Source organism: Martes martes, assembly GCF_963455335.1.
Source record: "Martes martes genome assembly, chromosome: 2".
Lineage (NCBI taxonomy): Eukaryota > Metazoa > Chordata > Mammalia > Carnivora > Mustelidae > Martes > Martes martes.
The window spans coordinates 63,643,755-63,932,112 of NC_137889.1; the positions used below are offsets into that span (position 1 = coordinate 63,643,755).

The window sequence follows — 288,358 nt, forward strand, 5'->3', positions numbered from 1 at the left end:
TATTGATACCCTATCCTGCAACTTTATTGAATTTATTATTAGTCCTGAGAGTTATTTAGTGAAGTCTTTAGGGCTTTCTATATTTAGAATCATGTCAATATTTTGCAATAGAAAATAGAAACTACAAATAGAAACTGTTACTCTTTCCTCTCTAGTGCCTTTTCTTTCTTTTACTTGACTAATTGCTGTGGGCTGGGACTACGTTGAATAAAAGCGGTACGAGTGGGCATCCTGTCTTATTCCTCATCTTAGAGGAGAAGGTTTCAGTTTTTCACCATTGAGTATGATGTTTGCTATGGGCTTGTCATATACAGCCTTTGTTATGTCGTGGTATGTTCCATCTACACTCACTTTGTTGAGTATTTTTATTATATATGGATGTTAAATTTTCTCAAGTGCTTCTTCTGCATCTATTAAGATGATCATAAGATTTTTACCCTTCATTTTGTTAACATGATGTAACACAGTAATAGATTTTCAGTTTTTGAATCATCTTTGCATTCCTGGAATAAATCCTGCTTGATCATGGTATATGATCTTTCTAATATGTTGTGTTCAGTTTGCTAATACATTGTTGAGGATTTTTACATCTATGTTCATCAGGGATATTGGTCTGTAATTTTCTTCTCTTCTAGTGTTTTCAACATCAGTGTAGTGGTGGCCTCGAAAAAGGAGTTTTGCGATGTTCTCCCATTGTATTTTTTGGAAGAGTTTGAGAAGGATTGATCCTAATTCTTTTAAAAATATTTGGTAGAAGTGTTCATCAACTGATGAATGGATAAATGTGATATATGTGTATAATGGAATATTACTCAGCCATAAAAAATGAAGTCTTGCCATTTGCAATGACATGGATAGAGCTAGAGTATATTACGCTAAGCAAAATAAATTAGAGAAAGACAAATACCATATGATTTCACTTATATGTAGAATTTAGGAAACAAAACAGATGAATATATGGGAAGGGGAAAAAAGGAGAGAGGGAAGCAAACCATAAGAGACTCTTTTTTAAAAAGTTTTTTTTTATTTATTTAAGAGAGAGAGAGAATGAGCAGTGGAGAGGGGCAGAGAGAGAGAGAGAGAGAGAGAGAAGCAGACTCCCTGCTGAGAAAGAAGCCTGAGGCAGAGCTCAATTCCAGGACCTAGAGATCATGACCTGAGCTAAAGGCAGATGGTTACCCAACTGAGCCACCCAGGGGCCTATAAAGATCTTAATGATAAAGAGCAAATTGAGGATTGATGGAGGGAGGTGGGTGGGGTATGGTTAGATGGGTGATGGGTATTAGGAGGGCACTTGTTATGATGAACAACTAGGTGTTGTATGTAAGTGATGAATCACTAAATTCTACTCCTGAAATCAGTATTACACTGTATGTCAACTAACTAGAACTTAAATAAAAATTTGGTGAGAAAATAAATAAATAAAAAATAAATTAATTAATATGAAAAAAAATATTTGGTGGAAATTAACAGTGAAGACATCAGTCCTGGGCTTTTGTTTGTTAAGAGGTTTTTGATTACTGATTCAATCTCCTTACTAGTAATTGGTCTATTCAGGTTTTTTATTTCATGATTCTGTATTGGAAGGTTTTATGTTTCTAGGAATTTCTCCTTTTTTTCTAGATTGTCCAATTTGTTAGTGTATAACTGCTTATAGCAGTTTCATAACCCTTTGTATTTCTGTGTTTTCAGTTGTATCATCTACTCTTTCAATTCTGGTTTTGTTTACTTGAATCCTCTTCCTTTTTTTCTTGGTGAGTCCAGCTAAAGTTTTGTCTATTTTATTTTTTCAAAAAACCCCAGCTCTTATTTCCATTGATCTTTTCTATTGTCTTTTTAGTCTCTATTTCATTTATTTCTGTTCGGATCTTTGTTCTTTCCTTCCTTCTACTAACATTGGGCTGCATTTGTTGTTTTTTTAGTTCCTTGAGGTATAAAGTTAGGTTGTTTGAGATCTTTTTTTTCCCCCTCTTAATGCAGGCATTTATCACTTTGTGCTTCCCTCTTAGAACTGCTTTTGCTGCATCCCTTAAGTTTTGGTGTGCTGTGTTTCTATTTTTATTTCTCTCAAGGAATTTTAAAAATTTCTTTGATTTCTTTGTTGACCAATTGGTTGTTCAGTAGCAGGTTGTTTACTCTCCTCATATTTGTGATTTTTCCAGCTTTCTTCTTGTAATTGATTTCAGGTTTTATACGATTATGGGTGGAAAAGATGCTTAATATGTTTTCCACCTTAAGTTTTTAAACATGTGTTTTGTGGCCTAACATATGATATATCCCAGAGAATGTTCCATGTGTAACTCTGTTTCCTTTGGATGAAATGTTCTGGATATGTCTGTTCTTCTGGTCTAATGTATCATTTAAGGCCAATGTTTCCTTATTGATTTTCTGTCTTGATGATCTATCTATTGATGAAAGTGGGGGTATTAAAGTTCCCTAGTATTATTGTATTGCTGTCTATTTCTCCCTTTAGGTCTGTTAATATTTTCTTTCTATATTTAGGTGTTCCTATGTTGGGTGCATAAATATTTACAAATGTTATGCCCTCTTGTTGGATTGTTCCCTTTACTATCACATAATGTGTTTCTTTGTCTCCTGTTACAGTCTTTGACTTAAAGTCTATTTTATCTTATATAAATATAGCTATCCTAGCTTTCTTTTGGTTTCCATTTTCATGTAACATTCTTTCCCATCTCTTTACTGGCAGTCCTGTGTATCCTTAAAGCTGAAGAGAGTCTCTTATAGGTGATATATAGTTGGGTTTTGTTTTGTTTTTCATCCAATTAAGCCATTCAATGTCTTTTGATTGGAGTATTTAGTCCATTTACATTTAAAATAAGTATTGATAGATTGGACTTTTTGCCATTTTCAAACTTGTTTTCTGGCTGCTTTGTAATTCTTTCATTTCCTTCTTCTTCTCTTGCTCTCTTCCTTTGTGATTTGATGATTTTCTGTAGTGTTACGCTCATATTCCCTTATGTCCTGTGTAACTACTATAGGCTTTTGCTTTGTGGTTACCATAAGGCTTACACAAAATGTAACAGTTTCTTTTAAGCTGATAACAAATGTGAGCTCCAGTACTATGCTCTGTCCTTTAACTTATTAGATTGTCTTTTTCTTTCCCTCTTCCTCCTCCTCTTCTTCTTTATTAATCTTTTTTCCTAAGTTATTTTTTATGAGCATTAGTTTTTTTTTTATTGTTGTTGCAAATTCTTCTGTTCTGTCATTGATCTTTTAACTTTGTTTAGTGACCTTTTCACTGCATGAATATTTTAATGTAATCACATAGGTTGTAGTTATTGTTAATTCTGTTAATTTCTTAGTTAGGAAGGCATTCTCCAACCCAAAGTTAGAAACACGAGCCCTTCTGTTTGAATCTATCTGATAGTTCTATCTGATCAGATAATGTGAGATGGGGAACCAGAGATTTTGCTCTTGTATAGAAAACCATTGGTTTCAGCTCATTTATTATGGTAAGACACATTAGGGGAGGGACCCAAGACTGAAGAATTTATTAATCTTTTAAAATTGACATGGACACATTTTATTATACAGTTGATCCTTGAACAAAGTGGGGGTTAGGAGCACCAATCGCCTCCCCAATCAAAATCCACATATAATTTTGACTCCCTCAAAGCTTAATTACTAATAGCCTAATGTTTACTGGAGGCCTTACTGATAACATAAACAGTTGATTAAAACATATTTTGTATGTTATATGTATTATATAAAGTAAGTTAGAGAAATTAAGTTAGAGACAAATAAACTGGAGAAAAGAAAATATTGAGAAAATCATAAGGAAGACAAAATACACAGTATTGTACTGTATTTATATATATAAAATGCACATATAAGTGGACCTACACAGTTCAGACCTGTGTTGTTCAAGGGTCAACTATATATGATCAGCTAAAAGTATCATAAAATATAGTTCTACACAGTATAATGTTGTAATAGTGTAAGAAATATATATTTAGTCTTTGTACCTGATTCCTAGCATGGAGCTCCTAATATAATACAATAAATTAACATTTGGGTTTTGTCCCTGGTTCCATAAACAGCTCTAGAGAGCTAAAGGTCAAAGGAACATCTTTTGTTATAATATTTGTTTTTATTTTTGTTTTTGTCCCCAGTTCCTGAAATAGGTCTGGAATGATAAAGGTGAAGGGATCATCTTTTGTCATTCATAACAAGACCCTTTCAATTACACTGGAGTTTATGTTAATGAGGTGACTTTTGGAAAGCCCTTAAGGGTGGGGTCTGGTTGCCAGGGGAGCCAACCACTTGGTTAGAGGATTGAAACTTTCAGCCCCATCCCCTGACCTTTGGAGAGTTAATCAGTAATGGCCAATGATTAATCAATCATATCTATGTTGTGAAGTCTCCATACAAACCCCAGGATTTGAAAGGATTTGGAGAGCTTCTGGGTTGGTGAATGCACAGAGGTACTGGGAGGGTGATGCACCCAGGGAGGGCAGGGAAGCTCGGGCCCCCTCTCCCATATCTTGCCAATGTATCTCTTCTATTTGGCTGCTTATCTCTTCTTTCATTGCGTTTTTCATAATAAACTGGCAATGTAAATATCTTACCCTGAGTTCCAGGAGCTGATATAGCAAATTTTTGATGTTAAGGAAGGGGGGTTGTGGGAATCCCCAGTATGTAACCAAGTCAGTCAGAGTGTAGGTGACAGTCTGGGATTTGTGATCGGCATTTGTGGTGGGAACCAGTCTTGTGAAATGATCCCTTAATCTGGGATCTGTGCTAATTCCTGGCAGTTAGAGTCAGCGTTGAGTTAAATTGTAAGACACCCAGTCTATCTATTGAGACTTGGAGAGTTGCTTGGTGTGTAAAATATCATGTGTTTGGTGTCAGAAGTGGTGTGAGTAGAGGAAACAGAAGTCTCCTTTCCAGAGGTAAAGTTTGCTTTACCTCTGTAAAGGAAACTATTTTGAATGGTACAATATGAGAGTCTTTACTGCTTATAGTCCTTTCATCTATAGCTTGAAAAAGCTTCCGGAAATTTTAATAAATATTTTTCCCGTATTTATTTATTAAGCATAGATTTCCTTAAGTTTAAAATGATTTTCTCATTAGATATAACTGAATTTTGATTCTATAATAACGCTCTTCCTTGTGGAATAGTGGATAAAAGGAAAATTTTACAATTTGTTCTTAGAATAATCGTTGATATTTCTAAGCATTTGAGATGTATTATTATTTTCATGGATTTAGATGACTTAGATTAAATTTGTGGTAGTACACTGCAATACAAAATCCAATCTAAACATAGGCATAGATTTATTATAATTCTATCTGTATTACTTGTAACATACTCCTATTACAGTTATTGAAGATGAAGGTGACATGATAAATTTCTTCTTGCTTTGTTGATGAGTCCAAAGCTGGTTTAAGTCTCATTTTTTTGATTATCTGGAAATCTGAAACAAATAAATTACAAAATTTAATTTTACATTGAGGCAGAAAATAAAAAACATTCATTTGAAAGACATTTACTTTTTTTGTAATTTTCAGACATAGCTTAAAAGATAAAAAACACTTAATATTATGTGATATTTAAAAGTAAATCTGTGATTTTTTTTAGATAGTGTTTCAGTATTATCAAGTACTAGATGAAATTATTCCTTTTGTGCTTGGAGAAACAGTTTATATATAGCCTCTTGCCTAATTTGTATGCAACAGAAACTTTTTACTTGATTTACCATACCTACTATGTTCTTCTTCCAAATTCTCTGGGTCTTGACTTAAACTTTCCACTGTGGATTTTCTAGGTTCTCCTACAGGAAAAAAGATGTATAAATTTAATTGTTTGTCACCAATACAATTTACAGTTTACAATTTACTGGGAATCTGTTTTCAGAGGTATCTACCCTTACCATCTGTATGATAGAACTGTATGTATCACTTGTGTCACCAAGGCAAAGTATATTGGTCAAAGATGGCCACGATATCTCCTGCTTTACATGTTCCTCAACAGTATGAGCTTGTCACTCCCCCCACCCCCCGAGAGGTGGAATCTAATCCATCTTCTATTGAACCTGTGCTAGGCTTAAGACTCTTATGTAGTCATTAGAATGTGGTGAGAGTGATTACGTGATTTCTGAGGCGCAGTCAGAAAAAGCTGTGCAGCTTCCTTCTACACTTGATCTTAGCCAAAAGGCTGAGAAGTGATTGTGCAGCTTCCTTCTGGTTCTCTTGGGGTGCTTGCTTTGGAGGGAGCAAGTCACCATATAATAAGCCCTACCACCCTGCCATTCTGGAGAGGTCCCATAGAAGATGCTCCAGTTGACAGTTCCAGCTGAGTCCAGAGTTCCAGCCATTCCTCCAAGGCTCCCGTCTGTGAGGGAAGCTGTTTTGGAACCTTCAAACTAGCCCACCTGTCAGCTGACCACCACCATTGGGTGACCTCAACTGGTGTCAAGCATTCAAACCATGCTTGAATTCCTAACCCACAGAATTCTTGTGATACATATAAAATGGTAACAACAATAGCTACCTTTTGAGGGATAAAATGATTTGTTAAAACAATACTTGGAAGGAAAATGAATTTAGAGAGTAATATAAAGTATCTAAATAATTAAATCAGATATGGGAAATTATACATATAAATAGGCATGTTAATTTTGTACTTAAGTTTCGTATCTGTCCTTTTAACTTTCGAGTTGAATCCACTGGGATTAATCTAATAATATTCTCTTTATTCTTGCTTATCACAGGCCTCAGTCTCCAGATTTCCCTTCATTTTCTATATTTTATGTTCTGCAAAGCTCTGTATTTTGTCCCCATCTCTTATCATAACTCCTGAAACATTTCCTCTGTATCCTTATTCCATTTTCCAAAATTCCCATTACTGTCTTGCTCTAACAGAAATGTGGCTGTCCTCAGAGGACACCGCCAACCCAGCAGCCTATTTTGCTTTTCTTCTTGTCAGTCTTGCTACCATTGGGCCTGGAGTTGGATAGGTGTTCTGCTTACACCCTACTGTTTCCCTCCAGGACATTCACTTTCTTTCCTTTCCTTCCTAAAATTCAGTCATCAGTTTATACAGTCAACTATCGTGATTTACCTACAACAAGGCTCATTCTCAGTTGATTTTTATCATTGGCTCATTGTACCTTACTACCACTTTCTTCATTTTGCAATTTAAATGTCCACGCAGAAGATTCTTCACCCTGGATCTCAATTCCTTGAGTGCTGTTCTTCTGTATCTGGTCCTACACCCTACTGTAGCCATTGATTCCTGTGGATAAACTTAGACCCCGTCATTAGCAATAACTTCAAGTCCCCCTCAAATTCAGTTGCCAACATTCAAAGACTTGACTTCTAGCTTTATCTTTCTAGATCACTCCTTCTAGTTCCCTAACACCAGCAATTCTTCTCCTTCCCTGGGACTCCCAGTCCTGCCACATTTTCATTGTTCCTCCCCATTTTGATCCCCCTCTCCCTTACTTAACTTAAATTCTATGGCCCTTCTCTCCCTTGCATATAGCCTGACCTCATGACCCTTTTCCCACTTCATCATACTCACTTGACAAAACTATAATTCTAGATAAATCCAACTGTCTCCTTACTCCTATCCTGTACTATATACCTCAGTGTGACAGGAAAAACGAATAACCAAGCCTCACTTTAAATTCACAGCCATTAGCTAGCCATCCTATTAAACATTCCTGGTCTATTCATTCTTCTCCTCCCATAGATGGTTATTTAGCTCTTTCTTCTATATTCCCAAAACTCTGACCCTTCCTATGGATCATTGTTTTCAGCTGATGATGTATTTCCTGGTTTCATGGAGGAAATAAAAGACAACAGGAAAAAACTTCCACAAGCTCTGTATTAACAGTTACTTTCCTACTTGTTTTCGTTCTATATGCTCTATCTTACCTATGCTTCCATCTAAGGCTAACCCCAGACTTTACCATTTCTTGCCCACACAAGACATGGCTCCAATAATTCTTTCTGCCTCCCACTTACCAGAGTCCCCTCCCCACCATTAGATCTCCCTTATTAACAAATAAATATTTAGTTGAACCCACATGACTAAATTCTCACCAGTAAATGTAAACAAAGTAACACACACTGCTTCTGGGTCTGAGTGTTAGACATCGGGCATTTATTCCTTCTTAAATTTTCCCTTTTCCTCAACATTGGACAATAGAGCCATTACCCCCATGATTCAGTTTCTAATGTGAAGATAATGACAACACCCTAGGGAGTGATTTTGTCCCACGGGTGGCTTTTGGAAATATCTGAAGAACTTACTCGTTGTTACGACTCATAGGTGGAAATGCTACTGGCATCCATGGGGTAGAGGCCAAGGGTGCTGCTAAATATTCTGCAGTGACCATGACAGCTGTACCTCAGCCCTCTCACCAACAAAAAAATCATCTAGTTCAAAATTTCAATAGTGCAATTTTGAGAAACCCTGCTCCAGGGGATGGTGGAGCAACAGAACACAAGATCATGGTCCCCTAAACGCCTGTGGAGCTACCTTGTGTATGCAGACTGCTCACTTAAGGAAGAAACAAATTTGTGTATTCTTAAGCTACTGTACCTTGGGGACTCTTTGAAATAGAAGCTTAGCCTTTACCTTAAGTAACATCATTCTTTTAGGTAAGGAACTACCTTGGGTTTTCTCAGTTTAATATTTGTCATTGTATGACAATATATAGAACATCCTAACATCCTAATACCAATTTTGTACTATGTAATGTCTTTAACACAGCATTCCCTTTGGTTTGGCAAGATGTAACAATATATCTTAAGCTGGGAAAATCTCTTCTGGATTTTCCAAGTTTAAAATTATGCCTGGTTTGTCTCAAATAATTGTTTTGCATTCATTCCCCAGATGCTGAGGGAAGGTGATTTTTATTGGGACAATTTCCCAAGTAAATTCTCTGGGAAGAATAGCTATATCTATAGCTATTCTTTTACTAAACTTAGGCCACAATTGCTTGTTTAAATAAAAGACAGTCACACTCTCTCTGTGCTGGGAAGCCTTAGCAATGATTCATTTATACACAGGAACACCTGAACTCATCATTCAGGTGTTCTGATACTTCTATTCACTTGCAACAAGAAGAGCATCACGGGACTGTTTGTTCTTGGTTACACTATTGCAAAAGCACTCATTTTGATTCCTAACCTAGGTTTTGTACTGTGGGTTTGACTTAGAATGTGATTTGTGATGTTTGATCTGTAGGACTTCAAGGAAGCTGGAAAATTAGAACCATTACCACTCCGACAAGGAGACCAGAACCAATACAAATTTGAGAGTATGATATTTGCTTATACTGTCTACCATTTCAGTAGAAAGAGGCACTTTTCTGTTGCTAATAGTAGACTATCCAATGCTAGATTCCCTCAGGTGGGGAAAAAAAGGATCTTATTTATACCCCCACTTAGCCTACACTGTACCAAAGAACCACAGAGTAAGTCAGCAAATGCTGAATTGCAATCAATCTACCATCCCATCACTTCCCTTGAAAACAATGGCGTGTAATTTTCATATAATACATTACTATATACAAATGTGATTTTAAAAATGTATTGGTAGAGGAATGTGAATTAAAATGGAGGAGACACTGACTAGCACTTTTGAGAATGAGAAGGTAAATGAGTTTTTATAATTTTGGTATGCAAAACATTTTTAGTGGCCTTATTCTAGAAAAGGGTAAATAATAACTCATACATAAAGGTTGTATCAGAGTTTATAGACTAGACCCCTGGTAATGGATTCAACCTTTCCACAACAAATCAAAAGTATTGTTGTATGCTCACATGAATATACAGTAGTCATTACCTTAAATTTAAAACTCACTATAAGCAGCAAGCACATAGAGCAGGATATGAAGGCTGTATTGTATCAGTGCGGTCTGCAGAGAATTTCTTCCTATGGTTTTTGCCTTGTTGAAATATATGTTGCAGTTCAAAGCTAAAAGGATTACTTCTGAATAGTCATCACAGAGGTTGATTACATTCGTATATCATATTTAGCTGGACCCTGCAGGCTATTATTCCATTAGCTATGCTGGTCCTGCGATTGTCAAAAAGTTGATCACCTAATGTTAAAAGATTGTGCTTTCTGTTGACCTTATCAAAATGACTCAAAAGGTTTTGTTAAAAAATAAAACTCAGATTGTGTTTTATGAAAGTGATTAAGAATAAATACTATGCATAAAAATGATCATATCTTATGGGTGATCTTAGCATTATACCATTATTAATGATAAAATTATATTTTGCTTTAGCATTTCAGCACATTTTACCTAAAGCCATAGGTTTAACTTTAGTGGAAATAGTTCTTTCTTGCTGATAGTAGAGAGTTTCAGAAACGGATTTCTGAAAAAATCAGTGTCTCCCTTCCTTCCTCCCTCCATGTATTCAAATCATATAAAATTAACACCATAGAAGTAAGCTCAGTATAGCAATATTAATATAATAGTACATTTACAATGGCCTAATTACAACATGGTTTTATAAGGCAACTCGACTGGGGGGAGAAGTGTTTTGTTTGGAGGAAATATGTCGAAAAATGGAAAGTTCATCATTTACACTTGATAGTCAGAAAATCACTTCAAGGAATACTTGGGGGACTCAGTTAAGCATCTGACTCTTGATTTTGGCTCAGGTCATGATCTTAGGTCTTGAGATGGAGCCCCACATTGGGCTCCATGCTGGGCATGGAACTTGCTTAAGATTCTCTCCCCCTCTCCCATTCCCTCCTGGCTTGCATAAGCACATTCTCTCTCTCTCTCCCTCTCAAAAAAAAAAAAAATAAATAAATAAATAAAATAAAATTACTTCAAATAATATATATATATGTATACATATATATATGTATGTGTATATATATATATATGTTAGATTTTATTAGATTTTATTTATTTATTTGAGAGAGAGAGAGAGCACAGCAGGGGGAGAACAGCAGGCAGAGGGAGAGGGAGAAGCAGGCTCCCTGCTGAGAAAGGAGCCTGACATGGGGCTCCATCCCAGGACCTTGGGATCATGACCTGAGCTCAAGGCAGATGTTTAACCTACTGAAGTGCCCCTCAAATAATATTTTAACTGTTCTTTCTTTAAACAACAGTTATGTAGTTTCACTTATTTAATAACAGTTGAAAAATTTTAAAGAAATGAGATACATATATATTCTTATAAACCCTGAATCCCATTACCAATATAAGACATATTTCAATAAGCTTGACTTTTAACCTATGCTATTATGAATTATTTACAGATTAAGTAAGCAAATGAAAGTGTTTCCTTGACAAAGATATTGACAGGTATGGCTTTATGATTTAAAATGCTCCATATAAAATTTTCATTAGAATCACATTACAAAAGCTGTCTTTGGGGAACAAAGAGGATTTTGAAGCTATCTCAATGAACAGCTAGTTTTTGAAATATGTTCCCAGAAATGGTGAGGGACTGGCACAGAGTCATGTCTCCTTTTTGGCATGGTCTTCCTTGTAACTGATGGTGTGTAAAATGGCTGGTCAGGGATACAGCCTGTGGTCCTGGAGCACAGCCAGACACTAATTTCAGCCTCATTAGCATTGTTCTCTAATCAACTGAACTTTTCAGCGAGTGGAAGTTTCCTAATATTTCTTGTACTTGCTTGCCTTTAGCCACCCCATTTGATACAATAGAGAAGGAGAGGGTATCAGTCAGGAGGAAACAGATGGTATGTTCAACTTGGATTTTGAAGAGACTTTAATGAAGGGACTACTTGAGCTGAGGGCAAGGCTAAGGAACTGACAAGGGATGCTGAGGCACCCACCGCCTCACAACAGAGGGATGCCATGCTGTTATCTTCCTGGGATCTGAAAGGTAAAGGGGAAGAGGATGTTGTTATTGCACCCTGAGTGAGAAATGGAGATTTAGAAACAGGGTCTTCCTATAGAAGTGACAAGCAGCAGCTGTAGAGTGTCACAGCTATAAGGACTGAGCTGAAGTCAGGGACAGAGGAATCCTTCCCTGACCTCTCCAACTTCCTAACCTCTGATCTCCTGCTGGTGATGCCCTTTGGGTAAATCCAAACCAGGAAGCCAGAAGGCAAATGAACCTGTGACATGCAGTCTGAGGTCAGTTTTCTGGGACATAGAACAGACAAAGTGGGAGGATGGACCTTGGGTGTGTGTGTGAAAGAACACATCTCAGTTTTTGACCCTTAAGAGAATATTCCCAGGGGTGACTGGGTATTTCAGTTAGTTAAGCATTTGACTTCAGCTCAGGTCATGATCTCAGGGTCCTGGGATCAAGCCCCGTGTTGGGCTTCCTGCTCAGCTGGAGGTAGGTCTGCTTGTCACTCTGTCCCTCCTCCTGCTTGTGCTCTCTCTCTCTCTCTCAAAGAAATAAATAAAATCTAAAAAAAAAAAAATCAATTAGTGAAACTGAAGACAGAGTAGTAGAAACTACCCAAAATAAAACAAAGAAAGGCAAAGAATTAAAAAGATAAGTAGAATGTCATTGAGTTGTAGGACTGCTTCAGGCAGTCTGTTATTACAAAGGTTACTGGAGTCTGGAAGGAGATGGATAGAAAAATATTTTAAGAAATTACAACTGAAAATTTTTCTAAACTTGATGAACACCACAAACCCATAGATCTAAGAAGTTCAACAAATTCTTACCTCAAAAAACATAAGAGTACCGAAAGAAAAATAACCCATCTAGTTTCAGCAATGAAGACAAAATGAAGACTTCAAAGACAGACAAGCTGAAGCAACTCTTCAACAGCAGATTGCATTACGAAAAATGACAAAGTCTTCAGGCAGAAGGGAAATGACAACAGATGGAAATTTGGATCTATACTAAGGTGTGAAGAGTTAGAAAAGGCAAGGAAATGGGTAAATATAAAAGTTTTTAAAAAATTATTAGGTTCTTTCAAATGATATGTGACTGAAAAAAATAATAACTATATTTTATGTGATTTATAATATATATAAAAATATAATATATGTAAAAGTATAATGTATGTAAAAGTATAATATATGACAACAATAGTGCAAAGGCTGGGTGGGGGGAGAAACAGAAGTATGTTACTATACGGTTCTTATACTATGTGTTAAATGGTGTACTGTCACCTGAAGGTCTGATAAATTAAAGATGTGAGCTGGTCATTACTATTTTTTTTCTAGTTGTGGATTTTTTAAATTGTTCTAATATATCCAAAATAAAATTTTTTTCATTTTAACCATTTTTTAAGTGTGTAATTCAGTGGCATTAAATACATTCACAGTGTTGTGAAAACATTACTATTATCCATTTCAAGAATATTTCAACATCCTCAATAGAAACTCAGTATCTATTAAACAATTCCCCATCCTTCCCACCCTGCAGCTCTTGGTAACCTCTGTTCTACTTTCTGTCTGTAAATTTGCCTTGTCTCAGTACCTCATATAAGTGGAATCAAACAGTATTTGTCCTTTTTTTTTTTGCCTGGCTTATTTTACTTAGCATAATGTTTTCAAGATTCATTTATATTGTAACTTCTATCAAAATCTTATTCTTTTTTTAAGGCTTAATAATATTTCATTATATGTGTATACTATATTTTGTTTGTCTGTTCCTTTGATGAACATTGGGTTGCTTACAGCTTTTACTATTGTCAATAATGCTATGAACACTGGCATACAAGAATGTGTTTAAGTCCTTGCTTTTAATTTATTTGGCTACATACCCAGAAGTGGAATTGCTGGATCATATGGTAATTCTATGTTTAACTTTTTGAGGAACTACCAAACTGCATCTGCACCATTTTATTTTTACATTTCCACAAACAATGCACAAGAGTTCTAATTTCTCCAGGTCCTGGCCAACATTTTTAATTTTCTATTATTTTCATAATAGTCATCCTAATGAGTGTGAAGTGATGACTCATTTTGGTTTTGATTTGCATTTCTCTAATAACTAGTGATGTGGAACATCTTTTCATGAGCTGATTGGCCATTTACGTATCTTATTTGGTGTAATGTCTATTGAAATCCTTTGCCCAATTTTTAATTGGTTTGTTTTTGTTGATTTGTTCTTTATATATCCTAGATATTCAACCCTTATCAGATGTAAGATTTGCAGATAGTTTCTCTGTATTTTTCACTTCTTTGATAGTGTCCTTGATGCACAAAAGTTTAAAATTTTGATGGATTTCAATTTATCATTTCTTTTTTTGTCTATACTCTCGGGTGTCAAATCCAAGAGATTACTGCCAAATCCAATGTTGTAAAGACTGTCCATTATGTTTTCTTCCAAGTGATTTATAGTTTTAGCTCCTATATTTAGATCTTTGATCTAGTTTGTATTAATTTTTGTATATAGAAAAGGTATATACAAAGGTAGGGGTCCAATTTCATTCTTTTCTTTTGCAAGTGGATATCTTTTTCTTTTGCATGTGGATATTTAATTTTCCCAGCCCCATATGTTAAAAAGACTATTATTCCCCACTGAATAGTCTTTGGACTCTTGTCCCAAGTCAATTTACCATATACATATAAGGTTTATTTCTGATTTGTCAGTTCTATCCCATTAGTTTATGTGTCTGACCTTTATACCTGTACCATTCTGAAATGATTACTGTAGCTTCAAAGTCAATTTTGAAATAAGGAAGTGTAAATCCTCCAACTTTGTTCTTCTTTTTAAAGATTATTTGGCTATTCAGGGTAACTTTCAATTTAATACGAACTTGAAGATTGCTTTTTCCATTCCTGCAAAAATCCTGTTGGAATTTTGATAGGGATTGCACAGAATTTATAGATCACTCTGGGTAGTAACGCCATGTTAATATCAAGTCTTCCAATCTATGAACGTAGCCTGTGTTTCCATTTATTTATGTCTTTTTAAATTTCTTTCATCAATGTTTTATAGTTTTCAGTGTATAAGTGTTTCACTTCCTTGTTAAATTTGTTCCCAGATATTTTATTCTTTTGGATGCTATTGTAAATGGAATTTTTTCTTAATTTCCTTTCAGATTTTTCATTGCTGGTTTCTAGAAACAAAGCTGTATTTATGTGTCGATCATGAAAGCCTGCAACTTTGCCATGCTGTCTATTAGTTCTAGTAATTTTTTGGTTTGTTAAAAAGTTCTTTGGATTTTCTATATTTAGAATCATGTCATCTGCAAGTAGGGATAGTTTTGTTTTTTCATTTCCAATTTAGATATCTTTTTTTGCCACTTACTACTCTGACTAGAACTTCCAGTCTCATCCCACCCTTACATCATTTTAATCAGGTTTCAAAGTTCTGTGAGAAAAGATCCAATTTGCCTTATTGAGATTATGTGCCCATCCCCTAACCCCTTAGCTTAGGGGATTTTGATAACTAAAATGTATACATGGAGAAGGAGTTATTCTACTGGATAAAACTGTGGCACTGTTACCAAAGAATGGGGAGATGGATGCTCAGTAGCCAATAAAAAAACAAGCAACTGTTGGCTCCAAGGCCCCATATAGTCACAATTAGTTGTGGCAAATCCAAGACTAGAATCCAGGCCCTGTGATTTATAGGCCTATATTCTTGTCCAATAAGCTAGCAGTTCTTTGGTACATTTAAATCACAAATTAATTTTCTCAGAATGCTCAGTTCAATAGATTTGAATTTTCAGTGTTACCACTGACACAGTTTAACTTCTTCTTCTCATTACTATTGAGGTAAAATTATTATATAACATTATATTAGCTTTAGGTGTATACCATAACAATTTGATATTTGCATACATTACAAAAGATCACCACAATAAGTCTAGTACCATTTGTCACCATATAACTGACCCCCTTGCCCCTTTTTGCGCACTCCAGCCCCTCTCTCCCTCTGAAAACCACCAATCTGTCCTTCGTATCTATGAATTTTGTTTTGTTTTTAGATTCCACATATAAGTGAAATCATACAATATTTATCTTTCTCTAACTTATTTCACCTAGCATAATACCCTCAAAGTATATCCATGATGTTCCATATGGCAAGATTTCCTCTTTGTAATGACTGAGTAGTATCCTACTGTGTATATATACCACATCTTATCCATTCACCCATTGACGGACACTTTCACATGTTGGCTATTATAAGCACTGTTGCAATGAACATAGGGGTTCAGGTATCTCTTCGATTCAGTGCTTTCATTTTCTTCAGATAAAAATCCAGAACTGGATCATAAAGAAATTCTATTTTTAATTTTTGGAGGAAACTCCATACTGTTTTCCATAGTGTCTGTATCTATTTACATTCTCACCAACAGTGCATAACGGTTCCCTTTTCTCTACAACTTCTCCAACACAAGTTATTTCTTGTTTTTTTGATAATAGCCATTCTGATAAGTGTGAGATGATACCTTATTGTGGTTTTGATTTGAAATTCCTTAATGATTATTGACATTGAGCATCTTTTTATGTGCCATGGGCCACCTGTATGTCTTCCTTGGAAAAATGTCAATTCAGATTCTCTGCCCATTTTTTAATCTGATTTTTGTTGTTATTGAGTTGTGTGAGTTGTGATATATATTGAATATTAGTCTCTTATTGGATATATGATTTGCAAATATCTTCTCCAATTAAGAAGGTTGCCTTTGTATTTTGTCTCTGGTTTCCTTAGCTATGGTTTGATGTAGTCCCAATCATTTATTTTGCTTTGGTGCCATTGCTTTTGGACTCAGATCCCAAAAAATACTGCCAAGACCAATGTCAAGGAACTTACCATCTATGTTTTCTTCTGGGGTTTTTATCGTTTCTGGTCTTACATTCAAGTCTTTGATCCATTTTGAGTTAATTTTTTTTATGGTGTAAGAAAGTGGTCCAGTTTCATTCTTTTGCACGTGGCTGTCCAGTTTTCCCAACAGTGTTTATTGAGGAGACAGTTCTTTCCCTATTGTATATCCTTGTCTCCTTTGTCATGAATTAATTGACTATGTATACATAGGTTTATTTTGGGGTTCTCCATCTATTTCATTAATTTATGTGTCTGTTTTTAATACCAATACCACACTGTTTTGATTGTTACAGTTTTGTGGTATAGTTTGAAATCAAGAAGCCTAATGCCTCCAGCTTTGTTGTTTTGTTTTTTTTTTTAAAGATTTTATTTATTTATTTGAGAGGGAGACCAAGCAAGAGAGCACAAGCAGGGGTAGGGGAGGGACAGGGAGAAGCAGATTCCTTGCTGAGTAGGAAGCCCAATGTGGGGCTTGATCCCAGGACTCTGGGATCATGACCTGAGCTGAAGGCAGAAGCTTACCCAACTGAGCCATCCAGGTACCTGGCTTTGTTCTTTCTTTGCCTATTTGGGGTCTTCTGTGTGTGCTTCCATACAAATTTTGTAATTATTTTTTATAGTTCTGCAAAAAAAAAGCCATAGAGATTATATTGAATTTGTAGAATTTTTGGGGTAGTATGGACATTTTAGGAACGTTTATTCTTTCAATCCATGAGCACAGAATATCTTTCCATTTATCTATGTTTTCTTCAATTTCTTTTCTCAGAGTTTTATAGTGTTAAGTATACAGTTTTCTTCTTCTTGGTTAAATTTATTCCTAGGTATTTTATTCTTTTTGATGTCATTGTAAGTGGGATTGTTTCTTAAAATTTATTTTTCTGATAGTTCATTAGGGTATAGAAATATAACTGAATTCTATACGTTGATTTTGTATCCTGAAACTTTACTGAATTCATTTATAATTCTAATAATTTTTTGGCAGAGTCTTCAGAGTTTTCTAATATACAGAATCATGTCATCTGAAAATAGTGACAATTTTACTTCTTTACTATTTGGATGCCCTTTATTTCTTTTTCTTTCCTACTTGGTGTGTTTGAGGCTTCTAGTACTATGTTGAATAAGAGTGGAGAGAGTGGTTATCTTTGCCTTGTTCCTGATAGAGAGGAAAAGCTTTCAGCTTTACACCATTTCAGCTTACTGTGGGTTTGTCATATATAGGCTTTATTATGTTGAGGTATGTTCCCTTTGTCCCCATTTTGTTGAGTTTTTATCATAAATGGATGTTGAATTTGGCACAAATCTTTTTTCTGCATCTTTTGAGATGATCATATAACTTAATGTATTATATTACAGTGATTGATAAGCAGACGTTGAACCATCCCTGTACTCCAAGAATAAATCCCAAATGTTCATGGTGTAAAATCATTTTAATATATTGTTGAATTTGGTTTGCTAGTATTTTGTTGAGGATTTTTGCATCCATGTTCATCAGAGATATTGGCCTATAACTTTCCTTGTGGTGTCGTTGTCTGGTTTTGGTATCAGGGTAATGCTGGCTTCATAAAATGAGTTTGGAAGTGTTCCTTCCTCTTTTAAGTTTTTGGAAGAGCTTGAGAAGGATAGGCATTTTATCTTCAAATGTTTGGTAGAATTCACTGGTGAAGCTGTGTTTTCTTGGACTTTTTTTTGTTAGGTTTTGATTACTGATTCAATCTCTTTACTAGTAATTGATCAATTCAGATTTTCTTTTTCTTCTTGATTCAATATTGGCAGGTTGTATGTTTTAGCAATTTATCCATTTCTCCTGTGTTGTCCAGTGTGTTGTCATAAAATTATTTATAGTTGTCCTTTATGATCTTTTGTATTTCTGTGGTATCAGTTATAACTTTTCCTCTTTCATTTCTGAATTTATTTATTGGAGCCTTTTTTTCCCCTTGGTGAATCAAGCTAAAGTTTTGTCAATTTTGTTTATCTTTTCAAAGAAGCACCTTTTAGTTTCTTGACCTTTTATGTATTTTTAAAGTTTCTATTTTATTTATTTCTGTTCTGAACTTTATTATTTCCTACCTTCTACTAACTTTGGGTTTTGTACTTCTTTTTTTTTTTTTTAGTTCCTTTAAGTGCAAGGTGTAATATTTTCCCAGATATTTTTGTGTGTGTGTGTGTGTGCTTTTTTTTTTTTTTTTAGGTAGGCTTGTATTGATATGAATTTCCCTGTTGGAACTGCTTTTGCCAAATCTCAGATTTTGGATTGCTATATTTCCATTTTCCTTTGTCTCAAGGTATCTTTTTTATTTCCCTTTTGTTTTCTTTGTTGACCCACTGGTTGTTCAGTAGTAACATTATTTAATGTCCACATATTTGTGATTTTTCCAGTTTTCTTTTGTAAATGATTTCTAGTTTCATACCACTGTACTCAGAAAGATACTTGATATGATTTCAATTTTCTTGAATTTATTGAGACTTGTTGTTTTGTGGCCTAACATCTGTTCTGTCCTGAAGAATGTTCCATGTATGCCTGTGAAGAATATATACCTTGCTGCTTTTGGATAGATGTTCTGCATATATCTATTAAGTCCGTTTGGGCTAATGTGTCACTTAAGGCTTATGTTTTATTATTGATTTTCTGTCTTGTTGATCTATCCACTGATGTAAGTGGAGTATTAAAGTTCCGTACTATTATTGTATTGTATTCAGTTTCTTCCCTTAGGTCTCTTAATATTTGCTTTATATATATAGGTGATTTTATGTTGGTGTAAATATTCTTAAATGTTATACCCTCTTGTTGGATTAATCCCTTTATTATTATGTAATCCCCTTCTTTGTCTTTTATTAGTTTTTTGTTTTAAAGTTTATTCTGTCTGATATAAGTATAGTTACCCCAGCTTGCTTCATTTCCATTTGCATAGAAACTCTTTTTCCATCCTTCACTTTCTCTATGTCTTTACATCTGAAGTGAGTGTTTTATAGGCAACAAATAGTTTTGTTTTTTTATCCATTTAGCTATTCTGTATCTTTTGATTAGATAGTGTAATCCATTTATATTTTAAGGAATTACTGATAGGTATGAACGGATTGCCATTTTGTTTTCTGGATGTTTTTGTAGTTCCTCTCTGTTCCTTTCTTCTCTTGTTCTTTCCTTGTGATTTGATGAACTTCTTTTGTTCAGATTGTTCAGATTCCTTTCTCATTAATCTTTTGTGTTTCTATTGTTTTTGCTTTGTGGTTACTATGAGGTTCATATATAACAGTCTCTCTTTGTAGAGAAGTCTATTTTAAGTTAGTGCAACTTAAATTTGAATGTATTCTAACAACTGTACATTTTTATCCTCCCCTATTTTATGTTTTTGACTTCCTATTTTACATCTTTTATTTCATATATCCTTTAACTATTATAATTATAGTTAATATTAGTAATTTGTTCTTAAGCTTCATACTAGCTTTATAAGTGTTTAATCCAGTATTCTTACTATACATTTATCTTTTCCAGTGAAAAGATAATATGCTTTCTTATTATGCATTAGTGTATTTTCTTTTCTTTTTTCTTTTCAACTTAAAAAACCCCTTTGACATTTCTTGTAAGGCCTGTTTAGTGGTAATAACTCCTTTAGTTTTTGTCTACCTGGAAAACATTTTGGTTCTCCTTCAATTCTGAATGACAGATTAGCTGGGTAGAGTATTGTTGGTTGAAAGTTCTTTCCTTTTAACATTTTGAATACATCTTGTCATTCCATCTTGGAATTTCTGCAGAGTTATTGCTGAAAAATCAGCTTGACTGAGTCTTATGGAGATTCCCTTGCATGTACTAAGTTTTATTTCTCTTGCTGCTTTTATGATTCTCTCATCTTTAACTTTTGACATTTTAATTATAATTGTCTTGGTATGGTTCTCTCTGGGCTTTCTGGACCTAAGTGTCTGGTTCTTTCCCCAGGTTGGGGAAGACTTTAGCAATTATTTCTTCAAGTAAGTTTTCTGCCTCTTTCTCTTTGTCTTCTTTTTCTGGTCCCCCTATAATCCAAATGCTGTTGAATTTGATGTTGTCCCATAGGTTTCTTAAGCTATCTTTACTTTTTTAAGATTTTTTTTTCTTTTTGTTGCTCTATTGGGTAAGTTCCACAGCCCTGTATTCTAGGTTACTAGGTCTTCTACTTCACTAGTCCACTGTTGAACCCTTCTAGTGTATTTTTCAGTTCAGTTATTGTATTTTTCAGTGTTGTGACTTCTGACTGGCACTTTTGAAGTTTAATTAATTAATTAATTTATTTATTTTTTTTTTTTACCAAATCAGATGAAGTATAATATATGCAGTAGGACTCTAAATGCTAATAGATGGATTTGGATTTTTTTTCTGGTACTTTTGTAAAGATAAGAGAGTTTGGAAAATATACAAACTCCATGTTCTTCTAATGGACAGACTACTTCAGAACAGAGGATTATATAGGAGATGACATCTTTAATGACTAATCTAAAGATGAAAAAATTAATATTTTTGCACAAATTGAATTTTAAAATGTATGCTGAGATTGTCAAACATAATGCAGGTATCTAATATCCAGTCCAAATATAGTTATATGAGTAAATATGTACCTTATCAGCAGCAAGGTAGTTCTTAGAAATAAATCTTTCTTAAAAAACAAAAGCAATTCCTCCACCAAAACCATAAATCAAATCTTTATGATCTCAGATGAGGTAGACTTCCTTTCTAATTTTTATAAAAGTGAATGGATTTAAAATAATGACAAAGAAAAAAATTAAAATTAATATCATTTTCCAGGTTGTTTATATGTTTGTGGTCTCTCAGCGTGTTCCCCAAACCAGCAGCATCAGCATTACTGGGAGTGTATTAGAAATGCAGAATCCCAGGCTCAGTATAAGTAGTGGTAGCTGCTTGTCTTTGGTTCAGTAGCGACATCCAGATCCTAAGTAATCTGGATTCAGAATGTATTTTGTACTAGGTAATGGGATAAGGTCTTTTTAAAACCTCCAGACCACCCTATGTTCCAGGTCTTATCATCTCTGGTACACAGATTAGGAAACCAAAGATTGAAGGTTGCTCAATATCATACAATATATAACTAAGTGAGTGGAGATTCCCACTCAGGTCAGTTTAGATCCAAAGTGCATGCTTAAAACTTCTGCACTCACTCTCACTCCAGTGAATTCAGAAGTAGCTTATAACAAAAAAACTCTGATACACCTGTTTTGTGTCAGGCCTGCAGAAGTTGATTTTACTCCACTTTGTGGAGAACTGCTATGGAAAACCTACTTATTTCTTAATTGTTGTTTGTCTCTTCAATTTCTTGACGTCTAGAGACTGTTTCTAATGCTGCAGTTAAAAAAACTGCCACATGCTTCAGGGATCTCCCTGCAGACCACTAATCCAACACTTAGGCCAGGACAGCTGAGCTTGGACTAGGGAGAAACCTAATCCAGGATTTCCATCACATGAGTTGTTGCCTTTTTTTCATTATACTTTGACTTGACCCTTAATGGATTCAGCTTCATAAAGTCAGAAAAAGAGGGAAAGAAAGCAATTTATTCATGTTTTCACTGGAGCTCACTGCAGACATGAAATTTCTCTAAAAATGCAAATCATTTGGTACAAGAGAAGTGAAACTCAGTAGCTAAAGCTCTTAGAGGAAAGCGCTTTCCCAGGGCTAATGTTTTTATGCCCAGTGATTGAATAAATCGATCCATTTATTACAACATCTTTGCTTAAGTTTTTTATTCCTGGGTGAATGTGTCTAAGGGTACTGGAGGACTCTTCTTTAACACTAAGAAAATTGATTACACTTGTTAATTTGGCTTTTAATCTTAGATGTATCAAAATAAATACCATAAACAAGTGTAGAAGAAATCAATATGGATCTGTTTGATATCAGATTGATCAAAGGAGGATTTAGTAAGCCTCTAAGATGTAAAGACTAATGTACAAACTAAGCCCTTACTTATGTAATATGACTTTAGACAAGCTCAGTATCTGAAAGAAACTATTTCTGAAAACAGAAATGGTGCACTTTTGTTGCATTAAAGAAAAATCCCCAGAAGGCCTACCTATCCAAGGTATTTAATGTGAACATTTGTTTTTAAAAGATTTCTTGTCTTTTGTCCAGCCATTCTTGTTAATTCATGGGGCACCATATCACAGATTTTTTTTATGTTACAAAAAGCAAAAATTACACTTAACAAGTGTAAGGTTGGTCATAAAAAATAGATAAAACAACACTCCTAAAAGCTTAGATATCACAAGGAAAGGCGGTAAGTCATTCCTCACAGAAGGCGAGGACAACGAGAAGTAAAAATCATACACAAAGACTCCGACAATGTTACATAGACCAGCTCTGGGTCACTATGTATTTTGTAGAACTCCAAGTAGCAAACCAATTGATCCAGGAATACTCTTTTGATTAAACATATTTTTAAATTTTACTTGTACAATAATGAATGAGAGAGAGATTCATGTTACACCATTCTCAGAATGATACAATTTTAAACTGCTTTACCAGTAGTGAGTATAATTTATGTTGAATGTGCACTGTGTCTTTCAACTAGTAAACTCGATTAATTTGCCATTCATTCAACAGAAATTCTTTGAGCACCCACCAAATGAGAAACACATTTGTGGGATAGTTGCTGGTGTACAGTTTGCCGCAGTGTTCAAATTAGATGAATTCAGAATACACAGCCAAAGGGACAGCTTGGAGCTCAAGTGCAATCATGGCATTAACTCTCTGGAATAGTTCCTGATCTTCAGAGAAGGAATGACAATTTTATGTACAATTTCTCAAAGCAATTAATTTAGGATAGCCCAGTAGGGAGCACAGAATTTCGAAACAAATACTAAGACAATAACAGAATACATATAAATGCATTTAAATGCTCATCTCCACAATAATAAGCCTGTTGGGTTTTCCATTGTGGGACTCAGATTCGTGTGTGTGTGTGTGTGTGTGTGTGTTTATTTATTATTTATTTCTTTTCAGTGTAACAGAATTCATTGTTTATGCACCACACCCAGTGCTCCATGCAATACGTGCCCTCCATAATACGCACCACCTGGCTCCCCCAACCTCCCACCCCTTGCCCCTTCAAAACCCTCAGATTGTTTTTCAGAGTCCATAGTCTCTCATGGTTCACCTTCCCTTCCAATTTCCCTCAACTCCCTTCTCCTCTCCATCTCCCCATGTCCTCCATGTTATTTGTTATGCTCAACAAATAAGTGAAACCATATGATAATTGACTCTCTCTGCTTGACTGATTTCACTCAGCATAATCCCTTCCAGTCCCGTCCATGTTGCTACAAAAGTTGGGTATTCATCCTTTCTGATGGAGGCATAATACTCCATGGTGTATATGGACCACATCTTCCTTATCCATTCATCCATTGAAGGGCATCTCGGTTCTTTCCACAGTTTGGCGACCATGGCCATTGCTGCTATAAACATTCGGGTACAGATGGCCCTTCTTTTCACTACATCTGTATCTTTGGGGTAAATACCCAGTAGTGCAATTGCAGGGTCATGAGGAAGCTCTATTTTTAATTTCTTAAGGAATCTCCACACTGTGCTCCAAAGTGGCTGCACCAACTTGCATTCCCACCAACAGTGTAAGAGGGTTCCCCTTTCTCCACATCCTCTTCAACATACATTGTTTCCTGTCTTGCTAATTTTGGCCATTCTAACTGGTGTAAGGTGGTTTTAATTTGAATCTCCCTGATGGCTAGTGACGACGAACATTTTTTCATGTGTCTGATAGCCATTTGTATGTCTTCATTGGAGAAATGTCTGTTCATGTGTTCTGCCCATTTTTTGACATGATTATCTGTGTTGTGTGTGTTGAGTTTGAGAAGTTCTTTATAGATCCCGGATATCAACCTTTTGTCTGTACTGTCATTTGCAAATATCTTCTCCCATTTCGTGGGTTGCCTCTTTGTTTTGTTGACTGTTTCCTTTGCTGTGCAGAAGCTTTTGATCTTGATGAGGTCCCAAAAGTTCATTTTCGCTTTTGTTTCCGTTTCCTTTGCCTTTGGAGACATATCTTGAAAGAAGTTGCTGTGACTCATATCGAAGAGGTTACTGCCTGTGTTCTCCTCTAGGATTCTGATGGATTCCTGTCTCACGTTGAGGTCTTCTAACCATTTCGAGTTTATCTTTGTGTATGGTGTAAGAGAGTGGTCGAGTTCATTCTTCTACAAATAGCTGGGACTCAGATTCTTTGATAGCTTGATTGGTTGGTCAAAAATTTGAAAACCAGACAATCTCTGTGTTAGAGCATGTCCCCTCAGTGTGTGCACATTATAAAACTGTGCATATATTTTGACTTACAGATAACCAGAAGTCATTTTTGTAAAACTTTTTGTTGTTTGAATTTAAGTATAGGATCACCATTTCTTTGCAGCCTTCAGGTTATAGACTTTTCTCTTTTGAAAAGTAATACATGGGGTGCCTGGGTGGCTCAGTGGGTTAAAGGCTCTGCCTTCAGCTCAGGTCATGATCCTCGAGTCCTGGGATTGAGCCCCATAACGGGCTCTCTGCTCAGCAGGGAGCAGGCCCTGTCCCTGCAGTATCTTGCATGATGTCTTAGAGATAGTGCATGTTTAATGTTTCTGAATTTCTGAATGTTTGTAACTTATGATTTATTTTTAAACATATGGCGTATAAAATATTGGTTGGCATACATTGCATGACCGGTAAATGTCTGTTGAAAGAGACAGAATGCGTGATTATGTCTGTTCTTAAAAGTTTAGTTGAGAACACAAAAGATACATAATTAAGACAAAGCTATTGGTTTGAAGTGCCAGATAATTAAAACAAATTGTTTAGCAAGATCCATGGACAACTCTTTAATTAATACATAATAAGTACTCCATTTTTAAGAACTGGTTTTCCTCTTTTTTAAAAGATTTTATTTATTTATTTGACAGACAGAGATCACAAATGGGCAGAGAGGCAGGCAGAGACAGAGAGAGGGAGAAGCAGGCTCCCCGCTGAGCAGAGAGCCCGATGCGGGGCTCAATCCCAGGACCCTGGGATCACACCTGAGCCAAAGGCAGAGGCTTTAATCCACTGAGCCACCCAGGTGCCCCAAGAACTGGTTTTCCTCTTGAATGTATTATATGCTTATCTTGCAAGTAAAGTATGAAATGCTTAAACTTTTAGTCACAATTTCTGAAGTGCTTCAGAGAAGAAATGAGATTTTTACGTACAATTGCTTAAAATAATTTAAAAGTTTAAAGAAATACTTAATTTAATTGTTCCTTACTGTCTTAATGAAATAAGGTTTCGGCTACACAAATTGTATTAATTTACATGGATTCAGTATTTTCAAGAGCAAAGAGACTATTGAGTCTACTTTCCCCATTTCAGTTATGGAACTATAGTGTGTGTGGTTACAGAGGGAAGAAGAGAGAAAAATTAGCAGAATTGGAAGATTGTTTATCCCTACAACACAAATAATTTCTGCTGTTCCAGTTTATCTTCTTTAGCTCTTCTGCACTGTAGTTAAGGAATAAAAAAGGTACTATATCTTAAAACCAGACATATTTTATGTGGAAAGATGCTACTTAACTTATGCTTTAGTGAATGGGAAGATCTGAAAAATAATAATACCTATTGAGATAATAAAAGTTACTGGAAAAAGACTACGTTTATGGCTACTTCCTTTTGGATAATTAAGCTGAAGAAAAATATAAAATAAGCTTTATAGTGATAAGGCAATATCAAATTTATATATTTGCATACACATATATTTTTATGTACATATTTATAATTACATACATAACATATACATATATAAATATAATATAAACATCTCAATATACATATAATATAAATATAAAATACGTTAAAATATATGTTCATTATTCTTGTCTTTTTTTAAAAAAAATTCTGGCCATTTTTATGTTACCTAGGAAACTGAGAATAAAAAATAAAACCCTAGGGGTGCCTCGGTTGCTCAGTTGGTTGAGCGACCTACCCTTGGTTTCAGCTGGGGTCATCATTTCTGGGTGTGGGATCTAGCCCCTTGTGGGCTCCACATGCATCAGGGAGTTGGCTTGAGGATCCTCTCTCTCTGCCTCTACCCCTCCCCCTGCTTGTGCTCCCCCCTCAAAATAAATAAATAAATCTTTAAAAAATAAAACTATGTAGTTTAAACTTTGTTGACTTACTCTAGCATCATACAGCATCTCATCATACATACTGAGACAGTAAAGTAAATTACATATTAACTTGAATAGAGTCCCTTATATTGATATACCTAAACTACCGATTTAAAAAATTTCCCTGACACAGCTTCTGCCCTCCTATCTCAGTTATCCCCCACTCTGGCTCACCTGTTTTCTTATTTAAATACTATTACATAATTACACGTTTCTCTTTGGTACCTGTTTATCCTACCCAGGGTGGAGTAATACTTTTCATTAAGATGGTATACCAACAACATATTTAGAATGACATTAAAGAGCACTGATGATCTACGGAAGCCACTTTTTCTAAACTATAAAAATATAAACTAAGTGTAGTAAAGAGGTTTAAACTTTGGAAAGTAAAGTGATTAGAATAGTCTTATTGTGCGGACATTATTACAGAGGAAGATTTTATTAAATCCTTTATGAGTGAAAAAATAATAGGCCCCCATATAAACTATTTGTGTCTCCCCCCCAAATTCACATGTTAAATCCTAATGCCAAATGTGAGGGTGTTTAGAGGTGAGGCCTCATGAATGGGATTAGTGTTCTTATAAAAGAGGCCCCAGGGAGCTCTATCACCTTTCCCACCATATGAGGTCAGAGGGAAAAGGATGACGCACTATGTACCAGAAAGTGGGCTCTCACCAGATACTGAATCTGCCAGTACCTTGATCTTTTGTCTCCAGAACTGAGAAATAAAATCCTGTTTTTTATAAGCTACCCAACCTATAGTATTTTTGTTATAGCAGCCCAACAAACTAAAACAAGCTCTAAGAATCCTCTAATTATTCCCTGTTCATGTTTAGTTCTGAAGTTTTTTTGAATAGGTGATATATGCACATGGTACCTCTTTTTTTAAGGTTAGACAGTGAAAAATCTGCCTGCTTTGACCCCCATGTACTTAGTTCCCCTCCCTAGAGGCAATTACTGTTACTGTTTCCTGGGTATCATTTTGGAAGAAATCTATGCATATGTAAAAGGATAAAAAATATATATGTTCACATAGAAATATATAATACATATTTATGTCTTGTTTATACATAAATGTCACCACACTTCACACATACTTCTGTACTTTTAAAGGAACAGTATTTATTAGATATCATTCTCTGTTTTTGTTTTTGTTTTTTTAACATGGACTTTAGCTTTTAGAGCAGTTTTAGGTTCACAGCAAAACTGAGTGGAAAGTACAGAGTTCCCATATACCCCATATCCTTAGACACATTGCTTCTCCCATTATGAATATATCCCATTAGAGTGGTACATTTGTTATAATCAATGAGCCTGCACTGACATACCATTTTTACCTGGGTCCACAGGTTACATTAGGATTCACTTTTGGTGTTGTATGTTCTATGGGCTTGGACAAATATATAATGACATGTATCCACCACTACAATATCATACATAATAGTTTCTCCTCCCTAAAAATCCTCTGTTCTCTTCCTTCCTTCAACACCAATCCTTGGCAAACACTGATTTTTTTTTTCTTTTTACTGTCTTCATAGTTTTGGCCTTTCCCAGAATGCCACAGAGTTGAAATCATACAGTATGTAACTTTTTCAGATTCAGGTTTCTTTTTTCTTCTTTCTTTTTCTTTCTTTATTTCTTCTTAAGATTTTCTTTATTTATTTGAGAGAGAGAGAGTGAGAGAGAGCACGAAAGGGGAGAAGGTCAGAGGGAGAAGCAGATTACCCATGGAGCTGGGAACTCAACACGGGGCTCGATTCTGGGACTCTGGGATCATGACCTGAGCCGAAGGCAGTTGCTCAGCCAAAGGAGCCACCCAGGCGCCCCAGATTCAGGTTTCTTTCATGTAATAATATACATTTAAGGTTTCTCTGTGTCTTTTCTTGCCTTGATGGCTCAAGTAAGAAGTGCGATGGCTGGATGGTATGATAAAACTATGTTTAATTTGTACCATTTTGCAGTCCCACCAGCAATAAATGAGAGTTATCATTGCTCCAAATTCTTGTTAGCATTTGGTGTCATCATGTCCCAGGTTTTGGCAATTCTAATAGGTAGGTAGTAGTATCTCATTTTAATTTGCAATTCCTTAATGACATATGATATGGAGCATCTTTTTATATGCTTATTTGCCACTTGTGTATCTTCTTTGGTGAAGTGTCTGTCCAGATCTTTGTCCCATTTTAAAAATCAGGTTGGTTGTGGGTTTGTGGGTTTTTCAGGTTGTTTGTGTTCTTGGTGTTGGGTTTTCTTTCTTTAAAGATTTTATTTATTTATTTATCTGACAGAAAGAGAGAGAGGGTACAAGCAGGGGGAACAGCAAAGGGAGAGGGAAAAGCAGGCTCCCTGCTGAGCAGGGAGACTGACACGAGGCTCCATTCCAGGACGCAGGGATCATCACCTAAACCTAAGGCAGGTGTTTAACTGACTGTCCCTTTAAGAGTTTTTTTGTATTTTTTAAATAGTGGTCTTTATCACAAGTGTCTTTTGCAAATATTTTCTCCTAGTCTGTGACTAGTCTTCTCATTTCTCTTGATTATTCTCTCTTAATACAAATGGAGTTGACGCATTCATTGCTAACACTGGAATAGTATTACACATATGGATATACTACAATTTAAACAGTCACGAAACGTCTTGTTTGATAATTAAGTTGCTTGCAGTCTTTTATTATTACAATGCTATAAATCAACCCTTGAACATTTGTGAGTCTTCTGCATTAGCTTTTCCTTCAGCTTGGATTGTTGTCTCCCTGAGAGATGATTATGGTTCACTCCCTTACTTCATCTAGGTCTCTCCTAAAATGTTACCTCCTTTGAAAAGTCTTCTTTTCCATTCTCCCTAAAATAGAACTGTCCCATTCCATCTCTCTTTCTCTATATCTATTTTGTATCTATATAGCTCCATGTAAAATTTATATACACATTTTACTACTCTCTATATTACATTATACTATATATATCATGTTATGTTATATGTTTATTTTTTTAGCTGTCTAGATTCCCCTCTAGTGAGTAAGCTCCATGAAGGCAGAGATTTTGTTTTGTTTGCTGCTGTGTATCTAGTGCCTGTGGCAATGCTTACCACATAGAAATCGTAGAGATATTTACCACATAGAAATCGTAGCGATATTTAGTAAATAGTTGAGTGAATGAATGAATGACAGTGTTGGTCTATTTGTTGGATAAATACAGAATTACTGGTTCAAAGCTTTGTGCACTTAAAATTTCTATACTGACAAACTACTCTTCCTAAATGTTGCATCTATTCTTTTGTCAGTAATATGTGGGAGATCCTATATCACCACATACTCACCAACATATTGCATTATCAAACTGCCAATTTGATAGCTGAAAAATTGCTTCTTACAGTTTTAACTCACATTTTTCTTATCGTGAATAAATTTTAGTACATCTTACATTAAAATCTACTTTTTAGTAAATTCTTTTTTCAAGGAAAACAAGTTTGAAAATAGGTCTATGGCTGCCATTATTTCACATAAACTCAGGATTTTTTACAGTTATGAGACTGACTGACTTCATAGCAACATTCTTTATAATAATCATCTATTTTAGCTCTTTCTAATCACTCCCTTCCCAAGCTCTCCTGAACCCACTTGCATCAGGTTTCTAGTCCGATCTTCTACCAAAACTGTTATTCTCAAACTCACTGATGACTTTCACGTTCCAAATCCAATAGTCATTTTCCCATCCTCCTCTTCTTATATGACATAGCAACACTGAACAAAGTTGGTCACTAGCTGCTCCTTCTCAGTCTTCTTTGCTAGTTCCACTTAATCCTCCTGATATTTAAATGTTATAGTGACCCATGGCCCAAGCTTCAGTTTTTTCTCTCTTCTGTTTGCACTCATTCTTTTATTAATCTCAACCAATTTCATGGCCTTAAATATCACTGATGGTTCTATTGAGAATCATTAATAATTCTCAATCATTAACTGAGAATTATAGTGCTCTCCCCTGATTTCCAGACTTGTGTACACAAATTCCTATGTGACATCTTCACTTGGCTATCTAATAGACATCTCAGACTTAAGTGTCCAGAATCATATTCTCATCAGTCACCTCAAATGGGCGCAAACAGAGCTCTCCCAGGCTTTCATGTCTCAATTAATAGGTTCTTCCCCTTCCATTTGCACAAATTTAAAAGCTGAGTGTCATCCCTAATCTCTTCACACACCACATCAAATCTGCCAACAAATCTTGTCAGCTAGTCCTTGAAAATATATCCAGTATCATGAAACGTCTTATTGTCTCCACTACCATCAGCATGGTCCAAGCCACTGCATATCTTACTTAGAGTGTTGAAATAGCTTCCCATACAGTCTATTCTCAAAAAGTAGTCAGAGTAATTATTTTAAAATACAAGTTAGATTATGTTACTTCTCTGCTTGAAATTTCCTTCCAAATGATTTTCCATCTCACATGGAGTAAAAGCTAACACAGTGAAAATGGCGTCGAGACCCTGCGTGACTGGCCCTCTATCACCTCTCCGATAGTCATTCCTACTATCCTTCGCCTGACCCTTGGGAAGGGAGTGATTAGAAAGAGCTAAAATAGATGATTATTATAAAGAATGTTGCTATGAAGTCAGTCAGTCTCATAACTGTAAAAAATCCTGAGTTTATGTGAAATAATGGCAGCCATAGACCTATTTTCAAACTTGTTTTCCTTGAAAAAAGTAATAGATTCACACTTAATAAATTTTAGAGGTATATTTAAAAATATTGTGAGACTTATTATTTAAATAGAATTTATAACCTTATCCTACTTTATGAATAGTGTTATCTAGCTACAGAAATGAGTGACTTATTGTTTAAAATCAACTGGCTTTCATCTTAAGAGTGGCAAGTGCCTACTGGAAATCTCTTCCTGAGTGGCTTTCTCAACACTTCAAATAAGAGCTTGAGGATATTAATGATTTTCAGATAAATACTGGAATAAGCCAGGCTGTTATTAGCATGGGAACATAATATAACATCTTTTCAGTGGACCTAGACATTTACTTCTGCCTGGGAGATCCCTGGAGTCTCTTTTTACCATATCAGTGAGATAGTTCTTAAAAAAAGATATGAATATTCACAAGACTGTCTAGCTTAAACCGTAGCCTGACCACCATCCAGTCACTGCAGTGTTTCCTCATCATCCTAAGGAGAAAACAATAGAGCAAGTCTTCCTTTCTAATAAATGGAAATACTAGATAACTGAGAAGAAATGTTAAACTATTGGCCAAAGGAAAGCTATAAACTTTAAAATCCCCGCATCTCTTTAAGTAAAATGATTGGCCAATTAATGATATTTTTCTTTGATTTCTCTACTATTGATTATTGGATTTCTTCAAAATTAACAACTTTGAATACAATTTTAGCTACAAATTTTGTTTTGAAATGCTTTAGAAAACACAAAAAGTAACTTCCAGTTTTCTAGATTTAAGAAAAATAAATGTGAATTTCCTATATCAAAAGCCTATTACATTAGCTAGAGAACTAGAGTATATATATATAAGTGCTTCACTCATATTAGAGGATGAAGATTATGAGAAAAATTGAAAAAGGTGGACATGTCTTAGAATTCAACAAGAAGAGTAGGATCTATTGAATGTTATAGAAAATGATTTTCTGCCTTTACTGAGGACAAAACCAACAAATAAATTTTAAGGTTTGAATTCAGTAAGAATCCCAGATACTGGGAGAAATCACTAAGGGAAATTTTGGACTTTAACTCAGTAATGTAGTTTTATTAGTAAAGAATAATCTCAGTGTTATTTGCTAAAATCCAGACAATGGCCTTTCAACTTTTTACCTTGCACGTGGTAGGCACACCCAATGAGCATTTGTTTTGCTGTTTGGCTGAGTGAGTTTGGTGTGTTTTGATATAGGAGTGTATCACCCCTGGGAATCCTATGCTTTCAAGATTTAATATTATTAAATAAAGTACTTGGAACTTTGCAGTTCTTCTGATGCTATTGGTATTTGTTTTATCAATAATATTTAGGCCACCATCTATTTCTGCAGAATAGAAATAGAAAGTTTAATGCAATGTTCATTTTGATAATTTTTAACTCCCTAATCCTCACACACAACTCTCGTTTTCTTGTTTTGATGCCTTTGCTTATGGTATTGCTTCTGTTGGTCTACGTATGGCCAAGCTAACCTTCAAGGCCTTGTTCACATGCCCTCTCCACCATGAGTCATTCCTTATGCTTCCAATTTAAAGTTACCTTTCTGTCTTTTGGAACTCCTGTAGCACTTTCTCTCTTCTATAGCACATATTATGTTCTATCTTATATTCTGGTTATTTGTGTGCATTATTTTCTTCTAAATTATGACTGTAAAACAAGCTTAAGATTAAAATTTGTATTCTTGGGATGCTTTGTATGGGGCACACTTCACTTCTACTCATATCCTTCAGATGTAATCTAGTCCCAGCCATACCTATTCTCTTCTCTGGGCTATTGCAATAGCCTCTGAACTGGGCTCCTTGCTTCTGGTCTTAGTCTCCAGTCCATCTTCTATCCTGCCGCCAGCATTCCACATGTACGTTCCCAATAAGTTGCAGCTATTCCTAAGATGTTCTAGCAACCTGTTCAAACTGCAATCCCTTAAACACACCTTGACCCTTCCTGGGTCAGCCTTTCCTTCCAGCTACCGGGTGAATTCCTAGCCAACTTTCAACATGACTCAAAAGCTTCTCCTCTGTGAAGCCTTCTCTAAATGCGGTGAGTCTCCTTTGTTCATGGCACTGAATATCTTGATTTTAGATTTTACTGGATCATGCTAGGAGGCCCAGGAACCTCTGTAACAACGGTAGTCAGCATTCCGGGAACCTAGTGGGTTCATGTGCACTGCCACATTTAATATACTGGAATAACAGTATTATCCTCAGGTTACAGATGGATATGCAGAGGGCCAAAGAGTCTAAACGACACAACTGGTAAATGATGGGACCCTGATTTGAACCTGGGTGATCTGGTCCCAGAAGGGGCACTTTTCATTACCACTTCGTTTGCTGAACAACCCCTACTCTACAGAGGCTCCTTCCCCGCTCCCCCTGCCCGTCTTGTCCAGACTCCACTTGGGCTATCAGCTTCCAGCCTGTACTGAATAGTTACTCCTATTTTCCCAGTGAAAAAACATTGTGTCTCACGTTTGTTTTGGAAAATACCAAGAAATTAGGGCTTTTTTGTCCATCTACCTGGCCTTTCTGGGTTTGGGAAGCCCCAAGGGGATTCCGGGGTTGCCCTTTTGCTCAAGGGTATAACTGGACATGTTGCTCTTGGATGGCCAAAGTCTGACTTCTAGGTTATGACCAAGTATATGCTTTGACACAGCAGACTCTGCTACAGCCCAAGTACAAGAATTGTTTGTGGCACTTTTACAATAGGGCCACTGAAGAACTTTAAGGGGGCATATGAGGATCCTATTTGTAAAGAGATAGACCTCCTTTATAGTCAGGATGGTATATAAATCAGTTTGCTGAGCAAATATACCTAATAATTATAAATTAAAAAACACCTCAAAACACTGAAAAACACATCTGTTTACACACAACAGTCTGAACTAACCTTCCTTCCTCCTTCCCGCCCTCTTTTTCCTTTCTTTTCCTTTCCTCCCTCCTCTTCCTCTTTTAAAACAAAATAGTTTATGGTGTAAGAAAATGGTCTAGTTTCATCTTCCTACAAGTGGCTGTCCAGTTTTCCCAGGGTGATGGGCATTAGGGAGAGCATGTGATGGGAGAAGCACTGGGTGTTGTTATATGCAGCTGATGAATTATTGAACCCTACATCTGAAACTATCCTTGTACTCTATGTTGGCTAATTGGATTTAAACAAACAAACAAACAAACAAAAAACCAAAACAGTTGATCTGTGTGCCAGAATAAAATAAAAGGTTAGATTAGATTAGGCTACATATATGCAACATGGTCTAGTAATACCATTTTCTGAAAGAAGAGATCTTAAGGAAAATGTAAAACACAAAATGCAATGCAAAATAAATTCCTCTGCTAGGACTTGTCCCCGCAAAAGCATTAACTAACTTCTCAGGCTGACATCACAGGAGAAATAAGTCCTTAGCCCTGAGCCTTTTACTCTCCACATACATTAGTCAAAGACCTTTTGTCCCAGCAGGAAAGGCCAGAGAAACTTTCTAAATCTCTTGTGGGAAATGTTCTCAGGATCATGGGTTTTTAAGAAGGAAAACATACAAAAACCCTAAGCCTCTTCTAATAGGCCTTAGGAGGGTGGGAGAATACAGTTCACGATGAACTTTAAGGAAACAATCAAATTTCATCTGAATACGTGTTTTCAATGCTCTACACTGGAAAATTTCTATTACTTCACTCACAGATCACTGAAAGTAAGGGCCCTGCCATGCTCTACCCAAGGTACAGCCGCTCTGTGTTCAAGCTCAAAACAGATATTGATTTTCATTTCAGGCTATAATGCCAAAATTAGCAGTGTCAGGTTGAATTAGAGGTGGATGCTTTCTAGAGTTCAAAAGTGAACAAGCAGCAGAGCCAGGATGCACTTTCTTTTATACCCTTTTATAGTTTTCTTTTCTTTTTATATCTGAAAGACGATGGAGCATGGGATACAAGACATCTTTCAGTTTCGTGCTGCCCAAAGAGATATTTAGTCCAATCCCACTTCTATGTCTTTAGCACATCGGTTTCTAAGTATCCATTCAGGCGGGGGGAACACCTAGTTTCAGGATTACTACAGATTGCTTTGATTTCCTTCTTCTGGGCATTTTGCCTCTTAGCTTTTGAAAACCCGAAATTTGTATAGCGGTGTATACTGACAGAGCATTTCACCTACACTGTCCTATAAAGGGGACAGACCCCAGTTATTGAATTGGTCCATCAGTAGAGTGTGGACCCTTTACCTCTGGGATAGACTGAAGAGAAATGATTACAAATTGGGCTTGTGAGAGCTTCCCTCAGATGGAGCAGTTAATCAAGGGAATGGATAGAACCCAGAATGGGTACATTTGGGGCATTCATTCACTATGAGGAGCAAATGCCCACAAACCGAAGTTACCCAGGCTTGATTTATCAATAAGGAAGAGTGGCTTACTGATAAGTGTGGCTTATTCATCAGTAAGGAAGAGTATTGCCCGAATGGCTTGGGGGGGGGGAGGGGGAAGAAATGAGTATTGATATCCTCTGAGATACCTCTCTGTCTGTACTGATAATATCTTAATGTATCTGGTTGTTACGTATTCTTACTCTGAATGAAGAAGGTATTCATTAGATGTCTTCCAAGCAGAGATGTGTGTTTGGGGGGGGGGTGTGTGTGAGAGAGAGAGAGAGATTGAGAGAGAGAGAGAGAGACAGACAGAGACAGAGAGACAGAAAAGAAAGAGAAGGGAAGGCAGAGAGAGATGAAATGTGAATGGCTGAACACCACAGATAGAACCTGGAGATTCCCCAAATATAGTTTTCCAGGTTGCAAAGAGATCTACGTAGTAAATGCCTACAAGTTTCTCCAGCTGTCTTCTCATACACGATATGTCCCACAAAGGGCATAGCACAGTTACTGAATTTCTCCATGAGCCCAGTGGGGAGTATAGCAAGTTCCTCTGGTGGGCAGGCTGGGTGGCAGCCTCTCCGTCCCCTGACAGGTGCTGTGTGAGCCTCTCTCACTAACTATCAATGTACTTGTCACTTGCTTACTTGTCTTTCACAGCAGGGATTGTATTTGATTCATCTTATAATCCCAGGGCCTAGCAAACGTTTGGCTTATAGACTGTACTCGAGTTTGATGACTGAATCACCAGTGGGCTAGACGGCTGCCTGTAGGGATGTGTGAAGTATGAATCAGGGGTGGAGAGAGGGAGCGGTCCCCCACCCTACAGTATTTTAGGAGTGAAAATCTGAGAAGTTTAGAGGAAAGTGTAGAGGGAATCCCCGTTATTCATCATCAATAGCCCACTTGACCAAGACTCAGAGAGCAAACCATGCTGAGCACTGACATCCAGACGCCTGGCGTGGGTGCTGGACTGTCACCAACTTGATTAAGCATATGCCATATTCACATTGAGGATATTGGGCAGAGGGTCTGAGGAAGACAGTGGAAGAAGTTGCTGGACTGTTGTGTAAGCAGAAGTGGAGCAAGAGTCTAGAGAAAAAAAGGCCTAGGGCATTCTGAGCCATGTGAGGGAAAGTGGGAGAAACTCCTTGGCAAGAACTAAAGCCTCGTGGATAGAGAAAGGGAAAATGACAGGCTGATGGGTAGGTAGAGTACCCCTGTCACAGAGTTGGGATCGACAAGTAATATGGGGTCTTGAGGGAGCCATGGCAGTCTTCTCTGTGGGGTGCAGCAGGTAAAGCCTGGCTGGGCATTAGTGAGACAGGGGATGAAGAACGACTTTTCTTTCCCGTTTTAGCTATTAAATAAAGTTTAGTGAAAGTCCGAACTATAGAGTCTAGCTGTTAACTCCAGTCGTGCTTAATATTTCGTGGATGGAAGGCTACTTAGACGACAACGGACAGGAACAATCTTTGTGTCTTTTGAGGACCCGGGTGTTCTGATACAAAATGTGATGTTCTTCTGCACCAGCCTCCCCCAGCCCCCCACAACCCCGCCTTGACTCATGCTGTCCTACTATTGACAATAGCATCATGGAACAGCAGAGTCACTTATCACTAGCGCAGTGACATAAACACTAGTCACTTTTTTGAAATATATTGTGTAAGGTTTCTTATTCAGATGTTAATACAAAGCCGGTGAAAGGCTTTTAAAAACATTTTTTTTCTTTTGCCTTTAGTACTGAACTCTCGTACTCCCACTGCAAGAAAAGTCACAGTCACCCCCACAACATACTTCTCTTTTTGTCTAAATAATGCCGCAATAGGAAAACCTATCTGCAAAGAGATGCTTTTGCTTTCTATATTGCAATTGGGAAGCACGGCTAGTTTTCTCTGTCTAAACTCCCAGCTCAGCGATTGATGTTAGAGAAAGCTCAGTCTCCTAGAGTGAGTGGAGTTTATAGACTAGCCTTCAGCTTGTAGATCCTCTGTACCAGCCCTAGGGGAGGATAGATTTTATAAATAAAATATTTGGGAACAGCAGTAGTCACAGCATTATTACAATCTTAAAAAAAAGATATCAAAGGGCATGGTTACATGAAGCGAGCAACAAGTCAGCATTTCCTTCTCTGAACCATCCAGGGCCACACCACCACGCAGGACTGATTAGTATGCTCAGAAAGGGATAGACATATTAAAAATTAGAGATGCTAAAACTGTCGCAAATTCCAAATATACTTGGTGCCCATTTGCAGTTGGCCTAATGTTGTGATGTTAGGTACTTGTATTTGTGAAGCAATTGCGTGATTTGATGGTGAACCTGACCCTGAGAAGTTAAAGTAGTTGTGGTTTTTCCCTTTTGTTTGCTTCTGCTGCAAATATGTGAGCGTACTGAAATAACAGTTTACAAATAATTTCTGTTTAAAAAACCACGACTTTCAGGTAATTTGGGAGTGTTGCTGGGGATGGGAGCAGTAGTTTTTGTCTCCCTCATTTCCCTATGGAGGTGAAAGAGTGTGTTTAGAGAAATGTTGGAAGGAATGGTTCCTCACTTCTCCAATTCTGTTGGTTGGTCGGGCTTCTGCCCCCTTCCAGACATGGTGGAGATATAAATGTAAGATTCTGCATCACAGGTCCAAAGGTAGCTCAAAGAATGACCCAGAACCATGTCTAGCCTACGCTAGAAGTTTATCTCTGGAAGCTCCAATTCAAAAACTCTTTTGGTCTTCTTAAAATAAATGTTTACCTCTTTTTTTTTTTTTTAAAGGATTTTTAAAAAAAATTTTATTTATTTGACAGACAGAGATCACAAGTAGGCAGAGAGGCAGGCAGAGAGAGGGGGAAGCAGGCTCCCCGCTGAGCAGAGAGCCTGATGCGGGGCTTGATGCGGGGCTCGATCCCAGGACCCTGGGACCATGATCTGAGCCAAAGGCAGAGGCTTTAACCCACTGAGCCACCCAGGTGCCCCTTGAATGTGTATCTCTTGATTCAACATATTATAGTATACTGAAATTCAAGGCTCATGTTAAACAGAATTGGACCCTGAGCTTTTCTTTAGCAAAGCCTTTAATCAGGTTTGGATGTCTACTTATTTTATTATGCTCATGTTTTAGAAATCCTATTAAGTGACATTCCAGCTATAAAGATTAAAATGATGCATAATATGGATAGCATTAGCAAAACAATAAAATTAGTTGTCTGATCTAACATAATTTTTCCACAAAGTATTCTGTGGTTCGACTATCAAAAGTTTTCTTTGCTTGTTGAGGGAGAGATTATTAAAAGTAAAGGGATACAGATGTAGTGAAAAGAAGGGCCATCTGTACCCGAATGTTTATAGCAGCAATGGCCACGGTCACCAAACTGTGGAAAGAACCAAGATGCCCTTCAATGGACGAATGGATAAGGAAGATGTGGTCCATATACACTATGGAGTATTATGTCTCCATCAGAAAGGATGAATACCCAACTTTTGTAGCAACATGGACGGGACTGGAAGGGATTATGCTGAGTGAAATCAGTCAAGCAGAGAGAGTCAACTATCATATGGTTTCACTTATTTGCGGAGCATAACAGATAACATGGAGGACATGGGGAGATGGAGAGGAGAAGGGAGTTGAGGGAAATTGGAAGGGGAGGTGAACCATGAGAGACTATGGACTCTGAAAAACAACCTGAGGGTTTTGAAGGGGTGGGGGGGTGGGAGGTTGGGGGAACCATGTGGTGGGTATTGGGGAGGGCACGGATTGCATGGAGCACTGGGTGTGGTGCAAAAACAATGAATACTGTTATGCTGAAAAGAAATAAAAATAAAATAAAATAAAAAAATAAAGGGATAGCCCTTTAGCAGGATTAAGAAAAGTTGCCTCCATATGGACAAGTAGATTTTCAATACAAAACTAACCATCTTCTACACCATTTAATCGCAAATACAATCTTAGATGGTTGGCGGCTATGCTGTGCCTTTATCTCTTTTCATAGTCTAGGAAATAACCCTCAATTACACAAATTAGAGTAGGTCAATTAAAGAACACAAGGGCATAAAGATTATGGAGAAGATTCTCTTGTGTCACAAATTATGCATGAAAAACAATTCTTCCTCTCTTATTCTTCAGTAATTGGTAATCTTTCTAGAACAAATATATTCAAGTAAGCTTCCAATGCACACTTTGTACATTGCATGCATAATCAATGTTGAAATAAGAGCCGGATGTTGGTGAATGATACTTTTTGAGTCAGGGGGTCAAAGCTGCCTTGTATTCCTCTGGGTAAGATGTGGAAGTTGCAGGAGATTTTAGCTGAGTGTTATCCCTAAACAGATTTTTTTTTTTTTTTATAGACTTGTCTCTGTGCTCCTTTTTACTTACTCTTTCTTTAGTGTGGTGTTATATACATAATTTAAATAACCAGGGAACGTCTCTGGGCTCAAAACCACCTGCTGGCTTATATTAGCTAATTAATGGTGATTTATCTGAGTTACTAATTTGAATGGAGCTGATTGCCTTTAGGAATTTGGGAAACGTTGTAAGAATTCTGATTAAAATTATGCCTTTGTGATGGACAGTCTCCTTAAAAGGCTTAAAAAATGTTGCCTGTTAGCAGATTAAAAAAAAAAACAAAAACAAAAACAACTGCCAAATCGATGACCTTGTGTTGTTTTCTGGCTCAAATCATGTCTTATGGCAGTTTTCCTTCCTTTGCGATTCAATTTTATCTCTGCCAGACTTCTCCTCATTTTGTCTCTTACATTAGGGTTTATTTGCCTTTGACTGCTTGAAAAATAGAACTGATTTCGAATCCATAGAGCTTAATCATTTTCACAAAAACTAATACAGTAGATTCATTTTAACCAAACTTAGGTGTCAGGCTGGCTTGATTCCCAGGGCCTGAATGTATGAGGTGAGAATATAATATGTATGAGGTGAGAATATAATAGAATATAATAGAGAATATAATAGAAAGCTCTCAGCAGTATATCTATTGGATCAGTGTAATTTCTTTTTTTTCTCTGCTGGTCTCGATGTCTCTTAAGGCGATGTAGTCTGTAGACAACAAAAGCTGGCCGTCTTTCTACTGTGATCCCACTGCTATTAAAATCAGCCAAGAATCTCCTTCTTAGATTAAGTGTACAGTAGGCAACAAATACACAATTAAGGTTCACTGAAACATTAATTCTATTAACTGCATTCAATTTTGATTTGAGAAAATGTGCAGTAATGAATACATAATTACTGCTTGGAGACTTCTGGATTTGGGAATAGTTTATCTAACCTAGGCAACCCTCTCATTCCTCCTCTTACCCCCACACCCTCTCCCCTACCTAAAGTAATTCAACTAATGATAAAATGCATACAGTGCTTAATGTATCCATATTTTCAGTTCCTACTTTTAAACTTCCACATATCTTTTAAGGAAAGGTATTTTTCCACACATGCTTGTTATTATAGTTAAAAAGGTTGAAGTTTTTTAATTGAAGTTCAACTGACATACGATATTATATTAGTTTCAGATGTACAACATAATGATCCAACATTTATATACATTATGAAATGTTCACCACGATAAGTCTAGTCACTCTGTCACCACACAAAGTTACTATAATACTACCATGACATTCCCTATGCTGGACTTTTCATCCCTGTGACTTTACTTTATAACTGGAAGTTTATACCTCTAAGTCCCCCTCAACTATATTTTTCCCATCTTCCCAATCCTCCCCTCTGGCAACCACCCCAAAATTTAATCACTGAAAAATAGTCATCAGAGAATTCAGGGCTAAAAAGGAGATGAAAATGGATTTCTTAATGACCCAGATATAGTTTGGCTGGCTTGCCTAATACTAAAGAGTATAACTGAAATATGACTTGCTACTTTTTCTGACTTCTAAGACACTTTCAACATAGAAAATATATATATATATATATATATACACACAGCACGCTGTACTGTACACGTACAAAATTGCTAAGAGAGTAGCGTGTTCTTACCATAATACAATAAATTAAAAAAACTTTTTTTAAAGATAAACAGATGGGAGCTACACTTGCGGTGAGTACAGCAGAATGTAGAGAGTTGTCAGAGTTGTCACTATGTTGTACACCTGAAACTACTGTAACGTCGTGTGTCAACCGCACTTCAATTAAAAAAAATATACAAACAATATACACCTGGATTCTACATCAGTTATCAATTATTGACAACCCCACAAAGCTTAGCTATTTCAATTTTAAGGTGCAAATGTTTAACTGAAGTTATTTCTGGCTTTGGGGCTCTCAGTGAGTTCCCTAGGGATGAAGTCTCCTGAGCGGTGAATGTGTTTGCATTTGCAATGGTTCTCTCCATCTCTCCGGCAGTTGGGGCTTTTGGTGCCCAGAACTCCTCTCATCTCTTCAGTTGTGTAACTCAGTTTCTTAGGACCTGCAAGCCTCTTTCGTTGTGCTGAACTCATTTAGCTCTCTTCTCCGTTGCCTGCGCTCTGCTGGGTGTTCTCTTCCCCTCCGAATTATGACTGCTTTAAGTAAAGAAGCTCTTAATTTCTTCGTTAACTTTATGCTGAAGGGCCATATATTCATGGAGATATAGATGAAAAATCTTTCTGATCGCCACTAGATACTTGGTTCTCTATTTCTGACTTGACTTAGTACAAGGCATTTTGCTCTTCACACTCCAGTTCCAAGTCCTGCTCGGTGCTTGGTGGTTACAGAATTCAGGTGTCCCTGCTTTAACTGGAGTGCCAGTGTAGGGCATGGGTAAACACAACATTCATGCATATTCAAATTACTGTTGGTGTAAGTATTGTAGGATCAAAGCGGGTTTGTTGCAGGTGATGAGCACCTGAACTGAAGTCGGTGCTCAGAAGGTAACACAGGGAACAGCAGTGCTTATCTCATAACTTTCAGTTAGATTTTGCAATGACATGTTTTTTGAAAAAGGTAAAATCTTTCAGTGGTTAACTGATTGATGGCAGAGAACATAGCGAGGTGCTATCAGTTTCTTCCCCTTAGTCACCAGCTATAGTGAGTTCCAAAAGTCAAAGTCATAGACTGTGATCTTCAAACTTGCTGCACTTACAGACTTCACCAAAAATCCTCTTTTTTCCCAATCTGCACCGATTTCCTTTTTCAGAGATTGTGCATTAATATTCATAGGCTGACTCCATGCAAGTTCTAAACTTGTTTCACAGAAAAGATCACACTATGTATCAGGGTTGGTTATTGCTCAGCCAGAGGGGAGGAGGGTGACGACACCTACCTGAACTTAATTTGCGTAGTCCCAGTCTTCTCCCATGGCAAGAGTTGTTTCCAGAGCACAGAGTGGAGGATATACCCAAAAAGCATGTTATTCAAACCACTTTTTGAAAGTTTAACATATAGATTTAAAGTGATTTCTAACGTGCAGAACTAGCTTGGCATTGACTATTCAATCAACATGTGATCCATTCCATTTCAAGAGTAGTAGGGGGGAGAAAATAGACTCCAAATCATAGCTACTGTCTTGTGCAAGGTTCTTATTAAAAACAGCATATTTCTGTAGCCCAGAGGGCTGACAGCTTCTTCCAAAGCAGAAGCACTGCTCTAAGCTAACCTCAAGGGGCTACTCGAGAGACAGATGCAGCCTTCCTCCCTCTTGCTGGGGGGCTGGGGGGCCTAATAGTATCATAGCCTATCACAACTCCAAGCCTCCGTCACCCCAGCGAGCAATATTCCTTAAGGCATTACTAGCAGGTGGTTCCCTGGTTAATTGGTTTATAAGTATTTTCATAATACTTAATTTTAAAAAGAAAGAAAACACTTTAAAATTGAATCAGCTTAGGGGAGTACGTATACCTAGGCTAATTTAGGTAAGGAATTTTTCTTTTTTTCTTTTTTTTATCATGTTCAAACATAGATATCATTTGCTTCTATTATATCACTTGTGCTTGACATTTTATCTACAGATGATCAAAATATAATAAAAGGATCACCTCCAGACGGAGGCTCTTAACAATGTTGAGTAAAGCGATGCTTGGAGACATAGTGCTGAGGAACAGAAATGTACTGAATAAATTCAGTTCAAAAGGATGATCATGTCCTGAGGTGCCGTTAATGTGAGTGTTTTTTCTTACTGTCTGCTAAAAGTGACAGCAACTATAAAGAGGTTTTTTTTTCTTTTCTTTTTTTCCCATTTTTCTCTCCATATAGATCATCAGTTTCCAGTGTACAGATTAGACTATTTCATTTCTCATGCATAGGCTTATTGATTTGAAGTTTGGCCATAAGCATTATGTCTGTATTTTTATATGAGTTACCCACCCCCCCCAAAATACTTCATTAATGTTACAAGTCAGACTTTCATGTACTAGTTCATCATTCTATAGATTAAAAAATGCAGTTAAAGGTTTGGAAGAATTTTAAGGCTTATTTAAAAATAATTAAAGTATAATTGTCTGCTATTTTTAAGATTTAGAACATTACATCATCAAAATAAAGAGAAATGTATTCAGTCAAATTTGCATGAGAGAGAGAAGATTTTCACAGGAAGTAGTTCTTAATAAAGTTAAATTATAATTTAAATGCTCCATTGTTTCTTTAAAAGAAACTAAAAATCCCACGTTAATATTTAGGTAAAATGCATTCAGCTTTCCAGGTTTTAATTTCTAAATCAAAGAAAGGGCTAAATTTGGAACTAAAACTCTTTTAAATTTCATCTTACCTACAGAAATGAGCATTATATATAATTTCTAATTCCATCCTGAAGCAGCATTTCTGCATGTAAGTATGTGATCCTTCGGTGATAAAAAGGTATCACTGTTCCTACTTCGGCACACTAACACAACTGATTTGGTTTGTAATGTGACCCCAAACCAAGTGAACTGATTAGACAGGCAGCCTTCAAAAGACAGGCAGACCTTGGCATCTACGCAGATTTACCATTTTAAATGCTACTGATAGTCTATGGCTGGGGTTAAAAACAAGAATCTTGGTCAGGAGTGCAAATTCAAAGGATATAAATCAACTGTCAATAACATGGACTGAAATGTTTTTAAAGCTTTAACTCTCTAGAGGGGACTGCTGCTCTGAATATATAGCCTCTGCCATAAACACATATGCGGGTCAGATAGCTGAATTCTCAAGGAAAGCAGAACATTAGGGGCAAATTGGAGGTTTCAGAAACAGAATAAATCTGGAGAGCACTGAGATTTTGAGTCAAAAAATTATTTACTCAGACTCGCAGTGTCTTAGTTCAGCTAGGCTCAGCTAAATTAGGAAGCAAGCAACCAGAGTAAACCAATCAATTCTAATATATGAATGGCCATAACCTTCTTACACATGTTTGCATTTAAAAGCAAATGTCTGTTAACTTCTGCCTACTTACTGAAGCTCAAAAAAGAGAAGCAAAATATATATAGGCAAATCATTCTGACATGTGAGGAAAGACGCTTTTTTTTTAAGAGAGCGGGCACATGTGAGTGGGGGGTGGGGTGGCAGCAGAGGGAGAGGAAGAATCTTAAGCAGTTTCCCTGTCCAGAGCTGAGCCTGACCCAGGGCTCCGTTTCACAACTCTTGAGATCATGACCTGAGCCAAAACCAGGAGTCAGACGTTTAACTGACTGAGCCACCCAGGTGTCCAAGGAAAGGTGCTTTTGATCAAGAGTTCATTATGTGGGAGTCTGGTCTTTGATTTGGCATCTACCACAGAACAAATTCCTCTTTTTGCTAGTACTTTCATGGTTACTTCTCTTTCTCTACCTCTACACCAATAAGGATTCTCAAATATAAAGGTAATAATTCTTTATTTTGGCATTGATGGTGGCTGAGAAGGCTTTGTTGTTTGGGTGGGATAGGTAAGGCTACATATTTCTAAATAAATAGAATGTTTTAGTAACAATATTTATTGCATGTGGACTACCTGTCTGGTAAAAAGAAAATTAACAAGAAAATGAAATTAGAATTTTTTTAAAAGTGGGTTTGTGATAAAACCACTAGTCTCATTATTGCTAAATTCCATTGCAATGATTTTCAACACTGGGTAAAATGACATTATGTATACATATACTGCAGCATTAGGTTTTATGGGATCTTTGGTAGAGGATGAAATCACAAAGTTTAATGAATAGTCAAATAATTTTTCTTCACAGTCAATTTATAATCCAAGAAGGAAACAGAGCCTCTAGTTAGATCAGAAGAGACTGTTGGAAGGATTGAGAATTGCTAAGAAGCCTTGGTGGCGATGTTGGTGTTATTGGAACAGACAATTAGAACTTGTTCAGTTCTTAAGTGAATTGTCAAAGGTTAAAAAGATCATTGACAAATTCCAATCAGTGTTCCTTCAGAATCATGCCCGGAATCGTGCTGTAAATAAAACATTTTTTCCATCACTGCTTTAGCAAGTTGGCATCACAGATCTCTAGTGCATCCTCAGACTTCCTTCATAGTATGTTTCACCTCCAGCTTCTGACATGAGAAAAGAATGTTCTATGATGATCTTCGTGCAAAATTTCATCCTATTTATGATACTGTAACTCATTCTCCTGGTAGTTAATCATATCTGGTCTCTGGAATCAGAGAGCCCTGGGTTTAGTCCTGCTTATATCACCCTCTGGCTGCATCACTGGAGTCAAATTACTTAACCTCTCCAAACCTCCATTTTCTCAATTGTGAAATGGAGCTCCCCATCTCCTCCATTTCCTTTCTGCTATTTTTAACAACTGCCCTTGGTGCCTCACTGTTCAGGTCTAATTGTCAATGCCTTAGATCTTTCCCTACCTTTCTTCTCCCCCAAATGAAAACGTATTATTTTGTCCCATTGCCTCAAGGCCTTGTTAATGTGTTAGCTAACTAATAATTCCCCTCCCAGATAACAAAATGCCTTAATTTAGTGGAAGCAGACATTCCTTCTTAATGATAATGACTTATTATTTGTATAAAGATTTATAGTTTCCAGCGCTTACACATATATAATCTAGTTAATTCACAGGGTACTTCTGAAGTAGGGTATTAGTATCTACACTTCGTGGATGAGGAAACCGACGCTAATGAGAGGTCAAGTGGTTTTCTCAAAGATATGTGCATAATTTGGGATTCAAGTTCTAGGTCAGCTGGCCTTAAATCCAGAATTTGTTGTACTTTACAGCTATAATCAATGAAGTACTCAAGTAGTATTGAGAAATACAGGAATTTCAGACTCAGGGTGGCTGTTATTGCAAAAATAACAATACAGAGGCTCTAACAGTCCCTCAGCCACACGTGTTAAGCTTATCTGGGCCTTAGTTTCCTCAACTTCAAAATTCAAGGGTTGGAAAAAATGAGCTTCAATAATCTTCAGTAATCTTTGAGTCTATGAACATATGTGTAATAGTTGCAATTTCTACACCAATTTTCATTTAATTTTCAGTTTATTTTAATAGTTTGCACAGAGAATTTAGCTATCAGCAAGTATGGCAGTTCTTTCCAAATATGTTATCATATATAATATTTTTAAGAGAAATGAAGAAAAAGCACAGAAAATCGAGTGTTCAATTTGAAGATTCAAAGGGCAGAGTGTAGCTATCAATTTCTCTTGACAAAACAGTTCTGATGGGACTGTCCTCTGCGTCCAAAAGTGTTTAGTTTTAGGAGGGATGTCCATGGAGTAGTGAAAAAGGAAGGGGACGCTACTTAACGATCTCCATCAGCCGAGTCAACTTCAGCCATCAGGAGGCTAACTGATGTGGAAAGAAGATCCTCAACATGCTCGTGGATTAAATTTTAAAAAGTCAGATGCAAAACAGTATTAAGCCATGTAGTCAATACTGATGCTGCCTAAGTTAAATACAATTTCTCTATTTATTATTATAAACTGTCCGAGAAAATCTGGCCCAATTTTATAGGACAGGCTAAAAGCAAAATTAAAGAAAAAGATGACATTTTGAAGGGTCCCCCCCCATTAACACATCTAGGCTGGCTGAGCTGTGAAACTGTGATGGAAATATTAGAGCTGTTGTGCCTGAAAAAAATGCAGTGATCATTTCATTCTTCCTGTCTTTTAATGCTCCAGGGTTTTGGAGACGAATAGGAGCAATAAGTTCACTTTGCAGAATTAATGCAGTAATTCTTTATCATAAGAGCAGAGCATTACCTCAATCTGATTTTGCTACAAAATGGTTCAAAGTCTATTTTTAATGATGGCCCTAATTTGTTAACACCTTTTAAATTATTAATCCCCTTTATATTCAAGTAGTTATTGCATGTCATAACAATGTATCTATGCAGGGAAATTTAATAGTATTTTCTAGATGTCAAGAAAAGGCTTGTTCTGCAAAATGCTATTAAAACTGATAATGAGCTAAATATTTGCCATAGCAAACACTGAAATTACTATATCAATCAGCATTGGGCTCTCTTATTCAATAAACAGAAATTAACCTATTAACTATGCCTAACTTTCAGCAACAAGGCGGTTGCTTTTAAGCATTTCTCTCCTCTTCAAATCTTCCTTTTTTAAAAACTACATATTGGCCTATAACATCAGAGTTTTGAATCAAATTCTTAGTATCAGTATTTATGGCTGAAATTCTAAGTTACACAAGATATAATATTATGCATGTTTTGCTCTAGTGATTACAAGTGTTTTTGACTTTCTCTTAAGATGACATCATCTTACATGCAGTAAAAATTACTGCATCTCATAGAGTCAAATACTCAAGCTTTTAAAGCACATTTAGAATATTTTTCTGATTTTGAAGATTAATAAATATATCTTGCTTTTTGAATTATGGGATTTTACTAAGGCATAACTACAAAAAATATAATAATGAAAGGTAGTGAAAGTGTCTATCATGGGTTATTTCTAGCTTTTAGATACTTAAAAAAAAGATATATAATAATAATATTTAAAGGATATATTTTTCATGCATGCCCCAAATAAAGATGTTGGTTCAAAAGCACTTTATACATCATTAAAGAGAAAGTCCCAGTTTCTGCTGTGATTTAAGCAGGACAGGACAAAGGTATCTTCATATAGTGGGTATGTCTTAGTTCCAATTACCACCTTAGTTATACTTTGGGCTGATAATTGGTATCACACAGAAATGATGCAGAATTGGCTTTCATTTAGACACTCTTCTCTTAATGCTCATATAGTTTAAAGAGCTTTTATATCTTCAGTTGCTTTCATAATTTCCAAGTTACTGAACAAATTCCACTGCACACTCCAAGTTATTTGAAATAAGACTAATGTTGATGTTCAAATGATGAACTTTAGAGTTTACACTTGCAGCTAAACACAACAAAAATAATAAAGATAACATATACATTGTGCTTTAAACTTCCTAAAGCTTTTTGTGTCTGTTTGTTACAACTCCTCTGAAGGAGAAGGGTGTATACTATTTTCGCCGAATATATTCCAAGGCAAACTTACAGAAGTTGTATGATTTGTTCAGCGAGTGGAGCCACTGGGGAAAAAAACAAAAAAACAAAAACCTACACTTGGTCATTTCGGGCTTATAATTCTAGTTCTCAACCTCAGCACCTCCCTACACTTGGCTTTGGGGGGCTTTGAATTCCCCCCAGTTAATGTCTATTTAAGTCCAGATCCCTGGGTTTGGGGTATAGTCTGCATCCTTAGTTCTCAGAAGCTGACAGAGGCAATGATACTGAACTAGCATTGTTTGAGGACAGGTGGGAGCTACACTTGTGAACGTGGCATAACCTACAGAGCTACGGAATCACTATGTTGTGCTCTGAAACTAACATAACATTGTGTGTCAACTATACTAAAAAAAAAAAATTATATGTATCTAAAGAAACTGACGATTGTAGACTGTAGCCAGGGCTGAGAACCCTAGAGATCTTGTTTAACATGTAGATTCCGATCCAGTGGACCTGGGTGGGTCTGAGCTTCTGCATTTCTAAGATTCCCAGGTGATGTTCACACTGCCAAGCACAGATCACATTTTAAGCAGCAAGATCACACTTCCTCCTTCATATCAGTTTTCTATTACCACTTTGATGGGGAAATATTTTCACTTTTTAAAAAAAAGAGGATCTTTTATACTTAAGGAGTTAGGGACAAGTATTTCCTTGAGGAGGTCTGTAATTTCTTTGACTTATGAATATTATGACTGCTTGACAGAAATATACTCAACTGAATTCTGATCTTCAAGGAGTTCAAAATTAAGCATAATCAAATATGAGGTAACATCCCTCAAATTCAGAAAACTTGGCATCAATGACCAAATCAAGCAAAGGCAGTGACTCAAAGCATGGATTCTGCAATCAAACCTGGATTCAGATACCAGCTGTGTCACTCACTAGCACATCTTCTAATCTCCCTAAGCCTTAGTTTTAAATGTCTAAAATGGTCATGATATTTGCTCATTCGTTTGATAAATACTTTCAAAGTCTACTCAATGCCAGGCACTGCTGTTCAGTGGTGAACAGGATAGTCAAGGTCCCAGACACCAAGAACCTTACCTGTAGCTAACCTGTAATATCTGTGTAGGAATAAAAGGGACACTGCACAGAAATTGCTTCGCATAGAGCCTAGCATGTAAGGGCTCAATAAATGTTAGTCATTATTTTATATTAGCTCTAAAGTCTTAGCAGTTATTACGTCCAATTAGCACATACCATTTTGATATGTTGATAGCCCCAATAAGAACAGAAACCATTGATTAAATATACTAATCATAATTTTGAATACAGAACAGAGCTTACAGGCACATTATGTGAATATGCCCAGAAGCAGAGAGCTAAGCCTTCATTATTAAAAGAAATGCGTGGACTTTAGTTCTTAGTTTTATGGTCAATTTCTGGTCAAAGGCTATATATTGTTCAGATGTTTCTAATAAAACTGAGAAGTATACCCATACCTGTAAACATGAGCAATAAATTCAAGTGAGGGTAATATGGCAAAAATATTTAAAATGTTCTTGAATGTCAATTTATTGATAAAAGCTTTGTATATCTCATTAGCTTAGATTTTTGGAAATGGCTGATTTAATTAAGAAATATTTTCCTTTTGAAGCAGACTGTCCATTTTTTCTATTTTTAGAGATATTGTTTTTAAGATACATAGTTTAAGATTTGAAATTTCTCTCAACTGCAACTTTACATGTGGAGAGCACGAAAGGAGGTAATTTTGCTGAAACAGCTCCTAAAGTTGGTTGGGTATAGGAAGGGCACAGGATTAAAACACAAAATGTCGAAGATATGGACAGACACTTCTCCAATGAAGACATACAAATGGCTATCAGACACATGAAAAAATGTTCATCATCACTAGCCATCAGGGAGATTCAAATTCAAACCACATTGAGATACCACCTTACACCAGTTAGAATGGCCAAAATTAGCAAGACAGGAAACAACACGTGTTGGAGAGGATGTGGAGAAAGGGGAACCCTCTTACACTGTTGGTGGGAATGCAAGTTGGTGCAGCCACTTTGGAGAACAGTGTGGAGATTCCTCAGGAAATTAAAAATAGAGCTTCCCTATGACCCTGCAATTGCACTACTGGGTATTTACCCCAAAGATACAGATGTAGTGAAAAGAAGGGCCATCTGTACCCCAATGTTTATAGCAGCAATGACCACGGTCGCCAAACTGTGGAAAGAACCAAGATGCCCTTCAACGGATGAATGGATAAGGAAGATGTGGTCCATATACACCATGGAGTATTATGCCTCCATCAGAAAGGACGAATACCCAACTTTTGTAGCAACATGGACAGGACTGGAAGAGATTATGCTGAGTGAAATCAGTCAAGCAGAGAGAGTCAACTATCATATGGTTTCACTTATTTGTGGAGCCTAACAAATAATGTGGAGGACAAGGGTAGATGGAGAGGAGAAGGGAGTTGAGGGAAATTGGAAGGGGAGGTGACCCATGAGAGACTATGGACTCGAAAAACAGTCTGAGGGTTTTGAAGGGGCGGGAGGTGGGAGGTTGGGGGAACCAGGTGGTGGGTATTAGGGAGGTTACGGATTGCATGGAGCACTGGGTGTGGTGAAAAAACAATGAATACTGTTACGCTGAAAAGAAATAAAAAATTTAAAAAAAATAAAAAATAAAATACAGTTGGAGCTCCCCCACAAAAAAAAAAACAAAAACAAAAACACAACACAAAATGTCAGTATCGTCCTTTTGTATCAGACTTCAAGCAAGCTGGGCCATTTTCGTAAATCAGACGTCACAGAGGTAAAACACAGAAATACCCCATTCTAACAAACATAATGACAAAATAGTTTATACCAAGCTCCTGGTTTACAACTCAAAGCACCTACAAGTTTTCCTAGATGAATTATAGGTGTAGGGTACTAGTGCCTTCCCTGCTCTGTGCTCCTGGAATCATGGCCCCTCTGAGGCAGAAGATACTTCTGTGATCACACTAAGTCTACCACCCTCGTTATCAAAAATAAAACTGAAGCACAGTTGTAATGCCTCTGCCAACTCACCCCTGAGGTGGCAGAGTCAGGACTGGACCCCAGTTGGTTCTTCATATACCACCTTTTTTTTTAAATTAGTAAAGAGGATTTTATATCATTGTTGTTTGTGTGCCCTGGTTATTTTTGATTTGAGCAGAGAAGTTCTAAGAGAAAAGAAAAGATGTATTTGTTCCAATAACTAAGATGGTATTTGGAAGCACAGAGTAAATACCCACATAATCTTCCCATTACTTTACAGTAGGCAGTTTACCCTTCATTTACTTGTTCTTTGCCAATCCCCTCTTCTCTAGCCCCAATTTCCCAAACTTCTTGTTATTCGCTTGTCTTGCTAGAGTTTGAGCTCTGGAACTCCGTCTTTGAGATAGAATAGGATAGAATGCACGTGAGGTTTTTGCACTTTAGAGAAGCCCCTGAGTTACCAAAATGGTGAAAGAGCCAATAGGTTTTGTTCACTAACTGGAGGTGGGCCACGAGGAAAGAGAAGTCAAGATGACTTCAAGAGTTTTGACTTGAGAAGCCAGAATAATGGATTTATCATTTAACTTACAGACTGGTCCAGGAGCAAGTCTGCGGGTGGGGGATGAGTGTGTGGGGATGAAAAATACCACACTGAGATTCAAATGGCAATTAGATATCACAGAAAAGATGTCTAATGGGCAGCTGGCCATACTGACCTAGCGTTCTGGAAATACCTCTGTGGACACACAAACTCAGTTATCAATTACACTTCCCTTTCTGTCTTTGTAATCTATTTTATTAATTTCTATTCTTTTCTTTACTATTTCCTCTCTTTTACTTTCTTTAGATTTATTCTGTTTTTCTAACTTCTTAATTCGTGTGTTTAGCTACAAACATATATTTGTATGTTTAGCTCATTAATGTATACACTGCCTCTTTCTTTTTTTTTTTTTGCATTTTTTAAAATTAACATATAATGTATTATTAGCCCCAGGGGTACAGGTCTGTGAATCGCCAGGTTTACACACTTCACAGCACTCACCATAGCACATACCCTCCCCAATGTCCATAACCCCACCACCCTCCCCCTACCCCTGCCCCCCCATCTTATGGTTTTGTCTCCCTCCGGATCCCATCTTCTTTCATTTATTCTTTTCCTACCCCCCAAACGTCCCACGTTGCATCTCCACTTTCTCATATCAGGGAGATCATATGATAGTTGTCTTTCTCTGATTGACTTATTTCACTACGCATAATACCCTCTAGTTCCATCCAGGTCATCGCAAATGGCAAGATCTCATTTCTTTTGATTACACTGCCTCTTTCTTAATACAATGTCCAAGGTTACAAATTTCCCTTTACGAGTTGCTTTAGCTCCATTTCACTAATTTTGATATTTTCGGTTATTCCATACTAAGAAATTCTTGATTTCCTTTCTTTCTTTTTTTTTTAAACGCTATTTAAGAAATTTTTTGTAATTGTCAAACTTTTTTTTTTTTTTTTTACAGATTTACTTATTTGACACAGAGGGAGAGATCACAAGTAGGCAGAGTGGCAGGCAGAGAGAGAGGGGGAAGCAGGCTTCCTGCTGAGCAGAGAGCCCTGTGGGGCTCCATCGCAGGACCCTGAGATCATGACCTGAGCTGAAGGCAGAGGCTTAACTCACTGAGCCACCCAGGCACCCCTCAAACAAGTTTTTGTTTAAATTATCCTAACTTAATTGTGCCGTGGACAGCAAACATGGTCTGTGTATCAGTCCTATGGATTCTGTCAAGGTTCGTTTCATGGACATTAATTTTTTTTAATGTTTTATATATGCTTGAAAATATTGCATATTTCCCACTATTATAGTTTCATATGTGTTCATTATAGCATTTAAAAAGTTTGTCCATTGGAATCTACTTTTGCAGATATTTTGGTTTGCTTACTTCATCAATTACCAAGAAAAGAATGTGAAGTTTTTGGTTTTTTTTTTTTAAGATTTTATTTATCTATTTGACAGAGTTCACATGTAGGCAGAGAGGCAGGCAGAGAGAGAAAGGGAAGCAGGCTCCCCGGCGAGCAGAGAGCCCGCTGATCTGGGGCTCGATCCCAGAACCCTGGGATCACGACCTGAGCTGAAGGCAGAGGCTTAACCCACTGAGCCACCCAGGTGCCCCAAGGTATTTTATTATGATGGTAAATTGAAATTTCTCCATGTTTATTCTATTTTCATTTTATACATTGACATGCTTTGATATCAGGCAACTTTACATTTAGAATATTATATCTTCCTGGTGAACTGAACCTTTTGTCATTATGCAGTAACTTTCTGTTTTCAATGCTTTTGCTTTAAAGGCCTATTTTATCTAATAAATAGAAGCTACATTGCTTTCTTTAGTATTTGCATGTATATCTTTTCCTATTTTTATTTTTTGACCTTTTTTGTAGGTATGCTTCTTGTAAATACCATGTAGCTATATTTGTTTAATTCAGTCTTTTTTTTTTTTAAAGATTTACTTATTTATTTGAAAGCGAGAGAGAGAGCAGGGCGGGGGGGAGGGAGGAAGTGGGGGAGGTGAGCAGAGAGAGAGGGAGAGAGAAACCTAAGCTGACTCTACCGAGCATGGAGCTCAGTAGGGGGTTCCATCCATGTATGGGAGATGGAGACCTGAGCTGAAACCAAGCGATGGCTTAACTGACTGCTTCACCCAGGTGCCCCAACCTTTGTCTTTAATAGTGCACAAGATAGTTTAATAATTTAATAAGTTTGTATTCATTGCTATTACGGGTTTATTTTTAGTATATTATTTAATGCCTTTTATTTGTTCTAATATTTCCTGTGTTTTATTTTTTCCTCTCTTCCCTCTTTTTGGTTTGTTTGGGCTTTTTCACCTCATTCCCTTCTTCCCTTCTACTGCTCTATTTCTTTCAGTTGTTATTTTAGGTATGATATACAATGTAGTTTAAAAAGCTGGAAGTAGGTGCGCTGTCGGGGGCTCAGTTGGCTAAGCATCTGGCTCTTGATCTCAGCTCAGGTCTTGATCTCAGGATCTTCAAGCCCCATGTTGGGATCCACAATGGGCATGGAGCCTACTTAAAAAATTTAAAAAGATTTAAAAAAGTTGAAAGTAAATTAATATGGTTAACCTACCATTCCATCTGGAATTGTATATAATTATTTCTTAGAAATTTTCGATCTTTTTTTAATCCCTCAAATTGATTTTATAATTTTTCTTTTTTTAAAATGTTTAGATGTACTTAATGATTTAGATTTACTTATATGTGTATCTTTTCCTCACTTGTCTTTCTGAATTTCAGACCTTCTGAAATTGCATTCCTTTGTCCTTTAGTATGTACTTTAGGATTTGTTTCAGTATGGTTTTGTGAGCAGTAGATTGATTTTTTTAATCTGAAAATCTTCTACTTTTGTTATTGATAGGTAATTTCACTGGATTTATAATTGTAGATTGATTGTGATTTCTCTCATTATATTGAAGATATTATCCCACTTTCTTAATTTCCATTGCTGTTATTTGTAGCTGACTGTGCCTCTGTCATTTTCTAAAGATAATCCTTTATTCTTGTCTTTTTGGCCACTTTTAAAATCGTTGCCTTATGAAAATGATAATTTACATTTCACTTTAATAGACTTAACATTCTCCTTTCTAGATGAATCCACAAAATTTAGGGCAGAGTGTCAACCAGCATATGTTGCAGATATTATAAGCCTATATGCATGTCTTCAGCAAGTTTGAAGACTTGGTTGAGCGATATGAATAACTTTATTTGCCTAGTTAACTTTGTAAGCATAAATCTGGGAGTTCTGTTTGACTATATTGTAGATAAATCTGTACCCATTACATGCAATAAAATAAATCAACAGAAAAAAAAAAGATCTTTGCTTTAATCTTTGGTATTCTGAAGTTTTATTCCTTTGTTTCCAAATCATATGTTTCTTTTTATTTAGTTTGCTTGGAACATGTTGTGCTTCTTATATGTGAGTTCTCATTTCTTAGCAATTCTCAGCCATGATAGCTTTAAGGTGTTGCTTTTTTTCCATTTCCCACTATGTAATTTCTAATTATTATATGTTGGACATTTTTACTCTATTTTTTTGTGATTCTTAAATACTAGTCTATATTTTCATTCTCCTTTATCTTTAACATGTTCTATTCTGGTATTTTGTTTAGAGCTATTTTTCATTTTACCAACTCTCTATTTTGCTGGATATCATCTTATACTTAGCACATCTATTACAGTTTTTTTTTCTAAGATTTTATATTTGAGAGAGAGAGAGGGAGGGAGAAAGAACAAGTGAGGGGAGGGGCAGAGGGCAAGAAACCCCAAGCAGATTCCCCACTGAGCACAGAACCCAATGTGGGGCTCAATCCTACAACCCATGAGATCATGACTTGAGCTGAAACCAAGAGCTGGAGATTTAACCAACTGAGCCACCCAGGTGCTCCTCTATTGTAGGTTTTAAAATATTTTTATTATTTATTATATTAATTTGTCCTTGGCATAATCTTTTTTCCCCTAGATTAAAAAAAAATTGTGTATTAACTTGGTAAGCTCAACCCTAGCTAAGTCCAACTATCTTCATAGCTGGCACCCTGTACCAAAGAACAGCTTAACTTCGTTTGAGAAAACTACAAAAATGCTGATTGGTCTTTATATCCATGAACATTACATCCACTAGATTTGCCTTGGAATAATTTGCCTAGATTTGCCTTGGAATAATCATGGAATAATCATGTATTGACCTAGTTCTCATACTCTTTCATTCTTCAAGAAAATAATTTCATATCTTCTCTTTTCTCCTTAAATCTCCCAATATGATCTATAGATAGTAATGCTATTCCTTATTTCGTTAAGAAAACTTGGGGAGGGTGTGTGCTCTGGGGAGTGTTGTGAACTGTGTAAGACTGATCATTCACAGACCTGTACCCCTGAAGCAAATAATACATTATATGTTAATTAAAAAAAACATAAAAAAAAGAAAAACTGGGGCAATTAAAAGATAACTCTGATAAACTTCCAACCCAACTCATGTAACTTGCTGGGCACCCACACTCTTGTTTCAAAGGAGATGTGTCCATGTGGCCATCAAAGTACATCCTTGCTATTTGTGTAGTAGATCTTATTCCCTCTTGCCTGAATAAGAATATCGCTCCAACATGTCTCCCTGTTTGCACCATAATTTCTTCCATTTCTCTTGGATCATCTCATCTTACCCCAGCCATGAATTCTGGGACCTCATATCTTATCTCTTATCTTTGAGCTCACTTCTCATAGGCCAAAATGACTTCTTTGCTGTTTCTCAAACATAGAAAAGCATGTTATTTTAGGCCCCTAGGTATTTTCCTTACTTTTTTTTTGTCAGTTTAGTCATTCACTTCTAAGGTCTTTAAAAATATTTGTTCCCACATTTCAATGGGAGTAAAATGTTTCATGGATATGTAGTCATCTGTGCTTTTTTTCTCTTCTCCACTGTTAGTTGCTCCTCTAGAACTCAACTTTCACTTGTTGAATGATGCTGGATTCAGGCTTCGGTCATCTCTCCCTTTTCTCTTTATGTTCTCTCAAGGCTATTTTGTTAAGTACCATTGCTTCAAATGCTATCCATAAGCTATGACTATGACTCTCAAATCCATGTCTGTAGCCCAGTCCTCCCTGCTGAGCTCCACACTTACATATTCGACTGCTGTTTGAAGGCTGTAGTTGAAGATCTACTGAATAACATCTTAAATATCTAAAGTGTAACACATCCCAAAGAGAACACTTGATTTTCCCCAGTCAAAATCATCTCCACCTGGTTGCTCAAGCCAACAATTTAGGAATCAACTTTTTTTAAAAAAATTATATTATGTTAGTCACCATACAGTACATGATCAGTTCCTGAAGCAGTGTTCCATGATTCATTGTATATAACACCCAGTGCTCCATGCAATCCGTGCCCTCCTCAATACCCATCACCAGGCTCACACATCTCCCCACTCCCCTCCCTTCTAAAATCCTCAGTTTGTTTCCCAGAGTCCATAGTCTATCATGGTTCATCTCCCACTCCGATTTCTCCCCCTTCATTTTCTCCTTTCTTTTTCCTAATGTCCTCCATGTTATTCCTTATGCTCCACAGGTAAGTGAAACCATATGATAACTGACTCTCTCTGCTAGACTTATTTCACTCAGCATAATCTCCTCCAGTCCTTTCCATGTTGATGCAAAAGTTGGGTATTCATCCTTTCTGATGGCTGAGTAATATCTCTATTCATCCTCAAATGTAATCTATCACGTGCTGGTTCTGTACAAAAATATATCTCAAGTTTCTGTCTGCTTCTCTTTATCACCACATCTGTGCCAGTACCTTGATGCTAGCCAAATTTTCAGAGAGGGAGAGAACTACAGTATGCCATTTTCTCTTTCTTTATATTCAATTTTCTTTTCGTGGAAATTAAGCTGAAGAATCTCTTTTCCACTTGGATTTCTATATTCTGCATGTTGAGGTTCTTACAGAAAAGCAGTGCACATATACACACACCCAACAGCAATACCTTATCCACATCCAGGCACAGTCATTACCCCATATTTCCATCTGTACATGTGTGAGTACACATTTCTACATCAGAAAATAAATAGACTACACATGGGGTTTGTTACTAGAAATTATGGACAACAAAGAATGACTTTGTAAAAAACAGTTTTGAAATGCTGTTCTAAAATTTATAGGCTGGCAGCAACAACTTTGAAGAATGAGAGGAGGAACTTAAGTCTGAAGTATATTTGGTCTCTATATAACCTGGTTAGAATCCCTGTAAAGTATAAATATAAGAATAAAATAAACATCTCATCCCAGAATTATGGTGTGAGAGCTTTTTTTTTTTTTTAAAGATTTTATTTATTTATTTGACAGACAGAGATCACAAGTAGGCAGAGAGGCAGGCAGAGAGAGAGGAGGAAGCAGGCTCCCTGCCAGGCAGAGAGCCCAATGTGGGGCTCGATCCCAGGACCCTGGGATCATGACCTGAGCCAAAGGCAGAGGCTTTAACCCACTGAGCCACCCAGGCACCCTTGTGTGAGAGCTTTTGAAAGAGATTTTATAATAATCATTAATTGTGAAATTCAATGAAATATTCCTGGTTATAAATGATAGCATTTACTTTATAATTTGCTTCCTTCCAATAAATTTCTGAATTTTTCCAAATAATTTTTAGCAATCTCGGTGTTTAGGTATAGTTTGATATCATAAATAAGAGCAATACATTTTTAAAGGAACTTACTGTAGCTTAAAAAAACTCTGAAATAATATTATAATTTGAATACAAGCAAAATATGAGGTGCATTCTTTTTTTTTTAATGAGGTGCATTCTTAAGTTACTTTCATTGGCAAACACTGTATAATGCTTGAGATCTATTAGCAATTAAAGTAGGCTTAATTAGCTAAATGTGTAAAATAAAAGAAATAAATAATATGATTCCCTGTTTTAATTTTTGCCATGATAGCCATTATAGTCTGGGGTTTTAGAACAGCTTAGATTTAGATTAGATTTGGCTTTATCTGTTGGGTCTGGCCATCACTACATTTACCCCCTGGTCATTGGCTCTCAACTATTGGCGAAACTGCCAAGCACTCGTTTTACTTCCTTTACATTGGTTCTGAATCGCCTCTTAATGGAAGACTATCCTGGAAGCTAGTCAAAATAAGATTGAATTTATAGGTTTTCAGGTAGAATGGAACCACCCGCTATTTCCACTGCTTTTAGAGCCTGTTATAACTAGATAGCTGAAGCTAGAAAGTGAATCTTAAATTCAACACTACATTCAAATAATCTTTTTTGGTGGATAAGATGTTGTATTTCACCCCCACCCCATCTTAGTAATGACATTTATAGCTACTTGGGATTCTAGACCTGTAGAGGTTCTCAAAAATTGGAATATTTTACAATTTGAAAGTAATATATATATTTTTACTTTTCTTTGAAATGTCGAGGATAGTAAACACAATTTTAACTCAAAATTTTAGCTTTAAGAGAAAGCAAAGAACATTTAAATGTGTATCAATTTTCAGTATAGGAGATAAAAAGAAATGTTTAAAACATAAAGTTACCTACTTCCTTCTAAAATCCTCCCATTTGAAATAAATATGACAGTATGCTTTGCAGTAGAACTTCCACAATATTTTAATTGAATTTAAACAGTTGTGAAGGGACAATTCTAGAGAGATAAAATTTCCAGATCTGCTAAAATTGACCTGCTTCCCCCAAATTAAACATTGTGGAATATTCTTTTCAAAAGTACTTTTCAGGAATGCATTATGAAGCCACAAAAGGAAACCTTGCCTCATGGTATGGGACAAACCATTCCACCCTTACTTCAGCACCCATACAAACAGAGCAGACAAAAAGACGGTCTTGTAGGGCTCCTGTGGTGGCCCCTGAAGAACTGGGCTAAGTCATGCCTGCTTCTCCTTGGGCCACATGAGCTGGGCCATCCTCAAAAACCTGTCTGTGTTCTGCTTGCAGCCCCTCACTCCTATGCCAGGTCCCTATGTCAGCCCTCATGCTTTGGTCCTGTAGGCCACCTCTTCTAAGTCTGCCGTCCCAAGCAGAGGCACCAGCTCTAAGTGGGATCTCCTTAGACACACTCCCTGTGCTGTAGCCGTATGACTCTCCTCTTGCCAAATTCTCAGCTAGGAGAGCACCTGAGTTGTACCAAGACTTGTACCCCAGACCTAGATACCCCAGAGCTTCCAGGGCCTCCCCACTTCTCGCCACTTGGGGCTCCACTCCAGAGGCAGCGTCTTGGAGGTCTTCTCTGCTCTGTGGCCAAAGTAACTGTATCCAAAGTAACTCTCTGCTCTCCACAGCTTCTTCCCATCTCACACCCTGCTTTAATTTCTGCAGAACAATCGCTCCTCTCTGAAGGGATCTTCTCTATTTCTGAATTTGCTAGTGTGTGTTCAAAAGCATTAAATTTTTCAACACTGTATGCCCCGTACCTAGAAAAGGCTCCCTAGCACATGGCTGGTGCTCAATAAATCTTTGTGGAATGAATGAAAAAAAGTACTTTTCAGTCACAATGCATGGGTGGAGACCACAATGCCTCAGTCATCTCAGTGTAATACACAGGGTTAGGACTCTTAATGGGTATAGCATGGCCAAATGAATAATTTTCTGAGTGAACCTTTCTAAACTTGGTGTGTATGTGTAAATTTTATGGGTACCTTAATTTTCTGTACTATAAAGATGTATTCTTATCATTTAAATTGCTTAAATGTTTAGTAAGAACAAAAATAAGAAGCATGTCCTATTGTGCACTGTTGAGGCCAGCGGTTTGCAGCTCTCTTCCAGAGATTGTGGGTCCCATTTGGGCAAATAAGATGAGACATTCAGGCACATACGTAGTGGACAATATCTGTAGGAATTTTTCTCTAGGACTAAGTGCTCTTTCTTGGGATAGTTTCTGCTTCTACTGTGTGAGGTTTCTCATAGCTCTAGATCTGCCTTTTCTGGAGTCCACTTCTTAAACTGCTGAACTAAATATTTACTTAATATCTAATATATTAAATATATGTGTATATCCCACTATACCAGATTTTTCACACTCAATTCTTTCAATAGTTCTGTAAAGTTGAAATTATTTGCTCATGTTACAAATTACAAAATGGGAAATCAGATAGTAAATGGGTGGGCCTGTATTAGAATCCACTGTCTCATTACAAATAGCTTTTTTTGATGGCATCCTGGGGAACAAGACTTTATAGATTTGCTTGAGTCTAAAACAAAATACCCTGACAATCTTGGATTTGAGGATTATAATAGTCAGATACACTTTGTGTAATTTACTAGTTAGATGCGCATGTGCAATATAAAGTATGCAAAAAAGGTAATGGCTTATTAAAAAAAAGGAAAATGGCAGCAGACATACTTTGTTATAAAAACACATTCTCCCCTTCTTGAAATAATAGCATATATTCAGAAGTACACTCAACATACAGTGTCTGGAACAACACATGGAATACAATGAAATATATAACCGGATGTGAGTAGAGAGATTGCTAGGTCAGATAATCCAGTATTAGAGGGCTTGATATCTTTCCAAATTAAAAAATATATATCCAAAACCCCACCCAGAGATTTACATCATGTTGAAATGAGTTGACTTTCATTTTAACCTCAAGAAAAGGGATTGAAAGAATCAAGTTCTGAACAGAAGATTCCTTTAACACTCCTGAAGCTGAGATTTTGAAGGCACAGTAAAAACTCTGGCTGAACTCCAATATCTCTAAACAAATGATGGTTGAAAACACATGCAATTTTATAGTTTAAGACTCAAATCTTGAAATGTATATGACACATTGGTAGACTGTAAAGTTTGCTTGGCACAGTGTTAACTTAATGTAAGGACTATATTATGAAAGAATTACTCAATAAAAGCAAACATTATATAAAACCCACTCACTATATTTGGGGTTTAGTAGGACTTCATTACAAGCAAGGTTCACTAACGTGATACTCCAATATTACATTATCCCAAATTATTCACCTCTGGTATAGGACTACCAGAAAATGAAATTTTATCACAGTAGTATTTTGAAATGTTTTCACTTTGGTATCTTTAGAAAATGAAATCCACCTAGCTGTGTACATGCTGTGTCTCTCTACAGGTCTTTTTATACATGTATGGATCATTAGATAAATTTGACAGTACAAGAAATTCAGTGGTAAACAAAATGAGAATTCTGATAGCTACAAGAAAATCTTAACTTTAAATTTTTAGTAAACAAAAACCTAAAATGATAACCATAAGCAAATTTCCAGACCAGTTGCTTCTAGGAAGCAAATAAGCTGAAAGACAAAACAAAAGGCCCTATTAAACATGCTATTTAGCGATAAAACATGGTACCTACAAGGACATCTTATTCTATGTAAAATCCTTATTCAAAGGAGAATCTGTGGTGCAACTGTCAATCGCAAATTCCGTATCTTTATTTTTACTTCTACAAGTTAATTTCTGAAGTTCTGATTTAATACACACGAAGACACTGAAACTTCTACTACTTTGTAGCAAATTTCTTCACTTCTTTTACAGAGTAGTCTTATTTTGTCTCCTAATAGTCCTTTCCCTGCCACCTTTGTGCAGAAAGTGACCACTTTAGAATATACAGTTCATTATTTTATAGATATTAAACTTTTTGTTTTGGCCATTCATATGAAAAATGTTATTTAAAACTAATGGGTTATTGAAAGTGCATTAATTATCAAGAGAAGGGAAAAAGTAAAATAAAGACCAAGACAAAATGATTGCTATAACATTGATATAAAGTTACTTAAGAAGTAAAATATTTATTATGTAACTAGTTTTCTGAGGTTACTGTATTGGAGAAAGGTACAGAGAGAAAAATCAAGGAATACCACATTGGATGCAGCAATCAGCTCATTGTTTTGTTTAGTAAGAAATGATAGTGACTGATGATGAAAGCCTTTTTCTTACATTAATGTAATCTAGTCTGTGAGGCAAAATGCTGCCCATTATAGTGTTTTGTTGTTTTTAACACAACCAGATAATATCAGGGAAATGTCTAGGAGAACAGAAAATGACAATTCCAAATCAATTTATTCCATAATTATTACTTTGCTATGAATGACTATTTAGTATAGAATATAGAAGCCTGAAAGCAAGGGCCTTTGTCTTTTTAAAATCGACCCAAGTTTTAATCACCATGGGTACTCAAGTTAATATCAGAAAAAAAAAAAGAGAGAGAAAGAGAAAAGGAAAAAGGTTTGAATTGAAACAGATAACTTAAAAACCTGGAAACCTGTGTTCCCTGGTTTTGTCCGGGAGGGGAAAAGCAGTCCCAACAACAAAAGCAGTTGAAGTATAATTCAAATTCTTGCATTTTTCTGGTTTGACTCATAATCCAGCACACCACATCATTGTCACCCATTTCCTTTTCTGCACTTTTCCTTTACTCTCTCCACACCGCCCCGATTCCATCGCACCCTTTGTCTCCTCTCTCTGGCTCAGCATCTTGGTCTCTAGCCCCACTCACTTTCTTCCTTCTCTGATGAGTGACTTAGCCTCTATGTAAAATGACTTAGCCTTTCCCCCAGCCAATGAATATCCTTTTCCTTTGGATTGTAGGAAGAAGCGGAGGGAAGCTGAGCAGGTAAGAGGATGAAGGAAGATGGTAGACACTCACCCATGAACACTTTTTTTTGAGGCACTATTGGAAGAGGTTTTATTGCAAAATGTAAATTTAAAATAATCTGCTATGCCTTAACATCACTTCACTATCTGTTCTGGGAAAAGACAGTCTTTTAAAAGGTGCATTAGTTTCTTGAGGAATCTCCACACTGTTCTCCAAAGTGGCTGCACCAACTTGCATTCCCACCGACAGTGTAAGAGGGTTCCCCTTTCTCCACATCCTCTCCAACACACGTTGTTTCCTGTCTTGCTAATTTTGGCCATTCTAACTGGTGTAAGGTCGTATCTCAATGTGGTTTGAATTTGAATCTCCCTAATGGCTAGTGATGATGAACATTTTTTCATGTTTCTGATAGTCATTTGTATGTCTTCATTGGAGAAGTGTCTGTTCATAGAGCTTCCCTATGACTCTGCAATTGCACAACTGGGTATTTACCCCAAAGATACAGATGTCGTGAAAAGAAGGGCCATCTGTACCCGAATGTTTATAGCAGCAATGGCCACAGTCACCAAACTGTGGAAAGAACCAAGATGCCCTTCAACGGACGAATGGATAAGAAAGATGTGGTCCATATACACTATGGAGTATTATGCCTCCATCAGAAAGGACGAATACCCAACTTTTGTAGCAACATGGACGGGGCTGGAAGAGATTATGCTGAGTGAAATCAGTCAAGCAGAGAGAGTCAACTATCATATGGTTTCACTTATTTGTGGAGCCTAACAAATAATATGGAGGACATGGGTAGATGGAGAGGAGAAGGGAGTTGAGGGAAATTGGAAGGGGAGGTGACCCATGAGAGACTATGGACTCTGAAAAACAATCTGAGGGTTTTGAAGGGGCAGGGGGTGGGAGGATGGGGGAGCCAGGTGGTGGGTATTATGGAGGGCACGGATTGCATGGAGCACTGGGTGTGGTACAAAAACAATGAATTCTGTTACGCTGAAAAGAAACTAAAGAAAAAAAAAGAAATAAACACTTAACAACAAAAAAAAGAGAACACTCGTGGGGGAATTAAATCACACACACACAAAAAAAGGTGCATTAGTAGAGTTAATGGTTTCAACTGTTCATGATATTTTTGGTGTTTCTCAACTGAGAAAGCAGCTGAATCCCAAATGAAGGTAGAGCACTGGCTGCTTCCTCTCTAAAGTGGTAAGGGACAGCTTCTTATTTTTAGCATTATAGTAAAGTCTCCGATATTTGTCTTTTCTGTTTGTGCTAAATAATACCATTTGCTTTAGGATACAGCAGGACACATTTTATGAGACTGACACACTGCCTACTGTGCTAAGGAGGCACCTTGGACACATTTTATAAATATCTTAATTATCCTTTCAAGATATAAAGGGAAAGATTGGATCCACAGTTGATGAAAATATAAGATCAATTAACCTAGGACCCTACTCTCAAATGGTATTCTTAAAGCCAGCTAGACTCATTTCTATTCCTAAGCTACCTAAAGACTTGTGAAGTCGACTGAAAGACTAACTCAGTAGCTTGAATTCATGACCAAATATAGTATCCCCTCATTTTTCCAACATCTTTTTGGATGGTAGAGGGTAAATTTTTTAAGTAACTTAAGTTTACTCCACTAAAGTACCAAAACTAAAAACAAAATAAAAAATAGTGGAATGGTTCCAGGCAGTACAGTAAAATGGGAGAAGGGTAAGACGCGATCATTGTAGACACGTATTTACTTTCTCATCCTGCCATTTACTGTCTGGCCTGGGGTAAGATAATTCACATCCTGTGAATCGAAGTTTCTTCTCTGTAAAATGGGAGACTGAACTAGAAATCTTGGCAGTATTTTATATCACTAGAGTTCTGCTGAAGAAAACTTCCTCAAAATTCCTCTACATTTCTTTTTTTTTTTTTTAAAGGATTTTATTTATTTATTTGACAGACAGAGATCACAAGTAGGCAGAGAGGCAGGCAGGGGTGGGGGGAAGAGCAGACTCCCTGCTGAGCAGAGAGCCCTTTGCTGGGCTCAATCCCAGGACCCTGAGATCATGTCTTGAGCTGAAGGCAGAGGCTTAACCCACTGAGCCACCCAGGCGCCCCTCCTCTACATTTCTAAACAGACTAAAAATAATGTAATTTAATCTTTTCTTGGTGGCTGAGGGTCACGAATATAAAAAGTAAATGATATAGTTAAAGGCCATTGAGTTTGTAAGATCTCTTGTTCCCACATAAAATGGCCCCAGACTGCTGAGTGCTTATATGAATGGGTGTATGTTTGTGTGTGTGTGTGTGTGTGAATCTTCTTTTTATTTTCAGCTATTGTTTATTGATATTTTCGCTGTGTCTGTTTATAACATGCTGCTTTGTTTTTAATACACTTATTGAGGGGTAAAATACTCTTCTCTAAAGTAGGTTGCAATTGCCTCAAGCAATAGCAGCAAAGTAAATGTTTGGTTTCTTGATGTCACCAAAGTTTAACTAACAGTTAAGTGAGGTATTTCTTCTTTTCTCAAACAGTAAATCCATTTTCTTCTTTTCCATCCTCTGAGAAGATGGAGGCCAGTCACTAAAGCATCCTTTCCTTAATGCCACCTGCTTGAAGATAGTTATTAAGTCATTAGAGAACCTTTCCCCACTGTCCAAACTAGTCTCAACCTTCACTCAGCTGTCACATTTTCCAACTAATTCTTCTTCATTATAATTTGAGAAATCACCCACCCTCAATGTTTTCATATGTTTCTTAAACTGTCTGATTTCAAAATCAAAACTGTGGGGCTCCTGGGTGGCTCAGTGGGTTAAAGCCTTTGCCTTCAGCTCAGGTCATTATCTCAGGGTCCTGGGATTGAGCCCTGAATCCAGCTCTCTGCTCGGCGGGGAGCCTGCTTCCCCCCCTCCCTCTCTGCCTGCCTCTCTGCCTACTTGTGATCTCTGTCTGTCAAATAAATAAATAAAATTTTAAAAAAATCAAAACTAAAGCTTAATAATAAAAGACTTGCTAATTTCTATTAAGATTTCTGTTAATATGTCTTAAAGATCTTAAAATGATGTTAACACTTGATATTATTTCCATTTTACTAATGATAGATATGACAATACACATATACTCCTAATTGAAATAATAAATTTGGTTGGCTGGAGAGACTGAAAGGATTGTCTTAATAGTTACTTATAAAGCTTGATATCAGTAGCTCCAATTCTTATAAGAAATAAAACTGATGAGTGGGACTGTGTTTTGGAATCAGGTCAGAATTTTAAAGCAAGAAGGCTCTCCCTCTCCTTCTTCCTCTTCCTCCCATGTGCTGTCTTTAGAAGTCTCCTCTCACCTTATGGGTACGTGTAAGGTATAATGCAGGGGTGGTCAGTGTCTGCTCTGCTATAACAGTCTGACAGTACCAGGTAATACTTTGGTAATAATCAAAGTTGTGTTTGAAATATGTGCTTTAAAGCAACACATTTGATCAACTTGTAAAGCTTAAATCCATTCTACTTAATAGGAAGATAATCTGGATCTCACCTCATTTGTTTTATGCACACAGAAAACCACAGCACCATGCTCTGTTTTCGCTGGACCAACAAAATTTCTACTAAATTCTCTCCACTGAAGGTCCTACTCAGAAATCCCAAAGCAGTCTCAGATGACCACCTTCCATACCAAGAATTTAAACCTCAGTTTCTGAAATCCTATTTGTTTCTCTATTTTGACATAGCAAAGGGGAATAATCTGTTTTCCTTTCTTCAGCCTATAACAACAACATCTATAACTATTTGGGTAACTCTGTGATCAATGTCCCAGAAACAGTGTATAGGAATTGAAAGAAGTGACTGGGGGCACCTGGGTGGCTCAGTGGGTTAAAGCCTCTGCCTTCAGCTCAGGTCATGATCCCAGGGTCCTGGGATCGAGCCCCGCATAGGGCTCTCTGCTCAGCGGGGAGCCTGCTTCCCTCCCTCTCTCTCTCTGTGGGCCTCTCTGCCTACTTGTGATCTCTGTCTATCAAATAAACAAATAAAATCTTTAAAAAGAAAGAAAGAAAGAAAGAAAGAAAGAAAGAAAGAAAGAAAGAAAGAAAGAAAGAAACTGAATACCAGTGAGAAAATCTGTATAAAATTTAGGAGCTGATATTTAGGTTGAGGGAAAAAAAAAAAAAAACACCTATAAAAGTCACATAACTAAAATAAGGAAAAATAACATATTATATATGTGGTTTTTATTAAAGTATTATTTAAGATAGAATCTGTTTCTGAGAGCCATCGAACTCCCCTATAAAGACAAAATTTTTCAAAAATAATATGAAGGTAATGGTATATGAGAATTATCTTACCACATTAAGATAAATTTCCAGTAGTTTGAGTTGTTGGGATAAATTCCCATAAGCTTAAATGTGGGACCAATGAAAGAATTCTATTAAAATCATGCTCAAACATAATGCAACATTATTTTATGTACGCTTATTATACTTCTCAAATGTCATCTTATAAATTGTGTGAGTGTGAGTGCGTGTGTGTGTGTGTGTGTGTGTGTAGAGGGCTGAAATGGTGGTAGGGATAGTGAATTTATTAAGCCAAATATTTGAGCTGTTCTCCCAAAAGGGGGAGAAATTGATTTACATGATTATTTGCTATTAAGATTCAAATACATCTACCATGCTTAGGTTTTCTCTTATGTTTTTCAATTTTTGACAGCTGTCAGTTTACAGTTATAATTATTTTACCTAAGCATCACAAACACTGCTTTAGTATCTTCAGAAAATATACTGCGAAAGCTGCAGTTTCACTGTCCCAAATCAATTACTGCATTCTTAAACTTGCAGTATATTCATCTGTGGGCACTGAGGCAGCCAGTGGGAGGGTATTGATTGGAGTATAATGTCATGTGTAGCAAGAGAGAAAGATGAAAAGTGTTTTCTGCTTAATGGGTTGGTATTAAGTAGGTGGGAATGGCTTCTAATTAGCCAACAATTGCTGTGTTTCCCAGTTTCCCTCCTTTCCCTCCTCCTGTCGGTCACCAGCTGCCAATCTGCCCCATTTTTTTTTTTTTTTTTTAAATTTGGAGTTCATTGCTCACTGCAGTGAAAGCCTTTGTTTAAGAAAGAGGGCTCCCAGGGTCTCAGCTGCCTGGGTACAGCTTGCTGCCTACGATGAGTAGCAACTGTCAGTTTATTTTATCTCAAGCTTTTCATCATTCTGTTGAAACTGATCGACTGAAACCACCTGAGAGACCTGAGGATTCCGTACCTACAAGTCATTAGCTAGGACTGCAGTCTCTCACCACATAGCAAGTCAACGGAACACTTCCTGAAATACAGTCCACTTTAACCCCATGTTTCCCCATGAACTCGTAAGAATTCTGTCTCTTTTTTGTTTTTGAAGCTGAGTCAATGGGAGACAATGCCTTTGACGTATAGACATAGAAGTCAGGGTATTTCACTTTGGCTGAGGGAGGAGGAGAATGTCGGGGTGACAGGCTTTGCTACAGTATATCACTGATATGGGGAGCATTGTTTCGTCCACAGCAAAAGTGAATGTAGAAATGGAAAACATTTTACAAAGTGACTTTAGAAGAACAGGTCTTAAGCCCGATTCTTTACAAACAGCAAATGTGCCAGACTCAAGTCTGATTTTGTATGCGTGTGATCCATAATACAGCTGCTTAGCCGGTTTCCTACTCCACTTTAGAACTGGTAGAGGAAAATTTCCTATGCACCTTAACGATACTTTGAAAACCTTTTATAAGAGGTGTCATCTAACCTGTTGTATCCAGAATGCATCAAAACAGAAGGACATGGTGAGAAAGTCCACCCATGCCACAGCGGTGGATGACGTTTAGTGAAAATCAATGATGTACAAACCTAGTGAAAAATGCTGTTACATGCCACTTAGAATGGTAGGGCTGTGAATATGTGCTATTTAACCACATTTCAACATGGGTACTGAGGCTTCTCGGGGCAGTGAAATTTTCGAAACATTTAGAAGGAGAAAGGAATGGTAACTGAGCAGAGAAAAAGATGATTATTTCTGATAAATGATGCGAAGTAACAAGTAACAATTGGGATTACAGAGGAAGAGTTCCAGGACTTTTCACCTGATTTCAGAATAAATACCTAAAGACTGCAAAAAGAACAGAGATACTGATTTAAAGTGCTTTCCAGAGTTCACATGTGAATTTATAGTATTGCTGAGAAATGTTATATGAAGACGCACCTACTCAGTGGGCTTACATATATGTGTGAAATAGCACATACTCATGCGGAAAAGATAACCTGGCATTATTATAACCTTAAAAACTGAAAAAAACTTTAGAGCAGTGCTCACACGTAAGGATACCTGGTGAGCTTGTCCAAGGCAGATCCTCAAGGCCCTGGGCTGGTGATCCGTTAGTCTGTGGTAAGAAGATCTGGGAGGTGCATTTATAACAACTCCTCCCACCACCATTCAGGGCAAGTGGTCCTTGAGCTGCACCCTTGAGAAACTGCCTAAGGCTTCTTTTTTTTTTTATTTATTTGACAGAGAGAAATCAGAGCTTGGCAGAGAGGCAGACAGAGAGAGGGGGAAGCAGGCTCCTGCTGAGCAGAGAGCCCGATGCGGGGCTCGATCCCAGGACCCTGAGATCATGACCTGAGCTGAAGGCAGAGGCTTAAACGATTGAGTCACCCAGGCGCCCCTGCCTAAGGCTTCTTATGAAGTTTAATTTTCCATAGGGTATTTTAAAATACTTGCATCATAATAGAAAACGCAACAAACAGAACAATTTTTTATTTCAATGTCATTTTTCCTCATAAGAATCTTCTACTTACAATTGCTTTAAATTGCTTTAAAAATCATTAAAATATGAAATTTAAAAATCACTAAAACTACAAAAGAGAAATACCCAGGAGCTTCACATGTCGTGGTATTGTTTTGTGAAACTCTAGATTCAAATACATATTCTGTTCTCACAAGGCAAAATGTATTTCTTACATTTTACATCTTACATGTAGGTTTTCATCAAAAAGGCCACTGCTTTACGACGTAGTCTTCGCCGGACAGCCAAAGTGATCTTTTTGAAAACTCAGAGTCCTAGTTTCAGAACTCAGTGAGAATGTTCTATCACAGCTGGAATAAAATCCAAAGTTGTCCGTGGCCTGAAAGGCCTAAATTAACTGGCTGCTGCTCGAGACTCAATTCTTCCTACTCTCCTCCTCACTCAATTTGCTCCCACCATGCTGGTGTTCTGGTCACCTGGCTGTCTTCTCCAGGCCCTCCCAGATATTCACAGGACTTGCTTTGTCATTTCCATCAGGTTTCTCTGCAAACCATGCCTCTTTTGAGGGGCTTTTCTGAACCTTCTGTTTAAAACAGCCCCCCCCCCCGGCCCCACGCCCCAGGCCCAATCACTGTCCTCTTACCTGCTTTATTTTTTCTTCATAGCTCTTAGCACTACTTGTAGTGATTGACGCCCAGCATCTAAATCTCCCTTTCCATGCTTAAGCAATTCTCCACTTTATAAATTTCAGTGGAAACCTGCTCTCAGTCTGGGCACTGAGAAGTCAGCTTGTACTCACTTTCCTACATTCCCTCGAAGCTGGGCAGGGTCATGTGAGCCAAGCCCTGCCAGTCAGCTGCATGCACACCAAACTCGGCTTCAGGAGCTGTGGCTTGTTAAGCTGGGCTGCACAGAGTCCAGCCTGGCAAGGCGTGGCATCAGGCAAGACTCTATTTTGTAAAGTTTTTTTAATGGTCTCATGACAAGAAATTAACTTGCCAACGTGCATGTGTTAGTTAATTTTTTTTTTTCCTGGACATTGGCTTTAGAACACGCAAACCTGAAAGACTTGCCATATACATTTGTATTCATAGACCAGTATCCCTTTTGATTCCCTGTTATCCAGTCTGTATAAATATTTACGTTAGTTATTGAATTACACTTCAGTTAGATCTATTTGTGAATATAGATTATCGCATGTATAGGTATTTAAAATTTGTTTTAATTTTAATATTACTCTTGATCTTTCTGTTTCACTTCAAATCAATGTGCTAAAGACAGTCAAAAAGAGATTCCAAAGAAAGAGCAATAGGTAAGTTTTGGTTCACCTATCTTTTAAAATTATATTTTTCATGGCATCTACAGAGAAAGCTACCCAGTACAAAGCTGACCTATTTTTTTTTTTAAAAGGAAAATTCCTATGTTAGATATAGAAAGTGACAGTATTATGCATAATTATCTATGCAATTACACTTGCACATGCTTGAAAATTTTTAGCCAGGAATGCTTAATAACATTTGCATGGTTAAATGAGACAGCAGAAACAACTGGAAAGGCCTCAGGGCATGGTCATCTATTTAAGCATCCACTTGGATTTTCAACATAATTAGTCATATAATTGTGTGCCTAAACTTAGTAGATTCATGTAAGTAATTATAAATTATTAAAAAGCTGTGCATGTGTTTTGTTCTCTATTTCCTGCCAATCAAATTACTAAGGAATATACTATGTTCACATTTCATCATATAAATCTTCAAATAAGATTACAATGTAATGCCCTGGATGAAAGTGAATAAACCAGTGAATCCATTCAGATGAGATTTAGTTAATATAGTTATATGGACATTGATATTTTTAGAAAGAATTCCTATAATCAAATCATAAGTCTGTTCACCTGTCCCTACTAAGAGTTCTAAGAAAAAAATGTTTCTTTTGCTTATGTTGTATTTGACACAATGAATTTTTTTGTTTATTAATTTTTTAACTTGAATTAATAGCTAAAGGTTGGATATAATAGTTTCCTTTCATAGCGCTGATTTCCTTCTTGTCATAGATCTGTTAGTGGGTGAAGGTAAAAACTTAGCCAAATAAATCTGAACAGTAAAAATTATTAACCCTCCCAATTTTACGATGGTCTTCTTCCTGACTAGTGAGTTTAAAGCTTCATTTTATTTCATACTTCTCCATTGTTTTTCCCCCTCATTGTTATTTTAATATCTGGGTTGAAAATGTGGAGATTCGTGGAAAACTGTGTATCCCTTCTCAGGAGCTCATCTAATAAACAATACCAGAAGACCCCTGAAAGTGTTGAACTAAATTTCTTTTGATAAAAGTGCAAATTACACTTAATTAACTGCTGATACAAGGAAACACAGTCTTAATACGAGAAATTAGACTTATTTCACTAAAGGCAAATATTAACCAGTCTTTTCCTCATTTTGGGTACCTGATTCCATGTTAGAAGTCAAAAAATGCAAGCCCTTAGAGGCATCACACTTAAATGAGCTAACTTAAGTTTTCCCTATTGGTTTGACAAAGTCCAACTTTGATTACCTTAAGGGCACAATGAGAGAACATCTATTTGCTTTTGATTGCAGGTTAGAGTAAAATGAAAGGAAGAAAATATCCGAGTATACTGTAGTGATAAAGGATTTGGAGATGGTGAATATCGGTCAGTGCTTTTAATATTTATTTCATTGTGACAGTAGGTCGGAGGATTTAGAAAGTAAATGTGTTCAGGTAAGTTTGCAGTATTTCAAGGATTCAGTTAAGGAAGGTCAAGACACTGGTCAGGATGGACTGACATTAAAATTTAAAAGTATGCCAGCATTTCTTCTGATTAGATTTTTGCTCAAGATTTTCCACACGGAGCACATTGTTCCCATCCCCAGGAGGCAGACATCACCCATAGAAGTGAAATATACATCCCTGCACTGTTAGTCAAGTCATTGCCATAAAAAGGCATTGTAAATAATTTCTAGTTTCTAAAGGAAAATTTGTCATGAAAAGTATTTATTTTATATTAATTACACTAAAGAACCTAGACTATAAAAAAAAATTTTTTTTACCTTTGTCCGGGATTTAAAAATATAGGGATGGTGGAGGAAAAGAATTTAAAGAGTCAGTCCTGGGACCATGGATATAATTTTTGATTGAGGGGTTAAAAAAATCAAAATTCATAATAATGAGAAAACAAAGGTGAGAAGTAATTAGAAAAACTCCCACACAGTACTCCAAATCAGGGAAACTTAGGAAAAAATTAGAAGCTAACAAAATTTGTTCTTTCAATATGTTCATGTTTGAAATATTAATGTCACTTTTTTCAGAAGAAATCATATGGATTAAGAATAACCTGAATTATCCTAATAGAGCTTTACTGAAGAAGGTTTAAATACATGTCTGAGAAGATTTTTTTTGCCCCCCAATTCTAGCAATGGTAGGGGAATGTTTACCTAAATTGGCGTAGTATTTGGAATCCAAGACTACAAGTAAAAAGACATAACTGGAAGCAGGGGTGAGAGCCCTCACTGAGAATGAGAGGAATATAAACGGGTGACAATGGGATTCTCTCAGAACTTTGAACCCTAGCCTTGTACTGGTACAGATCAGGGATTTATTCTGGTTTTGCTATGGTTTAACCAACCAAAAAAACTTTTCATAAGCTTTTCAAACTAGCAATTAGAGATGGAATCGAAACAAAACCAGATTAGAAAAACCCAGTTACATTGTTCTTGGAAGTGGCGAGTTCAGTGTACCTTGGGAAGTTAAAACTGGTAACACCATCAGCAACCAAGAACTGTGAGCAGAATCTAAAAGAAGTATAGTTTTTGTTTGAGCAATCAAGAATTCTCTTTTATTGAACCAAGGCAGCAGATAGAGAAGGAGGCTCTCAGAGGGGAAAAAAAGGAAAGAGGAAAAAAAAAGATCTTTCAACCCAAGGGATCTAGAGCTACATTATTATTTCCCAATGAAGTAGGCATTAGTTTTCTGAAAAAAATTTTTTTGATTCCTAAGGAAGCAAATATGTCACCTGTGTTGTAGAAAATATATGAAGATGGGGGAACGGTAAGTGAAGGAAGAAATTTGAAAATCGGGCTCAAACCCTGCAGTCTTTTTTTACATAAGGATTTTGGCTTAAGTATTGATTTTGTCTTCTTCAGCATGTTTCATCTTTGGAATTATTTTATTACCAGTTGCAGAAGCCACTGAATTCTCTAAACTCTTTCTTAAAATTTATTAGAAGTATACTTGATATACATGATAGCACGATTTAAATGAGATTGGCAGAAAAAAATGCATCTCTTTCTTAAGGTTTTTGACAACAGCATGGAATCTATAAAGAATAAATTTTAATATATTTTAATGTGTCACTCCCATTTGTCTTATCAAACTTGTTTTCTTTGACTAGAAATAGACATAAAACACAAAGGATTTTAAGGATCTCTGCCTTAGAAAAAAGTCACAAGCAGACTCACAACCTATAAACACACAATTTATAAACTGTCCTACAGAGAAATAGCTATCCCAGTTCTCTCCCCGGAGCTCCCACTGAGGCTATCCAAGGGCTGTCACGGAGAATCCTGAAGCTTGCAGAGTTAGGGCAGGCTGAATGAAACTGTACTAACAAACAACTCTGCAAATCTCCGTGGTTCACCACGATAAAAGATTATTATTCTGCGCTTGCACAAAGTCTGCTGCAGGTCTGAAAGGCATTCCAGGACCAATGTTCCACATGTAGAGACTGACTGCATCAGTCTTGTTGCCCTGTAATTTTTAACAATGCTTCTGCTATGATCACTGCAGCGGGGAGAGAATCTGCTGGAGGATCTCAGGCAGGCTTTCCTATGCTTACGCCCAGAAGTAACTTTTGACCATTGGCCAGGACTAGTCACAGAGCCCTGCCTAGCTGCCAGGAGATGAAAAATGCAGTCTTCTGTGTGCCCAGAAGAGTAAAGAACCAGATACTGGCAAGCCCTTGTAATTTCCACCCCCTTGAGCAACAGTTGCTGAACCCTCTGAAAATTATACGCAGTAATTGTAGGTCTTTCTGAAGAGAGGAGGGAGACCTTAGCTTTCACTGGATTCTTTAAGGGGATAGTGATCTGTCATCTAAAAATTCTAATAAGCTTTTTTAAAAATGTAGAGATTTATATTGAAGAAAGGAAAGTTCTGAAGTTCAGGAATAGCTTAGAGAAGTCGAATTTAGGGCAAGTTCCCAGACTTCCGAAGACTGGTCCATGTGTTGGCCTCATTGTCCACAATTATTTTGTCCCACACTGCCTGAATGATTTCAGTTATATACTGTATTACAGATGCCCTAAATTCTGGCAATATGGAATCTTCCAACGTTTAAAAAATCCTAGTTGCTCTGAATAGGTTCAAGCACTTTCAGTCATTAATAATAATGGTGTGAATCAGTTTAATCAGATTGATTTCTTCCTAACAGTGTTCACAATCTTTCTCAAGGATCACTGATCTGCGCTGTTTGTTGTCCGATCTCTGCAAACATTTGTTTTATATGTTTTGTTTGTTTGTTTGTTTGTTTTAGTTGTTTAACACAAGAGGGTAAATCTTTTCCTTGTTACTTCATCTTGGCCAGAAATAGAGTCCCAGTTGTTTCTTTGCACCATGAATATTTTAATCCAGATTTTAATTAAATTCTAATCCTTTTAAATGTTTAACATGACTTCTGCTAAATATAAAATATTATTGTAAAAAATTGCAACTCAAGGAAATGATTCTTGAACTAGAATTCTAGAAAACTAGACTACAGGTCCATTTTGTCTTTCAGATTTTTCTATAACTGCATGTCTCTGGACCTGAGGACATTTGAAAAAAAAAATGTGGACCAAGTTATTTCTTTAGTACCACACAGCTCAATAATTTCGTGATTCCATAAAACTCAAAAAAGTTCAAGAAGATTTTAACTCATGTTCAGAAGACAGAAAGGGGCTACAGGAGTGGTTCCAGATTGAGGAAGGCAGAGACAGACATAAACAGAAATGTATGAAGAAGGGGTAGTAATGAGCCCCAGGAACAGTGGGGAAAAGGTAGGCATTGAGGAGAGGTATGACACAGGGTTGAACACAGGAGGATGGATTGAAAGTCTGCAGATGGAACAGTGCACTACGTTTAGCAACTTCAACAATGCCAACCAGGGACAGGTCAAACTGCATAGGACAGCAGATAGCTAGAAACTCCTTTGTTATAAGTTCTAGCAGAAAGATCAAATATTTGTACCTGGCATTTTTATAGCTGTTTGATATATTAAAGTAGTAGTAATAATAATAACCATAATAAAATTCCCTTTTGTGGAAACCCACAGAAACAAGTATTTATGGGGGGAAAACAACAAATAAAATGCTCACGAAAATCTAGATTGAACTACAAAATACCATATTTATTTAGAAGATGCTTCTACTGAGGAACTGTTATCAGTCCCAGAGAATCTTATTAATGATCTGTTTTGAACTTTAGATAGAGAGACTTGAATTGAAATCTTTGCCCAAAGTCACAAAGCTAATTAAGGCTCAATATGGTATTAGAACCTAGGTCATCGGACTCTTACATAACACTCTCCCCTCAATTATCCAAAATACCAGTCAGTTGAGCTTTGATTCAGTCAGATTTTTCACCAGAATCTTCTTTTATTGCGTCATGTTTTTGAACACATTAAAAAGAGACAGAGGTTTGCTCTGTGACAATAAGACTCTATGAAACCCGCTTGCAGACTTTTTGGCTAATTCCAGACCTTACTCCTCATTGTTAGGGTTATTTAACTGAAGTAGCTGAACAAAGTATAATAGAACATGAGGCTCACTCATGAATGCGGCTTTTCTGCATTCATTAAAAGGGCTGAGTTCATGAATAAAAAATACAAGCAAAGAACAGGGTGGGAAAACGTGGCTCAACATTGAACCAAGGACTCAACATTAAACCCACATAAACCAAGGGCTGAGAGACAAATTTGGTCTTGATTGTTTTCTTTTAAGAATATTAAATGATTCATAAAATGAGAGTGGTATTTTTGGTACTCAAGGAAACCTTTGCATGTCATTTTGTAGAAAACAGTATCTTTACTGACTAGCCAGTGTGTTCATCTATTTCCATACTCAGAATTGGCATCCTATTTCTCTGATATAATTTACATTTGGCTAAAATAAGAATGTGCATTAAAACCATGTTACTGATATTATCAATGAAGTGGTTAACCACGTTGGCAATGAAATGGCTGTAATTACATTTCTAAGTTAACGGTTCTCTTATGTTGCACAAGAAAAGCTTTTCTTTCTCTGTCACTGTTCCACATCTGGGTCCATAATCCCCACAAGGTAAGATGAATTAGCTATCCATTAAAAAAAAAATTCATGATTGGAGGCATAATAGTTCTAGTAGGAAAAATAAACTGTGTTCTGGAGAAATCAGCAGAAATTCAAAGGCCCTTAATCCTTCCAGAGCCAACCAATTTCTGTTGCTTCAGGCTTGAATAATTTTATTGAACTGCAATAAATTTGAATTCCCTCTAAATTCCTAAATTTGGGAGGAGAATCTACTCTTATTTTACTATTGGAAAGAAAAGGAGGAATGTGAAATCATTCCAACCATATCTGAGAGTATTAGAATGGTATGAAGGTTCCTATATCTGCTGTGTTCCCTCTGAAAGGTACAAAGAGGGGAGATGATTGCTGGTGAATCACTGTTCTATTTTATCTAGAGACCTGAGTGCTCTCACTGCTCTATTCCCTTAGGGGGTCATGTTCCTCTGCTTAAAAGAATATTGCCTGCTCTGTGAGCTAATGATTTGTTTGGAGGATGTAAGTCTCAGAGGTGGAGATAACTGCACAGCTTTTATAATGTATCTTTCAAATCTTTGATCTGCTTTTTTCTGAATACATGGGACCCCTCAATGGCAAGATTAAAGATGTCTCTTCAGAGAAGAAAGGCAAAATTTGAAAACCTAAAAGCTGCTCAGATTTCCAAATCATATTTCCATATTTCTTCATTTTGTCAACATCACACTTGTCCTGAATTCATGTGATAACCACATGGTAATCAAAAAAGGTATTGGATCATAGTAGTTTTGTAGTTGTTGTTTTTCCAAGGAGATATGGAACTGTGAATCCTGTTTTAAAAAGTGGTTAGCGCAAACTTGTTCATGGCTGGGACATACATACTCATTTTGAATTCTATTTAATTTGGGAAATATTTACTTGGTACCTAGCAGATGTTAGGCATTGTGCCTTCCTTTGGAGGAAACACCAAAGATCGGAATCTGTTTTCAAGACACTCATACTCTCACTGGGCAGATAAGGCAATTACAGAAATGGTCATGACAGAATGTAGAATAGGACAAGTGAAAAGTGCTGGGAGAGAAATGAATGACATTCAATGTGGGAACAGAGAGAAGAGACAACAGTCAAGTAAGATGGGGATCAGGGAGGATTTCAACATCTCAGAAGGACCATGGAAAACATTTCCCTGGATGGGGCCGGAGTTGGAAGTAAGGTGGTATTAGTGTACGTTATGTGTGTCTGGGGCATGAGGGGGTAGCCAGGGAAAGGGAGGTGGTCAAAAAACATTATGAAACTTGTACATAATTTGTAGGCAGTAGGGATCCAATGAAGGTTTTGAAGCAGAGGAAAAATAGAATAGTAAGTGTTGTAGTTTAAGAAACACTTTTGAAGCATTTAAAAAGCACATTTTAGTGTATTTTGAACTAAAATATGTCCATGTAAACATACAAGCGAGTATGTTTGATAATGTCCTGCAGGTTTTATTTCCAAATAGAACAACTACCACTAAAAAAATGCCAGTAGTAGAAGAGTTAACTTCTCATTTACATTTGAATCTGGAGGAGTAGTCTTCATTTTTATAACAACATAGCTCACCCACGCATAGATTTCTAATCTTGGTCAAATGAATCAGGAAGGGGGTGTACTTTTATAGCATTTCAGAGAATTTAATCTTCTCCACCATAGAAATAGCTGAGTTTTTACTCTCTGAATAATATTTTTTATTAATATATAATGTATTATTTGTTTCAGGGGTACAGGTCTGCGATTCATCAGTCTAACACAATGCACAGCACTCACCATAGCACATACCCTCCCCAAGGCCCACCACCCAGCCACCCTATCCTTGCCCCTCTACCTCTCCAGCAACCCTCAGTTTGTTTCTGAATAATGTTTTGAAATGCATTGTTTTGTTTTACTCCTAAGCCCTTTGAAACACAAAACACCCTCACCAAAAATGAGAATAAAATGTAAAAAAAAAAAAAAAAAGAAAAAGAAATAGCTTTATAGAGTGAAGAAAAAAAACAAAGGAGATTTTTGAAAAAGCCCCAAACAGGATTGCAGCAAATAGAAGAACTAGACTCTCTAGTTTTGAGTTTTTTTTTTTTTTTAAAGATTTTACTTATTTATTTGACAGAGATTACAAGTAGGCAGAGAGGCACACAGAGAGAGAGAGAGAGAGAGGAGGAAGCAGGCTCCCCGCTGAGCAGAGAGCCCTATGCAGGGCTCCATCCCAGGACCCTGAGATCATGACCTGAGCCGAAGGCAGAGGCTTTAACCCACTGAGCCACCCAGGTGCCCCTTGAGGTTTTTTTTTTTTCATGATTATTAGGGTGATGGTTAGAGCTTATCGAAGTAAATCAGAAAAAGAGGAGTAGCCCAACTTATTCTCTACCAAATCTTTTATCAGAAGAAGTAATCTAAGAGGTAGATAGATCATATTTCCTCTGCTTTCTCTCCTGGGCAGACAAGATGAGGGAATAAAGGGAAGATAACGCAAAAGTACAGAGCAAGCTCTCAAGTATATAACACAACATCCTGAGGTGAACAAAATATTATCTAAAAGTGGTTAGTTAATAGTTACCTGTAAATATTTGTTGGGTACTCAAGCACATTGAAATTCCACAAGCCATCTGTTTTTGAAGACTTTATCCTGTACATAATTTGGAATGAGACCTTTACTTATTTCATAACTAGAGGACAGACAGTGGTAAGTGGTATTCTACTAATACCATACTACTAATTCTACTAATATAAAAGAAGCAATAAGATTCCTTTGTGCACAATTTCCTGTTATTTTCTATTTATTCTATGGAGAAAATAAAAACCAAACAGCTTATTGTTTCCTCTAAATGACCAACGCGGGGTGGGGGGGTGGGGGGGTGGGAAGAGTTCTCACCCCCCGTTAGATGGTTCTTTACATACCAGAGTTGTGCCTATGATTCCATTTGTGCTATCCCAAACATCCCTAAAATATTTTGCTTGAAAAAGTTTGATTTGCCAACAATTATGCAACCCAAGGGTCTGTGATAGGCAGTACTGTTAAAAATTTTAAAAATCCGATTCTGAAGTTCTTAACTGAGGACTGGAGCCCAGTCAAGTTGACACATGAAAGTGACATTCACATCACTTCTAGTTATTCGTTTTTAATTGACTGCTCTGACTAATTATCACAAGAAAAAGTATATATGAAAAGAAGTGGAGTTAAGAGAAATTAGTATTACATTTTTCTAACTTAATATTCTAACTTGAATTGATCAAATATAGGAAAATTTACTACCATCAGCAAAGTAAGAGTATAATATTAATTGCATTTAATACCGATAAGTATCTGTGAACTAACATCTGTGACTTGTTTTTGTCAACAAGGTACAACACTGAACTTTAAAAAAAACCCAACACATTCTCACATTCCAATCAGTGCATGTTGTTGAATATTTAACTGAAAAAAAGAACATGAAGTTGGTGATTTGTCAAGTTTAACGAATCATTACCACATTTTATGCTTTCCTTATCATCAAAGTTACAATGTAGCATGAAGGTACATCTAATATTTATGTAGTAAGGCATAAATAAAGTTACAATTACCAATAAAATCAAAATCACCAATGGAGCCATTAAGAAAGACACAAAAACTAAACTGTTTTCAAAACCTGAAGTCTTACCATTAGTCGGATCACATACAATGCTGCCTCTGTTCTCCTTCCATGACAGCAGGTAGCCAAGGCTGGTGAGATCTTCAGACTCGATGTAACTGTTAACCCTCTGCATGATCTGATGAGCTTTTGCTATTCCATAATGCACTTTCGTTTCATCCATTTGACTCAAGTTTGTTAGCTCTGCTGTTGTGTTGAAAGCTTGCTGAAAGTATTGTGAAGCTTTCTTGTAGTATCCCTAAAAATGTAAGAGAAATCATTTCTTTCTTAATTTTTTATTCTATCTTTCCACATATCTGCTCACCTTGGTACGTACCATACTTATCTTTCTACAGTTACAGCATTCATCTTTTAGAAGAAAGAGGTGGCAGGCAGGGACTCTATGAGAATAAGGTTCTTTTAAAATGTTGTGATGACTAACCATACAATATCTTGAAGCTAGGATACTAAAAGAGCTTTATCTATCAAGTTGAACTATATGAAACTTAAGCTTTTTTGGATTAAAAATGATCAAATGTTAGCATTTTCAGATGGTTCAACCTGGTACACGGTAGCAAAAAGTTTGGGAAAGAGTCGTCCATTTCACATTAATTTGGATGTAATTTTCCTTCTTGTAGTACTGGATTTACCTAATAAAGCATTTTTAACCAGTTGTTGTTTTTAGTCACAGCAAGAGATCATTTTCAGCCAATCTGTTTCGGATTTACCGGGCCACTGAAAATCGATGTATTTATCTGCTGATTTGGTTATTGCTCTTGTTTCCCCCATGTGCTTGTGTCATTCTTGACTAAGAACATCGGAGGTAATCAAGATTCCCAAAAAATAATTGTAAGGACGTATTTTATGTTTATATTTGGTCAAGAGGCTTTCATTGAGGTTAAACAAAACCTTGTTGTTTAGCCCTTGAACTGTCCTCGCTCCCCTTCCCCCAGGCGATTCACTTAAAGGCGGGTCCCGGAAACCAGCTCCGGGTAACAATGCCCAGATACAAAGGTGGGTCAGGCCAGGTGGAGACATCCGATCAGTAGGGGGTTGCATACTGTCTCCCTAGCTACCAAGGAGTATGGGCCCCCGCCCTTTGGGTACCCTTTTGGCGCCAATCCTAATCAAGGTGTAATAGGCTGATTCAAATGTCTACTAGGGTAAATTATAATTCAATTGGTCACCTAACATCACTGTGGAGTTTCCTGTGTGTGTTACAATCTCATTGGCCACCTGTGCGTGGCCAGGCCCGACCGCATGGTCTTTGCCCTTAAAAGCTAGACTGTGAAACAGACAAGGGTCACCCTCTCTTGTAAGAGGTGCGGCCCCGAACGTTCGGTTAGATTCTTGATGCTGTTGCGAAATAAAGCTTTGCTTGACCTTCGCTTTGTATCAGTCTCGCTCCTTTAATCACGGACCCGTTATTGGGGCATAACAATAATGATTCTGATGGCACTAGCACAACTCATTTAAATGTTCATCTCTTCTTTAAGTTTTTTGCAACATCTCATTGAAAAAATTCAAGGCGGTTTTCTGTTTTTTGGGTTTTGTGGGCTTTTTTGATCATACTCTCCTATGCTCTTAAAAGCTATTATCCACGATAGCTTTCAAAGTGTCAGGGCCAGTGCTAAGTACTTCATATATTATGTCACTAACTTTCATAAGTCATCCTGTGAGAAAACATTATTCTTATTCTACAAATAATGAAATTGAGCCTTGGGAAAGAGACTCCCTTCTGCCAACCTCCAAATTTTCTAAAAATCCTCATGAAAACGTTTTCCTCAATGGATATCATTTTTAGGATTGAGCCTATACTTTTAAGACGCTAGGGAATGAAGTTTCCTTTCTTCACTGACTTGTAAATCTCTTTCCTCTCCCCTTCCCCTCCCTCCTCTCCACTCCTCTCCTCTCCTTCCTCTCTCTCTTGCTCATACACACAAACACACACATGCACACACTTTTGAGAAGAGAGAGAATATTACGAGAGAATATTTTATTATAAGTTTTCAAATTATTTTCTCACAACATTTTATGAAGGAGGTGGTAATACAAACACCACCGAAACACCCTATACCATACCCCAGTACAGGCAAAATGCATACTCAACTCCATACATCTCTGTATAGTCATGGTGTTCAGACAGCAAACTGATTGGATACAAGAGTTGCTGGAAGATGAGGAGGGGAGAAATAGGGCTTGTGTGACAGTTATGTTACATACATAAGCAGTGTAATACTATGTTATAGACCCACAGGATGGTTTAGTGAACTCTTTACTCAAATGGTTCATTCCAATTAAACTTACTAATTTAAACACAATTGCTGTATATTTTATCAATAATAATTTTTGTTTGTTGAGATGACAATTCTTTCTTTTATTTCAAAATGTAAAGCGTAGAACTTATATGAGGATATGGTTACTTAATTAGAAAAAATAAAATGTATCAAAGACATTTATATGGTAAGTAAATTATATGATTGAGGAACAATGCAAATATTGAAGATGGAAATAAAACTAGTTAATATTTTGGATTGTTCTGCTAAACATCAAAGATATAGGACAAAATAAATGAACATATGTGATTAGACCTCACATATCTATTTTTAAAAACAGAGAAGTATAAATAATTATTGTTCTAATTATATTTCTGAGCATTAAGCTATTTATTGTCTTAGATTAAAGTCTTAATTAGGAAATTAGAGACCATAAATAAATGGACATACATTTAAATTTCAAGAATTATTTTATATATTATTATGTTAGAATGAACTTAATCATGTATCAGTCAACTACTATGTACGAAGCTCCATGCCAAGCAGTGGGGATTCAGCAGTTAACAGAATTTACTATGCCTAAAATTTATATTAGATCCTCTCTAACAAGTGTTTTTTCCCCCTAAAATAGGAGCATTATAATTATTCATAACTATTTAATTATAATTATAATTACATATAATTATTCTTCCCGCAAATTGAGCTTAGTATTCAATTGTTAGACACAGACACAACTGCCATAAAACTGGTATCAACCTAAATTTCTCTAGTTTAAAACACTATTAAGGAAATACATTAATTCTTCTAAGATGCAAGCATTTTTATACATACCATTTTGGAATGAGATTTCATTACTGTGTATTGTATTTCTAGATTTTCAATTCTTAAAGAGCTTAATATCTAAATTTAATCTCTTCTCCAAAGGTTCTCTCCAATGCTCTACAGTTCGATTCTGTTATCAGTTAATCCCTATCCTATTATAAAATTCAGAAGATTCTAATAATTAATCTTGGCAATCTTAAATATGAATTTGAGAATATATAAGTGAATTAATCACTTCACGATTGCATCTTACTGGAAAAGAGAACTTTGCTTAGTGTTATAAATATCACTGGTAAGCATTTAAGGGACAATTGCGGAACAGGATCTTGATGACATCGTAGACCTTAAGACAAAGCTTGCATTATTACACTATAATATAGAATTTTCATGCATTTTTCTGATTCTTACCAGATACTTCTCAGTGTGTCTGTCACTCTATACAATGAGCAAGCTCAAAAATAAAAGAACATTTCCCTAGTACTAAGGAAAAGCCATTTTTTACACATTTTCTTCACTATTTTAGTCTGGAACTATCACTTTTTTATTTGTTTTGGTTTTTTTTTTTAAGATTTTATTTATTTCTTTGAGAGAGAGAACTGAGAATGAGCAGGGGAAAGGGACAGAGAGATGGAGAAAGATACTCATTGCTGAGTGGGAGCCTGACAAAGAGTCTGTATCTACTTTTTTTCCCTAAAGCATTCTCATTTCACTACTTTATATTAATTCTATATTTTCATCAAGAGATCACATCAGGAGGGTGGGATGGGTGGTCCATCTTCTCTGATTACATAGTAAAAGGTAAACTAATTAGAATAAATGATCTCAAAGATGTGCTAATGTTAATTATAACAACACTATAATAACTAGAGAAAACAGTTAATTCTAATACTTTTTCCAAATACAGTCTTATAGTTGTGGTCTTATAATAACATTATTTCTTAGAAGTGATTATAAGGAATACAATTAGAATACATTGCATGGTGAATAATATGGAGCAAGAAAAGAGATGATGAGGAAGACTGACCAGTACCAGGAATATTAGATTTGCTTTTAAAGATTAAGTACAAGTTTTCAGAATCATTGTACAAAAATGAAATAGAAGTTTGGAATTCCTAAAGTGAGAGATTCTTACTCTCCTGAGGTAGAAAACTGGTTACAAATTTAATGATTGATTCAATAAATTCACATATTTTTGCTCATCACCTCTGTGCCAACTTCTCATTTAGGATCTGGAACAAAATAATAAACAAGGTAGATATGGTCCCTATTCTCATTAAGCTATTCTAGCCAAATTAAACAACACTAAGAAGATATCATAAACAAGAAAACTAGGAGATGAGTGCTATGTGAAATATTAATGTAATGTTAAAGAGTACCCGGTGGCTACTTTTTTTCTTCATGTAATTTTTATTTTGGCATGCAGCTTTCAGGACTTCAGTGAACAGAAACGGGGAATATGGAGATTTCAGATATTTTGGTTAAGTGGAAGAAAAGGTTTTATTTTTTCAACAAAACAGATACTTTTATTGATTGAATTTTTTGGCTTCTCTCTCAAATGCCTAGAAAGCCCCATAGAATATAGTGGATTTTAGATTGGAAAATGTGTTTGAGCACTCAAATTACAGAAATGGTAGCTGTGATTAAACAGTTTTCCTTATGAATAACAATAATGCCATCTTATATTACAAAATACAAGTACGTTTTCAAAGCACCTTCATATGCTTTTTAAAACTGAGGTCTAACTGACATTATGTGACAATTATATTGTCATATATAATATATAATGTATTGACAATATATGATATTATATTAGTTTTGGGTATATAACATTATGATTAATATTTGTATATATTACTAAGTGATCACCACAATAAGTTTAGTTAACACCCCCCACATAGTTACAAATTTTTTTGTGATTAGAACTTTTAAGAGCTACTCTTGGCAAATTTCAAATATACAATACAGTATTATTAACTGTAATTACCATGCTGTACATTACATTCCCAAGACTTGCTGACTTTAGAACTGGAAGTTTGTACCTTTGAACTACCTTCACCCATGTGGCTACTTTTAGTCAGTTGCCAAGGGAAGGCCTCTTTGAAGACTTGGCATCTAACTGAGATGTGATGACAGTTCAGGGATATGAAGCTCAGATTGGGGAGCATTCCATATAGGGTATTCCAGCTAGGGCAAATGTCCTAAGGCAGCAACAAGCTCTGCATATTTGAAGAACCTCAAAAGTCCATTTGGCTGTGGTGGAGTCGATAAGAAGAGTGGGAAGAAATAAAGTCAGAGATGGGGTGAGTTGGTGTACATCTCACTTAGACTATTTCAGGTTCCCAGAAGAATGGGAAGTAAAGGACGTGTGTTAAGTAGAGAAATAACACAATTTGATTTACATTTAAAAGGACTACTTGGGCATCTGTGTGGAGACTGGATTATATGGGTAAGAATTGGGGAATGGGCTTGAACTTCCTGCAGTAGGGCAGGTGAGAGAATAGTGTCACAAACTGATGGGATGATAGTAGCAGACACAGAGAAGTAGGTGCATCTCAGATATGTTTTGGTGGCGTAAAGGTCAGGGTTTGCTTCTGGGTTAGATATGGAGCAGGAAGGAGAAAAGAATCAAAGAATACCCAGATATTTGGCTGGAGCAGCTGGGCTAATGGATAATGACGCCATTTATTCAGATGGGGAAGATTGGGAGGAAGGAATCCTGTTAAATTTGAGATGTCTAAAGCTAGATTTACAAGTGTGGAGTCCCACAGAGAGATGAGAGCTGGAGATACAAATCTGGAAGCCTTCAGCATATCTAAGGCCATGGGCCCAGATGAGGTCAGACAGGGGAAGCTCAGAGATTGAGGGGTTTGCCTAGAAATACCTGGGTCATATTCTATCATCGTTGAACATGAAATTAATAGGGGAATAGAATTTAAGGGAAAATGATGAGTTCATTTCTAAAAGGTTATATTTGAAGTCTAAGTGAAGATGTTGGGCAGGCGGTGGGATATGAGTCTGAAGTTGCAGGGAGTGAGCTTGAGTGTGCTAAGAGGCTAAGTGCTTTTGTATACCCAACATATGCTAGGCATTCAACTAGGCACCACGTACATATTTATAAATTTCTAATCCTTATATGGTTTTTCAAGGTATCTTGTTACTGACACTCAAAACATGAAGAAACTGAGGATCAAAGAATTCACGTGCCCAAGGTCACAGTTAATAAGTAGCTGAGTGCAGTTTCAAGGGGAAGGGGGCAAAAATCAGTGAGGCTCCTCTTTGTCCTGCAAGTTTCCTTCATGAAACAGCATAATAGATAGGATGTGATGCAAACAGCTTATAAGATTGTTCAGGTGTATAACTTGAATAAAGGGATCTAATATCATTAGGAAATATCCATAAGCAGCTGAAATAAGAGACATGAAATAATTCCTTGTCAGTATTTTCCTAGGAAATGACTTTGTAGAACTAGAAGGAAATTCAGGATGTCATCAATGCTATCTCCCTGTTTCAAAAGAATAAGAAGGAAAAATAACTATATTAGATTCTAATAAGCTCACTTTGTCGTATGTTTTCAAATCATACTCTTGGTAATGATTTAACAACTCAGTCAGCCTGAGAAGTAATCGGCGGATTTTTGACTTGAGGAAGTAACCACAAAGAATCACAGTAATGCACAAAAACTGAATGCAACATTAACAATTTTAATAACAAATCAAGTTTTGTTTTGAAGTCTGTGATGTCATAAAATTGTTATATTATTGTATACTTAAGGGGCATCTGGGTGGTTCAGTCAATTAAGCATCTGACTCTTGATTTTGGCTCAGGTCGTGCAGGATCGTTAGACTAAGCCCTGCATCAAGCTTTTTACTGGGCGTGGAGCCTGCTTGAGATTCTCTCTCTCCTTTTCCTTCTGCCCCTTCCCCTGTCATGCTCTCAAAAAAAAAAAAACAAAAAACAAAAACAAAAACAAAAAAATAATTAAAAATCACTACCCTATTTATCAGTGACCATTTATTACATTAAAATATAAAGAGTCACTAAGATGTATGAATGAACTTGTATACTTGAAGGCAAGTATATTTGAAGATAGCATGAATACCTGAAATCCTCCAAATTTTATATTAGAATTGGGACATACTAGTAAAAAGTTAACTTTTGGTAATTGTTATAGCCTTTGGATAGTATTCATGTCTCCAGCCTTTAAAATATTAGATTCTTCTTCAAGACTTAAGAGCCAGGGACGCCTGGGTGGCTCAGTTGGTTAAGCAGCTGCCTTCGGCTCAGGTCATTATCCCAGCGTCCTGGGATCGAGTCCCACATCGGGCTCCTTGCTTGGCAGGGAGCCTGCTTCTCCCTCTGCCTATGCTCGCTCACTCTCTCTCCCTCTCTCTCTCTGACAAATAAATAAATAAAATCTTAAAAAAAAAAAAAAAAAAAAAAAGACTTAAGAGCCAGAGAATAAAATACAGACTGATGAGATACAAACTCTTGGCAAAAAGCTTAAAAAGTGCAAATATAAAAATGACCCCTCAGAAGGGTTTATCCTTTTATTTTCCTTATGCTCTCTGTAACTAGGAGAATATACGCTGATACTTAATGTTTGTGTTACACTAACACACTGAGTTCTGGGCATTGTTTGGTGAAGGGTAAGGCAATTTGTGTTTTTGGCGCTTCTGTTTTGAAGAACAATCCTTTTAAAAAGTAAGAATATGTATAACCTAGGAATGCCAACTCTGCGACTACAGGATAAGCTCCCCTTAGAATGCCAGTCTCACAAGGCCATGAGCCTTGTCTTCTGTGTTTTAGCATGGCATCCCCAAAAGGAAACGAGAGCATAAACAAGATCCAGGAGTCACCGGAGTAGAGCTGTACCATAGAGATGGGGCAGCAGAAAGGGCACACGGTGGAGAGAGAGACCTGGGGTGACAAGTGCGGGAGGCACAAAGAAAGAGGGGAAACAAAGTGGGCAGGATCACAGGGAGAGGAACACTGAGATCAGAAAGACAGGGGAGGAGAGAAGAGCAAGGTGTGCAGGGCACTAGAAAAGGAGGAGCATGACAGTCAAGAGCAAAAGGGGGTTTAATGATCGTGGGTAAGAGGAGAGAGGAAGCACATGAGCCAGCGTAAGAGAGAGAGGGGGTGTAATAAGGAATCAGATACCCTGTTTAAAAGCATGTTTCCCATAGCAGGAACTATGGTAGTTTCATTCACTCGGATTAATTTAAAACTCTTTCCTTTAAAAGAAAAAAAAAGCCTATGCTGAGTGAAATAAGTCAAGCAGAGAGAGTCAATTATCATATGGTTTCACTTACTTGTGGAGCATAAAGAATAACATGGAGGACATTGGGAGATGGGGAGAAGAAGTGAGTTGGGGGAAATCGGAGGGGGAGACGAACCATGAGAGAATGTGGACTCTGAGAAGCAAACTGAGGGTTTTGGAGGGGAGGGGGATGGGGGGTTGGGTGAGCCTGGTGGTGGGTATTATGGAGGGCATGTATTGCATGGAGCACTGGGTGTGGTACATAAACAATGAATTCTGGAACACTGAAAAAAATAAAATAAAAATTTTAAAAAGACTAAATAATTCTGAAATTATCAAAAAGTCAATTATCCGCCAAATAAAAGACTGTAGTGATTAAGAGCATGGGTTTGAATACCACTGCCACCTAGAAACATGGAGGCCTGGGGCAGGTTACTTAAACCCTCTGAGCCTCAGGGAAAAAGGGGATTGTATGATACCCCATAAAGGTGTGCCAAATAATAATGGCTTATCTAGCTGGCACTTGCTTCCCCTGCCAGGTGCTATTCTCTAACTGCTTTACATTCATTAACTCAATACTCACTACAACCTTATAAGGGGAGAAAATTGAGGCACCTAGAAGGTAAGTTGTCCTAGACTACAGATCTTATAAGTGAAAGAAGTAGGCTTTTCACCTACTAAACCTGAGTTTAGTCTCAGAATTGGTACCTTTAATCAATACGTATACAACGTCTCATTAAAGACTAAGATAAGGTATAGAAACAGTTTAAGAATGAAACTGCCCTCAAAAATGATAGATCCTATCATTATCAAAACAGCAATTATAACTAGAGAAAAAGAGCCTCTTTTACACTGTTTCTTAAAGAACGATCTGGGTAATAAGAGCTAAACTCAGGAAAAATCAATCAAAAGATCAATGTGTTACGACCAATTCATTTCACTAGTAATGGTCTCTTGAATAAGATACTTTTATTTTAGACCTTCCTTCTTTCTCTTTTCTTTCACATAACCAGTCCGAAGCTAGAATTCCATATTTCCTTCAGAATTACTCTTGGGATTGTCCTTTCTTCTCCTGAAGAACCTAGCAGGCCCATCACTGCTAAATTAATAAAATGAGAATTTGAAGCAACGGAGATGAATGTTAGTGTCAGCAGATAAGAGCTAACCATTACAATGATATTCTTTGAATTGAAGTGTTTTAATTGCTCTTCAAATCCAAAACCACTTAGAATCTTCACTGGATATGAAGACATGAATCAGTTTTAGCAGCTTGCAGTGGCTGTGCCCAAGATGGCACTCAGGTCCTGGAAAAAGAGGAAGTAACTACCCTGTGCATTAACCAAACCCTGCGTCCTGGGGTCATTCTGCATAACATATTATGGGAAGGTGAGAGTCAAATGGGAATAGAATTTCAAAACTCTGAGAATTTCTCCCTACAAGAATGAAACCCATATACTCACTTTTTCATTGTAGATATCCCCAAGCATTGTACTTGCTTTCACAACATCTAGTCTTTGAAAATTGTTTCCTGCAATTTTCACAACTTTTTTCAAGTATTTAATTGCTTCTATCATCTCTCCTTGGCTGGAAAAAATAAAACGGGAAATGATTGGAGTATCATCTCATTTAATGTCACAATAAAGAGGAGAGATTTTGTGTCTTTGCTTTAGAAAGAGCAAAATGGTTCAGGATAATGAAATGTGAAAGGCAAATTTAAAAAAACAGGTGGCTTTTCTTTGTTGGAGCATACAGTGAGTTAAAAGTTAGATCTTTAGACCCTCTTGTGCGGCTGGTGGGATTGTAAAATGGTGCACCTGCTTTGGAAAACAACTTTGGAAAACAACTTGTCAGATCCTCAAAAATTCTGATATACAGTTACCATATGACCCAGCAATTCCACTCTTATATACATATTTTTTTATTTATATATATAATATATTATTATTTATATATATATTTTTATTCCTCTTGGAGATAGATAAATATATCTATCTCCAAGAGGAATAAAAATATTATGTCCATACAAAAACTTTTACACAAATGTTCACAGCAACAGTATTTATAGCAGCCAAGAAGTGGAAACAAATCCAATGTTGATCAAATGAAAGAATGAGCACAATGTGGTCTATCCATACAATGGAATATTATCCTGCTGTAAAACAGAATGAAGTTCAGTGATACACGCCACAATATGGATAAACCTTCAAAACATGTTAAATGAAAGAAGCCTGTCACAAAAAAACACACATTTTATGATTCCATTTACATAAAGTGTCCAGAACATGCAAATCCATAGAAACAGAAAGTATAGTGGTTACCAATGGCTGGAAAGAACAGTGAATGGAGAACAGCTGCTAAGGAGTATGGGGTTTCTTTTTGGAGTGACAAATATGATTCGACTTAAATTGTGGTGGTGGTGGTACAACTCTGTGAATATAACTAAAAATTACTAAATTGTAGACTTCAAAATGGTGAATATATGGTATATGAATTCTATCTCAATGAAGCTGTCATTTTTAAAACCTCTGAAAAGGCTGAAATTTTCCACACTTTGCAAATGAAGACAGTCCTTCGTGGGGAGGCAATACGTGCTGGAGTTATTAGAACAAAAAGATGATGAAAATGGAGTATTTAGAATTCCCCCAACCAGGACTCCCAAGAATGAGAGAGAGATACAGCCCCCAGATGGAAGGGCCTGGCTTCTGGAAGGCATGGCACAACCATCTGGCAAACCTCAAGAATTTATATAAGGAAGAAATAAGATTTCATTATATACTACTGAGATTTGGGGGATTGTTATAGAAACTCAAATTACCAAAACTAGCTAAAACATGTTTGGCTATTTTTTTTCTCTCATAAAGAATTGAGGGGCACATCATTTTATTTTATCTTTTTATTAGAAATATTTCTGCATTTATTTTTTAAATTTTATTTTATTTTTTCAGTGTTTCAAGATTCATTGTTTATGCATCACACCCAGTGCTCCATGCAATACGTGCCCTCAACAATACCCACCACCAGGCTCACCCAACCCCCCACACCCCACCCTTCCAAAACCCTCAGTTTGCTTCTCAGAGTCCACAGTCTCTCATGGTTCATCTCCCCCTCCGATTTCCCCCAGCACCTTTCTCCTCTCCTTCTCCCAATGTCCTCCATGTTATTCCTTATGCTCCACAAGTAAGTGAAACCATAGGATAATTGAGTCTCCCTGCTTGACTTATTTCACTCAGCATAATCTCCTCCAGTCACGTCCATGTTGATACAAAAGTTGGGTATTCATCCTTTCTGATGGAGGCATAATATTCCATTGTATATGTGGACCATATCTTCTTTATCCATTTTTCTGTTGAAAGGCATCTTGGCTCTTCCCATTAACAAGACAGTAAACAACAAGTGTTGGAGAGGTTGTGGAGAAAGGGGAACCTTCTTACACTGTTGGTGGGAATGCAAGTTGGTGCAGCCACTTTGGAAAACAGTGTGGAGATTTCTTAAGAAATTAAAAATAGAGCTACCATATGACCCTGCAATTGCACTACTGGGTATTTACCCCAAAGATACAGATGTAGTGAAAAGAAGGGCCATCAGTATCCCAATGTTCATAGCAGCAAAGGGAGCATCATTTTAAAGATTTCAATGAATTATATTCAGAAACTTCTATCATTTGAATTCTGTTGTCATTTTATAAATCTGAGTCCCAAATACTCACCAGTTTTTCATGATCTGAATGTCACTTCAAGTATATACAAGTCTTAGTTTTATAAGAGCAAGAGCTAAACAGAAAGGGGAGGGGGGAGTGGAAAGACTCTAAAGATCTCTCCAAAGGAGATAATTATTTGAAATTTGAAAGCAAGTCTAAGGAGACATCAGTTGTAGTGATGTCCTACGTGAAGAATGCTTAGGGACCCACAGAGAGAGGCACATTCTCAGAAGGGCAAATGAGATTAAGAACAAGATAAAAAATATTTGTGCAACCAAAGAGACAGTAATTTTTGAAAGCAGCTATATTTAAGGTATAATATACTGTGACTGATTTTGTACAGGAGGCTGAAGCCAAAGTCCAGCTCAAGGGACATTTGGCTGCTGATTCAGGGACATGCCATAAACAAAATTCAGTAGACCTGCTGACTCTCTGGATTTTAATTTTTTTTTCCAATTCCAAACAGAATGGTGAATGTAAGATTATATGAAATTCTATTGTTAAATCATATCAGAACCACTGAAAATTTGTATTAATGTGACAAAATCCAGAATTTAGAGATTTTAAAATAATCAAAAACTTAGAATTATAATCTTCAATTAATTATGATAAAGGAGAAACTCTTATTTCTCCATGTTTCTGAACCCCTAGAATTTCCCTTTGTTTTCAGAGGCCAGCAGTTCCCAGTGAATACCTATGCCATGACTCAGTAACTCACAGGGTGAAATTCTGACATGCAGAGGTCATTTTGCAATTGAGCTGCTCCTCACATGGGCATTTCTCACTTTAAACTGCAAGGACTTACTCAGAGGAGCTCCGGATATGTGGTAATAAATGTGGCATATACAGAAGCTTTGCTACAAACCTTTAAATTATTGCAATTACAGAAAAACACACATTTCCCCATGTTTTAATATTTCTGAAATCAGGATGACTTACAACAGGTAGGCATCTTATGATCATTGTCAGGTGGGGAACAGTCAGGTCATAGTTGTTGCTGTAGAAATGGATTAGGTTTATGGTCCTGGACATGAAGCAACAATTGCAATGCCTTGATATTTCTCTTAACAACTATTTAAAGATAATTTCAGAAAGGGATAGGAGGACTGGTTGTTTTCTAAAAACCTTTCTGAAATCTTCTGAAAGTTAAGAAAGTGCCAGCTTCAAAATGGGTAAACTGAATGTCCATGACTTGGAAAAAAATACTGGAGATGATACTGGAGCACTATTTTAAGAAAGACTATAGTACCAATGTTCTTGGTAACACACAAAAAAATGTTTGGGGAAAAAATACTGACAATTCTGATTTAAATGTGATTCAGGAGAATTGGACTTGGAATGCAAATATGTTTGAGGTGTATAATCAGTTTGTATTTTTTTATATGAATGCTTATGAGTAATGAAAATATGTGTATAAATGAGCCCAAAATAGCTCTTTTATTAAGTAGAAAATCAAAATTCTAAGCAATAAAAGTTATTATGTTATAGTTTAGTTAGAATTTGGGGGAGGTAGTATGTAAGGTACATTGTCCAGTAGAAATACTCTTAGATTCAATGAAATCAAAAAATAAAGTTACTTTTTCAGTATAATGGACTTCTTTAGTATAACAGGTAGTTCATAAGCTAGTAAATTTTTGATTAAAATTTTCTAGGAAGTTTAAAATTCACATTGAATTTATATATACATGGTATGTAACTAGAACATTATGAGCATAAACAACTCTAAAACTGGTCTAATTACTTAATAGTTATAATAAATCTCTACATGTATTTATCCATTTTATTTAATTTTATGCAAAAACAAAAACATCTAAATTTTTGTCCTTGCATTTATGTCATATGTATATAATCATAAAGCAATCATATATTCAACAGCATTGTTTATATAGTGGGTATAAAAATATCAACATTTCTAACCTTAAAAATTTACTTGCAAAATGGCATTCCTTTACTTGGCTGCAGTGAAAATGGCAAAATTTAATATTCACCTAAAATCTCTGAGCAAAGAGAACTCAACATAGAATAATGTCTATAATAGATGACTGATGAACTATATTATTACCACAGGAAATAAACAGTTGAGAAAGCACTTCTTGAAAAAGTAATATAAATAGTAATAATTTGATTTTCAGTAGCAAGAATTTATTTTTATTTAAATTCAGTTAGCCAACATATAGTACATCATTAGTTTCAGATGTAGAGTTCAATAATTCATCAGTTGCATATAATACCCGGTGATCATCACTTCATTGTCCTCCTTAGTGCCCATTGCCAATTACCCATTCTTCTACCCACCCCCACTCCAGTAACTCTCAATTTGTTTCCTATAGTTAAGAATCTCTAGTGGTTTTTCTCCAACTCTGATGACTCCCCTATGATCTTCTGGGCTATTTCTTATATTTCACATATGAATGAAACCATACAACAGTTGTCTTTCTCGGACTAACTTATTTCACCCAGCATAACACCCTCCACTACCATCCACATCAATGTAAATGGGAAGTAGTCATCCTTTCTGGTGGCTGAGTAATATTCCATTGTATATATATACTATACCTTCCTCATCCATTCATCTGAGGATGGACATCTTGGCTTTTCCCAGTATTTGGCTATTGTGGACATTGCTGCTATAAACATTGGGGTGCAGGTGTCCCTTCAGATCAATACATTTGTACCTTTGGGATAAATACCTAGTAGGGCAATTACTGGGTCCTAGGGTAACTCTACTGAGTCCTAGGGTAACTTCTTGAGGAACCTCCATATTGTTTTCCAGAGTGGCTATACCAGCTTGCATTCCCACCGACAGTGGTAAGAGGGTTCCCCTTTCTCAGTGGCAAGAGTTTAAGACTTTTTTTACATCAGAAATGGTCAGTATATGGAACAAATTTATGCAAAAGTATTTTAATAAGTTTAGAATATTCATAAAATAATCCCACGAATGCGCTGAGTGTGTCAGAATCACTAGTGGGTAAATTAAAAATTATTTGGCTGTTTTACAAAATTAACTAGCGTTACTAGGAAATTATGTGTACAACCAAGGTGAAGAGTTATCTAAGATTAGAACTTATATTCAAATTGGAAAAAATGTCCACCTGCCTTGTTATTTCTATTCTTAATTATTCTTGGGTATCATTGTCATGCAATATTATATTAGTTTTGGGCTTACAACGTGATGATTCAACACTTGTCTCCACTGTGAAATAATCACCACCATAAGTCTAGTCACCATCTGTCTCCATAAAAAAGATACAATTTTTTTTTCTTTTGATGAACACTTTCAAGATCTATTCTCCCTCAGCAGCCTTCCAGTATGCTCAACACCACTGATTGGAGTTGCTCTGCTGCACATCATATCCCCATGATCTATTCACTTCACAACTGGAAGTCTGTACCACCCGACCTTGTTCATCCCTTACACTCAACCCCTAATACCTCTTCTCCCTGGCAACTGCCAATCTGTTCATATACATGAGTTCCATTTTGCTTTGTTTTGCTTGTACAGTTTTTTTCAGATTCTGCGTATAAGTGGCCGCTTAAGTATTTACCTTTCTCTGCCAGACTTATTTCACTTAGCTTAATACTGTTAAAGTTCACCATGTTGTCCCAAATGGCAAGGTTTTATTCTTTTTTTTTAATGGCTGAGTAGAATTCCATTGTGTGTGTGTATATATATGTATACACACACACACTATATCTTGCTCATTCTTCCTATTGATGGAAACAGGTTATTTCCATATCTTGGCTACTATAAATAATGCTGCAGTGAACACAGGGGTGCATATACCTTTCCATGTTAGTGTTTTCATTTTCTTCAGATAAATGTCTAGAAGTGGAATTGCTGGATCATATAGTTCTACTTTCCATTTTTTGAGGAAACTCCATACTGTTTTCCACAGTGGCTGCACCAATTTATATTCCCACTATCAGTGCACCAGGGTTCCCGCCTCCATGCCCTTGCCAACATTTGTTTCTTGTCTTTACGATAACAGCCATTTGAGTAGGTGAGAGGTGATACCTCATTAAGGTTTTGATTTGCATTTCTCTGATGATTAGTGATATTGAGCATGGCCTATTGGCCATGTATATGTCTTCTTTGGAAAAATGACTGTTCAGATCCTCTGCCCATTTTTTAATTAGATTGTTTGGTTTATTTATTTATTTATTTATTTATTTATTTATTGTTATTGCATTATGTGAGTTGTTTGTTTATTTTGGATATTAACTCCTTATCAGATATATGACATACAAATATTCTATTTCAGTAGGTTGCCTGTATGTTTTATTGATAATTTATTTTGCTGTACAGAAGAAACTTTTTATTTGATGTAGTCCCCCTTAATTATTTCTGCTTTTATGCCTTTGTTTTTGGAATTAGGTCCAGAAAAAAAATCACCGAGACATACATCAAAGAGCTTAGGGCCTACCTTCTCAGAGTTTTATGATTTCAGGTTTTACATTTGTCTTTAATCCATTTTGAGTTAATTTTTTCTGCATGGTGTAAAATAGTAGTATATCTTCATTCTTTTGCATGTAGCTGTCCCGTTCACCTAACCATTTATTAAAGAAGCTATCCCTTTCCCATTGTATATTCTTGGCTCTTTTTTTGTAAATAAATTACCATATATATATGTGGGTGTATTTCTGGACACTCTATTCTGTTCCATTGATCTATGTGTCTATTTCTATGCCAATACTGTACTGTTTTTGTTTGTTTTTGTTTTGTTTTGTTTTAAAGATTTTATTTATTTATTTGACACAGAAAGAGAGCACAAGTAGGCAGAGCGTAGACAGAGGGAGAGGGAGAAGCAGGCTCCCTGCTGAGCTGAGAGCCCGGTGCAGGGCTTGATCCCAGGACCCTGGGATCATGACCTGAGCCAAAGGCAGACGCCCAACCAACTGAGCCACTGAGACTCCCTGTTTTTGTTTATTTTTTTAAAAGATTTTATTTATTTGAGACAAGTAGAGAGTGAGAGAGTGAGCACAAGCAGCGGGGAGGGAATGAGCAGGGAGTCTGATGTGGGGCTTGCTCCCAGGACCCTGAGATCATGACCTGAGCCAAGGCAGATACCCAACCAACTGGGCCACCCAAGCACCCCCATACTATTTTGATTATTATATATTGATTGATTGAAAGATTTTATTTATTTATTTGAGAGAAACAGAGATAGCGGCAGAGATAATTGAGAGAAAGTGAGCACAGTGGAAAGAGAGGGAGAAGCAGGCTCCCCAATGATCAGGAAGCTTGATGCAGGGCTCTATGATAGGCTCAATCCCAGGACCATGGGGTCATGACCTGAGCTGAAGGCAGAAATTTAACCAACTGAGCCACCCAGGTCCACCGATTATTATAGATTTATAATACAACTTGAAATTAGGGAGCATGATGACTCCAGCTTTGTTTTTCTTTCTCAAGATTGCTTTGACCAGTCAAGGTCTTTTGTGGTTCCATATACATTTTATGATTGCTCTAGTTCTGTGGAAAATCCCATTTGGATTTTGATAGGGATTGCACTAAATACGTAGACTGCATTAGGAAGTATGGACATTTTAACAATATTAATTCTTCCAATCCATGAACACAGAATATCTTTCCATTTATTTGTGTTTATTTCAATTTATTTCATTAATGTCTTATATTTTTCAGTGTACAGGCCTTTCTACCTCCTTGGTTAAATTTAATCCTAGATATTTTATTCTTTCTGATGCCATTATAGATGGGATTTTTTCCTTTTTTCTTTAAAAAAGTTTTTTTTTTTTTTTTTTGAGAGAGAGCAAGTGAGGGGGGGAGGTGCAGAAGGAGAGAATCTTTTTTTTTAAATTTTTTAAATTTTATTTTAATAAACATATAATGTATTTTTATCCCCAGGGGTACAGGTCTGTGAATCGCCAGGTTTACACATTTCACAGCACTCATCATAGCACATACCCTCCCCAATGTCCATTTCCCCACCACCCTCACCTGTCTCCCCTCCCCCCAGCAACCTTCAGTCTGTTTTCTGAGATTGAGTCTTTTATGGTTTGTCTCCCTCCTGATCCCATCTTTTCATTTTTTCTTTTCCTACCTCTCCCCAACCCCCCCGCATTGCACCTCCACTTCCTCATATCAAAGAGATCATATGATAGTTGTCTTTCTCCGATTGACTTATTTCGCTAAGCATGATACCCTCTAGTTCCATCCACGTCGTCGCAAATGGCAAGATTTCATGTCTTTTGATGGCAGCATAGTATTCCATTGTGTATATATACCACCTCTTCTTTATCCATTCATCTGTTGATGGACATCTAGATTCTTTCCACAGTTTGGCTATTGTGGACATTGCTGCTATAAACATTCGGGTGCACGTGCCCCTTCGGAACACCACGTTTGTATCTTTAGGATATATACCCAGTAGTGCAATTGCTGGGTCATAGGGTAGCTCTATTTTCAGTTTTTTGAGGAACCTCTACACTGTTTTCCAGAGTGGTTGCACCAGCTTGCATTCCCACCAGCAGTGTAGGAGGGTTCCCCTCTCTCCACATCCTCGCCAGCATCTGTCATTTCTTGACTTGTTAATTTTAGCCATTCTGACTGGTGTGAGGTGGTATCTCATGGTGGTTTTGATTTGTATTTCCCTGATGCCGAGTGATGTGGAGCACTTTTTCATGTGTCTGTTGGCCATCTGGATGTCTTCTTTGCAGAAATGTCTGTTCATGTCCTCTGCCCATTTCTTGACTGGATTATTTGTTCTTTGGGTATTGAGTTGCTTAATCAACTGAGCCACCCAGATGCCCTGGGACTGTTTTCTTAATTATTCTTTCTAATAGATTGTTGTTAGTGTATAGGAATGCAACAAATTTTCTTATGTTAATTTGTATGCTAAAACTTTACTGAATTCATTTATTATTTCTAAGAGTTTTTTGGTGGAGTCTTTAGGATTTTCTGTACATAAAGTCATGTTGTCCACAAATAGTGAGTGTTTTACCTCTTTTTTCCAGTTTGGATAGCTTCATTTCTTTTTCTTGCCCAGTTGCTGTGGCTAGGACTGCCAATACTATGTTAAATAAAAGTGGTGAGAATGGGAATCCTTGTCTTATTCCTGATTTTAGAGGAAAAATTTTCAGCTTTTCACTATTGAATATAATATTAGCTGTGGCCTTGTCATATATGGCCTTTACTATGTTTGACATTCATTCCCTCTCTATCCTTACTTCCTTGAGAGTTTTTGTCATAAAAGGATGTTGAATTTTGTCAAATGCTGTTTTCTGCATCTATTGAGATGATTATATGATTTTTATTCTACATTTTGTTAAAATGGTGTATCATGTTGATTTTTTTGATTTCCTCTTTAATTTCTCCTGTCCTTGACTCACTGGCTGTTCAGTAGCATGTTGTTTAATCTCTCTATATTTGTGATCTTTCTGGGTTTTTTTTCCTTTGTAATTCATTTCTGGTTCATACCATTGTAGTCAGAAAAGAGGTTTTATTTGATTTCAATGTTCTTAAATTTATTGAGACTTGTTTTGTGCTGTAACATATGATCTATTGTGAAGAATATTCCCTGTGCATTTGAGAGGAATGTCTATTCTGCTGCTTTTTATAGAATGTTCTGTGTATATCTATTATGTGCAACTGGTCTAATGTGTCATTTAAGGATGATGTTTCCTTATTGATTTTCTATCTGAGTGATCTATTTTTTGATGTAAGTGGGGTAATAAAATCCTCTACTTTTGTTGCAGTGCTCTCAATTTCTTCCCTTAGATCTTTTAATATTTTCTTTAGATATTTAGGTGCTCCTATATTAGGTGCATAAATATTTACAAATGTCATATCCTCCTGTTGGACTGATCCCTTCATCATTATGTAATTCCCTTCTTTGTTTTTATTACAGTGTTTGTTTTAAAGCTTATTTTGTCAAATGTAAGTTTAGCTACCCCAGCTTTCTTTTGGTTTCCAATTGTATGAAACACTTTTTTTATCCCTTCACTTTCAATCTAAGTGTATCCTTACATCTAAAATGAGTCTCTTATAAGTAGCATACAGATGGGTCTTTATTTTTTTATTATTCATTTAGCAACATTGTGTCTTTTGATTGGAGAATTTAGTTCATTTACAACTAAAGTAATTATTGACAGGTATGTGCTTATTGCCATTTTTTAAATTGTTTTCTGGCTGCTTTGTAGTTCCTCAGTATTCCTGTCTTCTTCTTTTGCTCTCTTCCCTGGTAGTCTGATGACTTTCTTTAGTGTTATGCTTAGATTCCTTTCTTATTATCTTTTGTGTATCTACTATAAGTTTTTGCTTTGTGGTTACCATGAGGGCCACATATAACAGCTTATATATATAACACTTTATTTTAAGTTAATAGCAACTTAAGTTTGAACACATTCTAAAACACTACATTTTTATTGCCTCCCACTCCACCTCTTAGTTTTTGATGTCATATTTTACATGTTTTTATTTTTTGTATTCTTTAACTAATAATTATTTTTACTAGTTTTGTCTTTTAACCTTCATAAGAGTTTTATCAGTGACTAACCCGTTACCTTTACTATATATTTACCTTTACCAATGAGATTTATACTTTAATATGTTTGCTAATTCATGCTTTTTTTTTCCTTTTAGCTTAAAGTAGTTCCTTTAACATTTCTTTTAAAGTCGGTTTGTGTTGATGAACTTCTCTAGCTTTTACTTGTCGAGAAATCTTTGTATCTCTCTTTCAATTCAAAATGATAACCTTGCTGGGTGGAATATTTTTGGCTGCAATTTTTTTCCTTTCAGCTTTGAATATATTATTAGCCTTCTTCTCACCTGCAAAGATTCTGTTGAAAAATCTACTGATAGTCTTTGGGGTTTTCCTTGTATGTAACAACTTGCTTTTCTCATCCTCCTTTTAAAATTCTCTCTTTATCTTTAACTTTTGATATTTTAATTGTAATGTATTTTGGTGTGGATCTTTTTGGGTTCATCTTATTTGAACCTTTCTGGGATTCCTGGATATTGGATGTCTGCTTTTCCCCATGCTACTATGTAAGTTTTATGTAAGTTTTCAGAAATTTATTTCTTCAAATGAGTTTTCTCCCCCCCCCCCCCCCCCCGTTCTCTTCTGGGACCCTTACTGTTTGTTGTTGTCTCTAAGGTCTTCTGAGCTATCTTCCCTTTTTAAAAATTCTTCTTTCTTTTTGCCACTCCATTTGGGTGAGTTCCACTGCCCTGTCTTCTAGATCACTGATCCTTTCTTCTGCTTCACCTAGTTTGCTGTTGAACCACTCTAGTGTATTTTTCACTTCAGTTATTGTATTCAGCTTTGTGACTTCTGGGCTTTCTTATATTTTCTATCTCTTTGGTGAAGTTCTCACTGTGTTCATCCATTCTTCTCCCAAGTTGTTGAGCACCTTAATTACATTACTTTTGATTCTTTATCAGGTAAGTTACTTATCTCCATTTCATTAAATTTTTTTCTGAGGTTTTATCCTGCTTTTTCATTTGGATCATAATCCTCTGTTTCCCCACTTTTCTTGATTCTCTACATTTGTTTCTATGTATTAGGTAAAACCCTCCTTCTTCCAGTCCTGAAGGAGTAGACTTGTATAGGAGGTGAAACTTGTTCAACATTGCTTTAGCTCTTGGTTGTCTCTTGAACCTTTGTTATTATCTAAGCAACCTGGTTTATTTTTGATAGGTCCCAGGTGTTGAAGTGTGCCAAGACCTGTCAGTTTTCCAAAGGGAGGGATCTCAGTCATCACCTACTTTCAGGCTGATTAGAAGACAGATGCTCAGGCAGCAGCTTTAAAGTATTCAAATATACATAGTTCTGTGGGTCTATCATTGTAAATCCTGCTGACCTTCAGATCAGGTGACCTGGAGGTGTCCCTTGGGTGACAGTTGCAAAACTTGGGGCTTCAGATGAGTGTGTAATGTCCTTTCTGTGAGGCATCACTGCACTGTAGAAAGGCCTAAAGAATCCAGAAAGATGGACCTGCATGCCTACATTCCCTGAGAGCTCCTCTGCAGCCTCTAGGTATGTGGGAAATTTGAAGTTTGCCCTTCAGACTTGTGTCCGAGTAAATAAGCATCTTTCAGAGAAAGATTGGGAGTGTTTCAGTCTTCTATCTCTGTAGTACCCTTGGGATGTTAACCCGATGTTAACTGTCTGTTAACATCCTTTAAAAAGTTTATAAAAGTGAATAGTACTTTTTTCTTGCAAGTATCCCTTAGCTGTGAAATCTTAGGTGTCACTAAAGTCATCTATATAAGTTATTATAAATAGACTGGCAAAATGCTTAGAATGACATACAGTTACTACCAGAGTGCTTAGCATATACTAAGCTTCCTATATTTTTAAATAAAGGAATGGCTGAAAATTTGAGAAAGGAAATGCTTATGCAATACTCATAAGAATTAAGCTCCCAGATAAATTGTGAGTATATCAGTCTTTGGATGTTTGGAGTCCATGACTGTCAACTCTTGTCTCCTGATATTTTGGTAACATCAAGAACCTCTTTCTATTTCAGTAACTTCCTTGAGAGACTATCAAATGTCCTACAATGTGCTAGTTGCTGGGGAGTATGGTTCCTGCCCTTAAAGTGTTTCACTGTCAATCTGGAGATAAATGTAATCATTCGTACATAGAATTAACTGAGATAGGTACTATAAACTGTCTAAAGTGCTTTAAAACCTAGAGCACATTTATATGAATATCTTCACAAAAGCAAGTCTAGTGTTTGGGGGTAAATTTAGTCTTAAAAGGGAGCAAAACAGATTGGGAGTCAAATCCAGTGAATATAATTGTCATCTCAAAGCATCCATATAAATTTGAAAAATTATGATATGTATCATGGGGAACATCTTTGAATATTAAACAGCATAAAATGTTTAGTGTGCTTAGAAATTCACAGGTCCTTTGCTCTACTCCTGTGTTTCTTTCTCCTCCACCCTTACACAGATCTTCAGTGTAAGTTGGAAGTTGCTGCTAACTATTTCATCTTTTCCCAAATGTTTCTCCCTCCCTAGCATCTAGGACTCTTAGCCAATCTCCATTCTTTTTCTCCTGTATCTCTCATTTTCCTAGATACTACACTGACACTGAGGTCTCTGCCTGCCCAAAGTTGGCTGTTTCTAGAGTTCTATCCCAGGCATTCCTTTGCCCTTCATTAAAAGCCTACTATGAGCAATTTTATTTCCTACTATGCCATGCCTTAACTCCTACATGCATATGTCTGGCAAATCCATATTTCTAGCCCTGATTTTTCCCCCTGTGCTTCATATCCATATTTCCAGTTGTCCAGACATCCGAAGCATGGAAAGGAAGATAATTTCCTCTAGGTGATGTCATCTCATGATGAGGCTAATGGCAATTTTGGAATTCCTCTTTAGGAAACTCCTGCATAGTATAGTAGTGTGAAGTATTCATTAGTAATTTACTGAATTTTGTTTCAAAAATGAGGTTACCCATAGGGATTATTTACTGCATTTTCTAAGTGTGCCTCTAAATTCTTTTGGCTCTTTCCAGAGACAATGCTGTGCTGCTACTTTGAATGTGTGTGTGTGTGTGTGTGTGTGTGTGTGTGTGTGTGTGTATACACACGTATACATTTTGATAAACATATCAAAAGTATATGCCACAAGCTCAGAAATCATTTCAAAAGAGTATAATTTTAAATAGGTTGTGTCAGGATTAGAGGTATCAACTTGTATAACCTCCCAAGGTTGACGAGAATAATGTTCATTTTCATAGATAAGCTAAGGTATGTTTGCAAAAATAAGTTAGATTGCATTAGAGATTTATTTAGTTTATTTGTGAGAGAGAGTGAGCAAGTAAGGACATGCGGCAGGTGGGGCAGAGGGAGAAGGAGACAAGCAGACTCCCTACTGAGTGCAGAGCCTGAGCTGGGGCTCAGTCCCGGGATCCTGAGATCGTGACCTGAGCTGAAATCAAGAGTTGGAGGCTTAACCAACTGAGCCGCCCAGGCAACCCGCTAAGTGTTACTTTTTGAAAATCTTCCATTGTGCAATGCGTGAAATGCCATAATGTGAACATAAACTCTGCAAGGCAGATGGCATGTAAAGACCCTGGCTTTTCGGCACGCAGGGTCAAAGAACTAACACTTTCTGTTTACCTGAGTGCCCGGTACTATTGGATGCATTCTTTTTTTCTTTTCTTATTGGTAAAAGAATACTCTGTGTTTCAGAAGTACAATGGAGTTTCACATTCCTGAAGTTGTGAATATTGCTGTTTATGATTCTCTTCTCATTTTTTTCATAACAAAATCATGAATAATTTTCTTCCACATTTAGGTATAGCTCAATTCTCCAGAAGAATTATGAATTGTTTGAGGAATATTTCAAATGCAGACATGGAGTAAAGTACCATGAGAGGTGCACTTACAATTTAAATACTTGTTTTGTGGGACAACTAAAATGGTGTTGAGAGAGCTGGAGATTATAAAAATTATTAATAAATAAAATAGCACACTCTTTAGAATTTTGAGCAAAGTTGTGTTTCTAGGACTAAAAATGTTTTATCAAATTGATGTGAACTCTCCAGGCTCTTTCTTGGACTGTAATATTCAAGAAAAAAAAAAGTTGATAAAAGAAAAAATAAAGGAGAGACTTCTTTGCATATCACTTTTAAACCTCAGGGAAAAATTATTATTTTTGTTTAGCTAAAATGGACTCACTGAAGGTTATTTATGTTCATGTTCCTAAAAGCTAATGTATTTTTGATGGAAGTACATTTTGGATTAGATTTGGCCTGCTGTGGATTGTTAAATTACAACATACATAAACAAAAAACTGAGTTCGGTGAAAAAGAAATACAAAACAGTATAAACAAAACTATTGGTGGGTGAATCCCATTGTTTTTCTCCCAAAGTAGTGATAGATTTCCAAAAAAAAAAAAAAATCTTAAATTATCTGGAACTTGCTCTAACAAATAATGCTAGAGAAAAAGTCTTTCTAGTATAAAGTATATACTCCACTCAATGAAGGTTTAGCTCTACAGCCAACAAAAATTGTTACTAAGCGTATGAGATGTATATATCACGTGTTGCTTAAAGGATTTCCAAATTTCAAAGTTGGCACAGAATTAGAAGCCAATCTCTCTTTGGAAGGGAAAGAATCAAATATTTCCTTGTAGAAGAGCTACAGATTATTTGTCTAAGTTAAAGGACAAGGTTAAAATAGACAAATATTAAATTTATTAATATAAAATTAATATTAATATTTAATTAAAATTAATATTTATTAAATATTAAATTTATTAAATTAAATTAGACAAATATTAATTCCAGTTTTCTATATGCAGTGCACAGGTGCAACTTGAACAGCATATTATATGGTATAATCATTAAATTCATTCAACCAGACCTTAGAGAGTTAAAAACATATATTCTGAGGAACAGGACTCCTCGGTCCAAAGGATGAGAATGAAACAGTGCAGAATATTTGTGTTATCAAGGTGATTCCAGTTTCCAACTGGGAAAACAGGACTGTTAACACCCACATCCCCTGACAACTGTCCAATTATGTATATCACACTTGGCCTACTGTTTGCAGTAGAAGTAATCAATAAAGGATGTGGTTGAGTGAACATAGATTTTGGTTGAACCAATGCATGAAAACTTAATCATTTACTCAGAGAGAAGAAATCAAATAGAGCAGAGATGAAACAGCCACTAAGGGGATTGTTGATTGTGCCACCAAGTTTGTGGGCCACAGATGAAAGTAATAAGGCAAATGGAATCAGTGACAGGAGAAAATGTAAAAAGCTATTCTTAATTTCATGAATTAATAGAAATGTTTTGATGTATTTTTGGGGTGTCATTTTTAGGAAATTTCGCATCAAAGCCCGGATATTCCATTTTAAAGAATATATGAAAATTACTAGGGCATGTCATTTCTCTCAAGCAAAAAGAAATTAATTTTCAGCTATAACAGAAAGGTAATTTTCACACTTGAAACTTTGTACTGATTGATTGAAAGATCTCCACTGTGGAAAGTTTTCTGGGGAATAATTCAACCTGAGTTTGCAAGAAAATTTACAATGAGTATGGAATAAACCCAGAGATAGGTTAGTTGTGACCAGTGTGTCTTGACCAATTCTCATTTTTGTGATTTTTCACCCTAGATTCTTTTCAAAAGTCATCTTAATTATTCACAGAGTCTCGGCATTTCAGTAAAATGAGTTATTTTAGTAAATGAGGCAAAAAAATGCTATAAAGAAAACTGAGGAATTTTGCTCTCTGTATTTACTCAAATTGTCTGTCTGTGTTAATAATAATATTTACTTGGTAATTTCTCAACTCACTCTCTTTTTGTTTTATGGACCATAATTCTGGCTTTTATAGCTGTGTCATAGGCAATTTTTATCATTTTAGACTATCGACCCCCCTTTTCTTCACTAGTATTCCAAGTGGGGCGGGGAAAGATATTGTAATGCTTATTTTCTGTTACAGTCCTTAACCCCTTGTGCAATTAATATTATTCAGAACAACGGCAAAAATAACAAACACTGTTCACTATTAAAAGCTTCATCAATAACTCTAATGGCATGGCTGGGTCCAGCATTACCAAATGGACAACTCTGTATTACCAAGTCCTTAGTCTTGAGGGAATATGGTGTGTTTTTCAATTGAAGGCTTAGTATAAATTCTTATAACCATTTTAGAAGCTTCTAGCCTTAGAGATTATTCACCTTTCATGCATGCTCAGCTGATAGCCTTAGACACACACTTATGCTAGACATGGCTATCCTCTTCCATTTCCTTTAAAGAGATAAAATATATTTATAGAGATAGGACTACCATTAGCGAAACTTGTCCAATTGCACAGGTTAGGAAAAAGAGATTTAGAGAAGATGTAAAGCTTCATGTGCAGCTTGATTTATTTCTCTGCCACCTCTCCCATAATTTCCTCTATTTTGGTTGTGCTTCATTTCTTGAATGTTGCTGCTAATCTGAGGGCAGTTTAGGACTTTGAAAGGGGTGTTGTGTGTGTGTGTGTGTCTGTGTGTGTGTCTGTATGTGTGCATGTATCAAAGAACACCAAGCCCTTAAAGTTAAATTTTTTTAAATGACCACAAAATTTGTATCAAGGCATTTTTAGTAGTCAGTGGACTTGATTGATTGTCTTCTTAGATAATTAGGGTATGTTGTCTACCTGAAGAGAGCATTTGTTTTTGAAACATCTGTCTCTTGAGTTATTTTGCACAAATGGTGAAAGAGTATGCTGTGGCTTACAGTCCCCTGGATGCTACCCCATAACCAGCAACCATGCTGCAAAATGGTAGATTCGTACTGGAAAGCTTGCAGTGTCTCTGAGGTACTTCTTCCCTATGGCCCCAGAAGAAGCATCTCCTGTACTGTCTTGTGTATTACATAACATTATAAAACTAATAACCCAGGTCTACCATACAAATCATTGATGGCTTCATTGGTACTTAGTAGATGGGAATTCTTATAAGTGCAATTTGTTTCATTGGGTATAAAAGTGAGATGGGGGGGTCAATCTTCCTGCCTGTTTATTACATGTTTGCCCCAAGGCAGGTTACTAGACTGCTGGAATAGAATCATTCCCATTTCTGCCAAAAACTCATCCTACTTTATGATATATCAAATATAGCTGTATCCTTTTGCACACCTAAGCCCCAAATAACACTTCAGCAGCCAAATGAAAACATTAAATTGCCTGTCTGTTATCATTGCCAAGATTTAGCAGGTAATTGTTCCACTCTCTCAGCTTTTATCACATAAGCCAGGAATCCCGATCCTTGAGTGGAGATTAAAATATTCCAAGAGAGACACTTGTCTTTAACAGGTGAGAATTATTTTAAGGTAATCTCATGCATCCAGACATTTAAGAAATAAAAACTACCAGTAACCAAAGCGGCATTCCAACACTTGTGACACAGTAAGTGTCATAAGCTCATGTTTATAAAAGAAAATATTTTCCCTTGGAGTTTTCTCTTTAGTCATCCTGGAACACATGTCATTTTGTAAAAATTACTTTGTAAACATGTTAAGGGATGCATTTATTTAACTGTACAGGCTTAGGCCAGGTCTGCTACTACAAAGCAAGGCAAATACTCCAACCATTTTCTACTAATTCTGAGCCATGTTAACAACAGAGTCAAGTAACTTAAAAATCAAAATGAACTGCACCAAAGGGCACAGAGTTGGGTGTTCCAAGTAGACATTAAATTGAAAACTTATAAATCTCTTCTTTGTGTTCAAACATCTGCTTCTTTCCAGTTGTTACATGGAAAGTAAAAGTTTAAGGGGTAGCTGGGTTGATTTTCCAGAGGCTTGTTACCAATCTCTACTTGGAAGAACCACAACACTCATAGGTCGCTTGCTTTACCCATGGTTGACTCTGCCTTCCTGGAGTAAATACCCTTACTTTCCTTATAGATGTATCTGTGTCCCTAACCACTTCCAGCGATGACAGCATTGTCTTTTATTTGGTATTTTGTAGGGACCTTTCATTTCGTTGGCATGGGTATTTTAATATTTAATTATTTATTTATTAATGATTATTATATTGGCAGTGGTAATTATATAATGATGTTGTACTTTCAGTTCACTAGGCATTTAATCTTTTAAATGCCTTTTAAATAACAAATTTTTTTTTTTTACTATTTTATCTTTTAAAACACTCCTTTGTATGTGTTTACAAGTTGAAATACAGGAATTAGAACTTGACACACTCTTTATCTGTTCTTTTTCTTCTTCTTCTTATCACTACTAAGTACTACTACTACCAGTTCACAACCATTATTAAAAAGCCATATCTTCAGTATAAGATAACATACAAAAACCAAGGCCTTAATTTTGATAACTTTTCTTATTCTACCTTGAATTAAATAATGTTGCAACATAATGCAATAATTAGATGGAATACACAATGATCACAATACGACGAGTAAAGGGTAAATACGTTTTCCATGGAAAAATCTGTTGTTTAGCCCTATTTTTATTAAATTTTCTGTTTTAAATGAAATAGAGGGAATACCGTTCTCGCATTCAGTTGTTTATCCAGATACGTCCACTCGAAGGAAGGATGTCTTCATGGAAGAAGCAAGACTGAAGCATAAATGAAAACTTTCCTCCAAGAAGAGATCCGGAAAGGTTACGGTGAGCTACAGTTACTGAAGTGCACTATATATCTCTGTGCTCTCTGCTTTTTTAACCTATGAGATGTGACCTGATTTTTCCCTTTCATTCAAGGTTCTCACTAAACTTACAGAAAATCAAAAATAAAACAGTACAAAGGAGTCACAGACAAAGGAGAGTTAAGGTGCATATTTTAAAATGCCACATTGGTTTAAAATAACTTACGATGAAAGGGTCACTTAAGAAGGGCACTGCTTAAAATTTAAGCAGGCAGTAATGGAAAGCGACAGACCTCAAACAATTTAAGTCTTTCACAGCTGAGTGAATTCACAGTGACAGCAAGACAAGGATGTGCTAACTTACCTCTGCAGGACCTTGGCTATTGCTTCATAGGCTCTCCCCAGGCTGAGATCATCATCCAGGTCTGTGGAGATTTTACTGTAAGTGTTAAGGACCTATCAGGAAAAGAAATACATATTAAATATACAGCACGGCCAGATACACTGATGTTTCATTTCATAACAGAAAAGCTGAAAATTAATAGTAGTTTTTAATGTCTCCATAAAATATTTTTTATTAAAAATTCATGTTGGTTTGGTTTATTTTTATCTATAGCATAACTTGTTTCACAGAAATGTCTTTAAGCCGTGACAGTGAGGTCTTACTTTTGTAAAAATAATTCTCTTCTTGCACAATCCCAAATCTTCCAATTTATAGAACTTAGGTGTGAATAAATAATTGAATGGTTTACAACATTATTTTAAAATATGGTACTATTATCTAAGGTAATAGAAGGCAGATTATAATATTCTACTTGGGTAGCTTACATACCACTTTTCTTTCTATAAATAGCTGTTTTGAAAAGCGTGAATTTAGGTGCTAGGCAATTTCTAAATCTATCATTTTATTAGATGCATATCTCACAGTTTGTGCGTGTATTCGGTATACACTAAAAATATTTCTTAAAAATGTACTTCATTACCAACAATCTCTTCAATAATCAAAAGATTATGGCTGCCACCGCCAAACATATGATCTTAATTTAATTTAGCACGGACACCATCTTTATGGTATAATTTCCCTTTTTATTCTTTTTCTCTTTCAGTGGCCAGAAGGAGGAAAATATGTAAAAGAAAATTCCTATTCTTTCTTCTTCCTTCATTGTTACTTGACCCAACCTATTACACACATGAGGACACAGGAAATCTCCAAAGACCTCTATGGAAATCCTTTTTGCACATTTTCTAAGACAGAATTAGTGAAAAGTCATTTGACAGCATTTGGAGAGAGAGAGTCAGGGTGAGGGAGGATGTGAATATGCGCTGTGTGCTACTGCCTGAATTAGGCAGCTTTGAAGATTTAAGTATTAGAGGCAGTGTTGATATTTGACTTTATTTCTTAAGGTTAATGTTTGGAAATAATTTCAATGAGGCCATCATGATACCTTAAATTTTTTTTTCTTTAAAGATTTTATTTATTTATTTGACACAGAGAGAGATTACAAGTAGGCAAAGAGGCAGGCAGAGAGAGAGGGAAGCAGGCTCCCTGCTGAGCAGAGAGCCCGATGTGGGGCTCGATCCCAGGACCCTGAGATCATGACCTGAGCTGAAGGCAGAGGCTTAACCCACTGAGCCACCCAGGTGCCCGAGTACCCCATAAATTTTGCGTGTGTGTGTGTGTGTGTGTGTGCGTGGTTTATAAGTGCTTGTTGGAACGCTGGTATCAAAAGTTACTGATACATATTGACCCAGGGTTTTAATTCCTGTTAAACCCGCAAAGTTCAAAATTTTGATTCTTATTTTTAAGCCTCTTAATATGCCTTGTATAAAACTGAGGATACTCTCTTCACTTTGTCTTGCATAACTGACAACACCTACATTAAATCTGATAGAACTTGACATAGACCTTTCTGAGTGAAGGAGCAGAATTCATGAATTTTGTGAATTTATAGGAGACCTTATTGAATCCAAATATCAAAATATTTAGAAAGAGACCTTCTAGTGTCTTTTTTGGTTCACACATCTTTATATGACATTCTAGAAGTTTAAGATTGAATATTATTATGTTTCCTGCCAAAAACAATTTGTTTACTCAGCAAATATTGTTACTGTGTACCAGGTGCTATGTTAGACCCTAAGAAATCTTAAATAGAAGGGAACATGCTTGCAGCCCTGAAGGCATTTACAGTCTTGTGGTACAGAGGTTTGGGTTGATGCATTGTGTGAATTAGCGATGACAGAAGGCAGGATTCCCCAGGGCTTATACCATACTTATCCTGCATACTCTCCCATGCTCCTGGCCACTTGAAGCAGTACAGGAAGTATCTGCAGGCACTCATTATCTTAGGGGTATGACTCTTCACCCTATGGATAGGAGGGTAGGTACCCAAGAAATTACAGGTAAATACTTCAGGGCTGATAACTCCTATCCCACACAAGTGTGCAAAGGAGCAGGGGCAAAAACGAACTCAGTCTGGGCTTTTGGTTTTGGCCTCAGACTTGACTCCACAAAAGCCTCCTCCTGGAGCCAGACATGGTCTAACCTCAGAGTAAGAGGATTTGGATTCAAGTCCTAGTTATTTCACACATTTGGTCCAGGAAAGCTCTTGGAGAAGACTTCCTCAGAAATGAAAAAGAAAACCTGCTTCTGAGAGTTGTTGTGTGGTCACCAGAAGATGATATAGAGCGCTACATAAGCTACGTAAGCCACAGGACAAGATTGTTTGGGAGTCTGTGAACCAGTCGTTAGTGAACAGCTTCTCGTAGGGGCTTCCCTCCTCAAAGGAAAGGCAACATGTCTTAATTTGCGGCTTGAGAGAGTTCATATGTCAGCTCACACATTTTACCTAAAAACAGGAACTATATAGGCAGTAGGAAGAATTTAGTTCATTACTGGCCCAGTAGAGAAAAAATGAATGACATGAAATCCAAACTGAAGACCTACAAAGTGCCACAGAGGAGCCCATCTCAATCAGACAGGACCTCTGCTCCTCAGGAGCGTGAGCTTGAGTGGGAGAGAGTAAACACACACAGGAGAATCACAGGAGAACGCGAGGCAAAATTCCGCAGATTGGGGAATCCTGTAGTCTGATGGAAGGGGAGTAGAAAGGACATTGTTAAAATACAAGGGGAAAACTCATAAAAGTGGAAAAACAACTTGATATTACTAATTGGGTAGAAAATAAAGATGTCTTATATTGCTCTTATGGTAAGCTACCTTACCTGCTTTTTAATTAAAGTAGGCAGGGTATAATTTACAAATGAATGAATAGTAATCAATTTGAATGATCAGACAAATAGTGGAGTCTTTTTTACAAAGAATACTTCAATTTAGAAAACACAATGTAGTGTGCAGATCTGAGGGATCCACTATACTTGACTGAATAGCCCCAGACAAGCACATGTTAGAAACAAATCCAGGGTCTGGAATGTTAAATGCTATCATCACAAATCAAAGATAAGAGGAGAGAATAAAGACTTTCAGGTGCAAACTATTTGATGAATTAGAAATTCATATGTATCTTTAAACTGTATTGACAACGAATTTCATCAACCTTTGTCAAAAGACAAAAGACAACACCAATTAAGCACAGTACTAGGTAAATTTCAATGAACACCAACCTGTGCATGATGACAAGGTTATCACAGTTGGAAAAATCAGTTCATATTCCTAATAAAAATCGAGTGCTACATGGCTACTCAAATTTTTCCAATAATTTCAGTGAATAATGGAGATGAAGCTTTGAAAACTGAAGTTTTAAAGGCAATGGTCTTTATCTTCCCATAAAACTGATTACCTGAAAAGGCATTTTCAAATAAAATCCAAGTTCTTAAAATGATATCATTTCTTCTGGTCACCTAAAAACAAAACTAGTAGAATACTTAGCATAAAAAATGAGAATGTGCAAAAGAATAATGCTGGCAATATCTGACAAATTCTTTGAAGAACTGTTTGCTGTAAAATAAAATTTTAAGGATCATTAATTTCTTTTGCTGCAGTACCCTTCAAGGGAGCATTGGATTTAAGTCAAGATTGTCACCTGTCAACAAAGTGATGGGGTGGGGTTGGAGAAAAAGAGAGGGAGGGGGAGACAGAGAGAGAGAGAGAGAGAGAGAGGAAGATAGAAGAGTAGTCTTGTCCTTCCAGAAGATTATAAGAATAAATTCTGTGCATGAGCTTTGCACCTTTAAGGGCAGATACATAAGAAGTCATTATTAGGTCTTTAATTTCAAACATCCAATTGTTTTCCATCCACGCATATTGAGGACTTCCAGTGATGAGGGTACATCCGCTCTTACAAATCCCCTTACTGTAGACGACATTAGCACAGAAAAAAAATTCCAACAATAATGGCCCTTATACTTGTTTTCACAGCTGAAATCTGCTTTAAACCACGATGACGACAATCATTCCTGGTCTCACTTTTCCAGATCAGGAGGAATCATCTCCTCACCCCTCTGCCAGCCAGCTGTTATAAGAAAACACTGTCCTGGTCAATTTGTTCTTAAAACCTTTATGTACTTTAACATTATGGTAGATTCACATGCAATTGTAAGAAATAATACAGAGCACTCCCATTTATCCCTCACCCATGTAACATCCTGCCAAGCACAACCAGGAGACTGATGTTGATACCATCCACCCAGTTTATTCGGATTTTATGAGTTTTACACATGCTTGTGTGTGAGCACGTGCGTGTTAATTTTATGCGGTTGTATCACATGTATCTATTCCTGTAACCACCACCTCCACAGTCAAGACACAGAAGAGTTCTCTCACTGTAACAATCCCTCAGGTTACCTTTCATTTGTAGTTATGTTTGTTGCTTGGAAGAGAAAGAAGAGAGATGGGGAAAAATATGCTTTTTCTTTCTTCGTTGGATGAAAGGTCTGCCTTAGAAAACATTCTGAAATACCTTGGCGTCTGCCCTGTTCCCTTCTGGTCCACCTCCCTCACCCTGTGTGTTTGCATTTTACCAGGGGAATTTCTTCAGCTGAGTGACACATAGAAGGACAGTAGCTGATTAAAGTAGTTCATATTTAAGTATCAATAACCCAAAGATCACTAACTCCGCCAGAAGTTGTAGTTTTTTTTTTTTTTTTAAGATTTATTTATTTTGAGAGAGATACAGACAGAGAGAGAGCAAGCAGGGAGAGGGGCAGAGGGAGAGAATCTCAAGTAGACTCCCCGCTGAGCGCAGAGCCTGCAGTGGGGCTTGATCTCGCAGTCCTGAGATCACGACCTGAGCTGAAACCGAGTTGGATGCTTAACGGCCTGAGCCACCCTGGTAACCCCAGAAGTTACATTTTAAAAAGGATGCTTGCTAGCCCCAAACTCCTTCTTCTGAGTGGAGTTTTATGCAGCCTAGCAAAGTGAAATGAAACAATTCAGAGAGTGTGTGCAGGATAATTTGAGGCAAGATTAGAAAACAACAACAAAAGCGGCCAGCCTTCTTGTAAAACTCGGCCTTATGACATGATCCTTGAAGCAGGTACTTGTTTTTATAACCTCTTTGGATCTACTTTGTATACCTCAGGTTTTCTAGAAGCGTCACACACTTTTCCACAATCTCCTTATCAAAGTGGTGTGGAAGAGAATGATAAAAGGGAGGAGGGGAGACGTGCAGCAGCAGATGTGAACATCAGGGACTTGTCAGTCACTGATACCTAAAAGGTAGCGCCTTCTCACTATTGCTTTCTTCATAATGCTCAACCTATATTTATAAAAAATAAACATATAATGCAAAGTACTCTTCTAGGTCATTCTATCAGATCATTAGATGTGACTGCAAGATAAAACTACATATATATATTTTATGTACACGGTGTATATTACATATCTGCATATGTAATATAGATATATCCCTGCTCTTAAAGGCCTTACTAATGCAATAAGACTTACAGACACTTATATTATATAGTGCTGTAAGTCTGTATAAAGGGCTAAAAATCTAGTCCAAAGGCATTAAGTCATTAAACAAAGACTGAGTGTCTTCTACTGGCCAAGCCATGCTCTGGGTGCTAGACATACAACAGCAAACAATACAAAATCCCTGCCCCCATGCAGTCTACACTGCATCTAGGGGATGGGGAGAAAACTTGTAATTAAATGTATACATGAGTGAAGTTCAGATAGTGTGGGAACAATGAAGATCTGGGAAAGGCTTCCTATAGGAAGAGAAACTCAATCTAAAGGAATGACAGGATTGGGTCAATGGTGAGGTGGGCAGCTTTAACGAAGGTTTGGGGAAGCGAGGAGGGCCACAGTGAGAAAGAAGTTTTACTAGAGTACACAGAAACAATAATATCCAACAGAAAGTCTGCTTTAAGATTCACCCACAGAATGTTTTGTCTAGTAACATGTACTAAGTAATCACAGTTTTATTTGTTAAATTTTTAAAAAGATTTTATTTACTTTTTATTATGTTATGTTAGTCACCGTACAGTACATCATTAGTTTTTAACTACAGTTTTAATTGATGGTATGGAGTGACAAACTTTCAAGTTGCAATTTATCTATTTGGTTACAAGGAAGGAATGTGACTATTGTTTTGAAAGTGAGGTGGGTTATTCACTTTCATTCTTTATTCATGCTCGTAATTTTTTATTTCTTTATTCACTTTCATTTTTTTATTTCATGCCTGTAAATGTAGTCTTGCAGGATTATTTTATTCATAGTTTTTGTCTAATTTCTAGGCAGCTCAGTGTGTTTGGTTAAAATATGCCATGTCCAAGATGGTGCATTGCCTGCCTTGTTTCCCATTATCCAAGTTAAAAAACGAAAACAAAAACAAAAACCTTTTTAAGTAGGCTCCACTCCCAGAGACCCTGACATCAAGATCTGAGCTGAGATCAAGAGTCAGACGCTTAGCCAACCAGGTGCCCCTCAAAAGATTTAATGCAGAGTTGTTCCTGTGTCTAGGGAAATGAAAGGAAATACTCTTCTTTTTCCCTCTGGCACAGCACCAAGCATGCACAACTCAAACTAAGATCAGTGAAAAGAAGTTTAAACGGGCCTTCATGCTCTGGCTGGTGACCCTATCTGTCATTGTTTCTGCAGAAAAACAATCAGGGAAACCACCACATAAAATAAGTTCTAACATCTAGCCCATTTGGGATGGAAATTTTGTAATTTTGCAAAAATTTCAAAGAACTATAATCCTACTTTTATTTCATACTTTTGGTATTTTTTTCTATAGACATTCCTTTCTTCACTTACCACCCTCCCCCACTGCTCTCTTCCTTAGTTAATTCAATATTTGAAATCAGTAGGGACTTCTCCTCCGAGGGCACAGACCAGGCTTTGGAGGAGTCTTATGGGATAATTAATCAAATTTCCCTCTGGGTGTTCACATTTTCTTCAAATAGCATAGGCTTTCAAGTCACACAGGTCTACTACTGAGCTGAGTGACATGTGTCAAGTGACTTACTCTCTCTGAGCCTATTTCCTCAGGTATAAAATGGAAATGAATAAAGTCTACCTTGAAGGTATGTTATAAAGTTCCAATAAGATGAGGTATTAATAATACCTACTAAAGATTTGAATAAAGCAACTGCTTAATTTCCCTGTGTACTTATCTTATCTAAGTGGTTCTCAAATGGGCGTGATTTTGCCCCCTAGGGGATATTTGGTAATGTCTGGAGATATTTGAGGTCGTCAAAATTGGGAGGGTTGCTACTATCATTTAGCGAGTAGGAATCAAGGATGCTGCTAGATACCTTACAATGCACATGGTAGTGCCTCATAACAAAGAATTATCCAGCCCAAAACATGAATAGTGTTGATGTGAAGCAATCCTGGTTTAGCCTTTACCTCAAACATTTTCATGATTGGAAACAACACCTTGTGGAGCCAACCGCTCTACCACTGAAGAATTACGTGAGAAAACTATTGGTTAAGTTAAGCAAAACTGGTAACTTCTACTGCTCGCCATGGCTGTGTTTTGTGGGACAACACAAGATGATTCCATCCCTCATCCATGTAACAGTCCTTCTAATACTGAAAGATAGCTGTCTTTCCTCCTCAAAGCCTCCTAACATACAAAGTCATCCAGCAGATTCTGAAACAAGTGAGAATGTACCCCAACGGTATAGCCATTTGAATGTTTCATTTTTAGTTTTGTCTGAGTTCTAGAAGAGTTTAAATAAACCCATCTGGACCAAAAAATGTCTCTGAAACTATAAAGAGGCATCCATCAGGTTTGTTTATAAGTTATGGTCTATTACCTAGGGTGTGCGTTTTACCTTTTCTTCCTTGCCCACCATAAAAAGATAGTACAGCTAGCTGTTATACATCTCCTACACAAACCCCAAATTGTGCCATTTCATAACAAAAGTTTGGCACAGTGCTCAATCTCATGCATTACTTTGAGGAGAAAAAGGCAATGATACAGATTTACTCTTGTGCAATAAGAAATACAGAAATAAAAAAATCAAGTCTGCCATCTTGAGCTTGAAATCAATGTCAAGTCTTATCGGAAATACATTTATTCTGATTTCTGGCAATCTAACCCCCTTTAGCCATTTCACAGTTGGTGAGCAGAAAGGATGTTTCTGCCTCATTTACAGTGTCTGAACATGATTCAGACAATCAACTGCAACATTAGTCAAAGAAATCAGAGGCTAATGATTTCTGACAAGCACTGCAGTAACAGGCTGAGGACCAGACTGGACCACAACAACGTTCAGAGTACTTTACAGGAGTCAGCAAGCAGAGACGGCAGAAGATGGTAAAAATGGGAGTAAACAGAACTGTCAGCCCATCACTTAAAGGCTCTTACACATTTTTTTGCAAAGTCATAGTATTCAACGTGCAGCAAATACAGTAATCCTTTTCTACAAATATGTTATATCGAATGAACACTGAGGACCAGCACATTATGCAGCTCTGTAAACTGTAACACACAAAAGTAGTTAAATATTTTACATTCTGCTGAAACTATACACTTAAGTTAGGAGCAGTGTAGCCTATTTATGTTGATCACCTGAAGTATGAACTCTCTCTTCCTGAAATGCATTACTCATCATTTGGAGTGACTACTCCACACTGTTTATTGTGTTGCCCAACACATAGCATGAAGGTTACGTGGTCTAGTACAGAAAGGATTGAATGTGAAAAGGTATGAGTTCTAGATTCTCTTCTGCCATTAGCTCAGGGTGTGATTTTGACAGGTCACCTGGTTACCTTGAGCTTCAGTATCCAAGTCTGGAAGATAATGGGGTAGGACCAAAGGATCTAAAACTCTCCCTTCCAAAAATATTAGTTGGAGTTCAGAACTCTACATTGATACATTTAGTAATTTAAGATAGGCTCTGATTGTTTCAGTAATTTATCATTGGCTTTAAAGTCCCTGATAAACCTATTTTTAAAAATTTTTAAAAGAAACAAAATGATGAGTCCTTTCATGCAATTGAAATGTTATTAAAAAAAAAAAAAGAAATGTTATCTTCATGCTTCCCCCTTATTTGAAGAATCACACATACTCTTAATGAACTGCTTTTTAAAGAATGTCCCTACACTGAAGTAGCTGATAGCAAGGAGAGCTGAATCTATAATACCTTTGGTTCATATTTAATAGCAACTACTATAAGTGCAATGATCAGTTCTCTTCAAAAATAGCAAATTTTTCTTGTACCACCTAAAATTTTTAAGAATTTGATGAAAATTTAAGATTATCCCTAAATGATGTAAACTGAATTAGAATTGTTAGTTAATTTCTCACACGTTAGGAGTTTATATTGTATTTTCTAAAAGCTTTTACAAAGATAGAAATAAATCTTTAAAAAATTCCAAGAGTCTTCTTTTACCTTAAAACTCTCTCTCTAGATGTCCAATATACAGGGGACTCTAAAGACCCAAAATAATGAGATAGAATTTCACTTGCAGCTAAAAATAAAAGTTTTCTGAATAGTAAATTGGAACATATTGCTCAAAACTGCCATTTCTAAATCGGCCATTATAGTTTTGTAGTATGTTAATGAGACATATTTATGAAGAATTTCGGTTCTAATTCTTAATTATTTTCTATACTATAAATCAGAAAGCATAAAAATACTTATCCTGTACAAGCCAATCATGGTGTGAGTTATATTTCACAGCTCCTTAAAAAGAAGTTTTCCCTGCCCTTAAGTTCTTGCTAGGAAAATCCACTGAAGACTTTGTTTTACATTTTGCTAAAAGGTCCTTGACCAAAGGCAGTCCAGTAATCTATGAAACTATATACTTGTATATATACTTATAGTATATATAGATTATATATATTTTATACATATATGATATAATTTTTATATACTGTGTGTGTATATATACATAAATAATAGATTTTATGTCATGGCCTGACATACAAAGTTCTATTTGGTGGAAGGCTATAGTGATTAGTCAGTTCTTTTTTTCTTTATGTTCAGTTAGCCACTGTGTAGTACATCATTAGCTTTTGATGTAGTGTTCAATGATTCATTAGTTATGTAAGTTCTATCATACTCTCTTAGGAAATTCAGACCCATTGAGCAGTTGGTAATGGCAGAAATGAGGAGGATAAAAGAACATGAAGAGAGTGATCTACTTATGTCAATAGAGTGCATCCAACTGACTGCTGCTGCCGGGGGGATAATAAGAAAACTCAGCCCCTTGTATTCTAGGGATCCTCCAGTTCCCAGGAATCTTTCAGTTCATGAGACCCAACCATCTCCTGATCCTGGGGTACTCATGGGATATGATTCCTCTCATTACCACAGGAATCTCTACAAGTACTTCCCTTACTTGAGGTAATCTGATGAATCCCTTTCTTGTACCTAAAGAAAAAAAACAGAAGTATTGAGAGACAGAGGGCTCTCTAGAGCTAAAGAGGCAAATAAATAACTTCAAGGCTTTCCCCTCCCCAAGTTTGCCCGTGAAAGATAGTACAGGATGATACTTTCCATGGCAGCAGGCCACGAAAGACAGATCATACAAAATGATTAGAGATTTCAGTTCCAGAAAAGATTCTGAATGAAAAAAAGTTTGTGTATTTTTTTAAACTAGGAAATTCTCAAGCTCCACTTGGTTATGTTTATATGAGGATGAAAAGTGATTGTGACAAATGATTCCATTATACCTATGATAACATTACCAGTAATTTCAGTTGTCTGTTATTTATGGAGACTAAAGATGGTGGTGGCAAACCGAATCAAATGAAGTGCCAGTCAAATCTAATTTGACCAAACATATATTGTCACTCATTTTGCCAGTGCAGAGACGTCAACATGTATGTCTTGCTGGAATGTAGGGGACACTGGGAACCTCTCTCCGGCCATAGAGACCTTTCACTCTCAGGAATGACCCCGTGCTGTCCACCCTCACATTCTTCTGCCTGCGTTGCTATTTCTTTTTTCATGCCTGACTCTTCGAATCCCTGTACACGCACATACCACTTCCTTGTGGTATTCCAGTCTCACCACAGCATCATATTTATCTACTTATCAGTATTGGTCTCTCTCAAAATAGATCATAAGTGCCATGAGGACAGGAGATGTATCTGTTTTTGCTCTCTCTTATACCCCTAGCTCCTGGTTTTATGTTAATGCTGAATATTGTTGAATGAATATGGTAGCGCCCTTGGAAGGGACTGGTAGTGAAGTACCTGCAGAAATATGAGGGTGGATATTCCAAGCTGTTGTATTATAGAATACGGTTATAATAAGAATTATTATTATTATATTGATAATACAATATATACGATTGGCCTAAAGAAAAATAAGCTTTTACATAAGTATAACACTAATATATATTGAATGTAACATACATCATAGTTTATTGTCAATTATATTTTATTACATTATATTATATATGTTTTGCATTATATCTCATTCAATAAAGGAAAAAAATATGACACTTTATAACTATGGTAAATGGAAAGTATGGGAAATTTTTCAGTTAACAGCCAGTCCAAGAATTCAAGTATCAGCAAACAGGCCAAATTCCTAAAGGAGAGCTTAAATGACTTTTCCAAGTGACATAAGAAGCCCCTACTGAACGTGTGCTTGTTTCATGCCATCATGTTCCCAGATGACTAAGTTTCCCCATTACAAGCCCATTGCGCTCCATGAGGACAAGCAGATCCAAGGCTGAAGTTGTTATGTTAGTCATGGTAACTTGAGGAAATAATTCTTCCTATCTGTGGAGGGAGGATAAAACATTTCTTTCTCTCTCTTTTCATCTAGACTGACTACGGACAAATATGGTTTCTATCTTCACAGGTAACAGGCTGAGACAGCTAGGTAAGCAGGGAAAAGTCCTAGCTCACTGACAAACCAAGTTTTCCAGCTTCCCCTGAACCTTCTTCCATCTGACCACTTCGAGCATGACGGTTTCCGGCTCCACAGAAAGGATCAGAGTGTGTTCTCTATTAGTGTTCTGTATTACCTAGGAGGTTTTAATAAACACTAATACTGTGAAAATTTCTGTAATTCTGCATGAACCAATTCCCGCTAGGAGATTTGCTTTTCCCCCTGGAGGTACAGCCATCATCTATTCGTAATCCCTCTTACTAGATTTCTCCCTCATTGAAGGCAGGATTCAATAAAATTTCCTTCTGGTTCCCCCTTCTCAGAAATCCATGAAAGCCTTTAAAAACATTTTCAGCATATTCTCTCTGTACAATCTGATATCCTTTCCACCACAGGCCATTATTCTGGTAAACTCGGTAAACCCTAATTTAGATCCACGATGTAATACTTTCAGATCAAACTGGGTGAACACGTTTCTTTGAAATAAAACATGGTAGGAAAGTCTTCCTCTGAATGTTCACACACAGAGGAAGCTTCATCTATTACCCTTTCGCTGTGATGGAAGAGGCAAGAAAACAATTTATGAGTCATTTCCATTCTGACAGATGCGACCATGACTGGAAATGCGATGCCTGCCAAGAGCTTTTATCAAGTAGGTTATAACAACTAGTAATAAGTGTAAATAATAAATGGCTGGAATCTTAGGGGAAACAGTGGCAATACGAAACGATTTTTGGTACTTCTGATGGGGCTCTGCCACTCTTGGAAATCCCTGCCTTCCCAGTAGAGTTTTGGCCTGACAATAAACAACAGTTTAGTACTTTATCTAATCCCAGCCAGGAGGTGAGTTCAACAGCAAGCTTTTGCAGATGTTCACATCCAATAATCTATCCATAATTGATGAAACAGGGAGGTCAGATGTAATGGCTGCTACTATTCCAGCAACAAATAAATGGTTATTGACAAAACAAGCCAGTGTGGCACAGAGCGCTGAGCAGTGACAGGCACGCGGCGGTGCTGTGCAGAGGCGGGGAGGGCTCCCGGATTCCTCAGCCAGCCGTGTGGCAGGAGGGCCACACTGACACATAAGCAGATGGAGGCGACTTGGAAAGGAAAAGGGAGGTTGCTGAGGTACCAAAAAAAGAGATGAAGACAGGCAGAGACAGAGAAGAAAATGATGAGCGAGCCCCTGGGCAAGGCTGGGGACCCGGGTGAGTACAAATGTGCGAACAGTTCTGAAATGCCTTTGAATGTGTGCACTATGATCCAGATGTCTGGTTGCTTTTATCACCACTGTGTCTTCACTCATAGAGCTGGCTGTCAGCCACACAGCCTAGGTGACTCTAACACCAAAGCGCGTGCCCGGGATGCTTTGGTGCCTGGACCCTCCTTCCTACGGGGGGACATTCACTGATATTCCATTTAACACTGCAGATACCATCTTTTCCCTACATATTAAAAAAATCTATGAAAATCATGTATGCAGTTTTAACAATATTTTCAGATAAGCTAGAGAGGCAAAATTCCGAAGCTAGAAAATTTCTCAAACCTGGGACTAATCTTGAAACACGTGCTGCTTAAAATCAAATTTACTGTAAAGGAATGGGAGTGGAAGGCAAAGTTTCTTTAATAATAAAAAACAAACACTGCACTCTATTCACCTCAACCTAGGCAAAGAGTACAGTAAATGCATTAATCGAGTATACTTTTATTGACTGAATAAAATTCAAGATATTTAAACATAAATAAATAGCCGAAATCCTACACTTCTATTCCAGTGCTTAAAAATAATGTTTTTTACACAGTTTACTATGTAATATTGTAAGATGAAGAATGGTAGAATGAAATGGTAGTTATTATTGCTATAGGTAGTCATAAAAAGGCTTGGGACAGAGATTTTTAAATATTAATATTCCTAAAATCACTTAAATCAATTTAACACTCTTTAGTGGTTTATTTAGAAGCGTGATTTATTTTACTCTTTGCAACCAATGCCTTTGATCAGCTCTGAAATAACATATGAGCTGAAAATAAAATAGCAAAACAAATTGCTGCTAGCATTCTGAGAGTAAACTTTAGGTTTCATATGATAAACTAGAAAATTACCATTATATTTGGCGTTTTCAAATTATTTATCAATACTTAGAAATGGAGAATTATAGAGTCCAGAAGCAACTGTGGCGATCATTTCTGTAATAACTTGCTAGTTGCTCTGCTTCCTGAGCCCTGTCATCCTCAACACTGGGTCCTCCCATTTAGCAACTTTTGACCTGCCACAGTCCCCGGGGCCATCCCTGTCCCTAACCTGCCAGGGCAGAAACCTGGCATCACATCAGTCTGCTGCAGATCATATTCTGTTTTAAACTCTATTACGGGGACTGGGCTCTTTCCATATGCCTTGACACCAAATTCCCAACATGCATCCCCCCCCTTGTTGCCTCAGTATGCTCTCATTAGGAGTGCCAGTCCTAACTCTCAATCCCTGTGGTTTGGTGCTTGTCACTTGCCAAAGCAGTCACTACCATTTACAGAGCAAAAGCTACATGTGTGAAGTATTTTATATTCATGGTACATTTAATGTGCACAGAACCCTTTGAGGTAAACATTAATATTCCCATTATACAAATGAGATAAACTTAAGTGCAGAGAGGTTGGGTAACTTGCTCTAGTACACACAGTCTTAGGGTTGGAGAAGAAGAAAAGATCTGAACTGGGTTTACTGGACTTTAGATCCTTCTTATTTTGTTCTTAAGCACTGTGATCTACCTGCTGCTGGATAACCCTGAGCATGACTGTGGCTGACCTAGACCTTCACTTGCAGCTTACAACCTTCTGGCACCATTCCCAGAAGCTGTTCTCTACTGACCTATGGGGGTACCCACTGCAGCCCAATGTCTGACATTCTAGATGTTAACCTCATGCTTGCCTGGTTACACCTTTTGTCTATTACCAGCTGCTATTTTTTTCACCACACGGACTAATTATCATAGCTAATAATCATTAATACTGAGTATTCATTAGGTCATTCCTCTGCCTGCAGTGACCCCCTTTTGACACAGAAAAAAAAAAAAAACCACCTTGTTTTATAAGTCCTTTCACAATCCCACCCCTAATCTCTCTGACTTTGGTTCCTATTCCTTTGCTCCTCTTTCACTTCTCCTCAGCCTCACCAGCCCCAAGCCTCTAGGTTTAGGCTCGGTGCCTTAGAGCTTTGGCCTTGACCCCTTACCTCTACCTGGAATGTACTTCCATCATCTCTCTCACCTGCCTGCAGGCTTTCCTCACATGTCAACTTCTCACCGAGGCCTTCTCTGATCACCTGTTGAAAATGTCTTCTACCCACCACTTGTGGCACTTCCGAATTATTCCCTTCTATATTTTCTTTCTCTGTAGTACTTATTAGTGTCTGACACACTATCTAACTCACTTGTTTGTTACATTTCATCTTCATTGTCTTTCTCCAATGGAAGGGACATTCCATGAGGACAAAGGTCTTTGTTCTGCTATTGGTATATTCCAAGCATCTAGAGCAGGGCCTGGCAATGGTGCTCCAAAACTTTTGCTGGATGAATGTATCACAGATTGTTCTTAGGACTAGACATATTAACTAACTTAATTTTCCCAACACTCAGGCATTATTATTATTCTTATCTCTCTTTAAAGGTGAGAAACCTGAGGCACATAGAAATAAAGCCAAGATGCCAAGGTTATCAAGTGGTAAGTGATCAAGAAAGGACTTGAACCCAAGCCAACTGATTTCAAAGACAGCACTCTTATCTGGCCCTTTCTCCCACCTCAGTGCCAAGATGCTGCCTGACAATGTCACCATGCAGGCCGGGCCCCACATTCTGGCTCCTTTTGGTATCACCTGTCTTATTGTCAATCAGGATTATAACAACGGCATCTTGTAACAATGCTGTGAAGTAAAACGAACGAGATTTAACAACTTGTCCAAGACCAAAGAGCTTGTGACAAAACCGCAGCCAGAACCCAGAATATCTAACTCCTAATTTGGTGGTCTTTCTTGCATTTTCAAAACCTATTCTGAAGATTCTAATGATTGCCTGGATAGCACTTCTCTATTTCCATGTAATCTATTAAAATAAACAATTAAAAAGTAATTTTGGTTTTGCAACTTGTAACAAATATTAATGATTATTTACACAATATTTTAAAAGGAAAATGTTTATTTTGGTAATATCTGTGATATTATAAACATATAAAATGAACATAATAAACAGTCACTGTGCTGTAAGCTAATATAAGCTCATAGGGAAAATGAATATGTTTAATTAAATTTAGGAAAAATGTATAGTTAAATCATTTGCAGTACAATAATAAGGACCAATAAGCCATTATCTCTTTACTATTCCATTGGAATTTTCATCAGCAAGCTAGATTAATAAATACCATCTACAGTTTACAAGGCAGGATGCTAAGAGATTTGTCTCTGATCTGATAAGTCAGCGAGGGCAGCAGGAGATAGCATAATCCTTGTGCGGACACAGCAAATCATACTTCTACTATTCTATAATATTCGCCAGCATTTATTGAGGGAGAACAGGAAGGCAGACATAGTTCTAAATGATTTTTTAATGTTAACCCGTTTAACTCTTCTAAGCACTCTATGAGTTAGGCACAGGTGTAATCCTCATGTTGCAGGTGAGGAAACTGAGGCACAAGAGAAGTTAAGAAATTCACCAATGTCACATGATTAGTAGTGGCAGGACCAGGCTTTGGAGTTAGTTGATATGATCCGGGGGCCACGCTCTTAATCACTACATCATATTGCGATAATGGTTAAGACGGTAACAGACAGCATGGAAATCTACCAGGAGGACCCTATGTCTTTCCCCCTATTTCATTTTATCCAAGATTTACAACATTCTGCCCTACAGATGATTCAGCTGGAAACCTAACAAACAGGTTTGTTTATGCTCTTTCCCTTGCATTTACTGAGTTGCTAGTAGATAGCAAATTTGCATCAGTAGCAAAAAGAGATACAGGGTTGTAGGAAAAACATATCGAACACACATTTTTATTTGAAAAATAATTGTATTGCTTTTTCTTCTTACAGATATATTAACTCTAGTCCTGCTAGATATTTCATTGTCAGCAAAACATCTAGGGGAAACAGGCAAATTCAACTATGTGGTTAAGTCATGACCAGTGAAGAATCCATGGTACTCCATTATCTATGCCAATGGAGGGTCAGAGAGAGATGGAAGATGGAAATTCTAGGTGAGGATTCCTGATGTCTCTTTCTCTGGAGAAGCTACAAAGCAGTGGGTCATTCCTAGCCTGATGCCACTTGCTACTTCTACTTTCTCTGTCCCCAAACTCTGTGCCTATTTTGACCTAGCTTGACAGCAGACAGTGAGTGATTCTCTTTTTAAACTTCAAGTGCTATTCGATAATAATTTCTACTGGGCAAGAATAACAAAACGTTATTTATACCAACCAGTAGTTCATGAGGTGGAACAGATGAGAATATTATTAAAAATGTATACATGTGATGTGTGATGAGACTTAACAAATGAGTTCAAAACCATCTCACTGGGGCACCTGCGTGGCTCAGTTGGTTAATCATTCCATTCTTGATTTCAGCTCAGGTCATGATCTCAGGATGGTGAGATGGAGCTCGTGTCAGGCTCTATGCTGAGCATGGAGGCTGCTTGAGATTCTCTCTGTCTCCCTCTGCCCATTCCCCGGCTCATGTTCTCTCTCTCAAATAAATGAATAAATAAATAAATAAATAAAATCTTTATAAAACTAAATAAAAATATCTTACTGACAACTGCACCAATTGCAATAGCATCAGTACTTAGGAGCGTGGTTTCAGTTTTGGCCCTGCATTACTTAGTTTTGTGACCCTGAACAAGTCGTTTAATCTGTCTCAGCCTTCTTTGTGAAATGGAATAAAGGTAAATAGAAAATATAATAATATAATAATATCTGCCTCTTAGGATTTGTGTGAGCATCAAATGAGGTAAAATATGTAAATAATAAGGTTGGGCAGAGTTGTAGACCTATATATAGCACACAAAAGCCCACTGGGTGTTACTGGTATTCATGATGATGCTATTCCGTCAATTAAGGCTCATTTTATTTCATGGGACAGAAACCACCCCATCTAATTTAGGCAAAATGGGAAACTAGGGACTCAAATGCCACCAGGAATTGCACTCTCCATTTCTCATCTTGTTTTCTCCCTGTGTGTGAACATTATTCTCTCAGCCATCCTCACCACCCTCCATGGTTCTGGAAGCATCCAGGCTAACTCCTCACCAAAGAAGACTGGCTCACATTAAAAAAAAATATATATATATATATATATATTAGTAAGCAACCTGATTGGCTGAGCTTGTTTAGAGACCCTCTCCTAGAGATTTGCTTCATAGGGGCAAGAAGTAGTAGTGGTGGTGAGATCTGTAACCCCAACATTAGAGACAAGACCAGAGCCAGCAGGAAGTTGAAAGTGGGAATGGTCCGATGTTCTGAGAAGATGAACACAATAGATGCCCTCCAAATTGCGATTAAAAATTCTTCCGTTTAGCTGGTTCTCTCTCTGGGATTTTATCTTATTTAACACTACCATCCTACTTTGGATTACTCAAACAAAAATTTCAAATTCATCTTTGTCTCTATCCTCTCTCTGTACTTCCTGCTCCCCAGCCAGAAAACATTGTAAAATTGTAAAATCTCTCAAATGTGTCCATTATGAGCTATGCCAGCACCACCTGAGTTCAGGGTTCAGTATTTCTTACCTGGTAAGAAATTGGTCTTCTTTCCTCTACTTTCTCTTTTCAATTTGTCCTGCACATAATTGCCAGGCTCTCTTCTAAAACAAGTTCCTGCCCTACTTAGGCCTTCAGGGATTTCATCCCATCACCCTTTCCAGCCTCCCCCAACCAAGAGCTGCAGTCCCTCAACATCAATGCATTTTCTGCCCTCCCAGGCCTTTACTCATGCTGCTTTCTCTCCACTGAGAGGACAGCTACCATTTATCTCAAAAGGTCATCTCAACCTTCAAATGAGATGAAGCTTCCCTGTTTCTTCTCCAGCTCTTGGTTCCCATTACAAGTATGGCACAAGTATGTGTTGGTGTCTATTTCCCCTATGGATGATGCAGTCTTGCAGCATGGTAAGAATCTACTTGAGCATAAAAGATTACCCAGACCTATTTTTCAACCATGTGCACCAAACTGAAGTTTAAAAACTTCATAGACAGGGTGCCTGGGTGGCTCAGTTGGTTGGGTGACTGCCTTCAGTTCAGGTCAAGATCCTGGAGTTCCGGGATCGAGTGCCGCATTAGGCTCCCAGCTCCACGGAGAATCTGCTTCTCCCTCTGACCTTCTCCCTTCACATGCTCTCTCTCACTGTCTTTCTCTCAAATAAAAATAAAATAAAATCTTAAAAAAAAAAACTTCATAGACATAGTTATTACCATTTCTTGCTCATGTGGACTTTGGCCAGATCTACTGAGGATACCAAAACACTCTAGGGCTGTATTTTTCTCCCTATTTTATTATTTTTGCTTTATAATTCATATGACTATTTTTCACCTTATCAGGTCATCTTTAAATGCCCTTTACTACTTATTAAGCTTTTAATAACCTTCTTCAGTGTTTTAGGCTGAGATGAGCTGCTGAAATGACTAACTGCTATGATCAACCCTATGCTGAAGGTTTTTCCTATGAACAGTCTTTATACAACCTACTGAAAACATTAATTAAAGTCTCTAAATTTTTAAAGGAATGGAAAGAAATAGGAATCATTTTTTTCTTATTATAAAATCAGTATATGTTAATTGTAGAAAATTTGGGGAATACAGATATATCATTCTCCCAAAAATAGAAAATTAAAGTCATCCATTATTGAGCTCAGATAACCACTGAAAACAATCTGGTGTTTCTAGTATCTTCATATATACATTTGTCTTATATGTATGTATGTATGTAAACATAGGTATGTATGTACGATCGTAATTGTTTTGTACCTTGATTTTCTGTTTAATATATTGATAATACTTTTGTTATTATAAAAATGCTTCTTGTGTCAATTTTGTAGGCTGCATTATTTTGCATCACAGGATACTCAATAATGTTTAGTCAATTTGCTATTGTACATTTACCTTGTTTCTAGATTGTTCACTATTACAAACAGTGCTTATAACATTGTATACACAGGTTGAAGCCAAATCTTTGTATCTATTAATAACTATATAAACAATCTTAGAGCTAAATATTTGTATATATTAATAATAATTTCCTGCAGATAAATTCTGAAAAGAGTAATCTTTGAGTCATGCAAAAAGTGTAAGCCTTGTTCAAAGCTACCATTTATTGAATGCTTACTAAGCACCAAGCACATTACTATTTTATCTCATTTAATTCCAACAGCAACTTTGTCCTGCTTATTTTACAGGTGTGGAAAAGGAAGCTTATAAGTCAAGAGATTTGCACAGGTGTAGTCAGCAATGTAGCACACCTCCCATAATCTCTGCAGCCAAAGTTTGCTAATATCAGCCCCTGGAACTTTCTGTTCAGTGGCTGGGCTATGGTCAACTGGAATTGACAGTTAGTGTACCTGGAAGCTGCTCTTTCGACCACTGATGGGTGGGAAATGAAGAATAAATGCACCACCCCTTTGTCCCTCCACTGGGATAACTGATCTCTTTCTACACTGTTTCCCAGAGGGTTCTAGCAAAACTGAGCTCCCTTTCCCCACAGTGGCAACACACCTTCCACGGGTCCTTCCTTCGCCTGACTCTCCTGCTGGCAGAACTCTCCCAATATAGCACCTGTACTCAAATCCATGTCTCAGAGTCTGCTACTGGGGAAACCCAAATGAAAAAAATCAGGATTGTTAGTTTCATGACACAAAAATCTTTACCTATCCTGGCCCCTGCTTTTGCAGAAACTCAAAGAATGCTTCGTGAGCTTGCAAAAAAATTCTGAAAATGTGTGAGGAAGAACCATAAGGCACATTCAGGCTGTAATCAAAGGTATTCTGTGACTACATCACTTTATGTTATTTATTTATTTTGAAACTCTAGCACATAGAATTCAGTTAGCTGCACTTTTCACAGCAGGACACACTTTTATTCATCAGTGCATGGCCCCTCAATTGTGTTGTGTTTTTTTTTTTTTTGTATTGTTTTGTTTTGTTTTTTACTCTCACTTGTTTTTAATAAAGTCTTCTCCTTCATCCTCCCTCCCCACTCTTATTCCCTTTCCTCTCATAGGCCCTCCATGTGTTGCTGGAGATTCTCTGAGGAGAGGGGCTGGCCTGAATTCAGCTCTCAAATCCTCACCCATCCTGTCATTCCCCGGACCAGCTTCCACTTCTAATCGCAGTTCTCGGTTCTCACATCCTTGCCAACCTTCGATACTATTTGACTTCTTAACTTTTTGCCTCTAAGTCATGATGTTATGTAAGAGAATATTAAACCTCTCCCTTGAAATGCTCATAAACAAAAGCTGTTGTACACATCTAAAATATCAACTCTTGATTATTCATGAATTGAATGTCATTTTGTGGATTGGCTAGTTTCTCTGTTATCTTCCTTCTCTTTCTCTATCTCTGGCCATCATCATTATCATTTAAGAAAAAACAGGGGGTTAATAGAAGACATTCACCAGAAAAGTGAGACTTGATCCTAAACAAGATTATTTTACTAGTTAACTAAGCTTTTAAATATTTTATTGAGGAGAAAGTTGAAATTGCTAGGTAAAATCTTTCCTTAAGTGTATGGACTGAACGTTAGGAGTATAGAGTTAATGCTATTTTTAAAGTCTAGTATATGTTATTTTTAGTTGAGCACTATTTATACTGAAGAATTTCTAACATCAAGCTAGGTGTTAACTGAAGATCAAGTAATCGTCTATCCTACAGATATGTTTGAGACTGTTATGGGTAAATTTTAAGATGCTGAATTACATTTTTCCTTCTGAAGTTACCCCTTCCCATGTCGCAGAGGGAGAGAATTCGGCTCTCTGTATAATGACTTCGTATGGTCCCCACACTATTGTTTAACACATCTAATCCTGTAATCATCTCTGGGTTCTTGTAGGTGTGATGCGTCTTCCTTTGCAGTCTCTAGATCAACGTGCGCTAACAGCTGTGCCGTTGCCTCTAGGTCTGTCACACAATTAGTCTTGTGATGAACTATGCAGGTTGCTTTATTGCTCCAGAGAACATTTTCAGATGCTAGGCCTTGAACTTTAAGGAGTATACATACATTATGTTCCATATGTCACACTATTCAGGATAGTTGGTGAGGATACTCAATTTTTGGAGTCTGGAAGTTCATCCCCTTTAGAATGAACCAAGTCAAAATAATTATGCTTCTTTTCGTTTTCTCATAAAATGAGTATCAGAAACTTTTGAGCTATTTCTTAAGATGTGAATGATTAGAAACAAAAATTCCAGCAGTTTTGTAAAGAGCTACCCTAGCAGCACTTTCTTTTTAGAATGAATAATCAACATCATCATGAAGTTTTGGTCAAAGTGGCATTCTACATCTCAAGGGGATCCAAAACCAGTTTTCACATTCCAAAACAAACAAACAAACAAACAAACAATAAATTCTATGGCTAGAAAATCAGTTTTTATACTAATTAAAGGCATGAATTTTCTTTCTTGACATTAAACATCTCTTCCTTTCCATGACAGTCTATGACTTTAAATTTTTGCCTACAGATTCCTGTTTAAAAAAAAATTAGAGATTCATTTTTTTCTTGAGTATTCTGATTTTCCTATAATGCATTTGTCATTTAAATGACAAATACTATAATCTATATGACAAATACCATAATGTCTTCATCAGTTAAAAGGAAGAAAAAAACACACACGCTATTTTCTTAAGCTGTAACATTGTAAAGGAAAAGAACCATTAGGAGAATTAAATAGGAAAAATGCTTCAAGAGAGTCCAACTCCCCATTAGTGAGAAAATTAAAAAAAAACAAACATTCAGTTTACTAAGATTCTAGTCTGCACACAATCTTTCCTACAAAAATTTATATTAAACTATTACTGTAAGGTTATCTGCTTTACTGTTTTAGAAAGGTCATGACTTTAAATACAAAGATAACAGTAGCAAAATTATTAGAAAAAATTTTACATTAGCATAATCTCCAAATTATTAAAACATATTTTTCATGAACTACTTAACATGCTATTTTCCAAGTAAGGCTAACTGTTCAAAAGGTATAAAATAAATTCAGATACGGAATACATACTAACACCATGCTTGAAATTATTGCTTATAATAATTCTGGTAATATAATTCAGTGTGTTTAGAAATACATTTTTTTTTAAATTAGGAAATGTGACTATTTTCTTCTATCAGTGTTTCTAATCCGACCCCTTTTTTGTCAGATAACGGATATTTTAAGCCTTTCTCTACGAGCAGAACCTATGGAATGAAAAGAAAGTGCTATTTGTGTGCTGGTAGGGGTGCGTGTGGAGGGGGGATGATGCTAAACAGGAGATCTGTGTGGCAACAATTGGGGGAAATGGGATCTGTAACAGCTGCTCCTTTTAGATTCCCAAGAAGGAGAATGCCCGAGGTGGGTCATGGGACAAAAGGATAAAGCGGATGAGAACTCTGATGTAAAGCAGGAAAATGACTGCTGAGACCCTTGAGCTTACACCTGAATCGTCTCAAGCTGAGTGGCGAGCCCTCTTTAGCATGCTTCAGAAGCTGGTGATGAACTACACAGTACCAGGAGGCAAACTGGCTGCAAGCAGAATTGTCTGCATGTTTTGTATAATAACCCGCGGTCCTCTGGGGAAAGGAGGCCATGATTTCCTCTGTGCCAGCATCTGAGCTCTCCTCAGATACCGAGGCTATTAAGCAAGAACAGAAGGGTCAATTTTAGGTAATGATTTCTAACTGGCAAGTGAAGCAACTTCTATTTAATGGGTAGTGAATAGCTCTGATCTTTAAATAAAGAAAGTACTCAAATTCCTTTTTTGGGGGATAAATCCCATTTTTTTTCCACTCAAGGAAAAGTTATTAATTAATTAGTAGGAAAAAGTTTTCTTTCTGATGTCGGTTTATTACATTTCTCTTACAAAAATACGTGCCGATACAAAGATAAATTTAAGCACTTTGTAATTTACATATGATAAATTTAGTAGATTACAACTGAAAACTAGGTATAAAGCAGCACTTGGAATAGATACTCAATAAATGCTACCTACCGGAGAATCATTGCTATCATTACTCAGTGCTAATTATATCATAGCCTGTGGTAATAATAGTATCTTACATTTGAAGACTGTTTCTAGTCTAAAGTGTAAACATACATTTTTTCCGTTTGATCTTCACAAAGAAAAAGTGAAGCTGCCATTGCCATCCCTATTTGACACATGAAACTGAGCCTCCAAGAAGTTCAGTGACTAAACTAAGGTAAATAGCTAGCATGTGGCACACAGGACTAGATCCATGCCTTCAAGCCCACATGCTAGAGCCGATACGCTCTTTCTTTTCGTTTTTCTTTTTTTCTTTTGGAAGTTTTTATTTATTTATCAGAGAGAAAGAGACAGAGAGTACCTGTGAGCACAAAAGCAAGGGGGAGGGGCAGAGGGAGAAGCAGAAGAGCCTGCTGTGGGACTCGATTCCAGGACCCTGGGATCATGACCTGAGCCCAAGGCAGATGTTTAACCCACTGAGCCACCCAGGTGCCCCATTAGGAGCACTCTTAAGTGAAATTTGCTTTTTTTAAAACAAAAAAAACCCTGAAAGTACACAGTGAAAAAAAACAAAAGCTACTAGTATAGTTTGGTGTCACCACCTTGGTTCATGCTAAGGTGTCAGTGGTTTTGCTCACCTTTGTTTTTACTTTATTTTATTATTTTTTTTTAAGATTTTATTTATTTGTCAGAGAGAGAGAGAGAGCGCAAGAGGGCGAGCACAGGAAGGCAGAGTGGGAGGCAGAGGTAGAAGCAGGCTCCCTGCCGAGCAAGGAGCCCGATGTGGGACTCGATCCCAGGACGCTGGGATCATGACCTGAGCCCAAGGCAGATGTTTAAGCAACTGAGCCACCCAGGCATCCCCCATAGGTTCTTTCTATATAATAGTTACCTCCCATATAAAGATCGTACATGAAAACCTACTGTCAGCTCAAATATTGGACCACTTAATGCTTAGAGAGCTACTGCTATATACACTTAAACTGTATTACAAAAAGGTGCTTTTTATCATGTAATAGAACTCCCAAATAAACTCCTACTTCCACATCTTTGATATAGACTTTCACCTATACATTTAACATTTTGGTCTATGTTAACTACTGGTTTGGGAATACTGAGGCCTAGAGCAAAACCCAGAAATCTTAATTTTATAGATGTTTGACCATCTCTGCCCTTTGGAAAATAAGTCTGTTAATGCATATTAATGGTGATACAATAGTTGTGGTTCTCTGTATGTTAGAGCCTACACTACAAACCCTACACACATTTTCTTACTTAATTCTCACAAAGCTGTTTTGAGGCCGCGGGTCATAGTGTCCCTATTTTATAGATGAAGAAACTATTGCTTCGAAAGCTGAAGTCACTTGTGCAATGTCAGACGATGAGGCAGGAGCAAAGCTGGGATTCGGTCCTCCATCAGCCTGATTTTAAAGGCCACCATCTCAGCCATTTTGTTGCCCTCATACTCCAAAGAGTTATTAAATACACTTTTAAAAGGCTGTGGAGAGCTCCATATTCAAGAAATGCTACAATTTACTGCCTTTACTTCATGCAAACTTGTATGAATCAAAGATCTGGCAGCAGATGTGAGCATCGGTAGACTCTAACCAGGTATCATGGTACCATATTAAACTGGCTTCGAAGAGTCCTTTACATGGAGCCGGAAGCAGCCAGGAAGAGGGCACACATGCAGATGCACAGAAGCAAATGCTTCTACAGACAAAGCTATTCAGCCCACATACATTAGCAGGTATGGTCCATCAGAAAAATGTACCATATCATCGTATTCTGCACATGTACAGAGCTTGGCTGAGTTGAAGTATTTGAAATAACACACAAAGGACCTGACTGCAGACAGAGCCTTAGATAGCCTCTTTCTTGATCTCTCCTTTGCCTTGGCTCCTTTACTTCCTTTCCCTCTCTCTCCTTTTACTATTTTTTCTTTACATTTTTTTTTCTTATGACGTGTTGTTCAAGAATCTGTCACATGTAGTGCAAGAGAATAAAAAATAATTAAGGCAAGAGTATTTGCTTTCTCCCCTTTCCCAGTCTACTCATTCTGGCACAGCCTGCTTGGTATGTCTTCCTTTCTCCCCCAAACCAGCCCCACTACTCCTGGGTTTTATCATGCAGATCGGAGTTATCATTGGGGTGGGAGGGGAGTAGGGATGTAAGAAGTAGAAATGAGCTTGCTGGAAAGAACCCCCCATTCCTTGATCAGGGAGAGAAGAGAGGCAGAAGGACAGAAGAAATGAGAGTGGTAAACCATGAGTGAGTGGAATACAGGAGGAAACTTTGGGTTTAGGGAGTGACGTGAGGATACAGGCTTCAGAATATCTACAGACAGACAAATTAAAGATCTTTTTAAATGGAAGGAGAGAGGATTTTAAAAAATGTTACTAGGAGTTAAGAATTTTATCTCTTTTACTGTTCTTTGAGGACAAGTAAGTAGAAATTGAAATTACTTTTCTTTTAGCTTGCTGGATTTTTTTCTTTTAATACGATATTATACTGAAAGTGAGCTGTGAGGAATGTGGATTTATTTGGGTCATGTAATGGTTTCAGGAGTAGATAACAGTCTTCACTTATAAAAGTGACCAAAAGAAAACCTGTTCGATGTACATTACTGTGGAATCTGCCAAGGTATCTGTATGTCAGGTAGACTGTAATTTGGATGAAGAGCCCACTGCTATCAAGGGTGGGGTGACTTTTAACCCACTGAGCCACCCAGGTGCCCCAAGGATGGGGTGACTTTTAAGGCAGAAGGTTATAAACTAAATAGAGAAAGGAACAACTGCAAGAATTATCTCCCCCCAAACTTTGGTTAGCTAAACATGATAAGTCAAAAAAGTCATTCTTTGTTAGAAATGCCTTCTGATATATAATGACTTTCCCTTTGTTTGTGTATACTGAGTTGACAGAAAAAATACAATTTAATTTCAATTACCTAGCAAAACCTTAAGAAGGCATCATTTCACAAATATAATCTATATTCTTTATTATTAATATTTATCAACAATCTGTGAGTTGCTAGAATATTAGTGTAACTATTTTTTCTGATACATTATTTATTTGCGTTTTTTCATGGGATGCTGCTGATAAGGCTAGAGATTTAGGTTAACCATTTATATAAGCTAACACCAATGTTAGAAGCATTCTAAGCTATTATAAAGATGCTGACAAGTATGCAAATATAAAGATGGCTACTGTTTTATATATGGAATAATTAAATAATAGTACATGTGATGAATCTTGTACCACAAAAGCAAACAAAGTATCAATATGATGAATTTTGCTTTCATAGTATAATTTTTGATAGGCTACATTATTGCTAAATAATGAGAAGCAAATAATTCACTGAATGTACTGAGGATTGTTAAAGTTGGTGTTCCTGAAATTATTAAGTGGAATGGAATATTTAGAGAGAAAGAAAATTCATGCATAAAACAGTGCTAAGGGAGGCCCTTCTGTTTCTTAAATTAACTTTATGGTTGCAATATTTGATTGTAGAAGTGGGTCCAACTTTGCAAAAGCCTTGAATGTGACTTTTAGTAAAATATTTTTCTCTCTGAAATTTTAAGACTTCATAAGATACATTTATCTTCTAAAATTCAGAATTTACTCTACTTGTAACATGTGCAGGTCTAAATTGATGATGGCCAAAGGGAATTACTATTTCTTTTCTCAGCACCTGATAAATGCAGGTAGCATTTTCACCTTTAAATGTCAGGGTCTCGATGACCTCCTGCATAAGTTTATTAGAGTAACTATCACTTCTCTTCCCCAAATACCCTTTCTTCATTAGCAGGGATATCAACCCTAAATAAATCCATTATCTTGTCTTAGTTTAACTCTATTCTCTCATCCAATAAATAACACTTTACTGGCAAAGAATGGATGACCAAACTATTCATATGCTTGTCAGTATATTCTTCTATTAATGCAGTCATCGCTTATTAATAAATTAAAGCCCTTAAATTAAGATCCATTAGAAAATTTCAAAATCCCTTCTGTTTCAGATCATAAAAACTATTAATCAGTAATATTTACTTGTGACAGTTTTCTCTAAGCCAAGTTTCTTTGAACAAATCACGTAAATGTCCTTAAACAGATGAACATTATTGAAAGGGAGAAATTCATGAGGGAAAGAGGGTAAATGTAGGGTATGGTACTAAAAATTTGGAAATATTCCAAATTACAAGCTTAAAATACAAATAAGGGAATAAAAAGAATATGTGGACTTAAAGCCAAGAGTGAAAGACTGACTATAAAATGGGAAGGGGAATGCTGAGTGTAACTGTCTGCTGTCTCAGGCTGGCCCCAAGATGACCAAGCTAATTTCAGGGCATTCTTGCCCCTCTCCACAGCCACACTGCGACAGCAACACCATCCGTGCCCTCAAACAGATGAAAATAGTGTTGGTCATACTGCACAGGGTGGGGAGGTAGGGAAAGGGAGAATTTCAAAAGAGAAGATTTTTTGTATGTTGAATGTTTACTTTGTGATTAGATAACTGGGCAGATATCTCATCAACTGATCAAGGAATCAATCCTATTTATTAATTGATCATGTATTTTTTTATAACATATTCACTAAATAAGGAGTGTTCTCTCCTGCTCTGGGGTTTTAGTTCTTTTACCTTGGAAAAGAAGCAAGGAAAGTGGCTAAAGTTAGGTATTAGAGAGAAGGAAAAGACATGACCTTCAATTGGAAGTCAAGGCAAGATGTCAGGTTTTGTGGAAGTGTTTCATTACAATAGCAAAAACAGGCTGCCCTCTAAAATCAACCTGAGCAAGAACTCCATGGCCTGAATCGGGGACAAACGCTCATGTCCGTTCTCCATCCCAGCCACACCCCAACTCCAGCTTCCCGTTCCTCGGTGATTTCTTGGTACCTGTTTCGTTTCCTGTTGTACAGCTGTGAATCTGATGCCTTCTCTATTTTGCTCTTAGCATCTTGTATCCAAATCTGACAACAGATCCTTCATTGGTCCTGCAGCTCTGCCCGTGGACTTGGTCCAAACTTTAAGCTTAGTTCCTATAAGCCCTCAGTTCTGGGCAAGCTATATTTCCAAAAGACAACAATAGTCTACCACAAGCAAGACCTGGGCTCTGATGACAGCCCCTCATTCTTCCTGAATGCAAAGGCTACTCTTTACTGTAGCAGTAAGCCTGGGGCCTTGAACATGGCCTGCAGTGTTTCCCAAAGCCTTCACCCCAGCTGGAGCAGTAAATGACAAGAATTAACTAATGCTGACTCTCACCAAGGTACATGCCTGGGAAGAGGGGTTGAGTTCTCACAGGAAATATCTGTAAGGAGTTCTCATTCCAGCCCAAAACCTGGGATAGGAGGCAGAAGGGGTTTGCATACTTCTGTCTTTTAGACACACCGGGGTTCCTTGGCTTGTATGTGATCTTCCATTCCTGGTTTTCTTCCTACCTCCCTGGATACCCCTGCTTTGTACTTACCACCTTCAGCAAGCTTGGTCCTAGACCTTTTTTATTCATCATTATCAACTCTCTAGGAAATCTCCACTCCCGTGCTTCAATATGCTGAATACTTACAGATTTATACAGTATCAAATGGTATAGTGGCTCCAATCTAGACTTTCTCTTGAGCTATAGTCCTACATATACCACTATCTGATCTCTCCTTGGATAACTCCAAACTCCTCAAATTGAACATATTCGAAAGCGAACTCCCCATTTCTCCGCCAGCCTGGGTATCCAATAGCACTCCCCAGCTTAGTAAATGACACCAGCATCCATCCGGTTTCATAGCCGGGAAACTAGGGCCATCCGAGGAACTCTGTCTTCTCCACTTTCCATACTTAGTCTATTTCCAAGTCCTGCATAACTTCTGAAACTCCTTCCTTCCACCTTCACTACTACTGTTGAAGTTGAGAGACTTAAGTTAGAGTAAAAATAACAAAAGCTCACAATTACCAAATGTTTATTATATACAAGGCAGGCACTTTTTAAAAACTCTATATAAATGATCTCTCCTAATCACCATATGTATTAGCTTCCTAGGACTAATGCAACAAATTACCACAAACTACGTAGCTTAAATTAAAAGAAATTGATTATTTCACAGTTTTGAAGGCTAGAAGTCTGAAATCAAGGTATCAGCAGAGCCATGTTCCCTCCAGAAGCTCTGGGGGAAGATCCTTCCTGACTCTACCAGCGTCCGGTGGTTCCTGGCATTTCTTGACTTATGGCAGCATGACTCCAATCTCTGAACCATCTTCATGTGGTTGTCTTCTCCCTGTATGTGTCCTTTTGTCCTTTGTTTCAAATCTCCTTCTGCCTTCTTCTTAAAAGGCCTCTTGTCATTGGATTTAAAGCCCACCCAGATAATCCAAGATGATCGCCTCATCTCAAGGCCCTTAGGTACATCTGCGAAGACTCTTTTCCTAAATAAGGTAACAATCACAGGCCCCAGGGATTAGGAAGTGGACATATGGGGCCACCATTCAATCCATTACACACTAAAAAAGTAAGTGTAGTTATTAGTCCCCTTGGATAGATGAAGCAGTTGAGACTTAGTTTAAGGGACTTGTCCAAGTTCACACAGCTAATATGAACATGAGATTTATGTTTGATTTACGGTTTCCATACTTTCAGGAAAACAATTTAAATACTTTTCTGAAAGGAGTACCAATTTCAAGAAATTTGCCCTTTAGATGCCAAATATTGCTCCTTCAATCTGTTCATTACTAGACTATACCAGTAGTGTTATCTTTTGCAATTATAGACCAGATCTGTGCCTGGCATGATGTCTGTCATACAGAGGGTGCTTAATAAACAGCTGGGAATAAATTAATGTGATCATATCACCAGCCTCATAAAAAATCATTAAAAATCCTACATTGCTTAAAATGAGTTTCACACTCTTCAGCAAAGCATTCAAAACCCTTCAACCCTCCATAAATTTTTAAAAAAATAATAATTTTGGAATGAGGACAGTCTTCCTAAGAATGTCCAGAAGTCATGGAAAAAGAGGTCAATAAATTTGGCCATGGAATTTTAGCATGGAAAAATTTCATAAGTAAAGTAAGAAAAACAGTGGTCTGGAAAAACATTCACAGCACGTATTACACATATGTACCTAATGTCCAAAGGAAGCAGGTACCTTCATTTATTTTTTAGGAATGTAAACTGATGAAGCTTCTTTGAAGGGAAGTTTAGAAAAAAAAAAAAAGTAATTTATCTCTTCCCTGACCCAGCATTTCCACCACTAGGAATTGATTCTGTAGATCATCTCTCACTTTGGCACAAAGCTGTTCACTGCTACACCCTTTGCAATACAACCTGGTTGGAAATAACCTAAATGCCCACCAACAGGAGCTGGTTAAATCCATTATGGCACAACGATAACATGGGACACCATGTGGCCCTTTAAAAACGAGGCACGTCTTTATGCATTAGTGAGGAAGAAGTTAACTCAAGATGCAGAACACTACATATAAAGTGCTACAATTTTGTAAACAACGAAAAAAACATATATGTTTATTCACTTATGTGGTATACATACATACGAATATTTTTTGAGAAATAAACCTGAAACTTGAAACTGCATTTGCCTTTGAGAAAAGAACAGTAAAACTGAATACCAGGGTGGAGGGAAGGTTTATTTTTCATTGTAAACTCTATTGTATTGCCTGAATTTATTTTTCCATGTGGTTGCATTGTCCATGAGAGAGAGAGAGAGAGAAAGGGAGAGAGAGAATTTATAAGCTAGTTTTCACCTAATTTTCCATCTTAATCTCATACCTGCACCTGACAATTCATTGCTTCCCAAACAAAGTCTGTTCATGTTGAGTGTGTGTGTGTGTGTGTGTGTGTGTGTGTGTGTATCTAATATCCTATCATCCTTGACTCCCACACTTTCTGTCTATAGAAATCCTGCTCTTGAAAAGCTCTCTGTTCCACCTCCCTAATCTTCAGTATTGGAATCAACCACTCTTATCTCCTGACTCAGAAAACCCCTATTCCTCCTGCTTGGAATTATAGTTATGTTCTCAAGTTGGCCATTCTCATTAAAGTAGCTGCTAAAAGGAAGTGCTGGCTTCTGTGTTCCCTGGAAGACAGCATTGCTGAATGTATGTCATTAACCAAAAACTAGTAAGCAGAAGAGTCATCTAGAACAATCTATTTCCCATGATGAAACAATTTTAAGTGTGACAGGGAAAATCATCTAGTCGAAATATAAGAATCCTCCTTGGCATGACTATCTAAAACAGCAAATCCAAAATCCTCGAAGCTGAAGATAAAGCCAATACTGTATATCAGATAAAATGATTATGAGAGATATATGTGAAATGAAATAGGAAACTACACTTGAACTATATTAGAGCTAAGAGAAAAATGAAAGAAAAAAATTTCTGTTATAATACAGAAAAGATAGCTCTGACATTTTTTTGTTTGTTTTTTAGCCAAACACCGGAACTTTGGTCATAAAATAGGCACACACTGATTTTTATCATGCAGCAGGCTACTTCTCAGATCGGAACCAACAGTGCTCTCCATCTTTGCTTCCTCCCCCCATAAAGGTCCATAGCAATGCAATTCACTCGACTGCCTAAACAGTGTCTTTTCCAAGCAAAATTTCCCAAATCACAAGTTTATGATTTTTATTGATTTATAATAATTTATTTATGATTATTTAAGTTTATGATTTTTCATTTCATTTCATTTCTTTTTTTTTTTTTTACTTTTTGCCATCATTTAAACCCAAATCTATCCTCAGTGATATGGGAATGAGTGTAGATGGTCACATGACCCCACATATTTAACTTTTATGTATCCTAAAGCACTTCTTGGTAATTGATTATGTACTGCCTACCATAAGCAATAAAACCAATTTTTTTTTCTGCTTCTAGAACTGCTATTCTGCTTTGGTCTCTATAGAAAGGTAGAGGACTACCCATTTCTGTTGGTTTTATAACAACATACAAAGTAAAATAAATACAATATAGTAAAAATTAAAAATGGCAATGATTAAAAGTTTACTTCAACTCACTGTTAATGCTGTTTCATACTCTTCGGCAGCTAGGTATGCTAAGCCCAAGTAATAGGAAGCTTCTCCTTCCATCCTTTTGTCACTTCCTAAAGTTGAAAATGCAGAAAAATTGTCATGGCATTAAAGAAACTGATTTACTACAAGGAACAGAATTTTTGCTTTTTAAGACAGCAGAAAGTTGTAACAAAGTGTACAGACTTACGAACAATCCCTGAAACTTCACTGTGTGCGGATTTTAAAAGGATGATGTTAATATAAATTATGTGACTCATAAATGTTAGACTATAGTGCATTAGCAATGTAAGTAAAAGGAGTTTCCCTCTACGTATTCAGCTTGGTATCATCATTTTGAGATGCATATGTGATTTCTACACTAGTCCACTATGTAAAGGCTCATAGTCATGCAGCATAGCTGCTACTACAGACATGGAATAACTGGTAAAGGGTACCAGCTTTACAGGGTGCACAAACACATATACATGGAGAAAGGGACATTCGGGCAAGTCTCTAACAGGGCAGATAATTAGCAAATTAAGGAATTATTGTTTTGATTAGGTTTAATTTAAAAGCTATCAGTTAAAACCTAGGGTGAAAATGACTGACACCTTGCCTTCTTGGTACAACATCCCATGTGTATTTTGAAATCCAAACACATTTTTTCTTTGTTAATGACTAGTAATGCTTTTCATCATCTTTTCAAAGGAACTGTAGACTTTCTAATTTCTTTGAATGTGTTTTGTTCCAGGAATTATCAAAATCTTCTTTCCAAAGCAATATGTGTAGATGTGTAAGGTGCTTCAATAAGACATATATCATACCATCTAATAAAAATACACGCGTTTTCACATTTATAGACTAAATATATGTCAACAGACTTACAAGAGCATTGAAGATTCTTAGTTTTATTTTATTTTATTTTTTATTTTTTAAATTTTCACCTATACATGGACTGTTGAGCATCTCTACCTTGACACAGTCTGTTTCTGAATCCACACGCATGTGTGTGTTTGAATGCTACAATTTACCCTTTTTTTTTTTTTTATAAAGATTCCATCTATTCATTTGACAGGCAGAGACCACAAGCAGGCAGAGAGGCGGGCAGAGAGAGAGAGGAAGGGAAGCAGGCTCCCCGCTGAGCAGAGAGCCCGATGCGGGGCTCGATCCCAGGACCCCGGGACCATGACCCGAGCTGAAGGCAGAGGCCCCAACCCACCGAGCCACCCAGGTGCCCCGGTTCTTAGTTTTAAAAAGAATACTATCCTCTTTCTACTTTTTGGCTTTCAATGTTACCTAACTCCTGGGTAATACAAATGCCAGAGGATCTACACCTCCCCACCCCCTACCCCTGCCTCCTTTAGATGTCTGAACTCTGTGTTCCAGCCATGATGGATTTCAGCAGGAGCTAACAATTCTCCACACTGCATTACTCTCATGACTCACTGAATTACCACTTGTGAAGCAGTGGCTCAACTGAAACACTACAAGAAAACAGGATGGCAAATGCCAGTGACAGTATTGTGATTATTCTCAACCAATTTCATGATTGCAGAGAATTATACTCTGAAAATCTCACTTCAGCAGAGCTGATGGTGCCAATGGTTCAGCCTGGGGATTTTTAACTCTTACAATTTATCTGGGCCTTAACTTCTTCTCTGCTATAGGTTTATAAGTGCTGAGGATAAGGATGGACCTAGGGAAGGGAAGGATGGGGTAGGAAGGAGAGGTTATGATGAGAAGTTGCCTCTTGCATATTTAAAAGTTGATTATTTATAAGTTGTAGTTGTTCTATTAAATGTTGTAACTGTGTTAAAGTACTAACAGTGGCATGTGCTGATTTAGTATCACCATTCACATCCAATTTTATGTAAAGGGCAGCCTAGCAAAGAAAGAAAAATCGACCCTTGTTGATAGATTTTGAGGCAGCTAATTGAAACAGTTGAGTCACACTAAATATTAGTTTTAAAATAGGATTTAAGTTCAAGAACTTCTCCTGCTTCCTAAATGAAACAAAATTAAGATAAAGTGAAAGCATAAAATAATGGAGGGAAATGTCAGCATTATTAAAGTTGAATGACACAATACCAAAGAAAAAAAGGCAAAATACTATTTATATTATTGTGTAGTTTATTTGGGTGGGTTAAATTAGTATTGGCTTTAATGATTTAATAATCATTCATGTTAAAGGAAATACGATGTTTCATTTTCAAGACCTAAATTGTCCATTCTTTTTTTTTTTTTTTAAAGATTTTATTTATTTTATTTGACAGAGAGAGAGATCACAAGTAGGCAGAGAAGCAGGCAGAGAGAAGGGGGAAGCAGGCTCCCTGCTGAGCAGAGAGCCCGATGCGGGGCTCAATCCCAGGACTCTGAGATCACGACCTGAGCCGAAGGCAGAGGCTTAACCCACTGAGCCACCCAGGCGCCCCCTAAATTGTCCATTCTTATACTGGTATGTCTGTAGAGAATCTAAAGAAGGGGGCATCATAGGGGTCAAATAGGTAGAGACAATGTGTTTGGGAATAACTCAAATGTTTCATTAAAATATATCTTAAAACTTCCATTCATTATTTGGCTAACATATATTCACTAATTCATTTATTCACTGAATATTATTGAGGACCTATTCTGTTTGAGGCACAGCTCTAAGCACTTGGAAAACTCCACTAACCAGAAACATTTTCTATCCTTGGAGAGCTTACATTTTAGAGGAAAGGGACAGAAAGACATACAGAATAAATAATAAACGTAATAAATTTTGTGGTAAATTGGTGATAACTATTCTGGTAGAAAAAAAATATACAGCAGGGCAAGGGGAATTGAGAGTGCTAAGTGGGGGGTAAAGAGAAAAAAGCAGGTTTCAATATTAAGTACTGCTGTCAAGATAGTAGATCCAACTGAGAAAATGGTATTCACAAGAAAATGAAATTGGGAATTGATAACAAAACTTATGGGAGACTCACAAGTATGTGGAAATTAAACATATCCCTAAATAACTAGTGGGTCAAAGAAGAACTCAGAAGGTAAACCGGAAAATACTTAGAAATGAATGAAAACAAACAAATAAAACAACAATGAAAACTAATGGGATCCAGGCAGTGCATAAAGGGACTGTATAGCTATAAATACCTATTTTTAAAAATAAGGAACATCTTTTCACCTTCTAAAACTAGAAAAAGAAGAACTAACTAAACCTGAAGCAAACAGAAGGAAGAAAATAATAAAGACTAGACTGGAAATAAGTAAAATAGAACAACAATAGAGAAAGTCAACAAAACTAAAAATTGTTTCATTGAAAAGGTCAACAAAACTGACAAACCTTTAAGGTAGACTGAACAAGGAAAAAAGAGAGATGTCTCAAGTTACTTAAATCAGGAACGAAAGAGGAAAGATCACTATAGACCTTAGAAAAGTAAAAAGGATTATAAGGGAATATTATCCAACTATACTAACAAATTAGATAAACTAGATGAAATAGACAAATTACTAGAAAGGTATAAACTACTGAAACTGACTCAAGAAGAAACAGAAAATCAGAATAAATCCACAAGTAAAGAAACTGAATTTGTATTCAAACGAATTAGTAATCAAACCGTTTTCCACATAGAAAATCCCAGGCCCAGAAGGCTTCACTGGGGAATTCTACCAAATATTTAAAGAATAATCAATGCCAATTTCTCACAAACTCTTCCAAAAATTAAGAGAAAACACTTCCCAAATCATTCTATGAAGCCAGTATTATTTTGACATCAAACCAGATAAAGACATCGTAAGAAAACTACAAACCAATATCCATTATGAATATAGATACTAAAAGCCTCAACAAAATATTAGCAAAGTGAATCCAGCAACATATAAAAAGGATTATGTACCATGATCAAATGGGATTTATCCCAGGAATGCAAGATTGATTCAACATATGCAAATCAGTCAAAGTAATATGCCATATTAATAGAAAGGCTAAAAACCAAATGATCATCTTAATAGATGCAGAAAAAGCATTTGACAAAATCTAATCTTTTGCATGATAAAAATCTTCAACAAACTTAGAAGAGAACTTAATAACGTTAAGGAATATCTACAAAAATCCCACAGCTGCATCATTCTTAATGGCAAAAGACTGAGAGCTTTCACCCCAAGATCAGGAAGAAGACAAAGATGTATACTGGAATCAATTCTATTTAACACTGTGCTAGAAGTTCTAGCCAGTGCAGTTAGTCCAGAAAAATAACAGGCATTGTAAAGACATTGTAATGGAGGTAGACTTTAGCTTCTAAGGGCTTTTTGACTGGGCCTGAGAATTAAATTGACATAAGACAGATTAATAGGAGGAAAAAAACCCACCAATTTATGTAAGTATTAGGTGACATGGGAACGTTCATAAGGAATGAAGAGCCAAAGAAACTGTAAAATCTACATGCTTCAATATTGGGCTGAGCAAAGGGAGGCAAAGGTGGGAAAGTAACTAAGCAATGCAGGGAGGCTAAAGGAAAATAAAGATTAGAAAAGTCTGTACAGAATTCTCTTGGTGTTGACTTTTCAAGGGGGAATGTTTCTTTTCTTGTGGTACAGGGAGGGCATCTTTCTCATGGCAGTTTTTATCTCCTGTTTTCAGGAGGAAAAGGGGATATTACATCCCCTTCTTGAATCTCTGTTGTTTTTCAAGTGATTTTAGCTCAAAATTTTCCTTATGCCAAAGTGGTTTTTGGGGTTGTCTATTCTGTCACCCCTCAGCACCAAGATCAGAAAGGAAGAAGTTAAGCTATATTTGCAGATAACATAATGTTATATATGGAAAAATCCTAAAGAATCCACAAAAAAACCATTAAGGCAAATAAACATGTTTAGGGGGATACAAGATCAGCATACAAAAGTTAATTTTATTTCTACCTTCAAGCAGTGAAAAATCTGAATATGAAAGAAAAAATTCATTTCTAACAGCATCAGAAAAAAACCATTAGAAATAAATTTAACAGGGCGCCTGGGTGGCTCAGTGGTTTAAGCCGCTGCCTTCGGCTCGGGTCATGATCTCAGGGTCCTGGGATCGAGTCCCACATCAGGCTCTCTGCTTGGCAGGGAGCCTGCTTCCCTCTCTCACTCTCTCTGCCTGCCTCTCTGCCTACTTGTGATCTCTCTCTCTGTCAAATAAATAAATAAAATCTTTAAAAAAAAAAAAAAAGAAATAAATTTAACAAAAGGGCAAGCTGTATATGCTAAAAACTATAGAACATCATTGAAATAAATGAAATATGTCATAAATGGACAGATAACCCATATTCATGGATTGGAAAACTTAGTGTTAAGACAGCAGTATTCTCCCAACTGCTTGACAGTTTCAATTCAATCCTTATGAAAATTCCAGCTGTCCTTTCTGCAGAAATGCACAAGCTAATCCTAAAATTCATGTGGAAATGCAAGTGATGCAGAATAGCCAAAACAATCTTGAAAAAGGATAGTGGAAAACTCACATTTCCTAATTTCAAAACTTATTACACAACTACAATAATCAAGAATATGTAGTAGTGGAATAAAGACAGATACATAGATCACTACAACAGACTTGAGAGTTCAGAAAACAACTCTCACATTATGGGCAATTAATTTTTGATGAGGGTCCCAAGACAAATTACTGGAAAAGAATGGTGTGTATAACAAATAGTACAGGGACAGCTGGATATTCACATGGAAAACATGAAGTTGGACCTTCCTCATATTCCCCTTCACACACACTTAAAAATAGACTATAAGGGCACCTCTGTCAAATAAATAAATAAAATCTTAAAAAAATAGATTATAGACTTAAATATATGAGTTAAAATTGTATAAAACACTTAGAATAAAATGTGGGAGTAAATCTTCAAGACCTTGGATTTATGAAAGACTTCTTAGTTATAATATCAAAAACACAACAACAAAACAAAAAAATGAATTATTTTGGACTTCACCAAAATCAAAAACTTGTGCTTCAATGGAAAGTGAAAAGAAAACCAATTATTTTCAAGTCATATCTCTGATGAAGAACTTGCACCTAGAATATATAAAGGATACTTAAAACAATTCAATAATAAATTGACAACCCACTTGAAAATGGGCAAAGAATCTGAATAGACATTTCTACAGAGAAGCTATGCAAATGAGCTATAAGCCCATAAAAAGATGTTCAACATCATCAGCTAACAGGGAAATGCAAATTAAATCCACAGTGTAGTACCATTTTATACCTACTAAGATGACTATAAACAATAAGAAGGACAGCAACAAGTGCTGGTGAGAAAGTTTATGGAAGAATTGAAACCCTTACATATTGCTGGGAAGAATGTAAAATGGGACAGCTACTTGAGAAAACTCTATGTCATCTCTTCCTTAAGTTAAACATAGAGTTACCCTATAACCCAGCAATTCCACTTCTAGGTCTGGAGACAAAAGACTTGAAAACTTGTACACAAATGTTCATGGTAGCATTATTCATAATTGACAAAAGGTGGGAGAAACATAAATGTTCATCAACTGATGCATGGATAAAGAAAATATGACATAACCATACAATGGAATACTATTCAGCCATAAAAAAGGAATCTAGTAGTAATATATGCTACAAGATGGATGAACCTTGAAAACATTTTGCTAAGTGAAAGCAGCTGGACACAAAGAACTCACATTACATGATTCCATTTATATGAACTTTCCAGAATACTTAAATCCATAGAGACAGAAGGTAACGTAATAGTTATTAGGGGAGAGGGAAAGTCGAATATGGAGAGTGACTTCTACTGAGTTTGGCATGAGCGTTTTGGTTGTACAACTTTGAGACTATACTAAAGACCAATGAATGACTGAAAAATGAAACTAAATAGAATAATCAAAAGATGAGACCACTGCATGGCCAGTGTTATCCTTGTGCATTATACCAAGTGCCCTAGTAAAGGAGTTGGCCCACAGTGAATGTCAGGACTCCTTAAATGTCATGCAAACCAAGGTGGGAGGCATGCTTCATAAGGCAGGCAATCATCAGTCTGCTGCTTCAGGCTCCTTAACTAAAGTAAGACATAATAGCAAGAAGAAATACTTTGTCCCAGGGCATTCAGCTGTTGTCAGAGCTCTTGTAAGATACTGTACGATCCCTTAACCTATCTACTTTGTTATACAGGAAATGCAGGGGCAAATATTTATCAGCTTTAAAAGATATTTAAAATATTTTTATAGCATAAAATTTTTCCTGTTCTCCTTATCTGTCCTTTGAAAAGTAAGAGATATTTTTAAAAGGAGACTGCCTGACAGGCTCTGACTGTGTGAAGACACCCTCGGAAACCTCCTTTCTTTGTAAACTACCTTATAATTTAGCAAATGTGAACCTAAAGCAAAATACCTTTTCCTAATTAATACGTTACTTTCCATGGAAATTCCACATAACCTTCCATCTGACTAAAGTTAGTTGCTGTAATTGATCTCAGAGCTAACTATTCATGTGAGTGTTTACCCCTTTGGGGAAGGTACTAGATCATCAGTCATTCAAAAGCAGTTCATTCAGTGGGATACATCTTTCAATGAGGGTGATTTCCTATAAGTATTATAATATCATTAAAAAGAAGTAATGGAGAGAATAAGCTAAGATGTTCACTTTTACTCTTTAGAAAATTAAAATCACAACCAGAAATTCAGTCCTGCTTATTCCAAATAAATCGTATGTTACTTGATAAACCAATCAATTAAATATATCCTGAACTAATACACTTTAAGGAGCATAGTTTTTCTCCTTCATAAAAAGTCAACTCTTTTGACAAATTATGGTAATAAAATACCTTTACATTTTACAAAGTAAAAGCTTATAAGTATATGCTCCAATTTTTTTTTTTAAGAGAGAGAGAAAGCGTGCGCACAAGTAGGCAGAGAGGCAGGCAGAGAGAGAGGGGGAAGCAGGCTCCCCGCTGAGCAGAGAGCCCGATACAAGGCTCGATCCCAGGACCCTGAGATCATGACCTGAGCCAAAGGCAGACGCTTAACCAACTGAGCCACCCAGGTGCCCCCCAATTTTTTCTTTATATTTTATACATATATAAATGATATAGAATATTGAGGATATGATCCGCTCTCATGAAAGCATTTTTACTGCTGTAAATGTGCATATGAATCACCAGGGGAGCTTCCTAACCTGCCGATTCTGAGGCAGGAGGTCTGGGGTGGAGCCTGAGATGCTGCTTTTCTTACGAGCTTCTGGTGACGCTGATGCTACCAGTGCAAAGGCCACACTTTGACAGGCAAGGGTCCAAAATATACCAGAGTTCTATTTGCTGTTACTCCTACCTAAATATTTATCATTATCTTCTCTTACCCGACAATAAGGAATTTACAAACGTTTAAAGGTCTCTTAGATTGAGAGAAGTATATACCCTCAATCACACACACACACACACACACACACACCCTTAACTTTTGCAAATGACCTTACCTTGTCATTATAGGTTCATTGTTTTATAATGCTACTCCCAGAGGGTTGTAATTTTGGAGATAAAGCTTTCAGGAAATTAATGGGTTTCTTGTTGTCAGCACTAAGGCACCTCTGTTTTACAGTGAAATCTGAAAGTATATTGATGGCATTTGTCTTTGCATTTCATAGGAAATAATCACCCAAACACTTGACGATGTTTACTTCACTCTTGGGAGAAGCAGTGTCTGCCCATTAAAGGAAGCGATGCCAGAGTGTTCTTTTCCACCCACCTTCTTTGGCTATTTCAGAAGCTTTTATTAGAATTCTGATGGCCTGTTTGTATTCTTTATTTTCCAGCATTTTGTCTGAGAGTAATCTGTAGGTCCTCAGGAGACTCTCACAGGCCAACACGTTGAGAAGGCGGCCTGTCTCATCCTTCCATATCCGCCCTTGCGTCAGTTGATGGAATGCTTCATAATGCTCAGCAGCTTCCAGAAGCTGACCTGAAGAATAAAAGCCATTCATAAATAGAAACCACAGGCCAGAGCACATTTTCAAAAATTTTGTATACATCTTGTGTTTTACTATTAAAGGGGGGTGGAGACCATGGAATACAGTCAAGAGTTTCTAAGGATGAAGAGGACGTCGTAAACTGGGAAAGGAGCAATCTCAATCCGGACCCCAGATTCAGCAATGATTTCGGATGAACACCTGCTGGCGAGGATTACGCATGTTTAGAAACGGTGTGAGAACCCAGTAATAATTACTAATAGCAGTCTGTTAGCTAATCTTTATTTGACATTATGTACGTAAGGTCAGGTGCTACATGCTTTACATGAATTTCTCATTGAATCTTCAAATCACTCCTGTGAAACAGGGATTGCTATGACTCCACTTTTACAGACGAGAAAGTGAGGTTAGGACTTTTGCCCATGATTGCACGGCTAGCGGCTTTGTACATCCGGGCCGTCTGAGTTCAGAACGCATGCTCTCCACTACCTTCCTATGCCGCTTTCCAACAGACAGCACCTGTTTCATTCCCAAGAAGAATTCAGGTACCTTAAGAAAGGAGGCATCTGTTACAAATTTCAAATTCAATTGTTATGCAGGCATTTGTATATTTCATTTCATCTTTAGTAATTAAAATACAACTAAACTGCTTTTCGGAATTATATTTTATAATACAGTTCAAAATATATCTTCTCAAAGCCAGAACTCCAAATTAGCTTTCAGTCATTTCACTCCTTGAAATACGAGCAAGCCCATTTCTGGAAGAGTAGTGTGCAGTTCCACGCTGTGGACTGCATTCTATGTGTGAACTGCCTTGTGAAAATCCTCACAATACTCTGCAGGGTAAATATGCTTTCACGGTACTGGGAGTTACCTACACTGAAATCAACTGGGAAGGCACTTGTATGTGGGCATTCCAATAGTAGTGGTTAATACTGGCGCCGGCTCCAAGCACGCAGCTTGGGTGCTTATCCCAGCTTTACCCTTTCCGCTGTTCAGCCTCAGGCTAATTACTACCCTTTCTGTGTGTGTTTAATTCTTTTACAAAATTCTTTTACAAAATAGGATGATAGTGTACACTATTCAAGGTGTTATTGTGAGAAATGGATCAATATATGTTCAATACCTGAACACAGTATTCTCTAAGCATAACTTATTCTTCCTGCAAAAAATGTAGTTGAGTCTTTATGACACTATTACCATGGCTGATTAAATTAACCTATGCAAGTCTTATCAGGCTCAACATATTTTCTCAAATAGGTTTCATTAGGTATCACAGGTTAGATAATACAGGGTATGGCAGCCGCTGCCATGACTCTTCCATATAATTGCCCCCTATTTTTGCCCTGAATTTGATGTCAAAATTAGTACTGAAGTAGTAAAGTACATACACATAAGTAAGAACAGCATTCATAGAGAAATACAATAAACAGAGGTAGATAATCAGCAAATAACCTGTAAAAACACTGAGTAGAGACACGGCCAGTCTGAGCCCCTGTTGCACCATGCAGGAGATACCCACATATCTCTGTGGGATACACACAAAGAGGGGAATGTGTACAGCAGAGACATTTAGAAACTTATCTTATGAAATTTTCACATGATACAAGACTACAGAGCCATAAATATGATACTATATAAGAATATTTCATTACATGGACAGGTGTTTGTGGTAAGAGAAAATATCGGAAAACATCAGAAAACATTTACAAAGCATGATCAGCGTTACTTGGTTGACTGATGGTTTCTATCTCCTTTCTGATTATTGGCATTTTCTAATGTTTCTATCATCAAAATATGTTTATTTTGTAATAAAAATATATGATAGAAGCTATTTTAAAATAATGCCCAATCCTTTTTCATTTTGATGCAAATACTTAAGGTTGAAGTTCACTGTTCTAATCTATCTTCACGTTTAACTCACAATTTTTCTCTTACTTCCCACAATAGCAGGCATACTTTCTCATCTCTTTCCTGTAGCACCTCTCACCAGAAACACCTTTCCTCAAATACCCATGACCCTCGTTTTTTTAAAAACTCAAATGGAGCAATGACATATATGTGTGTTATGTTTCCTCTGTTAACTATATTTCTGCCTGTAAAGTATAGCTCTGTATTCCTAGAAAGATGTATACCAGAGTCCTTTTTTTTCTTTCCCATTCAGCATCTGTCTACTCATAAAGTACAGGTACATATTTCTCTTTGGCCATGTGAATAGAGAAAGATAGATACAGAGAACTGTGAGTAAACCAGTTAGCTCCAGAAAGAAAAAAAAATTGGGAATGTAAGGAGACTAGGAAGGACCTAATGGCATCTGTGGTTACACACAATAGCCAGATGGAAAGAGGGTCCAAAGGTGTGCTATAAAATAACAGATTCACTCACAATTCCAGGAGGAGAGCCAGGAGGTGAAGCTCTGGATAACCCAACTAATTACAATGAGATGCAAATGAGGCAGAAAGATGTAAATAGTATTATGAGAACGGATGGCCATATCCAAGATCTGGTCTACCTGAGAGCAGAAAGAAGAGGTAGGGAGAGGAAAGGAAAGGAAGAAAGTAGGGAAAGGAGAGGTAGAGAAAACTGGAGAAAGGGATGGAGGTGAGGAAGAGTGGAGAGAAGGTGGGGTTTGTATTCCCTAACAGCCAGACTCCTCTTCGTGTTACAGACGCTATCCAGCATCCTGGACAGGCTGTCTAAGCAGAAATGAAATACAGGGGGTTTCAGGGACATTGGTTTCCGTTGGTTACTATGGCCAGCAACCTTGGAATAAGGTTAAGTTTGATTTTTTTACTAAAGCTTTGAGGGCTCATATCGGTGTCTTACTTAGCTCATGATTATTGGCCAAGGTTCAGCTCTCAGAAGAGTACACTTAAGGTTTCTCAGGAGAAAGGAGCCTGGTCCAAGACGCTGGGGAGAAAGAGAACAAGGTACTACTCTTTCCTGAAGGCCTACTGGATGCTCATGAAGATGGAAGGTTTTTCCCCCATACATTATCTTACTTAACCTTCCCAAAACTGATGAAGTATATATTATCATAACTTTTACATTAAAGAGAAATTGAGGCTCACAAAGCTTAAATGACTTAAATAGCTAAAAAGTGATGTTTAGCAAGATCATAAAAATCCCATGCCTCTTGATTCCACCACCCCAGGTGCTGGTCAACAAACCAAGCCTCAGGAACAAGGGTGAAATAAGTTCCATTCTCCGGACATAAATCTCTCAAGTTAAAAACAATGTTAGAGCTATATGATTTCTAGTCTCTTCCAGTTCTATAACTCTTTGACTCTATTCAGGCAATTTCAGGTAATTTCTAACATAAAAGCACAGATATTAGCCCCTAATGTGCTTCTGATTGGTCTTTCTGAAGGAGCCTGATGTATGACCAGCTATGCAAACTGCATCTAAATTCCCTACTTTCCCATAAAGCATGTGGTGACATCCATGGGGCTCCTGGAATTCCGAGGGTGTCCCAGACTTAGTCAGCTGTGGCCACATCTAGGATTCACTTTCCCTTCCTTAACCACATTGCCACAGATGAGGCCACCGGGGATTCTATTTTAAACCAAAGTGCCTAAACAGAGACAGTAGTGTTTCTAGTCTTTCTCAGATGTAAAAAATGTATTTCTAAACTTATTTGGTGGCAAACAGACGAGTACAGAAGCCAGCAAGGTTTTGATCCAAATAATCATAAGCACACAAATGACTTGGCTATACTTTCTGAAGGCTGGTCAGAATTGAAAGCACATATTATAATATGGTATATTTGATTTTAAAATATTAAAATATAGTCTATACTATGAAGGGAGCATAGTAATTTAAATATGCAAGTATTTCCCTTTAAGCATGATTAACAATGGAATGATTTCCATTTACTTTATATTTTCAACTATGAGTAGGATTTCAAAGATTTTCTTACTTTCTGGGTAAAGACTGATATTAGTATTAAGACTAAATATTTATTAAGACATAATGTATCCTGTTTTATCTGAAAAAATTTAAATTTAATAGACGAGAGAAATATTACAAAAGGTCATCATTATAATGGTCATTTTGACAAAGCTAAATGTAAAAATAAATGAAAATCACCAGTATTTTGGCTTACAGCATCCTGTTGTAACTTCTTTAAAGTGTTCATATGTAGTCTATTCTTTGTTACCAAAGAAACTTAAAAATATCAGAACCAGGTGAGATTTCCAGATCCTACAATGAATTTTGTGGAAGGACAAGTGTCTAGACACTGTCTGGAATTGTCACATGATAACATTGTTTTCCATTGAAGAAGAGGGCAGAGAGGATTACAACAAGGTACCACAAAAATAAAAGTTAACTGAAAACGAGAGAGAAAAGAGAAGCTCTCAGGAATATTCATCCATGGGAATGGTCTCTGGGGGCATGTGAGCTTTCTCAAGTGGCAGGAGGAATTACAAGCAAATCTTCATCATCCCTCTGATAACAAAGGTCGAGGGAGTAACCTCGGTAAAGACAACTAGGGCCCAACTAAGTGCCTGGAATGCATGGTTCTATGCAAAGCAAAAATCTAGAGACGAAACTAATATTTCAAGTGAATCAAGGAAGAAAATGGAGCCAAAATATTTCGTGGGAGGGAGTCAAGTCCTCTACCAAGCCCATCAGAAATCATTTCACTCAATAATACAAGGTGCTACCAGAAAGCACTTAGGAGATACACCGACAAGTGTGTAAAACAAGAGTCTCCTGGTATGGATGGAAGTATACTAAGCCTGGGTTCTGGGGTTTTTGTTTGTTTGTTTGTCTTAGAAATAATTACAGGATGTCTACATAAACAATAGGGAGGTTGGTATGCATTTACAGCTTTTCACCTGAAGGAAAGTGCAATCTTAAAAGAAAACTCTAACAAAGTAGATTCACTTTACCTAAAGCCCACACATCCAAGAAATCCATCCATTTATTTAAAAAATACAAACAAAACCCAAACAATGTGGTAAACTGCAAAATGCTTGGTAGGATGTTAAGACAAACGCTATGTAGAGAAAATAAGATTTTATATATTTGGGTATTATCCAAATTGTTGCTTACCCCTCTTCCCTGCACAACATCTCTGAAAGTTTATAGATATTTGTTGTATCACAACAGATGTCTAGAACAAATATTAAGCAAAAGAGAATGTATATGATCTCTCCCATTTTAGTTTTTTTTTAAAGTAGGAAGATTGACTAGATATTAACACAAATGGGTTTAAATGTGAAGCTGCCATAAAAGCAGGAACATAAATGTAATTCTCCCAGCCGCTATTTTGATGCACATTTTTGATTCCATGAATATTTTATGAAATGGCCCAAACTAAAGCCATATAACATTCCTGCATTACTGATGCTTGCGCCCGTAAGCTACGAACATTAGAGGCATGATTGAGTGCATTAAAATGAACTCATTCAGCAGTGCATTGATTACTTGAAGGGGGAGGGAAAAGAAAAAAGAAAAAAAAAAAAAAGAAGTTGCTCCACTTAAGAAAACAGCACACAAATCTAAACTTTGCAATATAATAAGGGTGAAAGCAAGTGTGAATAAAATAATATTTCATAAATAAAGTGTGACTCTGTCTAGACCTGACAGTAATTAGGCAAGGTGTTAATTATGTCCAAAGATGGCTCCCAGTATTATTCAGGTAATTTAAAATGTCACAATCTCTAAGATGCACAGACTGGCCTCCTTTAGTTCCATGCATCAGCAATTCTGAAAGTAGCTAATTATTTCCTTTTCTATCAACTTGTACATTTGCCAGTAAAAATAATGCTCCAGAAACAATTGCATGAAAATAATTTGACAGGTCCATAAGGCCTATTTCTTCAGCAGCACTGGTATAAGTCTTAAGCATATTTAGTGGTAAATTGTGCATATTTGTTGAGGAATTTAGGGAAATATTCCACTTTAGCTTAAAACAACAACCTAAAGGAACAATAAAGCTTTATGTATGTTATATTACATTTTAATCTGGAGCTACTGGACATCTTTGGCATTAAGTTACTATTCCATACAATGTAGACATAAAATCTGCTAGGAGCAATATTGAACAGCAGCAAAAAGAGAAAAATGTTATCGCTCTTTCGTAAAAACAAAAGACATTGCTTTCCATTTCAGTTTAACTGCATGAACAATTTATATTATCTTTAGGTTTTTACATTCAATTATGATAATTATAATGGCTATACATGCTGAAATAGTTAAGGGCTTGTCACACTTCCCAATGGAAACTATCATTTGCAAGGGTTTATCTCTTGTCAGAGGAGATTTGTTCTGACTATAACCCAATGCACACCACTGCAAAGTGGAATGCTAGAAAACAAAGATTTTGTTCTGTAACTCAACAGCATCCCTAATAAACCAGGAGGAAAATGTGCCCATAACTTTTGAGTAGCTACTTTGGGATACTTAGAAGAAACTTAAGATGCTATTTCTAAAAATGGAATCGTTTCTTTATCATTTTAAACAAAGATTTCAGAGGGACATTGCAGGAATGCTACAATACCTCCATTAAAAAATATGAGTTACTAAACCAGGCAATGAAGAGGATGCCAGGAAGACAGTTTCGGGAGAAATTTACCAAGGGTCTATCAATGATGTTGACAATACTAATAAATTAATGGTTTTTTTTTGTTTTTTGTTTTTTGTTTTTGTTTTTGCTTTTTTAGTGTGGGAGAGAGAGAGAAGGATGGGACACAGGGAGGAGGAGAGAGAGAATCTTAAGCAGGCTCCACGCTTGGTACGAAGCCCGACACTGTGCTCAATGCAGGACTCGATCTCAGGACTCTGAGATCAAGACTTGAGCCGAAATCAAGGGTTGGACACTTAACTCAGACTAAGTCATCCAAGCACCCCACTAGTAAGTTAATTTTTAAAATCCAGAAGATTTGCTTGCACTTCTAAAATATTCTGAAGGGATTGATATTAATTATTATTATTATATTTTAGATAGGTGAACTGTGGTCTATGATGGAAATGGTATACAAGCTTGACTGCCTTATGCTGTAATAAACCTCAGATAGTTGGTTTCTATCTAAGCTTTGCAATTTCTAAGGATTATGCATTAAGCAACTTTGTTCTCAAATGTGTGTAAGTGTCAAAATTCCTTAAATACTTTTTAAAAATGGAAAGCACTTGTATAATGTAAAACAATAGGACTAAATGCTACCCATTGTAGAGTGTACAAAGTTTACTTTTTCCCTCGTAGAGTAAATTGTTTTACCTTAATGGTTGCCACCTCATTTTAAAATACTAAGTAAAAAGTGTTGACAAGCATAAAAGTCTGAGGAGCAGTAACATCAGTATTGACATCAGATCAACTAATGAATGATATTGCATTGGACTTAATCAATAATGTAATTCTTACTTGAATTATATATTGTTCATCATTTTAAACATCATCTTAAACCACATTCTGATTGTGTGTATATGTTGATATGGGCAAAGAGAAAAGTATGGAAGCATATATACCAAAGTACCAGTACTGATTAACTTACAGAGGATGTAGGTGAGTGAGGGGAGTATTAACGTCTCCTCAATACGTCGTTGTTTTGATTGACAATAAGCCTGTGCTCTTTGGGGTATTACGAAAACCTAACAAACTGAAAATAACCTATTCAGGTGAGTATGGAGGGAGAAAAACAATGTCAGCTGAGCGCTCACTGTGAGCCTCGCACGACAGTAGCTGCTATATATATGTGTATTAGTATCTATATTCTAGAGATGAGGAAAATGAGCCTTAGTGGTCCTCTTCCTCTGCCCACACCAAGTAGGTGGCAGAGCTAATGCCCGCCCAAGGCCCACTCAAGTGAACTCACTCTCTCAAGAGACCCCTTTTTAGAAACTGTGTCCAACGTTTGACCTTAAAGGCAGAGAATAAGGTTTGAACCTGAACACCATGACATAACGGGACTATCCACACCATTTCTCTAAGTGCTCTAAAACAAGAGGAACAATGCCAGCCTCGGGGTGTGGCTGCAAAGGGCATTAAAACAGCTGAGGCACTGTGCAGGGTGCCTGGTGTTTCCTAGGCATTCAGAAACTTCTCATGCCCTTTTCTCTTTTTGGGGTTTTTTTGGGTTTTTTTGTTTTTTGTTTTTTGTTTTTTTTTTAAGATTTACCATTTGGAGGGAATGTGACTGTGCCTGCTACATGGAATGCTTTAAAACTAAAAACTAAAGGGAACAGTGTCACTTCTTCAGTATGAAGAGCCACTTAAGGCATGAGTGAAACCGCTCACATCCAACTTTCATCCATCACCTGTTTCGCCCTTGGTCAGTGGTACCTCTGAAGCGATGTTTCTAGGGCAGTGCCTCGTCTCAGCCACTCAGAGGAAACACTGCCTCCAGGACAGTTTATTCAGTGTGGCAAAGTCCTGTCGGCTCGGTGCAGCTGTACGAGACCTCCTTGCAAAGCTTTGAAAAAGAAAAACCCGCTGCAGCTGCAGAGCACCTCTGAATGAGGCTTCCTCTCTGTGCTACTCGTTAAGCAGTAAATAATTAAAACACCCTGAAAAAGATAGGTAAAATACAGCAGCAATGTCAGTAACACAGACATGAAAGAGAAGGGGAAGAAAATGAATTTAAAAAAAAGGCAATGAAATAATTCATTTGAAGCTCTAATAAAGTTTCATTTGCAGTCTTGTTTAAAGATATATCAGACTTCAGGGATGTAACCTAATTACATTTTTATTCTAAGTTCCATTCAAAGATCTTGGACTTTGATTCTTTAACACAGATCAAACATGGTATAATTTTCTTGTGGCTATCAATACTTAAAAAGGATCTCTTCATTAAATACTATAAGGTCTTATGAACATGTACACATAGTAGATGGAGAATAAACTGACATGCCCTGAAAAGTGACAATTAATTTATATAGAAATAGCAATGCTAATTCACTTAACTTCTGAAAAAAACACTTTAATTATTAAATTTGCTTTTACTCAAATATAAAGTGACTCAGTTTCTAATACTGATCAAGTCAGATGCACCTTTGAAAATCTATCGTAGTGCCCATTTTTAAAATCCATTCTTGGAATATATTACAAAAATGCAGTGGTAGAAGTAGTAAGAGTTTGCAACCACACAGAGATTAAGGGAAAACAGTGTCGACAGACCTGCAGTGGGGAGAGAGGTGTTGGAGTAATCAGTGTTCCTACTTACACACTCTTTGGGTTGGCTTTACTTCATATTGGTACTAGGAAACCTGAATAGAATAATGTGTTGCTCTTCCAAAGGCTCTTTTTGGAAAAGTTTTCTCCCAAGGGACATTTAAGATGCAAATTTAGAAGCAGTTTAAAAGAAGAGGGAAACAAACAAATAGGATTTATTTTTTAACTATTAAGAGGAAAAAATGCCCCAGTGAACTTGTGAAGTTGTACCAAAGATGTGAGTAGAGGGAGAAGGGTACTAAGCCTTAAAGATCCCCGTGGGAGAACCAACACAGAACTTAGGTTGTAAATCAGCAGCAGCCCCTGGGAAATTTTGCCGGAGTTGTTTTTGTTTGTTTGTTTTTCCCTTCAAAATATCCACAGTGCCCACCGGTGAATCTATTTTCAGAGATAAACATTGAAAGAGATGCCCTTTGTCACTTCTAGTGCTGTTTTCTCTTACGGTATTCTGTATGCAATAGAGGTGTTGTCATTACAAATTTTCAAATATGATAGCAATTTAAACAGAAAATACAAGTTGTTTAAAAATCCGAGATAACCATATTATGCCGGTCAAAATCTATTAATAGCAAATAACAAAGACATTATAATCTCAACTATTGCTTAGTCCACGAATAAAATGCTAGGTCTAGAAAGACAAAAGAAAATTTTGATGTTCACTATTATCTAGGGTGACCAATTCATTCAGGTCTGTCTGGGATTTTACAACTCAAGCCGTGAAAGTCTCAAGTCCAGGGAACTCCCTTAGTCCCAAGGCGAACTGAGATACTTAGTGCTCCTAACACTGACCAAAAGAATGTTGAAAATGTAATTAAAAAACAAAGGTGATATTCAGTGAAAGATACAATGCAATGCAATGCAATATATGTTTTACTTATTTTAAGGGCAAAAATATTATATTAGTGTAAATAAAACATTACAATGAAAAATCTGAAAGTTTACGAATAATAACAGCATTAATCAATCAAAATGTTTTATTTTGGTCAACTTTAATTCTACTCTTTTTTTATATCCATGTATAATTTTGACCAGTGGTAAAGAGATGAATGAAATTTTTCTACTTATCTAAATTATTTTATTACAACCATAATTTCCATATTACATATTTTCCTAATAGCATTTTAAAAGCCTACATAACATTTTTTCAAGGGGGGAATGGATGTATACTGTAATCACCTGCCTAGTGCTCAGATATTTCGATTAATTTTCTATTTCAAATGATATTTCGATGAACACTTTCATGTATTTTTCTATCTTTAAATTTTTATTTATGTATTTATTTATTTTAAGATTATTTATTTGAGAAAGAGTGAGTGAGAGAGAGAGAGCATAAGCAGAGGGAGGGGCAGAGGGAGAGGGAGAAGCAGGCTCCCCGCTGAGCAGGGACTCCATTCCAGGACCCTGGGATCATGACCTGAGCTGAAGGCAGACACTTAATGACTGAGTCACCCAGGTACCCTTTAAATTTTTTTTTTTAACTTCTAGAAGTGTCATTAATAGATAAAAAGGTATGGAAAATTTCATAATTGCTATGCATTTGCCATATTATTTTCCAGAACCATTTAAATGATTTACCTTATCGCTAGCAATATACATAAATATTCCTTTGAAAAATCATGACTTTTTTTTTTTTTTTGGTATTTTAAGAAGTGTTAAATGGTATTTCACAATTATTCAAATTGGTTTTTAGAGAAGCTGGGTATTTTGCTATATATTCATTATATATCATATTTCTTGTTTGGTAAATTATCTGTTTATATCCCTTTTCCTATATATTACACTTAACATATTTCTTTTACAAATTGATATATATTTTACATATAATATAGCTACTAATTCTGTTATATATACTGCATACAAAGTCATTTTTTTCTCTCCTTTTTCCAAATCCTTGCTCTATATTTGAATATTGATGCTGTGTCTCCTGCTGTAGTATCCGGAAATCCTTTCTATCTATTCAGCCAACAGAACAACCCCTCTCCTTAAGAGTTGTAATGCCTTTTAAATATTTCCCAGGTTCTAGTTTTCCCCGTTCTAGGTTATCCCACCCTCAATTATTATTATTATATTATTATTATTTTTTAAAGTAGGCTTCATGCCCAGCATGGAGCCCAGTGTGAGGCTTGAACTCACAACACTGATATCAAGACTTGAGCTGAGATCAAGAGTTGGATGCTTAACCAACTGAGCTACCCAGGAGCCCTTCCTGCCCCCAGAATTATTGAACAGACCAACTCACACATAGATTTCAGCCTATGACGAAAAACCCTATTGCAAAGCCACCCAAACTTGCCTGTTCTGTCTGTTCACTGTTTGTTTTCTCTCCCTTTTGCTTTCCATATTTGAAGGACTCTCTACGGTATTAGCCTACCTGAATTTAGATTTTTAGAGAATCATCCTTTACGTGTATAATCTGGTTAGGCTAAAATGATAGTGGAGGGGGGAGGAGTCAAGATGGCGGAGAAGTAGCAGGCTGAGACGACATCGGGTAGCAGGAGATCAGCTAGATAGCTTATCTAACCATTGTGAACACCTATAAATCCAACGGGAAATCGAAGAGAAGAAGAGCAACAATCCCAGAAACAGAAAATCGATCACTTTCTGAAAGGTAGGACCTGCGGAGAAGTGAATCCAAAGCGACGGGAAGATAGACCCCGGGGGGAGGGGCCGGCACCCGGCAAGCGGCGGAGCGACGGAGCACAAAACCGGGACTTTTAAAAGTCGGCTCCACTGGGAGACATCGCTCCAGAGGCTAAACTGGGGGGAAACCCAGGCGGGGTCAGCATAACCCCAGGACCCGCGGGGTCACAGAAGGACTGGGGGTGTCTGAGTGCCGCAGAGCTCGCAGGTATTAGAGCGGGGAAGCCGGCTATAGCGACAAAGCCGAGGAGTGAGCTCTAAGCCCGGGGTTACCTTGTGCCGGTCGCAGGCTGGGTGGGCTCGGAGCGCGGCCGGAGGCCACGGAGACAAAAGCGACCCGGCGCTTTTCTCCAGCTCCAACAATTGACTGCTTTCCTCGAGGCGCGACCGCAAGCCAGGGAGGCGGGGCTATTGGGCGCTTTGCTCTGAGAGCGCACTGAGGAGCGGAACCCCAAGCTCTCGGCTCCTCTGGGCCGAGAGATTGGGAGGCCGCCATCTTCATTCCCGTCCTCCGGAACTCTACGGAAAGCGCTCAGGGAACAAAAGCTCCCGAAAGCGAACCCGAGCGGATTACTTAGCCCGGCCACTGGCAAGGGCTGTGCAATTCCGCCTGCGGCAAAGACACTTGAGAATCACTACAACAGGCCCCTCCCCCAGAAGATCAACAAGAAACCATCCAAAACCAACTTCAGTCACCAAGAACAGCGGAATTCCACAGCAGGAGAAAGCAAATCCTACCTGGACAAAATGACAAGGCGGAAAAACTCACCTCAAAAAAAAGAACAAGAGGCCGTACCGAAGGCTGGAGACCTAATCAATACAGACATAGGTAGCATGACAGATCTAGAGTTCAGAATGACAATTCTCAAGGTTCTAGCCGGGCTCGAAAAAGGCATAGAAGATATTAGAGAAACCCTCTCCGGAGAGATAAAAGCCCTTTCTGGAGAAATAAAAGAACTAAAATCTAACCAAGTTGAAATCAAAAAAGCTATTCATGAGGTGCAATCAAAAATGGAAGCTCTCACTGCCAGGATAAATGAGGCAGAAGAAAGAATTAGTGACATAGAAGACCAAATGACAGAGAATAAAGAAGCTGAGCAAAAGAGAGACAAACAACTACTGGAACACGAGGAGAGGATTCGAGAGATAAGTGACACCATAAGACGACACAACATTAGAATCATTGGGATTCCAGAAGAAGAAGAAAGAGAGAGGGGAGCAGAAGGTATATTGGAGACAATTATTGGAGAGAATTTCCCTAATATGGCAAAGGGAACAAACATCAAAATCCAGGAGATGCTAAGAACGCCCCTCAAAATCAATAAAAATAGGTCCACACCTCGTCACCTGATAGTAAAATTTACAAGTCTTAGCGACAAAGAGAAAATCCTGAAAGCAGCCCGGGAAAAGAAGTCTGTAACATACAAGGGTAAAAACATTAGATTGGCAGCGGACCTATCCACAGAGACCTGGCAGGCCAGAAAGAACTGGCATGATATATTCAGAGCACTAAACGAGAAAAACATGCAGCCAAGAATACTATATCCGGCTAGGCTATCATTGAAAATAGAAGGAGAGATAAAGAGCTTCCAGGACAAACAAAAGCTGAAAGAATTTGCAAACACCAAACCAGCTCTACAGGAAATATTGAAAGGGGTCCTCTAAGCAAAGAGAGACCCTAAAAGTAGTAGATCAGAAAGAAACAGAAACAATATACAGTAACAATCATCTTACAGGCAATACAATGGCACTAAATTCATATCTCTCAATAGTTACCCTGAATGTTAATGGGCTCAATGCCCCAATCAAAAGACACAGGGTATCAGAATGGATAAAAAAACAAAACCCATCCATATGCTGCCTACAAGAAATTCATTTTAGACCCGAAGACACCTCCAGATTTAAAGTGAGGGGGTGGAAAACAATGTACCATGCTAATGGACATCAGAAGAAAGCTGGGGTGGCAATCCTTATATCAGATCAATTAGATTTTAAGCCAAAGACTATAATAAGAGATGAGGAAGGACACTATATCATACTCAAAGGGTCTGTCCAACAAGAAGATCTAACAATCTTAAATATCTATGCCCCTAACATGGGAGCAGCCAACTATATAAACCAATTAATAACAAAATCAAAGAAATACATCGACAGTAATACAATAATAGCAGGGGACTTTAACACTCCCCTCACTGAAATGGACAGATCATCTAAGCAAAAGATCAACAAGGAAATAAAGGCCTTAAATGACACACTGGACCAGATGGACATCACAGATATATTCAGAACATTCCATCCCAAAGCAACAGAATATACATTCTTCTCTAGTGCACATGGAACATTCTCCAGAATAGACCACATCCTGGGTCATAAATCAGGTCTCAATCGGTACCAAAAGATCGAGATCATTCCCTGCATATTTTCAGACCACAATGCTCTGAAGCTCGAACTCAATCACAAGAGGAAATTTGGAAAGAATGCAAATACATGGAGACTAAACAGCATCCTTCTAAAAAATGAATGGGTCAACCAGGAAATTAAAGAAGAATTGAAAAAATTCATGGAAACAAATGATAATGAAAACACAACAGTTCAAAATCTGTGGGACACAACAAAGGCAGTCCTGAGAGGAAAATATATAGCAGTGCAAGCCTTTCTCAAGAAACAAGAAAGGTCTCAAATACACAACCTAACCCTACACCTAAAGGAGCTGGAGAGAGAACAACAAAGAAAGCCTAAACCCAGCAGGAGAAGAGAAATCATAAAGATCAGAGCAGAAATCAATGAAATAGAAACTAAAAAAACAATAGAACAAATCAACAAAACTAGGAGCTGGTTCTTTGAAAGAATTAATAAGATTGATAAGCCCCTGGCCAGACTTATCAAAAAGAAAAGAGAAAGGACGCAAATAAATAAAATCATGAATGAAAGAGGAGAGATCACAACCAACACCAAAGAAATACAAACAATTATAAGAACATACTACGAGCAACTCTATGGCAACAAATTTGACAACCTGGAAGAAATGGATACATTTCTAGAGATGTATAAACTACCACAACTGAACCAGGAAGAAATAGATAACCTGAACAGACCCATAACCAGTAAGGAGATTGAAACAGTCATCAAAAATCTCCAAACAAACAAAAGTCCAGGACCAGACGGCTTCCCAGGGGAATTCTACCAAACATTTAAAGAAGAATTAATTCCTATTCTCCTGAAACTGTTCCAAAAAATAGAAATGGAAGGAAAACTTCCAAACTCATTCTATGAGGCCAGCATCACCTTGATCCCAAAACCAGACAAGGATCCCACCAAAAAAGAGAATTACAGACCAATATCCTTGATGAACACAGATGCGAAAATTCTCACCAAAATACTGGCCAATAGGATCCAACAGTACATTAAAAGGATTATTCACCACGACCAAGTGGGATTTATTCCAGGGCTGCAAGGTTGGTTCAACATCCGCAAATCCATCAATGTGATACAATACATTAATAAAAGAAAGAGTAAGAACCATATGATACTCTCAATAGATGCTGAAAAAGCGTTTGACAAAGTGCAGCATCCCTTCCTGATTAAAACTCTTCAAAGTGTAGGGATAGAAGGCACATACCTCAACATTATCAAAGCCATCTATGAAAAACCCACCGCAAATATCATTCTCAATGGAGAAAAACTGAAAGCTTTTCCGCTAAGGTCAGGAACACGGCAGGGATGTCCGTTATCACCACTGCTGTTCAATATAGTACTAGAAGTCCTAGCCTCAGCAATCAGACAACAAAAAGAAATTAAAGGCATCCAAATCGGCAAAGAAGAAGTCAAACTATCACTCTTTGCAGATGATATGATATCATCTATATGTGGAAAACCCAAAAGGCTCCACTCCAAAACTGCTAGAACTTATACAGGAATTCAGTAAAGTGTCAGGATATAAAGTCAATGCACAGAAATCAGTCGCATTTCTTTACACTAACAACAAGACAGAAGAAAGAGAAATTGAGGAGTCAGTCCCATTTACAATCGTACCCAAAACCATAAGATACCTAGGAATAAATCTAACCAAAGAGGTAAAGAATCTATACTCAGAAAACTATAAAGTACTCATGAAAGAAATTGAGGAAGACACAAAGAAATGGAAAAATATTCCATGCTCATGGATTGGAAGAACAAATATTGTGAAAATGTCTATTTTACCTAAAGCAATCTACACATTTAATGCAATCCCTATCAAAATCCCATCCATTTTTTTTAAAGAAATAGAACAAATAATCCTAAAATTTATATGGAACCAGAAAAGACCTCGAATAGCCAAAGGAATATTGAAAAAGAAAGCCAAAGTCGGTGGTATCACAATTCCAGACTTCAAGCTCTATTACAAAGCTGTCATCATCAAGACAGTATGGTACTGGCACAAAAACAGACATATAGACCAATGGAACAGAATAGAGAGCCCAGAAATAGACCCTCAACTCTATGGTCAACTAATCTTCGACAAAGCAGGAAAGAATATCCAATGGAAAAAAGACAGCCTCTTCAACAAATGGTGCTGGGAAAATTGGACAGCCACATGCAGAAAAATGAAATTGGACTATTTCCTTACACCACACACGAAAATAGACTCAAAGTGGATGAAGGACCTCAATGTGCGAAAGGAATCTATCAAAATCCTTGAGGACAATGCAGGCAGCAACCTCTTTGACCTCCACCGCAGCAACTTCTTCCTAGGAACATCGCCAAAGGCAACAGAAGCAAGGGCAAAAATGAACTATTGGGATTTCATCAAGATCAAAAGCTTTTGCACAGCAAAGGAAACAGTTAACAACACCAAAAGACAACTGACAGAATGGGAGAAGATATTTGCAAACGACATATCAGATAAAGGGCTCGTATCCAAAATCTATAAAGAGCTTATCAAACTCAATACCCAAAGAACAAATAATCCAGTCAAGAAATGGGCAGAGGACATGAACAGACATTTCTGCAAAGAAGACATCCAGATGGCCAACAGACACATGAAAAAATGCTCCACATCACTCGGCATCAGGGAAATACAAATCAAAACCACAATGAGATACCACCTCACACCAGTCAGAATGGCTAAAATTAACAAGTCAAGAAATGACAGATGCTGGCGAGGATGCGGAGAGAGGGGAACCCTCCTACACTGTTGGTGGGAATGCAAGCTGGTGCAACCACTCTGGAAAACAGTGTGGAGGTTCCTCAAAAAACTGAAAATAGAGCTACCCTACGACCCAGCAATTGCACTCCTGGGTATATATCCTAAAGATACAAACGTGGTGCTCCGAAGGGGCACGTGCACCCGAATGTTTATAGCAGCAATGTCCACAATAGCCAAACTGTGGAAAGCGCCTAGATGTCCATCAACAGATGAATGGATAAAGAAGATGTGGTATATATACACAATGGAATACTATGCAGCCATCAAAAGACATGAAATCTTGCCATTTGCAACGACGTGGATGGAACTAGAGGGTATCATGCTTAGCGAAATAAGTCAATCGGAGAAATATAACTATCATATGATCTCTTTGATATGAGGAAGTGGAGATGCAAGGTGGGGGGGTTTGGGGGGAGGTAGGAAAAGAAAAAATGAAAAGATGGGATTGGGAGGGAGACAAACCATAAAAGACTCAATCTCAAGAAACAGACTGAGGGTTGCGGGGGGGAAGGGGGATGGGAGAGGGTGGTGGGGAAATGGACATTGGGGAGGGTATGTGCTATGATGAGTGCTGTGAAATGTGTAAACCAGACGATTCACAGACCTGTACCCCTGGGGATAAAAATACATTATATGTTTATTAAAATAAAAAAAATTAAATTTAAAAAAAAAAAAAATGATAGTGGAGATTAAGTCATGAGGGGGTCATGTTACTAGTACCCACTGCTGGAATAGAACTCTCACTGAACAAATGAGAATCCTGGGCAAGGTAAGGCTGGGAAAAGGACCATGAAGGCAAATGGCTGGACAAGCTGACGTATGGCAGATACAATTTTTTTATCCATAATTTTGTCAGGGACAATTTTATTTCAGAAGTCTTTTCTTATTGTAATTTTAATAAATCAAGAAAAAAATAAATCCAGAAGATCAATTTTATGACGTCTCTGCCAAGCAAACCTTTGCATAGGGAGATAGTGTAGGATAGTAGGAAGAACATTGAACCTAAAATCTAAAGATAGTGGCTCCTGTCTTGGCCCTGAGATGTTTTAGTTGTCTCTTAACCTCTCAGAATCCTAGTTTCTACAAATCAGAAATGGGGTAATATAACCTACCTCATGCATGAGAAAAAGAACTTCATACATAATATACCTTTCTACCGTTACTGCCAATATATACATTGTAGATACATTCTATTTAGTTTAAGTGTCTAGATGTTGCTGTTAAATCAGTTTGAAGAACTGTGCATTGCAATGGTAGCTTTATAGGTATTTGTGTTGAGTATGACATAGAGGGTATAGGGGGAACCAACGAAGATATGGAACTCTGGACTGAAATCTAGCACCTGCTATTAAGAAACTAGATGGCCACAGCAAATTTATTTAATTATTCTATCCAGCTTCTTCATCTAGTAAGTTACGGTCTGGACTAGATGACTTCTAAGATCCAATATAACTCTAAAATTCCTTCATCTTCAGAAATTGAACAACATAAGTTCTCAGCCCAGTTTTAAACAACTGATGACTATTTACAATTTATGAAATATATATCCACTTGTTATTCCATAGAAAGCTCTCCTGACCCTTAGTGCCACCCTTATTGCATGTCTTCTTTGACATCAACATTCAGGAATCATAAATGCTTAGGAAAAAGTAATCACCAGAGAACAATTCTCCCCTTCTATTCCCCACCCAAGTTACTCTCTTCAGTGCTACCTCATTTGCATACAGTAGCTGCCTCCAAGTGAAACAACAGGGATAACCTGGAAAAAGACTTCGAGCAAAAACCTTTTGTCCTTTTCAGTACTTTTTTCATTCAATGAAAATTTTTAAATTATCTAGTCCCCCCCCCCAACTGAAAAAAACCGCACAAGGTAGCTGATCCTAATAGTGCGAAAGGGTGTAGGATGCAAAACGAATCTGCCTGTCATTCCACATCATCCGTACCCTTCTCCAGAGGCCGCCTCAGTTGAGATTTTGTATATTTGATGGGTTTTAAATCCTCTCAACAGCGCTTACATCTCTATTAATTTTTAATAAAATGAAAGAGAAAATAAAATACCACACTAAAAAACTGATATATCCTTTGCATTTCTTTTAGTTATTAAGGTTGTTTTTCTAATAAACTGGCAAATATTATTCCCTGACAAATAAGAAATTACCATGAAATTTCTATTAATTTTGATGTGGCATCTTTGATGATATTAAAACCTTTGATGATATTATTGTATCTTAACTTTTGGGTTTTTTTGAGAACTGAATATTCTGGTAGTAAATTTCACTTCAAATGTCAAAGGAAAAAATACTCACCAGATGAAGTCATATTTATAATAGGATATAGAATAAGGTAAAAAAAAGCCCAAACTGTAGGAAATGATAGTTTATATAAGATATTAAGGAGTTTTAAAAAATCTCCTGGTATTATTTTAGATACTATACAATTGATTATGACCCACCATAATTGTTTTTTATATATCAGAGTTTAAAATTAAGGAACACTACATTCTTTACGTGTCAAGTTATACCACTCCACCATTGTTTTATTCCTCCCCCCACCCCGCCCCTGAAATAACATCTTTTGCTACTTTAGGAAAATGACTGACACCATATTGAATACTGTATTAATTTCCCAGGGAGGCCATAAAAAAGTGTCACAAACTGGGTAGTTTAAACAACAGACTATATTCTCTCAAAGTTTTGGAGGCTGGAAATTGAAATTAAGATGTCACCAGAGTTGGTTCCTTCTGAATGCTGTGAGGAGTCTTTTCCATGCCTCTTTCCTAGCTTTTGGTAGCTTCAGACATTCCTTGGCTTATAGATGGTATTCTCCCAAGTCTTCACATTATCTTCCCTCTACACATGACTCTCTGTGCCAAATTTCCCCTTTTCAGAAGGACACCAGCTGTACTGGATTAGGGCTCATCCTAATGATAGCATCTTAATTTGATCATTTCCAAAGACCTGTTTCCAAATAAGGTTACATCCACAGGTATAGAGGTTGAGAATCAACAAACCACATCAAAGTGGGTAGAAGAGGCTGGGACACAAAGGTGCCATAAACTAGACCCCTGGCATGGCAACCAACACACAACTTCAGGAGACCTCAAAAACCACAGTGCCTCCCTTAGGAGCAAAGGGTTCAAACCCCATACTGGGCCTCTCAACTTTTAAGATATGCACTTGAGAGACAAGCCCCCAAACATCTAACTTGGAAAACCAATGGAGACCTTATCTCAAAAACCCACAAGACTAGCAATCTGAGTAGCCACTCCTAAAGAACTTGCAAACTGGAATTTACCCCAGGGCCCAGCTCAGAGGCAGCCAATCAGGACCAGACTTAAAGTGAAGGAGGTTCATCGGTTTATATTAAAACATTGCCCTGAGGGGGAGGCATCAAATTTAACACACATCTAGGAGCCTGCTGGAACACTCTCTGGGACAGATAGGCACGATCTTCAAGTTTTCCCTCTGCTGTGCTCCAAAGTACCAGTAGGTTTTGGAAGGAAGCTTTTGCACATGTTTGGTGTTCTGATTTTTGTGGCTGCTGCCTGCCAAGGGGACACCTCTATATCACCTGGCTATGGTGGCCAGTGGGGCTTATGCTCATGGGTCCCACAGGACTATAATCAACGAAGAGTTCTTGGAGAGTTAAAACTCCAAGGGCACAGCAAGAGGCAACAGACCCAGGAGCTCAGTGTTTCTGAGGAGGCCTATTAGCTATTCATCATGACTGTGGCCTGAGGGGCAGGCCTCTAATAAAACACCAATCTAAGGGCTGACTGTAATCCTTTCCAGAGACCTCAGAGGGCGGGTGCTATTTGTGTGAATTATCTCCTGCTGCACTGCAGAGTTCCAGTGTCTCCTGCAGAGGAGGTTTACATGTGTCTGGTGTCCTGGTTTTTATGCCTGGTTCTCCAGTTTTTGTGGCTGCCACCAAAGGGATGTTCCTTGATTACTTCTCTCTGGGAACCAGGGAAGCTTGTGTTCCTGTATTCCTCGGTACTAAAGCAATTGGAGGGATAATTCTTGGCAGGTTACCACCCCCAGGACACTGTGCAAACAGTGGACTGAGGCACAGCCTCCAGTCTTTCTGTGAAGAAGGTATCTTTGCTTGTCTTGGAGCTTCAGAGCTAAGGGGGAGGCTTCGGGTTTGGCACATACCTATTGGTCTTTGGAGCTGCTCTTAAGGAATGTAGGCTGTGGACACCATCTTGATGTTCTCCCTCTATCTTGCTTTAGCTCACTGGTATCTCCCATAAAAGAGTATATATACTTGACTGGAACCTTGACTTTTGCAACTGATCCCCAAGGGACACCTCCAGATTGCCTTGTTCTGGGGGCCAGGAGATTTATGCTTGTGGTCCCACAGGACTATATATATTTGCATACTTTTAAAAGCTGATGCCTGAGGGTCTTGCTTCTGGGTAACCTGAACCTTAGATAAAATACCAAAACAGAGGAATTTATCCCATTTGAAAGAACAAGATAAGGCCATGGCCAGAGATCTGTGAAACAGATATAAGTAACATGTCTGAGAATGAGAACATGAGGGAGAATTTAAAGCAACAATACTCACTGGGCTTGTGAAAAGAATAGAAGACATCAGTGAGACCCGATGACAGAGATGAAAAAGTTAAAAAAGAATCAGAGACGAAGAATGCATTAAACGAGATTGGAAACAGGCTTGATGCAATGAACAGCAGACTGGAAGAAGCAAAATAACAAATTGGTGACCTGGACGACAAAATATGGAAAATAATAAAGCTGAACAAAAGACAAAGAAGAATTTGCAGCTGGAGAAGAGATTTAGGGAACTCAGTGACGCTTTAAAACTTAGTAACATTCATATTATAGGAGTCCCAGAAGAAGAGAGAGAAAAGGGGGCAGAAAATTTATTTTAAGAAACAATAACAGAAAACTAATTTGGGGAAGGAAAAGAGATGTCCAGATCCAGGAGACACAGAGAACTCCCCTCAAAATCAACAAGAGCAGGCCCAAACCGAGACACATTTTAATTAAATTTGTAAAATGTAGTAATAAAAAAATCATAAAAGTAGCAAGACAAAAGAACATCTCCACTTATGAGGGAAAGAACACCAAACTCAGGGAGTATGACTCTGTAACCTGTACTCAAACCACTAACCCCCATTTCCTTTATTTTACTGACTCATATTTTTAATTATTTTTTTCAGGCAGAAATTCAGATAATATGTGTTTATTTTACTTCAGAAATGCTACCACTAGTCCTTATACACAAATAGGGAACTAACTGTAAAGTTAGTTTTAGAAATTAAGTAATGAATAATAGTGCTGTAAGTCTAAGCATAGTTCACAATTGGTTATAATAACTGAAATCTCTGTCTAATGTAATAGGGCACCATAAGATCAATCATTAAATTAAAAACAGCAGTTAATATGAATAAGAGTAATGAATGCAAATATGGTTTGAAATTGCCAATAGAATTTTCTCTTGTGAGATTGATCTAAGAATTAGTAGTATACAAATTGAAGTAAAAAGTGAATGACAATCAAAAAACAAAAACCCAGCTAGAAAATAATTAGCAAAATGGCAATAAGCACATAACTATCAATAATTACTTTAAATGTAAATGAAATAAATTCTCCAATCAGAAGACAAAGAGTGACTAAGCAGATAAAAACAAAACAAAAAAAAAAACAAACAAAAAACCACCAACTATATGCTGTCCATGAGGGTTGTTCTAGATGTAAGTACATATAGTCTGAAAGTGAATAGATGGAAAAGGTGTTCCATGCAAATGGAAAACAAAACAAGGTTGAAAGAGCTATACTTATAACAGGCAAAACAGGCTTTAAAACGAAGACTGTAATAAGAGACCAATAAGAGCATTACATAATGATAAAGGGGTCAATCCAACAAATAATTATAAATATTTATGCACCCAACATAGGAGCACCTAAATATATAAGGCAAATATTAGCATACTTAAAGAGAGAAATAGACAGCAATACAATAAGAGTAGGGAACTTTACTACCCCACTTATGTCAATTCAGACAGAAAATCAAAAAGGACACTTGGCCTTAGATAACACATTGCACCAGATGGACTTAACAGATATTTACAGAACATTACATCCCAAAGCGACAGAATATACATTCTTCTCAAGTGAAAGAACATGAAACATTTTCTCAGATAGATCATATGTTAGGCTGTAAAATGTGTGTCAATAAATTTAAGAGGAATGAAATCATATCAAGCACCTTTTCTGACCACAATGGCATGACACTAGAAATTAATTATATAAAGAAAACTGGAAGATTAAACAGCATCTACCAAAAACCTCTGTGGAAAGAAATCAGAAGAGAAATCAAATAATACTTTGAGGCAAACAAAAATGGAAATGTAATATAACAAAATTTATGGAATGCAACAAAAACAGTTCTAAGGATGTTCACAGCAATAAGTGCCTATCTCAAGAAACAAGAAAAGTCTCAAATAAACAACCTAACTTTACACCTCAAGGAACTAGAAAAAGAACAAAGTCCAAATAAGTAGCAGAAAGAAAATAACAAAGATTAGAGCAAAAATAAATAGACCAGAAAAAAGCTGGTTCTTTGAAAAGATAAATAAAATTGACAACCTTTTATGTAGACTCACCAAGAATAAAAGAAAAAGGACTCAAATGAAATCATAAAGGAAAGAAGAGACATGACAAGTGATACCACAGTCTACAAAAGATCATAAGAGAGTACTATGAATGATTATATGCTAACAAGGTGGACAACCTAGATGAAATGGATAAATTCCTAGGCATATATAGCATATCAAGACAAAATCATGATGAAATACAAACTCTAAACAGACTGATTACTAGTAAGATTTTATCAATAATCACAAATCTCCCAACAAACAAAAGGCCAGGGCCAGATAGCTTCACTGGTGAATTTCACCAATCATTCAAAGAAAGATTAATATCAATTCTTCTCAAACTCTTCCAAAGACTAGAAGAGGAGGGAACTCTTCCAAATTCATTTTATGAGGTCATTTTTATCTTAATACCAGAACCAGACAAGGATGCCACAAGAAAAGATAATTACAGGGCCAATATTCCTGGAGAACTTAGATACAAAAATCCTCAACAAAATACTAGCAAACCAAATTCATCAATATGTTAAAGCAATAAGTAAATCAAGTGGGATTTGCAATTCATTCCAGGGATGCAAGAATGGTTCAATATTCACAAATCAGTCAATGTGGCATACCATATTAACAAAATGAAGAAAAAAATTCACATGATAATCTCAATAGATGCAGAAAAAACATCTTGACTAAATTCAACATCCATTTATAATAAAAAACTATCAACAAAGCAGGTATAGGATGTATATTCCTGAACATAATAAAGGCCATATATGAAAAACCCACATCTAACATCACAGTTAACAGTGAAAAGCCAAAATCTTTTCTACTAAGATCAGGAAAAGGACAAGAATGCCCACTGCCTCCCCCACCCATACTTTTATTCAGCATTGTATGGAAATTAGAAGTCCTAGCCAGAGGAATTAGGCAAAAAAAGAAATAAAGGCATCCAAATTGGAAAGGAAGTTATAAACTGTCACTATTTGCAGATGGTATATTAGATACAGAAAAACCCAAAGACTCCTTAAAAAAAATGGTTAGAAGTTATAAACGAACTCAGTAAAGTTGCAGGATATAATATCAATACACAAAAATCTGTTGCATTTCTATACACCAATAATGAGCTATCGAAAAGAAAAACTAAGAAAGCAATCCCATTTATACTTGTATCAAAGAGAGTAATATACCTAGGAATAAATTTAACCAATGAGGTCGAATACCTGTACACTGAAAACTATAAGACATTATTGAAAGAAATTAAAAAAGACATTAATAAATGAAAAAATATTCCATGTTCATAGTTTGAAAGAAATGATATTGTTAGACTGTCCCTACTACCCAAAGCAATCTACAGATTCAATGCAATCACTATCAAAATCCCAATGGCATTTTTCACAGAAATAGAACAAATAATCCTAAAACTTGTATGGAACCAAAAAAGACCCTAAATAGCCAAAGCAATCTTGAGAAAGAAGAACAACACTGGGGGCATCACATAACATAATTTCAAGCTATATTACAAAGCTATCATAATTAAAACAATATGGTTAGCATAAAAATAGACACATAGATAAAAGGAACAGAACTGAGAACCCAAAAATAAACCCACACATATATGGTCAATTAAATTACAACAAAGAGCCAAGAATATATGATGGGGAAATGACAGTATCTTTAATTAATGGTGCTAGGAAAATTAAACAGCCACATGCAAAAGAATGAAACACACATAACTTACTCAAGATTATACAGCTAATAAATGATGGAGCTGGCATTTGTATCAGGGAACACAAAATTCTTGGACTACTAGTTTAAATGAAAAAGATATTATATTATCCTTTCAACAATTATCACATAAGTTTTAATAAGAAAGAATTTTACTTACCATATTAAAATGCCATTACTATAATGAACCCAGTTACACTGAACTTCTCTGCAAGTGTCTCTTACATACATGGAAACTATCCTCTCTTCTTAGAAGACAGCCTGTTCTGGAGGGGAAGAGCAAGATGATGGAGTAGGAGACCTAAATTTTGTTTGGTCCCAGGAATTCAGCTAGATAGCTATCAAACCATTCTGAACACCAACAAACTCAGCAGGAAATAAAAGAAAAGAATAGCAGCAATTCTATGAACAGAAAAGTGACCACTTTCTGGAAAGTATATTTTTCTGGGGTGATTGTTACCTTTTTGTCATTTTGTTCTCTCATTCATCTATTCTTCTCTGGGCAAAATGACAAAATAGAAAAACTCACCACAAAAAAAGAAGAACAAGAGGCAGTACAGACGACCAGGGATCTAATCAATATGCACATTAGTCAGATGTCAGAACTAGAGTTCAGACTGGCGATTATAAAGATACTAGCTGGGCTTGAAAAAAGGATAGAAGATACTAGAGAATCCCTTTCTGGAGAAATAAAAGAACTAAAATCTAACCAAGTTGAAATCAAAAAGGCTATCAATGAGGTGCAATAAAAAATGGAGGCTCTTACTGCTAGGATAAATGAGGCAGAAGAGAGAATTAGTGATATAGACCAAATGATGGAGAATAAAGAAGCTGAGAAAAAGAGAGATAAACAACTACCGGATCACAAGGGGAGAATTCGAGGGATAAATGATACCATAAGATGAAACAATATTAGAATAATTGGGATCCCAGAAGAAGAAAGGGGGTGGGGCAGAAGGTATACTGGAGTAAATTATAGCAGAGAACTTCCCTAATTTGGGGAAGGAAACAGGCATCAAAATCCAGGAGGCACAGAGAACCCCCTTCAAAATCAATAAAAATAGGTCAATACCCCATCATCTAACAGTAAAACTTACAAGTCTCAGAGACAAAGAGAAAATTCTGAAAGAAACTCAGGACAAGAGGCCTGTAACCTACAATGACAGAAATATTAGACTGGCAGATGACCTATACACAGAGACCTGGTAGGCCAGAAAGGACTGGCATGATATACTCAGAGCACTAAATGAGAAAAATATGCAGCCAAGAATACCATATCCAGCTAAGCTGTCATTGAAAATAGAAGGAGAGATAAAAAGCTTCCAGGACAAACAAAAACTGAACGAATTTGCAAACACCAAACCAGCCCTACAGGTAATATTGAAAGGGTTCCTCTAAGTAAAGAGAGAGCCTAAAAGTAACATAGACCAGAAAGGAACAGAGAGAGTAAGAGTAACAGAGTAACGGATTAACAGAGAGTAACAGAGTAAAAGTCACCTTATAGGCAATACAATGACACTAAATTCATATCTTTCAATAGTTACCCTAGATGTAAATGGGCTAAATGCTCCAATCAAGACACAAGATATCAGACTGGAGAAAAAAAATAAGAACCATCGATATGCTGCCTGCAAGAGACTCATTTTAGACCCAAAGACACCTCCATATTTAAAGTGAGGGGGTGGAAAACCATTTACCATGCTAATGGACACCAAAGGAAAGCTGGTGTATCAACCCTTATATCAGACAAATTAGATTTTAAGCCAAAGATTATAATAAGAGATGAGGAAGAGCATTATATCATATTTAAAGGGTCTAACCAACCAGAAGATTTAACAATTTTAAATGCATATGTCCCTAACATGGGAGAAGCCAATTATATAAACCAATTAATAACAAAATCAAAGAAACATGTTGAAAATAATACAATAATAGTAGGGGACCTTGACACCCCCCTCACAGAAATGGACAGATCATTTAAGGAAAAGATCAACAATGAAATAAAGGCTTTAAAGGACACACTGGACCAGATGGACTTCACAGATGTATTCAGAACATTCCATCCCAAAGCAACAAAATACACACTGTACATGTGTACATGGAACATTCTCCAGAATAGATCACATCCTGGGTCACAGATCAGGTCTCAACCAGTATCAAAAGATTGGGATCATTCCCTGCATATTTTCAGACCATAATGCTTTGAAACTAGAACTCAACCACAAGAGGAAAGTTGGAAATAGGAGGCCAAAGAGCATCCTACTAAAGAATGAATGGGTCAACCAGGAAATTAAAGAATTAAAAAAACTCATGTAAACAAGTGAAAATGAAAACACAACTGTTCAAAATCTTTGGGATGCAGCAAAGGCGGTTCTGAGAGGAAAGTATATAGCAATACAAGCCTTTCTCAAGAAGCAGGAAAGGTCTCAAATACACAACCTAACCTTACACCTAAAGGGGCTGGAGAAAGAACAGCAAATAAAGCCTAAACCAAGCAGGAGAAGAGAAATAATAAAGATCAGAGCAGAGATCAATGAAATTAGAAACCAAAAAGTAGAACAGATCAATGAAAGTAGGAGCTGGTTCTTTGAAAGAATTAATAAGATTGATTAAACCCCTGGCCAGGCTAATCAAAAAGAAAAGAGAAAGGACCCAGATTAATAAAATCATCAATGAAAGAGGAGAGATCACAATCAACACCAAAGAAATACAAACAATTATAAGAACATATTATGAGCAAGTATACGCCAGCAAATTTGACACTCTGGAAGAAATGGATGCATTCCTAGAGACGTATAAACTATCAAAACTGAACCAGGAAGAAATAGAAAACCTGAGCAGACCCATAACCAGGAAGGAGATTGAAGCAGTCATCAAAAATCTCCAAACAAACAGGAGCCCAGGGCCAGACGGTTTCCCAGAGGAATTCTACCAAGCATTTAAAGAAGAATTAATTCCTATTCTCCTGAAGCTGTTCCAAAAAACAGAAATGGAAGGAAAACTTCCAAACTCATTTTATGAGGCCAGCATCACCTTGATCTCAAAACGAGACTAAGACCCCATCAAAAAGGAGAATTACAGACCAATATCCCTGATGAACATGGATGCAAATATTCTCACCAAAATATTAACCAATAGGATCCAACAGTACATTAAAAGGATTATTCACCACAACCAAGAGGGATTTATTCCTGGGCTGCAAGGTTGGTTCAACATCAGAATGGCTAAAATTAACCAGTAAGGAAATGACAGGTGTTGGTGAGGATGTGGAGAAAGGGGAATTCTCCTACACTTTTGGTGGGAATGCAAGCTGGTGCAGCCACTCTAGAAAACAGTATGGCAGTTCCTCAAAAAGTTGAAAATAGAGCTACCCTATGACCCAGCAATTGTACTACTGGGTATTTACCCCAAAGATACAAATGTAGTGATCTGAAGGGGCATGAGCACCCCAATGTTTATAGCAGCAATGTCCACAATAACTACACTATGGAAAGAGCCTAGTGTCCATCAACAGATGAATGGATAAAGAAGATGTGGTGTACACACACACACACACACACACACACACACACACACACACTATGGAATATTATGCAGCCATCAAAATGAAATCTTGCCATTTGCAATGATGTGGATTGAACTACAGGGTATTATGCTAAGTGAAATAAGTCAAAAGAGAAAGAGAGTTATCATATGATCTCACTGATATGAGGAATTTGAGAAACAAGGCAGAAGATCATTAGGGAAGGGAAGGAAAAATGAAATAAGACAAAACCAGAGAGGGAGACAAACCATAGGAGATTCACAATCACAGGAAACAAACTGAGGGTTGCTGGAGTGGAGGGTGTGGAGAGGATGGCGTGGCGGCATGGCAGACACCAGGAAGATATGTGCTATGGTGAGTGCTATGAATTGTGTAAAACTGATGAATCACAGACCTGTACCCCTGAAACAAATAATACATTATACATAAGTAAATAAATAAATAAATAAACAAACAAACAAATAAGATAGTCTGTTCTGCCAATATTTTGCTTAAATAACAAAACACAAAAGATTTCAAATGTATTCAAGTATAACAGGAAGGTAGGAAAAATTGTGGGATATGTATATTATATACAATATTGGCAGATAACATGCAACTGTACCTTGTAATGAATTACAGAGATAAGAAAAGTCATTATTAGTTGAAGAGAGACAATTCTTCTTTCAATTCAGGACTGATTAAATGACTACAAAAAATTCCATAGTAGTTTAATCTAAGCAAGATAAAACATGATTAGTGTACAAAACCATCAAATTCTATTTTAAAATTAAATAATCCCATCACACATTTGTAGAAGATGGCGACAGAATGTACAGTTTAGAATAAGCGACCAGAAGTCCTTCTATCCAAACAAAAATTTTTTATATTTAGAAAGAATAAGGAAAGTAGTACTAGGCTTTTGGCTAACAGTGAACTGTGGGCCTGATACCATGGTGGACAGATATACTCAAGATAGGGCATGCAGTTGCAAAAACAAACAAACAAAGAAACAAACATTATATCATCTTTGGCTACGTGGAGAGTACAAAGCTCAGAAAAGTTTCAAACAGATTATAGTTATCTGAAGTACTAGTGAAGAGACTGGTAAATATTTCGTTAATCTAAAATCAAAATCTGCTGTTTTAACTAGAATTCTGGATCAAGAATGTGGATCAGGATTTTGATGTGAAACCACCTAGCTTCAGGGCTAACATTTAAAACATAAAGCATCTTATGATCTTATTTCCCAAGCATCTGAAAGGGGATCTAAGTATCCTGCTGTATGATCAATTTAGTCTCTAACAGCCAGTTCTAATAAAACTGTAGTAGCTATGTGATAGATAATATGAACCAAACTAAATGATTCAAAGAAAATATATTTGTACTTCCTCATACTACTATCATCTGTACAATTTAAACATTATAAAGTATAATTGGTAGTATCTTTATGGTTAAAAAAAGAGATACATTTTGTCTTTTGGATTTTAAATTATGTTTTGCCACAGTTATCATGAAGTTGGCCCTTGACAATATTAGGACATTTTCTCTCAGCACCACTAAGGACACAGGAGGAAAATCCCCTCCTTATTGGGTGATCTATGGGATTCCTAGTTCATTCCAATGGAGAAGAAGGTGGTCTCTTAAATAATATAACCAGTTACTTTCTGCTTGAAAATATTATGGAGGACACATATTGCATGGAGCACTGGGTGTGGGCTATAAACAATGAATTTTGGAACACTGAAAAAAAGTTAAATTTGAAAAAAAAAACAGACCAAGGAACACATATCACATAGCTCCACTTATTAACAAATAGTAAAAACTGCAAACCGCTCTATAGTGATAGAAAGCTGATAAGTAGTTGCAGATGGAGGAGACGATTATGAAAACAAACAATGTAAGTGTACTCCTTGCTTTGTGCTGGTTTTTCAGGTGCATACATGTGTCAAAAATTATCAACTTGTAGGCTTTAACTAAACAAAGCTTATTATATATCAACTATCCTTCAATAAAGTGGCTTAAAATAAAAAATAAAAAAGAAAGAAAATGTTAATTCTAAGATAGGCAAGTGGCAGGAAGTAGAGACAAAGGCACATATTTTCCATCACATGCAATAAGGTATTTTAAAGCTTAAAATCATAAATCTGGAGATTAAAGTTCTCTTAGAAGTCAATTATCTCATTCATACCTCACTTTGACACAAGAATTTATTTTATTCAGATATTTAATATATTAATTCTTCTTTCATTTTCACTGTTATAAGAAAATATGAGCCATGCATGCGGAAACAATTATACTTTAATAGATTTGGGTGGTATAAACCTCAGAACATTTAAAAAAAAAGAATTCAATACCTTTTTAGAGTCCACAATTCAACCTATAACAAATATGATTGGAAATTTCCTCTTACATGAGAAAATAAAAAGTGCTGGCGATGTATACAATAGTTGTCCTGCTTTCACTGTAGTTACGTAGAGCTGGCAGCACCAACTCTGAAGAAGCAAAGCAAAGCACGACAAAGCACCACAGGTGATGTCATGAGAAAAGACTAAACTGGGTGTAAAAAGGCCATCCAGTGACCAAGGAGATAACTAGAATCACAAACATGGCTACAAGTGAGGCACATGTGGGAGCCCAAGCCCAAGGCAAATCTGAGGTCAGAGCATAGGAGAAGCAGGGCAGAAGGATCAGGCTGTGTATGAGAACGGTCCTAAAGGCTTCATTGCAGGAGACATTCATTTAAAAGAATAAAAATTGGCCATTATGGCAGTGCCTCCAACTAGCCTAATGCCAGGACTGATGAACAAGGAAAGTGACATTTCCCTCACACATACAAGGTTTGGGCTTTGTGGAGTAGAATCAGTCACTGGGAAAGCTGTCAGGAGTAAAGGGGTTTGCTAAAGGAGCTATAGAGTTCTCTGGTTTCTGCATACTTTGGTCTCATTTGACTTTGCCAATGGGAATAGAGTTCAGCTCAGGTGTTGGAGTTTGGAGCTCTCCTTGAACTACTGAGGGATTCACTGGAGGTGCAATCCAGTGAAGAACGGGGTCTCATGGTCTGGTAGATGATTGATTTGTGAATATAGAGTGCACATAGAGATATACTGAAGGGAAAGAAAGAGGGAGGAAAACCAGATTGATGAAGGCAATGAGAAAAGGGCCTCAGAAACTTGTTAGTCAAACTTCCAGATGGATAGTCTATTTCTAAACCAGTAGTTCTTAATGGCTGTGTTGAGGTATAGTTGTATGTCCAGGACAGTTCTAAAATGCCAATAACCTTTTGCAACAACGAACAACCAAATTTTCTGAATGGTGTATTTTTGTTTTTATTTTTTAGTATTTTGGTTTTTTATCTGTCAAAGAGAGAGGGAGAGATTGACAGCACAAGCAGGGGGAGTGGCAGGCAGAGGGAGAGGAAGAAGCAGGTTCTCAGCTGAGCAGGGAGTCCAACGTGGAGCTTGATCCCAGGACCCCAGGATCATGACCTGAGCCAAAGGCAGACACTTAACTGACTGAGCCACCCAGGTGCCCCAGAACGGTGTACTTTTCAAAGATTTATTTATTTATTGTAGAGAGAGAGAGCAAGCGAGCATGTGTGCACGTGTGCATGGGGGTGGGGCAGAGGGAGAGAATCTTTCCACAGACTCCCTGCTGAGTGCAGAGCCCATTCAGGGCTGATCTCATGACCCTGAGATCATGACCTGAGCTGAAACCAAGAGTTGGAAGTTTAACCAACTGAGCCACCCAGGCGCCCCCTAAATGGTGTACTTTTTTTTAGCACACAATGTCGATTGGTCATTATCCATATTTAAGTGTTACTCTGGTTCATTTAAACTCCAATATGCTTTCCAGATGGGAGAGAAATGCCATAGAACTATAGGTAGCCCATGAACCCTCAGAATATTTTTTCTTTGACCATAGGCAAAATTAGTGTGGGTGTTTACTGCTTCTGCTTTGGTGGGGATGTGTGTGTTTAATCTCCCTAATCTCATTGGAGTACTGTCTAAGTCAGTGTTAACAATCATATTTGTTGCCATGAGAAAAATGATTGAGAACTGCCATTGTTACAATACAGCATCAAGGCCCTGAGCCTGCAGGGCAGCTGGGAGATAAAATACAAGATATAGAAGCCCACAGACATTAGGTGGTGAGCAGGGATTTTTGATATTGGGAAGATCTACTGATGTGGCTTGAGGTCACCAAATATTTCTACAGACTGAGCAATACTATAGCACAGTCAGAAGATAAGAGTCTATGTGTTCATGGTGAGGATGTACAGGTAACAAGACTACTTAAAGCTGCTCTTCAGCACTGGAAGCCTGTTTTGGGAATGTCCATGTAAATTTTGAAGATGTTTCTGGTTGTATGAATTATTTCTTGGTATGATGGTTCAAGTGGAACTAGGTGACAGAGATACTTTGAGGGTGGGTTATCTTGATGGCGGCAGATCAGACATTCCTAATTTCTCAGGTAAGGTGTATGTAAAGAATGTTAACTCAAATATCTTCATTTGAGAGAGTTTCTGAAGTGTGTGTGTGTAGTGTTCAATGCTGACAGCCACAACTACTGTGCCTGAGCTTTTGATGCCTTTGCTCTAAGAGTTAGTTCTTCCACACTGGGTTAACTGAGTTGGCCTTGAGGGAGTTGCCAAGAGATTTGAGTGAAGGAAATCAGGAACCTAGGATTGAGTCAGAGAGTTTGTTTGAGTAGTGGATCCTTATCCAAAACTCATGATCAGGTACTAAGTCTGTGCTCCTGATTGAGACACTCCAATACTGGGTTAGCCAAGGGGCCCACTATGTCCTCCTGGATTCAGTGTTCAGTAATGATGATCATGAGATCCTGAAGCAGGTTAGGACCCTGTGTAGCAGGCAAAATATTACTGTAGATTTGTGGTACGGACATTGTATATCAGCTAGGTTTAAAAGATTGTGTAGTTTCATCTTCAGATCATATATTTGTTGCACATCTACTATATCCAAATTGAGAAACACACAATGGAAATAGCAAAATGCATATAATTTTCTATTTGCAAAAAGAGAAATGCAATTTTTGGAAGATTAAATTATATTGGTAAGTTGAGGGATTTATGTATCTTTAAAAATATTAAAATGAAAGTTTTCAGGGAAGCACAAAAACATTAGATATCACATTCCAAAAGAAAGTGTTAGACTATTGTGTGAATTTTTCAAAGAAATTGCCAAAAACCACTCAGAGAGCTCATAAAAGTCCTCATTCACAATAAGGGCATGTAAGTGTTGGGAGAATGAAGATTGTGCACAGTGGTAGCAAATAGACCCTGAAATCCCAGGGGTATAGATGAAGTAATTTTCTTGCTCACATGAAGTCCACTGAGGATTGAGTGACTCTCCAGGGCAGCTCCCCTCCAAATACTCATTCAGGGATCTGGCTTGTTTCCATCCTGTGGTTTCACCATCTTAGCATAAGTCCCCCAAGGTAGCCAAGGCAAAAATAGATAGCTTGGAAGACTCACATGTGCTCCTCCATGCTTCAGGCTGGAAGTGACTGCTTAGAAGCTATTGGCCAGAGTTAGCATTTTTATAGTGACTGACACACAGGACTCAATGATAGCTCTTACTGTTATAGTTATTGGACAAGAGCATTTTGAGTGGCTGGATAAGAGTTCAACAGCTGCAATTATCATTAATTAAAGTCTTATCCTATATTTCCATTTTTTTACTATTACAAATAATACATACAGAAAGACATAATATGTCCTTATGTAAATCTTTGTCTTTGTATCTGATTACTTCCTAGAAGTAGATTAGCAGAGTTAAAGGATGTGGACATTGAAAAAAAAACTCTTGATTCATATTTCAAAATTCTTTGCTAGAAATGTCAGGCTAATTTATCTTATTACCACCAATATAAAAAAACATGCTTAACTTAGAAAAATTTCACAAACAGTAAATGCTACCTTAAACAAATAAATAGGCAACATTGATTCTTGCACATTTGAATTTGGTGCATTTTGTACTTATCAGTACATTCATCCACATAAGTGCAATGTCAGAGTCCTGACTTGCCTCTTCCAAGAAAATTGTAAGCCTCTGAATCAAGAGGCCTTAAGTATCTTTTCCAGTCAAGAATTTCCAATGCTTAGCCCAGTGTCTTACACATAGTTGGAACATAATAAACATTTGTTATAATATTACAGGTGAAAAGTCCATCTGCAGTGCTTTAACTTGTGCTCTTTTATTAATGATCTTGGATTTCTTCATGTGTATTTTCCAGTTGAATTTCTTCTTTGAATAATCATCTTTGTTCCTTTACCATATTTGCATTGATATTATGTGATTTTTCTCATCAATTAGTAAATGTTCTCAAAATAATAATGATATTAATCTGTTATGTTTCTTTCAAATATTTCTCAGACTTATCTTTTAATTATATGAGGTCTTTAATAAACATTTTTTTTAAGTATGTGTCAAATTTCTCAATATTTGTTTCTCATAATGGGAATTCTTTTCCACTAGCCTCATGCTTCCATGAGGGGACTCCCTCTCTCTTTCCCTTTTATTTCTCATCAAGGGGAGGAAATGACATAAACTGGTGAAATGTTGAGCTCTCATCCTCTCTGAACTCAATTCTCAAAGAGGTTTGACCACCAAATTCCACCTTGAAGCTCATAGGCCCAGACTCAGAACCTGCAGGAGAATCTCAGTTTGACTAGTCTGCCAGTAATTAGGTGGCTAAGATGAATTCTGGAAGATAATAGAGTCTGACTTGATGAGATACAAACTCTGTTCCCCAATAAACCTTAACAATTATGATCTGATCCCCACATTTCTTCTGAATCGGTTCTGAACTTCGAGCAGGAACAGAATACAATCGTCCCTCAGCCAACCTCATCATTTTTACTTGTGCTTTGTTCAATTGTATGTTCGAAGGTCTTTTCTATCTAAGAATGAATGAATGAACACTTGCCTATATTTTCCACTTGGATTTTACAGTTTATTTTAAATGTTTCTCATAACATTTAATTTTAAAGTAAGATGCAGAAGTCATTAGCATGACTGCAGAATGTTTGGTAAATATAGAAGATAATAAAGAGAAAATTGAAAACTATATTTAATTTTTATATTGTGTATCTTCTATTTCCAAAAGTATTGACCTATATTCTTTTGTAGACTTAACTATGTTTAACTGGGTTTCAGTGTTCACTGTCAGTTCTTTTATATTAGGACTTCCTTCTTCTTGAATTTTTATTTTTGATTTATCTCTTGTTGAGTAGGAGAATAGAATATACATGGAAAATACCTCCACAGTGTGCTTTCTGGAGTTTGCCTGCACGAGAGCATCGGTCATTGCTTCATATAGGAACCAGAACTTTGCTCTGTGTAGCATTGCTCTCGGTTCTCAGCTTCACAGCATTCTGCTCTTTCCCCTCCCCTTGAGCCCCGTAGACTTTCCTACTTTCTCTTTTGTGGCATTTACTGTTCCAAGGAGAAAAATGAGTCCTAATTTTTGTTACAATGCCAGCAATCTGTGCTCTCTCTTTGAACGCAGGTAGGAGTCTGCTTTCATTGAAGTCATTTTAAAAAATTACCCAGAATTTGTCTGGTTATGGATTTTTCTTACTAATTTTTGACTGGAACGTGAAGGGATATTTCAATCTGCACATTCTGAATGTTTTCTTAGGGTCTGGAAAGTCTTCTTAAAAAGTCTTTGGTTATCGTCTTTGTTTCAGTTACTGTGTATTCTTCCTCAGGAACTTCCAAATTTACTACTTATTGCTTCCATCTCAGTCTTTCTGCTGCACTTTGCAAGAGTGTTTTAAGTTCGTCCACAACATCATCGACTCAACTTTCTATTGGATCAGTTCTGCTCTTTACCTTTTACACTCCATATTTTAATTCTACCAACACATCTTAATGAAAGCATTCCTTACTTCATCTGGGGCTCATTCTCAATTCACTTGGTTCTATCCTTAGACTTTTCTGTCTTCCACCTGTCTCTTTCCGCAGGTACCAAGAATTTTCCTAAAATGATCACCTCTACTAGTTTGTTCTTTACCTGAGTCTTTAAAGATTTTATTTTTTTATTTATTTGACAGAGAGAGGGAGATCACAAGTAGACAAAGAGGCAGGCAGAGAGAGAGGGGGGAAGCAGGCTCCCTGTTGAGCAGAGAGCCTGATTTGGGACTCGATCCCAGGACCCTGAGATCATGAGCTGAGATCATGAGCTGAAGGCAGAGGATTAACCTATTGAGCCACTCAGGGGCTCCTTTACCTGAGTCTTCAGATAGATGCTATGTTTTCTTTGAGTTATCTACATTTCCCACTAAGGAGCAGTCTACTTAGTCTCGATTTTTATTTTATTTTATTTTATTTTAAGATTTTATTTATTATTCATGAGAGATGGAGAGAGAGAGGGGGAAAAGCAGGCTGTGAGGAACAAGTGGGACTTGATCCTTGGATGCCAGGACCACAACGTGAGCAGACGGTAGACGCTTAACAGCCTGAGGCACCCAGGGGCCCTAGTCTTGGTTCTTAAAGGTAGCAGAATGGACAGTCTGCTTTGCTTCTGTGCACCGGCCAGTCAGTGCTGGCAGAATCCCCTACTTCCTCCTATAGGTGGGGGACAATTGGTAGGAACAGTACTGCATTCAATCTCAGTGTCTAGCCAGCATTCTCCTAGGACTGAGATTTGATTTATTCTTACTTTAACTCTCTGGCTCTCCTCTGTTTTGGTCAGTTCTTGAAAACATCTAGTCTTTGGCGATGGAGCTTCTTTGGAAGTTTATCATCTTGTTCATGGTCCCATCTTTGTCCTAGTTATTAGAGGACAGGTCTTCTATGCCTAATACTTCTATGCCCAGTCTCTTTCTGTTAATTTATGCTCTATTATGCAGAACTTAAAGATTTAAAGAGTAAGGGTTTATTCATCCAGGACTGATCTTTGCAGGCTAGTCTTAGAAAAGAAGACGGACTTCAGCAAAGTTCTAAGGAAATCATTCAGCTTCAGTGCTTTTAAGGCAATCAGTTCTGATCTATTACAGCCCCTCTCTCCTGACAGGGGAGAGACTGGTGATCCCCAACTATGAATGCCTGTGTGGAGAATCTTGCTATTTTTATACCATGTCCTATGACTGCAACCATAAGGCAGAGACCTCAGCCTCCACCCCTTCCTCTTCTCCCTCTCTGCTGATCTTGCAGGGGAAGGGTTGTGCTACATCAAATCATGAATGCTGAGCTGGCAGGGTAAGGCTCGTATGAAGGCTCTGCCACATCAAGTTGCTATTGTGTCTGTCCCCGGTCACACCAGGGGTGTGATCATACTTCCCTAAACACACAGCATCCAATGAAAGGGCAATGGGCAGCCAGCACACCTGCTACTGCTCCTGTCTCTGTGAGTTCTCTCAGAGCAGTGCTGCTCCAGCAGGCCTGCTGTGAGTGCTGCTGACCAATTACCTTGTTAGCATGGCAGTTGTCCCAGCAAACTGGGCATCTGTCCAGCTCCATACTATGGCCTTCTGGAAGCAAGTCAGAGGACTGGAAATAAATCAAAGACCAAGAGTGGAATGGGAAGAGTCTGCTGGTGGTGTTGTGGCCAGCCTTCAGGAAAGCCAATGAGTGACTACTGGGAGGAACTAGCTTTGAAAAATCCCAAGTAGTGAGACACCTATGGGGTTAAGACTCTCAGTAATAGGATTCCTTGGTTGTGTATGTCTGTGTGTGTGTGATATTGAAGGGAGTTGCCTTGGATGGAGTGGATACTTCACAGAAAGGAAAGAGGAACAGCTGCCCCCATTAAAATTCATGCAAAAAAAAAGAAAAGAAAAGAAAAGAAAAGGAATGCCTTCTCTATGATCACTAAAAATGGGTGAAAATATATTAGGGAAAAGTGCTGACTGAACATCAGCAAGACAAGGACAATTGGGCTCCTGAATTCTAACTCCTTTTCATGACATCAAGATGGTTAGGGGGATGGTCCCTTACAGTGGCTGGTATCTGTTGCAGGATCTACCTTCTACTACTGGATATATCAGGGGAGAGTATCCTCGCAACACTACCCTGCTCCTTGTCCCTTCTGGTTCCTGGCCAACTGCACTGAGATACACCACCCAGAATCTGTCCATGCAGCTGACTTTCAACAGTAATTCTGGGACCTGAACTATGCAAGTCAAGCAGGACAGCTCCTTTCTTCAGAAGTTCCCCTGTCATTGGGAGAACCTGGGATCAATGCTGTAGAAACTGATTAGCCATTATTCAATCCTTGCATTAACATCACAGGTGATGGCCTCCTGAACTGAAGACATACATGGCCTAAGCTCTTCCTACATTGGTCTTCCTCTGCCTGTTTTCTGTGACCATGATCAGCACTCTGGAGTTGTCACCCCTTATCTACTTCTAATCAACCTCCTGGCCTCCCATAGCAAAGTTTGGACTCAAAGCTCTTACGGGTTGAAAGGGGATGGGTTGCTGCCAATGAAAGATGATATTTATAAGCCATGCACTGAATTGGAAGAGGAGGAACAGGACAAAGAGGTAGACAGAAATTAAGGGTTAACTTGCTCAAGACTGATCCCTCTAGGCTAGCCTTTCAGAAAAGAGACTGGCCTTCTGCAAGGTTCCACAGAAACCAGCTAGCCTCAGTGCTAAATCCATTAATCCGGTCAAAATCAAGGCTCGGACACAGATCCTAAATCACCGGAATTGGGAAAAGGAAAAAAGTGTTGGTACTTGCTCAACAATGAATGATGATGTAGTCAACCTGGTCCAAATTTGCTATCCCTACCCCAATCCTGATAGAATCACAACTACAAGGCTTGGACCCCAGTATCCTGACCATGTCAGGGAAGAGGCTAGTGCTGGATCCAACCACTAATGATGATCTAGCAGAAGAGTAATGAAGTTATGGCTCTGCCATGTTACCATGCCATTGTTGTCCTGGCCCCAGATCATCCCAGGGGAGGAGCCAGTGTTTCCCTAATCATGTTTCTTAAGAAAGCCTCTCTCCCAGCATCTGACATCTGGCCCTGCTAGACCTCTATGCGCTGCACTAGAATGAATGGGCACATCCCTTACTAACCTAGTGTCTGAGAGCTTTCTCCAATGCTCCACAGAGGAGGTGTGAATGCCGTTTGTCCATTTGTCCTTATCAATAGGTCACAATTCTGAAAGAAGATACAACCACTAATTTGCTACAAGCACTTGTCAGTATATGATGACTCATGTCTGATACCCCAGCTCTAGTCTGAAGATACGTGACATGAAGAATGAGATTGCCAGCCCTTTAGTCAATGGAAATCAGGCCACATTTTGTACTAGGGCCTCATCTTTAACAGCAGTGGGAACTAGAACTTGTGTTCAACTCTGGCCAGGGGGCTCTGGGTGAGGCTCCAGTCACATATGTGCCAATGGGCTGCACACTGGCCATGACTGCACCCAGGTGCCCAGTCCCTGTGACTATGGCTTCTGCCCATGTTCATTTGCTCTATAGTTCCCTGAGGGTTCTGGAGCCATGCCCTGGACTACAGCCTGCTTGGTTGGGTCCTGACAACCTGCCCTTTGCCATCTGCCGGCTGGTATCCTGCTTTAACCTGAATGGGCACCCCTGCCCCTGAGCACAGCTGCTGCCTAGCTGTTGCTGTGGGGCCTCCATTTGCTTGTCTGGACCAATCAGCTCAGATTTGCGGAAGCTACACCTCCATCACCTCAGGGGGAGCTCTACAGCCAGGTGAGTCCCCACTGCTCTTTAGCCACATATTCTAAATAGCCCTAGTTTATCCTCCCCATGAAAATTCTACCCAGATTACAAAAACTGCACAGATGCTTTTCACCATTTGCAAAGCACATCAACACTCAAAGTCAATGTTTAGAATTTTCAGCAACACCAACTCAGTCATTTTATCCATCAGGCAATCAAGGCATGGCTCTTAGGGTCTATGAACTGATTAAGGGCATAGAAAAATATTCTGGCGCTGACAAAGAGTGGCTGCAAAACAAAAAATACAATGTAACTCAAAAATAATTTCATAGCCAAAATATTCTATTTGCTGTGAAGTATGGGTGCATTTTATCATGCTGTACGGTGGGGCACAAAAATGGGAGCAAGCCAAGGGCCTGTGAATGTAATCTCACAGCCACACCACCCTCACATTTCCCAAACTCTGCCGTCCTCAGTCACTGAAATGATATGGGCAACCATGGTACCCGGTTGTTGAGCAAACACACAGATACATGAATAAAGAAAGGAAGCAGTGAATAAATCCTCCAACAGAAATGCATTCAGAGGTTTAAAAAAATCAGGAGGGAAGCTAGAAGTTGTTGAATGGGTACTGAGTTTCAGTTTTGCAAGACAAAAACTTTCTGAAGACAGATTGTGCAACAATGTGAATATACTTTACTACTGGACTGTATTCTTCTATGTTCAGATGGCAAATTTTGTTAGGCATTTTTTCTGCAATAATTTTTTTTTTACTCAAACTAAATCTTAAAAAAATCACAATTAAACTTTATACAAAAATTCAGAATACACCTATGATAGCTATTTGAATCCCACTGGCCTACTCTTATATTTTCATCAATGTAGCCCTGACTTCTGCACCCTTATTTTCATATATTATTTCTCATTTCTTTTGTGACTTCTTTTTGTGGACCAGGAATGGGCAGTTTAATTATCTGATTTGTTACTGCAGGTGACGGGAAATTATTGTTCTAATTACAGAAATGAAATGAAACAAAAAACAATTTTTATTCTATTTAATGGGGGGAATTTCCTAGAGTAGAATAAAAAATGTACTAAACTATATTCTAATATATAATTTTCATAATTAGCACATCATGAAAGTGAAGCAATCTTTTGTTTGCATAGAACAGTGACTATAGGCTCTGAAGCTAGCTGACTAGTGAATACTAGCTTCACTACTAAGCAGCTTAATCTCTTTGTGCCAGTTTTCTCATCTGCAAGGTGAAGACAATAATTTTTAAAAGTTTAAAAAAGTATCTACCTCACCTATGAAATGAGAATATTTTTTAAAAGCTTAAGCAAGAATTTTACCTTACTTAAGAATTTATCCCATTTTTTAAAAGACCTACTTATTTGGGAGTAAGCGAGAAAGAGAGAGTGTGAGCGTGAGTAGGAGGGGTAGAGGGAGAGAGAACTCAAGCAGACTCCACGCTGAGCACAGAGCCGGACATGGGGCTCAATCTCACAACCCTGAAATCACCACCTGAGCTGAAACCAAGAGTTGGGTGCTTAACCAACTGTGCCACCCAGACGCCCAAGAATTTATCCCACTTTTACAAATCGAAAGACAAAACTCTACTTTTAACAATAGGCTAAATGTTTTAGCAAATAACTTGTCAAATAATGGTAATATTATCCTTTCCTTACCATGAATATATAGAAGCTTAGGCCCAAACTCTGAATGCGGCTGTGTCTGTATTTTACTTTTCCACTCTGAGTTCTTACCACTCAGAAACACATTCTCTGCTTTAAATAGGTTGCTCCTCCTACCAGTTCCTCTAACTATGCTTTAGTGTTTATGCGTTAGTAGTTCCCTCTTACAGATTATATTCTTGTTTCTTCACCTGCCTAAAGTCTATCCATCTTCCAAGTCCCTCATCAGTCTCTACTGATTCCATTATGCCTTCCTTGAATCTAGTCTGCATGTTTTCTCACTTCTCTGAATTTCAGGCCATTCCTGAAAATGGCCCTCAAGATGGCCCCAGAACCAACCATTTACCACTTCCTAGCACCTATCCTGTTGTAGATTACGTGTAATTTCCTGAAGCACAAAAACCTTTTTTTTCTTAAACCTTTCTCAAAGTCCTATAAAGTCCTAGCCACAAATTAATAAATATTTTCTAATTTAACTGTTTGGTCAAAGTAAAAATTTTCTAGAAAATGAGACAGCTTTTTCAGAAAAGAAATAGCATTATTCACGCTATCTTTTCATATATTTTCTTTGCATATTATCTACCCACCATTCCTTCCAAAAATAATTTTAACTCTTTAAGTTTTTATTTGCATTCTTTAGTAAACTACTACACAAAACACATTTTTGACGCTCCTTGTTGTTGTTTTAGACTTTGGCTTATCTCAAGATAACATATTATGTATGAAGTCACTTTTAAAGGACCTTCCTTCAGAAATTGTTATAAAATCACGATGGGGTGATATCTAAATTATAGAGATATTTTTGGTTCCTTATGTAGGCAACATAGGGGCACCAGGAAAATCATGGAGTATGCTTTCCTTTTTTCTCATTTTCATATATGAGAAATCAAGTTGAAATGAACAGAGGACTGTAAGAAAGAAAAAAAAATTCAAAATTGTACAGCATGAGGCACTGACCCATATGTGTGGATGGGTACAGGTGGATGCTTTTTCTTTGTGATAATGCTGCTGGGAACTCCAGTCTGAGCACTTGGGTGGACATATGACTGCAAGGAAACTTAACGGTGAGTCCATAAGTCACACACCTTTGCTTTTTAATCTCAATAACTTACATTCTTATACTAATGCCTCAGGTCTTTTTCTCAATCCCCACGTGCTTTCTGGTTGCACGGACTCTGAATCCTCCAGAGCAAGCAGGACAGCCTGATAAATGACCACTCACCATCTTCCTCGAAGAGAAGTCCCATGTGCGCATGCGCCTCGGCTTCTTTCTTCCCACCGTCAATTTTGATCAGTTGAGCAATCTTAAAACATCGTTCATAGAAGTGGTTCCTTACCCATTTGTCTTCAGAATTATTGAAGTAACAGGCCAGTGCATACAAGTTATTATAGACACCTTCAAAGTATTCTTCAAAGAAAAACAAACTGCATTAGAAAAATGTCTCCCAGCTGTCCCTTCAAATGGCAAACATATTGACATTTTTAATTTTTCCTTAAAAACATGTTTAACTATTTTTAAAAATGGAAATGCAAACTTCAGTTACTGTATTTTAACCACAAAAATACTTAACGTTAAAGGATGTGCACACAAAAAAAGCAACAAAGATCTTTTTGAAAACTTAAAACATATTAGAAATTGACATACTCTTTGGTTTGAACACTAGATTTCATATAAGACCCAAGACAGGATAATATGTACTAGAGCTGTTCTCAGTTCTTGTGGAAGAAATGAGTATGTGTTATCATCAAGTACTTTTCCCATCAAAAATTTGAAGAGTATTCAGAGATTCAAGAGAAAGCAATGTTCCTAACCATGGCAAAAAAGAAAAAAAAAAAAGTTAATGAAGAAAGCAGATAGGATATGAAAATAGAAAAGTATTTTTACCCAGAAGGAAAAACAACGATGAGCTTGTCCATACAACAAATAATGATTAGGATGACCCAAAAGGTCCATATACTTTCTGCAATGTTTCCAGCAATACAAGTTACTAACAATGCTAACAAAGAGTGGACTTTCAGGTGTCTGTTTTCTGAATATCTCTTTCTGCTGAAAATGCATTAATACTAGTCATCCTTCTCACTCAGTCAGTTACTAGTTTATTAGTTGTTAGTTTTTAAACCCTCCCTTTTTTCCTAAAGTGGCACCTGACCTATTTGTGCACAAAAGTGTGAATCAGTCTTATAAACCCCATTGCAATCAATCACAAGCTTCGACAAAAATGTGTGCATTAATAAATTGCGCCTCAGTCCTGTAAACTCCACTCCATTCGTGAATATGAACAAATTCATAATCTTCATGTCTTTTTGCATCTGTGCTGAAAGCACAGTTGTAGATACGTGGTAACCTCTGATTATCCTTCCATGGAGTTTTTATAACAATCATTATCTATTAGAATTTTATAACAATCACTATCTATTAGAATTCTAATTATTCACTACAATCAGAAAAGTCAACCCAAATATTCCTGAAAGGATTGCAATTATGAAAAATATTTATACATTGCACACTAGTATTCCTGTAAGATTAAAATCAAAGGGCCCAGAAAAAAGTGAAGCAAGGCTGATTACAACAAAAGGTAATTATACGGACTTATACATAAGTCACTCTAATGTTTCAAAAGAAATTTCTAAAATTTATGTCATTCCTTTACATATGATGCTTCATAATTTCATAGGAAATTAAGATTTATCTTAAAGTAAGTGTTATACCTAAACATTAAAGTAAAAAAGAAGAAACAGGTCTCCCTATCTCCCTATTTTTAAATATTTTTTGAAAGAGCTGGGAATTCTGGTGAGCCATTCTGCTTCTTAAGGTTACTCAAAATAGGAAAGAGCTTAGGTGAAGAGCAGTAAGTAACCAGAGTTATTTACTTAAAACAAATACTCTCAGAACTGACTTCTCTTATGTTTTATCTTTCCATTGTGAACCTTTTACCTAAGGTGAATGGAGCACTAAAATCTGTTTTGTAGTATTTTATATTCTTTGTCATCTTCAGTGATTTGAGAGTTATTACTTTTTAAAGTCTGTAAAGCATTCCATATCTTCCATTTTTAAAAGAGTTATATAAGGAGATTCTTTAAAAAAAAGTGCTCCCAAAATAATTTTTCTGATTTTCAGTAACTACACCTTAATAGAAAAAACATTTCCAATAGTTCTTAAAGTTTTTTTTAGAACAAGATGTATAAGCCATCAAGATTCCATATTTAAAGCACTTGTCAGCTAAGCTATTTTTCTACAGAAAAAATTAAGTATTTTTCAGAGTATTAAGTATAAAAGAGTATTTTCAAGTTTTGAATCTTTGGACAATCCAAATACATGGGCTATACCCTTTACATTCTAAGCAGCCTTATCTCCTTGCTTGTGGACCACTTACTTGAATTCTCAGCAGATATTTACAGGATGAAAATAATTTTTATTATTGGTTTATTATTTAGATCAGTATTCATTTTGCTATCTAAAAAGGAGATTCTATGATGAAATAAATTTGGAAAATGCATGTTTAAGGCTCTGGTAAGTCCTGCAATAAACCAACCTGCTTAATGTCCATGTTAATTCATCTAGTGTTTCTCAAACTTATTTTACCAGATAATTATTTTTGTTTTGCCTTATATAAAATGCGTAAGGATCCCATGGGACTCTACTTGTATAGAACATACTTGGGATATCTTAAATAAATGTTATTAGAAAAAAAATTGCTGCTTAACCCTTAACAATAATTTAAAGTCAAGTGTAAATAATGTTTGAATTATCTATCGATTCAGTTGCCCATTACCATTATTGCCATCTCTTCTCTAGCCCCATGGGGCACAAGGCCCTAATCATAATATTACAGATGGTACAGCGATGATTTACAACAATGGGTAATATAAAAAAATGTTATTAGGGACAAAACCCCCCCACCTTAACAAAGGGAAAATAATCAAAAAAGAAATGACTCGCTTACTTAAAATATTTCTTGGCTATAAAACAGCAAGTGATATTTTGAAGAGTAATTTAAATAACTCTGGGTTTCTGCTCTGTAAGTCTCAAGAGACAGAACTGACCCAACATGACTATTGTTAGTGCCATAGCTTTGATTAAATGAACTTCATTGTGACCCTAGAGTGATAGTCTTTCCAATGAGAAGCAATGAGAATGCTCAAAGATACACTACTTTAGGAAAATTTTTCTCAGATTCTGTATGTCTCATGACCATATAGGATGGAATCCTGAGACACCATTAACAAATGTTTATATTCTAGATTAAGAGAGTGTGTGTGTGTGTGTGTGTGTGTGTACACATGTGGGTACAGTCATGTGCAGGCATGTTTTAAGATTTAGGATTAATTCAAGTTAGTAAGAGTGAATATGTCTATACCATTTTCTGGGATGTTTTTAACACGTATCACAATTTTTCCTCAATAAGGCTCATGTGTTAAATGTGAAAACAATTATATAAATTTTTAAAAAGGCATATAAGTATTCACATGTACTTCAACTGAAGTATTTCCAACGTTTTTTGCAATAATTTTCATTTTATACATTTCAACCAGGCAAAAGCGAGTGCATTTTGAAGGAGATAACCTTATAGAAGAGTTATCCTGAGCAAGAGGTAATTTTATTTCATTTAGCAAATGCAACTTAGTCATGACGAGTATATGATAAAGACACCCAGTAAAGAAAATATCTCTTTACTTACACCATGTATATAAAATATTGACTACTATAAAGTTTGGACTTTGTTAACTTTTGGAATCTGAGAAACAGTTTTATTTAAATGTTTAGTTACTTTTTTAAAATAAAAAAGTAAAATGTTTTCTACCTTAAAGTAGACTACTTAGCATTTTAGTTTCTTTATAATTATCAAATGCTTTATGACAAGTTTCTCATATTTATGACACTTTGTAACAAGTGATGTATTTGGTTCATATTTATGCTACTCCCGTGAAAGCCTCTATTTAAAACACTTAGTGAATATGATAAGTTCAACTTGAAAAAATGAGTAATGGGAAACTTTTATCTTGCTCAATTCTATTTTCAGTGCAAATATCACTTCAGAATTTGGAGCTGAAACTAGAATGTAGGTTTTTTACAATAGCATTTTTTATTTATAACTGTTAATTTCTTGAGAAATTAGATGTCACATTTCAACATTCTCCAAAGGATTCTATTTTCAAAGTCAATGCTACAGTTAAATACTTTTCATAATACAAATATTCACTTCCTTTCTACACACACACCCACACACCCACACACTCATTCACTTGTTGTTAGGATTTCTGTATATCTCCTATTTGTAAACCAGGTGACAACCTGATGGGAAACATGTATTAACTCCACCACAGAGGCTGAGAGGATTTTGCTGCCTCTTGAATACTGTTCCATGTCCCCATTAACTTTCCCCACTGTAGCACTGGTTTACAAAAAGTTGTGTAATCCTCTATTTTCCCATAGGAAGCCCTGAAATGAAATACAGATATTGTTGGGGCAGAGGTTCTCTTTTTGAGTCCTCTGGTGTTTTCACACAAAAAAAACTGAGAAAATAATAATTTAAACCACCAAATTTATATGCCACCTTCTAGGATTTCCTTTCTTTGATTATCTAAAATGACCAATTCCTAATATGTAACTAGGAAAGCCTCATGACAACAATATCAGTATATAATTATAGTAAAGATTAAAATGTTTTCAGCACTTGAAACATAGACTTTCTGGAAAATTTTTAGACACACAAAAAAGGGAATTTATTAGAAGTGATGTGATGGAAAATATAAAATTAACAATTTTACTCATAATTGGCAATTGCAGGCTTTTCATGTCTTCTCACTATTCACTAATAAAAATTCTCTGATTGAAATCTATAGGACTTATAGATAAAACCTTCAGATTCCATTGTATAAATACTAGAAAATCAGTACAATTTTCAAGTTATAGTTCTCTTTGAAAGTATCTCATCAGTAAAAGTCAGTATTCAGATTATATATATTTTTAAAACTATGAAAAGGTTTGTATGCGATACAAAAGATTTTAACACATTGAAAAATTCTGGAGATGTGATCAGGTGCTATGCATTGTCTTCCTGGCTTGGAATGACATCAGCAGGATGCCCCTGCGTCTGGGCAGCCTTGTGATTCCACGCTCCCTCTCACGTTTTCCATAAAGATGCTTAGATGTCTAGAATGAATGGTGCTCAGGTGCCTTAATGTTTCAATTCATGCATGAAACACTGTGGAAACTTCCCTCACCGGAACAGACTCACTGTTCCAGTTCCTGCAGCATTGCTGCCCACCATCCCCCCACTCACCTTTCCTTTCAGCTGCCTCAGCCCTGGTAAGGTAGTGGTAGAAGTGATCCAGCTTATCGGGCTGCTCTTCCAGGGGTCTCTGCAACCACAAAAGGGACCTAACTTTCGCGGTCTCCCGCAGGGAATCCCACTTCTCCATCAGGGCGAAGAGCTCAGTAAAGGACTTATGATAACCATCTCGCAGCATGTCCACACAAATGCTCTTCTTGTATGAGTTCCGGTAACTGGGAATAAGAAACCCAAAGCTCAGAACATTATTTTAATTCTTTAAATCCATGTAGTTTTTTTCCTTCTCTAAAAATTAAAGGTTGAATCACACTTTTTTTTTCCTGAGTGAAAGCTGAAAACTCTCTTTACCTCAAACACTTGTAACTGAACAACTTCAGTTTAATGGAAGATGCCAGGAGCTACCCAAATATAGCTATTTTAGTAAAATTACATTATAAATATATTAGTTCCAGAGCTAAACTCCCTTTAATAGGGACAGATAAACGAGTTGACAGCTGTCAGTCCATTCTAGAACAAAATACTAGTGACTGAGTTACTGTTACAAACAACAGAAATACACTGCTCCCAGCTCTGGAGGCTGGAATTTCAAGATCAAGGTGCCAGCTTGCAACTTAGTTACGATGAAGGCCCTCTTCCTTGTTCTTGGCTGGCGTCTTCTCACGGTATCCTCACATAGTGGAAGGGGCTAGGGGTCTCTCTGGAGACTGTTTTTTTATAAGGCACTAATCCCATTCATGAGGGCTCTGCCCTCATGACCTAGGCACCTCCCAAAGACCTCAATTACTAGTACTATCACCTTTGGGAGTTAGGATTTCAACATATGAATTTAGGGGAACACATCTAGACCATAGCAATTACAATATCCAAAAGTACTTGATATAGTAGCCTCCCAGTAAAACAAAACAAAAAAACCAATATGCTAAGCAAAAATTAAACATGCCATTCAATATAAAAAATGCAGTCTATATTAAGTGGCTTCACTGTATGCTATGGAAGTTCATTCATTCATTCATTCATACTGGATGTTTGGTTAGAAAATGTTTATTAAAATCTATTACGAAGAATATTTGAAATATTTTCAGTTAGGATTAAGTTAATGATTTGTTAATAATTCACTTCTATTTAGTGATAGGTCATATGCAAAGAGACAAAGTGACAAAGGAATATTTCATTTAATTATTCAATGAATAACTATTAAATTTTCCAAGTGGAAGGCACTGTACTAGGCTGAATGGGTTCATGCTCGTTGTGAAGTTTGTATTCTAGTGGAAGAACACAACGAACAAGTAAGTAAGCAAATAATAAATAATTTCAGATGATGGAAAGTACTATACAGGAAATAAAGAGGGTGATGCGATAACAGCTGTGTGGTGGCTATTATTCTACTTAATGAGTAATCAGAGGCCAAATCATAGAACTACTAATTATATTACACTTTTTTAAAAAATCAGGAGACAATTAAGTATTTAAAACTGACATAACGTGATACTACAAGCGATACAAATTTCAGTGTGGAGCGGAAACAGCCTAGAATTAGTCAGGATACTCAAGGTTAAGCCCAGTTCTACCTAAGCTCCTTGGGCCTCATTTCATCTCATTTGTAAAATGTGCATATCAATGTATGCTCTACCTATATCACAGGATTCTTCTAAGAACAAAATTAAATTATGTATATGAAAATGCTCTGAGAAATGTAAAGTCCTGCACTACTGGTTCCCAGCTGCTGGCTCTGCAAGAGACTCATCTATAGAATTAAACAAACAAACAAACAAACAAAACAAAAATGCCCATTTTCTACCCACCAAGAATTTCTTACTCAGTGGATCAGCTTAGGTATGAAATGAAGCACATAAAGAGGAATAATGAGAGAGAAGTTTTAAAAGAAAAGACCGCAAAGCCATGGTAAGAAGTCTGGACTCCAAGCTAGGAGTAAGGTAGAGGTAGAACCATTGAAGGGTCTGAGTTAGGGAAATGACTGCATGAGATTGCAGCTTGGAAAAATCATCTGGAAGGAGTGTCAGAGCTGAATTGTTACCCTCCCTCATCCAGCAGCCAGATGCACAGCACCTATTGTAACAGGGCTCATCCATAAAGAGAGTAACTAAACCACATTCCTAGGGAAAAGATCAAAAGCCACCATCTTGTATGAGACCAAAAACATATGATATGGAGGAAAGAAGTAACAGCATTTTGTTTGTTTCTACCCTCCAGTCAAGTTAAAGGAGGAGAGTATGAAGGAGGAGCAGTGAGAGATGCTGCAAAGGCCATATCCTCTTGTTCCCCTGCTTTCTACCTGCCCCTACACAAGTCACAGCAGATGTCACCGTATAGGGTTTCTCAGTAAAAGAGGACGAGAACCAGCCACTATAATTTTCCATAGCTGCTGGAGATATGGGGGAAATGCCATAACAGTCTATGGGCTTCATGTATGACACAAAAGTTAATGGAAAGAGAGGGCTGGTATATCTGTCATAATGTCACTGGCCACAACAAGGGAGTGTGTGATAACATGCTCTTGTATGGGTTGTCCACTGGGAATTGAAGGACACAGCTGTTAACTCTGAGAATAAGAAGCATTAGGGAACTATCAAAAGAGTCAGGTCAATATATTTCCAGATCTGACAGAGAAGAATGAATTGAGAGCATCAGAGGTGGACACCTGTACAGAACCCCATAGGTTTAGAATGCATTCAACTACAAGTAAGAGAATGTGTTTCATAGTACCTTTAAAACTAGAGGTTTCCACTTATCACAGCACAAGATGCATAAAAGTATGCATCTACTGGCCTTGGTTCAGTGGTCTGGCAAGTTCAGTGCGTCTGGGATTACCTTAATCTTTCCCTCATGCTCGTCCCCTGCTGGTCACTGGAGGGCTGCTATAGCTTCAGATATTGTGCCCATCTTCAAGGCAAAAAGAAAGGGGAGGTTGGTGGCACCAGATGTGTCTTCCCTTTCTAATGGGAAAAACAAAAGCATTCCTATAACTGTTAGTAGATTCTCACTTTGGTATCATTGGCCAGAACTTTGTCACCTGGCCACCCCTTGCTGCAAGGAGACTGGGAAAAGCAAATATCCTGCCTGTTCTTGGACACATTTCTCTCCCAAGCAAAATTGGAGTTACGTTAGCCGAGAAGAACGGAGAAATGAGATACCAGATAGGTACATTCAGTTCTATAGCAAGGTCCTAGATTAAGATCTGAAAGTAAATACTGACAAACCCCCAGCCCTGGAGTTGCCAGACAAAACTGGGCAGGATGCCCAGTTAAATTTGAATATCAGATAAACAATGAATAATTTTTTTAGTATTAGGATGCTCCAAATATTGCATAGGGCACATTTATATTAAAAAAGTTTATTGTTTTCTGAAACTCAAATTGAAGTGTATATCATATATTTTTATTTGCTAAATCTGGCAACTCTCCTCCCCCCTACATTGCACCAGCACTGTGTTGTTTCTATATTAAGAAAATAGGGTGAGGGGAAGAGGCATCAGAATCTTGAATAACCTGAGAAATCACTGAATTGGACTCACATTACCTGAGAGGGACAAGATTAGATTTTTACACTAGGGAGAATCAAGGCTCAGGGCCAGGAATTAAAATTAAGTTATAAAAAAATAAAGGCTTTCAAGTTAGCATCCTTGAGCTTGTGAATCTGAAATTTACACCTGATCCTAGTGAATGGCCAGGAAGAGAGTAGAACTGGGAACAGAAGCAGGGAGACGAGATGGTGGTTCTGGAAAGGACAGGCCACAGATGCTGAACCAAAGGAAAGGTGGAGGGAATGAACAGAAGTAGAGAGGATTCAATACATATTTAGGAGATAAAAATAGCAATTCCATAGTGACTGAGTGGGTGTTGGGTGTGGAGGAAAGGGAAGACCTAGGATGGCAACCAGGTTTTGAGGTCAGATCATACGTAATTCATAGGTAATTGGTAATTTAACAAGTTAAAGAGGGGAATACAAAAGGATGAACAGCTTTGTGTAAAAATAATGAGTTTGGTTAAGACAACTTGAGTGTGAGGAGGCTCAAGGGATATCTAAGTGGTACTTCCAAAGCGGGGGCAGGTTGTGGGAGAATATAAGAGATCTGAGAACGAGGGGCTGAAAACCCAGCCCTGTTTCAAACAAAACCCTGTTTCAAACAAAATCCAGCCCTGTTTCAAACAAGCACTGTCATCTTTGTAAGGTTATGCTTTCAAAGAAAAGAAAATTATAAATTAGTAAAAATGAGAACATTGACTTTAAACAATGAAGATGCTTTCGAAGAAAAGAAAATTATAAATAAGTAAAAATGAGAACATTGACTTTAAACAATAAAAATAAACACAAGCCAGGAGGCCATCTACATTCTAATCTCTTATCTCTAATCTCAACAGGAATGCAGAAAATCATTCCTTATTTCCTTCACCTAGAAGGTGAAGGTGTTTTGGCTGGACATTGGAACATCTAGTTCCACTTCCACAGGGAGCACTCTAGAACACTTGGGAAATGACCATTCTCACACTGTAGGTCATCTTGGTGGGATTTGATTTTAAAGACTCTCTAACCAAGGGGTGGATCCACAGTGACCCAAATTAAGGCAACCGGTTCCTCTCTCATAATTTTGAATCTTGAGGCAAGAAACACGATGAAGTTTGAGAAGGTTGTTGGAGCTCAGTCATCTTGGGAGTGACATCCTGGGAAATGTCTCAAGTAGTTCTTGCTACAACATCCTATCAAGGGTCTCAGGTCTTGTCCTTTTCATATGAACTGGGTTCTCCCTAAATTCAGCTCATTACCCAATATCCTTCCAAAAAATGGTTTCTGCGTTATTAGTCAGAATCAGTGTCTGCTGCCTGTGACCAAAGTACAGAATGGATTCAGAAGGGACTGTATTAAAATGGTTTCCAAGACATCTTTCAGCCTCAGAACATCCATGATATATAACTGGTATCAATCTTTTAGAATTTCTTGTACATTTTTTAAAAAGACCGTTCATTGTGTAAGAGATTTCAAAAAGAGATGTATTTTAAAATGCATAAATCGCTATGCTGATATCATCTTGATTTTCTATACACATTCATGTGTGCACACACATGCATATATATAGGTATGTCATTGTTTAAGCCTCATTACTAATCTGAAAGCAAGAAAGAGCAATTAGTGATTTACTAAATAAGTTCCTATTTCAATCTTTGTAGTTAGTGCAAATTATTTCTTTTAATCAAAATAATTTTCTTTTATTAAAATGAACTGACATCTGAAAAAAAACCTTATCAAGTCCCTCCATTACATTTGGATTTTTCAGGTTTTATATCACATAGCAGAATCACAGGCAAAGTTGACTTGCTTTACAGAAAGAAAATTTTTCTAAACACAAATAGAAATATAGACAGGATTCAAATTTATCATTTTGCTATTTCATTTGAACCCAAAGTTATTAGTCTTTGGTTTCATTTGTAATATTAAAACCAATATTAGTCTAAATTAAAATATATTCTTCATAAGTATCAGAAGAAGAAAAACCTTCTTGACTTAAAAAGTCACTATACTGGGCAGAAATTGAGAATTCTGGTAAAATTTAGGTAGACTTGATATTATGGAATTTGAGAGGAGTTTTCCTGACAGAAAACACGCCATTCATAGGAGCAGAAGTTGTGACATTCATGAATATGCTGGGCTCTATAAGTCTCTACCCTGACCTGAGGAACACATCTGTCATTGAAGATACCCGAGGTTGCACCCCAGAGATGCAGCTGGAGAAGAATGAATTTAGGAATGGAATTAAGTGGTCATCCATTCCATATGGATTTGATTACTATTTAAAGGCATTCTTCAAAGGAGAGTCTGTACATTTTAAACTTACATAAAAACTGCCCTAAAAGATTCAAAGATTTTTTTAAAAAATCTATACATTTACAGAAAATAAAACTGACACTTCGACAGAACTTCCTGGCAGTTGAACATGTGGAGATGCTGAGAGATGAGGAGCTTCCTGTTAAACAGCCATGAGATTTTACATCATTTTAAAATTCTGTCTTCAAACATTCACAATGGCTACTTACAGAGTACCTACAATGTGGTAGACACTGTGTAGACATCATTTCTAACATAGGATAACTCTACAAGGCAACACATCCATTTTCACAGATAAAAAAAACTGTCTTCAGTGAGGATGTGACTTGCCAGGTAAGGGACAAAGCCATACAAAGTAATAAAGGGGCAGAACTTAAATTCACATCCAGGTTTCTAAGTGCAAATTCTGTGTTTTCCACTTTACCGTATTGTCTCCTATTACATCAGATTTGTTGGTTTTTCTTCTCTTTCTCTTCCTCTACACATATTTATTTATTTGCATTGATTGTTTCAGAATTTGCCATAATTGGACAATTACATGTAACTCTCAAATTTGAAAGCCACTGCCTTTGTCCATGCTAATCCATGTTTATGCTGACTTGGGAAAAGAGATTAGTATCATTCCATGACTCTTCTAAAGAATCCTCTTCCTCAAAATAAGGAATAAGACAGTAGCAACCATGGAAAGCAAATTAAATAGACATGATTGTCACTCAAGGATATATGAAGTCTAATAAAAGAAGAACACTGAGAAAGACAAACATATGAAGGGATAAAAAGCACACACTTCTACAAATATGAACAACATGAATAAATGAAATGAATAGATATGATAGCTTACTTTATTTCTCTTAACTTATAGGTACTTCTATGAGTTATTAGATGGACTTTCAAAATCAAAATGAATTGTCAACTACTCAAATACATGATTAGTATATTTAACATATTTTCTTCATAGGACAAACTCAAATACTGTATCAAGGTGAAGCTTCATATTCAGTAAATTATTTCAAAAGCAGTTTAATAAAAAATCATACTTTAAAACAAGACCATAAAATTTTTATTTAATCTGACAAAGATAAACTCAAAAGATATGTAATATCTAATCAAAAGTCATGATAATACTTTTATTCCATTAAATTAATATTTATAAGTCACTAGTGGGTTATCTATGTGTCAGTTATAACAGTCTTACATTCATATTGTAGGAATAAATGTTATTGGAATCACCTACGGGATAATTACATCGACTCTTAAATTAATACTTAAATAGCTTCAGTTAATATAATTTCCATGGAATAAAGTGAGTCGCACTTCTTACCCATACTATTCAGTGTAGGTAGATATGGCATAAAATTAGAATGGGAAAATATACATATCTTGACACACATACCGATAAAAACCGTATAAGTAATTTGGGTATATTTTATATTTTTTTGTGAAAAGAATAAAATTTTCCCAAAAGCTAAAACAAAGATATGCCATTCCCCTAGCCATATAAATATGTATAAAGAAAGAGAAGTTAGAAAGAAAAAATATCAATTATATTTGAAGTGGCTGAAAAGCATATGGAATTACAATGAAAACGGAAAGTGTTTTTCTTAATATCACACATGTAAGTTTTGAACAATTGTTAGCCATAGTATTGACTAATGCTGATTAAGAACTAATACTAATTAAGAAATAAACTATCACCACTCACATATATTTCTGTGTAATAACCATTGGAGAATTGAGAGTTTTAGGACTTTTATTTTCCGTGTGCTTCAAAATACAAAAAGAAAAGTTTCATTATGAAAAAGCGCTTTTTAAATTTAAAGGATTTCCAATAAGTTGACTGGTCTCTGGGGGCATCTACTGGAAATTTAGCAAACTGCAGTCACATCATGTAAATTTGATAACTTTCATTATCCATCTTAATACAGATATTATTTTAATTGATATGTAAATAAGGTGACACTCAAAGAAGATAAATGTAAAGTTATTCATGGTATTCTATCTCATCCATCTGGAAACAGCAAAATATGTAGCTGTCTATGAGATCAGTTAACAAATACTGAACTGTTAAAAATGTAAATAGGGCAGGTGGCATCTTACAGATGAACAGTTTTCAAACCACTCAATTTTCATGTTTGGAAAAATTAGAAATATATTTTAGAGATAAACATACACATATTTAATGACACATTTTTATTAATCCAAATAAAATACATAAAAAGCATTTTTAATATGATGGCTTCTCTAAAGCAAATTCATTTTGCATCTCAGTATATCCACCAATACAAATAACTTGATAATCACTGCTTATTTTCTATATGACTTACTTTAATTATTTACATGCTAATATCTCAAAAAGTAGAATTTGTTATACTTGAAATGAAAAATCTATTGTTTATTATAATTAGTTATTAAAAGTGAATTAGTCATTAAGATGATCATTGTTATTAATTTCTCTTAAACATTTTAGGTGAACTTCCTTAAAGAAAAATGAACAATATAGTAAAGAAAATACAATCACTGCAGCTTATGTATTGTTTTAACATATATTTCAATAAAGAAAAGAACTCTTGTAATAGCATTATTGCAGTTCTGACTAATCATGTCATAGGAATTCTAATGTAACAGTTATTTTAACAATCACGATCTTCTTTGTGAAATTTATTGGTCATATTTGCTTTAAGAGAAAATAAAAAACTAATTTTGAAGGTATATCTATTGTTCTATACTTACGATTATACTATAATATACTTTAGATGTTGCTATAATTTTATATGAAAACTCTCCTAACAGATTGAAATACATAACATTTTTGCTTCATTGCAAAGAAACACCACAAACACATGTGTTAGTTTACACTGTTTCTGGAAATCTCAGAATTGCCATCCAAATAAATGTGATATCACCTTTAATTGTATAAATTGAAAGAACCTAATCACCATGAAAATGTTACAACAAATCAGAACATAAATATTAATATGGCAGGATTTTTGTTCCAGTTTAGACTTAGAATCATTTTAGATAGCTGGACTTATTTGGTAACTTAAAAATAAATACATAAAATCCACCTCCCGAGAGGTTATGGAATAGGATTTTTGTGATTTTCTAAACAACTAGAAGTTTGCTAATTTGAAAGTGCTACCTATGTCAATGTGCTTTGTATTTTCAGAAAATATAAATTTTTATTTATTAGTAATCAAAGTTAGAAAGCCTAAACCAGACTGCCAACATTTTAAAAGCATATATACAAATTGAACAATGCCATTCAACCTTTAATTTCTTTTTTAAAAAATCTAATAACTAAGAAATAAAGTTTAGCCTATAATATTTCATAAGTAGGGTAATTACTAATATAATTCTTTCAAAAAAATTAAAATATTTAAAAATATGATTAGCAAATAATTCTGCCAAGATTACAATAAAAACCCACTTCAACATGGGCGATTTTATTTTAGGACATATGGAATATTCATGTAGAATGGACCAAAGATTATTCCTCAGATTCAATTAGGTAAGAACTGATATTTAGCAAAATGTTAATCAGTCAAATAATATTTTTGCTGGTGATTGTTACCTGTTGTCAGAGGAAAGTTGTGGTTATTCAGCAGACAGTACAGACTGCAATGTTACACTAGCTTTAAATAATTCCCTTAATAATATAAAGGCGTTTTTTACATGCATATCCTGTTAAAAATTATTTACTCAAGTGATTCTAAGTCAGTCAAATATTTGAAGTACAGAGATTATCATCAATGAGGAATGAATAAAATTATTCATCAGTCAATATAAAGTATTACCGCAATATTTACCCGTGTAGCCGTAACAGACATTTTCTTTACTGAAAGATTTTCTCTGCTAGAAAAAAAATCTCAAACTTAACCACATTTTAAAAAGGTTTTCTTTAGAAGTTTAGTGAAAGGCATCGGAAGAAAGATAGCTCTTTAGATGAGGCTAATTACACAATTTTTAACATGGTGCTATTACTTGCAAACTCCCTTGAGAAACTCAAACTTCTTTACAAACAAAAATGTTAAGCTAAAGACTGGACATGGGAAGGTATGGAATGAGTGTCATCATTTCAGAAGAATTTTCAGGGAAGGTATTTTCACAGTGGAGCCCACTGCTGAGCCCAAGCACCTCTGGCTAAATGAGGAAGTCATAAGGATATTTATTCTTTTTTTTTTTTTTCAAATCACACTGTAACTTTCACCTATAGGAAAACCAATTAAACATAAGCTGAAAAATAAAGCCTGAAAATAATCTTTGTTTTTGGATTAAGTCAGAAGGATAAAAAGAAGAAATCTGAGTAATATAATTCTTTTGTAGTCTGTGACCTAATACAACAACAATAAACATAAGAAAAAGAGGAGAAAAACAAAAGGTAAACTTTATACTACATGACTACAAACAATGGACTACAAACACCTATAAACATGATCATGCTAGCTCATCGCATCATGATGAGCTATTACTATTTACAATTTTTTATTAATATAAAAAATTTACTATTACAATTACTATTTATAATTTACAATTTACTTTTTTACTATTACTATTTACAATTTTTATTAATATAAAACCTCATATAACAGTTACTGTTTTTTGAAATAAAGTCTTGTGACTGTGCTCCAAAATTTTTAATATTCTATTTTTTAGGAAATTTTGTCTCAAATATTATTATTTAAACTTTTTCCTTCAGCTCTTCATCAGCACCTCTTTATAAATTAAAGAACTATCAATTTTTCATAAAAGTTGAGTGAAATATCAACTTTTAATAAAAACATAAAGCTGGAGAATACAAAGACAAAAAGTTAGTAAAAACAACAAGTTGCGTTAAAAAGAAAAGTTCAGCTTACTGTGTTCTTTTTTTACTAAAGGATGTCATACATTTTATCTTTGCAAGAGTTTGACGAGTTTTGCAAGTAAAATTCTGTTTCCTCTACACTTGCTAATAGTCAGGAGAATCTGTAGTTTGCACCTTCCCATTAAAAATGTATTGTATTTTTTTGAAATTATTCACCCCGCCTTTTATCCAGATCATGTCTTTGAAAGGAGGAAGTAGATAATAAATGGAATAATTCATGATTTCCCATTAAATATGAAACTTTCTTTTGCAGAGTTTAGAAAATGAAGTTCTACATAATGTACAAAAGTTGATTAGAACTTTTTTAACCTTTTCAAGAAAAAACCTTTCACATTAAACAACTGCATGAGGAGGTTTCTTTGGGAAAAGTAAACCAATCAATTCTTTCCACCTATAGCTTTATCATATATATTAAAATGTTGTTCCTTCCCAACATATATTCCCTTATAATACTTATCTAGTTATTAAAATGATGGCAAGAAAAATAGTATACATTGGGCTAGAAATATGACAAGTATCTTAAAAAATGTAACCGATGTTTAAATTACAAAGGGAAAGTCACATAAATTAAAAATGAAAACAAAACATTATTCATGCTCTTTCCAGAAATGTAATGGAAGATAGAGGAAGAGTAAATAATAAAACCTGCATTTAAATTTCTATTATTATTATGACATTTCTTCTAGTGTGGTAATGATATTTCATCAAGAGAAGAAAATATATACCTTTATAAAATTTATCATTACAAACTAGCCATTGGTATTCCATTAACTACAGTCTTTTGCCTTTTTTTTAATAAAATAAAAAAAATTAAGCCAAATGATTATTAGGCTCACAACTGCTCTCTCATTCTATATTTCTTTAATAAGAAATCTGTTGTAAATTTAACTGAAGAGAAATGTCAAGTTCTATTCTCGGGCACAGATGACCTCAATTCTTTGTGTTTTTAAGTTTCTGTTGTGGAATAGTTTGTTTTTCACTAAACAAATTTTAATTTTTCCCATTTCAAAAAAATAAAGAGTATATTTTGTTCTTTCAGGCTTGAATACTTAAAAGATAACCATCATAATGTAAGGCATGTGAAGAACCTTTCATATTGTATGCTCTTTAATTACTGTCACAAAGGAGGTATACAATGCACACAGGAACACTGAAGCCAGGATTTTTCACAGGCTTTATGAACACAATGATCAAACTTCTAAAACATACATTTAGTTTCACAGTTAGGAAAAACTAAATTAATAAAAACAAATGTAAATCGAATAATCTGATGCTCTGGTCCGACATCTGTATATAAATATCTTATTTTCCTGAATGTTGTATTAATTTTATTGCAACTATCTCAAACATTTAGAAAATTCTTACTTGTACTAACTAAGAACATAGGGTACATCACATCAAATATGTGCATTAATAAGAATATTGTAAGAACAAAAAGAAGTATATATCAGGAGTAAAATAAAAGAGCCCTGAATTTGAACTTTAAAAAAAAATATATATATAAACATATACTAGGGATTATAACTTCCTTGAGACAGAGAACATGTCATTTGTTTCTTTTGTATTTTCATATAACAATGCAAATGCCAATAAAGTGAGAGCTTATATATTATTAATATCAAACAAAATAGAATTCAGGAGTAAAAAATTAAAGGAGCATATGAACAACAGAGATTCACAAACAGATTTACTGAGAAATAGAGCAATTAGGAAACAATACACCTAATAACATAGCTTCAAAATTAACAGAATAAGGAGAAATTTGTTTTAATGCATTTTTTCAGAAAATTACAAATAAAGTTAAGGAAAAAAGGATTTGAATAAGAATTTTCTAGCTTGACTGAAATAACAGGTTCAATCTAATTATTAGTTTCTGGTAGCATTTTATGTGTATGAAACTATCTACCAAATAAATACAGAATATATTTATTTTTCAAACATGAAAAAAAAATTATAAAAGTTGTCCATGTACTGGCCATACTAGAAATTTGATAAACTAATATCATGTATGGCATATTTAGTGAGCACAAGTAAAGATTCACTCCCCAATTCTCCATCCCTCCTCCCCCCATCAAAAAACACACAAAAATTATTCATCTGCAAATTTACAAATGTATTTCTAATGTATTCACTGTCTAAAGGGAAAACTGCCACAGAAAGGTTCATATATGTAGAATTGAAACAAATAAAAACACCAACCAGCAAATCCTGGGGGAAAAGTCATCATAGTATTCAAAAAGAAGTTTATAATTTTAATGTACTTGCTAAAAAAAACAAGAACACAGAAATAAGTGAAGAAGCTAGTTTTCGACTCAAAGCTAGAAAAAAAAATCTTAACAAAATGAACAACAACATGAAGTAAAATAAAGGATAGAAAGGGAAATACTAAAGGTAAAGGCTTAAATTAATACAGAACAAAAAAACTGACCCATAAAACAAAAGCACTGGATACATGAAAAGACAAATAAATCTTGGCAAGTATAATCAAGAAAAATAAAAATAGATTAAGTCACCAAAATTGTGCCAGGAATGAAAAAGGTAATATAGCTTCTAATTATAATTACAGTAATGACTAACTTTTATTGTATACTAACAACGGGTCAATGTTCTCAATATTTCACAAGTATTATCTTTTTTAAACTTTACATTTTTTTTAAATAGGTATTATTTTTATTGTCATCATCATCTCCATTTTACAGATGAGAAAACTGTGGCACAAAGAGGGTTGGTTTTTTTTTTCTTTTTATAGAGAATAAGGGGAGGGGGCAGAAAGAGATTTTTTGTTTTTGTTTTTGTTTTATTTATTCAGTTGAGAGGGAGAGAGAGAGAGCATGAGCAGGGGGTAGAGGGAGAAGCGGATTCCCTGCTAAGCTAGAAGCCAGACATGGGGCTGGATCCCAGGACCTGGATATCATGGCCTGATTGGAAGGCAGACGCTTAACCAACTGAGCCACCCAGATGCCCTGGGGAGAGAGATTCTTTTTTTTTTTTTTTTTTAAAGATTTTATTTATTTATTTGACAGAGAGAGATCACAAGTAGGCAGAGTGGCAGGCAGAGAGAGAGGAGGAAGCAGGATCCCTGCCGAGCAGAGAGCCCGATGTGGGGCTCGATCCCAGGACCCTGAGATCATGACCTGAGCCGAAGGCAGAGGCTTAACCCACTGAGCCACCCAGGTGCCCCGGGAGAGAGATTCTTAAGCAGGCTCTACACCCACCATGGAGCACCACGTAGGGCTTAATCTCACAGCCCTTAGATCATGACCTGAACAGAAATCAAAAATTGGACCCTTAGCTGACTGAGCAACCCAGGCACCCTAAAGAAGAGTTTAATTAATGAGCTGAAGATCAGAAACCCTGTGAATGGTGGAGCTGGGACATCAACCCCACCAGCCTAATTTTAAAGACTGTTATTTGCCATTATTATCTTCATACTCCTTCCAAAATGTAGAGAATGTTTCTACAGATATAAAAGAGATTTAAACGTTATCAGAAAAGATCACACTAAATTTTATCATGCTAAATATAACAATATACCTAGATTAATAGATAATTAATTAGATTTTTATACCTTGGGATCATGACCCCAGCCAAAATCTCCACTGAGATTATCATAAAATCTAGATTTTTATCTAGATTAATAGATACCTATATAAAATATCAAAATATCAATTATCAGTTTGCTAGAGAAGACTTAGAGAACTAATTACAGCAATCTTTTCTCTGCCTCCTGACCCTTCTCCCACCAAAGGAGCAAAACCATTTGGTTTTATAGGGAAGTTCTACAAAACTCTCAATGAGTAAGAAATCCCCATCTCATCAGAAGTGTTCCAGAGCACAGAAAAAGGTGAAGAGATCTTTAGTTCATTTTACAAAATCCTAAAAGTGTAACAAAAGGAAAGAAAATTATAGGTTAAAATCATGCAAAATTCTCTTCCCCTCCCCTCAAAAAAGAACCTCTAGCAAACAGAAATCATAATGAGTAAGTAGGATTCTGTAGAAAATTACAAAATCTAGTAATTTTATGATAATCTCAGTGGATGTTAGAAAATTATTTAGTAAAGTTCAAAAGTCATTCATAATTAAGAAAAGGAGAAACTGGGGCACCTGGGTGGCTCAGTGGGCTAAAGCCTCTGCCTTCGGCTCGGGTCATGATCCCAGGGTCCTGGGATGGAGCCCCACATTGGGCTCTCTGCTCAGCGGGGAGCCTGCTTCTCCCTCTCTCTGCTTGCTTCACTGCCTACTTGTGATCTCTGTCAAATAATACATAAAATCTTTTTAAAAAGGAGAAACTAAAAAATGAATTCTTTATCTTGGTAATGTGTACCTATTAAATCTACATCTAGATGGTTGTTACCATTCATTGTCTCCATTTGCTTTTTTTTCTCTTGGATAAATATTTACTGTCTGGACTAATGTTCTGTGTCTCACACCTTTATAAATATTTTCTATTATCTTCTCTGTTTTTACTCCATGTGTTAAGAGATATCTTTGCCTTTCTCTTTTATCCCTTCTTTTAATTTTTTTTAAAAAGGCCAGCAATCTTTATCCTAAGTTTGAATTCTTTAAATTCTTTCATATATCAGGTATGTCTTTGGGGATGTAACATTTTTTAAAATTTCTGCAAGGGAACAAATTGGAAATCTTTTTTTTTTTTTTTAAGTAGGAAATCTTTTAAAGCTCTCCTTTTCACTTGAACATAATAAAAAAAAAAGTTAAAAAAAAAAAAAGCTGGAGAACTACTGAAAGAGAATGATAAATCTCCTTTGTGGCTCTTTGAGGAAATAAGTGGGTTTCAATTAAATGAAAATAAACTGATTTTGGTACCTTAAAAAAAAAATAGACAAGGACATCCCAAACCTGGGTATACATTTTTTCCAGTCTTTTTCTGACACGTATTTCATCTCCCTTTGGGTGTCTATGTATCTACAGTCCTGAAGCAATTTGTACAATTAAACATGAGTAACATCTTTGCTCATTTGAATAAATACAATGCAAATATAGAAAAAAATAAAGCTCTCCTTTTCCCTATAGAAACTTTGTTTCAGCTCAGGTTGAATGTTCTCTTCATTAATCTTTTTTCTTTTGTACTGTGATATTTTTTCCAATAACAGAAGATATTTGTCTAATCCTAATAATGAAGTTTTAGCTCTCTTAATGTAGGTAGTGTGCTTGGGTTTCCTCTGTTGGTAAGCTCCATTCTTAGAGGCATAGGTCAGGAAAGGATGGACAGGTTACTCCTTGCACCAATGCCATATGAAAAGGATTAGCACCAGGCATCAGCTTCCTGACAGGAACTCAGGCCAACTGCTACTTTTCTTTAAAATGTTTTGTACCTATAGTATTTGTCTTTCTCTTACTGACTTATTTTGCTTAGCATAACACCCTCTAGGTCCATCCACATCATAGCAAACAGCAAGATTTCATTCTTTTTGACGGTGAGTAATATTCCACTGTGTGTGTATGTGTGTGTGTGACATCTTCTTTATCCATTCATCTGTTGATGGACGTCTGGGCTTTCTCTATATTTTGCCGAGACAAATACCATAAGATTTCACTCATATGTAGAATTTAAGAAACAGAACAGATGAACATAGGGGAAGGGAAGGAAAAATAAGATAAAAACAAAGGGGGAGACAAACCATAAGAGACTCTTAAGTATAGGAAACTGAGGGTTGCTGGAGGGGAGGGGTGTGGGGGGATGGGGTAACTGAGTGATGGGCATTAAGGAGAGCACATGATGTAACAAGCACGGTGTTATATGCAACTGATGAATCACTAAATTCTATCCCTGACACTAATAATACACTATATGTTAGCTAAACTGTATTCAAATAAAAAATTTTAAAAATGTTTTGCACCTATGCTCATGAGGGATATTATTCGGTGGTTTTCCTTTTATATAATGACTTTTTCTGGTATTGATATCAGTGTAATGCCAGTCCCAGAGAATGAGTTGAGAAGTGTCTCTTCTTCTATTTTCTTGAAGAATTTATGCAAAATTGGCGGGGTGCCTGGGTGGCTCAGTGGATTAAGCCGCAGCCTTCAGCTCAGGTAATGATCTCAGGGTCCCGGGATCGAGCCCCATGTTGGTCTCTCTGCTCTGTGGGAAGCCTGCTTCCCCCCTCCCTCTGCCTGACTCTCTGCCTGCTTGTGATCTCCCTCTCTGTCAAATAAATAAATAATATCTTAAAGAAAAAAAAAAGAATTTATGCAAAATTAGCATTATTTCTTCCTCAAATGTTACATAGAATTCACCAGTGAAACCATTATGGGCCCAAATTTCTTTGTGGGAAATTTTTAAACTATAAATTCAATGTCTTTAATAAATATAAGCCTATCCTGTTACCTATTCCTAATGAAGTAAATTTTGGCACTGTCCTTCAAGAAATTTAGCCATTTCACAGGAGTTGTTGAGTTTATCAGCATAAAGCTTATTACTTAATTAGCATTTTAATATTTGTATAAGCTATAGAGATATGCATTCTCTCTTTCATTTCTGAAACTGGTTAATTTGTGTCTTCTCTTTTTCTGTGATCAGTCTGACTAGAAGATCAATTTTATAATCTTTCCAAAGAACCAGTTTTTACTTTCATTGTCTTCTCTATTTTCCTGTTTTCTGCTTTTATTTTATTATTTCTTTCTGGACTTTTAGTTTAATTTGCTTTCTTTTTCTAGTTTTTTAAAATGAAAGCTTAGGGCACTGACTTTAAGCATTTTTGTTTTTCCTAAAACAAGCAGTTTTAGATGCTATGAACTTCCCTTTCAGCCCTGCCTTAGCTGCATCCCATATATTTTGACATGCTGTATTTTCTTTTCATCCAGTTCAAAGTATTTTACCTTGCAATTTCTCCTTTGATCCATGGGTTATTTAGAAGTATGTTATCCAGTTTCAAAACTTATGGGGATTTTCCAGAGACCTTTTTTGCTTTTATGTCTAATTTAAGTCAATTGTTGTAAGGCAAAACAATTTTTAGGATTTAAATACTTTTGATTATATTCAAATTTGTTTTATGGCACGGAATATCATCTCCTTTGATAAATATTCCATATACACTGAAAATAATGTGTGTTATGCTGTTGTTTGGTGGACTGTTCTGTAAATGTCAATTATTTAAGTTGATTGATGGTATTGTTCCAGTCTTCGATACATACCCTTACAAATTTTTCTATCAATTATTGAGACAGCAGTGTTGGAATCTCCAACTATAATTATGGACTTGTGTGTTTCTCCTTTTCTTTCTTTCAGCTTTTATATTATGTCTTTTGAAGTTCCATCATTAGTAGCACAAACACTTAGTATTACATTTTCTTTTTTTTCTTCTTTTAAGACTTTATTTATTTATTTGTCAAAGAGAGAGCACAAACAAGGGGAGCAGCAGCAGGGAGGGAGAAGCAGGCTCCCTGCAGAGCAGGGAGCCCCAAGAGGGGCTCGATCCCAGGGCCAGGGGATCACAACCCCAGCCTAAGGCAGATGCTCAACCAACTGAGCCACTCACGTGCCCCAGTATTACATTTCTTGATGAGCCAACTCCTTTTATCATTACGAAATAGCACTTTTTACCCCTGGTAATATTCTATCCACCTTCTAAAAATGTTATTTCTACAAATCCTGGAATCTCTCTTTTTCTACCCCTTCCTTTCCATTACGTTAAGATTTTAGTATCCTCTGTACTTCTACGTCGTTATTTCAAAAATAGGAAGGAAATGTACTTAACATCCATCTTGACCTTGATGTTGAAGTGGAAAAAAACTGTAGGCTGAGCTAACTTTAAGATAAATCCCTAGTTTAGCAACATATTTCTTTGGCTATTCTGGTTGCAGGATAAGAGATTGTTTTGGACAAGCTTAAAAAGATTTTATGGAAATCTGTATCAGGATTAATCCTTATGAGTTGAACCCAGAGGGAGACTATAGATCCAGAGTAATAGTAGGAGTTCAGGAGACATCTGGAAATCTGATCTTTGATGGAGGTCTGGTCCATTTCTTTTTCTCCTAGCTTATTCATTCCTTTCTCTCTAAGAATATTTTTTTTTCTATCTTATTGCTCATGCTTCTTTATAACATTAGATCACTTTGGTCGAATTACTCCATTTCTCTATGCCTTGCTCTCTGGGAGTAACAATTCTTCACACAGTTATTGTAAGGAACACTTTAAACAGAGACCAGCACACAGTATTTATTTAATATATCTTATCTGTTACTATCTTACCTGAAATAAAACCTACTTAAGAGATGCAGTATTTATGACAAACTGTCTAAATGCCCATTTTATTGTTCATTAGGTGGGCAAAATTCTATTTCATTGCTCTATTTTTCTTATAGAAGGCCATGTGATAACTTTCCTTTGGAATTTAGAATCAGGAAAAAAGCTTGTCTCTGTGAAGAACTTGCATGTTTTCCTCTCATCAGGTAATGAGAACTTTATAGTCCATCACATCTCCCCTTTTGCCCAACCTGCCCAGAAGTTCGGACTGAAACTATATTGACTTTAATGGGCAGCATTTGTACAGACTTTTCCTTTATTTACCTCTCATTTTCTATTTACAATCTGACAACCTGTGTAATATAAAATGTTAACTTTAAGTTTTTTCCATCCTTTCTAGAAAGAAAGCAAGAAATAAAGTGTTACTTTTATGTAAGTCAGAAGAGTGTTAAAGAAGAATGAAATACAATCCTTACTTTCAAAGATCTCTAAGCCTAGAGCAGAGTCCTTTCCTTGTGGCAATTCACAGTGAGAAAGACATTTTCCACAGCAGTTCAGTACAGGCACATATATATTTTATATACGTATGCATATGAAACAAAAGTTGAATGCACTAATCCTCAAAACATTCTAATCTCTTTATAAATATTAACTTAATTATTCCTTGTAATCATTCTATGAGCCAGGCCCTATTATTATCCCTATTTTTCATATGAGGAAACAGAGACACAGAAGGGATAAATAATTTGGCCAAAGTCAAGCAGCTATTTTGTTAGTGTCAAGTTGGGATTTGAGTCCAGGGTGTCTGGTTTTAGAACTCACGCTCTGTTGCATTACAGCTGGTAACCTCCCAATATTTAGCCTTACTCTATGCAATATACTCTTTTCTATTCTATTTTACTACACTCTCTTTCCTTTTTAAAAAGCTAGTCATGGGGTGCCTGGGTGGCTCAATCAGTTAAGCATCCGCCTTACCTACCTTCAGCTCAGGTCATGATCCCAAGGTCCTGGGATGGAGCCCTGCACTGGGCTCTCTGCTCAGCAGGGAGCCTACTTCTCCCTCTGCCTTCAGCTCCCCCTGCTTGTGTCCTTTCTCTCTGTGTGTCAAATAAATAAATAAAATCTTAAAAAATAAAAAGCTAGTCATGATCCCCAAACCCCAAATCCCTAAATGGTTATGGGTCATAACCATACCCACAGGGAGTCACAGTCTATAATTTGTCAAACATTAATCAAAAAGGAAAAAAACCCTACACATATATGATTGTCAATGGCTATTCAGAGCGTTCAAGCAGGAGCTCTGAACTCTACCCTGTTGCTGAGGATGGCTCTAAGGAAGTCTCACAGAGCAAGAAATAGTTACCTGGAAAACAGAAGTTTCCCCAGTACACAAGGCATGAAGGTGGGGGGAGGAGAAAGGCATTTCAGGCAGAGCACATACATAAGGCTATGAAGGGTAAAAGATCATCATTCATTGATTCCCTAAGCATGTGCCAAGCACTGTATGAGTACTAAGGATGCACCTGTGAGCAAAGCAGTCATGGCTCCAGCCTTTTTGAAGCTTGTAGTCTAGTAGAAGAAATGAAGTAGCAATGACAATGCGATGCTATGGGTGCCACGATGGGAACAGTCGTGGGTAATACAGGTGTAGTACATTTTATTACAGATATAGTCACAGGTTTATGGAAGATAGTGAAGCCATTTAAGAATAAGTAAGAGTCAGCCAGGAAATGATAAGGGGAAAAAGCATTCTAGGCAAAGGGAATGGCAATGCACTCAACTGGGGAGATGAGAGAAACTGGTTTAATGAAGACCTGCGTAAATCCAAAGACAGAATAGTGTAATGGTTTGAGGATGGGTTCTGGAACCTGACTGCATAGGTTTAACTTCCTGTTCTTCTGTTTGTTTGCTGTGTGACTGTGGGTAAGTTTCCTAATATATTTGCGCTTCAGTTTCCTAAGCTATAAATGGAACTAAGAAAGACTTTTCTATGATTAAATGAAGTAATACATGTGAGACACTTAGAGCAGTTTGTGAGACATGGTAAGTGCTCAACAAATGTTAGTCATTATTATTATTTTGGTAAATAATAAATTTCAAAGTGGGATGGTGGAGACTGCGTAGACTGAGGTGTGGTTGGCCTTAGTTAAAAAATACTGATTGAGTGCCTACTATGTGCTGGGTACTGTTACAGGTACTAGAAACTTAGCAGTGAACAAGACATTGTCCCAGTTGCTCAGGTCGGTTCACAAGGCATCATCTTTGGTTACTTCCTTTACTCACACCCACATTCATTCTGTTGGTAAGCTCTGACCTCCCTATTATCTAAATATATTCTAAATCAAACCATTTCTTTTAATTTCTACTAGATCTACCCTGGCCAAGATGCCATCATCTCTCACTTGGGCTGTTACCCAGGCAAATATCCATGGAGCAGTCTTAGTGATCCTTTTAAAATGAAGTTACATCACAGTGTTCCCTGCTTAAAATGCTCCACTGATTTCCCAAGATACCTAGAATAAAACTTAAGCACTTCAAAATTATTCTAAGTAACTTCTAACCCCTTAGGAATAATGTGAATGTAATGAAAAAAATTAAAGGGCAAAAGAAGTTTGGAAAGATTCTTTCCCATTGGTTACCTAAGAGTTTTGGAAGACACATTACTTTGTGAATTAATGCATAATTAATTTTAATTAAGAACTGAGGGGATCCACATCAGTGAATTCCAAACAACCAAACTCCTTAAATATAAAAAAAAAGTCCAGAATGAAACAAAACTAGCAAATCAAAACATATTGTTTTCCTAAAATATATTTCTTATTTCCCTGCCATATGAAAGAGAGTAAGGTGAACAAAACAATACTTTGTTACTAAATTTCAATTATTTAATTCCAGCACAATGTAAACACACTGAAAAGAGTACCTGAAGGGCCTGGTCATTACTTGCCTTTCCAAGGTATATCTCCAGAGAATTCGACTTTTTATTAGTGGCTAATTCTTTTGACTTCCCCTTATCAGATGTCATTTCAGTGTGTTAGCCTCCTCTTCACAGTTTCAATCCATAAAAAATTAGAAAAATAAGAGTTTTTCACAGAAAACAACATAGCCAAGCTTATGAAATCAGACAACCCAATTTTATAGACATTTCTAAGTCAACTGACTTGTCCTAAAGATGGCTCCACACACATAGTAAAATACCATTTTTCTAGAGCTTTTCTTGTTTATGCCGAAGTTTGCATACATAGACTGATGTTGGTTAACCTAAATTTGATATCTTAATTAGTGGGATAGCCTTGATATTATTTTTAGTGGAAGGAGACTGTCAAGTTTTACCCAGGGTGTATGGATTATGGCGAAGAAGATGACATTCTTCTCTACCTAGATTTTCTCACAATATTTGATTTTGTTTAATATGATTATACATTAACTTGAAGAGAAGTGCTTAAAATATATAAAAGATGTTTATATAGTCATATGTAGAAAACCGAGATTAAGTGAAATCACAATTTGATATATATATGTATATATATACACACAAATACACAATACTATATATATTTATAAACATACATACTATATACAAATATATATATAGAACCTTCTAAGATCAAAGAAAGTACAGATTATTTAAAATGATCTTAGAGAGAGGCACCTGGGTGGCTCAGTCTATTAAGTGTCTGCCAAAGGCTCAAGTCATAATCTTAGAATTCTGGGATTGAGCCTTGAATCAGGCTCCTTGCATCGCAGGGAACTTGCTTCGCCATCTCCCTCTGCCCGCCAACCCCTGCTTGTGATCGCTCTCTCTCGCTCTCTGACAAATAAATAAATAAAATCTTTAATAAATAAATACATAAATATACAAAATGTTCTCAGAGAACCATTCCAAACAAAATTTTAACAGTTTCCAAATAATTTTAAAATGATTAAAGAAAATTATCCTCTATACATTTATACATTCTTTTTATTTCTTATAACTAGACATTTAAAACTTTTTATTTCAAAAGAGAATCATAATGAAAAGAATTCTTGAAAAATGGTGGTGTAAGAAGCTCCATCGATCTGTCTCCCAACATAGACAGTAATTGCAATCTGATGTAATTATTTTGGAGTGCTAGACTCTACTGAAGCTTTGCAACTTCCATGGGAAAGCTTGGGCAGTAAATTGTGACTAATCTGGTCAGTTTCAACTCTTAGCTCAGTGGCAGCTACTCATCCACCCAGCCCCATGGCAGGCATCCATGCACTAGTTCCAGGTCCAGCATACAAACATGCTTCCAGGAACCAGGATAGGTAATAAGGGCCCTGCTGTCTTGGGGTTCTGTGTTTTGATCACTGATTGTTCCTTCTGATCATGGAGAGGCAGATACAGAATAGGGCAGCCATTATTGCACATATACCTCTATTCTTATAAGCTCCTACCTTGCAGGCTGAAGCAATTTTCAGGAGATTCAAAGAGCTGGTGCTATTCTGGCACCATTCTTTTCCCCTTCATTTTTTATTTTATTTTATTTTTTTACCCTTCAAAAGCCAGATGTTAAAAGCTAGGACATTTGAAAGTAAATGTACATGGGGGGAATTAGTCACCACACATGCCTAAGGAAGAGTGCAGGCTCAAAAAGACCTAGGACAACCTTAAAAGTACACTTCAGGCTACTCCTTGTCATGAAGACAGACTACAACAATAAAACAAAACAAACCAGAATCAAACAAAAACAAAATAGCAGCAAATGCTGTAAAAGGTGAAGAAACTGACTACCAGAGTTTTTAACAACAACAACAATAACAACAAAATCACAAGGTATACAAACAGGAAAGTATCCCATTGAAGGACACAAAAAAATAAGCCAACTGATACTGTCCCTAAGAAAGATCAGATGATACAGAAAGAATATTTGACCAAGTTCAATACTGTCATGATAGAAACACCTAACAAATAAAAATAGAAGGAAACTACCTCAACATAATAAAGCCATATATGAAAACCCACAGCAAACATAATAATCATGAAAGACTGAAAGCTTCCCTCTTAGACTAGGAATAAGGCAAAGATATCCAATTTCATCATATCTATTCAATACAGTAATGGAAGTCCTAGCCAGAGCAATTAGACAAGAAAAAGAAGTAAAAGGTTTTCAAATTGGAAAGAAAGATGTAAAATGATTTGTTTCCAGTGTTGTAGAAACCCTATCTATAAAACCCTAAAGATTACACAAAAAAAGCCATCAGAACTAATAAATTCAGTGAATTAGCAGGAAACAAGTTCAATACAAAAAATTCAGTAGATATCTATACACTAACAATAAATAATCTGAAAAGGAAATTTAAAAAACAACTTATAATAGCAACAATATATAAAATAAAATACTTAGGAGTTAAGTAAGGAGATGGAAGACTTATATAACGAAAACCATAAAATACTGTTGGAAAAAGCTAAAGAAGACATATCTAAATGGAAAGACAGACATATAAACCAATGAAACAGAGAGTCAGAAATTAATCTTTTCGTGTATGGCCAAATGATTTTTTATAAGGATGTCAAGACTATTCAATGGGGAAAGGACAGTCTTTTCACAACTGACGGCCAGAAAACAAGATATCCAAAAGATAAGAAATTAAACCCTTACCTAACAATGTATACATAAATTAAAATGGATCAGAAAACTAAACATAAGAGCTTAATCTATAAAACAGAAGAAAACTTAGGACAAAAGCCTTACAACATGGGTTTTGGCAATGATTTCTTGGATATGATAACAAAGGTACAGATAATAAAAGACAAAACAGATGAACTGGACTTCATGAAAATTAAAAACATTCATTATCAAAAGATACCATAAACAGAGTGAAAGACAACCTAAGGAATAGAAGAAAATAACTGAAAGTCATATATCTGATAAGGGATTAACACCCACAATATATAGACAACTCGCAAAAGTTAATAGCAAAACACAACTCAATTCAAAAATGGTCAAAAGACTCAAACAGACATTTCTCCAAAACGGATATCCAAATGACCAATAAGCACATGAAAAGATGCTCAACATCATTAATCATTAGGGAAATAGAAATGAAAACCACAATGAGATACCACTTCAATGACCACTATCATAAAAGCAGAAAAAAAAAAAAACAATGTTGGTGATGATGTGACAAAATTGGAACCCCTGTATGTTGTCAGTGGGACTGTAAAATGGTTATAGCCATTCTTGTGGTAGAATGATGGTTCCTAAAAAAATTTTAAAATAAAATTATAAATTATTTAGAAACTACACTTTTGGGTTTTTAATCAAAAGAATTGGAAACAGAGTCTTGAAGAATTATTTGTAGACCTATGTTCATAGCAGTATTAGGTAGCTAAAACATGGGCGTAACCCAAGTGTTCATTAATGAATGAATGGATAAGCGAAATACGGTCTATATGTACAATGAAATATTATTCAGCCTTACAAAGGAAGAAAATTCTTCCTTTTTGTTGTATGTTGTATGCTACAACATGGATGGACCTTGAGGAAATTGTGCAAAGTGAAATAAGCCAGTCACAGAAAGATAACTACGGAATGATTTTAATTATATAAAGTATTTATATGAGGAGTCAAAATAACAAAGACAGAAAGTAGCACAGTGGTTCCAAGGAGCTGAGGGGTGAGGTATTGTTTATTGGCTACAGAGTTTCAGTTTTGCAAGACGAAAAGAATTCTAGGGATAGGTGGTGGTGAGTATGAATATATTTAATGCCATGAACTGTACACTTAAAAAACAGTTAAAATGGGGGGCCCCTGGGTGGCTAATCCCACTGTTTTGACTGATTCAACCCCTGTGGTACCTGGGTGTTTATCTCCTTTTGTCACTCTGTTCCTTGTTCATGAAAGAGCAATTTCCCAGATGATTTCCAAATAGAGGAGGGCCATTGTGCACTTCCAGGTTTATAAGCTATTCTGAGAAAAGCCATGTTCTTTGGCTATATTCCTTACATGTAAAGCAATCTTATCATAATAATGGTAAGTTTAAGCGACTTGTAGAAATGTTTTAAGTGTTTGGAATAGCTTAGCAGGCTGTACAAATTGTGTTGCATGGTACAGCATAAGTTAGTTTATGAAAAACTCATTATAAGTTGAGATTTTAAAAAAATTTCTCTTCATTGGTTAGCATTACTAAGTTTGCAATGTATCTCTTATTAAAAACTCTGAACATGATGAACATGATACCTAGTAAAAAGCAAAATATGTGACTGTACATATTTACAGAAAAGTGATAAATTAATATTAATACTTAAATCAACATATAAAGTTAATGTGAAGTATTTAGGTTATTTACATTAATTAATAAATGCTTTAAAAGCAAAAAAAATATCAATGACAGTTAAATAGCTAAAGTGAGGGTTGTGTATATGTGCTTCATATAGAGAATCTCATTTAACTTTTGTAAGAATTTCCCGTTATTACTCTGTTCTCAAAATAGGTAGGGAAATCAGAAATTAGAGAAATCAGGTAACCTGCTTAAGATTACACAGGTATTAGGCAGCAAAATCAAATTTCCAACTGAGGAAGAAATCGGCTCCCATAACAACCAGAGCTGTAATGTCATGATTCCTATGCTTTTAGCCTACAAAGAAATTTTTTTTTAATCTAATAGAGCTGCTAAATTTAAACACCATATATGAAAATATTTTAAAGCAAACTTTTAAAGGACATAAAGACATAAGTTACTAAGAAATTGGCATTTCTGTGTTCTATTGACATTTGAAATATTTCCTCCTTTTTTATTTAGTTAGACTTAGTTTTGATGAAAGCGTGTGATCTTTTTTGCACCTAGGGAAGAATTCTTTTTTAAAGTTCCTTCCAACTACATTTACTAAATTCCAAGATTTTAAACTTTATTCATATCAATATTCTTTTTTTTTTTAAAGTTATGGTCAGAACAAGTATTCTTTCCTAGTTTCACATCCTAGAGATTTGCTGCAGAAGATAATACTAGAATTTTAAAAAGCAAGCAAATAAATGAAAGTAAATAAACAAGAAAGGTACCCCTCCTCTTTTCCTATTATTAGTCTCTGCTATTGCTTAATTTTTTATATTCATGAGAGGGTAAGGAATAATCACTTCTCCATTTCAGAACATCAAAATCCTGTCTCTCTTTCTCAAGTCAGGAAGACCTTGAAACACAGTCTGCCACCCAGAAGGAAAGAGGGGCCGCTTCCTTTCCCTCTCTTCCCTGCCCGTTCCTACTAGTCACCCAACCATTTATTCGGCAACTGTCCATTTCAGAAAGTTAATTTGCAAAACTCCATACAGCATTTCACTTATTACTTTACAAGAGAGCAAAATGTTTTGGAGGGAAAACAAAATGACTTCACAAAATTATTTAGAAGTAAACAAGATTGATGAAGCAGAGGAACAGCACACTGGAAGGAACCTAAATTCCCACAGGGTTGGGTGAAATATAACCCGAATAAACGTCTTCACCCCCTTACATATACTCTGATTACCTGGCCACTGTACAGATCCAGGAGTTAAATTTGCCTGTAACAAGAATATCTGTGGTTCATAAAAGCACGTTTGGAAGACATTTTTGAAATAAAATCAAGATGAAAACGTAACATTGGCAAAACGCTACGTTAACTGCCTAAGTACAAATCAGTTCAAAATGAGGAAGAGGAGAAAGGCTTTAAAAGCTATGAAAATAAATGGCTCTTTGTTTCTTTATAACTCAAACTCGTTGTATACGGTAACTGACAGTTCTAATTGCCACTGTGCTGACAAAGTGATGCTTAGCACACTACAGCTGATGATGCTGAAAGGTGCTCTGCAAGAAAGCAGTATCTGAGAGATGCACAGTTTTGAACTAAACCTGTTCTTCCACATAATAGAACGTGATATCTGCAGCAGAAAGTAATACTGAGCAGATTAGCATTTTTAGTCCCTTGATGATTTTGTTTATTTGTATCTTCATATACACAGCTGAAGCTGTAAAAACTGCCCCCCAGAAATTTTTCTTTGAATCTACAAATGATACTTTCATTACTTAGCTACTCAAAGCAATTACAATATGATAATAAGTGACGCTTTCAATCCTTTAAAAAAAAATACGATACTCTGACAATATAAGACAGAATAAAAAACAAAGTACAAAACCACAACAGGATCTTTCAGTTGTTAAAAGTCAGTCAAATACTATCGATGAACTATTTGAAGATTTATCTAAGAAAGTCAAATTGTGAATGTCAATTATATTGTACGTGAGTACAGAATGTGGGGAGAAATGTACCTAGTAGGCACACAAATAACCCAGTCGCTTAAAAAGGAATGAAGAATACTGAAATTCTTCTGTAAATGTAGATAATGAAAAACCCAGAAACCCTTTGCTTAGGAACTACTTTACGCATTCCACAGTAAAATGATCCACCATCAATGGGTTTGGCTATCCCAGGAACAACTACTCTAGGTTGTCGTGCCCAATTACCTGTTTAAATTTTATACCCCTACTTGTATACATAAAACACTTCTTTGAGGAATTAAGCTGCTATGATTCAATATTCAAACCAGATGAAAATATTGTAACCAAAGAATAGTCACAACAGGAAACCTATTTCATGGTGCCAGTCTGACCTTTTTTTCCCTCATTCATTCATTTAACTTGCAGGTGTTGAGCTCTGACCATGTGCCAGGGTACACAGAGGCATGGCTCTGTTCCTGTGCAGATCCACTCTGCTGGGGATGAAGACAGTTGACATGCAGGCTCCCAGTGCAAGAGGGAGACCAAGTTACAGCAGAAATAGAGCCAGATGATTTGGCTGAGAATAAACAGAGGTGGGATGAGGGCTACTGGATTATGAGGTCAGGGAATGGCAGACTAAAGAGGTTCCATTCAAGATGACCGACACTGTAGGACAATAAAGTGTCAGCAATAAGGCCATGATGAAAGGAGGAGTAGTGGAGAAAATGGGAGATAAAGTCAGAGAGGTCAGGGAAATCCAAATCATGCACAGTAAAGTCCAAACCATGATAAACCTTAGAACTTGAAAAGCTCTCAGAGGGTTTTAAGCAGGTGAGTGTCATGATCTGATGACTCTGGAGGCCGAATTTCGGCAGAGTTAGAGGGGATATGAGAAGAGCAGCTGGGAGACTATTCTAGTGATCTTGGCAAGGGATGATGGTGGCTATGCAATGAAGAGAAGCAGATGAAGACAGGATATATTTAGGAGTTATATCTGATAGAACATAGTGATGGATTAGATGGGGGAGCGTGGTGAAGTCAGGGTGCAACTCAAGGCTGCCTTGGTGCCACTTGCTGAACTGAGGAAAGACTGTGGGGGATTATTTGGTCGGGGAGGTGAGGGAAAGTAGGGGTAAATCAAGAGTCCAGTTTGTGGCCAGATTAGTTTTAGAATGTGTCTTAAGTACCCAAGTAGCTATGTAAAGGAGGCAGTTGGATATAAAAATTTGGAGCTCAGTGGAGAACTCAGGGCTAGATTTATAAATGTGATAGTCATTAGGGTACTGCTGTACTTAATACTGGATCCAGGGGGAGTGCCACTGGAATAGAGGGCCTAGGACTCAGCCCTAGGACAACCCACCACTGAGGGTTTGCAAAGAGAAAGCCAGCCTAAGGAGGCACAGAGTCTGGAGGAAAACTATAGAACATGGCATCCTGGAAGCCACAGGTACTGAGTGACCAAATGAGAGAGCGCTGAACTCTATCAAATGTTGTGAAGATGTCAAGCAAGATGAGGACAGAAATGTGATCATAAAAATGGAGGTGTTAGTCATTCTAACCTGGGAGATTTCTTTGACTTCTGGGACCAGACAACTATCTAGAGTCAATTGATGCAAGAATGGGTGCAAATACTGAGACAGTGCTTCTGGTTGCTATGAAGGGTAGAGGAAAATGGGAGAGAACCTGTGTGGGGGTGGGGGGGTGCAGATAAGAAGTCAAGGGAAATATTAAAGGAGGTATGAATGCTAGTGAGATTGATCCAGTTGAAAGGGAAAATGATGATGTAGAAGAAAAACATGTTTAAATGTGGAGAAAGTCTCGGAACAAGTAAGAGGGCATGGTATCCAGAGCACAAGCAGAGGCATCATCCTGAGATGAGAATAGGAACTCCACCAATTTTGATAGAAGGAAAGTCACAGAGTGTGAGTTTATATATATGTCAACTGGTGTATTTTGGGTTAGATGATGAGTGCACATACATATTACGGGATATCAAAGCTAGTGGCTATCAATTATACAATGAACATATATACAACCATCTTACCATCTTTATATATATGTCATATATATTACCATCGAAAAGAAGAACAAAGCAGTATATACAGACTTAAAGATATATCTTAGATATGGCTTTTCTTGTTGAAAATTTGATTCATCAATTTCTCCCACTCGTATACTAAGGTTCTGTGAAGTACTAGTTTGGTAACTTTATAATGCCACCAAACAGAAAGCCAAACTCAAAATCTGTCTTCCGTGGCAGGTTTCATCCGACCACCTTAGTTTTCTCTGATTTCCTCCATACCTTGAGGCTGCACTTCACAATACAATCAGCACTCATTCATTCCATTTTCTTTTCCTGTTCATAAATCTTATTATCTCGAATTGAGACAAGGATGGGGCCAAATATTGTACGATAAGATATCACTGTCTCTCCCACTGTGAAAAACCTGGTATTAGATATAAAGTAGGCACTTAAATGCTTGCTGACCAATTTATCTTTTCAGAGTTGACTGACTAATAAAAAGTTTTACATAGCAATTCCTTGGTTAAGAGAATATGCATAATTCTTCACGGTACCTGCTGAGTATTGCTGAGAGTGCTGAAATAATTCATCAGTTTTCTCCTTTACATGCTTTTCAATTAGTTTGTCTGTAGCAAAGTCTAGACTATATATCAGTCAAAAACAGAAGAGTGAGCTAAGTACCAGCTATCTTCCTACTAAGGTTTGCATCCACCATCCTAGCTTTGGTCTAAAAATGTATTCAGCTGCAGGAAACTTTAAGGAGAATGAAATTGTAAGGCTGGAGAATTGCCCAGTGTTACTTGTTTCCTGTAGCATATTATGGATTTGAAATCAATTTGGTAATACCTTTAGTGAAAAAAATATTAAGAGAATAGTCATCAGCAAATCCTATTCTGCACTGCTTTAAAGTTTTCTTCAATACAGACTAAAAGTTTAACAGATTTTAAGTGCTGTATATGGATTTCTAGCTTGTTAAGATATGTGAAGTATAAGTTTAATGCCAAATTTAACATCTAATTATTAAGTCAATTACAGATATTTGGATATCATCATATTTAAATTAGAATGAAAATATCACCTATATATATTTTTCTTTTAAGTAATTTATTATCAGACAATATTAACCTTTAATTTTATCCAACAGGTTACCATGGAAAGTTAATAAATTAACAATCAGGGGCACCCGGGTGGCTCAGTGGGTTAAAGCCTCTGCCTTCAGCTCGGGTCATGATCCCAGGGTCCTGGGATTGAGCCCCGCATCGCATCGGGCTCTCCGCTCAGCAGGGAGCCTGTTTCCCCCTCTCTGTCTCTGCCTGCCTCTCTGCCTACTTTTGATCTCTGTCTGTCAAATAAATAAATAAAATCTTAAAAAAAAAAGTCCCGAGGGTTTAAAAAAAAAATAAAATAACAATCAGAGCATTTAACCAAAGGTCCCAGATACTATACATGGCAGTCAATAGTGTTCCAAGGAAGACAGTGATTAAAGGTACTGTAAAATTTTGTCACTTTTTAAAATAAAGTAGCTACTGACAGAATGAACTATTCCATTTTTCCACACTACATGCAAATTGACACAGATAATATCTAATAATATGAAACATATCAAGTAACTTGGAATTTTAGACTCTATGAAAAACTATACCGAAATATCATTAAGAAAACTCTTCCAGTGGACTCCCACAGCACTAGACAATACGAATTGGGAGGATGTTTTAAAAACATGTGCTGCACAAAATATTCTAATTGAATCATTTAACGAGTTTCATAAGATGCATGTATATTTATAACATTTCCATTTTTCAATGCCTGCCTGCATCTAAAGATCTGATGATAACATGGTCACAAAGTCTATAAGCAAGAAATATTAAATCTGTTCAGCTATTATTTTAGGTTTTTACTCATTTCTCACTAACCTACAAAGGTTTTTATAGTTTTTACTTAAACCATAAGTTTCTAACTAGTGATAAAATGGCAAAGTTTATAATGTTCATTGATAAAATAAATCCAGACAATTTAGAATTGTTTAAAAACCAACTGATAAACTATGATGCATTCATTCTTTTTGTGAGTTTTGGTGGGGGGGAGGAACATATATTAGTACAGAATTTTTGTTTTAAATCACTAGGAAAAAAAGATATGATCTTTCTCTAAAAGCTTTTTTCTCCCCCATGGAGGCAATACACCTTAAAATGGAAGTTAATAAGCAATTAATGGCATAGACTTAACTAAAATATTGCAAATGTGATAGTGTATTATCTTGGTAAATATGAGAATTTTGAAGGCCATAAAATTAAAGACTTTGATATGTGTAAGATCAATAGACATGACTTATCACTATTTAATATGAGCTTTAATTTTTAAATGCCATGTTCCAGTGAAAAAGTGTACTGCACAAGAAAATTGAAATTTCAATAAAGAATCAAGACAAAAGAAACAAACTTTATATTAAAGTACTTTTAAGAGGTTATACTTACGCAGCAACCTCCTCTTTTGACAGTCCTTTGAAATTCTCCTCGAGGTAATGATCTATGTCATCTTTTTCTTTGATCAACTGAGACCTAAATGAAATGGAAAGAAATAATAAAGCACTGCTTTATCAAGTTGAAAAGCTCCCAAACATATAAAATGCTACCAGGAGAACAGAAATATTTAAGGTATAATACCATATATAATAAATGTTCTACAGTAGCTATAGAGATAGATTATTGATTAATAATTTCCAAATTTTCATTTTCTTGATTGTTAAGAGATAGGGAAGAATCTTAAATTCAGTATGCAAACAAATCAGCAACACATTAAAACAATCAATGAATTCTTAAGAAAAATGGAGTTTTCTCCTCAAAACTTATAAGCTCTTCCATTTTGCTCATGTTGCTTCACATTATAATTTTGCAATACAGAAGTCATATTCTGTTTGGCCCAGGATTTTGAACTAAGAACACCTGCTTGAAACAAACATACAACATTTATCTGTTCCAAACATTACCAAATTTTGCTCTGAAATGTTGTTTGAGAGGGTTTTTAGTCACACATAAAATTCAAATTATTATTAAAAAAGTGACTTTAAGACGACTTTAATGTGAAATCTATTACACTGGTAGTGTGTTTTTTCTCCAACCTCCATTACACCTTTAAAAACAAGCATATTACTAACATCTCAAAACAATGGGAGTATGGGACTAAACAAGCATCTGTTTTTACTCAGAAGGCAATGGAAAATCTTTTTTTTTTTTTTTTTAAGATTTATTTATTTATTTGACAGAGAGACAGAGAGAGCAAAAGCAGGGGGAGCAGCAGGGGGAGGGAGAAGTGGGCTCCCAGCCAAAGGCAGACACTTAACCAACTGAGCCACCCAGGTGCCCCTGGAAAATCTTGATACAAAACTTTGCCTTAAATGGTTATGAAAAAAGTGTTTTTCTTCCATAAAATGAATACAAGAAATAGTGTTCTTTAAAATCCATCTTATTTTAGAGATGTGAGATTGGGCTCCATTTTTGCTGGTTTTGAAAAGAAAATGGAATCTCAAGCATTATAAAAGGCAGGAAGAACAAGCTTTTTCAGAGTTTGTAAATACTCCCCATTATTCAAAAGTAAAACTGAAAATAAGAATATACATATATCCTGAATTATGCATGTATCAAAAAATTTGTTTTTCAAACTTTTTGAGAAGAAACTTTGATTTGCTGTTATAAGGGAACTTCCATGCTGTTTTAACTACATGCATTTATTTTGGTCCAGGGACGTTGGTCTTTCCCAGAAATACTAAGAATAAAGTATGTTCCTTCTCAAAACAAAGTAGTTTCATAATACTTTGATCGTTTGCCTTGTCGGAAGGGAAAATTTGGCATATAAAGAAAATAATCAAATCTACATGTGCAAATTCTTTATATCAATAAATAATATGCATCAGTATAACTCAATAAAACCATAAATGGCAACTTCTAAATAATACTACCCTCATTAAAACTTGTGACAAAACACATTGTTCTCTTCTATACTTTCCGGGCAGCAACTCTAGGAACTCAGCAGCTGGTTAGTGTAGCAGCAGTGTGATGAAGCATTTTTAGCCCAGGATCATTTCAGCACCTAAATCTGGCCTGCCAACTTACCCTAGTAGTGATACTGTGTCTTCCTCCCTCCATAACAGAAATCGGCACTCAGGACCTTGCAGATTGGAAGCTGTACACCTTTCACTCCTAAAGCCTCTGCTTTCAATTATCCGCTAATGTTTTTAAAAGGAAATATATCTCCAAAGTTTCCTAGGACCATGATATAATTAGAATAGGTAATAAAACAATCAAATGAGTACTAGCTTACTAAATAAATTCTTAGTATTTGAATGAGCTTCATTGATTCTTTTGAAATAGCAAATTTGAATATTCTGAATATAACAATATACTCTTATCTTTGAATAATTTTGTTTTCTGAGATGTGCTATTGACATTTCTTACTGCAAGAAATTCATTCTTTAGAGAAAGAGATGAAAACCAGGGTTACATACCTTGGAATTGTTCTGGGAGAACATGGCAGCTTCTGCCTGGCTAAAGATGTAAGCTTTGGGCGTGTCATGGGCAACAGGGGCAGGGTGGTCATTTTGGACTACCAAAAAAAAAAAAAAAATAGAAACAGTATTTTAAAGAATGAATCTTTCAAAGAATCCTTTAAGACATTATTAGAGATCCACAGTCTGTCATCTGAGCTGAGAATGCCTCTGTGTGTAGAGCTACAGCTCTATTATTCAGGAATGATACTCAGTGAGTGGATTCTGCAGGTTGTTTCTCATTATTTTCTTCTACCATCTGCCTTTTGGCCAATTTATTACTTGTCTGCATCTCTACCACCAAGTGGATAAGGAGAAAAATCTGATAAATGCATTGAATATTCAGATGATCAGGAGCTTTGGTATGAGTTTTGTTAAGGGACATGGTTGCAATTAAAGAGTGAAGATTTTTAGGACAGCTCTGGATTTCAAATGCTCATGCTTTGCTCTCCTGTTACAATCAATAATTGAAAATTGCTCATACTTTGCGGTTTTCTAAAACTTTCTTACTCACAAATAAAGGCTTTTCCTTAGAAGTGATGGGTGCTAAGACTGATTCTCAACAAGCAGACAGCTGCCCCAAGACACACAAAGCTACCATAGTGTAACAAATCACTTCAGAATACAGAGGTCCAGGAAAAATTGTTGAAAACAACAATCATTTCATTATCTTTCACACTTTTTGCGGGTCAGGAATTTAAGGCAGGGTGCAAAGGGATGGCTTTTCTCTACACCATGATGCTGAGCCTCTTCTGGGAAGACTCAGAAGCTTGGGGTAAATCAGTGGTGTTGGGGTGGGGGTCAGGAATCATCTGTAAGTGTCTTATTTCATATACCTGATAGACAATACTATTAGCTGGGACCTTAACTGGGCTGTTTGCTAGAACATCATGCATAGCTACCCGTAGGGCTTGGGCTTCCTCACAGCATAGCTGTCTCAGATTTCTCAAGTGGCAGCTCAGTACTCCAAAGGCAAGGATGCCAAAGAAAAGCCAGGCGGAAACTATAGCCACTTGCAGAGTCCGGCCTTGGAAGCCATATAGCATCCCTTCTACTGTGATAAAAGATCTGTTCATAGTCAAGGCTAACGAACATCGATTCACCCACCGAGGGAAGAGCATCAACTTCACATGGTATGAAGAGAATGTGGGATGAGAGATATTGTTGTGGCCACCTTGAGGAAATGCAATGTGTCACAGTGAGGAAGGTAACTGAGCAATAATGAAGGCGGGTCTATAAAATCAAATTATCTAGGGGTGCCTGGGTGGCTCAGGTAGTTAAGCATCTGCCTTTGGCCTGGGTCATGGTCCCAAGGTCCTGGGATCAAGCCCCACGTCCGGCTCCCCGCTTTGCGAGAAGTCTGCTTCTCCCTCTGCCTCTGCTCCTCCTCTCTGTTCCTTTTGTCTGTCTGTCTGTCTCTCTCTCTCTCTCTAATAAATAAATAAAATCTTTAAAAAAAAACTATCTAAAATTTACCTTAAATAGGAAGAGGTGTGGACGTGTCTGTGGACTTAGAATGGAAAAACTATCACATGCTGCAAGGGCTTTCAGATGCAAAAGAAAGCACACTTCTATGGTTAGAGAGGCATCCACAAGGCCAGAGCCTCTTGATTCCTCCACCATGTCCACCAGTTTCGACCTCTATCCTTAGCCTCACCAAGCAAGTGAAAGGTTTGTTTTAGGTTTTAAATCACCTACCTGTGTGACTCAGGGTAAAGCACTATCAACCTGGGTCTTGAATATATTTAATAGATACTTATTGAGCTACTACTTGGTTCCAGGTCCTGGTCTAGGTGCTGAAGATATAGCAGTGACCAAAAAGATGAAAACATCTGATCTCAGAAAATTTACATTATAGGGGTAGATGTGAGAGAACGATAACACACAAATATGCAAAATACATACAATGTCAGATGATGACAAGATCTACGGCAAAAAGTTAAGCAGGGAACTAGAAATTACCCAAATGCTCACCAGTAGCAAAGGCATAAATAAGAGCAGGATGAGATAAAGTCAAAGAAGTTAAAGAGAAATTTGGGAGTGTTCCGATGGTAAGGGTTTTGAAGATAATTATAAAAACTGACTTTTACTCTGATGAAGTTAAGAATCCACTAGAGGATTTTGAGCACGGTTGCACCTAGAAAGGTTCACTCTGGTTTCTCTTTCAAGCTTAGACTGTAGGGGAAGAAGGGCAGACAACAGGGACGCCAGCTGGGAGATTGTTATGAAATTTGAGTGAGAGAAGACAGTTGCTTAGGTAGAGGTCAAGGTGGACAGATGTGGTTAGACCTGAGGTAGAGCCAGCTGTGGAGAGCCAAGGTACCGTGTTCCTCTACTAAGCCATGAGGGAGCGGGATAGAAGAACAATAAGACTCAAGGGAAAACCTTTTGAAATCCAGTGTAGAAACAGACAGTCTTATATTTACAAATAGAATATTGTCATGAAAATAATTTTTGGCATAATTAAAGAGAAGATTTTAATGAGGATCAGTGTCATGGTTTACACACTATGGAATCCTAGTATTACCCAGATTATTGGGGCATGATATGATCCATGAAACAATGTCCACTTATTTTAATATAGTTATAGCTTACACATACCGTGTGAACAGCAAATGTTAATCCTCTCCTACACGGTAACTTCATAATATAATGACTTCTTTTGTAATTAAAAAAAATCTGTTTTTCTAATCAGATGTCATATTAACTAGTTGAGTTACCTGGAAACCACAACTTATTAAATGACAACTGTATGCAGAACATGTGGTAAGAAGTTATGGTCAAGATAAAGACAGATCTCAAGTACAGGCTTGAAAGGATAACAAAGGCTCTCTCAAACTCACCTCCCATGAGCCTACCTCAGAGAAGCTATGAAGAGTCTATGTTCCAGAGTCCTCTGATGTTACAGAGCAAATCTGGGCCATCTCAGTTCTTAACCCTCATCTGTCTATCCCTAAAAGGATTTCAAAATGGATTTTTAAACAGATGGAAGAAAACAATGACTGTGTTTGCTTCGGATGGGGCATTTCATCCTCTATAAATTAAGACTGTTCTCAGAGCTCCACTTTTCTTGCAAGGGCAATGTGGCAGGGGTGATTTTTACATAATTACATGGACCCTTGAAAGTTACCAAGGAGCTTCAAAATAAGGACATGGTACCTGTAATTTCTCCAAGTACAAGAAAGACCCAACTGCTTGTCTGCTTATAGACAGAAAGGACCAAACTCTAGAGCTGAATCCAGCCAACAAGGTATATAAAAGCCTCCCCCGCCACCAAAAGTTGGGCTACCAATATGTGATGTAAAATTTATCCTTTCTGATGTTTAATTGGGTTAGACAATTTTTGCTAGAAAATATAAGCATCTAATGAAATCAAATGCAAATGTTATACATGGAGAGGAACATGTCTTCTTTGTCACACATATGAACTGTGATTTTTTTTCAATATCTGAGTCGTTTCCTACCATTAAAGTTTCAGCTGCCAGTTCCTTCATTTTGCTCTCCTCTGATCTGAGAACATTAGCAGCAGGAGCACCTTTACTCTTAAATTTAGTTTAATGTAAGTATTGCAAGCCCTGCTGGCAAGCCTCAAGGCATGAACTCTGAATGGGGGGTGGTCAGAGCTGAATGATAAAGTGGAAAAAAAAAAGTTATTAACTGAGTGTTGGAATAAATAGCCCCCAACCAATCTATGTTGGAAAGTTTAAGCTCAGAAGTAGGGTAGAAGTTGAGCAGGCTCCTTCCCTGCTTTAAACCCCACATCCTACCTTGCTTATGCCCGCTGGAAAAAGGGATTTTGTCTTTCACAATCTCTACGTGGCCACATAAAGGTATTTTGTTTTACACGATAGTTAACATATGAGCTGAATGTTATGGCACATAATATTTGAAATGCATCAAATATTTAAAGGTTCTTGCAACAAAATTTTTTTAAATCTAAGTAATCACCATCTCTTTCTATAAGTTCAGTCTTACACTGAATTTTCTTAAAGTTGGAAGTTGGTGTGTTCTAGCATACGGAAGCAGTCAAGAGGAAATAGGTGAGAAAAAAATGCAAGCATGCTTAGGGGCCTGTCATTTTGGACTTCAGTTATACCTATAGAGTAAAGAAAGCCTTTTGCTCTGCGTTAATATGAGTTGTATCACTTCCCTGGTGTTAGCCAGGCAGTGTTCCCAGGTCCTAGGTGAGCTCCCACTTGGGAAATGGGATTAATGCTTTGGGGTGACTGTCGTAGGCCGCAAGCAGAAATGGAACACATCCTCTACAATGGCGCTACGTCAGGGTTCTCCTGGCTCAAGACCACAGAGGAAATCACACGAGATGGGTGCTACTGAAGGAACACAAGAAGGGTTCAGAGCCAGGAGAATGGGAGGCACCTCTCTAGCTGGCACCAAAAGCAGCTTTTCCCCAGGAGCTGAGGGGGAAGCAGTCTGTGAAGAGGACCCAGAGGCAGCACCCCCAGTACCAGCAAGTGGGCGGCACTACATGTGGCACCAAGAATGCTAAGCCGGAAGATCAAAAGGCTGCCTGAAGCCATTTCACTGTTGGTATTCAGAAGAGATTTGGTGGATTCTTTGATCTGCTGGTTGGCTCTTGTATCACAGTTTGGCCCCCACATGCAAAGACAAATGAGAATGGAGAAATACAGGATGAAAGGTTTAAGAATGCTGGGTCAGGCTGTATGTGTCCCATGGTGAGAGTTTAAATTTCTGGCCCCCAAGTAAAATTCTTCAAAGAGTAATCCTCCCACCCACTATCCTCAGAGATGCCCTCATCAGGAAACACAGAGGAAGGGGTAGGCCTTGCACTGTATAGACAGAGGCTACTTGGGGAGTGACTATGTCCAAGGCTGACTACTCTCTCTAGAATTCAATCACTGTGGAATATGAGAAAGCCAATAAACCACAGGAGACATATTTATTATTTGTCATCAAGAGAGCTCAAAAATAAATGATTTTACTATCACCAACGAAATAACTTATAAGAAGTAGAACTGCTCACATTACCACCATAAGCTCTTTTACTATGAAAGATTAAAGAAAACTACAGAAGAAATATCAATAATTATAGTCCTGAGAGACTAAAAGAATCACATAAAGAAGTTTAAAGAGTTGCTAAACGTTTATCCCTTGAATCATAATTTTTAGACGCTTTTAGCACACAGTGGTAGGTAAGTAGGTGGGTAAGTAAAATAAATAGAAATCATACATTTTCTACTAATTGATATTTATTGATGGTTAAATCAAAATATAAAGCAGGGAAAGTGTTGAAAGAAGGGCGTGGTTCAGTTCACTTACTTTTAGAGATTACTGCTGAAGGTCTCTCCAAGGCTTATGGACTTCAGCCTGAAAATCAGGAACAATAGTAGTAGCAAAGGAGAGAAGAAAAAAGTTAAAAATTAGCTAATAGAGTAACTCCTCTTCCTGTCCCAAACTGTGAAATAAGATTCCCTCATACAAATAATATCAAGTACCTCCTATGTATTTAAATGTACTTTTTTTTTTTTTAAGTTCAAAGTGCAATCGCTACAGGAGAAACTAATCACTAATTCAGTGAAACGCCAGTACATCCGAATTAGGTATATGTATTGCTATATTCCAATACAAATGAGACCTTAGGGATAACAATCTGATCTCTCCAACTTATGAGGCATGAAGTTATCTTTATGCAAACCGAGGGCATCTCAGTTCCCTGTCTGCGCGTACCTAACCCTAGACAGGACTAGTAACTTACTCCTCCGCCTGTTTATTTTCCCACCGCCCTCAGAGGGTCACGTGAACTGGGAAGCAGGAAAAGCGCCCATCCCGAGTCCTACTTCTATTCACTTCTTGAGATAAATGGCGAGGGCCTCTACTCTCGAAGCTAAAGCCGGAGTCAGTCCACGGACTTAGGGAGGAAGGTCTGCCGAGGTCATGGAAGGCACGGGACTGCCGAGAGAACGGCCCGCCTCTCCCAGGAGCTGTGAAAGTCGTGCCCCGAGCTTCGCCCCTGCCGTCACGAACCTCGGTGGACTGGCCCGTGGAACAATTCTGGTTTTCCGTTCCGCCGAAGTGTGTCCCCCACCCGCGGCAGTGCGGGGCGCCGGTGCTGCCCCCTCCTCCCGCAGGGGTGCGGGGACCAGGCGCCTAGAGAGGACGCGGGAGCGTCGTCCGGGTTACTGAGGGGGCGGGGCAGGCCAGGGGGCGTGGCTAGGCTAAACCGGGGCTCGGGATTGGGACAGCTCCAGATTCCTCGGGCGCGGGGGCGGAGCCTAGCGGGATGGAGCCTCCTGAGGGCTGAGCGCGGCCTCCGGACTGAGCAGGCTTTTCAAACCGGGCAGCGTTCAGAAGTTAGACCGCTTTCAGAAATTAGTTCACCTGACCCAAAGGTCTCCAGCTTGCCATCCTGAATCATTTCCTTCATGGCGCCTCATTCTTAATATTTGGCTACATTTCCCTGTTGTCCACGGGGCTGATGGAAAAGTGCTCAGCTTGTCTTTGTTACCCCAGGGGCTTGATGCCACTTTATGCAGCTAAGCAAAGTCATTCATTTCCTCCTTCCTCAGCCTCTGTTGCAGTCAGACCCATCTTTTCCCTGCCCTCCATAAATTCTTTTCCCAATTCTGTCTCCAGCAAGATAACCCAATTTTGAGTTGTGGTGAGCTAAAAACTCAAGATCTCTTTCATAGAATCTTCCCGCATTACTTCCTGTCTTACTGTTACTTTTAAAATTCTTACCTGAAACTCGGTTTTTACATTTACATTGACTAAATGTCTGCCCATTAATCTTAACCCATCATTGCATCCCATCTTTCACACGGAACTGCAAGGAAGTGAGCTTTCTTGCCCATTCTCTCATATGTATAGAGGGCAAGAGAGGGAGGATTGTTGCTTATTACTTCTCCAAATCCAGATGTGCTGGAAAGTGGGGCTTTTATTCAGTGCCTACTGTCACACACCATAAGAAAGAGACCCAGCAATATTGCTCACACAAATCATTCTATTAGCCACAAACTGATTCTGTTTGGAGTACAAACATAACCACAACCACACTTTTCATTCCAACATCTAATTTGCTGCACCAACATATGAAATTATTTCCACCAAGGAAGGTTACATCATCCATGCAACCGACCACAATGACTACCCATAACTGGGCTCCACATGACCCCCCACGGCAGTAAGGCCTGTTCTAGCTCCTGAATTCAGCTCCCAGTTTCCAAACATCACCTTAACACAGCTCCTCTGTGACCTCTGTGAATTCTGTTCCAGCCCTTGCTGCCTCGCTTGTTTAGAGGTTTGTGAATTCCATGCACCTTCTTTGTCACATGAGGCTCTCCCTAGTTTGGCTTTCTAGGTGGCTTTTTTTTTTTTTTTTTTTTTTTTGCCTCTTTGCATTATTCCTTCTGCCTGCCGCTTTTTCATTGCTAGTTCTTTGACTAATTCTCTTTCTCCTTCTGCTTAGTATAATATTTCCTAGAGCTAGGGAATTCAGTTAGAGAACTTTGTTTGCAAGTGACAGAAAAACCTCAAATTGGCTTCAGTGAAAAAGCAACGTGATTATTTCCCACAACCAGAGGATGCCAGCTTCAGCTGCAACTTTATATACTCAGGGCCTTCTCAAAACGTTCAGGACTCTAGAGCACCCCACCTTTCATCACACAGAATTAATGTCTCCCCCTCTCTACTCCTTCCTCTTAGATCAATTTTATGATATGGGTATCACTTTGCAAGGGTCTTGGTTTATAGGAGCTAATCTCTTCTGAACGACTGTGTGCTTTTTGAAAGCAGAGATTGTTTTATTTTTCTCTGAATTCCCTGAAATAGTATAGGGATTAGTATATAGCGTATGATCAAAAATGTTTATCGAATTAACTGAATGAGTGACAGGATGGCTAGAGGCTCCTCGAGCTGTTTCTTCCATATGTAATTCTTCTCACTGCTTCCTCTCCCACCCCCACTAGAGTTGGTGAGATGGGAGAGGATACAGTTATAGCTTGAATGCTAATACTAACTTAATAAGATCTAGAGTGCTCCCTTCTGATCTTTGCTCTGGAGAAAAGGTTTTCAGAATACCTCAGCACATGAAGAAGCAAATGACAATCCTTTAGGGGAAACCAGTACATCTTAACTACTCTCCCCACAATTTTTCCCAAAGTGTTTCTGATATCTCAATCATCACTACAATCATCCCAATTATCACAATCTTCTACGATGAAAATTACTCTGAATCATGTTTTACTGAACACATCCCCAAGGAATATCCAAAGAAAGGATATATGAGGTAAAGTTTTTGAGTTCTTTCATGTCTGACAATGTACTTATTTTGCCCGTGGTCATTTGGCAGCATTGAGCATTCTAGGTTAACTATCATTTCCTCAGTTTAGAAGGTATTGATTTTTTCTCCTAGTATCCAGTGTTAATCATGAGAAGCCTAGTGCCAATTTTCATTCTTTTGATGAGATCTTGTGATAAGATCTGTGTCTGCAGTGACAACCCCAGATGTCTGTAACCTAAAATGATAAAGTTTATCTCCTGATTACAACTCGTAACCATCCCCAGTCAGCCTTGGGTTTTCTCCATACTATCTTCAACAGCAGAACCCATGCTGAGAGATTATTACCCTCTTGCCCAAAGCCCTGCTGGTTTGTGACAGAGAGAAGAAGAGCATAAACTTCATATTAGCTTTTAAAGGCTTCTTCCAAAATTATATCCATCATTTCCTCTCCTATGTCATTGGTCACAAGTCACATGGCCATGCTCAATTTTAAGGGAACAGATAACTTTGATCATACCATGAAAGAAGAACCAGATCTCTGTGAATGATCGTAATGATTATCCCAGACCTGTTTTTTTCTTCAACTCAGGCATTTTTTGGATTTTTAAAAATTCTTTCTGTCCTCAAAATTTCAGGGGGCTCTCTAGTAGAAACGGTCAGCTGAATATTCACATTCTTCCTCCAATTTAGATAACTATTTTCTATTTTTTTTTAAAGATTTTATTTATTTATTTGTCAGAGAGAGTGAGCACAGGCAGACAGAGAGGCAGGCAGAGGCAGAGGGAGAAGCAGGCTCCCCTGCTGAGCAAGGAGCCCAATGTGGGACTCGATCCCAGGACTCTGGGATCATGACCTGAGCCGAAGGCAGCCGCTCAACCGAGCCACCCAGGCGTCCCCTGTTGTCTATTTTTAAAAAATTATTTCATTTTCTCTTTTTCTATGATTCTTGCTTATTAAGTGTAGACCTAAATCTGTCTTTTTTATCCCTTTTTCCCCACTTTCATTCTCTTTGCTTTTTTGTTCTAAAATTTGGACATTTTGGATGGTATTATTTTTTCCATATTTTATTGATTTTCTTGTGGGTGCAAGAAGTCATATTTTTTAGCCTTTGCTAGCTTTTTAAAATTTATTCTTTTGTGGATGTATTAGGTTTTTATGGATGTACAATTATTTCTAAATATACGAATTAGTTTTGTCCTGTTTCCTCTGAATTATTTTTTTCTCTAGAAAATTATTTTTTTCTATTAATGTTGATGTTTTTCTTTTATGTAGCTTTATGTTCTTTATTGTTATATTAGTTAGCATTATATAATTAGCTGCCAGGGACAAAAAAAATTACAGAATTGGAACGGCACTCCACTGATTATCGGTTCTTTTTGTCTTGCCGCTCCACTATATAGGGTTACCACTCCTAAGGTCACTCATTGTCCACAATGGCCCTTTCCAAGCTTATATCTGTATTTTATCCGAAGGAAGGATGCATAGGGGAATGATGGCACGCTCTCTCCAAAAAGATGAACATATCCCTTCTTGCTACACATACCACTGGCAAGGACTTTATCACAATGCCACCTTTAGCTGAGAGGGCAATTGAAAATATGATCTTTACTTTGAGTAGCTTTATGATTTGCTTAAAGTCAAGATCCTACAACTATGGAAAATAAGAAAGGGTGGATACTAAGGGACCATCAGCATCAATCCTAAAGACGTCAGTTCATATGTAAGAAAGAAAGACTGGATCTCTTGCGTGAGTTTCCTCTCTTGTTATCTAAATGGAACTGTCCTCCAAGTTTCCTCCTAGGGTAAGAATTTCCAAAGCTCTGGATAAGACAGGCAAGTCCTGTTTCCTTGAGTCTCTTTTAGGATGACAGAATAGGGAGCCAGCTATCCAGCTGTGCCCTCTATACCAGAAGAAGCCAGGCCTGAGGTACCAACCTGTGCACTGGAGAGTAAACTATCTGTTGAACGTTCATTCAAAGTCTTTAAGAAAGAGTTATGGTTTAAAGTATTCCTGCCTGCACCTGCTCCCTGCCTAGAGGTGAGGGCGCTAAATAGGCGGTTGAGTGGTTAAATTTAACATGTTCAGACTTTATTTTTTTCCCCTTATTTTCAGCCAACGTCCTCATTTCCTTGCTCCTTTTTAACCCTGTGGGCGGCGAGCAATGACTCCAGGGTTTCTACCGAAGACTGTCCTCAGCTGCTCCAGTACTGTAGCTTGCTCTCCCTGTTTCATCCTTCACTCCCCTCCCTTCCACTGTGTATCGTGAGGCCGTTTTTTTTAACTCTCTCATCCACTGACAATTGCTACCTTATTTTCATCAGGTATGAGTATGTTTGTTTGTGGTTCTTGTACATTTTTATTTCACTGGGATCTCGGGGAGGAAAGGGCTCAGTTTGTCAGCTTCTGAACCTTTCTCAGGAATGGAATGCTAAAGTAAGACAGAGGAAAACTTAAGGGGCAGAAAAGAAAGGAAGGGAAATTATAGGACAAAACTAGAAAATGTGCTGAAAAGTGACAGGGAGGCATCGATTAGATCATATGGTCAAGTCACCAAACTACCTGTCTTAAATTTATAATAAACAAATTAACTAATATAATTATCTAAAAACTTGGACCAAATTCATTTATTTGTGTATGGGTTGGCTGTTACACATTCGTTTCTTGTTCCTAAAATATATATCTTGAGGAAATATCAAATTCCAGTGGGACAGTATTAGGTATCCTTATATTACTCTAGTTGGGAGAGAAGAATATGACATAAGGGTCGATTTCAGGCTTCCACCTTAGATTTTTGATTTTTTAAAATTGTGTTTATTTATTTGAGAGAAGGAGAGAGGCAAAGGGGGAGGGAAAAGCAGGCTCCCTTCTGATCACAGAGCCAGATATGGGGCTCCATCCCAGGACCCTGGATCATGACCTGGGTTGAAGGCAGACATTTAACTGACGGAGCCACCCAAGAGCCCCTAGATTGTGAATTTTGAACATCAAGAAAAGCAGCCTGAAAACGTTTGGCATTTATTCCATACCAGCACTGACCTACCCAGATAATTCCTGCCAAGAAATCATTAATGTGGTTTCGGCTTCCTTAGCCTCAGAACAGGCATTGATTGATTCCTGCCAGTTTCCAAGCCCAGCCCTTCAAATCTCTGTCCATTCTCCTTTTGCCTAAAATTTCTGTTGCCTGGGATTAAATCCTAACGGACATAAATGTTGGTACCAGACACTGGATTGTGGGAAAAGGAACTTCAGAGAAGTGTTCTTGAGACTGATCATCTACGTCAAGGTGAAAAGCAATGACGTTCTGGTTCTTGTCCTTACAAGCAAAGCTTGTAACCCCTTTGATGAAACAGTCATTATCAACTGCGATTACTTATAAACAAGTTTCCACTGAGGAGAGTAAAACCCTAACAGATCATGGAGCTACCACCATCAGAGATCATCATCAAACCGTGAAGAACTGGGAGTACTGCGGGTTGAGGACCTGCTTCTGGTGACACTTCATAATACAAGCAGGGGAGCAACAAACTCAAAATAATAACTCCTGTTCTCAAAGCATGGGCCAGAACACTTTCTATAACCATCCTGGAGCCAAAAGCCAAGTGACTTAATCACAGCAGGAGCTGATTCTATAGCCTAGGAAGGTAGATCTCTGCTGTGAATGTTAGGGTGTTCATCAGAAAGAGTGCTACTTTAACAGTGCAAATGGAGTTATGTGGGCACAGGCAGAAGACTCTGAGCAACCTATGCCAAAGCCCAAAGGCCCTCAAGCATATCTTCCAGTGAAGCATCTTTGCTTAAGAAATCTCCCTCCTTGTTGGACAGAGCTATTCTTCCCGTACTTGAAGATACTCTTACTTCCTTGCCTGAGGTTGTGCCCTTGAAGAAAAAAATTCCATGCACACACAAGCACATATACATGTATGTGTGTGTGCATGTAATTTGCTAGTTTATGTCAGCCAAACTCTAGGGACATTGTTTTTCCTCCAGAATGGGTTTTGAGGGTGCTTGGACAAGGAATGTCATATCAGAAAGAATGAATTTGTCAAGATGGGTATATTTTCCAAAGACTTTAGATTCCATGTGCTATTTTGGGTGATTAGGTATATTTTATTTAATAGTTTCCTGGTGTAGTTAATGAATGTTCTGGCTGAATGGACAGTAATTTGCATTGCAAAAATTTTGGTTTAATTTAAATGAAGAAATTTAAAGTCTTTCAGAGATAGAAATTAGGGTGCATATATCATATGTGGCTCACCTTCTAACTATGTTCCCTAAGAAAGTACTGGAAAATTTCCCTTCACCAACAATTTGAGATCTAAAGAGGAAAATGCCATTCTCTGTGAGTTCTCTACTAACTTATTTCCCTCGGTTAAGTGCTGATGGGAGGTGTTATAACTGAGAAGAGCACTAAGACCTTAAAGGAGATGTAAAGTTCCCAGGGTAAAACAGGTCAGTGGGATTATTAAATCTCAGTGGGAGATTGGGTATATCTACCACAATATTTAGCCATGCCAGTGTGTTCATCAGAATAAGCTGATCTACACGGATTTGTGGCTATGATCGATTGGTCATGACACTACTAGGAATCAAACTAATGGGTAACTTTTTTATTTAGAATTTAATTTGTATAAGGAAAGAAGAAAAAAGATCTCCTAAATCTGTTAAACAGAAGCCTGGCTTGAGTTACCATAATAGACAGTAAGGAGTACTAATTTTCCATTATATTCCAAAAAGAGAACTACAGCCCCTTGAATGAAACCCTGGGCTCCAGTCATAACACAAAAATGCACCCTGTGTATCTTTCTCCTTTTTTTTTTTTTAAAGGTTAACTGTATTTATTCACTCAGGTAACTGTACTGGGGAAAGGAGTATACTCAAAGCTTCTGGGTTGTTAGATATAATACACTAACTCTGAGTAAATGCTAATGCTAATTTTTAACCCATTATTAACAGATTTAATGTAAATTAATTGTTTTTTTTAATCTAAAACATGTGTGCTATGGTTATTTTTCTGATGGCAGGAGTTTTTAGTGACCACCTAACCCACAGAATAAAGGTTATTATGACAAAAGAGGGTCAAGGAGAGGAAGCTCTTGAGGATCCCCATTTATGGAGCAATTACACAGGTCACATAATCAAAAAGATTCACCAGACTCTAGCAAAGCTTACTCAAAAAAATTTTCTCTGGACAAAAGGAAAGACAGAAGTGGAGGCAAAAGAGCAAAATGCAACTTCAGATTGGTCGTGAGCACCCAATACAACTTCTCTGGTCCTCCCTCAGTTGCACATGATGCCCTTTGTCTCTAGGAAAAAAGTGTGCCAGGGATCTTTTATTTATTTTTAGATTTAAGTCTTAATATATACTTTATTTTTTTCGGTAATTATTTTTCCTTCTTGTTAAGGAATAATTGAAAAATTATTGGAAAATAGAACTGCATATATTTAAAATATACAATATGATGGTTTAATATACATATGTACTGTGAAATGATTACCAACACCAAGGTAATTAATATATCCATCACCTCATAATTAACTCTTTTGGTGTGTGTGCGTGCTGAACTTCAGATGTACTGTCTGCAAGTCTCAAGTGTAGAATATTGTATTATTAATTATAGTCACCATGCTGCACATTAGATCCCCAGAACTTAGTCATCTTATAGCTGAAAGTTTATACCCCTGGCCTACATCTCCCCATTTCTTCTTCCCCTTAATCTCTGGCAACCACCATTCTATTCTGTTTCTATGAAATTAGCTTTTTTTGATATTCCACATATAAGTGATACCATACAGTATTTTTCTTTCTCTGGCTTATTTCATTTAGCATAATGCCCTCTAGGTTCATCTGTGTGGTTGCAAATGGCAGGATTTTATTCCTTTTTTATGGCTAAATAATATTCCTTTGTATGTATGTATGTGTGTGTATCACATTTTCTTTATTTATTCATCCACTGGAAGGCATTAGACTGTTACCATGCTTTCAGTATTGTGAATAATCCTGCAATGAACATGAGATTACAAGTATCTCTTTGAGATACAGATTTTGTTTCTTCCTGATATATACCCATGAGTTAGGTTGCTGGATTATATGGTAGCTCTAGTTTTTAATTTTTTGAGAACCTCCACATTGTTTTCCATAATGGCTATACCAATTATATTCCCACAACAGTATACAAGGATTCCCTTCTCACAAATGATCTTTATACTTCCCACTGATCACATAGCCCAAAGCCCGCTGTGTAAGCCGGTAAAATCGGTACAGATTATCAATCTATATATTTTAATAAATAGTGTAGATTAGTCCAGAGTGCATTCAGGGGAATCTCAGATGTTAAAAAGCGTATTAAATGTCACTGGTTAGTACATTTCATTTGTATCTTGGCCAGTGGGAGAGTACCAGGCTCCAGGTATCCCTGGGATCAGCTGCAAGCTGACCCTACATTTGCAAACCAAAATCATAGGTGAAAAGTAATACCACATTTGTGAGGGAATTTCACACTTGAGAAATTTAAGAGTGATAATTCTTCGTGTATTTCCATTTAATTCCCTGAGTTAAGTGGACCAAATAGATGTAAGTTCTTAAGAATAAAAGAGTCATCATCGTGCTGCTGTTCGTGATACAGCCTTCTTGCTAAAGCAACGTGGGAAGCAGCATGTACTCCCCAGCTCCATATTTTGATTAATAAAAAAAAAACAGAAGCGATTTACTTTTACTTAGCAAGAACAGTAGTGCACTTTTATTTTCCAACTCAGTAATCTGTCAATTTTGGCTCTTTGCTGCAAGTTAGTTCACGACTTTAATTATCTTGCCGTCTTGTAGAGTATCAGGTTGGATCATGACACTGATGGGTCGTTTAATAGAACCTGGAGAGCAAGAAATAGCAGCACTCTCTCTGCCTGGGTACTATAAATACATGCGAGAAGGGACAATATACATCTTATGAAAACACAGGAGTTTTCTCCCATCAGTGAGGTTTGCGAGGGTTTAGATGGATGGATACTCCAAACTCCACAAAGGGCAATTTGTGGAGATCTGCACACCCAACCAAAATGCGTATTTGCATCTCCTTGGACATTAGAGGCTGCCATGAATCATGGTCTCTCGTCACATCTGCAGCTGTCACCTGCCTTGAGATGTAACTGCAGATCTTATTTTCTGGCCCCAGGATCTGTCCTCTTTTCTGTCCTTCCCCTGTCTTGTTCACAGCTTCACAATGATTTTGTGAACATCTGAAATCATTCCAATAAGTTAATTTTTTGAAGTTACCCAGAGTTGATTTTTCTTACTTACAACTAAAGAATGTTATTTTACACAATTATTAAGAAAGTACTACAAATGAGATAAAATTTAATTAAAAAAACACAAATTAGTACGTGTTAATTATGGATAATATAAATTATTCACACTGAACATTTTAGAACATTATACGTTTTCTAAAGTCATGGTTGAAACTCTAAGATTCTATTAAGAAATTGCATTAAAGATCATACAGAAATATATATGTTTTTCTACTGTTACATAGAGATTTGATAAAATTAGTTTAAAAATAGAGGCCAAAATATCCTATTTGTATAGTCAGATGATGATGCACATTTTTTTTAACCTGGCTGAAAATATAAAATATTATCAGGTTTTACTATTTCCTATTTGTAAAATAAATTAGGTGGAAAATTCTAGTCAATATTTATCGATCTTACATAAACAGTGCACTGCACTAGATATTCTAAGGTAAAACAAAAAGCCATTTGCTTATTGATGCTTGCAAGTAATAATTTTTATACTGAATTTAGAGTGGAAAGCATTTTTATGGATTGTACAAAAAAATGTAAAACACTCTTGTAATTGCCCTAAGTGTTTTGCAGTTAAAAGAACCTAGAAAAATAACTTTTAAGATTCAATCAAGTATAATCAGAAAATAGTTGTTGAATTATGCGTTCTCAAATTGTCACTCTGTTTGACAAGATTTTGTAAAATGCAAGGGAGCTGGAAAAGGAGAGGCAGCAAGCCAAAGGCACGGTACTCAGTCGTACTGATGTTAGGAAGGTGCACTGGAAAACTGAGGGTGTGGGAAATAATTGCCTTAAAACCATCAGCATCTAAGAAGGCTGGAAAGCCTTTAGGACCTCGCTTGAAAACCTGTTACCTTGCTTGACATCTAATATATATTACCTTGGTTTTAAATCTAGTTTTGGTTGTTTTTTTCTCAGTGGATGCAAACCACATTGTTTTTAATCCCAAAGTATACAAAGAGCCAACTTTCTTTTATAATGTCTTATTGTTTGTATTAAAACTCATTTCCCCATTTTTTTCAGCATTTTTATACTTTGGGTTCTGTTCAGTGCATTCTGTTTTCTCAGACTGCTAAATCTGCCAGTTAAAAAAAAATACCATTTGAATTTGAACATACTTACATGCTTTTTGCTAATTTTATTCATTTTTGTCTCCACACACTGGAAAAAGGTGCAATGTTTCCTATAAGTGTAAACAAATTTCCACAAAACAGTATGCTTTAGTAATTGTCACATCTCTTGAAACCTTAATTATGTGTGCACATATAATAAACATATAATATTATTATATGTGCACATATGTGTGCACATATAATAAACACACATGTGTACATACATATCTATCATATATACAAATATCATTCTGAAATATTAAGAGACGTATCAGTATTTTCCCAATGCAATTCAGAAATTAAAATTTCCATTTTCCAGGAACAAATATCTAACTGTATATGTATGGAAAATTTTAAATTCATGAACAAAAGTATAGAATATAATCATATTTTTCAAAGAGTATTATAAACCAGATGACAAATACCATATTTGGTGAAATTCTAAAATAACTTCCAGTTCAGTCTCATAGGAAAACAACTTATTAAATAAAAGTATACATAAAAGCTGAATTAGGTATAACACGAAAAAAAAAATAAAGAGTAGCAGTGCTAAGTATTAAATTTGAAAGTCTAAATCCGTTCATCCAACCATCTAACCAACCATTCATATATCCATCCATCCATTCAACATTTCAAAAGGTCATGTATTCTGCTAGGGTAGGAATATAAAGATAAATCATGACAGTGAACTCACAGCCTAGAAGTCAAGACAGACATGCAAAAGAGACAACTGTTTATGTGTTTTCAAGTTCTGTGACCCATCTGTACCAACATCAGAAAGAACTAGACTGATGTTCTTCTCTTCTTAATCGCCTAAGTCCTAGCCATCCCATTCTGCTCCCAGGCTGTTCCTAATTCTCTCTGTTCCTGACTCATTTCCTCTATAAGGTCCCCAACTTGGCACTCAGATCTGACTCTCCTCTGATACTGACCACAGGACTCCCAGGCATTCACGCCTCTGAGTTACCTGACTTCAGCCAGTTTACATAACCAATTATTCTAACAGAACCTGGTATGACACAGACCATCATGCCTGATGTGCCCTCCTGAATCATCCAGTCCTGTGGACAGCCACAGCACCATGTGACAAGTGCTATAAAGATAACATTGCCTTTGGTACCTTGAGGAGGGACTATGCAGCTGTCCAGGACTGGGCGGAAGTTTGATAATCACAAAAGACTTCACAGGCCATAGTGCTTGAAATGTGATTTTTGAGCCTTCAAAATTGAGTAGAGGTGTGCCAGATATACTGAGGAGAATAGAAAGGCAGAAAACATCGGTCCCATAGATACACAGAAATTCTAGAATATAGGGGCATAGAGCTGTGGAAAATGAGACTATCCCCAAAACAATATAGCAATATAAAATTTTGAGCTCCAACCAAGACAATGAAAAACTGAACACATAATAACATATTCATTGATTTAGTATATTTGGGATTATAATTGGATAGATATTGATTTGATAGTATTAGTCAGAGTCAGAACATGGAAAATTATGAATACCCCTCAAGAAGATTGAAATAGTCATTTTTTTAAAATAAAGTAAAAAAAATCATCAGTTCTCTATGGGTGAAATTGGTTACTTATAGGAACATTCTGCAAAGAACCTTGGGTTACTTGACTCCAAAGCTATTCTCCTAAATTATGATTTTAATTAACTTTCTTTCCTTATATCCTATGTTTACCAATCACAAGTATAATTTTCTTCTCTTTGTAGAGTTTCCTAAATGGATGGAAGGTGTGTTCTGATTAACCAATATGAATATTTAAGTTTTTCTGGAAATTATATTCCCACTATAAATTACTTAATTAATATATTGTCATTACAAATGCACTAGCATCTGGCATATGTGTCACCATGTGTGTTTAGTTATTTTTATGTTAAAGGCTTTAGTAAGATTGATCATCACTGGATACACTGCAGTCATTGTTCTGCAAAACTGAGAAACAGATCTTTGAGTTGAGTAACCAATCCAGAAGGGGCCATCTTATGAAGGCCAGGTAAGCAACCATTGGCTGTCTTGTTAATACGTCTATCTTGACCCTCTTTATTACAATAAAAATTATGGTTTTATGTGATTTTTAAGTTACATAAGGGACCATCAAGGAAAACAGAAAGTCAGTGAAATAATAACATAAACAGGAAGGCAGAATTTTGGGATATTATAAAACAAAGTGTTAAAAAATAATAATTTCAGGGGCACCTGGGTGGCTCAGTGGGTTAAAGCCTCTGCCTTCGGCTCAGGTCATGATCCCAGTGTCCTGGGATCGAGCCCCGCATCAGGCTCTCTGCTCAGCAGGGAGCCTGCTTCTTCCTCTCTCTCTGCCTGCCTCTCTGCCTACTTGTGATCTCTGTCAAATAAATAAATTTTAAAAATAATAATAATAATAATTTCAGACATTATATTCCAGGGGAGGAGTCAAGATGGCGGAGAAGTAGCAGGCTGAGACGACATCGGGTAGCAGGAGATCAGCTAGATAGCTTATCTAACCATTGCGAACACCTACAAATCCAACGGGAAATCAGAGAAGAAGAGCAACAATTCTAGAAACAGAAAATTTACCGCTTTCTAAAAGGTAGGACTGCGGAGAAGTGAATCCAAAGTGACGGGAAGACAGACCGCGGGGGGAGGGGCTGGCTCCCGGCAAGCAGTGGAGCAACGGAGCACAAAATCGGGACTTTTAAAAGTCTGCTCCACAGAGGGACATTGCTCCAGAGGCTAAACCGGGGGGAAGCCCACGAAGGGTCAGTGTAACCCCTGGTCCCGCGGGGTCACAGAAGGACCGGGGTGTCTGAGTGTCGCAGAGCTCGCAGGTATTAGAGCGGGGAAGCCAGCTACAGTGACAAAGCTGAGGAGTGGGCTCTCAGCTCGGGGTTACCTTGAACCGGTTGCAGGCTGGGTGGGCTCAGAGCGCGGCCCGAGACCATGGAGAAGGAAGCAAATGGGCGCATTTCTCCAGGTGCAAGCAATTGAGCGCTTTCCTCCAGGCGTGACCGGAGGCCAGGGAGGCGGGGGTGGTGGGGCGCTTTTTTCTGAGGGCGCACTGAGGAGCGGAACCCCAAGCTCTCGGCTCCTCCGGGCTGGAGATTGGGAGGCCGCCATCTTCATTCCCAACCTCTGGAACTCTACGGAAAGCGCTCAGGGAACAAAAGCTCCCAAAAGCAAACCCCAGCGGATTACTTAGCCCAGCCCCTGGTAAGAGTGGTGTAATTCCGCCTGTGGCAAAGACACTTGAGAATCACTACAACAGGCCCCTCCCCCAGAAGATCAACAAGAAACCCAGCCAAGACCAACTTCACTCACCAAGAACATCGGAATTCTAGAGGAGGAGAAAGCAAATCTTATCTGGACAAAATGACAAGGCAGAAAAACTCACCACAAAAAAAAGAATAAGAAGCAGTGCCAAAGGCTGGGGATCTAATCAATACGGACATTGGTAATATGACAGATCTAGAGTTCAGAATGATGATTCTCAAAGTTCTAGCCGGGCTCAAAAAAAGCATAGAAGATATTAGAGAAACCATCTCCGGAGACATAAAAGCCCTTTCTGGAGAAATAAAAGAACTAAAATCTAACCAAGTTGAAATTAAAAAAGCTATTAATGAGGTGCAATCAAAAATGGAAGCTCTTACTTCTAGGATAAATGAGGCAGAAGAAAGAATTAGTGACATAGAAGACCAAATGACAGAGAATAAAGAAGCTGAGCAAAAGAGAGACAAACAAATACTGGACCACGAGGAGAGAATTCGAGAGATAAGCGACACCATAAGACGACACAACATTAGAATCATTGGGATTCCAGAAGAAGAAGAAAGAGAGAGGGGAGCAGAAGGTATATTGGAGACAATTATTGGAGAGAATTTTCCTAATATGGCAAAGGGAACAAACATCAAAATCCAGGAGATGCTAAGAACGCCCCTCAAAATCAATAAAAAGAGGTCCACACCTCATCACCTGATAGTAAAATTTACAAGTCTTAGCGACAAAGAGGAAATCCTGAAAGCAGCCCGGGAAAAGAAGTCCGTAACATACAAGGGTAAAAACATTAGATTGGCAGCAGACCTATCCACAGAGACCTGGCAGGCCAGAAAGAACTGACATGATATATTCAGAGCACTAAACAAGAAAAACATGCAGCCAAGAATACTATATCCAGCTAGGGAATCATTGAAAATAGAAGGAGAGATAAAGAGCTTCCAGGACAAACAAAAGCTTAGAGAATTTGCAAACACCAAACCAGCTCTACAGGAAATATGGAAAGGGTTCCTCTAAGCAAAGAGAGACCCTAAAAGTAGTAGATCAGAAAGAAACAGAGACAATATACAATAACAGTCACCTTACAGGCAATACAATGGCACTAAATTCATATCTCTCAATAGTTACCCTGAATGTTAATGGGCTAAATGCCCCAATCAAAAGACATAGGGTATCAGAATGGATAAAAAAAAACAAAACCCATCAATATGCTGCCTACAAGAAACTCATTTTAGACCCGAAGATACCTCCAGATTTAAAGTGAGGGGGTGGAAAACAATGTACCATGCTAATGGACATCAAAAGAAAGCTGGGGTGGCAATCCTTATATCAGATCAATTAGATTTTAAGCCAAAGACTATAATAAGAGATGAGGAAGGACACTATATCATACTCAAAGGGTCTGTCCAACAAGAAGACCTAACCATCTTAAATATCTATGCCCCTAACATGGGAGCAGCAAATTATATAAACCAATTAATAACAAAATCAAAGAAATACATTGACAGTAATACAATAATAGCAGGGGACTTTAACACTCCCCTCACTGAAATGGACAGATCATCTAAGCAAAAGATCAACAAGGAAATAAAGGCCTTAAATGACACACTGGACCAGATGGACATCACAGATATATTCAGAACATTCCATCCCAAAGCAACAGAATATACATTCTTCTCTAGTACACATGGAACATTCTCCAAAATAGACCACATCCTGGGTCATAAATCAGGCCTCAACTGGTATCAAAAGATTGGGATCATTCCCTGCATGTTTACAGACCACAATGCTCTGAAGCTCGAACTCAATCACAAGAGGAAATCTGGAAACAACCCAAATACATGGAGAAAAAACAGTATCCTTCTAAAAAATGAATGGGTCAACCAGGAAATTAAAGAAGAATTGAAAAAAATTCATGGAAACAAATGATAATGAAAACACAACGGTTCAATATCTGTGGGACACAGCAAAGGCAGTCCTGAGAGGAAAATATATAGTGGTACAAGCCTTTCTCAAGAAACAAGAAAGGTCTCAAATACATAACCTAACCCTACACCTAAAGGAGCTGGAGAAAGAACAACAAAGAAAGCCTAAACCCAGCAGAAGAAGAGAAATCATAAAGATCAGAGCAGAAATCAATGAAATAGAAACTAAAAAACAATAGAACAAATCAACGAAACTAGGAGCTGGTTCTTTGAAAGAATTAATAAGATTGACAAACCCCTGGCCAGACTTATCAAAAAGAAAAGGGAAAGGATGCAAATAAATAAAATCATGAATGAAAGAGGAGAAATCACAACCAACACCAAAGAAATACAAACAATTATAAGAACATACTATGAGCAACTCGACGCCAACAAATTCGACAATCTGGAAGAAATAGATACATTTCTAGAGACTTATAAACTACCACAACTGAACCAGGAAGAAATAGAAAACCTGAGCAGACCCATAACCAGTAAGGAGATCGAAACAGTCATAAAAAATCTCCAAACAAACAAAAGTCCAGGACCAGATGGCTTCCCAGGGGAATTCTACCAAACATTTAAAGAAGAACTAATTCCTATTCTCCTGAAACTGTTCCAAAAAATAGAAATGGAAGGAAAACTTCCAAACTCATTTTATGAGGCCAGCATCACCTTGATCCCTAAACCAGACAAGGATCCCATCAAAAAAGGGAATTACAGACCAATATCCTTGATGAACACAGATGCAAAAATTCTCACCAAAATACTGGCCAATAGGATCCAACAGTACATTAAAAGGATTATTCACCACGACCGAGTGGGATTTATTCCAGGACTGCAAGGTTGGTTCAACATCTGCAAATCCATCAATGTGATACAATACATTAATAAAAGAAAGAATAAGAACCATAGGATACTCTCAATAGATGCTGAAAAAGCATTTGACAAAGTGCAGCATCCCTTCCTGATTAAAACTCTTCAAAGTGTAGGGATAGAGGGCACATACCTCAATATTATCAAAGCCATCTATGAAAAACCCACCGCAAATATCATTCTCAATGGAGAAAAACTGAAAGCTTTTCCGCTAAGATCAGGAACACGGCAGGGATGTCTGTTATCACCACTGCTGTTCAACATAGTACTAGAAGTCCTAGCATCAGCAATCAGACAACAAAAAGAAATTAAAGGCATCCAAATTGGCAAAGAAGAAGTCAAACTATCACTCTTTGCAGATGATATGACACTATATGTGGAAAACCCAAAAGGCTCCACGCCAAAACTGCTAGAACTTGTACAGGAATTCAGTAAAGTGTCAGGATATAAAGTCAGTGCACAGAAATCAGTCGCATTTCTTTACACTAACAACAAGACAGAAGAAAGAGAAATTGAGGAGTCAGTCCCATTTACAATTGCACCCAAAACCATAAGATACTTAGGAATAAACCTAACCAAAGAGGCAAAAAATCTATACTCAGAAAACTATAAAGTACTCATGAAAGAAATTGAGGAAGGCACAAAGAAATGGAAAAATGTTCCATGCTCATGGATTGGAAGAACAAATATTGTGAAAATGTCTATTCCACCTAAAGCAATCTACACATTTAATGCAATCCCTATCAAAATCCCACCCATTTTTTTCAAAGAAATGGAACAAATAATCCTAAAATTTATATGGAACCAGAAAAGACCTTGAATAGCAAAAGGAATATTGAAAAAGAAAGCCAAAGTCGGTGGCATCACAATTCCAGACTTCAAGCTCTATTACAAAGCTGTCATCACCAAGACAGTATGGTACTGGCACAAAAACAGACACATAGATCAATGGAACAGAATAGAGAGCCCAGAAATAGACCCTCAACTCTATGGTCAACTAATCTTTGACAAAGCAGGAAGGAATGTCCAATGGAAAAAGACAGCCTCTTCAACAAATGGTGCTGGGAAAATTGGATAGCCACATGCAGAAAAATGAAATTGGGCTATTTCCTTACACCACACACGAAAATAGACTCAAAATGGATGAAGGACCTCAATGTGAGAAAAGAATCCATCAAAATCCTTGAGGAGAACGCAGGCAGCAACCTCTTTGACCTCAACCGCAGCAACTTCTTCCTAGGAACACTGCCAAAGGCAACAGAAGCAAGGGCAAAAATGAACTATTGGGATTTCATCAAGATCAAAAGCTTTTGCACAGCAAAGGAAACAGTTAACAAAACCAAAAGACAACTGACAGAATGGGAGAAAATATTTGCAAACGACATATCAGATAAAGGGCTAGTATCCAAAATCTATAAAGAGCTTAGCAAATTCAACACCCAAAGAACAAACAATCCAATCAAGAAATGGGCAGAGGACATGAACAGACATTTCTGCAAAGAAGACATCCAGATGGCCAACAGACATGAAAAAATGCTCCACATCACTCGGCATCAGGGAAATACAAATCAAAACCACAATGAGATACCACCTCACACCAGTCAGAATGGCTAAAATTAACAAGTCAAGAAATGACAGATGCTGACAAGGATGCGGAGAGAGGGGGAACCCTCCTACACTGTTGGTGGGAATGCAAGCTGGTGCAACCACTCTGGAAAACAGTGTGGAGGTTCCTCAAAAAACTGAAAATAGAGCTACCCTATGACCCAGCAATTGCACTACTGGGTATATATCCTAAAGATACAAACGTGGTGCTCCGAAGGGGTACGTACACCCGAATGTTTATAGAAGCAATGTCCACAATAGCCAAACTATGGAAAGAACCTAGATGTCCATCAACAGATGAATGGATAAAGAAGAGTGGTATATATGGTATATATACACAATGGAATACTATGCAGCCATCAAAAGAAACGAAACCTTGCCATTTGCGACGACATGGATGGAACTAGAGGGTATTATGCTTAGCGAAATAAGTCAATCGGGGAAAGACAACTATCATATGATCTCTTTGATATGAGGAAGTGGAGATGCAATGTGGGGGGTTGGGAGGGTAGGAAAAGAAAAAATGAAAGAAGATGGGATTGGGAGGGAGACAAACCATAAAAGACTCAATTTCAAAAAATAGACTGAGGGTTGCTGGGGGGAGGGGGGACAGGAGAGGGTGGTGGGGATATGGACATTGGGGAGGGTATGTGCTATGATGAGTGCTGTGAAATGTGTAAACCTGGCGATTCACAGACCTGTTCTCCTGGGGATAAAAATACATTATATGTTTATTAAAATAAATAAATTAATTTAAAAAAATAATTTCAGTGATTCTATGAATAATTTTAAGTAGTAACATATTCACACTTTTTCTAGGATTATCAAATAATTGAGAATGTCTTATCCATCACAGCAGTCATAAGAATGCACTCTCAGACCACTGACTATAGGGAGTGTAATTAACTACGGTCCCAGCTACTGTGTTTTGAAATTTGTGGCCCCACACCTCTCATGGGTCATTCCCAGCCAAAGACTGCATACAGCAGAGGAACTAAAGCAAACCTGTTCTTGATTTCTCTGAAGGCCAACTTTGGCTTAATGATTCCCTATGGCTTCCTCTAATCTTCTAGCAGCCTAGGGTACTTTTACCAAAAATCTCTCTCTCCATCTCCTTTATTTGAGATCAGAAAGGCATCAGAGCCTGATGGCTCTCTTAGCCTTCTCTAGCTCCCTCCCTATTTTCTCTTAATCTTTCCTCAAATAAAATACTTGCATATTACCAACATCATCTTTGTATCAGCTCTTGAAGGACCTTGACCAACACTTCCAAAAATTTTCCTAAATTCTCTTCAGTGTTTTATGTCATGATACACAAGGTCAGAATCCCAACTGGCTTAACCCTCCCAGTGGGCAGAATATTGAATGGCAGAATATTGAATGGCCTATCCTCTTGTTCACTTTACCCAGATAGAGAAAGTGCTTGAGAAAGAGCCCATGCTGATATATGGGCATTGTCTAATAGTTTTCCTGAATGATCAGAGACCTAGAAGAAGCAAGATTGCTGACATGGAAGTTTGGGGAAGAGTTATATGGGTAGACTACTTAGAATAGACCCAGAGTGGACAGAAGAAGCTCTTAATAACCAGGTAGACATACTTTCCTGCTCAGTGAAGGTAAATTTATTCTAGCACTTACTCAATGATTTATGGGCAATGTGATCATACTTGTAGGAATGGAAGTAACACATGGATAGGATCAGTACAAGCACTTTCCGTCCCAAAGGATGATCTGGTCTTTGCTACTGCCGAGAGTCCATTTTGCAAGCAGCAATAAACAACCCCATGTTCCTGATAGGATACCATGTCCTGGAAGGGCCAATCTTCTAGCTAGTAGCAAGTTCATCATACTCTGTTCCCTCCAGCACAGAGGAGGTGGTGTTTCATCCTAACTGGAATAGAAAGGTATTCTCTATATAGATTTGCCTTCTCTACTGGCTATGCTTCTGACAGCAGCATCACCTCTGAACTTAGAAATGCCTTATTTATGGCTATAATGCAAATGGATTCTAGGGGACAAAGTAAGGGAGTTTGTTGATAGTCATGGTTTAACTGCTTTTACACATAATCTATTATCCATAAGTACTGGACCTTATAGAAGGAAATAAATGAAGACTTAGAGCTCCAGCTGACACACACTACTTTCTAAGTTTGGGATGTTGTGCTACAGGATACAGTATGTACTCTGAACCAGGAATCAATGTATGGTGCTGTTTTTCAGAGGCAGGATACTTGAGTCCAAGAACCAAGAACAGGGAGTTAGAGCTCTTGGTACCAAAGAGGGAAATGATTCGACCAAAGGACACATTTTGGTTCCATTGAATTAGAGCAGCCGAGACTGCTGTCTGGTGTTTTGGTTTCGTCGTAGGGCTTATAATATTGACAGGATGGTTGATCATGACTATCAAGAAGAACAAAGGAGAACTATGGACGAAACCAAGGGGAACCCTGGAGTGCCTCCCAGAACCTCTGTGTCTAGTATTTAAAGTTATTAGAAGACTACAACTATCTCATATATTTGGCAATACCAAGAGCTTGTATCCAATTGGAATGCATTTTCACATTATTCCATCACATAAACTGATCAATCGAAAAAATTAAAGAATATGTACAATGGAGAAGGAAATTTGTACATACTTTCATACAATCATGCATGGCAAGTTATAGAAATAAATAAACTTTCATCTACCCAAAATATTGAGATTAAATCATATCAGGACCTGAGGGATGATGGATATTACTGAAGAATCTCAGACTTGGATTTGAACACTGAGGGAGGTGATACTTTTGGTAGATTCCTTTTGGGTATGGAATGATCATTACTCTGGTTGTGTAAAAGAGAATTGTATCACGGAAGGTAGTAACTATTATTTTTAAAATATGTGTTAATATGGGAATATTGGTGTATGTTGACAGTGGCAGCCGGAGTGGTAGGTCATAATGGGAATTTGTCCTTTTTTAGTCACCCAGCATCTGAACCTTCTACCTACATTTTGGGAAATCTTGTACACTACAAGAAGTCAACTTTCAGGAATAGAAGCTCAGAAAGTTACTTTCTGAGACTACTTTCCAGTGAGGGTATGGACACACTGCCAGTTTCAGCCAATTAGACACATCTGCTTCAGACTTTGAACCAGGAGGGTGTCATGCAAAGACATAATGATCATGCAGAAAATAGCAAGGAGCTGAGAGCAGTGGTAGTCATCATGTCGTTTTCAGATGCAACACTGTCCAGAACCCAGGGCCAACACTGATGGATTTAGAAGGCCAAGGTGGGGCATCTGTGCCAACACACTCCCTCTGACATCAGAGTACTCACAGGACAAGTTATGAGGCAGGATTTAGGGTATTAGACAAGGCTTCTTGTTTGGTCTCCAAGTCTGAATATTCTGTGAGGGAGCCAATATGATTCTAACAAATATGATTCTAACAAAATTGCATCTGTTTATATCAGCCAGAGCTAATTACTCCTCTTTGCAATTAAGGTTCTGATTAACATTCTACCTTTTCTGAATGGCTAATTTGAGAAACTTTGGCTCTGACTGCCCAGACTAGACTGCGTTGCCTTTGCATGTGTACAAGGTCAGCCCCAACCTGCCAGATATTAACCCTACTGTTTGAATAATTTGTTTCAGGCCTGATTAGGATTAGGATTAGCTCTGCCTCCAGAGCTTTGTGAAGCCTCCCACAGATTTGCAGCATATACTCCATTCTGCCATATTGCTTCAGTTAACTTTCTGACTTCAAAGTCCTTGCTCCTAATCCTTATCTCCTATGGACTTTGATTAGTTATGTCTCACAGATGGGAATGGTCCATTTGAAGGTGAGAGGGCTCCTCAAGACTCTTTCAAATCACATCATTAATATAGTCTCCATGTCATCTGACTGATTACCACTTACTGATAAGAACAATCATTTTGATTAGCAAGCTATATAATTAAAACTTCTAATATCATCCACATCAACCATCCTGCACCTTTCACTTCATTAATATACCCCTCGTATCTTAGCACTTGCCCTTCGTAAGTGTATCTTTCACTAACTTCCTCTCTGAGGAGAGAACAGCATGGTCCGGGCACCCTGGTCAGCCTGGCTCCCACCACTGGAATCACTGCTTCTTCCCCTTCCTGCCATCTGAAGCCCCCGGTGTGCTTTTCTCATGGCTCAGGTTGGCCTTCTAGCAATCCCAACGATCGGAATAACACGGCACTTTACACTTCATCTAGAAATGCATGGCTTTAACTTGGGTGATTGGAGAAGGAAGAATTAGAGAAAGCTTATTGAATTGGAAGAAGATAGCGACTCCAGAATTTCTGAGTCCAGAACTTCCTGGGTGCTTCAGTCAGTGATTTTTTTCATATTTTTTGCAGCCCCACACTTTCCTCTCTTCTGACCCCAGAATTGCTTTTGAAATGGTAGCTGGTTTTGTGAAAAGAAGAAACCCTTAAAGGTGCAGAAGGATATCTGACTAGACTGTTTTAACTGAAGAAGAGCTTACCGCAAATAAAATGAACTTACTTTATGCACTTAATTTTGTGTGAAATTCATAGGTTGGAGGCATATTTTTGTAAAAGTAGAGTCTTGCTGGGTTGATGAGTCCTACCGGTTTCCTAACAGGAAAAAAAAAAAAAATGGGTGTCTCACTTGAAATATGTAATAAGCTTTGAAAATTCTCCAAATCATTTTTCCTTTTTTTAAACATTCAGATTGAAAGATGAGATAGACAGTAGTGCTGTTGAAGATCAAATAAACTACCATTGCAAGCATTCTCAGTAGATGGAGCCCATCCTGAAAGTCATTAAATACATAAATTCTGAAAGAGCACATCAGTGTCATGTTTCATTGCTCCAACAACACATCGAAAAAAGGGTAAAGTATTTTTTAAAAACTTGACACTTAAATTGTTTATTTCAGTGTTTCCATTTTCCCCTTCATTACTTTTGTTCCAGAGAGAAAAAAGTTGAAAATCACAATAGAAAATTGAAGATGTTTTCCAATAGCTTATTCTTCTAAATATTGATGAAATTCTTAACAAAAATATTTTCAGTTTTTCCCCCTGTTAGTGCCACCAGAATTTCTAAGCAAATGATTATTTAATCAAGAGCCATGTATATAGTCTGCTCATAGAAGGCTACAGCTACCAAGGAGGACGTATCAAGAGGGTTTGAAAACAGTGAGAGGAAGTGGCTGTCAAGTGAAACTCTGAGCTACAAAAATCAACACTCATAAACAGACTAAGCACCTGTAAAAGTAGCCCATTATGCATAAAACACTTACAAAAGTGTTGCCTCTGACACCGAGAACTTATGGGTATTAAGACCTACTTGGATTTTTTGGAAGTTGTGCTTACAACTGGTTCTATTGAAATATAAGTTGCCCAGAAGAGGTACTATCATGACTGATAAAAACAGCAGAATGGAGTGGATGAGGAAGAATTTGTCAAGTGTCCTAAGTCTGCTGTCTCCAAAGAAACTGGGCTTGACGCCAATGACCAATTTCAGTTATCTAGCCAGAGACTTCCCTAAAGTAATGCAACCCTGCAGGTGGTCAAAGCCTGACAGACCCATCTTATAAAGACATCTGACTCCTTTCTTATTCTGTATTCATCAATAAACTTTCTGATCTACATTTATTTTCCTCAGTGAAATGGGAAGTTATGTCCTAAGTAAATGGTCAGGATTTGTTGCCTTGTCAAATACAGATTCAAACATAAATTGGTATTCTGGTGCATAAACTAGTCTTCTCAGATTTTTGCTTTATATAAATCAATTGCTACATCCTGATTGCTTCTACGTGAACTAGCATTTTTTTTTAGTCTATCAAGCTGTAAACCACACTGAGCTAGTGCTTCCACCAAAGACTGCTTTCTCATGACACTCTACAAAGAGGCTGACTTTAATATCTTTTTGTTGCCCCAACGAGTATTACAGCTATTAAATTTGTCAATTTTTTGTAACCTGGAAATACATAGGAGTGTAAATTAAGATGAAGTTTACTACTGTAATCTTTACTAATCTTCATACAAAGAAGGACTGCATATTTAGGAATAAAATTACCATTGTATAAATAAAATATTTTATAAGTTGTATCATTTTCCTTCATAATCCTTTCATAATAAGAAGGTATAAATCATTACAAATTTTAATTCAGACCTTGGATTTCAAAATAATATACTTTATACTTGGCTATTCACTTTAGCAGACTAATATTTAGAATAGGGTTTTGGTAAATTTTTTAAAGTTTTTACATGGGAATCTTATAGTTCTTTCATTCTTAATCCCATGTAAAATTATGAACTATCAGCTTTTTATTCCAATATTATTTTAAAATGTACTCAACAATATTAGTTATGCTACTGCATATCACTTCCAAGTGCTGAATATACAGTGCTGAATGAGCTCCACTCTAATGAGCATTTGGACATTTCACTCCAGTGGGAGGAATGGGACACACAGCAAATAAGCAAACAAGATGATTTCGGGGCTATGAATAAGATAAAAGAGGATAATATAATCCATATAATCCATGATTTTGTGTGTGTGTCAGTGTACACGTATGTTGGGGGATGTTTGTTTAGAGTGGAGTCTTAGAGAAGGCCTCCATGTAAAAGTGTCCTTTGAATAAATGATGGAATGGAATTGTTGGGCACAGAACTTGGGGCGGGGATGTTTGGGTGGGGAACCTCATAGGTAGAAGGAATAGAACAGGTGAAGCTCCAGAGGTGGAAGCAGAGCTGACATGTTGCCCTGCGGCAGACCGACAACTCAGGTGACTCCCTGTGATTGCCTCTTTCTCGTGTTCACACCTTTGGATAATCCCTTCTCCTTGTGTGTGAGTAGGACCTGTGAGACTTGCTTCTAACAGTAAAATATGGCAAAAATGATGAGATGTCACCTCCAAGATTATTTTACGTAAGACTTTATCTTGCCATCAGACTCACTCTAGTGTGTGTGTCTCTCTCTCTTTCTCATTGGTTTTTGAAAAAGCCACAGCCCCAAGAAATCAAATGCTCCCAAAAAATACACCAGTGAGAAAATGGATGCCTCCTCAGTTGAGCTTTCACATGAGAACTCAGCCCTGGCAAACCCCTTGATTGCAGCCTATGCGGCTCAGTAGAGGACCTAGGTAAGTCATGCCTGGACTCCCAACCCACAGAAACTATGAGACAATAGATGTGTTGTTCTAAGTTGTTAAGTCTGTAGTGATTTGTTACTGAGCATGGAAAACTAATACATAGACAACAGTCAGAATAGACATTTGAGGGGTGGTTAATGATCTAAGGGGAGAGTGGGTATGTATGAGATGAGGTAGAGGGGTGACTACACAGAACCTTTGGCCATAATATGGAAATCAGATATTATTACAAGTGTGTTGGACTGTCACTTGAGAGATTTAAGCAAGAGAGTGGTGTGATCTTTTTGACATGTTTAAATGTCTCCTGGCTATTTGTGAAAGATGGGCTATAGGAGACCAAGAGTGGACAAGAAGACTTCTCAGTGGGCATCTGCATTCAGTAGATTGGCAAAAGAATGAGGTGGCTCAAATTAGGGTAGTAGAAATGGAGTATGGTGAGAAAGAAGCCAAGGAAATTTTTTTAGTGCCGCTACTAAATCTGAGACGTTTGGATTCAGCAACTAGAAGAATGGTGATTCCTTTACTGCAATGGAGAAATCTGAAGGAGGCAAAGTTGGGTCTTGGATGGAAGAGAGAGGGCAAATCCAGGGTGCTATTTTGACATCTTAAATTTAGGAAGTCCATGAGGTATTCTGGGGGAAGATGTCAAGATGTTGTGGAACAAACAGGTCTGGACCTCAGTATTAGTGATATATATTTGGATGAAATACTGATTGTAGTTAGTACCAAGAGTGGGCTGAAAACCATCAAAGGAGGATGTATTAACAGGCTACATAATAAAAATTAAATACATAAACTTTATTTTGAAAGAGAATAGAGAATTTTGCTCTGCCAACATCTAAACCAGTAAGCTACTATCACTATGTTTGACAACATTCACAGAATAATTATTTAATGCACACTAAGTATTTGCTTGGAATTTGGAGAATGGGAGGAATGTGATATAGTAAACTAAGGTTGGCTAAAATCCAACTGCAGCCTTCTGTGTGGCCAGCTCCTATCTGAGGCAGGGTTTCCCATTTCCCTCTCACCACTAACCCCCATCTCCACCTCCCTCCCAACCCCGTTTCCATTTGAGCCGTTGATTCAGCCCCAGTGAGCTGACTCTACTAATCTACCTCCACTCCTTAATGGTTTTATATGGTCTCTTTGCTTCCAGGCTTCCAGCCATTGGTCAAATTTGTTTAATTAGCAATTTTAATTTAGTAGTTAGATATGATCATTTTCAAAATAAAATTGCCTAATGGGATACATTTAAACCATACCTTCTCTTACACCAGCTGTAGTAATGCTAACATATGACAGCCATGGATTATGGTTAAAGAGTCAAATAAATTGATAATAATAAACTAAGGGTCTACAAAGGTGTGATTTGGTTAAAGGAAACAGAGATAATCCCTCACTGGGCTTTTACAGTAGGATTTCTCACTTCTCAGGAGTGACTTATCTTTCTTTCATGAGCTGAAAAAAACCTGGAGCTTGCAAGTGCCTCAGGCAAGTGAGTTTGAAGGTCTTCTTCGAGACTGAATGAAAGATAATAATCAAAATCTAGGTCAAGATACTATTTATTCTATAGAGAATTGTTTAAGCTAATGCTTTAAATTTAAGTCAGAACACAATTTAATATATGATTCATAGCATGCCTATCAGATATTCTTAATGACTGCACACGTTGTAATCTCATTCGGACTATTTTACTTTGAGCAATTTTCTAACATCAAGTAGAACAGCCATTAAATTATCATTACAAAGATATCAAACTTCCTTCATTGCATCTAACTATTTCTCAAGACACAGGTATGAAGTATGGGTCTGAAAGCTTTAGAAACTTCGATATAGTTTTCAGAGAGAGATGAAAACAAAGGATTTGAGGTTAAAAAAAAAAGAGTAAAACAGACTAGAAAAATTGGCAGGGAAAATGGATCTAGTCTGATGCATGACAAGGAAAGTTTACCTTTGGATAACTAGAAGGAAGCCACTACTAGTTATCATTAGCAATAGCACAGGCATACTAAATTTTGTAATCACCACAAAAACGTAAGAAGTGGAAAAAAGTTTGAGAATGACACAATAAAATTTTATAAAGTCATGAACAACTGGTGGGAGATGAAAATAATTATCCATCATAAATACTATTCTATGGGGAAAATGAAGCTATACTGCATATGCTCTACATTTCAACAAAATCACTCTAGTTTGTATTATATAACAAGTGAACATTTGGCCTTCAAGAATATCTAAATGAACTACATTAAGTACTTCACTCTGAAAGTTTATTTTATCTTATCAATTTGTTCAGATAGTTGATTATGAAGATGGGTTCCATATGAAGAAATATACATCACACCATGAATGAAATTAAGATAAAGTCAAAGTGAGTCCCAAAAGACTCAGAGATAGCTGCCCTGCTAATAACCTGAAAATAAGAAAATAGATCAAAATTGCACTCTCAGGTTAAAGACTGCACAAAGCAAGAGGACTATCTGGAAGAAAATAATGTGTTAAAAGAGGTAGAAATAACATGTTTGAGTTCTGCTAGAAAAAGAGTTAGTACGTGTGTGCCCTGAAGTCTACAGATGCTAAGGAGGTGGATTAGATAGCCAGAGCTCTGAACTGTGGGATGAGGGATTTATTTATAGTAAAGCTCACACACTCGGCAGTGAACTTGGAAAAGGAGGCCACTTCTGATTAGTCCTTGAAAACAAGGAGAGTGAAGTATGGCAGTAGTAACTGGCTAGAGGTCTAGAGGGAAGTTAGATCCCATGAAGGAACAAGGGATTAATGAGAACAAGGCCAGGTTTCTGACTCTGTTTTATGACCCCCAAATTTCACTGAACTTCCAATCAACTTTCTCATAAAATGATGACTAGTGGTCACAAGGTTAGATGGGTGTAAGGACTCTTAGTTGCTAATGAATTTCTGTAACTGCCAGTGGCTCATGGAAGCTTTCTAGGTGAAGGGAGATCATCCAGTCCAAATTACAACTGAGGAATTGAGGTCCAGAGAGATGAAATGATTACCCAGTCAAAAATGGATGCAGAGTTAACATAGGCCAACCACCTCTTTAAAAAGTCGGGCCTTTATCCAAAATGCTACAATAAAGGCAGCATGTCATCTATCCTTCAGAGACAAGATGGATTATTGACATTTACAAGTAAACCCTGAACTGCCTTTTCAGCTAACCTGTTTGACTTTCCTCTAGCTAAATCAGAGTATATCACAGAGAAATAATAGAACGCAGTTGATTTAAGTTTCATTTCCTTTTATTTCCTCTTTGCTTCCTCATGGAGTTGCGGATGAGCAACGAAATGGCCAAAAGTCCAAAAGCCCCAATGCAGCTAAGCGTTAATACTAACATTTATTTGGTACAGATAAAAAGCCCTCATCACATTCTAAAATCTCAAAGAACCCAAGTGAACCTGGAGCCGGCAGAACGAATTCTCTGGAATAGAATGACTTGCGAGCTTCCCTCAGATTTCACCGAAGCTTATCGTATGACACTGAGGCACTGTTCCTCTTATCATGAAAGGAACAGTAGTCACCGAAAACACAAATGGCCTACTGGTGAGTTGTTCCTGCTCATGATTCTGTTCCAGTGCAGAAGATGGGAACATCTTCTGCACTGGACAAGCGTAGGCAACAGGTGATATTTAAACTAGGGAGAGGAAGAAAGTATTCCTTTCCACTCCTGAGCATGGGTGCACACACACTCAGGCACACTTTCTGAGGAGTAATCAGCTCATTTCTTTCTGAAGAATTGCTATTCAATCCGCACCAGTCTATACAAATGTCAAAGGGGAAAATCCTGGAGACTGCTTTCCTGAGATGTCTAGCTCACCTCCACCATCTTTCCTGGGCTCACAGCCTCGCTCCTGCTGAGCCCATCTTCCTAGACTCTATTTTATTTAGCTCAGCCCCATCTCCCAGTCGCAGATGATCCCAGTCCCTTGGTCTTTAGAACCAATTCTGCCAATTCCGCCTTCCTAGTGCCTCTCTGATCCCGTGACCCAGCCTCTACCCAGAATTATCAGTCATTTTTCTCTTACCTTATTTCTCTTGCTAGACATGTCCAGGAGAAATTTTCTGATTTTGAGAGCAATGGACAGAGTAGCTGAGGAAGAGAAAGACACCTCCAAAAAGATCTGACCCAAAGGTAGAATACCTAAAAAAAATCAGTCCCATCTCCCTGCAAAGGTGAATCTTCTGGTGCCTCATCACCTGTATCTTTGAGTATCTCCTTCCTGGCTGTTTTCAGTGCAGATTTTAGGAAGGATGGGCAGAATACAGGAATAGAAAATTGATTCTTCCCCCAAACAATCCATTTCTGTGTGTGGTTGCATGAATTTAATTTCTCTTTGTTGAAAAGCTTTATGTATCAGTCTGTTAGGATGGTATCGTGTCACATGATATCTACTCCAATAGAAAAAAGAAAGATACTTGATTTAATTTGCCTGGCTGACATGGCGATGTTAAATACCTTATTCAGACACCTTAGGAACATGAGCAGAGGTCAAAGATACCATTGTGTGTTTCAGACCCGGCACCAAGATACCACTGTGTGTTTCAGACCCAGCACCAAGGCTCCCAAGGAGAGGAGGTGCAAAGTGGAAGCTGAAACCCAGCCCATTTCTGCTGGCCTGCCTTGGGCCCTCGACAGGGCTGCAATCCTTGAAGGGAGGAGAACTTTTTTTTTTAAAGATTTTATTTATTTATTTGATAGAGAGAGCGGTCACAAGTATCACAAGTAGGCAGAGAGGCAGGCGGGGGGCGGGGTGGGGAGAAGGCTCCCTGCTGAGCAGAGAGCCCGATGTGGGGCTCCATCCCAGGACACTGAGATCATGACCTGAGCTGAAGGCAGAGGCTTAACCCACTGAGCCACCCAGGCGCCCTGGACTTTTTTTTTTTTTTTTTAATTTCTTTTTCTTTTCTAGTGCCTGAGCCTGGGAAATTACTTTTCTTCTTCTTTCTTTTTTCTCTAAAGGAAAAACTAAGTCTCATCACTTACGTAGACTGTGTGTGGAAGGTGCAAGATAAGTAATTTAGCTCAGATATCTAGAGTAAAGGGGCTGAGTGAAATCAACAGCAAGTTTTTAATAAAGTCCCGCATCGCCTCGATAGTAATAAACATGGAATGGACGTTCACTGTGAATCAGGTACCATACCAAGAACTTTTTCATGTCATATGTCATAATATATCTCCAACAACTCACTGAAACAGGAGCCAAGGTTATTTCCTCTTTTAGAGGTGAGATCATCCAGTCACTGCATTTTACTCCCAAGGTTTTTGGTCCAGTCTCAGAAGAGATGATATTTGTTCATTTTTAAGTCTAACACGGTAAAAAATAATATCCTGCTTGCATGAAATAGTGACACCACAATGAGTATCAAAGTCATCATTTGTTTTATGACAAGTTTTTAATAAGCATCCCATCTTTACCTTGCCATTTAATGCTTTTCCGGGTGACAACTGAAGTGTACCACATGTGTGTATTTTGGGTGCCATGAGTGTGTATCTAGACATAAAACACGACATGACAGTCTCAGAATAGAGGTGATTTCAGATCGGTTATCCATTATAACTGTTTTCCTTTCAATCCAAATTCCTTCTTCTAGTCCTATGCTAAGAAGTGTGGTACTTAAAAGGGATTGTATCTATCAAGTATTTATTATATTTATCTTTTCTTTTCAAGCCTTCTATTTTTTTTCTCATTAAACTTTTGTTTTAATGGGTCTCAAAATTCTGTGACAGATTTTTGGTCAAGTTGTTTCCATTAAAAAGTACTGATTTTAAAAACTAATAACTTAAAACCGCCACACACACACAAAAAAACAAATGGTCCACAAAACATTCTCCTTTCCTTCTGAAGGTTTTACGATGCATTGTTATCATTAACCAGTCTTTTACTATTAAACTTAAATGGCCAATTGACACAAACAGTTCTGAGACCGTTCTTCCACCACTAATTAAGACTGGGGTGGCAGGTATTGGGGATAATATTCATTTAGCCTTCTAAGCTTTCTGGGCAGACTTGGTGACCTTGCCAGCAACAGCTGCCTTGTTGTCCACTGCTTTGATGATACCCACAGCAACCGTCTGTCTCGTGTCACAAACAGCGAAACGGCCCAGAGGAGGATAGTCAGAGAAGCTCTCAACACACATAGGCTTGCCAGGAACCATATCAACAATGGCAGCATCACCAGATTTCAAGAACTTGGGACCATCTTCCAGCATTTTTCCAGAACGACGATCTATCTTCTCCTTCAGCTCAGCAAACTTGCAAGCAATGTGAGCTGTGTGACAATCCAGCACAGGTGCATATCCAGCACTAATTTGGCCTGGATGGTTCAGGATAATCACCTGAGTTGTGAAGCCAGCTGCTTCCATTGGTGGGTCATTTTTGCTGTCACCAGCCACATTGCCACGACGAACATCTTTGACAGATACGTTCTTGACATTGAAGCCCACATTGTCCCCAGGAAGAGCCTCACTCAAAGCTTCATGGTGCATTTCAACAGACTTGACTTCAGTTGTAACATTGACAGGAGCAAAGGTGACCACCATGCCAGGTTTAAGAACACCAGTCTCCACTCGGCCCACAGGGACAGTACCAATACCACCAATTTTGTAGACGTCCTGGAGAGGCAGACGTAAGGGCTTGTCAGTTGGACGAGTTGGCGGCAGAATGCAATCCAGAGCTTCAAGCAGTGTGGTTCCACTGGCATTCCCATCTTTACGGGTGACTTTCCATCCCTTGAACCAAGGCATGTTAGCACTTGGCTCCAGCATGTTGTCACCATTCCAACCAGAAATTGGCACAAAGCTACTGTGTCGGGGTTGTAGCCAATTTTCTTGATGTAGGTGCTGACTTCCTTAACGATTTCCTCGTACCTCTTCTGGCTGTAGGGTGGCTCAGTGGAATCCATTTTGTTAACACCAACAATTAGTTGTTTTACACCCAGTGTGTAAGCCAGAAGGGCATGCTCACGGGTCTGCCCGTTCTTGGAGATACCTGCTTCAAATTCACCAACACCAGCAGCAACAATCAGGACAGCACAGTCAGCCTGAGATGTGCCTGTAATCATGTTTTTGATAAAGTCTCTGTGTCCTGGAGCATCAATGATGGTCACATAATACTTGCTGGTCTCGAATTTCCACAGGGAGATATCAATGGTGATACCACGTTCACATTCAGCTTTCAGTTTATCCAAGACCCAGGCATACTTGAAGGAGCCTTTTCCCATCTCAGCAGCCTCCTTCTCGAATTTTTCGATAGTTCTTTTGTCGATGCCACCACATTTGTAGATCAGATGACCAGTAGTGGTAGACTTGCCCGAATCTACGTGTCCGATGACAACAATGTTGATATGAGTCTTTTCCTTCCCCATTCTGGTTTAGGTTAAGCGGTGGTTTTCACGACACCTGTGTTCTGGCGGCAAACCCGTTGCGAAAAAGCTCAAGCCTTCTATTTTAAAGTAAGTATCCTCATGTCTTTTTATTTTTTTTCATTTTCAGGGTTCTGATGACTAATTTTATGTGTCAACTTGATTAGGCCATGGTACCCAGATGTTTGGCCAAACAGGAGTCAAGCTATTTCTGTGAAGGTATTTTTTTCAGATAAGAGTAGTGTTTAAATCGGTAAACTGTAAGTAACGCAGATAAATGTAAAGACTGAAGTCCCTGGAGGAAGAAGGAATTTTGCCTTCAGTCTGCCTTAGGACCTGCTTAGGACCCGCTGGCCTGACCTGGGGAATTTGGACTTGAAGCCCCCACAATTGGAGGAGCCAAGAAATCTCGTTAAAGTAAGTTTATCTGTCCCTCGGTTTCTCTTTCTCTCTCTCTCTCTCTCTTTCTCTCTTTCTCTCTCACTCTCTCTACACAAACACACACACGCACGCACACATGCACTCACATCCTAGGGGTTCTATGTCTCTGGAGAACCCGAACTGATACACAGGTTTTCAATTCTGGCCTGGCACATAGGTCGTCATGTTATTGCTTTCATTAAGAAGACCACTAAAATTCCAGTGGAGGCCGTGTCCACATTTCTTATAACCAGTGTGAATATAAGCATCTCTTATTAATTGCTGTTGATTAGCCAAAAGGCAAATATTTAATTAAACCTTGAGAGATAATAAAATTGCACATGAATTATCTATCTAAGAGCACCTAGGTCCGCACATTTCATTAAGATGATTTAACTAATAATCATATCTCTTACACCCAGTCTTTGTTTGAGCAGGTTGATTCTTTTCTGGTTGCTTTGTTTTGCCTTTTTTTTTTTTTTTTCCCCTTTCTGGAGTTCCCTAGAGAGACAGTGTTGTTTTTTTTCCTAAAGTCATGTTTGTTGATTTGTATTTACTTTGCTTCTTATCTATGTCCCATTAGAAGCTCTGCTGATCACATCACAGATGAACACTTTTGTTTATTATACTTGCAATCGTACACTCAAGAGAAAACACTGACCGGACTGAATGATAATGAATCCTCAGAAGAGGAAAGATTTAGTTGGCAGTTAAAGCAAAACTCAGTTTTCCATTGGTGGTCTTACATGCTTCTATTTCCTAGGGTTTTCCTGGGAACATAAGAAATCCACAGGACAAGGGGGTTGGTTACTCTGCTATTGGTCGAGTGGGTTTTGAAAGTTTACTTCAAGGACAGGCACAGACTTTTATTTGTTAATTTAGAGAAGCAGTAAAAATCTAAACATCTCTTGTGTGCCTGCCTAGGACTGAAAAGAAGCAGCTTCCAGATCTTCAATACAGGGCTTGGCAGATTGTTCCTGAAGGACCGAGTCAGGAGGCTTTCAGAGTGGGTGGTTGCACAGGGTGAGCCACACACCACGGGGGCCAAACCTTGTGAAAAAGAAAAATAAAGACATTTCTACTTAAAAAGCTGCTGAAATTATGTCTTTCCTTTTTTTTTTTTAATATTTCTTTTATTTATTTGACAGAGAGCTAGAGAAAGCACAAGTAGACAGAGAGGCAGGCAGAGGGAGAGGGAGAAGCAGGCTCTGCTGAGCAGGGAGCCCGATGTGGGACTGGATCCCAGGACCTTGGAATTGTGACTTGAGCCAAAGGCAGATGCTTAACCGACTGAGCCGCATAGTCTCCCCTATCTTTCCCTTTAAAAAAAAAAAATTAACTTTCCTTTGTTTTATGATGGTGACAGTTAATAGTAGGTTATGCGTGTGATTTTAATGGTCTCATGTTTCAGTAAAAAGTTTGAAGCTCCATATTGGATCTACTCAGTCTTTTAAAAACTATTTCACAGTTTTCTCTCATAAAATCCAAATGCCCGGGAAGTGCCGATCTACATACAAGTGTCTTGCTTCTGTTTGAGGCTACTAGTTACTCTTCTGATGTTGCACAAGTATATGAATGCATGACCTTTTGTCACCTCTCTGATGCAGGACGTTGCTCTCTATGACCACACAGCACAATCTGAGTGCTTGACATAAAGTTGTTAAAGATGTTCTCTTTTAAAGAAAGGGAGCTGGAACAGCTCAGAAAACTGCACACACATTTCCCGGACACCCAGGTGCTTCTCATCTAAATGAGACTGTAGGAAAACGGAGACTATGCACTACAGATTGGCTGAATGGGTTGCTTACACAACAAGGGTCAGCCTCGGGGCCTCTGCAGAGTGAGAAGCATTAAAACATTAACTGGGCTGAAAAATACCAGAGTGGGAGATGAACCACAAGAGACTGTGGACTCTGAGAAACAAACTGAGTGTTTTGGAGGGGCGGGGGGTGAGGAGGTGGGTGAGCCTGGTGGTGGGTATTAAGGAGGGCACGTATTGCATGGAGCACTGGGTGTGGTGCATAAACAATGAATTTTGAAACACTGAAAAAAAATTTAAATTAAATTTAAAAAAAATACCCTGCTAAGGCTCTGAGGTATTATTTTATGTAAGTGCAGGTGTAACGCACTTTGTTCACCAGAGCAAAGAGCTACTTTGTATTGTTTCTCTAATTATGCATGCTGCTCCAATTATATTAGTAATCAATAAGCCTTCTTATATAAAGATAGCACAGACATATTTAAAGTTATTTTGTGCACAGGATTCAAGGGATTATTAAAACAATGCTCAGGGAAAAAAGACCACCTAAAATTTTTCTAGTTACAAAACTACTGATTTTATTAGAAAAAAAAATCATTCACCATGATCAAGTGGGATTTATTTGTAGGTTGCAAGGGTGATTCAATACTGGCAAATTATCAGCATGATACAACACATTAATAAAAGAAAGGATAAGAACCATATGATCATTTCAATAGTTGCAGAAAAAGTTTTTGAGAAAGTACAACATGGATTCATGATAAAAACCCTCAGCAAAGTTGATTTAGAGGTTTTTGTCTTTTTTTGACTGACTTATTTCCCATAGTATAATACTCTTTAGCGCCGCCCATGTTCTTACAAATGTCAAGATTTCATTCTTTTAATGGTCGAGTAATATTCCATTTATATGTATATATTTATATACATATAATATCTATATATCTATATAGATATACCACTTCTTCTTTATCCATCGGGATACATATATCCCTACGAATTAGTATTTTAGTATGCTTTGTGTAAATACTCATAGTGCAATTGCTGGATCATAAGATAGTTCTTTTTTTAACTTTCTGAGGAACCTCCATACTGTTTTCCGGAGTGGCTACAACAGCTTGCATTCCCACCAACAGCGAATGTCCTCACTAACACCTGTTGTTTCCCGTGTTGTTGACGTTAGCCATTCTGACATGAGTGAGGTGGTATCTCATTGTGGTTCTGATTTGTATTTCCCTGATGATGAGTGATGTTGAGCATTTTTCATGTATCTGTTGTCTTTGGAAAAATGTGCATGTCTTCTGCCCATTTTTAATTGGGTTATTTGGTTTTGGGGGGGTGTTGAGTTTTACACATCCGTTAGATATTTTGGATACTAACCCTTTATCAGATCTCTCATTTGCAAGTATCTTCTTCCATTCCATAGGATGCATTTTAGTTTTGTTGGTTGTTTCCTTCACTGTACACAAGCTTTTTATTTTGATGAAGTCGCAATATTTTATTCTTGTTTTTGTTTCCCTTGCCTCAGGAGAAGTTGCTATGGCTGATGTCAAAGAGGTTACTGCTATGTTCTTTTCTACGATTTTTATGGTTTCAGGTCTCACATTTAGGTCTTTAATCCATTTTGAATTTATTTTTGTATATGATGTAGAAAAGTGGTCCAGTTTCATTCTTTTGCTTATTGCTGTCCAGTTTTCCCAACACCATTTGTTGAAGAGACCATCTTTTTCCCATTGGATATTCTTTCCTGATTTGTGGAAGATTACACACCATATAGTTGTGGGTTCATTTGTTTTTCTTTTTTTATTCTCTTCTATTGATCTATTTATCTGTTTTTGTTCCAGTATCATATGTCTTGATCACTACTGTTTTGCAATATAACTTGAAGTCTGGAATTGTGATGCTTCCAGCTCTGCTTTTCTTTTTCAAGGTTGCATTGGCTACTTTGGGTCTTCGGTGGTTCCACACAAATTTTAGGATTGTTTGTTTTTGCTCTGTGAAAAATGCTGATGGTATTTTGATAGGGATTGTATTAAATGTGTAGATTGCTTTGGGTAGCATAGGCATTTTAACAATATTTGTCCTTCCAATCCATGAGCATGGAATGTCCTTCCATTTCTTTGCGTCATCTTCAATTTCTTTCATCGGTGTTTCATAGTTTCAGAGTCTTTCATCTTTTTGGTTAGGTTTCTTCCTAGGTATCTTATTGTTTCTGGTACAGTTGTAAATGGGATTGATTCCTTGATTTCTCTTTCTGCTGCTTCATTTTGGTGTAAAGAAATGCAACAGGCTTCTGTACATTGATTTTGTATCCTATGAATTTACTGAATTTGTTTATCAGTGTTAGCAGCTTTTCAGTTGAATCTTTGGGTTTTCTATATAGAATATCATGTCATCTGCAAATAATGAAAAGTTTTACTTCTTCGATGCCAATCTGGATGCCTTTTATTTCTTTTCATTGACTGACTGTTGTGGCCAGGACTTCCAGTATTATGTTAAGTAACAGTGGTGAGAGAGGGCATCCCTGCTTTGTTCCTGACCATGGAGGAAAAGCTCTGTTTTTCCACACTGAGGATGATATTAGCTGTGGGTTTTTCATATATGGCCTTTATTATGTTGAGATGTGTTCCCTCTAAACATACTTTGGTAAAAGGATCATGAAAGGATATTGCACTTTATCAAATGCTTTTTCTGCATCTATTGAAATGATCATATGGTTCTTATCCTTTCTTTTATAAACATGGTGTATCACACTGATTGATTTGCCAATACTGAACCACCCTTGCAACCCGGGAATACATGAAGTTTAAGAAACACAACAAACCAGCAAAAGGAAAGGGGGGGGGGTGCAAACCCAGAAACAGACTCTCAACCATAGAGAAAAAACTGATGGTTGCCCAAAGGGAGGTGGGTAGGGGGTGGGTGAAATAGGTGATGGGGACTAAGGAGTGCAGCTGTGATGAGCACCAGGTGATGTGTGGAAGTGCTGATTCACTGTATTGTACACCTGAAACTAATATTATACCATATATTTACTACCTGGAATTTAAATAAAAACTTTTTCAAAAGGACTGAATTTTTTTTAAAAGCTAGCAATTATATAGGTTTATTTATAGTATATAATTAAAATGAATAAGACAATTCTTTTTATTGTCACTATTGTAACATCTTTGTGATTCACTCGCTCATCGATTCATGCACCACTGAGTTTCTTTTGTGGGTGAGGCATTGTTCTGGGTACTGGACACACATAATCAAGTAAGTGCAATATAGTAATTAATAAAAAGTGGCAAGTCCTATGTCCAGAACAAGCTGGGACAGCTGAGAGCTTCTAGTCATGGCCAGAGTGATAATCCACAAAAGGAAACCAACCCTAACCATCATCCTCTTTCTGTTCTTCTCTGCATCTGCCTTTTGGCACACACACCTTTTAGTACTAAGATGATCGTTTCCGTTCCTTTACTTCCTACCTCTTCCAAAACGTGGTTAAGTTTGAAATCTTGAGAAATTCTGGCTGATTTAAAACATGGGGCTTATGAGAGGAACACTGATTTATTGGCACTGCTGAAACACTATTCATTGATTTCAGATGTGCAGAGAACCTGCTGCTAAATCATCTGGTTCTTTTTTGAAAGGAAACTCAACGCAACCACAGTAGTTGCAAATATACAAACGTGGCAACAGACACTTTAGCTGGAATTTTGGAGCAAAGGCTGGAGAGAGCTCCCTGCAAGAGCTTTGGCACTACCAAGAGCCCGGTGAATGCAGAGGAGCGCTGCTTTCAACACATCCCTAAAATTGCTACCGGGAGAGAAGACCAGCATGAGCCCGAATGAAACCCGCAACCAGCAGAGCGCCTCTCACGTTCAGTGCAGAGACTTTCATTCCTGTGAGCGGTTATTTAGACTGAAAATGGAAACGCGCAACTGTGAGGCAGATCTCATTCATGCATAATTGAAACACCCAAGGGTAAAATAGTGAGGCACAATGGATGACATCTGATAAAAAGGGAGCAAGGAAAGAGAAGAAGTTCAAAACAAGATACAAGACCCTGGGGACGGTAGAGAAGAATACCTCACATAGGCCAAATTACCAGACAATGCAAATATAAAGACAAATGCATGGAAGAGACACGAGGATTGGGTAGGGGAAAAATGCTTAGAATATGAAACATTCAAGGGATGAGTCACTGGTGAGGGAGACTCTTATTCTAACAAAACACAACCATAGTATGTGGTTTTCTCATATACCTAGGAACTCGACAGGATTACACTAGCACAGGATTCATTGTCTTTAAAGAAGCTCTATTCTAAATGACTATGTGTTTATCGAGAGAGAACTATGGGCCATGTGTATGCATAAATATTACATTTGTCTTAACTTCCTGGGAGAGCAGTGATGTGTGTGTGTACACGTGTGTATCTGTATAGAGTTGGCTTCCTACTTATGAAGGATAAATGCCATTTCATTACAGAGATTTGCAGAAAAGTATTGTGACAAGTGTTTTAAAAATAAAAGTCACGAGTAAGTTGTGACCAGTAGTTTAAACGACTGGCTGGGAAACAATGAGCAGGTAATGCAGTTGCTGTGCCCGTTTTTCCTGCCAACTCACAAACAGATTAGTGAGGACCTATCATGAACCAGGCACCGGGCTAGATCCTCTGGACTATTCCATTTAATCCCTACAGAAGTTTCCTGAAAAGGCATTATTGCTCCCATTTTCAGATGAAGATGCTGAGGTTCAGGGAGGTTAAGTCACATAATCTTGTCTGAATATAACCCAAACTTTTCCTGTATTCCTCCATTCCCTTAGAGGGATGAGAGGGAAGACCGAGTAGAGAAGTTATCACAATGCAGCCTTTCTAGCGTTAGGCTCGAAATTCTGATTTGCTCACATTATGAACATTTTCATTAAACAAAGTGAATACTGCAAAAATACAGCATGCTTATTTCCTCTTGTTAGAAAAAAAGAGGAGCCTTTAAGCTGCTTAATGATTCTGAAGATTCGGTTTTGCACTTGGGTCCACGTCCTGCTCACATTCTCATCCTTTCCAATGAGAAGATAACTGAAAGTGGTGTATCCCATACCCATGGGAACATGAGCAAGATGTAGGGAAATGATCCAAGCCACATACCCTAGGATTTGACCATATGTGTCCTCATGAACTAACAAAGTAGTAATGAGTCATCTAGCTTAAAGATAAAGTCATCTAACTTAATCACCTTCAAAGGCTGTTATATACTCTTATATACCAGACACTGAGAATTTAGAGAACAGGAAGACACGGTTTCTGCCCTCCAGGAACTCAAAATAAATCTGGGTGTAAACACGTACATATACGTGCTTATAAACATGTGTAAGGCAAGTGACAAATGCCTCCTGGGACACATGGGCAATACGTATAACAGGTGTTAGAGAAGACAAAGGTCACCCAAGGCTTGGGTTCATTCAGCTTCCAACACACACACCTCGAGTTTGTACCCATAGATCAAATGTTGCTACCTCTGCTCTTTTCTGATAATTTACAAATGACTTTGTTTTCAGGAATCATGGGCTCAGGGGCACCTGGGTGGCTTAGTAGATAAAACAACCACCTCTTGATTTTGGCTCAGGTCATGATCTCATAGTCATGGGATCAAGCCCCGTGTTGGGCTCTGTGCTCAGCGTGGAATCTGCTTGTCCCTCTCCCTCAGCAAACCCCGACTACCCAGCTCACTCACTCTCTCTCTCTCAAATAAATAAATAAAACCTTTAAGAAAAAGAATCCTGGTCTCATATTAAGATTCCATAGAAAATTGGTACTATAGGAAGGTTAGGACCTGTTAAGGTACTACAGAAAACTGGTCTAACTCTGTCATAGATATGGAAACTATGGTTCAGGGGAGCTAAGTAACTTACTGGAGATAACACAGACAGCTAATTAAAAATATCTCGGAGAGTAAATGTTACACTGAAAATCTTGAAAAGAAACCTTTTAGTTGGAAATCAAGGCTGGCTCCAAATGAAATAGAAAACCCTGAAATGGAGTAATCAGGCAACCATGGAACATTCTAGTATGATCAATAGTTTTTGCAGCCTGGACCGTATTGCTTAATCTCACTGGTGGCCAGCTCTCTCATCTGAGAAAGGAGATATACTGAATTAATGATCTCTGTGGTCATTTCCGGCAAAGGGATATCAGGATTTAGTGATTCTAAATTCATATTCAGCCATCATTCGCCTTCCAGTTCCACAACTCTTCTTCCAATCCTTCATTTTTCTTTTTGAGTGAATTTTTCTTTGTAGGTGTCCATGTCCCATGTATTTGCACTGCAACCGGGCAGACAAAAATCAGTGTAATGACCCACTGCCTTTCCACTTTGCATAGGCTCTTTAAGCAGACTGGAGCAGGAATGAGACTAGAACTGAGGAGTTTAAACATTCTCCTGTTGCTTCCTTTTCCCTGGCAAACATATCCTACCCAACTTTGCCTGATTCATAATCTATTCAGTTGGGATCTGCCTGGATATCTAATAATTTTCCTATCCTTTTCCCACCCAAAGTGACCTGTGCAAATTAACCTTGGCTTCCTGAGGGTCAAGTCCCTACACCGGGGGCTGAATTTGTAGATGTCACTCTAATGGTAGCAGTTCCAGGTCAGGTAGAAAGGGAGCTATGGTTGTGTCTTCATCTTATGAGACTTGCATTTTCTCATTTTTGAAAGAACAAGAATTTTCAAAAGAAAAATGAAGACTGAGCTTTTGCCCAGAAGACACAAACCCTGCAACAAAATAAAACTGAAGAAAGTTTTAACGCTCTCCCACCTTCTCCCCACCCAGTGAGAGGATCCTCAACTGAAAAGTGATGAAAGGGTTTTGATTCTACTCTTCTAGACAGAGTGAAAAACAACCCCAGGGCCCTGCAAGGATGGAGTAGGTGTGGTTCTAGCATTTTTTTTAAAGATTTTATTTATTTATTTGACATAGAGAGACACAGTGAGAGTGGAAACCCAAGCAGGGAGAGTGGAAGAGGGAGAAGCAGGCTCCCCATTGAGCAGGGAGCCCGATATGAGGCTCAATCCCAGGACTCCGGGATCATGACCCGAGCCAAAGGCAGACGCTTAACGACTGAGCCATCCAGCTGCCTCATGGTTCTAGCATCTTGAAGAAATCTGAGGACTAGGTTTGCTTTGTCTCATCAGGAGAGAATAGCTACCTCACAAGCTGGACCATGTTCCTTTAGCCTCCTTCTGAGAGAGAAGCATGAGATACTTTCTTTTATGAGAATGGAGTTACTGCTCACAGGGTAAGCAGCCAGGCCTTCAGAGTGGCTGAGCTACCCATGGTCAAGTGTTCTCTCTCACCTCACCCTTGGATTTCCACCAATACAAGGGAGGAGGAGAGGCAAACAAAGATGGATTACTGATTTTTCTCATAAAGAGTTTTGAGCTTACTCTTTTTTCACCCAGTGTGGATGACAGATTCTGTTTCTTAAAGCTTTTGGCTTGAGAGATATTGTAAAGGCAAATGGTTTCTATTAAGAATTGGTACAAAGCATATCAGTGCTTCTCAACTCTGGATAGATAACTACGTATGTGTCTGTGTACTGTTTCACCTAGGAATTGTTTTTATTATTATTTTTTAATGTGGGCGCCCAGGCCCTACCTCAGTAGTATAAATCAGAATATCCAGAGCTGATCCACCTATCTGTTAACATTCAATCATGTGTTCAAAAGTGTCTTTAATTGATAGATTTTCTATTTATTTGGAGCTACCAAATTTAATGTGATCAAGAGCAAATGATTAATTATGTGTATGTTTACACTTCTGTTACTGGATTAAATTATCTGTATTCCCTTATGATATTTTAAAAGTCCTGAAGAAAAGTTATTCCCTAAGTCAAGCAACCACGAGATGGAAAAGATTGTCCATTGCTTATCCATTAATGATCATTGGTGGATATTGGCTCTTTAGGCAATTCTATTTCTAATAAAAATTCTTTATAATTTTTATAAAAATTCGATACAGTTTTTAGAAACTGTTAAGTGGATGCCAATTTCCAAAGTAAGGAGACAGCAATGTTGTAAAAAAGCAGTTGCTTGTCCAAGGCCTATGGAGAGTCTACAGCGATGGGAGGCTTTGGCCTCTTGTCCTCCCCCACAGAACGCCTTCCAGGCAAACACACCTGGTCTGAGACGTCTACCCAGGGCCAACGCAGTCAAGATGTCTCTTTTTGGAAAGATGCTCTGGTTAAAATTATCCGATAAATCATGTCCAAATTTACATATTGAGAGCTCAGCCTGCAGTGGGTGGGAGGAAATAGAGGAGACAAAGTGCGGGAGTAGGAAGGGATGGACATGTCTAAGCGCAGCTGAAAAGACAAGGGGAAAGTGGTAGATTTTAATGGGTGGCTCAGTCAGTCAAGCATCTGACTCTTGATTCTGACTCAGATCATGATCTCAGGGTTGTTGGACTGAGCCCTGCATCTGGCTCCATGCCCAGGTTGGGACTGGGATTCTCTCTCTTCCTCTCCCTCTGCCCCTCCTTGCTCACCCCCCGCCCCCCACAAAAAGATCACTCTAAAAGCCCACTGATAAACTCTCTTGGATCTCTGAGGAATATTATAAACTATAATCAATTGATATGAAATAATATTACATTGCAAAATGATACCACAGTAACAGATAATGACTTTCAAAGTTTAATTTTTTAAATAAATAAGATGTTGGAGTAAGATTAAAACCTCATCTCATTTAAATGGACAACAGTCTGCTATAGAAATTCTGTAAATTAGTAGAAAAAATATTCAGAAAAAGAGGAAAGTTTATAAAAGTAACAAAAACAAACAAATGATTATACTCTCATATTTATTTACTCACTGTGGATCAGACTTGATGATATAACTGCTAGCTTTGAGATTGCTTGGGAATAGAAATTGCTTGAATTCTTGATTCAGACAGAACCAGGGTTGAATCTCACTATATATGTTACTCTGGGTAAGTTGTATATCTTCCCAGAGACTCAGAAAACTATCATAAAATAGTAAATACTCTATAAATAACTGACTCCAGGTGTGATGGGCTCCCATCAGTGCTTTGATTATCTGCCTGCCTATAATTTCCTTTCTCTGCCTTGTGACACCCAACTCCCTAGTGTACAACAGACTCTCTTTTGACCTGTTCACTATGTTGACCGGGGAGCTATGATCATCTAACCTGGCATTAATGCAGGCAATGAAGGGGCAAGCATTAACTAGAGGGGGATTCTTCCCAAAAGAAAAGAAAGTGCCCAGACTACCAAGAATTTTTTCCTTCTTTGTAGTAATATATGTGTGTGTGTGTGTGTCTTCAGGTAGAGGGGGCCAAATGAATTTTAGGAGTCCCAGAAAGGCCTATGTCTACCACCTTAATTCATAATATTGTGACTTTTTATTGACTCATTTATTTCTCAATTTTACAAAAGTTCACTTAACAGCTAGCGTATGCCAGATACAGTTACAGGCTTGAAAGGTGGAAGATTTAGTGGGATAAAGACCCACAGTCCACTATTTTTATAAACTGAGTTGCATGAGGTTGAGAGCTGCATAAATAACTTGGGGTCAGAGGGAACACACTTGAAAGCTGAGTCTATTACTTCTGATAATGCATCTCCAGGGATCGGTATTTGAACCCTTTGTAAGGAGGACTTGAAGCAAGAAGCTAAAGGAACAATTTTTGTGTGACTCCATGAGACACAGGAATATGGGGCTACTTTGGTGTTAATATGTGATCTATGGTTAGAAATGAAAATGTTATCCTCGTTACTGGACAGAATGACCTTAAGTCACTGAAGACCCCAATGCTCGTGTTCCTAATACTCTCAGGGAGTACCTAGTACTTTTGGTTTGGGTGCCAACACTGTCACAAGGGGCACCAGGAACAGTGGTCCTAGTGAGGAGGTTTGCAGTTATGATATAAATGAAAAGGGGTCCAGTTGGAGAGGAGGACCAGGATGGACACATTCTAGACTATAACTAGCTAACTTGTACCTAAGCACATGTAATATACTCCCTAAGCCTTTAGAAATCATGAAGTGAGGGGCGCCTGGGTGGCTCAGTGGGTTAAGCCTCTGCCTTGGGCTCAGGTCGTGATCCCAGGGTCCTGGGATCGAACCCCACATCTTCTCCCTCTCTATCTGCCTGCCTCTCTGCCTACTTCTGCCTACTTGTGATTTCTCTCTCTGTCAAATAAATAAATAAAAAATCTTAAAAAAAAAAAAAAAAAGAAATCACGAAATGAGATTCTGCAAGAAGATGAGATACTGCATGAACAGGTAGACTCAAAGCCAGTGAGATTAGAGTCACTACTGTTAATATGATCCCTTATCTGATGGAATGGTCACACCTGGAGAACTGTTTACATCTAATTACTGATTCATTTGAATGAACAATATGTTACCATTTGGAGAGTTCAAGAGAA

General features: G+C 37.2%; 1 protein-coding gene and 1 pseudogene across 2 annotated transcripts; both read right to left on the reverse strand.

Moving 5' to 3' along the window:
• Nucleotides 1–5,275: 5,275 nt before the first annotated feature.
• On the reverse strand, nt 5,276–236,919 carry TTC29 (tetratricopeptide repeat domain 29; the record flags this gene model as incomplete). The annotated part of the gene is made up of 11 exons (XM_080795477.1): nt 5,276–5,438; nt 5,726–5,795; nt 82,127–82,355; nt 91,915–92,038; nt 111,603–111,694; nt 144,729–144,814; nt 153,441–153,653; nt 197,118–197,303; nt 202,180–202,403; nt 234,801–234,884; nt 236,828–236,919. 11 exons carry the CDS (start codon nt 236,917–236,919, stop codon nt 5,408–5,410), a joined length of 1,431 nt encoding a protein of 476 aa, XP_080651603.1. The 3' UTR covers nt 5,276–5,407.
• A 37,439-nt stretch (nt 236,920–274,358) lies between these two features.
• Nucleotides 274,359–275,802, reverse strand: LOC308338404 (elongation factor 1-alpha 1-like; annotated as a pseudogene). Its single transcript has one exon. The product of its transcript is annotated as an elongation factor 1-alpha 1-like (transcript).
• Between the last annotated feature and the right edge of the window lie 12,556 nt (nt 275,803–288,358).